Consider the following 288,358-nt stretch of genomic DNA (forward strand, 5'->3'; position numbering starts at 1 on the left):
GATCTTCACGAAGGCACTGCTCAACAACAGAGGTACGTGAATATGTTCATCTCTTTCACTTCGTGGCCGCCAGTGACAATTTCAATATTTAGGTCCTATTTGCCGTGACATTCAGAACCTGCAATCTTTCTTATCATTTAATTACGAAGTCCGATTATTTTCTTTCTTAGATGAATAAATGCATTTTAACTACAATTATTTTTACCCTGGCCACGGGGAGTGATAGACTTAGCCCGTACGTGCCTCTACCCCGATCGTACGTTCGCATACAACTGAGTGTTACCGACGTAACTATACTTATGACCCATTTCCTTTACAGTATTAATTCTTATTTTGAACCACTCATTAGCGAATGTACGTGCCCTCTTATTTTGTGTAGTCAATTGGGTGTGTTCTTTAACAGCGTTGCTTATAATATTCAGTGGCTTAGTTTCCACAATATTTATTACGCGACATTCGTACAAACTCTCATTTCAAAATTGCGACACCGACTGACTAAGTTTCTAACAATTTTAACAGGGCCGTTACAATGGCGACCGAGTACCATGATCTTTGTTTCAGAAAAAATTAGTACATATTTTAAGTTGAAATATTTAAGTAATTTTTTCCATCCATTATTGTGACTATAACCAATTGTTTCTGTTAAATGTTACACCAACTGCGCACCAGATAAGAAAATTATTACCGAAATCAGTCCACAAAATTCACAAATATTTATCCTAAAAATTTAGAAAAGAAGAAAGTTTTGGAACGTTAAACGTTAAACCTACTACCAAGAAAACTGACTGGTAAAATAAATACCTAAGATACGAGCAACAGTTCTACTACGCTTTTGGTTGATCGTAAATGTGGTACAGAACTGCATTTTTGCGACACCCATTGCGTAGCACGCATTTTTTTTCAAAATTTCTTTTTCAGTTAGTTTTGTAGATATTTGTAAATATATTATACGTGAATGTATCACAAGATGGAGGATCATTTTCATTGATTGCGCGAGTACAAGTCATATATCAGCCTTCTGTTTCACCACATACACTGAGCGAGGTGGCACAGTGGCTAGCACACTGGACTCGCATTCGGGAGGATGACGGTTCAATCCTGGGCCCGGCCATCCTGATGTAAGTTTTCGCTCCAGGCACGGTCGACTTCCTTCCTCGTCCTTCCCTAATTCGATGAGACCTATGACCTCGTAGTTTGGTCTCTTCTCCCAAACAACCCAAACCCATCACCAAAGACATATTTTACTGCATTGAATATCACGAACGAGCGCGGCTTCATCTGTGATTTGTTTACGTGTAGTACGAGCCGAAATAGTAGTGAAGTTCGGTTGCACGGTGATTAATGGATATATTCAGCTATGGTGAAATTAAGATCACAAACCAAAACGATTCATGCGATGAGGAATCAGTTGCTCAACCTGTGCCTAACACAGAAGTAGAAAACACTGCAGGTACTGGTAACGCAGTCGCAGCGACTAGTTGTGCTCAGTCGCAAGCGACAGACGATATTATGTCAACTCTCGAAACTGTTCCAGATTCCGCAAATGTACAGGGTCCAGTAGAGCCAGACATTATGCAGATGTTTAGAATAATGCAGTCAAATTTGATGTCACAATTTGTAGCTCAGATAACAGTCAAAATTAATACACACATAGCGAATGTAAGAGCCCAAATGATGTACACAGATAGGAAATGTCACAACACAGATAGGGAATGTAACAGCCCAAATGAATACACAGACAAGAAATGTCACAGCACAGATAAGCAATTTCACTACACAGGTAGGCAATGTCACAACACAGGTAGGGAATGTAACAGCCCAGATGAATACACAGACAGGAAAAGTCACAGCACAGATAAGCAATGCCACTACACAGGTAGACAGTGCCACAACACAGATAGGGAATGTAACAGGCCAACTGAAGACACAGACAGGAAATGTCACAGCACAGATAGGCAATGTCACTACACAGGTAGGCAATGTCACAACACAGATAGGGAATGTAACAGCCCAAATGAATACACAGACAAGAAATGTCACAGCACAGATAAGCAATGTCACTACACAGATAAACAATGTCATAACCCAGATAGGGAATGTAACAACTCAGATAAGCAATGTCACTACACAGGGAGACAATGTCACAACACAGATAGCGAATGTAACAGCCCAAATGAATACACAGACTGGAAAAGTCACAGCACAGATAAGCAATGTCACTACACAGGTAGACAATGTCACAACCCAGATAGGGAGTGTAACCACACAAATGAACAAGCCAGACAGTGATGTAAAAAACCTTAGTGATATGCACAATTGCCTGACATCACAACCGACACAACTAAAAGAGAGGTAGCGGATCAGGTAATAGAAGTGACACGTGAAGATTTAAATTCCATGACTCCGGATATTGATAAATTGAAAACCACAGTTAAGGATGTGCCAGATCAGATACGTAAGTTAACTGAAAATTTCAATGCCATGAGTGTACAGCAAACCGAGCTCAATACAAAAATGCAGGAAGCTGTAAATCAAGTTGAGGACATGACAAAACAGAAAAAACAGCAGTTGTAGGGCTCTCTAGAAGAAAAAGACACACACATAAACCACACTCTATGAACGGAGTTACAAAAAGCAATAAGTAACACAATGGAACAAGTATACACTACACAAAACACATCTGTAGTTAAAGTGCAAAATAACATAGGCCAGATACAGAAAACTTTGACACAGGACTTACCAGGCTCGCAGAATCAGATAGTCGAGCAACTTAACAGGAAACTTATTACATTGAAAGAACTACATCAAGACGCAGAAGAAGAAACTGACAACATACCCACAGGTAAGAGCGATGGTGCAGCTAGTGGCCATCCTGAAACCGAATGTAGATGTGTGTTCACCAAATTATGAGCTGTACAGTAACCAACGACACCGTGATGAAAGAAAGAAACAGCAGATAGCTGAACCCACTTTGCCATCAGTTTTATTAGAAAAGAGTCTTATAAAACACCGGCAGTTTCAAAGTTTTTATCCCTGAAAAGAAGTCTGTGCATCCGGTAATTTTTATAAAGTCATTCAAAGATGTATTGCCTAAAACTCGGTCGGAACAGCGAAAGGTGCAATATGTTACGGGTTACATCCAAGGCGATGGAGCGTTATGGGCAATGAAAAGGTCAGAAACTTGTCAGGCATTAGAACAGTTTGAAAACGCGTTTCTTTCAAAGTACTGGTCACATGGCGTTCAAGTGAGATTAAGAAAAGCCCTATTCAACCATGAACAATATAATCCAAAATTTGGTTCATTGCGAAAGTATTTTGAGAAATATTTAAATAAGACGAGGTTCTGGGACGAGCCAGTAATACACACCGACGTCCTACGCATTCTGAAAGCTAAACTACCGCTTAATATTTGGGAAAAGCTAGTCCAAGTACCAGAAAGCAATTTGGAGTATTTTATGTCTGCCTTGGACTCTATTGCCTTAATTAATGAAGATGCAATAGAGAACCACACCAACCAAAATAATTTCCGTAGCAGTGTTGGAAACCACCGTCCGCAGCGCCAGCCGCAGTAGAGCGTCAACAATGTAGCGTGCATAGCTGAGTCACTACCGGCTTTTGTCGATCCCAGCGCAGCAGCGCGTATGCCAGGCCCGAGTTCGGGAGGCAAGTTTAGTAATAACTATAGCCAAAATTTTAACCCAGGGTATAAAAGGAGAACAAGGAATGGTGACAGAAACTACTCTGGCTATTCCCGTAACCAGAAATGAAATTGGAATAGAAACTATAACAGGAATCAGTGGGGTAACGCTTACAGTAAGTTTCAGCCTCAATTTAGCAACAACTTCACAGCTGACGCACGAAATGTGCAGTGGCAGTACCCGACTAGCAATCAACCTATCAGCCCCAAGCGCAAAGTTACATTACGCGTATAACCTCAGGGCAGAATCGTGGTCAGAATGCCCAACAGAGTGACAAACGAAACACCTACAAACAGTAATAATGGGGCATCAAACTAAACATGGCCTCATTATGCTCACCAATGCTGGACATGGATGGTCGTGGGGGCGATTCATGCTACCATGGTAGTAATTTGCTAAGGTATCAAGACGAAGCCTCTCATCTGTTCCAAGACAACCTGTAGATTTAAATGAAAAGGTAAGACAGGTGTTGGTCTCTATTACAGAACAAGCTCAAAGCCGTAAGAAACACTTTGACATCTAAATGGTGTTACTAGATTTGTGTTTACAGAAAAAGTATTCCTTAAGACCCATGTGAAATCTTCTCTGTCAGCCAAGAAAAACGCTAAGTGGCAAATAAGGTATACTGGTCCGTACATTATTGTACATTCCGCATGACAGATGTTATTTACTTGTGCATCCTCACATTGGTAAAATTCAAGGACTCTATGCACACTGAGACTTGAGGAAATTCCACCATGTGCAAGTGTCACACTTCACATTTTTCTATGCACACGAGTGAAATAAGTAACCTATGGTAAAAGGAAAGAATACGATAAGGGTAAAGTAAGTATGTTTTATGCAGCTACGTAAATCAGAGCACTTCACTACCTTTGGTTACATTTGTCAGTGACTGTGGACACAATACACAAGCAAGCTAGGACGTACATATAAGTTGACGAGTAGCAATGTTAACACAGGGTGTACTTGAAAGGTTTGACTGATTAGTTTATGATCACAGTGATATTTTAGTTTTAAGTTTATGTACGAAGGATTTTGAAGTGAACAACTAGCACAGACCTCGGAACAAAGTAGCTGTAAGTTTTTTTTGTTCCACTTGTGCATCAAGATTGTATGGTACAGGATAATATACAGAAAATATTGGACTCCCTCAGTTACTGCTTAAGTATATGGTCGCGCAAGTACATGTCATGTTGCAGAGAGAGTATTTTTTTCTTTTTCTGGCGCATCCACCCCACTAGGCATTATCTGTGAATACATCGAGCAAATCGGTATTAATTTTTTTGTATGCTGCAATGATGAAATGATTTCTGGCTGCTAATGAAAGTTTAGCGTGCTATATATCATATGCACGACAACCTAATCTCAGTAAAGTACATCTAAAGATACAACCTATGAATAAATACAAATAATTTTTCAACTTTATACACACATTTGAGTCCAAATACACTGTTGAGGTACGATTTGTAAACGTTATCTGAGGCAAACTTAACACCATTTCTTCTAAAAAGAAAAAAAGAAATATGTATGAGGTAAGTTACAGGAAACTGACTCGCTAAGAAATTAGGTAATGCCGAAACAGACACAACTCTTTACAGCTGGCGTTCATCGAGATGCCACGAGACTTCAGCCGATGAGAAGCAGCTAAGTTACCCTAATGTCACTACGATTTACGATCGACGTTGTAAAATATTACCATGATCACTGAGGAGTACACTACTTGACGCTCAGTAACACCAGAGATTTTTAATAATTTGTCATTGCTTCGGCATGAAAGTACTAAGAATCTATGTTGACTTTAGGGGAATACATACACTGATTTTCTCTTATGGTTATAATATTGTATCCAATCTGAGCTGAATATATTTGGTGGAAGAAGTAAAGTAAGGAGTGACTAAGGTCATGATCGGAAAAAAATTGTGCACATACCAGTGATACAATGATGAACATACAAACTTGAAAACGTGTACAAACACTGACACAGACTTAGAAAGCAGTATAGCATACAGCAGCCAAACTTCATTACCAGCCTGTTTGTATTACCTAGCACTTTAATTTTCTATGTGTGTGTGAATTAAATATAGTTCATTCTACTTGTTTCTGGTGTGTATCACACCTTGTTACAATGTTGGGTGACGTAAATATGAAATTCCCCCCCCCCCCCCCCCCCCCCCACAGTAACTTGCGGGTAGTTAATGTACAGATTTTGCCTCATTTGGAGACAATTTTTATAAGCACTTTAGGTGCATTCATTTTTAGTATATGAGGTGCGACAATATAGTAATGAGACTGATTTTCTTTGCAAGATATGGCAACCCTGCAGGCTTGCATAGGCACAATATCTTTGACCTTGTTCTATAAGTTGCTTCTAGTCCAAGCGGCACATAGATGGAACTGCTCAGTCGTGAGTTGTGCTGTAATAAGTTATAACGTGTTTGTCTCTTTCGTCACGGAAATGGAACCGTATAATATTGCGCAATAGTATGCCAATTCTTTTTGCGTTAAATTGGGTGAAAACGCGACAAAAACTTATGGTAAGCTTCAGAACACTTTTAGAGGGGAGCGTATGTCAAGAGCTCAAGTTTTTCCTTGGCATAAAATGTTTAGTGAAGGCAGAACGAATGTTGAAGAAAAAGTGAAATTTATGCTTGTGTGCTTCTTTGATTCGAAGGGAATTGTTCATAAAGAGTGGGTGCCTCCTGGTTAAACAGTTAACCAATATTACTACTAAGTAATTTTAGAAACACTTCGTAAAAGAGTTCTTGGTGTCTGTGCCAACACTGTTGATTATTAGATTCTGCATCACGATAATGGGCCATCCCATACTGCTCTGTCAGTACAGCAATTTTTAACTTCAAAACAAATTTCAGTACTACGCCAGCTACCTTTTTCACCAGATATCGCTCCGTGCAACCTTTTTCTATTTCCAAGAGTCAAAACGGCTCTCAAGGGACACCATTTTCAAACAACACAAGATGTCCAAAAAGCTGTGACGAGGGTCTTGGAGGATTTTACAGAAGATGATTTCTAGAAATGTTACCATCAATGGCAGAGGCGCTGGAAAAAGTGTGTGCAATAAGAAGGGAACTACTTTGAAGGAGACAACACTAAACTTGACTAAAACGGTAAGCAACATTTTTTTTCACGAAAGTCTCATTACTTTATTGTCGCATCTCGTAGTTGTTTCGACGTATAAGTGCATTTGCAGCAGGATCCTAAGTTAGAGAAGTGCTGTTATTCTAGAAAACCTGTTCTCTTATGCCCTGTGTGATGTAAGATAGTATCGCGATCGCCAACTGTAGTACTAGAGGCACTTGTTTTCAGAGAACACATTCACCTACCAACTTGTGTAATGAAATGTTTTGAGCAATATGTACACTGATAATGTTTTGAAAGAGAATACAGGAACAAATAACGAACGTGGCCACAAACTACAAAAACCTAGCAAGTGGTGTTACGAGCTACAATTTTTTGAACAGTAAAATTGAACGGAATGGTGTATAGTTACCCAGTGACAGTGATTTATTCAGTGGTATGTGGGTTATACACATAGAGGCAAGCGAGAATAAGTTTTGTAGCATGAGCCTTCTACTTCGAAATAATTGAGACCTTGTGAAGCCAGTACGGTACGAGTGTTTGTGCACTACGACAATGTGCCGTTGGCAAGCTAAACAATAAAGTGCAGTTCTTACCTTCCTGCAGTTAACGTGGGAGGTGCCCTGTGGTCCTTTCTCACAACCAAGATGGACGACGAGTTGAATCAGGTGCAGTAGTTTCGCATCTGCGAACGCTGCACAAAAATACTTAAACAGATGCATTGACCGGCTGCATTACTACCCGGCGGTGGGTGCATGGCTACTGGACTCCAAACGGTGTGTAGCACGCTGCCACTATTTGTTGCATGTGTGGTTACTTGTTAACTGACGCATTGTTCACTCATGGTGTGATGCAGAAGGACAATTTGAATGGGGAGCAAAATCTACCTTCAAATGGACACTCACCATAGTGCAAAGAGATGTAGAGGCACGATTTCCTGACCCACTAAGTAAAGTCTTACCACTACAGCTCATGATTTACGTCGCACGTTACGAAATAAAAACGATACCCATGTTCATTGAAGAGCACCTGTGTTTATGTATATGTTAGTGGTGTTAAGATGGACTAAGTATTAACTTTGTGAATTTTATTTGTTAAATGTTTATTTTGCCCATGATGAGACAACTATAAAACCCAGATGGGACATATACTAGATCGTTGTCAAATATACCCTGGTACAAAGGAGGGGGGCAGTGGAGAGTATAAGCAACTATAAGGAAGAATTTCGCACTTACCACCCCAGATACCCTTGCTAACCCTAGAGCCTGGATCGACACAGCAAAACATAGGACATCCTTGTGAAATTTTTTATTTTCAGGAAAAATGTAACAGTAGAATCATAGAAAAGACTTGTGAAATGTAATTTTGTTGTCAACGTGCTACCGAAAATGTTATTTGTATGCAGGAACAATGACGCTACAAACCGATCATAAAGAACTGAACTATAGACTTCTATGAAATGTAATGTACTAATCATGTATTTGATGTGAAGGACGATGCAGTAATTTTTGTGTGCAGTATGTAAGTTAATATATATTTTGTGTATCCTAGTGTATATATTTTGTTTTCATTGTTAAAAAACCATGAATGTACAGCATACGAAAGAAACGAATGTTACAACAAGTGATTAGCCAAGTGCCAGTGCCGGCACCAGAAATTTGTAAGCAAAGTGATGATGAAAAATCCGTTAAATGACAGACATGAACAGTGTAATTCAAGTACGTGTGTAAAAGAGTGACAGAACTACCAGTGTGTAAAGTGGTTGGGTTCATTTCTTCGGACAGTTCACCCAAGGGAATACATATGAAGTAACATGCACAGAAAATCGGGTACAATTTCTTATTCAACATTTTGAAATTTGTTTCTGGTGACTTTTCACACCATCGAGAGATATACAGGACTGAACTGAGTGGAGCATGTGGCTACAGGTGGGCACAGGCGCGTCAGGTGTTAACCTCTGCTGTGTCCACCAGCAGCCTTGTGGCATGTTAACTACCTGACTAAAAAAAGGTATATTGTCAGAGGCATAGCTTAGGTTTCGGAAGGGTTCCAATATTGAGAAGGCTATTTACCCACATGGTGAGAATGTACTTTATTTGTTACATAACAAATTACAGACTATCAGTATATTCTGTAATGTGTCAAATTTATTTTATTGTGTAAATCCTAATGTGCTTTTAAGTAAACTGGAATATAAAGTCGCAACAGGAATTGTTCGAATAGTATCTCTCTGACAAGAAACACAGGATGTGAACAGGAACGAGTTTCTTATTATGCTATCAGTCGTCGTCCAACAGGGAGGTAATTACATGTGGTGTCCCACAAGGTTCAGTCTTAGTGTCCCTGCTTTTTCTTGTGTATATTAATAACCTTTCATCAGTCATGTTACCATATAGAGCAAATCACAGAACTGTTGAAGTGGCTAACAAATCTTTATTAGTAATGCAGTTGCTGCAGACATTGGTAATATGAAAATAAAAGAGCTAGATTACGAATCTTACTTTAATTTCTCCATGCTGTAGGGTATCTTGAGGTAATTCACTAAACCAAGGTAAAGTTTGCCAAGTCAAAAGTGTATAATACAAATTATAAAGAAACTGGTATAGGCACGCATATTCAAATAAAGAAATATGAAAACTGGCAGAAGATGGCGGTGCGGCTGGCAACACCCATACACGACCACAGGTGTCTGGCGCAGTTGTTAGATCGGTTACTGCTGCTACAATGGCTAGTTTACTTCAAGATTTAAGTGAGTTTGAACGTGGTGTTATAGTCGGCCCACGAGTGATGGGACAGAGCATCTCTGAGGTTGCAATGAAGTGGAGACTTTCACGTGAGACCATTTCACGAGTATACCGTGACTATCAGGAATCCGGTAAAACATCAAATCTCCGACATCTCTGTGGCTGGAAAAAGATTCTGTGAGAACGGGACCAATGACGACAGAAGAGAATCGTTCAACATGACAGAAGTGCAACCCTTCCCCAAATTGCTGCAGATTTCAATGTTTGGCCACCAACAAGTGTCAGCATGCAAACCATTCAACGAAACATCATCGATATGGGCTTTTGGAGCCCAAGACCCTCTCGTGTACTTTTGATGACTGCATCACACAAAGCTTTGTGCCTCGCCTGGGCCCATCAACACTGACATTGGACTGTTGATGACTGGATACATGTTGCCTGGTTGTACGAGTTTCGTTTCAAATTGTATCGAGCAAATGGACATGTGCAGGTATGGAGACAATGTGATGAATCCATGGACCCTGCATGTTAAGAGGGGACGACTGTTCTAACTGGTGGAGACCCTGTAATGGTGTGAAGCGTGTGCAGCTGGAGTGATGTGTGGTCCTTGACACTTCTCAATACGACTCTGACAGGTGACAGGTACGTAAGCATCCTGACTGATCACCTGCATGCATTGTGCATTCCGACGGATTTAGGAAATTTTAAGAGGACAATGCGACACCTCACACATCCAGAACTGCCACAGAGTGGCTCCAGCACACTCTTCTGAGTTTAAACATTTCCGCTGGCCACCAGACTCCCCAGACATGAACATTTATTAATAATATCAGTTAAAGTGTTGCATAAAAACTGACTTCTGCACATCTTAGAATAGAACAGAATAAAAAATGCTTCAAATGGCTCTGAGCACTATGGGACTTAACTTCTGAGGTCATCAGTCCCTAGAACTTAGAACTACTTAAACCTAACTAACCTAAGGACATCACACATATCCATGCCCGAGGCAGGATTTATACCTGCGACCGTAGCGGTCGCTCGGTTCCAGACTGTAGCACCTAGAACCGCTCGGCCACTCCGGCCGGCGAACAGAATAAAAGAGAGTAGAATATTTATTCATTTTTGAACATTCAAACACGCAATCGGTGTCGTCATATAAAACTGATATCCACTTATAGTTACAACTTTACAGCGATTTTACATTGATCCTTACCTAATTATGTTACAAGAAGGTTTTTATATGAGTAACTACTTTAGGAATGTACATAGGTATACAAACTGATCACTTTTTGCAAACCTAATTCAGTATGCCACAATGAATCGACATATCACGTTAATATCTTTGTACTTCGGTAATATGTAAATAATTATAATAATCATGAACTTTATCTTTGTATTGCCTTACACAATATGGCACAGTAGTGCATTGGTAGTTTCATATAATATTACAGTCTGTAATTTTGTGTACTTCCATCTCCAAACTCTGCATCATCTATCGTATTTTCATCAAATTCCTTCACTGTATAGAAGGCTTTGCTTTTTACTCACTTTGTGATTACGCTTTTTTAATATATTCAGGGGCACTTGGTGGGCATTTTAGGTAGTTTGTTGAAATTTGAGAGACCAAAATATTTATAGTTGTTGTGGACCTTTACTGGTCTAACATGTGGCTTGTCAGTTTCGTGTCTGTCTGGTGTTATGAGAATGTACTGACATCTTTAGGTAAAAATTATTCATGTTTTCTTTGGTGTATACTAAGCAACTATAAATATGTAAATTAGATACAGATATAATGTTCATTTCCTTGAAGTAGGTGTCTACAAGATTTTCATGGTGTGAGTTGCAATGCATCTGATAGCCCTTTTTTACCATTTAAATACAGTCTTAGATACAGGTGAATTTCTCTATAGCAAAATACCGTATGCTAGATGGAAACTGAAAAGTATGCATACAGTAGAAGAGTTTTATTTACCTAGCCTCTCAGCTTGTATGGCAGATAAATCACACCTGTGAGTCTGAAGGATAACTTATCCATATGTGTATCCCAGCTTAGACTTTGATCGATATGGAATTAGAGGAATTTATTTTCATTATTGAGGGCATTCAAATTAAATACAATGTTTTCTGTTTTATTACTATTTATGTGTAACGTATTAGCCTCAAACCAGAATGTACACCGAGCGAGGTGGCGCAGTGGTTAGACACTGGACTCGCATTCGGAAGGACGACGGTTCAATCCCGCGTCCGGCCATCATGATTTAGGTTTTCCGTGATTTCCCTAAATCACTCCAGGCAAATGCCAGGATGGTTCCTCTGAAAGGGCACAGCCGACTTCCTTCCCCATCCTTCCCTAATCCGATGAGACCGATGACCACGCTGTCTGGTCTCCTTCCCCAAACCAACCAACCAACCAACCAGAATGTACATCTATCCATTGCTACAACAGATTCAGTTATGTCTCATTCCTGTTGGTTCCTGACCAGTTAATGTGGTGGTGTCTGCACATAGTACAGTGTCACAGGGCAATATGGAAGGCACCCCTTTTTTAACAGATGAAAGTTCTGATTTTTGGATATTCACAACACAGTACTTATTTTCTATTGCATAGGTATGACTCCAGTAGGAAGAGGGCTTTCTCCCATATTCCATAGGACTGTAGTTTTCTTATTGGTTTACTGTGGGACATTCTACCAAAGGTTTTCCTTAAATCCAGTAGCGTTGTACAACTTACTGACTTATTCTCAAAGCAGTCATATACTTTTGTTATGATCCTTTCAACTGCTTTTTAAATGGTGGAGAGGATAGAGCTAAAGCCATACTGTGCAGGACAGATTAGGTTATTACATTCAAAATGTTTATTCAACTGATAGTGTATACAGTGCTCTGTTATTTCAGAGAAAATTGGGACTAGTGAAATGGCTTTGTAATTGTCAGGTGATGTTGTTACACCTTTCTTATGGACCAGCTTACTTTAGGATATTGTTAGGCATTATGGGTACACTCCTTCTGTCAATATTTTGTTTATTATTTTTGTTAAGGGATTATTATTTATTTTCTTATTTGTGAATAAGAAAATTAGAACAGCTATAGTAATCTTCTGTTCAGGAATTACTGAGTTTAGCTATTGCTTCACTGACATGTCGGCAGGTTACATGACTCCATTCAGAACATTAAGATGCTTTATTGGGTAATGGTGGCAGTATTGCTTCTGTCTAGTTCTCATCATCCTTGACTTTGGTTTTGATATAAAATTGGCAACGTATTTATTTAGTGTACCAGGAGAAACTGGAATATTGCAATCTTTCTTTTGACAATTTATTTCAGTTTTTATAACTTCCTATACTGTTGTTAATTTATTTAAAGAGTTAAAAATGTATTCATCATTGGCCTTGCATTTTGCTGCCTAGATTACAGATTCGTAGTGCTCTTTTATGAGCTTGTTTTTATCCCTATCTACTTTACTGTGTTGTGGCCTGTCATAATACAGGAGCATCAAGATTCTTAACTTATTTAGCTGTGGTGTGCACCAATGTCTTAAAGTCATTTGTTTATAATGGAGATTATGCTTGTGATGTTTCTTATAATATCTAGAGCATATATCTTGAAAGAGTCCAGTTACCACTTCTAAAAATCTTTTGGTTAACTCATTAGTATCCATATCATGTCTAAGTAGTTCATTCCACTCAGTTATGTTAATATAGATTTTATTTTGTTTAGCTTCTGTTAATTTATGGGCCTGATTATTCACTCCTGACAAGTATCTGTTTGATCCAGGAGAATTCTAAGCCATAACCCTTCATGGTCAGAAATACCTAATCTGATTGTATTAAACTGACATCTGTTCATGTGAAAATTACAGATAATGTTATGGAGACATGCACTAAGTCTGGTGGGCTTGTCATTTATACAGTTAAGATTTAGTGATCTTCATAAATTAAGTAAACTGCTTACAATGCTACTTATAAATCTAATGTCTATATTAATGTCACCAAATGTTAAAACTCTGCAGTTTTTATGCCTGAAAAGCAAGACTATAAGTTTCTGTAGACTTTCTATAAGCAAATCTTCATTAGAATTGGGAGGATGATATGAAGACACTGCTATAATTTCTAGTCTTGGCAACACTACTGCAACAACTTTGAAGTTAGATTGTATACAAAGTACACTTACATTTGTGATTTCATGATTTAGTTTTAATGTTTCATTGATGTAGAGAGACACGCCACCATGTTTCATATTTGTTGTGCAGTAACCTCTAACCAATTCATAGCCATTTGCTACACCTAGCTCTAATTCACTTCATGATAATGAGCGTTCATTTACCATAAGTATACTACAGTTAAACGTTTTCAGCCAGTATTGAGTCTAGAACTGTCCTTTTTAATGACTGCACATTTACATGAAGAAACATTGGGCTCTTCTCATTGCAAGCTGTTGTTAACAAGTCTACTTCAGAATTATCAAGTTCACTTACTCTACTTGTCAGTTCTAGTTGGTCTGCACTATTGTCTTGTAACATGGATGCATTCATATTTGCATATGTTACCTTATCATTTATTGTAATTATTGTGGATGAGGCACTGCTGTAATGTTTCGTTTCTGTAGAAAGCTTCAAGGTGATAACGTCAGGCGATTGGTTCCTTCTGAATAGGGGACTGAGATTTAGTTCACTAACCTTAATTCCCTTTCATGTCTGTGTGAAGTCCGTGCTGTGTGTGTGTTCATCTTGGTCCAAGTTGCCACCATCTACTAAGTGTACATAGCAAAATATTTTGCATATTTTCTGTAACACTGAATTGTGAGCCGCTATTTCCCTATTAACACAAGACCACTCTCGGAGGTCGTACCATACTGGTACCTTTGTTTTGACAACATTGGTGTGGTGCAATAGTGGCAATAACTTCCGTAACTTTGCAATGCTGATTTGCTTCAGTTATTGCTTATGCCATTGACGTCAAAATACAGTCATCATTGTTCAATTTTTTTGTTTCTATGGTTAAGTTTTCTACCATAGAACTAAATATAGCATCAGGTTTGACCTTAGCAAACACAGAATAATCTGAGTTCGTATTTTCGTGAAGTGAGAGTCTTTTTCCGTGGCTAACAGCACAAATTAGAAGTTTTTTTGCTGTTTTTGACGTTTGAACATTTCGGTTTAGAGGTTTACTGGTCGTCCTGACAGATTTTTCGTCACCTAGATCTTGGGGTGGACGGTTAAAAAACACAGGTGAAGGAACGAGACCCACTTGTTCAGCTTGCTTGTGCGATTTCTTCAGTAAACTGCACTTCTGCTGCGATGAACGAACGCTTTTAGAAACTTCCTGGCAGTTTAAAACTGTGTGTGGACCTTTACCTTACGTGGGCAAGTGCTCTAACGACTGAGCTACCCAAGCACGACTGACGAGCCGTCCTTACAGATTTGCTTCCGGCAGTACCTCGCCTCCTACCTTCCAAACTTCACAGAAGCTCTCCTGGAAGAAAGGATATAGTGGAGACATGGCTTAGCCACAGCCTGGGGGATGTTTCCAAAATGAAATTTTCACTCTGCAGCGGAGTGTGCGCTGATGTAAAACTTCCTGGAAGATCTTTTAATCCGCCACTTACTGCACAACCACATCTTCAACTTGGTTCTCATTAACATAGCTATAACGGTATATTGTGTTGCATTTTACGCACATGATACCTTTCGTCGCACGTTTTTCGCAGCAGCAGATATCTGTGCTCACTTTTCACGGACAATCATGAGATGATGTAGTCACTTCACATGAGAATTCTTCTATTTTTTTCCGACTGTTATTTGTGTCTGTTTTGTTATTATATTACACGAAATACACTCAGTTTCACTGTATAAACATAACCTTTTGCATTTCAGACACTTTTATTAATTACTAATATTATTTGGGGACCTACTAAACTCACAACTTCCACCTGGCGCCATCTCGGCAGAGTGATGCGATCGTTGTAAATCAGTGTTGTTAACTGGTTTCCTGTTTAATGATGTATTACCACAGTAGTCTAAGAACAGTTATATAGGCATCAGTATATTGTAGAGTTACACATTTTGTGAAAGTTTGCCAATTCTTCTGAGATGAGAGATTCACATTCACGAGGGCCGTTTAACTTGGTAGCTGTGGTACAAATAGTAATATATCTCTTTTTAAAGTAAATATGTATTATGCATTCTAGTTATAACATTTTTCACATCCATTGAGGATTTTCGCATTATGTATATATGGAACAGAAGCATATTTAATCAAATCTGATCTAAATGTTGTGTTATGCAAATGTGCACTCTAATTGTCACCAATTTTTTTTGTGAATTACCACAAGTAAATAAAATAAACCACTTTTCCCTGATACGTTAGCAACTCTCAGTAATTTATGAGTAGGTAATAGAAACTAGTTTGGCTCCTTCTACTAAGTAACCATCTAATCAAAGTCCTGTGATCCATTTTGAATTCTGTATGAAACTCATGGCGAGCACCAATCAGGAGAAAGTGAAACTAAAGTAGTACGTTACTACGAGAGAAGGAAATCGACGACTTCCAGTCGATAGTACTGAACTAAAGGGATAAATTACTCCAGGAGTAAATGTTTCATTTATTTCTGAAGTAAGTTTATTTACTCCATTACTGATGGAGAGCACCACTGAAGAGTACACTACTACGTTAGTAACTTACAGAGGTAATAAGGCCAAAATTTTCTCCTAGGCAGTAGTACGAGTAAAGTAAGAGAGTAAGGTGCGATCTTTGAGTTCTGTGTTTAAGTATCAAATTCTATGGATTAACTGGGCTACGAATAATATATGGAGATGGAGGAAAAAGTGAACATCCCAAGAATTAGGGTTTTAATGGAGAGAAGAGACGCATTTGTGACGTATAGCGACAGTGATTTCAAAGAGCGGTTTGGGCTTCGTAAGGAATCTTTTGAGCTGCTGTTTGGTATGCTGGAGCTGATACTGCAGCATAATTCTGATAAGAACCGTGCTTTGTCTTCTAGGCTGCAACTTATTTGTGGACTGCGAATCTTTCACACAGGTACTTTTCAAATTGTAGCAGAGGATCTTATTAATGTCCATTGTACTACAGCTGGAAGAGCTTTTAACAGTGTGATAAACAGTTTAACTGGCTTAAAGCCACTGTATTTGTCCGTGCCACAGAGCCAAGAAAATATATCAGAGAACAAAAGGGAATTCTATCGAACTGGTGGATTTCCAAATGTCATAGGGGCCATAGATTGTGTACATATATTATTCGCGGAAACAAAGTTGACACTCGGCGCGGTGGCTGATGGGAACGACTGTAAATGGGAAATGCCTTTACTGTCGCTCCCATCAGCCACCGCGCCGAGTGTCATCTTTGTTTGCGCATATAATACCTATATTTTGGCCTTCTGCAGCATAAGCAGAACTATACAGAAATCGCAAGAATTTCTTTTCTACCATTACAAAAATCATCTGTGATGCCAATATGAAGATTTTTAATGTGGCAAGCCGTTGGCTGGGTTCCACGCATTTGGCACTGTAGTAGAGTTGCTGCAGAATTTGAAAATGGACAGTATATTGGGTTGCTTGTTGGTGACAGTGGATACGCTCTCTCCAAACATCTTATGATGCCTGTGTTCCGAGCCCACATGGGAGCCAAACAGCGCTACAATAGAGCCCATATCGCTATCAGATGTGTAATAGAGTGGGAGTTCGGTGTTTGGAAGAAACGTTTCCAAATTCTCACTAAAGCAATGCGATTTAAACGAAACAAGTGTGGGAATGTTATTGTGACTGCTGCAGTTCTAAACAACTTTGGAATAGAAGTTAGAGATGTTTTTCACCCTGTTTCTGTGGAGATGAATGACACCGAACAATATGCATTTCACCCAGAAGCATACCAAGATGTCAGAAAGTCTATTGTGCTTAATTACTTTAATTAAAATTGTACCTAGTTTTCTAGTAAAATTAGAAGTTAGTGTAAAGACTTTTCTTTCATAAATGAGTAAATAAGACACCAGATTGTCACTACTGCAGTGAAAAGTGACTTATTTTATTTATGTGTAATTTTATAGTTATGCTCTTTTTTTTTTTTTTTTGCTTGCGGGTGAACATTCTCATTGTTTCGATTATTTCGATTATTTATAAAAGAAAGACTTCTTTTATAACACTGCAAATTCAGATAAATATTAGAATCTGGTACTGACAAAAATTAGTGCTGATGCTGAAATGATAAACACAAATATTACGCCATACAAGAAACACAAACATATTAACCACTTGAAAAAATACCAAGGAAATAAAAGATATTTTACACATATGAATATTTTCTTATTCATTCACAAAAACCCCAATTTCTTGATCACATTGGCTGAAGAACTGGAACCTGAAGTTTGCTCCATTACGTTCTTGAACTTATTCATAATTCCCATTTTAGGTTATGCTCTTCTTCCATTGTTTCTCTTTGTCTTTCTATTAATAACATTTTTGCATTGTATTCCTCTCATATTAAACGCATTTTTAAGGAATGAAATCGTCTGCTTTTATCAACAACTCTCGGTTCTTCATTACAAGCAGATGCTCTCTCTCCCTCTTTTGCTGGGCATATCTTCTGATAAGCTGTCACCAGAGAATGCTGGCCAATGTTCATGACTATGGGATAAAGTTCCACCTTCAGCAGTTTCATTGCCACCTTCAGAGCAGTTATCATCACCGAAGTTGCTTGAAAGTATCACATTATCTTCAGATGTGTCATTGTCGTTAACTGCAGCTATCCCCTGGAAAACTTGCGAGATCATATCAACAACCATTTGGCTTATATCGTCTAGCTTCGTCTCACCTACCCCACCGTAGTTTGAAATTGTTCTTGATTACATTTAGCTTTCAATTTCTTTGCTTTCGCTTTTTCCCAAGCATCCTTCTTTCCTTTTTAGCATGTTGACATCATGCGTTAGCCGGCCTAAGTGGGCGTGCGGTTCTAGACGCTGCAGTCTGGAACCGCGTGATTGCTACGGTCACAGGTTCGAATCCTGCCTTGGGCATGGATGTGTGTGATGTCCTTAGGTTAGTTAGGTTTAACTAGTTCTAAGTTCTAGGGGACTAATGACCTCAGAAGTTGAGTCCCATAGTGCTCAGAGCCATTTGAACCATTTGAACATCGTGTGTTTTAGATTCAAAAGTAGTTATGAACTTTTCATTATTTCAGCAAACCGCTCTTTTTAATTTTCTGGTATGTGTTTTCAACGCTTCTTGGCGACCTACATGTTGCTGCTAGCTTGTATCTCAAACTGCACTTAAACTAATACATGTCGCCAACCAACAATGGACATTGGTAATGAAATGGTCGTATGGCATTTATTGGCTGGGATACCCCTTCGGAGTTCGACCACTGTATTGCAAGTCTTCTTAGTTGACGCCACTTTGGCGGCTTGCGTGTCAATGATGATGAAGGGCACACGACACCCAGTCCGCTGCCAGGAATTGAACCTGGTCCCTGCTGTGTGGTAGTTAGTAATGCTACAGCTGTGCTTCGGAGGCGGACATGGACATTTGTAGCTGTAGATGGTGGGGTTAACAATAGATTTAGTCATTAATAGCATCAATCCCGTCTCCGGCCATTCTGATTTAGGTTTTCCGTGATTTCCCTAAATCGTTTCAGGTGAATGCCGAGATGGTTCCTTTGAAAGGGCATGGCCGATTTCCTTCCCAATCCTTCCCTAACCCGAGCTTGCGCTCTGTCTCTAATGACCTCATTGTCGACGGGACGTTAAACACTAACCAACCACCATTAATAGCATGTTTCTTTTTCATAATACACAGATCTATCATTAATTTGTACAATAGCATTTAGATTTTCCAATGTAATAATGCTTTCTACCTTCTAAAATTATAGCAATGAATATAAATTACACAAAAGATGATGCAATAATGTCTGCCGACAATCAATATTTTCCATGAGGGAACATAATGCATGTGCCACCAGTGTGCAGAAATGGCTTACATTCTTAGTAAAAAGGCATTACTACTTTAGTTACAACTAAAGAAGTAAATAGAAATTGTATAATACTACAGAAGTAATTTACTAAAGTGGTCCAGACCAAAGAAGTAAGAGTTACTACAAGAGTAATTTATACTAGTCTGGTGCTCGCCACCCATAGTGTATATATGGAGTGACAGATGTTAGGTAAAGTGCTTTTATTTTAGAATAGTTTATTCAGTTCTGTCACAGCAGATCTTCATGCTATCACCAGTAAATGCAAGTTTTATTTGTCTATTATATTACTCAGATTGTCTTTATATGAAGATCACAATCTCCTGAAAATTAATTTCTTGTTCATTGGTAGTAGCAACTGAGAACACAATGTACCATGTGTTCTGCAACACATCGCTCTTTCTATGACAGACTTGAAATGTCTTCTAGGCAGTAGTATTCTTCTGTGTACTAGAGATCACATACCCTCTGAAGAAAATGTAAATTTTTGTCAAATTGGTTACAAATAAAAGTACATTTAAGTGCTTATTTATTACTTATATCACTTTCACATATGTGAACATTATGTACCAAGATCAATACAAAATTACTCTTTATGAGGGGATTGCACTCATTGTTAGGTGTGTGCTACACATAAAAAATAATACTTTACCGTTAAAATAAAATTTAGGCTGTGTAAAAGTCACGTTTTTGATACATTGGTTAGAGAGACGATGAGTGGGTCACGCTAACCACACTTCTCATGTTCGTATGATGTTTTTGTTTCCTGGAATCCAAAATTCAATCCTATTAGACTGAACATCAGTACTGTCATTTTCATCATTCCAGTCCTACTTGATAATTTTGTTTTTGTCAGTTTGCTTCTTATGTTCATATTTCTTTTACATATGAGGAAGTGAATGATCAAATGTGTCAAAAAAGAAAACGTAATGTTTACATTTGCGGTAAGGGTGATGGGAAATATATTATATTTTACTGAAAACTAAAATGAGAAAAATAGGCATCCGTATGTTGAGTGGCTTCATAATGCCAGAGCCAGGGAGAAGAAAACTTAATACCAGTATCACAACGTGTAGACTCCTAACCTCACTCTTCTTGTGAAGTGAACTATTTCCATATAGTGTTCTGTATATGGTAAACCTAAGTATAATTACACAGGGTATTTTCTATGTCATACATCCAATGAAGAGTCAAACCTACTCTAATACAAAGTATTTTAATGTATTTATTACTTGATGACATTATAACAATAATGTCTATTCACTTACATAGTAAATAATACTAATCACTTACACAGTAAATAACCGTTTAAATGAAGCAGCACAGTGATGGTGGAGCTGTTCAGACAACACAGTCAATCATCACACAGAACTGTATCAAGGGCTTACTTAGTATATTATAAATCCTATGCTACTGTAACTCTGCAAGCAGCAAGCATAGTAATACTTCAGGTTTGTATTACCCAGGTATTAGTGTTTAATGTGTTTGAACATTCATCAAAGAATGACTAAAGAACTAAAAGATATAAGTTTAATTTATTGACATAGTATGTATATACATATACATTTACATTTGTGCAGTGTATAGCTTAAGTAAGGAGACTTCCATGTTTGAATTTGAAATTCAGCAATAATTCTGGAATTTACAGTTTGGTATACTTTCTACACACAATATCACACCTGAAATTCTGAGTTTTGATTTTCATTCATACACAAAATAGTAACTGAATTTCCATCCAAAATAAAGTTTCTTGCACATAAAATACAACATTTTCAGTTGTCCTCTATGAAATGTCCTTGTTCATCCTGAAAAAGATCAAAATAAAAATTAAAAGTATCTTTTAAATTTATTATTGTTAGTTTCTTATTTTATACTTTGTAAATGACATGAGAAGTACAAATGGAAAGCAACAGACACTTTTGAAGTGACAGGTGACTATTTACTCTGTGTGTGATATTGACTGCAGCACTACACTGAAGGCTTAAGATAATTTGTGCTTCACAATCTAAAAATTGATGCAAACTGCAAAAATATGTTCCTAATTTGGTAATGTTTATTGTCCATAATTATGAAAGTTTCTTATGTTATGTTAGTAAATGGAAAAGAGGATATCCACAACATGTAATAAATGTTTTAGAGAATCTGTATAAGTGAATCTATAAGTTTAGATATAACTAGTGCCTTAACACAGTCTATAACAAAAAAAAAAAAAAAAGAATTCGACAAGCATGCAGCATTTCACCCACAATTTTTAACATTTATTTATATAACACAATCTGGAAATGGAAAGAGATCTTTAACAGGGAAATTGAGATTAACAAAACTTTCCACCTGAATTGATTTTCATATGCAGGCATCATGCTGCTGATGGAAAATGAAAATGACCTGCTAAGGAGAATACATATATTATATAAGACTTGTGTAGAGTACAATATGAATTTTTCAGAAAATAAGACAAAGTCAATGGCTTTTAAAAGAAAACACCCTGTAGGAAAAAAAGTTTTGGTTAACAGCAGAATAAACAGACAGATCAAATTTTTTAGCTACTTTGGGTGCAGTTCAAAAAATGGCTCTGAGCACTATAGGACTTAACTTCTGAGGTCATCAGTCCCCTAAAACTTGGAACTACTTGAACCTAACTAACCTGAGGACATCACACATATCCATGCCCGAGGCAGGATTCGAACCTGTGACCGTAGCGGTTGCACGGTTCCATACTGTAGCGCCTATAGCCACTCGGCCACTCTGGCCGGCTTGGGTGCAGCGTCACATATTAGTGTGAAAAAGACATAGAGAAGATATTAGCAAATTTTGGGAATATATGTAGAATAAGGAAGAGCTTTCTACAAATAAAACAAGTAAATAAATAAGACTGAAATTTTATAAGATAATGGCTGTTCCTAGGCTTGTTTAGATACATGAATTGTGGGTTATAAATAAATGCCATGAAGTTCCACACAAGCAACAGAAATAAGATTTCTAAGGCAAGTACAGGGATGTACAAAACATGAGAGTTTTTGAAATATGGAATTTAGGAAGTAACCGAATACATGTAATATCCTCAATAAAGTACTACTGGAATAAGCATTTCAAAATAAGAAGTGGAGAGACATTACCTCTCCAGATAAGAAGTTTTAACACATTTGGTAGATGTAGTCCAGGAAGACTGAGGAAGCAATGGATACCATAGCAGATAAAACAACAAAGACATAATGCTTCAAATGAATATGATGATGATGATGATAATTAAATTATGTAGAAACATCAGGAAACCCAACAGAATGCAACAAACTCTTTTGAAATGGCAGTGAAATATTTGTTTTGTATGCGATATTACCTGCAAGAAATAAGAAATAACTGAGAAATCACTCACTAGTCTTTTTTTTTTTAAGTATAGAGTAGAACTGTATGATTTTATGGACTGACAGAACTGATTTATTTCCATACCTCTCGAATTATACCTACAAGGTTTTAGAAAACCAGCCAGTAGATGCATATTCTGAAGACTGATCATTTTTCTGAAAGGGCAGCTACTGAAAACTGTGTTTCTCTTAATGGTTTTCACACAAATTTTGGAAATGTCTGAGTGGACTGTCGATATGCCATTAACTTTCACTATTTTTCTCTATTTTGTGTGTGTGTGTGTGTGTGTGTGTGTGTGTGTGTGTGTGTGTGTGTGTGTGTGTGTGTGTGTGTGTTTGTGCTACTTAAAAATATACATTTAAATATTGATTATAACATACAAGTTCTGAATGAAACAACAATGTATATGAGTTTCTTACACTTAGAGTTCATTTTTCGAAATATAAGGCAGTTTAATTCTTCATAAATAATGGTTTAACTGATTAATTATAACTAGCTCCTCATACATATTTGAGAGTTCGTTGTTTACAGTACTTTATAAGTTCTTACCTTGCTGGTTTTGTTTCCATATTTTGACCAGAATGTAACTTTGCATTGTGTCCTTTTTCCAGTTCTCTGATTAAATACAGAACATGTGTCAAATGGAGGACAATAGAGGTGAAGACTAACAGCTGGCTCTGTGTGGCTTGGATTTTCAACTCGATGAAGACCCAGTGAATCTGAAATATTACAAATGACTTAAAACTTATTGTGTAAACTATGCTTCAGAAAGAATATTATGTCTCACAAACCATATACTCCTAGTACCTATTATAGCAGTTTGTCATTATTTCAGTAGTAACTGAATTAACAAGGAGTGGTAAAATGACATGTAAATAGATACATGAAGTTTTGGTACTAAATGTATCTACATGAAAGTTTGTTGGAATAAATATTTTAGTGCTCTGCAATGGAACCAATTAGTGCTCAAGTGTTTTATTATTCAGAATGTCTATTTACATTGAAAGCAGGAATTATTATTTAAAAATAATTATCAGCCTCTAGGGTTGTGCTGCATAATATTAGTTCCTGCCAATGTAAATATAATTTATGTATTTCTTCATATGTCTGGCTGAATGTTGAGGGGTTCCATAATTCTGGAAGCTCACTGAATCCTGTGTGGTCAATGCAATGTATTTCCCAGGAAATGCAAGTAATTGTGTGCTGATATTTACATGTTAAAAGACAAAAGCTTTGATCATACACACTAATTGACTTGTGAAACAAGTGTTGTTCTGTGACTATCAATGATCATCACATGTTGTTTATTCCAACGCATGTAAATATGTTTGCATTAGTAAAGACTGTTAATAAAAGCATCTCATGATCTGTGGTAAATCATTGCCAAATAACATCAAGTTGAGCAGCACTGGCTCCATTGCGAAGATGTTGCACACATTGTAGGTAAGTGGGGATATATGCATTACAGAAGCCATTGTCTACTAGATGCAGAACTGTGCTGAATGTTGTTCATAATGTGTTGCTGTCCCTGGGCATTATCCTGAGCTTCTTATTAAGATTTAACATGAACTGTGAATCGTACCCCTTCTTTACCATATGTTGAAAGTTGATTGCAGAAAAATTAAGGGGGGACACTGTCACAAGTGGTAAAATACCAGTGGTCACAGGTGTCAGAGGGATGCCTTTTTTGGATAGGGAAGGGGGAAAGAAAACGAGTTTTAAGAGAGATTGGCAGACACACTCAGTTTGAGAAAACAGATGAAGAGGAGTGAGATTTTAGCATACAGCCTCCATTTAAACAATGTTTAACAGAAAGTAATCAGTAACTGCCAGTTCATCTCCGCCAAAGCAGTTATAATCCCATTAGTATGCAGTATCAGTTATCTTTATTACACCAGAACATTCCGGGACTCAGAAGTAAAGTTGATGAACTACTCATTTGTATCGATGAAATGAATTCATCTAACCAAATTGATATAATCTGCCTCTCTGAACATCAAGTGACCACTGGTATAGATATTTTAGACATTTCAGGATTTAAGCTAGCTTCCTACTTCTGCAGAGTAGATATGGATGGAGGAGGAGTTGCCACATTTATTAAAAACTGCCATAAATTCAAGAACATTGACATTAATAAATCCTGTTTAGAGCAGGATCTAGAAGCATAATCAACAGAAGTAGAGTTCCATAACAGATCCTATATAAAAGTAACTATTTACCGAGCACCTGCAGGAAATTATTATCTATTCATAAATCATCTAGAAGCTCTTTTGGGTTATTTAACAGGAAGAAACAAAGACATTTGGATTGCTGGTAGCTTTAATACAGATGTTCTAATGCAATCTTCCAGTAAACATTTGCTGCAGTTAGTAATGTTGTCTTTTAATCTAACTCACACTATAAACTTTCCAACTAGGATCACTAAATCCTCAAGGACAGCTACTGATAACATTTTTATAGACAAATCAAAGGAACAAAATCATATCATAAAACCTGTTATAAATGGACTATCAGATCATGACATGCAGCTCCTTGTTTTAAATGTAAATTCTAAGCAGATTATCAAGACTGCTAAATCTGAGTATGGGAGAGTAGTCAATCAACCAAAAATTGAGTGTTTTAGAAAACTGCTCAAAGATATGAACTGGAAAGATGTTTATAGTGCTCATGACATGAATGAAAAATGTAACACATTCATGAACAATGTCAGTACCATGTTTGAAAACTGTTTTCCTCTAAAAGTTACTCAAATTAAACAGAAGACTATAATAAAACCATGGATTACACGAGGAATAAAGATTTCCTGTAAGATAAAAAGGAAAGTGTATCTGTCGACCAAGAATAGCTCCAACGCTGATGATTTAGCTAAATACAAGGAATACTGCAAAATATTAAAAAAAAGTAATTCAGACTTCTAAACAAATGCACTACGAGAAGATAGCAATGTCAGGAAACAACATAAAAACAATATGGGATATAGTGAAAGAGGAGACTGGTAGAACCAGAAAGGAACAGGAGCAAATATCACTAAGGGTAGATGTCACATAAGTGACCGAAGGGCATAGTGTGGCAAATCTATTTAACAAGTACTTTATATCCGTTATTGATAGATTGGGATTGTGAAAATCAGTAAATAATGCCCTTGAATATCTGAAACTAGCCTTTACAAATAGCTTCAGGTAAATGAATATGTCACTCACTTCACCAAAAGAAATAACTTCCATAACAAAATCTTTAAACAGAAAGCATTCTAGTGGCTACAATGAAATATCAACAAAGTTAATTAAGGCATGTTCTTGTGAGTTTAGTACAATTCTGTGTTACTTGTGTAACCAGTCAATTATAACTGGGACATTTCCTGACTGGCTAAAATATGGAGATGTTAAGCCTCTATTCAAGAAAGGGGATAAAGAGATACCATCAAACTACAGACCGATTTCACTTTTACCAACATTCTCAAAAATTTTAGAAAAAGTAATGTACAGGCAGCTTCTCAACCATCTGACCACAAATAACATATTATCAAGAACACAGTTAGGATTTCTGAAGGGTTCTGATATCGAAAAGGCTATTTACACCTACAGTGAAAATGTACTTAATTCATTAAATAACAAGTTACAAGCAGCAGGTATTTTCTGTGATTTGTCAAAGGCATTCGATTGTGTGAATCACAACATTCTTTTAAATAAATTACAATTCTATGGTGTCACGGGCAGTGCTGCAAAATGGTTCAAGTTATACCTTGCTAACAGGAAACAGAGAGTGTCAGTGCAAGGGACTAGTGAATTAAGTCATCAGTCATCATCAGAATGGGAAGAAATTACATGCGGTGTCCCACAAGAATCCATCTTAGGGCCATTGCTTTTTCTTGTGTACATTAATCATCTCTCATCAGTTACACTGCCAGAAGCAGAGTTCGTTTGCAGATGACACAAGTATTGCAATAAACAGTATGTCGAGTGTAGTTCTAGAGAGATCTGCTAATGATGTTTTCATGGATATTAATAAATGGTTTAAAGCCAACTCACTGACATTAAACTTCGAAAAGACTCACTATATGAAATTCAGAACCTGTAAGAGGTTTCCACCCAGCATATGCATAAAGTATGAAGAAGAGCAGATAGAAGAGGTTGACAGTCTTATATTCCTGGGATTACAACTTGATAATAAATTCAGTTGGGAGGAGCACACCACAGAACTGAAGAAACGCCTTAATAAATCTGTATTTACAATTCGAGTGTTAGCAGACATAGGTGACATAAAAATGAAAAAGCTTGCATACTTTGCCTACTTTCATTCCATAATGTCATATGGTATAATATTTTGGGGTAACTCTTCAAGCCAAAAAAAAGTTTTCAGAGTCCAAAATCGTGTAATACGTATTATTTGTGGAGTAAACCCATGGATGTCCTGTAGAAACCTCTTCAAAGAACTGGGTATACTAACTACTGCTTCTCAGTATATTTACTCCTTAATGAAATTTGTCCTAAATAACATATCTCTTTTTCCAACAAACAGCTCAGTTCATACATACAATACCAGGAACAAATATGGTCTGCACAAGGACTTAAAAGCAATTACTTTAGTTCAAAAAGGGGTCCACTACTCAGGAACACTCATCTTCAATAATTTGCCAGCAAACATAAAAAATTTAGTTACAAATAAAGATCAGTTTAAAAGGAGCCTGAAAGACTTACTAGTGGCCAATTCCTTCTACTCCATTGACGAATTTTTTAATAGAAACAAATTATGTATTGTATATATTCATACTATTAGTATTGTTATTTCAGCTTTAAAAAAATTATAATTTGACATGTTCCACGTCCACGAGGATCTCCTCAGCGCAGATCTATGGAACGAAAAACTAATCTAATCTAATCTAATCGAGGAAAAAACGTCATGTTGTGATGGTTGACCATTCAGAAAGTTGTAGTAGGTGAAATATCATCCCAGAAGCTGTAAATATATTTGACATCTGCTCATTGCGTATTATTATTTTTAGCTACCACTTGTACAGTGAAACAGTTATCTTACTTTGATACTCCCATAGTTGCCAGTACTCACACAGTCACATGACTAACTGTAAATTCAATGATGCAGTAAAGATATGCAGTACACACACAGAGGAAAGGTGGTAGATGGGCTAAACAGAAACTGCGTTCAACAAAGGCAAGGAAACAATCTACATAAAATATACTCTATCTTGGAAAAAAGTCATTGTACGGAATATTTGTGTCAGTATCGTGCTAAAAATAACCATCTGTCACCTATAGGTACATTGACCTTTTGTTAACCGAGTCCTTTCATCGCTTCAGTCATCTATATCCCTACCCCCACCACCAATTACTCTGAACTAAGTAGGTGGGAACAAGCTTTTCAACACACTTCTGCAGCATCCTGCATATCATAACTCTACTCACATGAAGGCCTATATTGAAACCATGACAAAATCATAGATCACAGTAAGGGTAATATTTAAACCAAGGAAGCAAATGTTAACAGGAACTCTTTTACATTGCAATGTTATGTCTGTTGATTAGACCGAGTAACTTTCTGCAATTATGGCTCAGTCTTGTTTTCAGTACGGCTGCCGTACAGTAGCTGATAAGCATAAATGGTCAGAGTCAAAGAGTTCCGAAATAAAATTCTAGTGATAAATAGTACATCAAACTGTTCTACAAAAGAAAAATGGCTAACACAGCCATTTTATCACCTCAGTCATATATATCCTTACTCCTGCCACGAATTACTCTGAACTAAGTATGTGAAAACCAGCTTTTCATTACACTCCCTCTTTCCGGGCATCACCCAGCGGAAGTTTTAAAAATGCTACACCCTCTACTTCCTCTATTCCTATTTTCTTGACAGCTCTCTTTCTGTTTTATTCCAATTATTTTCCACATTCCTGCTTTTTTAACACACTTGTCTCTTGTAGGTGTGTACACTGTCTGCATTTTTTTCACTCTGTACCTTTGTCAATTTCTATTCCCCATTTCCAGTTCTCGTAGTTCCACTTGTTGTCTTATGTTTGCCTTACCCTTCCCAAAGCACTCCTTCTTCCTTATACAAAACTGTTAGTCTGTTCTGTGGATTATATAATCAAATAAGAAACTTGGACATTACTAACACCTAAAATATTTGTTTATTAGGTGCAATAAGAACTTCAAATTTTGAACCTTTGAGAATAGCACACAATGCTGTTAAACAATATCACTTTGGTAATCCATGTAGTGTTTTTAAGAAAACTCAATGACAGCTACAAATTTGGGCAATGTTTAAGGTTTCATATATGGATAATGCTGGATCTATATAAGAGGAATGTGTCCTGTTTTATTGCTGTATTATTTCTTTATATTCTAATACGATTTTAGTCATACAATGTACTCAGTATAAATAACAAATTACCAGAAAAAACTATGCTTACACTGCAGCTTTTACAGAAAATGGACATAGTTTCATTCACAGAAGCTTTAATTAAAAATATGAGTGAACTATGGCACTGCATGCTGAGAAATTTGATTCTACCATATGGCACTGTTCATTATTGACACAAAAGTTACGTTATATAATTAAGCTGTTAAAGTAGACAGAGATTTCAACATACTGTAGTAAATTTAGTTTTGATTGATGTATTCTTATCAGAAGCATTTCTATAAAGTAGACAACAAGTAAATATTTGTGATGTACTGTCAGATTTAAATCTATTCAATCTCTAATATATTTTTAGAAGACTAGTGTTAGAATATTGAGGTGACATGTTTCAGAATTAACCCTTGATTGTGAAATGTATGCCCTTGCACTTACTATTCTTCTTCTTAGCAAATAAAACAAAGACTTTGTATGCATCATGTCTGTAGTTTCACCCTTATCGGATGGTTACATGCTGTATGGATCACAAACACACTGTGTTCTGTGATGCGTGGAATGAGTTATATGTTCATACAGGTTAAATTAGTTGCTATTTACAACTTACCATTAATATAGCATACTTCATTCAGACCAAGCTCGGTTCTTGAAAGTTCTTTCAGTCCCCCATCTTCATCCATTATTTCATCACCTTCTTCAATGTTTTTTTCAGGCCATGCAAATCTTACTTCACTGAGGGTACCTTGTAACACTTTCATGAAACAATGTGCATCTGCATGATCATGAATGGCTGAGCCATGTCCTTCACCCCAACATAGGATCATCAAGTTAAATTTACCATTTCCTTCATCCACTAAGTTCCTTGTGTACCTGTAAAAAAAATATTTTTTCTCTTGTTTATTTGTCAATATAAATATTCTATGATATTTAAGATGTTGGACATTACATCTATCTGCTCAAGATTGTGTAGAAACAGTTTTGCAGAAATTAGCATGCCACTGATATTTTTTAGACTAGCTAGGTCAGAAATAGATTTTATACTAGTAAGTAACACATAGTATTACTATTGTTTCTTTTTTTTGTTTTTGGTTTCTGAAAGCTGTCATATTCCAGTTAGCATTAGCATTTCTTGTAGATGTGGTGCTGTACATAAGCATAGGTACATAGGTACTTTAGCAATATATTACACTATTTCAGAATTTGTTTTGCTCAAAATGATTCCTTTCAGTGTGATTAATTTAGAAATATATGAGAGATCCATTAAAGGTTTTCTTGAGTATGACTTTAAAGAAACTTAATTTCAGGAAAATTTTGAATACCTTTTTTATTCTGTTGCATCTACAAGTGTACAGATACTGTTTTTTGACAAAATATGCACACTCTTCTTCAGATGCTGCCATATTCTTAGTTATCTTCCTTCAGGAAATAAACTGATATTGTCTGGATCACTGTGAGTTAACAGACACTGTTGTGAAGGTTAAATGTAAATCTTATTTTCTTTCATGACCTTTATTTCATTGCTTAAGGATGATTTTTCATATGTGATTCTATTCAGTCATTTGACTGAACTCTACCACAGCATTTGTGCTGCCTTAGGAGAACAGCAGATCAACTACAGCTACTGCATTTGTCAGGTGTGGGGCTGACACATTTATTTTAATTTTTTCACTTCATTTTAGACCTGATTTCTTAGCGTCAAAGTAGATGGTTTGGTTGAATACTGTTGCTTGAAGCCTATTGGTATCCATAAACAATAATATCTATATTAAGGAGTGTACTCAGTTATAACAATAAGACTTCCTTTATATTATTTCGCACTGAATTTGTGGCCTTGAAAATCTCCCATGCTTTCAATATACTGTTAATATTATGAATACGCTTACTTAAATTCGTAATTTGGTGCCTAATCTCGTTATTGGGAATCTACATACGTATCAATTTTACATATGCTAGTTACTATTGGCCTGATAAATTTGAAAATGGAAGGGGTACACAGTATACGATGAAAAGTATCCAGGCACATCAACGTAACAGGGAGGTTAGTGACCATGTCATCATAGCGACTATGGTTGCTAAACCTAATAAATCAGTCAAGAAGGCTTGGAGAGTATTTCCGCTACAGAGGGCAGATAAGCAGTTTTTATTATCCAACTTAGACAATGAATTAACATTATTTAGTTCCAGTATGATGGATGTAGAGGAACTACGGGCAAAGTTTAAACTTATTGTAAATCATGCTCTGAAGAAGTGTGTGCCGAGTAAGTGGATTAAGGACGGTAAAAACCAGCCATGATTTATAAACGAAATTCCGAAAGTGCTGAGAAATCAAAGGCTGTTGCACTTTCTGCTCAAAGGAGAACGCGCAAATGACGACAGGTAAAACTTAGTAGAAATTGGCGCAGCTGCAAGAAGATCGATTCACAAAGAATACCTCAATTACCACCCATCATACGTTACCAGAAGATCCTGCCCAGTACCCAAGAAAATTCGGGTCCTAGGTAAAATCGCTAAGCGGATCTAAAGCCGTCGGCACACGGACAGTGCTGTCGAACGTCTTGAGTGTGCAGAATTCAACGTGCTGGTGAACACTTACAAGGGAACCTCCCCATCGCACCCCCCTCAGATTTAGTTATAAGTTGGCACAGTGGACAGGCCTTGAAAAACTGAACACAGATCAATGGAGGAAACAGGAAGAAGTTGTGTGGAACCATGAAAAAAATAAGCAAAATATACAAACTGAGTAGTCCATGTGGAAGATAGGCAATATCAAGGATCGTGTGAGATAAGGAGCGCCGTGGTCCCGTGGTTAGTGTGAGCAGTTGCGGAATGAGAGGTCCTTAGTTCAAGTCTTCCCTCGACTGAAAAGTTTACTTTTTTTTATTTTCGCAAAGTTATGATCTATCCGTTCGTTCATTGACGTCTCTGTTCACTGTAATAAGTTTAGTGTCTGTGTTTTGCGACCGCACCGCAAAACCGTGCGATTAGTAGACGAAAGGACGTGCCTCTCTAATGGGAAGCGAAAACATTTGATCGCAAAGTCATAGGTCAACCGATTCCTCCACAGGAAAACACGTCTGATATATTCTATACAACACTGGTGACGGCATGTGCGTCACATGACAGGAATATGTTGTCGACCCACCTAACTTGTACACTTGGCGAATGAGTAAAAAGATTCTTCTACCTTGCCCGATTTAGGTTTTCTTGTGGACGTGATAATCATTCCCAAAAAAGTCATGAAAACATAAGAGTTTGTCAGATAATAAAAAATTAAATTTTTCAGTCGAGGGAGACTTGAACCAGAGACCCCCAGTTCCACAGCTGCTCACGCTAACCACGGGACCACGGCACTCCCGAGCGCATAGTGTCCTTGAAGTTGCCTATCTTACACATGGACTACTCAGTTTGTATATTTTGCTTATTTTTTCATAGTTCCACACAACTTCTTCCTGTTCTCTCGATTGATCTGTGTTCAGTTTTTCAAGGCCTATCCATTGTGCCAACTTATAACTAAATCTGAGGGGGGTGCGATGGGAAGGTTCTCTTGTTAGAAACGGATCTAGATGTGCATACAGTGCACATGCCGTAACGTGATACACGCGATCGAAGCGCACTCCAGCCGCAGTTCTCGGTTGTATCTGTCTCGCAGATCACACTGTTTACGAAATGGACGGGCGTAAAATTCCTACTTTAGTTCTATTAAACCGCACACTTCCTCCATTATCAACATGCTAGTCATGTTGTTCTGTCTGTAGTATACATAAATAAAAACTGAAATATCCAGGGACATATTATATGGCAAAAAGGAGAGTAATATATCCATTCAATAAGAACATTGGCTTATAAAAGTTCCATTACAAATAGTGCGGAAAAAATTACGATAGTTATAAGATAAATATTATTTCATCATTCTCACTGTTCAGTAAAATCATAAGATCATTCTTACTTGATCACCGTTCCTATTCAGCAGCAGAAGCCTTACAACATGTAACAGACAAAATTTAAAACAAGAAAGTGCAAAATATCTTCCTGTGAGTAGTGCAACCTGTCTTATAGATCAAGTCAATCGACCAAAATCATTCCTCAGAAAGAGAGCTTTTACATTGACGTAACATCGACTATATCTATAGAACATACTTTTATTAAAGTAATAAGAAAGTATCACAACCTATCAAAAAACGAGAAGGGTAGTAAAACAAAATTGCAGTTTGTTTTTCCTCGGCACGATGGCACTTACCATCAGGATAATGCAACGTGTCACACTGTTCGTAGCCTACATGCGTGGTTTGAAGAACACCAGGATGAGCTTACCCGTATACTCCTCTGCCTACCAAACTACCCGGATTTAAACCTAATCGAGAATCTGTGGGACCACGTCGATCGGGCTGTAAGCGCCATGTATCCTCAACCGGGAAATCTAGCGCAGCAGGCCACAGAACTGGAGTCAGCATGGCTCCACATCTCCATCGATACCTTCCAGAACCTCATTGACTCTCTTCCTGAACGTCTCGCAGCGGTCAGCAGTGCAAAAGGTAGTTATTCAGAGTTTTACCAGTGGTCACATTAAATTGACCGGACAGGGTACTAGGATTGTATGGAAATACAGCATAAAATAAGTATGGTCTGTCTGGAATCTGAAGAGTGAGCGTCCGAGTCCTCACAATCCACCCACTACTTCACAAGCAGCAACTACAGGCTGTTTCACAATGCTATACAGACCCTTTTGTAGCGCACCTTGTAAGTCAGCAGTGAAGCAGTGAGCTGACACGCCCAGGGAGTGTTTATTTTCCACAGAATGTGTTAACAGCCTATGGAATACAGAAATAAGTAACTAATATAACTAACGCAAGAAACGCACGCGAACGGTATCCATGTAAATCAAAGAACGCCGTGCTCTTCGAGAGGAAATAGAATCTTACTCATCCTATATGGCAGCTGCAGCGTTCTTCCAGTAAAGGCCACTTCCCAGCAACAAGCGCTACTCACTCTACAGTTTACAGATAGACCGTAATACTAATAGAAGTGGACCTTCACATTTTCCGCTAAAAATATGGCCCTCCACAGGGATCGGTTCTCAGACTACTTTTGTTCATTACGCATGGCAGTTTTACAGGGTAAGTCAGGAGGAAAGGTACCTGCTTTGAGGGGTGATAGTATTTCTGAACAAAAAGTCATATGAACATACCTCCTACCGTTAAAAGTTTCACGTGAAACTAATGAAAACATTGGGGAACAGGACAAATGCCGGTGATAGTAAATGAAACATTGTGATCTAGTGTTTTATTTAACTGCGTAAATTTCCTCAAAAAAGATGTTCAAAAATTCCACAGCCAAATGCAATGCATTTTGCAGCTTTTGTCGATAGTGTACGGTCCTATACTAGAATACACGCATATGAAATACGAGGGAGAACTTACTCCTTTGTGTCCACTCTGCCCTTGTAGACTTCGGTCTTAAGCCAACCTCACAAACAGTAACCTAATGCAGTACGATCGGGTGACCTCGGTGACCAAGAAATGACTCCATGGCAACCGATCCAACGTCCACGATACGTTTCAGTGAGGTACTGTGTCACTGGCCGTGCCGAATGTGCAGGAACTCCATCATGCGGGAAGTACATACCGTTTCTTGTTGCCGAGGTATATCTTCCAAGTATTCTGGTAACACATTTTGAAGGAAATCAAGATACCGTACTCCATTAAGACGGCTATCTAAAACAACTGGACCGATGAGTTGGTCATCAAGAATACTACACCACACGTTCACTGAGAATGGTCAATAAAGGCAAAACTACGTAGCGTAATGTAGCCTTAGTTGTATCCACATGTGAGTGCTGGTGAAGGAGGACATGCGACTGACACCTGTGATTTTCAAACGGTTGTATGTCGGATACGGCCAAGAAGATGGCATATCACTAATAAAATGTGATTAACGTTGTCGACTTACGTAACAAACTAAGATTTTCACTTTAGGATTTTGTTTATGTAGTGCGACTTAGCTTTAAAAAATATACGACAATGTGTAATGAGTGTCACTCAGTGAACAACATTTCTGAAGAGGGCTCGGTAATGACCTGAAGCCGATAATCAGTAAAGAAAATTTGTAATCTTAACGTAGGATTTTTAGCCACACGTGTTTTAGACCAACAGATCGCGTATCTCTCCCCACTGACAATGTCAAAGAGTGACACTAATGATGATTGTTTTTGAATGCCAATAACGATATTTTGTTTGTAACTCTTTGTTTCCTTTATTGTCTGAGAGCAGTCACGGAATTTGGAGACTCACACTGTACATTGTTTAAAACTAATTAATGTAACTAACACTAATTAGCTTCCAAAGCAATATAGTGTAATGAATCAGTCGCAACATAAAATGGCTTCATAACGTGCACGTAACTAAAGATGACTACATTGTTTTCAAGTACACAGAGTTTATGAATATGCCACTCTAATTGCACATGATAATCATCAGAAAATCTTTGCTTTTAATTATATAAGTAAAGTACTGAAGCTCACGGTTGCGTCAGCGAGAAATCTGCATCTTTTACCCACATGACATTATTCAGTGATGACAGTGCCTCTGCATTCATTTACATAGAACATGATGGTTTCTCCTCGAACTGCAAAGAACACGTCAAGTATTTTGCCTCTCTCAGGAGAGATATCACGCAGTTATGTCACTACATGCTGCTTCTCTGCCTTGTGAAAAATTTTAACTGACGCTGTGAGGCCGTGAAAAATTCGTCGCGCACCGTTAGTGCCGCAGGTTGTAGGCTAATACTGTGGTGTGAGCCCTCTTACAATCGTAATCTCTGGGTTTATTCGATTGCATTTTTCAGCGATCATCTGATTATGAATTAAGTCAGTGCACAGCTATCAAAGACCGCGTTCCTCAAGTCATATCCGCAATGGTATTTGATTAAATGTGTGGCAGTTCAGTTAGCAAATAGCAAAGAGTTTTAAAGGAACAGTTAAGGGAGATTTGGCAGTTTCAAGTGAGTTCGATTCCGGAAAAGCCAACTTCTTCCATACTTCACCTCATCCAAGCCAAAAATCCTAATATTTCACTTTCAGGCGCTGGACTGGGCTTCTGACCTCTTGAAGCTCGGGAAACTACACTGAAGCGCCAAAGAAACTGGTATAGGCACGCTTATTCAACTGCAGAGATATGTAAATAGGCAGAATACGGCGGTGCGGTCGGCAACGCCTATATAAGACAAGTGTCTGGCGCAGTTGTTGGATCCGTTACTGCTGCAACAACGGCAGGTTATCAAGATTTAAGTGAGTTTGAGCGTGGCGGTATAGTCGGCGCACGAGCAATGGGACACAGCATCTTCGAGGTAACGATGAAGTGGGGATTTTCCCGTACGACCATTTCACAAGTGTGCCGTGAATGTCAGGAACCCGGTAAAACATCAAATTTCCGACATCGCTGCGGCCGGAAAAAGATCCTGCAAGAACTGGTCCACCGACGTCTGGAGAGAATCGTTCAACGTGACAGAAATGCAACCCATGCGCAAATTGCTGCAGTTTTCAAGCAAGCGTACGAACTATTCAACGAAACATCATCGATATGGGCTTTCGGCGCCGAAGGCCCACTCGTGTACCCTTGATGACTGCACGACACAAAGCTTTGCGGCTCGCCTGGGCCCGTCAGCACCGAGATTGGACTGTTGATGACTGGAAACATGTTGCCTGGTCGGACAAATCTCGTTTCAAATTGTATCGAGCGGATGGACATGTGCGGGTATGGAGACAACCTCGTGAATTCATGTACCCTGCTTGTCAGCAGGAGACTGTTCAAGCTTGTGCAGCCTCTCTGATGGTGTGGGGCGTGTGCAGCTGGAGTCATGTGTGGCCCCTGACACGTCTAGATACGACTCTAACAGGTGACGCGTACCTAAGAATCCAGTCTGATAACCTGCATCCATTCATGTCCGTGCATTCCAACGGACTTGGGCAATTCCAGCAGGTCAATGCGACACTCCACACGTCCAGAATTACTACAGAGCGACTCCAGGAACACTCTTCTGAGGTTAAACACTTCCGCTGGCCACTAAACTCCCCAGATATGAACATTATTGAGCATATTTGGGATGCCTTGCAACGTGCTGTTCAGAAGAAATCTCCAGCCCCTCGTACTCTTACGGATTTATGGACAGCCCTGCAGGATTCATGGTGTCAATTCCCTCCAGCACTACTTCAGACATTAATCGAGTCCATGCCACGTCGTGTTGCGGCTCTTTTGCGTGCTCATAGGGGCCCTACACGATATTAGCCAGGTGTACCTGTTTCTTTGGCTCTTCAGTGTGTTGTCAGGTAACTTCATTCGTTAAAAAGATACTTCTTCAAAGCAGTGAAGCCTGATATTGTGTTTAAGTGGTTTATGAAATAAAAATTTCTTAAGGTAAAAAAACTTTTAATGCCTAGACTGTAATTTTCCTGTCACAATTAAAGTACGATAACTAGTTGCGGTTGCTATCCGCAACCATCTTCAAATCGTCCAAAACTTGTAAAAGCCGTGAATATGCATTGGAAAGCATCATAAGATGTAGTCATGCAATAACATGTATTCTCAAATACGAAGACAATTACAGTACGTAGTTTAAAAACATCACCTTGAGCAACCCAGGTTGTAGACCGCAATCTCGCAGGATGACGGAAGTATAGGAAAATGTCCAGTTGCCTGAGTAAATGTTGCTTCGAATGCTCATTATTTGCAACGCAACAATACTGCAGGTATTATTGTGAGAACAGTGTATGATTAGGTTCCAGAAATGGTCAGCTGTTCCGTAGACTGGCTTATAAGAGGATGATCCTATATGACGCATGAAGTAGTCATCTTTATAAAATTTGCGCAGATTGAATAATAGTAGGAAAATAGCGAAAGTCCAACAGCCTGACAAGACACGTCAATACAAACTTAGTTTCGACGTGTATTGTCAGGCTGGTGGCTTTCTGAGGATGACACACCGATCAGTCGGTACCATTGGGCCTTCTGAGGCCTGTTCGGACGAAAAGAGAGAGTTACTTCATAACCTGTGTACTTCGACATTCCAAACGTTTATGAGTTTCGTAACTTCTCGTAAAGTGATATCATATGACTTTTTCTTTTCACCACTATAGTGATAGTAATCGATCAGGAAAACCAATCCACAAAATAAATCAGCGGTGTGCAGTGAAAGAACAAAAAGGACAGTTCTGTCATTTTCCTCCCTCTCTTTTCGGTGGAGAAAGACCTCGCTGTATTTTAACAAATATACTAGCATAGCATAGAGGAGCATGGGTTACTATGAAATTTAATAATATCACTGGGGCACATTAATATTTCATAATGTTAAGCAACATATTTCAATTGCACTTAAATAAAATGTAAACCTTTTGTGGTGTTACCGCCAGACACCACACTTGCTAGGTGGTAGCCCTTAAATCGGCCGCGGTCCGCTAGTATACAACGGACCCGCGTGTCGCCACTGTCAGTGATTGCAGACCGAGCGCCGCCACACGGAAGGTCTAGAGACACTGCCTAGCACTCGCCCCAGTTGTACAGCCGACTTTGCTAGCGATGGTTCACTGACAAATTACGCTCTCATTTGCCGAGACGATAGTTAGCATAGCCTTCAGCTACGTCATTTGCTACGACCTAGCAAGGTGCCATTATCATTTGCTATTTATCTTGTGATGCATGTACCGTCAGACCGATGTTCACCAATTATGGATTAAAGTTAAGTATTCCAGAAGCTACGTACTTTTTTTACTAGACTCAACTCCTTTAACTGTTCCAGACCTCACGCCAGCCTGCGTGAGCTTAAACACATGCCTTTCGGCTTCCTCATAGTGGCTTGGCTGTCTTGCCAAGTCACAACACCTTTGCCTTCTTTACACTACTCAGAAACCCCTCTTCACGTGATCCATGGAATACGGCTAATATTACGCAACGTAACACTCTTTTCATTTATTTATCCGTAAGTATTTACTTATTGACATTATAAGCCGTGTAAAAGAATAGATACTTGCTACAGTTAGTAAAGTCTGTTAGGATGGATACACACCTAAGTTACTAAACTAAATTTATTTCAGTTTATTCCACGGGAAAGCTGAATCCAGAGGGCTCGATGAGAATTTGAACCCCGCTGTTCCTCTTATGCTTCTTTATAGGTTTAGTGATGCATTTTACTTTGCGATAACACTGTTTTAAGAGCAACGTTTTTGCGCATTTTCTTGAATCTGGTGATACTTTCGCGCATGTAATCCGTCTTTACTATGTCAAGCTGGTGGAGTGAACGCCTTTTTGTTAGCAGGAATTCTAGTGAGAGATGTAGCATGGAGCTTAAGGCAATGGACTCGCATTCGAGAGGAGCGTGGTTCGAATCCCCGTCTGGCAACCGGCAATTAGGTTTACCATGGTTTATGGTTTCTCTAAATCAGTGAAGGTGATTGCCGTGATGGTTCCACTGAAAAGGACGCGACTGATATATTTCCTTGTCAATGTCCTAATTGAGTTTGTAATCTTCCTCAACGAGACGTTGTTGCTAATCTTTTTATCTTTTTTAATTATGGTGGTTTCCTAAGATTAGCCTTTATTGTTTTTTCTTTCTTCTCCTCGGTTTTACTTTTCTTTATACATAACGAACAGCTGAAGAACAGAGTGATAAATTTCTGAATGTATCTAGTCTCTGGAGTACGATAAGTGAGGCATGTAGATATCAAGAATCCACAGATGCCATTCTACGTAGCTCGCTCTGATTTGATATAAGCTAACTTGAGATAAACACAGAGGTTCCTTAAGCCGACATGGATCAAAAGATATTGATCCAGTTGTGTTTAAAATTCTCCGAAATAATTTGCTTCATTTTCTCATGTCATGTGTTACGTTGAATAGTTACTTTCAAGTATCAGACTAGAGTAACTGTGCTTCAGGAACTCACGCTTAGTACTCTTCGCAACGTGGCTGAGCGGTTCTAGGCGCCTCCGTCCGGAACGCGCTGCTCCTACGGTCGCAGGTTCGAATCCTGCCTCGGGCGTGGATGTGTGTGATGTCCTTAGGTTAGTTAGGTTTAAGTAGTTCTAAGTCTAGGGGACTGGTGACCTCAGATGTTAAGTCCCATAGTACTCAGAGCCATTTGAACCATTTTCTTCGCAACGCCATAACAAGTGTGACTTGCTGTTGCCTTTCTCAGACCGTCGGCTGGTTCGTCGAGTCCTCGACGATTATTCAGTATCATTTCAGTCATGTTCACTCCTCGCAGCTAAAAATCTCTGTTACTGAGATGAAATACAACCTGGCTGACCGAGAGAGTGAGATATCACACACAGGAAGCGGCTATACGGGTAGCAGGGGCTGTGTAGAGGAGACTGGGTGGTTTTTTTAGGTTGTAGTGTTTCGGGAAACTACAGAAAGGGCGTCGGTCTAAAAGGGTGCAGGGCAAACACAGGAAGGTAGACCTAGCAATAATCATTATTGTAGTTGTAAATTGTCGTAGCTGTGTTAGGAAAGGACCAGAGCTCCAGCGCTAATAGAAAGCACTGAAGCTCAAATCGTTATAGGTATGGAAAGGTAGCTAAAGTCGGAAATAATGTTAGCTGAAATTTTTTCAAGGGACCTCACCGTATTGAGAAATTATGGATTATGTACAGTTGGCGGTGGAGTGTTTATTGCTGTCAGAATTAGTTTACCTTGTTGTGAAATTGAAGTAGATAGTTCCTGTGTTTTAGAATGGATAGAGGTTATACTTGACAGCCGGAATAAATTGATAATTTTTCTCCGCCTCGTGATGACTGTCCTTAGGTTAGTTAGGTTTAAGTAGTTCTAAGTTCTAGGGGACTGATGACCATAGATGTTAAGTCCCATAGTGCTCAGAGCCATTTGAACCCATTTAAATTGATAATTAATTAGTTTTACCTACCCCTTGACTCAGATGATACAGTTGCTGAGCATTTCAAAGAAAACTTGAGTCTTGTTTCAAATAGGTACCCTACTCATACAAGTATAGGTGATGGTGACTCGACTTTACCCTCGATATGCTAACAAAAATACATGTTTAAACGTAAAGTTAGTTCAGGAGCCTACTAGAAGTGTAAATGGTTGCGAAAACATTCATGACCTCTTATCAACACGTAATCCTGAGCAAATTGGGAACATCACTTAACATACAGGCATTAATGATAACAAGGCATTTGTAGCAAGACTGAATACCGTAACATCCAAATCCACCAAAAATAAACGCAAAGTATATCTGAAAAAAAAAAAAAAAAAAAAAGATTCTTCCGACGTCTTTCTGACTATGTAAATGAAAACCAGCTGCGGTTTGAATTCATAGAGATAGTATCGACGGCAATTGAGAGACATATGCTACATAAATTAATATGAGATGGTACTGATTCCATATGGTACACAAAATGGGTCAGAACATCGTTGCAGAAGCTACGAAAAAAGCATGCCAAATTTAAAGGAACGCAAAATCCCCAAGATTGGTGAAGTTTTACAGAAGCCCAAATTTAGCGCGAACTTCTATGTGAGATGCATTTAATAGTTTCCGTAACGAAGTTCTGTCTCGAAATCTGGCAGGAAACCCAAAGATATTCTGATCATATGTAAAGTACACCAGCGGCAAGACGCAATCAGTACCTTACTGCGCAATAACAATGGTGATGTCACTGACGACAGTGCCGCTAAAGCAGAGTTACTAAACACAGTTCTCCGAAACTCCTTCACCAATGAAGTCTAAACAAATATTCCAGAAATCGAATATAGAACAACTGCCAACATGACTAACTTAGAAGTGGATATTCTCGCTATAGCAAAGCATCTTAGGTCACTTAATAAAGCCAAGGTCTCCAGTCGAGATTGTATACCAGTCAGGTTTCTCTCAGAATATGCTGATACAATAGCTCCATACTTAGCAATCACATAAAACCGCTCGCTCTTCGAAAGATCAGTACCCAAAGACTGGGAAGCTGCACCAGTCAAACCAATACCCAAGAAAGGAAATAGGAGTAATGCGCTGAATTACAGACCCATATCACTAAATTCGATTTGCAGTAGGATTTTGTAACATATACTATTTTCGAACATTATGAATCACCTCGAAGAAAATGATTTATTGACAAATAGTCAGCACGGATTCAGAAAATGTCGTTCTTATGAAACACAACTAAATCTTTAGTCTCACGAAGTAATGAGGGCTATCGAGAGGGGATGTCAAATGGATTCCATGTTTTCAGATTTCCAGAAGGAAAAGTCTTCCGCCGCGCGCGGTAGCCGCACGGTCTGGGGCGTCTTGTCACGGTCCGTGCGGCTCCCTCCGTCTGAGGTTCGAGTCCTCCTCGGGCATGGCTGTATGTGTTGTCCTTAGCTTAAGTTAGTTTAAGTTAGATTAAGTGGTACATAAGCTTAGAGACCGATGACCTCAGCAGTTTGGTTCCATAAGACCTTCCCACAAATTTCAAATTTTCAAACGTCTTCTGATTGAATTGCGTGCCTATGCCGCATCGGCTCAGTTGTGTGATTGGATTCATGATTTCCTGTCAGAAATGTCACATTTCGCAGTAACTGACGGAAAGTCAGCGAGTAAAACAGAAGTAATACCTCGCGTCCCCCAAGGAAGAGTTATAAGCCCTCTGCTATTCCATATGACGCTGTCATTTACCGCCTTCTAAAGTCATCAGATGGTCGAAAACAACTTCTAAATGACTTAGACAAGGTAACTGTATGGTCTGAACCGTGTCAACTAACTCTAAATAATGAAGAGTGTGAATGCATTCATATGAGTGCTAAAAGAAATCCGCTAAATTTCCATTACGACTAAATAACAAAAATCCAAAGGTTGTAAATTCAGCTACATACTTAAGGATTACAATTTCGAATAACTTAAATCGGAACGATCACATAGATAATGTTGAGTGTAAAGCAAACCAAAGACTGCGATTTATTGGCAGAACACGTAGAAAGTGCAATAGGTCCACTAAGTAGACTCCTTACACCATGCTTGTCCGCCCTCTGTGCGGTGTGGCATTCACACCAGACGGGACTGTCGGAGGACACCGAAAAAGTTCAAAGAAGGGCAGCTCGTTTTATATTATCGCGAAATAGATGAAAGAGCCGCGCGGGATTAGCCGAGCAGTCATGGACTGTGTGGCTGGTCCCGGCGGAGGTTCGAGTCCTCCCTCGGGCGTGGGTGTGTGTGTGTTTGTCCTTAGGATAATTTAGGTTAAGTAGTGTGTAAACTTAGGGACTCATGACCTTAGCAGTTAAGTCCCATAAGATTTCACACACATTTGAACATTTTTTTGATGAAAGAGTGCCACGGATATGAAACATGAGTTGGGGTGACAATCATTGAAACAAAGACGTTTCTCGTTGCGGCAGGATTTTATAGTGAAAATTCGGTCACCAATTCCTTATCAGATTGCGAAAATATTCTGTTGGCGCCCTGCTACGTAGGGAGAAATGATCATCAAAATAATAGAAATCAGAGCTCGCACAGAAGGATTTAAGTACTCCTTTTTCCCGCTCGCTGTACAAGAGTGGAACGATAGAGAGATAGCTTGAAGTTGGTTCGATGAACCTTCTTCCAGGACTTAATTGTGACTGGAGGGTAGTCATGTTGACGTCGATGTAGCCAAGCATGCCACTGGATATTCTGCCGCCGGCTAGAGTGGCCGAGCGGTTCTAGGCGCTACAGTCTGGAACCGCGAGACCGCTACGGTCGCAGGTTCGAATCCTGCCTCGGGCATGGATGTGTGTGATGTCCTTAGGTTAGTTAGGTTTAAGTAGTTCTAAGTTCTAGGGGACTGATGACCACAGCAGTTAAGTCCCATAGTGCTCAGAGCCATTTGAATCATTTTTTGATATTCTGCCGAACATATAATTCAGTATTTATATATACTCGTATTAAAGGCTATTTTTGGCATGGATGTGTGTGATGTCCTTAGGTTAGTTAGGTTTAAGTAGTTCTAAGTTCTAGGGGACTGATGACCACAGCAGTTAAGTCCCATAGTGCTCAGAGCCATTTGAATCATTTTTTTGATATTCTGCCGAACATATACTTCAATATTTATATATACTCGTATTAAAGGCTATTTTTGGATTCGTGCGGAGGAAACCATAGTACCATAGCACATGGAGAACCCGTAGTACAATGTTGCGATGGTTCCTTAGCAAGGGCAGTTCAGACAAACTGGCAAGCAGTACACAAGAAAAAGATCGTACAAGTGCTTTGTAAGACACTTATGGCTCAAATGTTTGAGCGATGTGAAAACAAAACTTATAAATTACACAATGCATTTTTGTCCGCATTTTCACAGCCAAACGAAGTGTGGGAAAAGGAAAAATGTGGTATTAAACTGATCACCATCACATCTAATCTTGCAGAACAAAATTTAACTGCTTGAAAGTAATTAGGGTGATTAAGAAAAGCCTAATTTCTTGACATGAAGGAAATTGAAATATTTCAGGAACAGCTGCTATTAGCTGTTGTTGTGGTCTCCACTCCGAAGACTGGTTTGATGCAGCTCTCCATGCTACTCTATTCTGCGCAAGCCTCTTCATCTGCGAATAACTATTGACCTACATCCTGCTGCATCTGTATTTATATCTTCTTCTCCCTCTAAGATTTAATCCCACACACTTCCCTCCAGTACTAAACTGGCGATCCCTTGATGTCTCACAATGTATCCTATCAATCGATCCCTTCTTCTAGGCAGGTTGTGCCACAAACAGCTTTTCTCCCCATATTTATTCAGTACCTCCTCGTTAGTTACTTGACCTACCCAACTAACCTTCACCATTCTTCCGTAGCACCACATTTCAGAAGCTTCTGTTCTCTTCTTGTCTAAACTGTTTATCGTCCATGTTTCACTTACATATATATACTTTCAGAAAAGACTTCCTGACACTTAAACCTAAGTTCGATGTTGACAAATTTCCCTTCTTCAGAAACGTTTTTCTTGCCTTTGTCAGTCTACGTTTTATCTCCTCTCTACTTCAGCCATCGTCAGCTATTTTGCTGCCCAAATGGCAAATCTCGTGTATTACTTTCAGTGTCTCGTTCCCTCAGCATTACCTAATTTAATTCGAATACATTCCATTATCCTGCTCGCTATGTTAATGAAATGTCTAAAAATATCAAATCACAGCATAAATTGAAACTTCCCTTGTTTCCCGTAATAAATAATACAATAGCGATCTATGTTCAAATAGCCTACATTTCATACTTTCTTAACAAAGTTGAAAATAAGAGCCAAAGTTGAAAAATTACGGTCAAATGTTCTGTGATATGTCTAAAAGTAAGAAATAAAACAGAGAAACATTCGATGCGTCCTTGAATAATGCTCGAAATCATGTACTGCAAATGAGGTGCCGATTAAGAATTTGAAGTTCAATGTTTAACTTACAAGGGAACCTCCCCATCGCACCCCCCTCAGATTTAGTTATTAGTTGGCACAGTGGATAGGCCTAGAAAAACTGAACACAGATCAATCGAGAAAACAGGAAGAAGTTGTGTGGAACTATGAAAAAAATAAGCAAAATATACAAACTGAGTTGTCCATGTGCAAGATAGGCAACATCAAGGACAATCTCACTTCAGGAGTGCCGTGGTCTCGTGGTTAGCGTGTGCAGCTGCAAAATGAAAGGTCCTTGGTTTATATCTTCCCTCGAGTGAAAATTTTAATTTTTTATTTTCAGACAATTATGTGACGCACATGCCGTCACCAGTGTCGTATAAAATATATCAGACGTGTTTTCCTGTGGAGGAATCGGTTGACTTATGACCTTGCTATCAAATGTTATCGGTTCCCATTGGAGAGGCACGTCCTTTCGTCTACTAATCGCACGGTTTTGCGGTGCGGTCGCAAAACACAGACACTAAACTTATTTCAGTGAACAGAGACGTCAATGAACGAACGGACAGATCATAACTTTGCGAAAAAAAAAAGAAGTAAATTCTTCACTCGAGGGGAGACTTGAACCTAGGACATCTCGTTCCTCAGCTGCTCACGCTAACCACGGGACCACGGCGCTCGTGAACCTACGCCCTCCATGAAGTTGCTTATGACTGGCATGGACTACTCAGTTTGTATATTTTGCTTATTTTTTTCATAGTTCCACACAACTTCTTCCTGTTTTCTCGATTGATCTGTGTTCGTTCAGTTTTTCAAGGCCTATCCACTGTGCCAACTTATAACTAAATCTGAGGGGGGTGCGATGGGGAGGTTCCCTTGTTAGAATCATAGAGTTTTGAAGAGTACAAGAGGTTAAATGTCTGGTGGAATTTCACTCTAGCTGCTGCACATGACTTCTATCATTATTCAAAGGTACGTAATTTCTCAAACATTTGACCGATCTTTTTCCAAAATTTTTTTCGTAGGTGTATTCCATTTACTTGGATATTTTCCATTGAATCTCAGCCTGACACATACTCTTCCTGCAACTAATTTTACGTGATAGTTTCACTTTAGGTCGCTCCAGACGGACGAGCATAGTTGTTTTACAGTGGTTGCTGTTTCCAGCAATTTATCCACAGTTGCACAATCGAACATCAACAGGTCTTTGCATCTATTTATTCGCAATACTTCACATTTATTTAAGTTGAGACTTAAATGCCAGATCCTGCACTAACCGTCGATTCTCTGCAGTTCTTCCTGCTCTTCGCAATATGCGTTCCTACGCAGCAAACACCCACTGAGACAACAAAACACTAAGCTGTCTTTTCAGCATCCAGGTAAATTAACCTGCGCAGGTGTTGCTAATACAGTTGCAAGGTTGCCAAAATATAATTGACCCGGAAAGTGTTTCTGACATTTCGTGATAACATTATCTAAAGAGCAAAAGCAATCGTCAGAAATCGGGAAAGCCGCAACCCACAGTGAGAAGTGTGAAAAATGTGCGCTCTTCTGTAAAGAACAGTTCTACGTCCCATTAACTTAGAAATGTTAAGGAGACCGCTTGTCATCTACGTATGAAGCAACTTAAGAATGCTTCAGTTTTAGGTAACACATTTTTCATCGCTATTTTGCGTTGTAAGAAGATAATCATTAACTCTGCATATGATTGTGCGACTATTTCTGTTTTAAATTATCAGCATTTACATCTTTACTCCGCTTGCCACCGTACGTTGTTCAACTGAGGATATATGGGGTACTCCCCTGTAATCGCGGATAGCACGAGGGATGACAGACTGCCCCATGCCCCTCTGTAAAACTTCCAGATTTTCTAATTTTACCGTCGTGATCATTACGTGAGATATTTCCTTACCAAGTAATATGTTTCTTGGCTTATTTTGGACGTGCCCCTTGGAAATTTGTGAAGAATATTTTGTAATGATATACACAAACCTCCCTCGTGAATCAATGTGTCAGTGAGAACCGTATCCAAATTCCTACAGTAGCACCTAACACCAGCCTTCACATACAGACGCGGCAGGGTACTTTAATTATCAAAATCCTTATAACAGATCGCGAGATTTGACACACCATACATCCAGAAAAACGCAACAGGTGACTTTAATTTATAAAATATATAGAAGATAGAAGCTGAAATGACAACAACATTCAAGAATTCGTCGTAAAAAGGTCCTCATTTATGATTAAATTACAGTTCCTTAGGATTCTTTAAATAATTCTGCGTCTAGCATCTGGCTACCCCCAGTGAAATTTTCGTGATCATTGCAGCACTCCGCACAGAAACTTGCAAGTTGTGACTGATTCCAGAGATTGATTGTCGATCGCACTGTCAATCGGTACTGGGACCTTCTGCCTATTTCGGTCTAATGTATTTCAGTGTCGGAATAACGGGACGGAGTGGCACGCTCCGAGCCCGTGGACCTGGAGGCCTACAAATCTCGAGGGTCTCGATTTTCGATTCTTGTCCTGACAAGACCATTTTTAATCAAGTTCCAAAAAGGTCTAAATATGTTCAGTAAATAAGGAGCAGTCTGGAGTGTGAGGTCTCTTATGTACGCAAAATATAAACATAGGCACCTACCTAAAAACCGCTGCATGAAACTTAAAACTGGGGTTGTCAGCTAGACGCAGTTATTCTACATGAAACGTCTTCTGATACCTACGCCATCTGCACAGGTGTACTATAACTACAGTTTGAAAAATACGGGCATAAATGCAGTGAAGAACTTACCAATGATTCATTAATTGTTCATTTTAAGTATTACATTCTAAAAATTACTTCCTCGGACGTTATATATAATTGTTATACAGATTACTTTATGACTATGAGAATCCACCTAAATGAACTAGAATGGAGTCATCTAGATCCAAGCAGTGGTTTTTACCAACTGTAGAAATAAAGATCAATACTACAGTCATCTAGACCTTATACGCCAGAATTAGCAGTAAAAAAACCTTTTACAACGTTTTTTGCACTGATGAACACACCCAATATCACATAAACTTTTATCTGGTTACAGTCAGCGCCTTAAAGGCAAGCACCCGCTTGCTGTGTGGAGACTTCGAAGCGAAACTAAGAGATTCCAACAACAGAGAAATTAATGTTATGATTTCTGTCGTAAGAAGAACAACATACTTATTAAAGAATAGTAACGAGGGCAGCCAATTTGAACCTTATGTCGTAAAATTAACTTTCAACTTCTAACTTGTTAGCAAAACAAATGACGATAGCAGCCGATGCGTTACTTCCTTTAAACTTTCAACCGAAACTCTCGGGGAATACCCGTCACAACGAGGAAAATCCAAACATTCTTATTGTACATGAGCTCTACAGTACATTGAGTTTTGTGATAACTACGTCTCATTTCATTCTTCATAAAGCTCGATTACAAATACTTTGTGACGTGTTGATGTGAGTTTAAACAGTGATTGTAATATCGTGTATCTGAGAAGAGCCCAAAAAGTAAGTATCTACAGTTCCAATTAGGTTATTATTATCTCTAAATTTCTAGTTCACACAATCGGGATCAGTTCTGTAACCCTTTGCAAACATTAAATTTTTTTCTTTACACTATTTTTCAGCACATAACACTTTTTTATAATATCAAAATGCGTTACAAATTGTAGAAACACGATGTTTAATAAACAAATAATGAATTATAAAATGGCGAAATAAAAATAATCTCTTTATCCAACGAGAAAATTATCTTTATTGTCAATTGGAATATAAACGTTATATGCGAAGTTAATTGGAAATGACCATGCGTTTATGGTCATGACAGTACGTACCTACTCCCTATTACAAGCCTTCAGGCTTCACGGAGAGAAAAAATTACTGTTGATGGACTTGAAAGCCATGATCTGTAATCGGAATACCCTCGCTAACTTTTTTTTTTTTAGTGAAAATAATTCATCCAGTTGTCACTCAGAAAAGCAAAGAGGGATAAGGCTAAATCCCTTTCTGGATCTTTATCCAAATACCTTTCCGATTATGGAAAAAATAAAGATGGCGGAGGAAAGAGTAATCAAATGGTTGAATCTGTCTCCGGCATACAGAGATACTATACGTGATTTTCGTGAGGATTATGACGTAAGTGAGACTGAAAGAAAAGATGATAAAGATAGTAATGATGAGAAAATTACTGAGAATGAACATATTTCCGATACATCTAACTTCGACTCCCCTTCATCCAATGGTACTGCTCAATGGGCAGTATCTGTTCCAGAGTATATCAGAATTGTGATTATTGAAATGGGCGGTGAAGTATACCCAAACACAGAAGGAGCTTCTGAATCCACAGGAAAACCAGGTGAAAACACAAAGGGAGCACATCGTTGCTTAACTTCGTCCTGGTTTTGTCACATTTGAACGAGACTCAAGATTTAAGGAAATGGGTGCTATACTCACCATCAAAAAAGGCACTGTACAGTTTTTGCTGCCGATATTGGCCTCTGAGGGCGATAGAAAAAAAAATTCTGGCATCTGTCAATGAAATTGAATAATTGAGTCCAAAGATATCAAAGCATAAATCATCGCCTGAACAACTATCAAAGTTACAAACATGAAAAATATTCTGCATGGACTTGGAACTAAATAAAACACTCGACAAAGATAATCAGAAGATTGTTAGTGATGAAACCAAGAAACAGAGAAACATTTTACACCGCCTTTTAGATATTACACTATTTTTAGCGCAGCAAAACCGTACTCTTCACGGTCATTGTGAAAACATGCCAATGAAAAAATTATTGCAGATATCAAAATGCTAAACGTAATACACTCCTGGAAATTGAAATAAGAACACCGTGAATTCATTGTCCCAGGAAGGGGAAACTTTATTGACACATTCCTGGGGTCAGATACATCACATGATCACACTGACAGAACAACAGGCACATAGACAAAGGCAACAGAGAATGCACAATGTCGGCACTAGTACAGTGTATATCCACCTTTCGCAGCAATGCAGGCTGCTATTCTCCCATGGAGACGATCGTAGAGATGCTGGATGTAGTCCTGTGGAACGGCTTGCCATGCCATTTCCACCTGGCGCCTCAGTTGGACCAGCGTTCGTGCTGGACGTGCAGACCGCGTGAGACGACGCTTCATCCAGTCCCAAACATGCTCAATGGGGGACAGATCCGGAGATCTTGCTGGCCAGGGTAGTTAACTTACACCTTCTAGAGCACGTTGGGTGGCACGGGATACATGCGGACGTGCATTGTCCTGTTGGAACAGCAAGTTCCCTTGCCGGTCTAGGAATAGTAGAACGATGGGTTCGATGACGGTTTGGATGTACCGTGCACTATTCAGTGTCCCCTCGACGATCACCAGTGGTGTACGGCCAGTGTAGGAGATCGCTCCCCACACCATGATGCCGGGTGTTGGCCCTGTGTGCCTCGGTCGTATGCAGTCCTGATTGTGGCGCTCACCTGCACGGCGCCAAATACGCATACGACCATCATTGGCACCAAGGCAGAAGCGACTCTCATCGCTGAAGACGACACGTCTCCATTCGTCCCTCCATTCACGCCTGTCGCGACACCACTGGAGGCGGGCTGCACGATGTTGGGGCGTGAGCGGAAGACGGCCTAACGGTGTGCGGGACCGTAGCCCAGCTTCATGGAGACGGTTGCGAATGGTCCTCGCCGATACCCCAGGAGCAACAGTGTCCCTAATTTGCTGGGAAGTGGCGGTGCGGTCCCTTACGGCACTGCGTAGGATCCTACGGTCTTGGCGTGCATCCGTGCGTCGCTGCGGTCCGGTCCCAGGTCGACGGGCACGTGCACCTTCCGCCGACCACTGGCGACAACATCGATGTACTGTGGAGACCTCACGCCCCACGTGTTGAGCAATTCGGCGGTACGTCCACCCGGCCTCCCGCATGCCCACTATACGCCCTCGCTCAAAGTCCGTCAACTGCACATACGGTTCACGTCCACGCTGTCGCGGCATGCTACCAGTGTTAAAGACTGCGATGGAGCTCCGTATGCCACGGCAAACTGGCTGACACTGACGGCGGTGGTGCACAAATGCTGCGCAGCTAGCGCCATTCGACGGCCAACACCGCGGTTCCTGGTGTGTCCGCTGTGCCGTGCGTGTGATCATTGCTTGTACAGCCCTCTCGCAGTGTCCGGAGCAAGTATGGTGGGTCTGACACACCGGTGTCAATGTGTTCTTTTTTCCATTTCCAGGAGTGTAGAATAATTTTTGACAACACTCCCGACGGAAGTAGAACTGACTCACTGAGTCAAATAATTCGATACGCCCGTAAAGAAGACGCATTATGGAAGTTCGAGAATCGTTCTTAGATTTTTTGTTGATGTCAGGAAAGAGTGCAGAGGATGTATTCGACAGCAGCTGGATAATGATGGGCTGGGTATTGCGTTGTTCACGACTAAAGGCACTGTACACATCAATGTCAGATGTACATGGAGGAAAGTAATGAAAAATTTTAGAAGAAAGTTCAGAAGCTCTGTTCACTCCCTGTGCTAATCATTCATGAGTATTTCTGGGATTTGCGCATTCCCATGTTTTCCCTCTAGCGTCACCTGTTTTGCAACTGCAAAACAGATTTATTCTTTTCGTCTTGTGTACTATTATTTCTTAGCACAACCAACCCTGCAACAGTCTTACAACCTTCACCGCCCTGAATGTATTGTGAACAGCAGCTCCCGTATCACACTATCTTGAGGTATGGCTAGACGCTACTTCCGCTTTTGGAGATGCCTCTCCATTAAGAACGACATATTTAGTTTTGCTCGCAAGCAAGCATTCAAGCCATTCACTTATCTATTCGGTTATTCCACATTCACTTATTTACGAAACGATATCGAAGGTTCTGGATCTCACGAACGAACATAAAAATATAGGTTTCAGATAACTGATATTATGGAAACCACGTTTGATTACTACAAAGGGGTTGTTCAGTCTCCAGAACAATGATGGTAGGGCGGCCAATCTATGTTCCTAATTATACGACAAATTAACGTCAGTGATATAGGTCTATAGTTCTGCGTCATTCTTGTGATTTTCCTGCTCATGTCTCATGTTCCTTTGATCCGGTGACTTGATCTTTTACTTGTTTACGGCACTAGGTACTTCACGCGCGAAAGTTATGGTTTTTTATTTTATGAAAATCGCGTATGTTTTCTAAATAATGAAGTGCATGTATTAAAATTCGGGTTCATAGTATTCTTTCTAAGAGATACCATCTACGCTGCCACATGCAGACAACGGGTAACTGAGTACTGCAACACCGCTGGCGTGTTCTAAGTGCATATTAATCGGAGTGCTTATTTGTTTTTGCTTTATATGTCCTACGCTAATTGTAACTTGCTTTCAAGTGTAGAGGAAAACACGTAAGTGCCATCTACCGACAGGATGTAACCCATAATATTCACTTACACTGCCGATGAGACATTTTTTCACTTCAGCGAAAGTTGGTGAACATTGCGGTTACAGATGAAGATGTTAAGCTGAAGCAGATATAACATGCACAAAACGTCAATGTAGCCCTTAAAAACGGAGTTGCAGCTCCGAAGCGCGTTTGACTAAAACGGAAAAATAAAGTTATGTGACTGAAGACGGCGTCATACTAACAAAAATATTCGTCACCATTAAGCTATACTAACGTCTGTTAAGGGGACATTGTACATAAAATTCGTTGAAATTTGAGATTTTCTGTTTCCTACTCCATAATGTACGTTGGACGTTCCTAAACGTTTTGGTATGTAATACATTAAAATCAGACAATTGTGAGACATTCAAATAATATTTTGAATGTTGACGTGTGACTGTCAAATTTCGTGGCTACGCATATACTGCAACAGTTGAGCAGTCATATATTGGGACCTACTCAGTTTAGAAGGCTGTGAATTGCTTCGTTTTGTGTCTACTGCTACATCTCCGAAGTTGACATTACGAATAAACAAATCAGTCCTATGTTTATGATACTAGTTTTCGTTGAAAGTAGTGTAATTATCGGCTATTTTTGCAGTAAGCTAAGTTCTCTTGCTTTTTATGCATAAATAAAATGACTAAGCGTAAAAGTAACTTCAAGAAACGCAAATTTGCGGTTAACAGATATGCGAGAACTGCATTTTCTTCTGATGTACTATAAAACACGTGTGTTAGCGGTGAAGGAAACCACGATAATGTTTTTGAAGTGACCACGTCCCCTAGTGCATCGAAAAGGAAAGTAACTTTAGAAACAGGTGACAGTGGTAAAAGTAACGATATTGCGGACAGTGTCACTATTGATCTGCAAATCCTTGCACAAGTTTTTTCTGAAATTGTCTCTTGCTGTCTTTGTGGTGGTGAAGTTAAACTTTATGAGGATATTGGAGCTAGAATAGGTGTATCTAAATTAATTATGAAATGTCCGAAATGCAAAAAAGAAAAGCATTTCATACTTCATCAAAGCGTTCAGCTAATGAATTGTATTAAACTAATGTGAGACTGTTCTATGGCCTTAGATGCATTGGTAAAGGTGCAAGGGCTGTTAATGTTCTCTGCACTGTGTTGAATTTGCCAAAACCACCTTCTATGTATATGAAGTATGTAGCAGCAATTGGAACTCTGTAAATGCTGTGGATGAAGATTCAATGGTTGCTGCTACATCAGAAGCTGTTGAACAAAATGAGGGTGACTCAGACATCAGCATTGCTATGGATGGATCCTGGCAAAAGTGTGGGTTTAGTTCTAAAAATGGTTTTACATCTGCAATAAGTATTGACACTGGAAAAGTTTTGGATTTTGAAGTTCTCAGTAAGTAATGCCAGGGTTATACAGCGAACCAGAAGAACAGATTACTTCATAAGCAGCAGTGTATAAAAATTATGATGGCACAAGTGGAGGAATGGAAGTGAAAGGAGCAGTTAACATTTTCCAGTGTTCGCATAAGGAGAGAGGTGTCAGATATGTGAATTACTTAGGTGATGGAGACAGCAAGGCTCTCATTACAGTACAAAACAGTACACCATGTGATGTTCCTATGCAAAAACTTGAGTGTGTAGGACATGTCAAGAAAAGGATGGGAACATGTCTGTGTAACCTAAAAATCGAGCTGGGTAACACAAAAATCTCTGATGGCAGGACAATAAAATGTGCTGGAAGACAAATGGACAAAGTAATTGATGAATTACAGGAATATTACGGAAGGCCATTAGAGATAACTGTGACAATTTAGAGGTGATGAAAAGAGCTGTGTGGAGCACTTACTTTCATCGACTATCAACTGATGAAAAGCTATGTCATGCTTTGTGTCCACCTTCACCAAACACTTGGTGTAAATATAGGCAAGCTGAATTTTCAGGCACCCTTCATGAATGTATACATAAACATTCTCTTCCTCTGGCAGTAATAGAGGCAATCAAGACTATTTACAGAGAATTGGCAAATCCTGAGCTACTAAAGAAGTGCTTGCATAGCAAGACCCAGAATGTGAATGAGTCCTCCAGTATTGTTGTGTGGTGTCGTGTGCCTAAAAATGTATTGATTGGCCTTATGACTCTAAAGTTAGCAGTGTCTGAGGCTGTAATAACTTTTAATGGTGGGACCTATGAAAGACTTAAGGTTCTGGAGAAGTTAGGGGTAAGATTTGGACAGAACACAACTAAAGGACTGCGGGAACAGGATGAACTTCATGTATGTGAAGTGGAGTTAGCTGCTCAGCAGACGAAAAAAGAAGCAAGAAAGAAAAGGAGAAGGCAAGCAGTGGGCTGTTGTGACACTGAAGAAGACACAGACTATGGGCCAGGTCAATTCTAGTGCATAAAAGACACAGAAATGTAAGCCTGTATAAGAATTTGTAATAAAAAACTTTTATACCTCAATATCTCTGAACTTAATTTTTTGCAAGAACTGACCCATTTTCTAAAAAAGTACTGATGGTAGAGACATGAAATTTCCACAGCGTGCCAGTTGTGAGATTCAACACATATGGAACTAGAATATTTAAAATATCCTGAGTTGTTTTGTTTTTATGTTCATTTATTTACAAAATTCTGTCAGAAAGTTGAGTGTTTGAAAAAAAAAAAGATAGCATGTCCCACAATACAATTTTAGTAATAATTATAGTTCAGTATATCTGGAAAGGTGCATTCCATAATTATGGAAAATTGTAAGTTGGTGTCTTAAAACATTTTCAAGATAATGGGTCACAAAATTCGATTATTTAACATTGGCGGCATAGGACATACAATGTCCCCTTAACGCATCGTCAAACATGATGCCTTTAAGGTAAATGAATGGAGCTCTCTCCATTAGCGTCATAATAGCAACACAGCAGTATTGACTCAAGTTGTGCATTTCAATTGCTCTCTCACTTTGCAAATATTCCATCGTTCATTCTTAAAAGAACATGGTATTCATAGTTCAAACTTGCTCGACGTCATATAACACAAGAAATAAGAAAACGAACTGGAAATGGGTGTTAAGCTCCACATAAGCTAAGTTTTAACCCCTCCATATTGTGAAGATCGACTTTTATAATTGGCAGCTCTACATCACCAATGCTAGGCTGCTCCTATTACGACCGTCAGATGGTCAGAATCAATAATGCAATCGCCAAATTTAAAATTCATGAACCTTGCATGACAGTCAGAAATGTATGTACATGTCACAAAATATTTTGAACAAACATACACTCGTATGTAAAGTCTGAGATAGGATGGACACCAAACCACAGCATCCTCAATATTTGGTTCACTCCAAGACAGATGAATTTCGATCATAAGGTGCGAGAAAAATAAACCATATGCAGTCATTTACTCATTAAATGATTGTTTGTATTCACGATATTAATCACTACTCTCTATTGGTTACTTATTTCTGATAATGAACCTATGAAACTTACGAGTGTCACAGGATTGCCAATTACGAACATTCTCAACACAAGAACTGAGTAATTATGTGGCGTTTGTGAACATGTTTATAACTTTGTAGTTGTCTAAATTGCCAGGTAGCTGGATGTCACACAAATACGAACAATAGGAAAAATATATGTTGTGCACTGTCTGGCACTCAAGTCATACTAGTCATGCGATCAGGAGTAGTGTCTTTATCACATTGCATTAGTGGTATTCCATGGATCGCATGGAGAGTGGTCTCTGGAATGTATTAAAGTGCTAGTACTAACTATAAAATAAGATAAAAAATTAAATTTTATATTTTTGAGAGCATTTCTCGTGAAGAGCAGCTGTTTTTGTTGGTGTTTTAAAATGAACATAAACAGTTTCGACTGCAAGAAACATTTATTTTTGTGGTTACCAGTTTCGGTCACTTTCTGACCATCTTCAGACCTCACGCCATGACAATAGGTGGTAGTAGTGAATAGAGCTGGCGTTACGAATTCCACGAATGTCAACCACTCAGTTGATTTTCGTGGAGTTTGTAACGCCTGCTCCGCTCACTGCCAGTGCCTTCCATCATGGTATGTGGTCTGAAGATGGTCATAAACTGACCGAAACCAGCAACCATAAAAATAAAGGTTTCTTGCGGTCGAGACTGTTTATGTTCATTTTAATAAATTAAATTTAATAGATGATGACTAACTGACAACCTCAGCTGCCGACAGGTGTTGTTGATATACCTCGATGTGGACAGCACAAAATGTGTGCCCCGACCGGCACACGAACCCGGGATCTCGTGCTTACATGGCAGACGCTCTATCCATCTGAGCCACCGAGGACACAGATGAATCGTGCGACTGCAGGGACTTATCCCTTGCGCGCTTCCCGTGAGACTCACATTCCCAACTGTCCACAATTCAACATATGTATTGTACCTTATAGACATTTGCCCACCCACTCTTTACTCGTGCACGCTTTGGCGATTCCCGTAAGAGTTTGGGCAACCTGTGCGCATTCGCACAGACGAAGGTCAATGGCTGTGTAGCCTTTAACTATATATGCGAAGAGAGTAACTTGTTCTCGAAAGAACAGTTACTGTTGATGACCGTGCAGTTTTTCCCAGGAATAAATGATGACTAACTGACAACCCCAGCTGCCGACAGGTGTTGTTGATATACCTCGATGTGGACAGCTGAAAATGTGGAGCGTCTGCCATGTAAGCAGGAGATCCCGGGTTCGAGTCCCGGTCGGAGCACACATTTTCAGCTGTCCACATCGAGGTATATCAACAACACCTGTCGGCAGCTGGGGTTGTCAGTTAGTCATCATTTATTCCTGGGAAAAGCTGCACGGTCATCAACAGTAACTGTTCTTTCGAGAACAAGTTACTGTCTTCGTATAGATAGTTAAAGGCTAGCCAGCCATTGACCTTCGTCTGTGCGAATGCGCACAGGTTGCCCAAACTCTAACGGGAATAGCCAAAGCGTGCGCGAGTGAAGGGTGTGTGAGCAAATGTCTATAAGGTACAATACATATGTTGAATTGTGGACAGTTGGGAATGTGAGTCTCACGGGAAGCGTGAAAGGGATAAGTCCCTGCAGTCGCGCTATTCATCTGTGTCCTCGGTGGCTCAGGTGGATAGAGCGTCTGCCACGTAAGCAGGAGATCCCGGGTTCGTGTCCCGGTCGGGGCACACATTTTCAGCTGTCCACATCGAGGTATATCAACAACACCTGTCGGCAGCTGAGGTTGTCAGTTAGTCATCATTTATTCCTGGGAAAAGCTGCACGGTCATCAACAGTAACTGTTCTTTCGAGAACAAGTTACTGCCTTCGTATATAAATTTAATAGCTCTTGTGAAAATGTTCTTCATTAGAGTAGAAAGATTTACTCAACAGAAAGTTCGTTACTTCACACTTAGACTCCACCACATTATTTACACAACACTTAATGTGCCCTGGCAGGTTGTTGAATACATGTGGACTCATGTATCTGAGTTCTTTCTGAACTAATGTTGACTCCTTGGAAGAGTTTGTTTATGGTCTTTGTGTTATATTCACGTATTTCACTATTTCCGAAAGAAGAGAAATATTGGTAATGACAAAGAGCGTTATTGAATGTAAATGTAGCTGTAGTGAAGCAGTTGTCAAAGTTTTTCGATCAAATATGATTCTTATAATGCACTTCAGTATACAGTTGTGTTTCTCTCAAAAAATGAGTCGATTAGTAAAAGTAAATATGCAGCATAAACTCGTTTCTTCTTTTTTAAAGCACCTCTTGCATTAAACACGCGTGCAGCAAATGTACAAGGGAATTTCATGAATAATGCACATTAATTATTTTTACTTACACGTTTATTTTTGTCACTAACTCTTTTCAGTATAGTTTCCCTGCTTCTCTATGACGGAATCTCAATGTTTTGGAAGCTTTATTATTCCAATCGGGACACCACTTCTGTTTGTACACTCCTGGAAATTGAAATAAGAACACCGTGAATTCATTGTCCCAGGAAGGGGAAACTTTATTGACACATTCCTGGGGTCAGATACATCACATGATCACACTGACAGAACCACAGGCACATAGACACAGGCAACAGAGCATGCACAATGTCGGCACTAGTACAGTGTATATCCACCTTTCGCAGCAATGCAGGCTGCTATTCTCCCATGGGGACGATCGTAGAGATGCTGGATGTAGTCCTGTGGAACGGCTTGCCATGCCATTTCCACCTGGCGCCTCAGTTGGACCAACGTTCGTGCTGGACGTGCAGACCGCGTGAGACGACGCTTCATCCAGTCCCAAACATGCTCAATGGGGGACAGATCCGGAGATCTTGCTGGCCAGGGTAGTTGACTTACACCTTCTAGAGCACGTTGGGTGGCACGGGATACATGCGGACGTGCATTGTCCTGTTGGAACAGCAAGTTCCCTTGCAGGTCTAGGAATGGTAGAACGATGGGTTCGATGACGGTTTGGATGTACCGTGCACTATTCAGTGCCCCCTCGACGATCACCAGTGGTGTACGGCCAGTGTAGGAGATCGCTCCCCACACCATGATGCCGGGTGTTGGCCCTGTGTGCCTCGGTCGTATGCAGTCCTGATTGTGGCGCTCACCTGCACGGCGCCAAACACGCATACGACCATCATTGGCACCAAGGCAGAAGCGACTCTCATCGCTGAAGACGACACGTCTCCATTCGTCCCTCCATTCACGCCTGTCGCGACACCACTGGAGGCGGGCTGCACAATGTTGGGGCGTGAGCGGAAGACGGCCTAACGGTGTGCGGGACCGTAGCCCAGCTTCATGGAGACGGTTGCGAATGGTCCTCGCCGATACCCCAGGAGCAACAGTGTCCCTAATTTGCTGGGAAGTGGCGGTGCGGTCCCCTACGGCACTGCGTAGGATCCTACGGTCTTGGCGTGCATCCGTGCGTCGCTGCGGTCCGGTCCCAGGTCGACGGGCACGTGCACCTTCCGCCGACCACTGGCGACAACATCGATGTACTGTGGAGACCTCACGCCCCACGTGTTGAGCAATTCGGCGGTACGTCCACCCGGCCTCCCGCATGCCCACTATACGCCCTCGCTCAAAGTCCGTCAACTGCACATACGGTTCACGTCCACGCTGTCGCGGCATGCTACCAGTGTTAAAGACTGCGATGGAGCTCCGTATGCCACGGCAAACTGGCTGACACTGACGGCGGCGGTGCACAAATGCTGCGCAGCTAGCGCCATTCGACGGCCAACACCGCGGTTCCTGGTGTGTCCGCTGTGCCGTGCGTGTGATCATTGCTTGTACAGCCCTCTCGCAGTGTCCGGAGCAAGTATGGTGGGTCTGACACACCGGTGTCAATGTGTTCTTTTTTCCATTTCCAGGAGTGTATGTCGAATGGCTCGGGTAACAGCGGTGGTGGAAAGCTCTTCCAGAGAAAGAAAACGATGTTCACGCATACGTTTTTTTCAACTTCGGGAAGAAGTCGAAGTCTGGTAGACTCAAGTACGCGCTGTAGGGAGGATGTGGCAACAGTCCCATCCGTATTCACGCAGTTTGTGGGCTACAACGTTGCCGATACGCGGGCGAGCATTGTCGTGGAGAATGAGTGGCCCAGCCTCGAGCAAGTGAGGTGGTTTTTTTTGCATTTTTCTGCGTTGGTCTTGCATGAAGTTACAATAATACGCTGCTGTGACACTTGTTCCACAGGAGACTCTCTCCATCATATTTTGGACGTGGGGAATTTGAAGCTTTCGACTCATTCCACTGTGATTTTTAACTCCAGTTCAATGTCTCTAATACACGTTTCATCAGCAGCGACAATTCGACACGAGAATTCTTGACCTTTATGAACGAATTGTTGTTTGTGCAAGGTTGCAGTGTCCAGTCGTTTCTACTTCTCTATAGCAGTCAAACAGTGTGGGACACATCTTGCTGAAAGTTTTCTCTTTTTCAAATCATTAGTCAGAATACGGAATACAGATGTTGAGGCAAGTACCATGGTTTCAAAGAGTTCCTCACAAGTCGCAACTGCGATCTTCTTCACGAACATCTGCCACTTGTCTCACACTTTGTTCATGTGTTGACGTTTTTGGCCTTTCAGGTCTTGGATTATTGTCTATGCTCATACGACTACTACGAAAGCGATTTACCCAACGTGAAACTGTACTATGGTCCACTGTAAATACATCACAAACTTCACTTAACGCACTGTGGGTTTCTGTCGGGTTTTTGCCGAGTAAAGATTCGATCTTGATGTACGACCTCTGGTCTTCAGCAGTACCGTAACAGTCCCTGAGACGCCTGCAGGGTCCATTTCTACCTCCCGCCAGTTTTATGTTAGAGTACACAGCGAAAAATCAACCACTTACCTCAAGCTCCCAACTACATCTGGCGTAATTTTCATTGTTGTTGCATCAAACAATCCACAGTGATACCAGCTTGCGCATTATTTGTGAAATGTACCTCACAATTGAATAAGGCGCTACGTTAGTTCTATACAATGGGTTTCTCGAATGAGATTTTCACTCTGCATCGGAGTTTGCGCTTATATGAAACTTCCTGGCAGATTAAAACTGTGTGCTGGACCGAGACTCGAACTCGGGACCTTTGCCTTTTGCGGGCAAGCGCTCTGCCAACTGAGCTACCCAAGCACGACTCACGCCCTGTCCTCACAACTTTACTTCTGCCAGTACCTCGTCTCCTACCTTCCAAACTTTACAGAAGCTCTCCTGCGAACCTTGCAGAACTAGCACTCTTGAAAGAAAGAATACTGCGGAGACATGGCTTAGTGCACACTCCGCTGCAGAGTGAAAATCTCATTCTGGAAACCTCCCCCAGACTGTGGCTAAGCCATGTCTCCGCACTCATGGAATTAATGCGAGAAATTAAAACTTGTAGTATATTACACACCATTACACAAAGATGGCAATGTCAGGGGTAGTATAGGTATGGAAGTTGTGAGTTCTAGGAGACTACAAAGTGAGTAGAATGCTTTATCATAAAATTTAGTTACAATTTATTAATTTGACAACGTCAAGAAAGACCAAATTATATTTTCTTGTTGTCCACTTGTTCTGGCTACTTATCTCATTTATCATTGTACGTAATGAACGAGAAAGAGAAATTGCAGCAGTTTGCGCATAGCAGATCGTAGTTTTGGCCGGCCGTGGTGGCCGAGCGGTTCTATGCGCTACAGTCTGGAACCACGGCACCGCTACGGCCGCAGGTTCGAATCCTGCCTCGGGCATGGATGTGTATGATGTTCTTAGGTTAGTTAGGTTTAATTAGTTCTAAGTTCTAGGGGACTGATGACCTCCGATGTTAAGTCCCATAGTGCTCAGAGCCATTTGAACCATTCGTAGTTTTGATCCGAAGGGATTAAAACAGAAGGGATTAAAACTGCGTATCCTCTAATGGACCCACGTGCTCTTGTAAATCAAGTACTTTCTAATTGTACGATTAATATCGTTACTGATATCTCGCTTGTATACGCATAGAAGGATCCTTGTGTTCCATAATTAGGAATGCTCCAGTACCAGATTAGATACAATGTTTCATGTCGAAATCAACACCTAATATGGCATCAATACCTCGATAATATTGGGGCAAAGGTATCGTGAGGAATAGGTTGCTTTTTTATGTATTTTAAGGCTTTTTTTTAAGAAGCATAAGCACTTACTTCGAATACAACGCGAAATATGGAAATTATGATGAGTTTCCATGAATCAAAATGAGTATAAAAACAAATAATAACATAAGCAGAAAAGGTCAAATATTGCAAACACAAATAAAAATATGAGCCTCTACGTAAATAAATGACACATGCAGTACGCTCGTTACAAACAAACCTATTTTCTTAGAGAAAAGTCATATCAACTTTATCCATTCTATTTGTCATAAGCAGCCTAAAAATTTTGCTTTTATCCTGAACTGCATGAATTTCACATAGATTTGAGTACTCGAACTACTTTTCCAGGGTAGTAGGTATACTTCCTGACAAAAAAATGAAGCACCCAGAAGACATAGCCGCATGCCAGCAGGTACGTAAATGGTTAGAGTTACATTACTCTGTGACAAGTAGAGCGGCCAACAGAGTGCATTAGTGTTCATATTTAGTGTGTTACAAGGCCTGGTGGTGTATACAGGGTGAATCACCTAAAACTTGCTCCGCAAATATTACGGAAATGGAAACCGCTACTGATCTGTGGTTTCCACAGAACGTGTTGGTAGTCAGGAGCTCGTACTGTCAGCCAATCGACAGATTGTAATACTTAGAAAGCGTATTTTTTATGCAAACATATCCTTTTTTTAAAAAATGGAATAACTCCTATTGATATTAACAAACTACAGGTAGAGTAAATTAGAAAGTCTGTGTTTGTTGTAGGATTCTAGTGCGAGTCGTTTACGAGATACAGTATTTTGGAAAATTTCCACGTCAACACTTAATAGTGCCATTCAACCTGCGTAGTTGCTAGGTACGATGTTCTTATGTTTGCTTACAGTGTGCTCGTGTGTTCCTTGAGTGCACTGCGACTTGTAGTCAGTTAGTGTGTTGAAACGTCCCCTTAGAAAAATTGTGAATGACTGTGCTAGTAAACTTCTACGTTATTTGATACAAAGACACAAAGACAGCTGAGTAAAACAGAACGTACTGAGACAGTTCTCTCTTTACTTATTCTGATCATCACTAAACTGACACACAACATTTCTTTAGCGCAACGCAATCTGACTTTCAATAATCCCTACAAAAGAATGTCCCTGACTAACAATAACCTATACCTTTCATGAATCACTTACCTCTCAAAAATGTTCGTTACTCGAACTACTACAATACAGCTAGCGCCAGTACTGTCAGCTAAATAAAAGAAGGCAGTAACTACTGAAGGCACTAACTACTGATAGGCATAGTTAGCAAATGAAAGATTTTGATGGAGAACAAACAATGTATTTACCTTAATAGCGTGCAAAAGTCATAATATATATATATTATTGTATAATTTGATGTCACAAAATTTTATATATATAATTTTGTGACATCAAATTAAACAAATTTCCTTTTTCTGAAGGACACACGTCCAGATCGTCCGCTCAAAACTGGCATCTCTCTCCACAGTCCACCACTGCTGGCGGCTCACCTCCAACTGCGCAACGCTACGCGCTGTTCACATCCAACTGCCCAACACTACAACAGCGAATATTACAACAATGCCAACCAGCAACAGACTGCACACATCACAATCAGTGATTTTCATACAGAGCGCAACGTGGCGTTACCAACATAAAAACCTAAACAGCCTACTTACAGTGTGAAAGTCCAAACAGGAGGTCGTGAGTGGACGATGGGATTTACCAATGCGGAAAAAGTTGACATGCTCATGGTTTATGGAGAGTGTATGAAGAATGCAGTTCGTTCTTGTACGGTATATCCGGCAAGATATTCCAGAAGATGTCAACCACCTAGGCAATTATTTTTCAACCTCTTCAACCACTTACGTGAAAGTGATAGCGTAACACCTAGACAACGTGACAGAAGGAAACAAGTGACGATAGAAGAGGGAGAAATCAATGATCTCACTGTTATTGTAGTTGATCCGCACTTTAGCTCCTGCACAATCGCACGACGAAGTGGAATGAGTCAGGCAAGTGTCTTACACATTCTCCATCGACATAGGTTTCATCCATATCACATCAGTCTCCATCAAGAGCTGCATGGAAACAATTATGAGAATCGTGTTAACTACTGTACATCGGCATTAGGCAGGATACTCCAGAAGTGACATGTATCATGTTTATTGATGAAGCCACATTTAGCAGTCATGACCCCGCAAACCGCTGGAACATGAAACATGCTTCGCCAAGAGGAACGTCAGCGTCCAGGGAGTATAAACATGTGGTGTGGGATAGTGAGCCGTCATCTATAGGCCCATTTTTCAGAGACAGAACACTTTACATGCATAAGTATCGTCTCCTCCTAACAGACCATCTTCCACGGATGTTAGAAGATGTTACTCCGCAGACTAGGGGGAACCTGTGGTACCAACATGATGGCTGTCCAGCACATAGTGCACGAAGTACGACAACATGTCTTCACGAATTGTTTGCAAATCGTTGGATTGGACGCAAGGGGCCTGTACCTTACCCGCCCTTTCCCTAGATTTGACGCCTATAGAATTTTTCTGTGGGGAAATCTGAAAGACGCTGTATACAAGGACATACCAACTACACCCGATGATACGCAACGATGTATTACTGCAACTTGCACAGACATCTGCCCTGAAATGCTAGCACTTGTGGTAGCAGTCGTTCAATACCAGAGTGGAAGCGTGTGTTGCCGCTGCCGATGGTCATTTTGAACACAACCTGAGATGGTGAGTTGCCTCTTTACTGGTCAGAATCCACATAATTAGTATATGCACTTGTGCTGTACTTCGTGTGTCCTACCACAGGTATTGCAAAAGTGTCGGTGCGGGAACTTTTCAAAATACGAAGTCTAGCAAACCTCTAGCACTAAAATCCTGCAACAAGCATAACTGACATTCTAATTTACCCTACTTTTAGTTTGTTAATGCCAAAAGGCATTGTTCCATTTCAAAAAGCGTATCTTGGCACAAAAAATACACTTTCTAAGTATTATTACGTCTGTTGATTGGCTAACAATACGAGCCCCTGACTGCCAATCCATTCTACGAAAACCGCACATCATAGCACTTTCCATTTTCGCAATATCTGCGGTGCAAGTTTTAGGTGATTCACCCTGTACAAGGAGGGTGAACAGAGTCAGACGTCGAGCGATCACTGTGAAAGTACGGAGATGCCGCGGGCCGCATGGTACAGAAGCCAGATTCCTGGAGCATTCAAATGTAACGGTGACGCGATGTTTGACTACATGGGAACGTAATCTACATCTACATTTACATCTACATGGATACTTCGCAAATCACACTTAAGTGCCTGGAAGATGTTCAACGAACCGCCGTCACAATAATTCTCTATTATCCCAATCTCGAAGAGCGCGTGGAAAAACGTACACCTATATTTTTCCGTGCGAGGTCTGATTACCCTTATTTTATTATGACGATCGTTTCTCCCTATCTAGGTCGGCGTGAACAAAATATTTTTGCATTCGGAGGAGAAAGTTAGTGATTGAAATTTCGTGAGAACATTCCGCCGCAACGAAAGATGCCTTTGTTTTAATGACAGCCACTCCAAATCCTATATCATTTCAGTGACACTCTTTCCCCTATTCCTCGATAATACGAAACGTGCTGCTCTTCTTTGAGCTTTCTCGATGTACTCCGTTAATCCACCGCACAGCAGTACTCCAAAAGAGGACGGACAAGCGTAGTATAGGCAGTCTCTTTAGTAGATCTGATGCATCGTCTAAGTGTCCTACCAACAAAACATAGTCTTTGGCTAGCCTTCCCCACAACATTATCTATGTGTTCTATCCAATTTAAGTCGTTCGTAATTATAATTCCTAGGTACTTAGTTGAATTCAAGGCCTTTAGTTTTGACTGACTTATCGTGTAACCGTAGCTTAACGGATTCTTGTAGCACACATATGGATGACCTCACACATTTCATTATTTAGGGTCAATTGCCTATTTTCGCACCATACAGATATCTTTTTTAAATCGTTTTGCAATTTGTTTTGATCTTCTCATGACTCTACTAGGCAATAAACGACAGCATCACCTGCAGACATCTTAAGACGGCTGCTCATATTGTCACCTAAATCGTTTATACATATCAGAAACAGCAAAGGGCCTATAACACTACCTCGGGACACGGCGGGAATCAATTCTGTTTTACTCAATGACTTCCCGCCAATTATAACGAACTGTGACCTCTTAGACAGGAAATCACGAATCCATTCGCATAACTGAGACGATATTCCATTACCACGCAATCTGACTACAAACCGCTTGTGAGGTATAGTATCAAAAGCCTTCTGGAAATCTAGAAATACGCAATCAATTTGAAATCCCTTGTAAGTAGCACTCAACACTTCGGTGAGCAAATATCTAGTTGTGTTTCCCAAGAACGATGCTTTCTAAATCCGTGTTGACTGTGTGCCAATAGACCGTTCTGTTTGAGGTAATTCATAATGTCCGAACACAATATACGTTCTAAAATCCTGCTGAATATCGACGTTAATGATATGGGATTGTAATTTAATGGATTACTCCTACTGCGTTTCTTGAACACTGGTGTGACCTGCGCAGCTTTCCAGTCTTCGGGTATGCATTTTTCTTCCAGCGAACGGTTGTATATGATTGCCAAGTGTGGAGCTATTGCATCAGCATACTCTGAAAGGAACCTAATTGGTATACAGTCTGGACCTGAAGACTTGCTTTTATTGACTGAAGTTCCTTCAATACCCCGAAGATATCTAATTCTACGTTGGTCATGTTGGTAGCTGCTCTTGATTCGGTTTCTGGGATATTTACTTCGTCTTCTTTGGTGAAGGAATTTCGTAAGACTGTGTTTAGTAGCCGGCCGGTGTGGCCGTGCGGTTCTAGGCGCTTCAGTCTGGAGCCGCGTGACCGCTACGGTCCCAGGTTCGAATCCTGCCTCGGGCATGGACGTGTGTGATGTCCTTAGGTTAGTTAGGTTTAAGTAGTTCTAAGTTATAGGGGACTGATGACCACAGATGTTAAGTCCCATAGTGCTCAGAGCCATTTGAACCATTTTTGTGTTTAGTAACTCCGCTTTGGCAGCACTGTCATTGATAGTATTTCCATTGCTATTGGGCAGAGAAGGCATTGATTGAGTGTTGCTGCTTGCATACTTTACATACGACCAGAATCTCTTTGGATTGGATTTTCTGCCAGGTTTCGAGACAAAATGTGCGTATGTGTGTGAATTCCTAAGGGTGGTGAGGTCATCGGTCCTTAGACTTACACACCACTTAACTTAAACTAACTTAGGCTAAGGACAACACACACACCCGTGCCCGAGGGAGGACTCCAACCTCCGGCGGGAGCGGACGCGCAATTCGTGACATGGCGCCTCTAACCGCGCGGCCTCGAGACAAAGTTTCGTTGTAGAAGCTATTATAAGCATCTCTCATTGAAGTGCGACCTATATTTCATGCTTCTGTAAAAGGTCGGCGATCTTAGAGATTTTTCTTTCATTTAAATTTCTCATGCTTTTTTTTTTTTTTTTATTGTTCTGACGCCTCTGTGTACCAAGGGGAATCAACTCCGTCGTCTGCTAATTTATTTGGTATAAATCTGTCAACTGCCGTCGATACTATTTCTTTGAATTAGGGCCACATCTGGTATACGCTTACATTGTTAATTTGGAAGGAGTGGACATTGTCTCTCAGGAAGTCGTGAAGTGAATTTTTATCTGCTCTTTTGAATACGTATATTTGTCGTTTATTGTTGGAGGATTTGGGGGTTACAATGTTCAGTCTCGCTACGACAGCCCTGTGTTCACTGTTCATTTTATACTCGCTATTAGCTCAGGATTATTTGGTGCTAAGGGGTCAAGTGTGTTTTCACAGCCATTTACTATTCGAGTGGTTTCATGAACTAACTGCTTGAAATAATTTTTAGAGAATGCGTTTAGCATAATTTCGAACGATATTTCATGCGTACCTCCAGATTTAAACATGTATTTTCACCACCACATAGAAGGTAAAGTGAATTCACGACCAACTATAACTGTATAAGTCGGGTACGCGTCTGAAATTAGACTCAAGTTTTATTTGCCCAGTACAGCAATTGTATCATCTGAGTTTGGAGGTCGGTAAAAGGATCCAGTGGTAATTTTATTCCGGCTGCCAAGAATGACCTCTGCCTATACTAACTCACAGGAACTATCTACTTCAATTTCGCTACAAGATAAACTATTTCTAACAGCAAAAAACACACCACCGTCAACTGTGTTTAGCTTATCCCTTCTGAACACCGTTAGCTGCTTCCCAAAAATTTCCGCTGAACTTATCTCCAGATTTAGCCAGCTTTCAGTGCCTGTATCGATTTGAGCGCTTCGACCTCTGGTACTTCGCCAAGACAGCTACGACGACTTACAACTGTTATACCGATGGTTCCTAGATCTCTGTTATTCCTGTGATCGACTTGCTCCCTTTGAGACTGAAGCCCTTTTTGTGTTTCCCGAGATCCTCCAACCTAAAAAACGTCCAGTCCACGCCACACAACCCCTGCTACCCATGTAGCCGGCTTCTGCGTGTAGTGGACTCCTGACCTCTTTAGTGGAAACCGAAAGCCAACCACCCTATGGCTCAAGTCGAGGAATCTGCCGTCTACACGGTCGCAGAACCGTCTGAGCCTCTGATTCAGATCCTGCGCTCGCCTCTGTACCAGAGATCCGCTATCGGTCCTGTCGACTGTGCTGCAAATGGTGAGCTCTGCTTTCATCTCTGCTAGCAAGATTGGCAGCCTTTACCACTTCTGGCACGTATGTTTGACGTCACGATTCCGGACGACCATGTTTGACCACAACATGGGAGGATCGTCGTACTGTGCACCAAACACATCGTACCCCTTCACATCTACGCCTGACATCCCAGAGCAAGTAATGTATTCCCTGAAACACTGTGTGTCATCCCGCACCATTGGTCAGAGACTAGAGAACTGCCGTCTCATGCCTAGGCTGTCGTTACACAACAACACAAACGACTGCATTTATAATAGTGTCGTGACTGGGAAGCATGAGACTGCTGATGAATGGCGTCGCGATGTGTGCAACGATGAATCACGGTTCTGCACTACCTCGGATGACCATCATCGGCGAGACTGCGGGCGACCTGGGCAGAGGTCCCATTCTTCCACTGTTTTGGAGTGACATAGCAGTGTGGTGTAGGGAGTCATTGGATATGACTTCAGCACACGGCTGGTAGTGACTGAGGGATCTCTGACAGGACAACGTTATGTCACGGGTATCTTGCGCCCTTATGTCTTACCTCTCATGTGACAATACCGTGATGTCTTTTTCAATAGGGCAATGGTCGTCAGCACATAGTTCAAGTCTCTATGAACTGCCTGCGTGATGTTGAGGTAGTCTTATGGCCAGTAAGATTCACAGTTCTTTCTCCGATAGAACATGTGTGGGACCTGCTCAGAATTCAACTCCGTCCCATAGCCAGCGTTCAGGTTATTGAGGATGAGGTACGATAGTTGTGGGCCTGGTTGCCTCTGGACAGGATACAACAGCTTTACGACACTCTTCCCAACCGAAACAATGCATACATGCAGGACAAAGGGAGTGCAACGCCATGTTGATAAGTGTGCTCATACTGCGAAGTTCTTTCTAAATTTGACTTTATATTTTAAACACTGAAATAACATATGGGAACGAAGTTTTTCGCGGTGGCACTTATGTATAAAATATTCTCGGTATTCTTGCCGCGTCAGTTCTAGATAAAATCTCGAGCTTTCGACGATTACCTCCATCGTCATCGTCAGGAGCTGACTGTCTCCACTGCTGCTATGGTAGCCTCTATATAGCCCGAAGACGGCATCTGATCGCCGACCAATCATAAGCCGACCAATCAGAAGCCGTCTTCGGGCTATATAGAGGCTACCATAGCAGCAGTGGAGACAGTCAGCTCCTGACGATGACGATGGAGGTAATCGTCGAAAGTTCGAGATTTTATCTAGAACTGTCGCGGCAAGAATACTGAGAATATTTTATACACTGAAATAACATCACATACCCTCTAAACCCGCGAAGTTTCATTTCGTCATCTCCTCCGTTTCTGAGTGATTCACTTTTTGGTCATGTTGTGTAAATACTTAAATTTACTGTTATCATTTACTGAAATTTGATATATTCATCACAGACTGCATTGTAGTATATAGTTATTACTACTGGACTTGTGTTTCTCGTATACAACGTAGATGTCCTCTATAGTCTTAATTCTTATTACAGTAATGACAGGTTATTATTTTCCCCACAAACATTTCATACTTCCGAAGCTGATCCACATCTACATCTACGTGATTACTCTGCTATTCACAATAAAGTGCCTGGCAGAGTATTCAATGAACCACCTTCAAGCTGTCTCTCTACCGTTCCACTCTCGAACGGCGCGCGGGAAAAACGAGCACTTAAGTTTTTCTGTGCGGGCCCTGATTTCTCTTATTTTATCGTGATGATCATTTTTTCCTATGTAGGTGGGTGCTAACAGAATGTTTTCGCAATCGGAGGAATAAACTGGTGATTTAAATCTCATGAGAAGATCCCGTCGCAACGAAAAACCCCTTTCTTTTAATGATTGCCACTCCAGTGCACTTATCATGTCTGTGGCACTATCTCCCCTAGTTCGCGATAATGCAAAACGAGCTGTCCTTCTTTGAACTTTTTCAATGTCATCCGTCAGTCCCACCTGATGCGGATCCGACACCGCACAACAATACTCCAGGACAGGGTGAACGATCGTGGTGTAAGCCGTCTCTTAAGTAGACGTTGGTTTGCTCTACCCACAACGTTATCTGGGTGATCGTTCCAATTTAGGTTATTTGTAATTGTTATCTCTAAGTATTGAAGTGAATTTACAGCCTTCACATTTGTGTGACTTACCGCGTAATCGAAATTCAGCAGATATCATTTAGTACTCATGTGAATAACTTCACACTTTTCTTTATTCAGGGTCAATTGCCACTTTTAGCATTACACAGATATCTTATCTAAATCATTTTGCAATTCGTTTCGGTCATCTGATGACTTTACAAGGTGGTAAATGACAGCATAATACGCAAACAATCTAAGAAGACTACTCAGATTGTCTCCTATGTCGTTAATATAGATAAGGAACATTGGAGAGCCTATAACACTTCCATGGGGAATGCGGATATTACTTCTGTTTTACTCGATGACTTTCCGTCTATTACTACGAAAATTTCTGACTGGAAATAACGAATCCAGTCGCACAACTGAGGCGATATTCCATAGTTTGGTTAGAAGACGCTTATGAGGAACAGTATCGAAAGCCCTCTGCAAATCTAAAAATATGGAATAAATTTGACATTTCCTGTCGATGGCACTCATTGCTTCATGAGTATAAAGAGCTAGATGTGTTTCACAAGAACGATATTTTCTGGATCCGTGCTGACTATGTGTCAATAAATCGTTTACTTCGAGGTAATTCATTATGTCCGAACACAGTTTATGTTCCAAAACCCTACTGCAAATCGACGTTAGCGATATGGGCCTGTAATTCAGTGAATTACTCCTATTTCCCTTTTTGGGTATTGATGTGACTTGAACAATTTCCCAGTCTTTAGGTACAGATCTTTCTATGAGCGAACGGTTGTATATAATTGATAAATATGACTACTGTGAAGGAAGGAAGGAAGGAAGTAGCAGGATTACGGTTTAATGTCCCATCGACGACGAAATGATAAGAGACGCAGCACAAGCGAGGATTGTGGAAAGATTGGAAGGAAAATCGGCCGTGCCCTTTTCAGGAATCATTTCGTCATTTGCCTTAAGCGATTTAAGGAGATCACGGGAAATCTTAATCTGAATAGCCGGGAGAAGGTTTGAGTAACTATCCTTCTCAATATGGGGTCAGTGTCTTACCACTGCGCCACCTTGGTCGGTCTTAGGATACTGTGACATTATCGAATACACGTTATCGTTATCGGAAGTATCGATACTTATATATTAGCGATTTCGGAACGTCGCTATCTGTGACGTCTCGACATTGCTAATAATAATAATATTAATAACAAAAAGGTATCGATTTTCCGATATCGATAACTACTCATATTAGCGATATCGGGACGTCACTATTTGTTGAGAGTACGTTGCACTTGCCAACGGGTGGGCGTTAAAATAGTCGATGAATGATAGACGGTATACATTAGCAGATGAGTAAGAGCTGTCTGTTACGTTGGAGAGAGGCCTTCTGTCACCATGTCCAGTGGAGTGCGTGAAGAATAGCCGGGACGCCCAATACCAACGTATTTAATCGCGGCCAGATAACGGGTGTGTTACGCTTGGAACACTTCATCTCCGAGGTCGTGCAGGCACTTGACTTTTAAAATGCCACCGTGTTAATTATGAACGGCGAATATCTCAATTCGGGGAAATACGTCGCCGAAAAGGCAAGTGACGCAGGTAATCCCCCAGTAATCTGAAGTGGCAGCACAGAAGCGCTCTTGATATTGTGGCCAGAGCAATATGAAGCTGCATGCCAGCTACAGGATGCGACTTATTCTAGCTCCTTGTGTTCTCTACAGATGTTATATATTTGATGGCGTCATTTCCAAGGTTACTGAATTCAAAGCATGACTTCCGATTGCATTTATCGAGTTTAACCTTGGTTGTTTGAAAGGCGGAGAGGTTATCTGGAGATGGTGCGTTCTTGAACATTTTTAATGCCGCCCACATTTATCTAAATGCAGAGCTGCACTGGTCACACTGTAGGGAACTGGTCGAGCTGAAGGTTATGACCGGATGCGTAATTGGTGCCAGCGATGCCAACTAGCAAATCGCAGAAGCTACCTCGTTTTGCGAAGATTTCTGGCCAATTTTGGTGACTTATTTATATGTGATTGCGTTGTGGTGAAAAAAGAAAGGAACATTGTCACTTGACTTTAGTTCACAGTTAGAGGGAGTGGATACAAATACGAAAACGCGAAAAACACAACACATTATCTGCCAAATACGCTGTAGGAAAGCCATTGGCACTCAAAACAGCTTCCAGTAGTTTCGGAATAGATAAATATGAGTCCTGCGTGGCGATCACGGCAATGACATGCCATTCTTCCTGCAAAACTGTGGTAAGTGTACGTACCGATGACGGAGGTGGACAGCGATCACGTACCCTTCTGTCCAAAGCAGGCCAAAAAGGCTAATTAATACTGAGATCTTCTGACCGCGGTGGCCAGGGCAGACGCGACAGTTCATTCTCGTGCTCATAAAGCCTGTGCCACACTATGCGAGCTGTGTAAAAAGGGGCCTTGTTGTCATGGAACATCGCATCACCATGGATAATCGCAGGTTCGAATCCTGCCTCGGGCATGGATGTGTGTGATGTCCTTAGGTTAGTTAGGTTTAAGTAGTTCTACGTTCTAGGGGACTGGTGAACTCAGCAGTTAAGTCCCATAGTGCTCAGAGCCATTTTGAACCATGAGTAACAAACATCTTATCATGGGACGCACCTGATCCCTGTTCAGCCAAAATGGTCACGTAAGCCTTGGCAGTAATGCGACCTTGCAGAATAACCATGGACCCCATGAAGTACCACGATATAGCTGCCCAAATCATCACCAAACCAGCGCCATATTTCACTCTTGCGACGTAAACTCGATCAGAAAATGGAAACTGTGTGAAACAAGACTCATCCTATCAAATGACTTTCTTCCATTGCTCCATAGCCTACGTTTTATGTCTTCGTCACCATGTTCTCCTGTTACGGGAATCTGCAGCACTGAAGAGTGGTTTTGGAATTCCAGTTCGCCCGGAAAATCCCTGCTTTTGGAGCTCTCTTCGTGTCGTTTTTGTGCTGACAGGGTTCGCGAGTGCGACATTCAGCTCTGCAGTGACTTTGACATATGTCGATGTCTTATTTTTGGTCACAATCCCCTTTAAAGACCGTCCGTCTCGATCACTCAACACACACTTTCGTTCGCGTTGCGACTTAGGCGATGATGTTTTTCCGCTCTCCCTGTAAGCGGGACAAAACTTGGATACGGTGTCTCTTGAAACATCAAACACTTCTGGTGCGTTACTCACGGAAGCACCCACCATACGATCACCAATAGTTTGCCCACGTTCGAATTCCTTTATCTCCGACATAATGCACTCGCAACTACATAGAACACTGTTCTGACCACGACTGACACTTGCAGCGTATTCAGGACATTGCACGGGTGCCTTTCGTGCTTAAATACAACATCCTTACACTCCTGCGCACTTCAGTACGAGAGAACGAGACGATGAGTATGAAGCGACCGCAGCGTCATAGTTCTCACAAGAGATACTCCAAGAGATACTCCTCATCGCACCTCCTCACCCCTCCTCCCTCCGCCCCCCCCCCCCCCCCCCCCCACATTCTGAGATTTAGCAGTGCCAGTGGATAGCTCGTCAAAAACTGAACATACACTACTGGCCATTAAAACTGCTACACTAAGAAGAAATGCAGATGATAAACGGGTATTCATCGGACAAATATATTATACTAGAACTGACATGTGATTACATTTTCACGCAATTTGGGTGCATAGATCCTGAGAAATCAGTACCCAGAACAACCACCTCTGGCCGTAATAACGGCCTTTATACTCCTGGGCGTTGAGTCAAACAGAGCTTGGATGGCTTGTACAAGTACAGCTGCCCACGCAGCTTCAACACGATACCACAGTTCATCAAGAGTAGTGACTGGCGTATTGTGACGAGCCAGTTGCTCGGCCACCATTGACCATACGTTTTCAGTTGGTGAGAGATCTAGAGAATGTGCTGGCCAGGGCAGCAGTCGAACATATTCTGTATCCAGAAAGGCCCGTAATGGCCTGCAACATGCGGGCGTGCATTATCCTGCTGAAATGTAGGGTTTCGCAGGGATCGAATGAAGGGTAGAGCCACGGGTCGTAACACATCTGAAATGTAACGTCCACTGTTCAAAGTGCCGTCAATGCGAACAAGAGGTGACCGAGACGTGTAACCAATGGCACCCCATTCCATCACGCCGGGTGATACGCCAGTATGGCGATGACGAATACACGCTTCCAATGTGCGTTCACCGCGATGTCGCCAAACACGGATGCGACCATCATGATGCTGTAAACAGAACCTGGATTCATCCGAAAAAATGACGTTTTGCCATTCGCGTACCCAGGTTGGACGTTGAGTACACCATCGCAGGCGCTCCTGTCTGTGGTGCAGCGTCAAGGGTAACCGCAGCCATGGTCTCCGAGCTGATAGTCCATGCTGCTGAAAACGTCGTCGAACTGTTCGTGCAGATGGTTGTTGTCTTGCAAACGTCCCCATCTGTTGACTCAGGGATCGAGACGTGGCTGCACGATCCGTTACAGCCATGCGGATAAGATGCCTGTCATCTCTACTGCTAGTGATACGAGGCCGTTGGGATCCAGCACGGCGTTCCGTATTACCCTCCTGAACCCACCGATTCCATATTCTACGAACAGTCATTGGATCTCGACCAACGTGAGCAGCAATGTAGTGATACGATAAACCGCAATCGCGCTAGGCTACAATCCGAGCTTCATCAAAGTCGGAAACGTGATGGTACGCATTTCTCCTCACTACACGAGGCATCACAACAACGTTTCACCAGGCAACGTCGGTCAACTGCTGTTTGTGTATGAGAAATCGGTTGGAAACTTTCCTCATGTCAGCACGTTGGAGGTGTCGCCACCGGCGCCAACCTTGTGTGAGTGCTCTGAAAAGCTAATCATTTGCATATCACATCATCTTCTTCCTGTCGGTTAAATTTCGCGTCTGTAGCACGTTATCTTCGTGGTGTAGCAATTTTAATGGCCAATAGTATAGATCAAGCACGAAAACAAGAAGAAGGTGTACCTAACTGCGAAAAAAGAAGCAAAATAGAAACAGTGAACGGTCCAAACTCAAGATGTGCAAATCTAGCAAATATGTATAGCCATGGCGTTGTGGTTATGTCGGCACGGTGTTGGGCTGGGAAGGGGGAGATCCGCGTTCAAATATCCCGTGTGCCCCATTTTTTTTTCACTAAAACGTGAACTGTCCGGTCATTGATGTGTCTGTTCGCTGTGTTAAAATTTGTGTCTGCATCGTGGTGTAACATCCGTCTGCCACAGCGACGTGTAACGAAGGGACCTCCATACGTACGTACCTCCTATCTGTTCTACGTAAGTACCACATGTTATGTCCCTTGCGTTCCGTTTTGGAAGTTCTGACTCTTGAATTCCTTTGTTGTAACATAGTTCACACCCGTTTATTTCTTCTTTTTATTTCTGTTAGAGAGGTATGCGGCATCTCGCCAGTTGTAACTATTCATTACATTTACTTGCGACGGTAATATATCTTACCACATGACTCATATTCTATAACCATTGTATAGTATGACAATTACCAATACTACAGAAGGAGAATAGACACGTCAATGACCGAACGGATAGTTCATAAATTTGTAAAAAAAAGCATGCTCGAAATTTGAACGCGGATCTTACAATTTGCGGTCCAACACCGTGACCACACAATCACGACGCCGTCGTTCTTGCAATTCGCTCGCTGTTGCACATCTTGAGTTTGGACCGTTCACTGTTCCTATTTTGGTTCTTTTTTCACTGTTCACTACACCTTCTTCTTGTGTTCAGTTTTTGACGGGCTAGCCACTGGGCCATTTTAGCACTAAACCTGAGGGGGGTGCGATTGGGAGTTTCCCTTATCAGACTCGTTATATTCGTGGAACTGCAGTGGGAACGAAGGCAGCCCGTTAGCGTTGATACGACATGGGCGCCTTGATTTGCGAAGTATGCAACCTGTAGTCGCTTCTTTTCTCATCTCTACTTCACACTGAAAGCACGTTTGTTGACATACGTACAAAAGTACACATGGAGCTAAACTGCCTCAATAGGTTCAAATGGCTCTGAGCACTAGGGGACTTAACAGCTGAGGTCATCAGTCCACTAGAACTTAGAACTACTTAAACCTAACTAACCTAAGGACATCACACACATCCATGCCCGAGGCAGGATTTGAACCTGCGACCGTAGCGGTCGCGCGGTTCCAGACTGAAGCGCCTAGGACCGCTCGGCGCCTTAGTAGGGAGTGCCTCTATTTGTAGATACCTAGAACGTACATAGAGTGTTCGTAGATACAGAGGAAGGCGATTATATCATAAACAATTAACTCCTAGAAATCACAAGTGTTAAATAATTGCAGAAGGTTGGGAACGACCCGTACGCCGCCACCCAGCTACCAGCTAACGTAGCACAGCGTGCGGCAACATTTGCGCGATTTTTTTAAAAAATGAAAAAAAAGACCAACAGAAATGTGGGCGGAAATGAACGAGTAGCTGTTGTGAGAGGCATTAGACCATTACCCGAATAACATGTGTAGTTTTACCCCAGCACTTTCAGCAACAAATTCTTTGACATATTGCGACAGGATAAGTACTTTTTGTTTCTAGTAGACCAGGAAGCCTACGAAACAATAAAACTGAGTACATATGGACTATTTCAACAGATATACCATAATATTGAGGATTTTATGGCAAACAAATGCTAGTTTGTCGTTCTTGCTGGAGAGATATCCGAAAGTGACGCCCAGTGTCAATATAAAATGATAGAACCGCTACTGTTCATGTTCGCAGACAAAGACTTTAGTCCTCTGAAGCTGTTCCCGGACGACACAGTAGCGTCTAGGGAGGTGACATTCTTAGGATATTGTTAACAAATGCAAAGAGACTTGCAGATACAGAACAATTGGTGCAAAGATTGCTAGTTGCCCTTCAGCATAGGTGAATGTAGTTTAATATGGGTTGACAGAGTGAAAGACCTGATAGCGTCTCATTACGTAATCGCCGATCAGGCACTGGAATCAGTAGTATTGTCAACTATCAAGGCGTAACTGTCCGGGATGATTTAAAGTGGAGTAGGTACATATTGTATGTAGACGTCGATGCTCAGATTTATAGGAGAAAGAACTGTTGTTGAAACATGAAAAAAGTAGTTCTCAAAACCCTCGTTCGACTATTTCATAAGTATTATTCGACGATCTGGGACCCTTACCACGTCGGATTAAGGACAAAGATGGAAAAGATTCTAAGAAGAGCTGCACGATTTGCCACTGGATCGCTTCGTCACAATTATTCGTCACAGAAATCTACCTCTACATCTATAATCCGAAAGAAACCTTAGGATGTGTGGTGGAGGGTACTTTGCGTACCACTGTTACCTCCCCCCTTTCCCCTTTTCATGATCTTTTCGCGAGATGTACGTAGAAGGAACCAATATATTCCTTGATTCTTGTAGGAAGATACGCTTTCGGAACTTTAACAGGAAACCACTCTGTGATGCAGAACGCCTGTCTTTCAGTGTCTGCCACTGAAGTTGACCGAGCATTTCCGTGACGGTTTCGAGCTTACTAAATAAACCTGTAACGAAACGCGCTGCCCTCCTTTGGATTTCTCTACTGTTCTTATCAGTCCTGTCTTGTACGGATACCAGACTGACGAACGATATTCGAGTTCCGGTCGGACGATGGTTTTGAAAGCTACCTCCTTTATGAGTGGACTACTTTTCCAGAAAATTCTTCCAATGAATCTCAGTCCGGCTTCTGACTTACCTGCGATAATTCTTTTATCGCCATTCCACTTTAAATTGCTCCGTACACATGTAACCGTTTCCAGTGATTGCTCTGCAGTCGTGTAATGATACAGTGATGGATCTTCTTGCCTGTTTATGCGTAACACGTTACATTTGTTTATGTTGAGGGTTAATTGTCACTCTTGCACGAAGAGTCGATCCTCAGCAGGTGTTCCTGCATTTTGCAACAATGTTCTAGCGTTGCGGCTTCTCTGTATACAACAGCATCAGCCGCGAAAAGCCTCATGGAATTTCCGACGTTATCCACTAGGTTATTTTTACATATTGTGAAAAGTAATGGACCTGTAAGCGTCTATTACGGTACGTCCACCCGAATTTCTTTTGCGTCTGAAGATTTCTCTCCGCTGAGAATGGCATGCTGTGTTCTGTTTGCCGGCCGCGGTGGTCTCGCGGTTCTGGGCGCGCAGACCGGAACCGTGCGACTGCTACGGTCGCAGGTTCGAATCCTGCCTCGGGCATGGATGTGTGTGATGTCCTTAGGTTAGTTAGGTTTAAGTAGTTCTAAGTTCTAGGGGACTGATGACCACAGCAGTTGAGTCCCATAGTGCTCAGATCCATTTGAACCATTTTGTTCTGTTTGCTAAAAACTCTTCAGTCTAATCACACAGTTAGTCTGACATTACGTACGCACGCACACTGCGAACACAATTAAAGAATGATTTTTTCGAAACGGCATAATTATCTCCCATCGCAACGCAAAGGTTTGAAATTAGGCCCAAAGATGTATACAGTCTTTCACTGTCTTGTTGCAAAAGCGTGGCCCTCTGGGACATCACCCGCGGGGTCAGCGACGCTTCAGACAGCAAGGTGCCGATACGTGCGGAAAAAAGCAAGAACTCAGAAGTTCATGTGAGGTGTAATGTGGGTTAATAATGTCACATTGGCATCAAATGTCGCTGCAATTCAGACCAACGCCACTCTGCACGTGCCACACAATGGCAAGGTCGCCACACCCCCTCTTACTTACATTCACTCCTTCTTTTGACGCCTCTGCCATGGACAACCAAAGCTGAAATCACGCGGTTTTCTTCTTAATGGCAGATAAAAACATTTCAAACACACTGCCGCTCAGAATCGACACGAGAAGGCCTTACTGAATGGCATAAAGGGTGTCAAGGAAACCATACCTTTCCTTGCGGCGTTGATTCCCACACGTTTCGCGGTCGAAAACGACAGTTCTCAGTGTGATGAGCAACAGGACGAGGTTCTTCGAAACCTTTGACGCTACTGACGCCCCCCGGACGATTCAACACTTCTCTAAGAACTTCGTGGACCAGCAACACCCCTGAACGTGATCGCATCCATTTGTAGCGCAGTGCGAGCGCAGTTTTTGCTCTGGTGTACAGGATGGAACCATTCTGGTTCGTTAGAAGCCATTAGCCGAAATCTGAATGCGATCCGGAAGAGCAAAGGGCGTTTATGTTTTTTGAGCCCTCCCGGTTCACGCCTTTCTGTGCCGTGATCACGGGGGAGTGCGACATTGACACATGCGTGAATAAAATGAAAAAGTGTCCCTCTAAGATCTCCCTCCCCCCCCCCCCCCCTGCCCCACCAGTTCGTCAACACCATCGGTGACACATTCCTACCTATGTTGAGCTCGTTAAAAATGTACCTGTCACCTTTGGTGACGAATTCAAAGCATCCTGTTGGAAGGACTCCCCCTGTAACACATTGCCCGTGGGAGTAGGAATCCAGGTTCGAATCCCGGTCTGTACACTGCATTAACTTTTCGTGTGATATCAATGTTCGCTTATTTTAAGCATGATGGCGTGAAAACCAAATAATATTTTCATCATTTTCTCTGCAAGCATTGTGGTGGAATATCTATTTTATCCCACAATTTAACTGTTTACATTGCTATTTTCGATCCATATATAACCGTAGTCCATTACACTAGGTTTTCTCTTTGTGTAGTGCTTCTGAGAATTATGATGTATCGCTAAGGTATGTGGCAGTTATTATGCATTCGTCGGTACTCTTCCCATCGATCATATTTTGTTTGAAGTTAGTACTATGAGGTCTAATATTTTTTAAGCACCGGTCGGTCTCTAAACGGAAACTATAGTGAAAATCAAAAATGTTTCATGTGCAACATTTAGTTACATCTACTAGCCACTGCTTTACATAGTCGTAGCTTCGACTAAGACATTTTTCGTGGCATGATACCACCTTTCCAATATCATTGAGATAGAAGGTAGCCGCCTGTACTTCCCACTGCCCGCATCTCGTGGTCGTGCGGTAGCGTTCTCGCTTCCCACGCCCGGGCGCCCGGGTTCGATTCCCGGCGGGGTCAGGGATTTTCTCTGCCTCGTGATGGCTGGGTGTTGTGTGCTGTCCTTAGGTTAGTTAGGTTTAAGTAGTTCTAAGTTCTAGGGGACTGATGACCATAGATGTTAAGTCCCATAGTGCTCAGAGCCATTTTTTTTTTTTTTTTTTGTACTTCCCACTAATTTCCTGGTATGCTGCTCGTTGTCTGTGCCAAAATGGTGTCCTCGTAGACAGCTGTTTATGTTCGAGAGGTGGAAACAAGGGGGAGTCAAGTCCGGGTTGTATGGTGGGTGATCACACACTTCCCATCGAAAACGCTGCAGGAGTGCCTTTGTTGCAATGATGTACGTTATGTATGAAATCAGGCGGAATCCTCCGGCATGAAGTAATCGTACAACAGCATTTGGCGAAAGGTTCTGTTGCTCTAGGCATCTTTACGTGTTAACCGCGAGCTCAGAACTGAGAAATGTGATGCGACGCGATCGACGGGCGTACTAGAATTTGGAAATTTGTGGTAAGATCTTATGGGACCAAACTGCTCAGGTCATCAGTCCCTAAGCTTGCACACTGCTTAATCTAACTTAAACTAACGTACCATAAGGACAACACACACACCCATGCCCGAGGGAGGACTCGAACCTCCGACGGGGGGAGCCGCACGGACCGTGACAAGGCTCCCTTAAACCGCGCGGCTACCCCGCGCAGCTAGGGCGTACTAGAGACACTGCGAAACACATCTGTGCAAAGCTTCATTGGATTTCCACTGTCGTTTTAATTTCGCAACTGAGTAGAATTTGAAAAAACAGCCCTCGTATATTTCGTGTTCTTATTTCTTATTCGTTGATTCATGGTATTCCCTTCCTCATCTTTAGATTGCTGCTCTGAATAATAATGAGGACAAAAGACGATGGAACTGAAAAAATGGTCGATCGAGATTCCATCTGCTGTCTAATCTGTAGATGATACAAATAGTGATGATGATTAGGAAGCTGATACTTCTAAAGTGTCTTGCACGGCAAGGACGAGGCCCTCGACGATACGGCTACCTATCCATCACCAGACCCACAACAGTCTATATCTACTACCGGCCGTCTAAATTCCTTGGTTTCCGTATCCGTTCACCTTTCCCCACGCATATCCTATACCAGCTTATTAAGCTCCCGCATCTCTTCAAAATACCAAGGATGATTCCGATTACCCTCCTCTACCAGTCCGCGATATCATTCCTATCATCTAGTAAGATTCAAGATCATATGTGTGTCATCAAACCTAAAAGCATTATTTTTTATTCATACAAATGTATGTCTATGTATGCAGTAGCTTTAATAAATGACTGTAGGACGGGAACGTGCTAGCTGCCAGACTTCCCCTTCAGAAAAATTTACATTACAAAGAAAAAAAAATCGGCGATAAGGCAGTCAGTTACCACTCAGCAGTGGCCGAGGGCCGAGGGGAACTCGACAAAAAGTGGGTGGAAATTTGAGCATCTGATAAATTTTTATAAGCCCGAGAAAATTGTATTACTTTCTATCTCCACAAGATCAAGTATCCATAAAATATGTAAAAAAAAAATGTTACACAATTATAACTCCTTCGAAACGATCTCCATTGTATCCGACTCTCTGTTCCTAGTTTTCATGCTGATAACTCATACATAATTTCTCGTATTTGCGAATCTGCAGATTAAAAAATTCATAATTTGGAGCGAGCGAGCTAGCGCAGTGGTTAGCACGCTGGACTCGCATTCGGGATGACGACGGTTCAAACGCGTGTCCGGCCATCCTGGTTTAGGTTTTCCGCGTTTTCCCTAAATCGCTTCAGGCAAATGTTGAGGTGGTTCCTTTGGAAAAGCATGGCTGGCTTCCTTCCCCATCCTTCCCTAATCCGATGGGACAAATGAACTTGCTGTTTGGTCCCCTCCCCCAACTCGAAAAACCAGATAACCATAACATGAAGGTAATTCACTCATACAGTTCCCTCATCATAAATAATAGTCTTATTTTCACGAAGTACAGTAAAAAAGACTGCCGTTCTAAGAGTTAAGCAACACCTAAAACCTGTGAAAATTGTGAGATTCTGCTGTAATAAGAGACATGAGCTGTAATGGGTGAGGAAATCATATCGTCCGCATCTGCACGTGAGCTCCGATAGCGGATGGGACCGATCGGTATTATATGGATAGATTGCTGGATGGAGAAGTTCTCTTACGACGAAATGGGAGATATGTTCCTGTATCTAATGTCACTGGAGATAAGCCAAAAATAGCACAATGTCTCTGTGAACAGACAATTCGAAAGAGACATCATTCAGATAATCGTATGTTCGTACCTGTGAAGACATGTCATCGCGAGCCATCAGTAGTACAGAGAAGGGGTTCTGACCCCAATTTTAATATCAAATGGACATCAAACTGATATGCAAATTAAATTAAACTGATCAATTAATCACCCCTCCACACACCGCCCAGCCACCGCCACGACCGGATGACGTCATGTGTCCTCAGTTGACGCATGGGTCCTCACACCCTCTCCCACCCTATCTCTCCCCCATACCTACAATATTGGCGAGAATTTCGAATTTAGACGTGAATTTCGAATTTTGGCTGGAATTTCGAACTTTGGCGGGCATTTATTTGTCCCACGGCTGTGCTGACGTCCAACGTCACCAAACTTGACTACATCGACAGGTCATAACCCAAGTCTCGTTTGTCCACAGAATGCAGAGAGGAAAGGTAGATTCGTGTGCCATGCAATGTAGAAACTAGAGAGCAAAATCGAGTCATGGCTGCAGACCAACTCGTCGCAAATCATGCACCGTTTGTGGTGATAAAGGCATAGCTGTTGTTCTTGCAGAATCGCCAACACATCTTGGTGGCTTGCATGAATATTATTTGCACTTCTACACCTGATACCTAATGGGCCATCAGCCTTCACTGGCTTATGTGCTCGATTTAAATTGTGCTGTCGGTAGTAGGGTAGTTGGGCTCCATCGCCAATTTTGATACCAACTTGATATGCAAATTAATTAAATTGATCAATGAATCACTTCGACAAACGTCCACCCACACCCCACCCGCCCCCATCTCCAGATGACGTCATGTGTTTCAACTGGCATGTTATTGTCTGAGTAGCATAAGGAGAAGGCAATGGGCTTCACAGTAAGAAGTCATTGGAACGAAATGCTGACATACGGTGCCAAAAGATGCAGTCTGTGAACCACAAACGTAAAAAGCCTACGTAGACTACGTTAAAGACGATATACAACTCAGCGCATTATCTCACTGTCTTCAGTCAGAGTGCCCTTTAGTTCTGTAATTGCATGGTTCAGTATTTGTGCCATATGAATGAGTATCTAATAAGTGTTATTTCATATATGTGTGTTAACTGACCCTACCATATTCACACAGCCTGAGGCGGTTTTGCTTATCCGTAGTCTAAAATTTGAACCTTAGCGACACAATACTGACAAAATTAGCAAAGGAATAGACTTGAAATGACTGTCAAGAGTTCTAAACTAATTTTTTGTTTAGTATGCGCGAAAAATTACATACCTCTTTTAAACTACCCTTTTGCTATTTCAGTAGTTTAGAACCAAAAGAACAATTCCTATTTATAGCACAACCTAGACAATCATTGTAATTTTATGAAATCTTTAGTTGTTGATTCTACAACGATTTTTCATTATACATTTTTGCGACTTGTCTTTACACGTTCTCTCCGGCGTGTACTGTTGGTGATTCAAAGCTACATCTCTCGTTGTTTTAAAAATATAATCTGAATATATTAAAATAGTATCCTAGGGCGTTTGAATACGAAAAGCAACGCCGCCAGATGAATGAAAGTATGCATACATGCGCGGCCCCACAGCGAGAAATACAATTCGTAGCGCCGGCGTAAACGTGTTAATGTGCTATTCCTGTGGGATTTTACCAGTGCAGCATCGGCATTGGTATGGTTTTATTACTGTTTCACTTCTGGAATTAATTTAGGAAGCATATCACTAAAATTTTAAAGAGTCACATCACTACTCGTTATTACGAGGGCGTGGTTTCATTGATGGGTTTCATTACTTCTCAAAATTGCTTATCGCAGTGTGTCTCATTGAAATAACGGATTGCGCTTTGCACACTGATTGTACATACTGTCCGTTTCAAAGACAGTTCTTAAAAATTGTACTGAAAGTTCCCAACTTACTTAGCAAGCGTATGGTTAACCAAAATGCGACCATTTGTTAAGACTGCCATGATTTAGGTGAGTGGACCTGAATTACATGACTCTACCATTACATACTCTCAATCCTCTGTATTCGTAACAGTATTGCACTTTATAAAATTGAGACAATAAAGAGAATTGTGTTGGTATTTTTTTAGATCTGCTAAATAAAGTTCGATGAGCATCGTCATTGAAATTGTTAGATACAGTTTTAAGCAAACTTAAAACGATTAGTCTCCCTTGTGACCTGACGTTCTAATAGCAAACATGCCGAGAGGAAAATTAAATGGTGGTGATGGTGATGATGAAAAGAGAAATTTCAGAAGGCCTGAAGTAATCGTAACTTTGACAAGACGGTGACCACATGCGAACAAATGAAATTAAAGTAAGATTGTGGCACTATCGTATTACCATGACGACATAATGAAACAACAATCAAAACGTTTTTTAAATCTCGCTCGAATATCAAAGGGTCGTGCAGTCGGTTCTGGGATGCATATGCCCACAAAAGGCAGTGATCTGCTTTCGAAACCGGTGTCGCAAACGGTTTTAACTGGTCGCCTCGTTTCGTTTATTTCACTGGTATTGCATTGCTCCTTCCAACATACAGGGTGAACCAGAACTCCACCGACAAAGTTTCAGATGTTGTTGAGGTATACCTTCTGAGGACTTCTGCATGAGGGATCCACGATCTCCGGCAGCTCGTGACAGGGTAAATGTAATTATAATTTATTCGGTTTGTTACTGCAATCACCATTCTTCCAGTGAAAATACCTTCACAACAAGGAAGAAGCTTGCAATATGCAAAAAGCAAAACGGACACCGCACAACACAGGGTAATCCAAGAACCTAAGCGCAAAAGTGCTGTGATGTGGCTGCCGTGACTGCGGGAATAGCTCAGCATAGCGTCGTTGTGCCGCTCTTCCATCGTATCCAGTGAAGCCATACACGAGATGCATATCGGCCAACTCCTCATCAGCAATCATACATTACAGCCATGTATCGTTGTTAACGTACAACTAACACTGCAGGGCCGGCCGAAGTGGCCGTGCGGTTAAAGGCGCTGCAGTCTGGAACCGCAAGACCGCTACGGTCGCAGGTTCGAATCCTGCCTCGGGCATGGATGTTTGTGATGTCCTTAGGTTAGTTAGGTTTAACTAGTTCTAAGTTCTAGGGGACTAATGACCTCAGCAGTTGAGTCCCATAGTGCTCAGAGCCATTTGAACCATTTTTGAACACTGCAGGAAAAACAAAACCAAGACAGAACCGAGCAGTACTGAATGCAAGCCTGAAGGCGAAGAGTAAAATGGGTACTAATCTTGTCAACAACATGTAGCGTTAGCGAATGGAAACGAGAGACACTGTGCATGACGTCAAAATTTGCACTGTTGTGGATCATTTTCAGTGCAATACACACACAAAACTAACTGGGACAAGAAACCAAACGAAATGCAGTAATTCCGTAACGAGCCGTCGGACACCGTTGGTCCCTTATACCAAACTACTCAGATGGTATCCATAAACAACTTTTGAAAGTTTGTCGATGGAGTTGTGGCTCACCTTGTATCTTTATGACAGGTGAGGCAGTTTGTTTCGTGAATTTTGGTGTCTCGTGCAGTCACCTGCTTAATCTGTTACAAAGTATTTCTAACCTTCTATATGTGTCGCTCATCATTGAACATTTTCAATAAGTAGAATGTGCAGACGGTCCGAGAACTACTGGCTTGCAGGAGATAACGTGTGAACACCATTATTATTCTCACGAAGAAAGTGTTTATAAAGTTGGTTAGGCGCTGCTTTCGTCCAGCGCGTGTATATTTACTGCATTGTTTGTTGGCTCTGAAAGGTTGAAATGGAAGAAAAAGAGAATAGGGAATTTGGGTTGACACATAGGCTTGTCACTCGGGAAACCGACAATGCGGTAGCTAATATGAACGTCCTTGTGCCTTGCATATTGCTACCAAACACGCACAGGTAATTCTGAAGGCTGGATCTGAACAGACCAGATCCTGAGTATTTCTCAGCGCCTGTAGGGAATTCACACAGGACGGAGGCGGTAGCAACAGTCGACGAAAGCAGAACTGAAAAACCGTCTGGCATCTGCCGGCACGTCGCGGAAATCCGCCATGTGTTCAAATGGTTCAAATGGCTCTGAGCACTACGGGACTTAACATCTATGGTCATCAGTCCCCTAGAACTTAGAACTACTTAAACCTAACTAACCTAAGGACAGCACACAACACCCAGCCATCACGAGGCAGAGAAAATCCCTGACCCCGCCGGGAATCGAACCCGGGAACCCGGGCGTCGCCATGTGTGACCAAGCCTCTGTTGCGCTTGCGTATATCCCACTTAACAATAGACAGTAAGTATATCACGTGGTAACGATAAAATAATAAAAAAGACAAATAAATTGCGCTATAGTGACTAACAGCTAACGTAGGGACTAGGGATTTACTAATTACAGCTGAAAAATTGTAAGTTTCTGTTTGCAAGTAATCTAATTATTTTCTGAAAGATAATTAGCCAAAAATTATGACCTTCACCGAAGTTCCTTAGAAGTTGGTTATTCAGTCCTAAATAGCACAGCATCTAATATCATTTCGGAACAAAAATACTATAAATATTCGAATGATACAACACGAACAACTAAAATTGTTGCTGATACGGTTCAGTCAATGTCCATTCCCTAAAGTGTGAGTCTTCAGCCTACCGGTCTTAATTAAGGTTCATTAATTCAACTTGTACGATACCAATTCCCTTGAAAAATTACACTGACAACACACTGTAAATGCATGAAAAAGTTTAAAAACTGAGAGACAAATTATATTAACTGAATCTAAAGGTTCCACAACGGCTTCACCTACGAAACGTAATCAATCATGCCCATCGAAATGCTTTAAAAGAGCACCATTGATTTGTTCCTGACACAATCAGAGTCTGCCTCTGCATCATGACGATGCAGTCTAAACTCGACATGAAGTATACTGTGTCGAATACTGACAACCGAGGTTGGCCTCTGAACGACACGGGAACCTTGACACAACTTAAACAGCTGTCAAAATCTATAAGCATATGGCTGTGGATCCTGAGTAAACAAGCGCTTGGCCGCTACTCTAATCACAGACAGCAACTGCAAAAACGAATCTAATTTCAGCCCTTTGTCAGTCACCAGAGTAGGTATTGCAGTTTGCAGCGACCTTTGAGCGGGAGGGAGGGGGATGGGGGGAGGGGGACGATACGAATTATTTTGCTATTTAATTCACGACGTTAGCCCACAATCTACATGTATATCTCTGATCGCTGTACTAAGTAAACTGAGGAGGTGAAAATGTATTCCAGCGCAGGCATTGTAAGCAGCTGTATGGAAGTGGAGTTCGCCATTCTCAGGCCGCAGTCACAGAGAAGACTATCGTACAACTACATGTGGCGTTTGAAACCTTCTGGCAGATTAAAATGGTGTGTCGGACCGAGACTCGAATCCGGAACCTGTGCCCGTCACCGGGAAGTACCCTGCCAACATTTTATTATCATTATTTTTGTTAGTATTACTATTATTTATCAGCTGTCCTACTCGAGCACGATTCAGGATCCGTCTTCACAGATTTACTTCCGGCAGTCCTCGTCTCCTACCTTCCAAACTTCACAATTCTAGAAATCTGCGGGGCTAGCACTCGTGGAAGAAAGGATACCGTGGAGACATGACTTAGGCATAGACTGCGCAATTGTTTCGTAGTAAACTGAAATAGTATGCCTGATCGGGTCTCGAACCCGGGACCTTTAAATTTTGCGGGCAAGTACTCTACCAAGAGGGTAAATACTCTACCAACTGAGCTACCTGATCACGACACACGACTTGTCTTCACAGCCTTAATCTGCTAGGAAGTTTTCTATCAACGCACGTTACTCTACAGAATGAAAATACATTCGGGAAACAATTCCGTAGGCTGTGGCTAAGCCAAGTCTCCACAGTATCCTTTCTTCTAGCAGTGCTAGTCCTGCAAGTATCGCGGGAGAACTTCTGTCAAGATAGGAACGTAGATGAGGTACCGGCTGAGTGACGGAAGTAAAACTGTGAAGAAGGGTCGGGAATCGTGCTCGGAGAGCGCTCACCCACGAGAGGTAAAGGTTCGGTTTCGAGTCCCGGTCTGCTACACATTTTATATTTGTCAGGAATTTTGATATCAGCGCACACTCCTCTGCAGAGTCAAAATTCATTCTGGAAACATGTCACGGTTATCGTTACTTCTTCTATAGCGTGTATCGTAATTAGCAGCGAAAACTGACGCCATTGAAAGTATATGATAATAAAAGAAAAAAAGTTCTAGTAAAGATGGATAATCATATTAGCCGTTTTCGAGATGGATGCGAATACGTGGGTACGAGTAGCCACTTACTTCAGGATGATATACTGTCCTTGTTAGTACAATTGTATTTGCAATATAAACTTTTCGATTAAGTCCCCATCCAACAGGGCTAGAAATTCACCCATGGCCCATGTTTGGGTAATGTGGCAGATGTGTAATGGGCACCGGTGCATTTTGCTGCTGATGTAAAATGACATCTAACGGGCCAATGTGGTCCAAGATGATTAAGTTGAACAAGGTCTGCCGGCGGAAGTGGCAGAGCGGTTCTAGGCGCTACAGTCTGGAACCACGCGACCGCTACGGCCGCAGTTTCGAATCCTACCTCGGGCGTGGATGTGTGTGATGTCCTTAGTTTAGTTAGGTTTAAGTAGTTCTAAGTACTAGGGGACTGATGACCTCAGAAGTTAAGTCCCATAGTGCTCAGAGCCATTTGAACCATTTTTTTGGAGCAAGGTCTCTAATTCGCCCTCCAAGATCAGCTGACCACAGTCTTCCGGATTTTTCTGCCGGGGATCATCTCAGAAGTGAAGTGTACAGGACACCCGTTGATAAAACTGACGAATTGGAGCAGCGAATTATAGAACTTTGTTATCATTTAAGAGATGATCTGGGGGTGTTTGAAGGGATTCGTAATTTACTGTAGAGACGAGTTCAGTAATTTGGTAATTTGGAGGACGGTACTTGAAATACCTCCTTTAACTGGTTCGAGTGTACAGATAAACTTAACGTGTAACGTGCCCAAATAGCAATTTATTGCTCGTTAAGGTATGCCTTGGGTGAAATTTCAGTCCAGTTATATGAGGATTTAATCAAAATTTTCCATTAAATATACATTTTTACTAACAAGTGCAATGCTTCCTCTTGAAGTCGGAACGGCTCGTAACGACGCATCGGCTCGTTTACTAGGACTATTTTGCTTCTATTATAGTACAATTTCACTTTTTTCATAATCCAAACCCAGACCAACTCAAGACAGAGATTTAGGGACCAGGTTTTAAATTGTAGGACACTTCCAGGGGCAGATGTGGACTCTGACCACAATCTATTAGTTATGAACTGTAGATTAAAACTGAAGAAATTGCAAAAAGGTGGGAATTTAAGGAGATGGGACCTGGATAAACTGACTAAACCAGAGGTTGTACAGAGTTTCAGGGACAGTATAAGGGAACAATCGACAGGAATGGGGGAAAGAAATACAGTAGAAGATGAATGGGTAGCTCTGAGGGATGAAGTAGTGAAGGCAGCAGAGGATCAAGTAGGTAAAAAGACGAGGGCTAGTAGAAATCCTTGGGTAACAGAAAAAATATTGAATTTAATTGATGAAAGGAGAAAATATAAAAATGCAGTAAATGAAGCAGGCAAAAAGGAATACAAACGTCTCAAAAATGAGATCGACAGGAAGTGCAAAATGGCTAAGCAGGCATGGCTAGAGGACAAATGCAAGGATGTAGACACTTATCTCACTAGGGGTAAGATAGATACAGCATACAGGAAAATTAAAGAGACCTTTGGAGAAAAGAGAGCCACTTGTATGAATATCAAGAGCTCAGATGGAAACCTAGTTCTAAGCAAAGAGGGGAAAGCAGAAAGGTGGAAGGAGTATATAGAGGGTCTATACAAGGGCGATGTACTTGAGGACAATATTATGGAAATGGAAGAGGACGTAGATGAAGATGAAATGGGAGATACGATACTGCGTGAAGAGTTTGACAGAGCACTGAAAGACCTGAGTCGAAACAAGGCCCCGGGAGCAGACAACATTCCATTAGAACTACTGAAGGCCTTGGGAGAGCCAGTCCTGACAAAACTCTACCATCTGGTCAGCAAGATGTACGAGACAGGTGAAATGCCCTCAGACTTCAAGAAGAATATAATAATTCCAATCCCAAAGAAAGCAGGTGTTGACAGATGTGAAAATTACCGAACTATCAGTTCAATAAGTCACAGCTGCAAAATACTAACGCGAATTATTTACAGACGAATGGAAAAACTGGTAGAAGCCGACCTCGGGGAAGATCAGTTTGGATTCCGTAGAAATGTTGGAACACGTGAGGCAATACTGACCCTACGACTTATCTTAGAAGAAACATTAAGGAAAGGCAAACCTACGTTTCTAGCATTTGTAGACTTAGAGAAAGCTTTTGACAATGTTGACTGGAATACTCTCTTTCAAATTCTAAAGGTGGCAGGGGTAAAATATAGAGGGCGAAAGGGTATTTACAATTTGTACAGAAACCAGATGGCAGTTATAAGAGTCGAGGGACATGAAAGGGAAGCAGTGGTTGGGAAGGGAGTGAGACAGGGTTGTAGCCTCTCCCCGATGTTATTCAATCTGTATATTGAGCAAGCAGTAAAGGAAACAAAAGAAAAATTCGGAGTAGGTATTAAAATCCAGGGAGAAGAAATAAAAACTTTGAGGTTCGCTGATGACATTGTAATTCTGTCAGAGACAGCAAAGGACTTGGAAGAGCAGTTGAACGGAATGGACAGTGTCTTGCAAGGAGGATATAAGATGAACATCAACAAAAGCAAAACGAGGCTAATGGAATGTAGTCGAATTAAGTCGGGTGATGCTGAGGGAATTAGATTAGGAAATGAGACACTTAAAGTAGTAAAGGAGTTTTGCTATTTGAGGAGCAAAATAACTGATGATGGTCGAAGTAGTGAGGATATAAAATGTAGACTGGCAATGGCAAGGAAAGCGTTTCTGAAGAAGAGAAACTTGTTAACATCGAGAATAGATTTAAGTGTCAGGAAGTCGTTTCTGAAAGTATTTGTATGGAGTGTAGCCATGTATGGAAGTGAAACATGGACAATAAATGGTTTGGACAAGAAGAGAATAGAAGCTTTCGAAATGTGGTGCTACAGAAGAATGTTGACGATTAGGTGGGTAGATCACGTAACTAATGAGGAGGTATTGAATAGGGTTGGGGAGAAGAGAAGTTTGTGGCACAACTTGACTAGAAGAAGGGATAGGTTGGTAGGACATGTCCTGAGGCATCACAAATTTAGCATTGGAGGGCAGCGTGTAGGGCAAAAATCTTAGAGGGAGACCAAGAGATGAATACATTAAGCAGATTCAGAAGGATGTAGGTTGCAGTAGGTACTGGGAGATGAAGGAGCTTGCACAGGATAGATTAGCACGGAGAGCTGCATCAAAACAGTGTCAGGACTGAAGACCACAACAACAACAACAAAAAGCTGAAATCTGTGCCGAACTGGAATTCAAATCCGGATGTCCCGCTTTACGCGAGCGGTCGCCTTAACTGCTTCGGCTATCCTAGCACGCCTTCAGTCCAACCCAAATTATCAACTTGTCGCACACTGCACATGTAGCGTCCACTGTCCATTAACCTCATTGCTCAATTTTTGTACCTTACAGTAGTACAAATTGTACCTTCCTAGGTTTTTGATTATTAACGACAGGTTTTTGGGTGCAAATACGAGGGTTATTCGGAAAGTAAGAAACGATTGGTCGAGAAATGGAAACCACAGTGAAAATCCGATGAAGTTTTGCGCAGGTGTGTTGGTAGTGTCTCTAGTATGACCGTCGATCGCGTTACGTCGTTCTTTATAGTTCTGAACGCACAGGGAGCACATAAAGATACCTAGAACGATAATGTCTCCCGCCAAGTACGAGGGCCTGGTGAGAAATTTCGCCTGAAGCTATGCAGCCAACATTCCACAACTGTCGTGCGTTTTCTTCTTCAAGACAATTCTCAGCCGCATTCTGCAGGGGTAATGAAGATGCTCCTGCATCGTTTTCAATTGGAAATGTTTGATTACCCACAGTACATCCCGTAATTGTCTCCCTCTAAGTTTCATCTCTGCTGACATATACTGCTGGCTATGAAAACAACATTTTGGCACAGACAACGAGCTTTAGGCAAGCGTAGAGAATTGGCGGAAAGCACTGGCGGCTGCCTTCTGTAACGAGGGTATTGGACAGTTGGTACAACGGTACGACAAACGTCTAAGTCGGATCGGTGACTATGGAGATACGTAGCTGGAAGCTGTAGCTAACTGTTGCAAATAAAACAGTTTTGATTTTCACTGTGGTTTCCATTTCGCGACATATCGATCCTTACTTTCCAAATAGCCCTCGTATATTTGGCAAACGCGACAAGTGCAGAAAAGTTTATCAGCACATTAAGGAAAATACTTATCATTTGCTCGATAACGTATACCAGAATTAAATGTCCTCGAATTCACTGTTTGTAAAATTACTCGGTGATTGAATGTCACTAATATACGGAAACACTGTCAGATTCATACAGTTTTATTTTTTAACAAACCAAAATCATCCTCATATCACAAATCAATGTGGCTAACATGTTAACAACCTGAAAATAGCAAGAAGCTGCAGACGCACATCTAGTTCTGACGAGAGCTGAGCAGTAACTGCAACACCTGACTGAATCAGCTCTATTTAAAGATAGCGCTGTCTACGTGATCAGTCATCAGTTGCGACTCAAACGTAATTGTGATTTACATTATTTTTGGTTCAAGGTCCAAATGTAAATTAATTCAGGACAGTTTTAAAGGAGGTTTCGAAATGCCCTTTTTTATATAAAAAATAATAAGGCAATATGTGTGGCATTAAGAAAAATTACTTTTCCCCTAAAATACAAAATTGTACAAGTAATTTATTGATACATGTTTTGACATTCACTTTGTGCGTAATGATTGTTTCTGGCATTAAAATCTTCCTGTAATGTATGTACATGAGGAAATTAATGACATAATGTGAGTAAATTAATTTATTTTAATTAAAATATAGAATTTTACTTGCATTAGATTTCCTGAAGTGAGATAGCATGAGGCTCAGCGTAGTCTACTCTAGACAAGTCATTCGAATATGTGATATTATCAAAACAACAGAATACGACCTATGCAAAGTACCAAATTTAAGATGTTATGGATCAAGTAAAACGAATCAGTCTATTACAGAGTCAATTATGTAACAATTAACTATATGTCCTCTTGTCTTCCTATAAATATTAGTGTTATTTGATGGGTACACAAAACTGAGCATGTGCATGTATATTAGACTCAGATACAGATATTCCACGCTAGTACGTTTTTAGTGTGTCTAGAATAAAAACAAATCATAAATTATGAGTTAAATTAAGTTATGTCAGAATATATTTCTGCAGTCGAAACATAAGTGAAAAACAACGTAAATTTAGGTTATGACACAAATACAGTCTAGTCCGCATGAGCCCGCCAATAATCGAACTTTTACATGCGATGTGACTACTAAGCATGAAAGACAGCGATTCATTTTAATTGTGTAACAAGCTCTTAGCGGCCAAGTTCGGACTGGACCACATCTTTTTCATTGCATGCACGACTGTTGTGTTAATACGTTATTCGTTAATTTATCCAGAATGCATAAAGTAGTTTCAAGTCACGCCGTGCTGACCTACAGTCCCTGGAGCAGAATGCGGCGACCTCATAACGGGACAGCAGTTAGCGGGCACAGATCTCATATCTCCGCTAACGACGCAGGTAGGTCCGTACTTCATACATATCGCACCGCTTCCAGGGTGCATCGCTAAGAATTTACTACTGCAATAAAAAGGTAGGAGCCACAACTGCTAACCTCCACTTAGCGCGTAGCAATTGTCAATTTAAGATGCTACGAAAAGTATCACCGTTTCTAAATTGGCCCGAAATACATCTTAGGCGAAGGCGAACTTATATAAATGACATATTATTTATATATCTTCACGTCTTCTGTATTCAACCTTAATCTTTTCTTTTGAGTAATATACGTTTTATAATAGTTGTCCAAAATCTTCCAATATATTCAAAGATGTCGTCTTTTAAATAGCATTTTGTGATGCTTCATGTTCTGAATATCAAAGAATGTTCTGACAAAGGGGAAATTTCTGAAAATTTTATAAAAAGTAGAAAAATTGCTGCACCAAAACTAAGAAATGTTACAGAATGTAGTTGTTAGTGACTCATTTTCCTTCGATTCCACAAGATGAAAATATTGGTAAGCATAATAGTGAGCAGAATAAAAATTAAAGTCAGTCTGGTTTTCGTTCGAGAAGACGAATAATACGAGTAGAAAAGAATTAGAGATTTGAAAATTGTCCTGTGAAGAGGAGAAGTAGTCAAGGGTCACTTTCCTACGTTTGTTAAAACTTTTGACGTGATAAACTGAAACTGCTGTTTCAGTTGATGACGAGGATAGGGATTGACTGCGAGAATATAAGGCTCATTTGAAAATTTCATCAGCTTCAGGCCACACAAATAACCGTAAATGGGTTTGAAAGAGCTGCAAAAATCAGACAAGGTGTTAGACATGACTGTTCCCTTTCATCATAATTAATATGTTTATTGTGGACACCTGGAACAGAAAACAAAGGTAGTTAGGACGAACGCACAGCCTGTCCGCTGCAATAGGTTCATCGGGCACGAATGAGCACCTAACAGAGGCCTGGAAGTAACAGCAGCTTCTTTCAAATCATATAACCTAAACAGAAATGCAAAGAAAGCACCTACCGCAAATATAAAACTAGGTAAGTGAAAAATAGATGAAGTGAAACAGCTTGGGAAGCATAGTTTCTGAAGATAACAGATACAATTCAGATATTATCTAAGACTAGGTCTTGGTAAGCACAGCTTCCAGAAAAAAAGAAGCTTCTTAAGCAGCGACCACGTGAAAATCAAGATAAGAGAGAGTGTACTCGTGCGCCGGAAGTGAAAGCGGAAAAATGGAAGAGAAAGACAAAGACCATCTGGGAGCAACAAGAATGCGGATATGGAGGAAAGTAACCAAAACGAGCTGGACACAAAAGGCTTCCAATGAAGGAGATGTTAAACAAGTAGTTGAAATAAGACAACCTCTTAAAGAAATGAAGAAAAAAATGAGACACACGACACCAACCTTACAAACATCTTTGAATGAAAAGTATAGGAGAAAAGTCCAAAAGGCAGACCAATGGAATATTGCTTCGAGATCTCAAGAGAATGATGCGATCCGCGAAATAAAGTACGAGTCAGAAGGCAGAAGATGAGTTTTGGAGCTTGGTCTTTGGACCATGACATGACATTCTGCATACACCTTTCGGCTCTAAAACTTCATATTGAACATTAAAGTCTACATATAATCATACTAAGTCTGCTATAAATGGCCTTAGAAAATCTGCACTGATCCATTTATTTGCTTTCCATGTAAAGGACATGAAATTATTATGAATATGGTAGAATCATTAATATTATACACACAGATTAATTGAATGCAAAAACAATTACATAGAAAATTCAATAAAATAAAGGAGAAAGCAATAATAATATAATGGCACGGATTGATACGTACAACAAGAGTTTATAAATAGAGAGAAGAAGATAAAAAACAAATAAACAGAAAGGTAATTCGTTTCATATTAATATGTACAAAACGTGGAGGGCTTATAAACTTACACAATAAAAATAATAACGTAACGGAGAAAGCCTGAAAATTAAATACAATAAGCATATAAGAATGTGTAACCCATGAACTGGAAAGAAAACAGTATACATTGAATACATGGAGCCAGTGGATCAGTTTACATACTTCGGGCAGTTGAAGACAATGAATGGGTACAAACTCGAGTTGGGCAAGTATGAGAAGGGAAATGGGCCATGCTCTTTTTAAAGGAACCATTCCGATATATGCCATGGAAAATGTAATCTGGGTGGTTCGATAGGAACTTGAAGCACCACCCTCCCGGATGCGAGTCCGAAGTCTCTCCACTGTTCCACCTCACTCGGTGATAACAGTAATAATGTTGATGATGATGCCGATTGTAATGTACAAAAAACGGAAGAAATCTATGGCGACGCGAAGTTTTCGATGTCAGCTTCCCTTTTTTACTATATAATAATATCGTAGTGTCTTGATTAAGAATTCCATTCTAGTATAAAATATCCGGTTATAAATAATCTTCCGTTTAAGAAGTTTCTTGTAGTGGTCATTTTCGCAGCAGCTGTATACAAATTGCAGTTGTTTCAAAGAAAATGCCTTTTTTGCACGCTGCACATCGAAATTTTTATTTTCATTTATGCGCCCAGACGCGTTTCGCCTTTTTTACAAGGCATCTTCAGTGGGTGTCAGGTAACTTCTAATTCATTGCATCTACGTAAACTGCTTTTCTCATCTGGCAACCAGGTGGACATCTTACAGTTCACTTTCAGTTCACTGTTTACGTTACACATGATTAAAAAGATGGCAATTACAGTGATGTGTAACGTAAACAGTGAACTGAAAGTGAACTGTAAGATGTCCACCTGGCTGCCACATGATAAAAAGCAGTTTGCTTAGATGCAATGAATTAGAAGTTACCTGACACTCACTGAAGATGCCTTGTAAGAAAAGGCGAAACGCGTCTGGGTGCATAAATAAAAATAAAAATTTCGATGTGCAGCATGCAAAAAAGGCATTTTCCTTGAAACAACTGCATTCTTCCGTTTGTCTATTGGCTACCGATCTGGACATTAGACTAGGCTGTTGCTGCTCTCTTAAAAAATTAAGTTCTGTAATCGGTGCTGTACAGTTACCTAAAGAAATGGCATTTAAATAGTAGGCCATGTATCATCAGACATATGTTGCTCTTTTTCACTATCTTCTAATGTATAGTCAACAGCCAGATAATTAAAGGCGAGTACCAACTTCTCTCAGACAGAATGTTGACTGAAGTTATCCAAATGTGTGCAAGGAGCAATGTACAGAAAGCACGGAAAGTCTCTTCGCGATTTGAATCTGGCACCACACTGTTGTAACAGCAGACCTGCTCAGTTTCTCAGTGTTTTTCAACTACAGTCGTAGTATATGAATAAGCTCTAGCTGTCATGTGTCTCAAAAACTTGCAACACATACCACACCATCGTAGAGAGGCGCCAGATATATCACCTTGTAATCTTCAGCTACCACACTTCTTTCAGGTGACGTAAATGTAAATATAAACTTCTGATCTATTGGTAGGATACTGGAAAACAGCAATTCGACTGAACAAAAAACAGTAATAGTACTCAAACTTAAATAGTGCTGAAGAACATTGATCAGCCAGAACATTATGCCCACCTACACACTATCGACGTAAACTCGTCCAGGCGATAGCAGCGTCACCTGGCGAGGAATGACTGCTGGTCAGACACGCATCAGTGAGTATGTTGTGTGTAGCACTATTTGAGTTTGATCGAGTGCAGATTGCGATGGCCCGGAGGCTCTGTACGAGCATTTCGGAAGAACCACTACTTGTCAGGTGTTTGAGGAGTGCTGTAGCGAGTGTGTTCAACACTTTGCGAAACCGAGGTGAAACCACATCCAGACGTCATAATGTTTACAGACGTCGTAGGCTGCGGAGACTGGTTTAAACAGGACAGGAGGCGAACTGTGGCGGAACGAACATCAGTCTCTAATGCTGCGCGGAGTACAAGTATGTCTGAACACACAGCGCACCGAACACTTCTACCGATCGACTTCCGCAGCCGACGACTCATGCATGTGCCAATGTTAACATGACGACATCGGCAACTACGACTGAAATGGGCACGTGACCATCGGCACTGAACTTTGGCGCAGTGGCAGAGCACTGCATGGTCTGATGAATCCCTATACATTCTTCATCATGCCGAGGGAAGGGCGCGAATCTGTCGACTTCCATGGAAACAGCTCCTTGACACCTGTATTGCGGTACGGAGACAAGCTGGAGGCGACTACATTATGCTCTGGGGAAAACTCACGTGGGCATCCATGGGTCCATTGGAGCTCGTGCAAGGCACCATGACAGGCAAGGAGTATCGCACGGTGGTTGCAGACCACGTACAACTCTTCATGACGATCATGTTTCCCGGCGACAGTGGCATTTTTCAATAAGATAATGCGCATGTCGCAAAGCTGGGAATGTGATGGAGTGGTTCGAGGAACACAGTGACGAGTTTCAATCGACGCGTTGGCTTCCCAACCCGCTAGATCTGAACGTAATCGAACACATCTGGGATATGATTGAAATCGCGTCAGAGCTCATCACTCCCCTCCCCCGGAATTTACAGTAATTAAATAACTTGTGCATGCTGATGTGGTGTCAGCTCCTTCCAGCGACCTACCGAGGTGTCTTTGCTTCCATGCCACGACACGTCTTCGCTGTTATCCGTGCCAAATGTGGACATACCGGCTATTAGGTATGGTCATAATGTTCTGGCTGATTAGTGGATGTGGGGGCCTTATCAGGCCGATTAACAGTGGACTTCGAACGTATACAAAAATGGATGGTGAAAATGTTCACAGGCTCATTTGACTCGCTAGGCCGCGTAACAGAAATGTTGAAAAATCTTTACTAGCAGACTGTCGAAGAACCTCCTTAGAAAACTTCAAGTTTTTCGGGGCAGGAACTACAAGCGTTCTTCAGCACTACTTGTCTATCACGAAGAGACAGTGCAGACAAAATCAGGCACAGAAGATCCATATTAACAATCATCCTTCCTACACTTCACCCGTGAATGGAAATGGAAGAAACTTTGTGATACAGTACAATAAAAAGTATATTCTGCCACACACTTCACAGTGACTCGCAGCAAGACGTAGACCTTGCTGCAAAAACACTTGAGCTTCCAAGTTCCTAGCAGTTTTATGAATGTGTGAAACAGGAAAAGGGAATCCACAACCATACTCATTCAGCATGGGAGACACAAGACATGCACGTTTTGGAACTCCGTAATTCCCAGAGGTAGAGAGGACGTCTGAGAAGATACACGCAGCCGTAGGAACAAAACGGTGTCGTTGCGACGGCACACAAACACCGCAGTGAAAGCCTGAGTCCCTAATGGTCTGTTGACTCGAATAACTTCTCATCACAGTCCTATGTCATCAATTCCTTTCTTTACACGCTCTGTTCAGCATCGCGTGAGGAGAATGACAAAGCTCGCTAGCTATAGGTTGGTCTATCAGTTTGGAAAGCGATGGCGCCTATGTATAAATAAGCATATGAATTTAGAAATAAACAGATTGCTCTAGGTGCATTTTTAGATCCATTTTTTCTATTCCTTTTTTGTGATGGTGACAACACGTCTACAGTTTTATCTGTTCTTTTTACGTATGCGAAGACATGTTACTTTAGCTTGTAGTTAATTCATATTCCAGGAATTTAAATTACAACAAATTTTCTTGTACTCTGACATCAATATGTTCCTCAACGAATTTACTGTTTATTTCTGGTATAAATAAGCTAATGTAATGTTTTCCTCTTTACTCTACACTTCGTGTATAATGTCGTAATTCAATCAAAAGTGATTATCAGGGTTGATAATGCTATGCATATTTATTGACGTCCAGCACCACGGAAGCCTTCCCACCAAAGTACAATCCCTGATGTTACGAGTTAAAGAACATGGTTCTCGAGTGTTAGACAAGAAGTAAGGACGTTTCCAACGGAAAATTCCGTTCACGCATCGTGCAACTCCGTGACAGATAAGCGGCTGTAGGAAGGCTCTGCGATTAGTGCAGGCGCGTATTTTAATCAATTTTTCGTTTACTTCGAGAAAAGACTCTCGTTAAGACAGTTTTGAATAAGCATGATGAAAGTTGATTGTAATTTTCGAGAAACAGGAATGATTATAGAAAAGGATCTTTTGAGCATAAGTACGAAATCAGAACCACTTGCGATGTTCAAACAGAAGATAAAAGTAACTGTATTAGATATGGTCTCTAGAAGTAATACAGTGGAACTTGTGCTTTTCCAAATTGCTCTCGATGCCTCGAAGGAAAACCTGAATAACATTGTTGTGTGGGTTTAATTTGAAGCTCAACGACACAGACTGTCTAGCCGACGAACAAAAATTAAAGCAAAAATTGGATCTAAATAGTTTTGGTGCGATTATCACAAATCAGCCCCCAGTTTTAATGTAATTTGTTCTTACGCCAAATTCTGGAAACTGGAAATGAAAATTCAGTTTCAATTTTCAGTGTTAGTCAATGAGTAAGTATAACCTCTACTACTGGTTCGTGAAAGTCTGTGAATATAAAAAGAACATAATTTTTGCTCACTGCACAGAGAGATCGTAACAGGAATATGAACGTAAATATAATGGAGAACGATAACTAAACAGATGATTAGTAAAAAAAATAAACTATGACGCGACCTACTGCTATTTTATCTTGTAATACAAGTATCGAATAAACTTTAAAACCACTGTAATCACTTCTTCCCGAAGGCCAAGGAAAATTATATTCCATGTGTTTCGTAATCCCTTTCACAACTTCACTTATCACCAGAATAAATGCATATTACCGTGAATCATCAGTTAATATTCTCGCTTTGATGATTAATTGCTCGTCAAAAGTGAGCCAAGTGAAATCTTTCAGACCCTGTGACTTTTCAACACGTCTCTTATTCACTAATAATTCTGAATTTCACTTGAATTTTTCTGTTCACTTTCCCCATTTCGTTATACGTTGTTTAGTACATCTTTCATGACTAAATTCCTTAAAGGAAAAGGAAAACAGAAAAAAGGGTACTGACAGAATCGTCTTTGTTTTATAAACGTGCTCTATGAGATATACCAATCAATTTATTTAATTAAAAGGTAGAATTAGCAGTGCTTTCTGCAAACCTTATAAGAATTTCTGTTAAGCTGAGTAAAGAAGTGTCAACGCAGAAAATAATATACTGTCTTCAGTGACAATTGTTAACTCATCTTGCATAAATGGTCTCGTTCAAATATTGAAATACAGCATCTCATGTAGGTTTGTGCTACCATAAATATGCAGAAAAAATAAATAGCAAATTACGAAGAAAATTCTATATTTGTGGCGCAAGTAATGATGAAACCGTTAATTGTAATTATCATTTCGTCGGCTTGCTAAAAAATTTAGCTTCCTCTACTTCTGCATAAGAATAGTTGCCCATTTAGAGGGCCTATAAATTCGTAACTTATCTATCATGTACATCAAGTAGGCATATTTTTAAGGAGTTGAAATTATTATCTGTAGTCTCACAGTATATTCGTTCATTAATGATATGAAATATGTTTTTATCTATTTACTGCAGTCTGAGACTGATATTTACAAATGCAATAGTACAAGGGAGAATCATGTGAACTGTCTTATAATTCACCGAACTTCGGCACACAAAGGACTGACCGTACAGAGAAATATAAAACTGTTTGACGATTTGACCAGATTTGAAAGAGTGATTGATGTTTTCTTGTTGATAAATCCTATACCATAGAGTACTGAATAGATGGGCCCTCTGCCATGTACTTACAGTAACGTGCAGGGTATAGGTGTGGAGATTGTTAAACAGAAGTATGTAGTCAGTTCCATACCTGTAAACGACAAAAATAAAATAATGTAGATTTATCTGTAACAACTACACACTTCAAAAAAAGTTTTGCATCTCCTGTACAGAAAATTAGAATAGAGATCAACTTAAACGTCATTTCTGCCATTTTTATTGCTCATGAAAACCACACATTGAATACTGTACCGCCGGCCGAAGTGGCCGTGCGGTTAAAGGCGCTGCAGTCTGGAACCGCAAGACCGCTACGGTCGCAGGTTCGAATCCTGCCTCGGGCATGGATGTTTGTGATGTCCTTAGGTTAGTTAGGTTTAACTAGTTCTAAGTTCTAGGGGACTAATGACCTCAGCATTTGAGTCCCATAGTGCTCAGAGCCATTTTTGAATACTGTACCACCATACAGCGAGACCTTCAGAGGTGGTGGTCCAGACTGCTGCACACACCGATACCTCTAATACCCAGTAGCACGTCCTCTTGGATTAATGCATGCCTGTATTCGTCGTGGCATACTATCCACAAGTTCATCAAGGCACTGTTGGTCCAGATGGTCCCACTCCTCAACGGCGATTCGGCGTAGATCCCTCAGAGTGGTTGCTGGGCCACATTGTTCATAAGCAGCTCTTTTCAATCTATTCCAGGCATGTTCGATAGGGTTCATGTCTGGAGAAGATGCTGGCCACTCTCGTCGAGCGATGTCGTTAATCTTGAAGGAAGTTCACAAGATGTGCACGATGGCGGCGCTCATTGTCGTCCATGAAGACGAATGCCTCACCAATATGCTGCAGATATGGTTGCACTATCGGTCGGAGGATGGTATTCACGTATCGTAAAGCCGTTACGGCGCCTTCCATGACCACCAGCGTTGTGCGTCGGCCCCACATAATGCCACCCCAAAACAGCAGAGAAGCTCCACCTTGCTGCACTCACTGGACAGTGTCTGAGGCGTTCAGTCTGACTGGGTTGCCTCCAAACACGTCTCCGACGATTGTCTGGTTGAAGGCATATGCGACTCTCATCGGTGAAGAGAACGTGAATGCAATCCTGAGCGGTCCATCCGGCATGTTGTTGGGCCCGTCTGTACCAAGTTGTATGGTGTCGAGGTTGCAAAGATGGACCTCGCCATGAACGTCGGGAGTGAAGTTGCGCATCATGCAGCCTACTGCGCACAGCTTGAATCGTAACACGACGTCCTGTGGCTGCACGGAAAGCATTATACAACACGGTGGCGTTGCTGTCAGGGTTCATCCAAGCCATAATCCGTAGGTAGCGGTCATCCACTGCAGTAGTAGCACTTGGGCGGCCTGAGTGAGGCATGTCATCGACAGTTCCTGTCTCTCTGTATCTCCTGCATGTCCGACCAACATCGCTTTGGTTCTCTCGGAGACGCCTGGACACTTTCCTTGTTGAGAGCCCTCCCTGGCACAACGTAACAATGCGGACGCGATCGAACCGCAGTACTGACCGTCTAGGCATGGTTGAAATATAGGAAACATAAGCCGTGTACCTCCTTCCTGGTGGAATGAATGGAACTGATCGGCTGTCGGACCCCTTCCGTCTAATAGGCGCTGCTCATGAATGGTTGTGTACATCTTTCGGCGGGTTTAGTGACATCTCTGAACAGTTACTTCATTATCAAAAAACCACTCTTACTGTTCTGTGATGCAGATATGACCATCGATTATAAAATTATCTGATAACTGCGAATATCGTTTGACCTTTGGCGGAAGAAAGTCCTTTTAACTTTGGCGGGAGACTTCAAGGACAGTATTCTTGTTAACGAATTGGTAGATAGTAACAGTGGTTCAAATGGTTCAAATGGCTCTGAGCACTATGGGACTTAACATCTGAGGTCATCAGTCCCCTAGAACTTAGAACTACTTAAACCTAACCAACCTATGGACATCACACCCATCCATGCCCGAGGCAGGATTCGAACCTGCGACCGTAGGGGTTGCGCGGTTCCAGACTGAAGCGCCTAAAACCACTCGGTCACAGCGGCCGGCACGCGGTATTCTAACCAGCCTGAGGGGTGCAGGCGGCTTTGTCCTCTTTTCTGCTATACTGAAGCGGTATTAAGAATGCACTAATAACTATCAGAAACACATGCTTCCCTTCAAATGTGGAATCAACTTTGAAGCAGTGGGAAATTCGCGACGTATTGCAATTGTATTTAACCTAAAATTTCTAACTGTAATGAACATAATCGACGCGTCAGCGGTAAGCTGCAGATAAAATTAAGTTTCTGATGAACTGTTGGACGAATAATCTTCTCTCTTTTCCACGAAATCGCAACGCTTTTTAGCAGTACACATCTTGTTGACTTTCTGTCAGAATAATTCGTCACCCATACACAACGGGAGATTTAGTAATAGTGGACTGAAGGGATACCTCTGAAACCGGGAACATAGCCGCAGTGTCTAAGAAAAGTTGCGATTCATCCACTTGGTGTCACACAAACCTTTTAGCACGCAGGAATAACATAGTTTGCTTGAATTCTGCGTTGTGACTGGTTCTCGCTAGTTCCTAAGCACAGTCAACAGGCAGTTACGATGGCTGGAATCTCCTGTCATTACGTTGCCGTCCCTCGCCCAGGTGGCTGCCTTGTAGTAGGCTGAACAGCGTGTCTAGCAGACGTTAACCTTACGGCGCTGAGTAGATAACGGTAGCCCGTACGTAACTGCGGAATGTTGCTGTTGTAGTCACGTCTCAAGACTAGTTTGACACAGCTATCCATGCTAGTCTATCTTCAGCAAGTCTTTTAATATCTGCGCAGCTATTGCAGCCTACTTCCGACTAGATCTGTTGACTGTATTGAAACCTAGGTGTTTGCCCTCTAGACTTCCCTTCATTACCAAACTTACTATTCTGTGATGCCTCAGTATGTGTCCCATCAAATTATCTCTACCTTCAATTAAGTTTTGCCATAACACTCTTTTGCTCTGCTATTAAATTCAGTAACTCATCACTGGTTATCAGATCAGGCGATGTGCAACTCCGCAGACTAGCATCGGCTTGCACAGAAATGAACATCTGATAATAAAATTGTCTGAACTGCAAATTAAAACACCAGCGATCTTGCTTAATTTGATGGAATTACGGTGGTGGGAAAAGAAAAAAAGAACCACAAGGTAGAAACACTGTATCGAGGGTGTCCCAGTAATAATGTACAATATCCAGGGATATAACAGGATCATTAGAAGTAAAAAAAAATCTAATAAACATTCTCTCTAAAATGCGTGTCTTAAGAGCTATGAGCATTGCTTCATCTTCGATACTGCGAAGCAAATCTCTTCTACTGCAAGCTCATTGCTTTCCATATGTTGAGATGTCGAATGGACGAAAACAAGAGAAAAATGTCCAACATACATGGTTTCTAAAGTGCATACCTTTAAGAGCTATGAACACCTTCTCATCATCGCCACTGAACAAGTGCTTATAGGTCTTAAGATACGCACTTTAGAAGCCATGTATGTTGGACATTTTTATCTGGTTTTCGTCCATTCGACGACATCTCAATATATGGAAAGTAATGAGCTTGCAGTAGAAGAGATTTGTTTCACGGAACAAATACACATAGCTCTAACAACTGCATTTTAGAGCTAATGTTTACTAGATTCTTTTTCCTTCAAATGACCGCTCCTGTCATATCCCTGAATGCTGACTATTCCTCCTGGGACATCCTGTATGTACTGGGCACTAATTAAGGTCTTCAAGTGAATGATTCAGTACGTCATGCTGAGGAAATTGTAGGAAGCACATACTGAACATGAAACTCTCAGCCCGTAACAGCTGTAGTTGACAAACTGAAAGAGTAGTCTACTGCTACGAGCACAGTGAGGTAAAGGTATCGTCAACCCGAAGTTAGAACACTGCAGAGAAGTAGTAGGCGTGGTTCTGTTGGAGGTGGTATGTCCCTGCCTTCTTCTGGTCGTTGAGCTGGTTCAAAATGGTTCAAATGGCTCTGAGCACTATGCGACTTAACTTCTGACGTCATCAGTCGCCTATAACGTAGAACTAATTAAACCTAAATAACCTAAGGACATCACACACATCCATGCCCGAGGTAGGATTCGAACCTGCGACCGTAGCAGTCACTCGGTTCCAGACTGTAGCGCCTAGAACCGCACGGCCACTCCGGCCGGCCCGTTGAGCTGACTTATCGAGCCATTTATGAGAGGGACTAGAGTTTTAGGTAGAGCACGAACCAATCTATAACTTGACATTTTTCATTTTATATATACTAAGATGGTATCTGTTCTTTCGGACATGTCCGAAAGAACAGATACCATCGGTGACCATGCAGCTCGTTAGAATGAAATTACAATGAATGAACACCCTTAGCTGCTTACAGGCGTTGACATACGTCAACGGGGACAGACGAAAATGTGTGCCCCGACTACGCTCTATCGATCTGAGCCACCGAGTAAGCCGGCACGGTAACTCAGCGTGTTCGGTCAGAGGGTTAGCTGCCCTCTGTAATAAAAAAACTGAGTTAATGGAACAACGACGAACTGAAATGGGTGTCTTGCGAAGTCCTCCCCGAGCAGATACAACGAACGAAAACGAACAAAATGAGATTTTAAAAAAATGGATAGAGCGTCTGCCATGTGAGCAGGAGATCCCGGGTTCGAGTCCCGGTCGGGGCACACATTTTCCGTGTAAGCAGCTAAGGGTGTTCATTTCATTGTAATATTTCATTTTAACACATCATTGTCAGATGTCAAAGATACGGTGAATGGCACAAACAGTCCTAGGATCGGTTGAGAACTGAGTCCCACACTTCTGCAGTCTGACGCTTACGCACTTAGCTAGCTTTTAAATTTTTACTTATTAATACCAGTCGTTTAGATGCCTTCTTCGGTTAGCGCTTGTTCTGTACAAATTATTAGTTCCTTATATTGGACAAAATAAATTTATTTTTCTGTGAGTAGCCCTCTTAATCCTACTCACTATTACTTAAACTGGTGCTTACAAATAAGAAGGATTATATGCATCTTCATCTTATCGCTGCGCATAGACCGTTCCATAAAATTTCGGAAGTGCATCCGCATAAATTCAGCATGCGCAGTGGTTCGGTCCTTGAGTAAAAAGGACGGAGCAAGTGCTGGAGCGTCAGTCACCTCGGCTCACTCTGAAGATGGCTGGACGCTATTCAGCTGAAATATTAGACGAAGAAGTTGAATTTATGCAGCTGCACACCTGAAATTTTATGGTACAAGAAGGGTTATACTTCGATTAAGAGAGCTTTATGATTGATATTCCAGCGAGTCGAGTGGTAGCGGTGGGTCACAAGCGGTATGTGCTCAAAGTGTTGCTCATTGGGCACATGTAGAACTTTGTCAAGAATGGTTGGCTGCATGTCAGCAGTACTACGCCCGCCACTGTAACCACAAAGATATTTCATGATTATAATTATGAAATTAAACAAGAGTCATGACCTCGCTTCTGACGCGGGGAAGCAAATGATGCAGTTCATCTCTTATATGTGACACCTTAAACCCTGGTCTTGTGATAACGTGGTGACTGAAAACTTCACGAAACAAAGTTATTAAGGTCTTCTAATCTCAACAGAGATAAATGTACTGCTAAATTAGAGCTCCCGCCCTCTTTGAACTGAACCGAGCGAGGTGGCGCAGTGGTTAGCACACTGGACTCGCATTCGGGAGGACTACGGTTCAATCTCGCGTCCGGCCATCCTGGTTTAGGTTTTCCGTGATTTCCCCAAATCACTCCAGGCAAATGCTGGGATGGTTCCTTTGAAAGGGCACGACCGACTTCCTTCCCCGTCCTTCCCTAATCCGATGAGGCCGATGACCTCGCTGCATGGTCTCTTCCCCCAAACAATCCAAATCTTTTGAACTGAAACTGGTTTCACTTCACACATTATTATTTTACGTGGGATAGGAAAATTCTGTATCCGTTGTTTACGTTGCGGATATGAAACGATACTGACGTATTAAGTCTTTGCCGTTTGCACATAATCCAAAAAGTAAGTCTCGTTTTGTCCAACCTACACTGAAACAGGTATAGCCATGCGTATCCAAATACGGAGTATGTAAACAGGCAGAATAGGACGTTGCTGTCGTCCACGCCTATACAGGGTGTTACAAAAAGATACGGCAAAACTTTCAGAAAACATTCCTCACACACAAATAAAGAAAAGATGTTATGTGGACATGTTTCCGGAAACGCTTAATTTCCATGTTAGAGCTCATTTTAGTTTCGTCAGTATGTACTGTACTTTCTCGATTCACCGCCAGTTGGCCCAATTCAAGGAAGGTAATGTTGACTTCGGTGCTTATGTTGACATGCGACTCATTGCTCTACAGTACTAGCATCAAGCACATCAGTACGTAGCATCAACAGGTTAGTGTTCATCACGAACGTGGTTTTGCAGTCAGTGCAATGTTTACAAATGTGGAGTTGGCAAATGCCCATTTGATGTATGGATTACGTGGGGCAATAGCCGTGGCGCGGTACGTTTGTATCAGATTTCCAGAACGGTGTCCCGACAGGAAGACGTTCGAAGCAATTGATCGGCGTCTTAGGGAGCACGAAACATTCCAGCCTATGACTCGCGACTGGGGAAGACCTAGAACGACGAGGACACCTGCAATCGACGATGCAATTCTTCGTGCAGTTGACAATAACCCTAATGTGAGCGTCAGAGAAGTTGCTGCTGTACAAGGTAACGTTGACCACGTCACTGTATGGAGAGTGCTACGGGAGAACCAGTTGTTTCCGTACCATGTACAGCGTGTGCAGGCACTATCAGCAGCTGATTGGCCTCCATGGGTACACTTCTGCGAATGGTTCATCCAACAATGTGTCAATTCCTCATTTCAGTGCAAATGTTCTCTTTACGGATGAGGCTTCATTCCAACGTGATCAAATTGTAAATTCTCACAATCAACATGTGTGGGCTGACGAGAATCCGCACGCAGTTGTGCAATCACGTCATCAACACAGATTTTCTGTGAACGTTTGGGCAGGCATTGTTGGTGATGTCTTGATTGGGCCCCATGTTCTTCCACCTACGCTCAGTGGAGCACGTTATCATAATTTCATACGGGATACTTTACCTGTGCTGCTGGAACATGTGCCTTTACAGGTAGGACACAACATGTGGTTCATGCACGATGGAGCTCCTGCACATTTCAGTCGAACGGTTCGTACGCTTCTCAACAACAGATTCGGTGACCGATTGATTGGTAGAGGCGGACCAATTCCATGGCCTCCACGCTCTCCTGACCTCAACCCTCTTGACTTTCATTTATGGGGGCATTTGAAAGCTCTTGTCTACGCAACCCCGGTACCAAATGTAGAGTCTCTTCGTGCTCGTATTGTGGACGGCTGTGATACAATACGCCATTCTCCAGGGCTGCATCAGCGCATCAGGGATTCCATGCGACGGAGAGTGGATGCATGTATCCTCGCTATCGGAGGACATTTTGAACATTTCCTGTAACAAAGTGTTTGAAGTCACGCTGGTACGTTCTGTTGCTGTGAGTTTCCATTCCATGATTAATGTGATTCAAAGAGAAGTAATGAAATGAGCTCTAACATGGAAAGTAAGCGTTTCCGGACTTATGTCCACATAACATATTTTCTTCCTTTGTGTGGGAGGAATGTTTCCTGAAAGTTTGGCCGTACCTTTTTGTAACACCCTGTATAAGACAACAAGTGTCTGGCGCAGTTGTTACATCGGTTATTGCTGCTACAATGGTAGGTTATCAATATTTAAGTGAGTTTGAACGTGGTGTTATAGATGGCGCACGAGCGATGGGCACAGCGTCTACACTGTAGCGATGCAGTGTGGATTTTCCCGTACGGCCATTTCACGAGTGTACCGTGAATATCAGGAATCTGGTAAAACATCAAATCTCCAACATCGCTGCAGCCGGAAAAAGATCCTGCGAGAACGGGACCAACGACGACTGAAGAGAATCGTTCAACGTGACAGAAGTACAGCCCTTCCGCACATTGCTGCAGATTTCCATACTGGGCCATCAACAAGTGTCAGCGTGCGAACCATTCAACGAAACATCATGGATATGGTAATTAGGAGCCGAAGGCCGACCCGTGTACTCTTGATGACTGCACGAGACAAAGCTTTAGGCCTCACCTCGGTCCGTCAACACCGACATTGGACTGTTGATGACGAAACATGTTGTCTGTTCGGACGAGTTTCGTTTCAAATTGTATCTAGCGGATGGACGTGTACGGGTATGGAGACAACCTCATGAATCCATGGGCCCTGCATGTCAGCAGGGGTCTGTTCAAGCTGGTGGAGGCTCTGTAATGGTGTGGGGCGTGTGCAGTTGGAGTGATATGGGACCCCTGGTACGTCTAGATACGACTTTGACAGGTGACACGTACGTAAGCATCCTCTCTGATTACCTGTCATCCATTCATGTCCTTTGTGCATTCCGACTGACTTGGGAAATTCCAGCAGGACAATGCGACACCCCACACGTCTAGAATTGCTACAAAGTTGCGCCAAGAACACTCTTCTGAGTTTCAACACTTCTGTTGCCACCAATTTTCCAGACAGGAACATTATTGAGCATATCTGGGATGCGTTACAACGTACTGTTCAGAAGAGATTTCCACCGCTTCGTACTTTTGTGGATTTAAGGACAGCTCTGCAGGGTTCGTGGTGTCAATTACCTCCAGCACTACTTCATACATTGGTCGAGTCCATGCCACGTCGTGTTGCGTAACTTCTGTGTGCTCGCGGGAGCCCTACACGATATTAGGCAGGTGTACCAGTTTCTTCGGCTCTTCAGTGTATAATGAGTACTTTGTCCTACAAGCCACGTGAAGCTATTGTTTTTCGCAGTCGGAAATCAGCTGATTGTGATAAGGTTTTTAACTATCATTTATTTGCATCGCGATGGTCCTGATAAAGAGACGAGTTCTTCCTAACCATCTTCAAAATTCTTACTGATCACGGCGCCTGACTCTGTCTCTAACTTAGAGTACTAGTTGACACTTTCGCCAGTGAATTTTATGAAGGCCTTTTTCCTGTGGGTATGGGGTGCCGTTCTTACACAAGATGATTGTTAATATTTTCGCACAGCCTCGGCCTGTCTGACCTTCGGTATTTCATTACCACTGAATGTTTTACGCCTTTGGTTGACAGTTCCCCACACATCTGTCGTCAATAGCTGACAGGTTTTTCACTTATTGTAAGTAGCTCAGTTCCAGATAACATTTACACACATAATCATACTGTAATTTAGCTCCCCTCAACTAATTATTAGATGTAAATTCTCAAATAAGTACATGGTTAAGGGTCCTCAGTCCCTTGTATTGAATTGTATGTATCTTGAATGAACATAGCCGCTTACTGAAGTCAGCAAACCATTACGAGTGTCATCGTGTGAGTCAGCATTGGGATGTGCCAAGAACAACCATAAATGGATTTTTAGAGAATGAATCTTCCATCCTGCAACGGAGCCTGTGATATTTTGAAGCCTTATGGTAGATTAAAACTTTGTGCCCTTCACGGGCAACGCTCTCACTGACTGAATCATCTAGGCAAAATTCGCGGCCGGCCCTCAGCTTCACTTCTGTCAGGATCTCTCCCACATCACAGAATCTGTCCTGCATACCTTGTTGGACTAGCATTACTGAAATAAAGTTTATTACGGAGAAGTGCCTTAACCACAGACTGGGAGATTGTTTCTACCTTAGACCAGAGTCTGTGAAAATCAAGATTCCTGGTTGGTGTTGCATACATTTTAATATGCCAGGAAGATTCAAAACAGAGCAAATTCCGTTGCAAAATGAAAGACTTAAACTAAAAACTATCCTCACTGCTGTGATCGTGATTTAAAGTGACGAAACTGAAGACTGGATTCAGAATTACACTGCCTGACAAAAAAGTGAAGCACCAAGAAGACATGGTCGAATGTCAATGTGACTTTGTAAACGTATCCATCATCGGCGGATGTGTAAAAGATCAGAATTGCAATTATCTGTGGGGGGTGGAATGGCCACCAGAGGGCATCAGTTTTGTTCTTGTTTAGTGTTGTGGCCAGGCCTAGTATGTATGTAAGGGGAGTGAACTGTATCAAATATTGAGCGACCACTATGAAGGACAGGAATATGCCACATACTAATCTGAGACGCTGTTATCGCCACTTGACAAAGTTTTAAATGGGCTCAATGTGGTTCTCCATTTGGCTAGCTGGTGGAATCGTACTTTATCCAGATTTGTGAGGTATTCACATGTGACAATGGCGTGATGTTGGATTGCAGGTGCCGGCATACTCGTCGTCAAAGTTTCCGCCGACCACGTCTGACCACCATAAGGGGTGATCGACATACTTCCCACCAAGCACATCGTAACCCTTTCATATCTGCGCTTGCCGCACGAAAACGTTGAATACACTCCCTTCAACATTCTGAGTCATGCAGCTCCAATCGAAGGAGACTAGCAGCAACCTGGCAAAGGAATTACCGTCGAACGCGTAGGCTGTCTTTAACACCACAACAGAAACGGGGTTTTTTCAGTGGTGGTGTGACCGGGAAGCATCTGATAAATGGCACCGCATTGTGGTCAGCGATGGACCGTGGGTCTGTACAACCTCGGATGACCATCGACGCTGAGTATGGTGGCAAGCTGGGAAGAGGTCTCTCAACCATTGAAGTTTCATTGCGTTTCCTCCTCCCCTTCTGGGTGCTACACCTTTTTTTGTCTGGCAGTCTGTTTACAGATGCTGTTTACGACACGAATGTAATTAAAGTTCCACTAGTGATCTCCTCACTATATTATTCAATGTCTGCGTTTCATGAGAAAGGTGGCGGGTGTTTAATAACAAACCTTCTCGCTCGCGATGCAACACAGTCTCAAATTCTACAGTGAGACAATCTCATTCACCAGATACTAGCCAGCTAACAGCGTCTGCAACGTTCCAGTATCTTGTGTGTTTGTATCCACGATAGCCAATTTCTTCCAGTTGAGATGACGCCTGTTGTGAAACTATTCCCTATTATCCGTTTGACTTTCCGGGCAATGCATTTTGCTTCACCGCACGTTAAATGTATGTCTCCAAACTCGTTTAAGAGAAATGCTCCCTATTCGACATTTAGTCATGATCGTAACCACTAGTAAACTCTACCGTGGAAACGTGACATATGACTGCGTATCGTTTTTGAATGTAGTGACTCCAGCGTCGATGCAACAGGCAATTGTTTATTATAGGTTCGTTTGAGCAGTCGCCAGCGGGATCACGCGCATGCACAAAGCTGAAGGCGCGTTTGAACAGCGCCTTTTCGCGCTTCCGGCTGCTTGGTGTGTGGCTGTTAGCTGTTTCAACAGGGAGTAGCAAGCAGCCCGACTGCAGCCGTAAAAATTTTTCCGGCGCTCCCAACCTGCCAGATTAGCGCAAGCGCAGAGCTGTCTGAGTTGTCTCTTCATGTACAGGTCTCACGTCAAATGAAAGCGAAAGGGATTTCTCTGAGTGGTGAACTGTCAAGTGAATTAAAATTCATTCACATAATCGCGGAAGTCTAAAATAATACGTTATTACTTTAAGTTTTGTGATCTTATTTTATATCCATGTTATTAGCAGGCAAAGAATTAATCGTTTTACAGAACACAGAGTTTGTATTTGTCAGTTTGCTGAAGACATTTGGTTTTTAGTAATCTATTGAAATAAACTGTTCTTCGCCACAGAGGCAGACAACTTATTTGAAACAAAGAGTTTCATTCCACACTGTTGTCTAGTTTTAACTGTTCACTTAATTTCAAGTGCACATTTTCGTTTTATCACACTATGGCGTTAACAGACCACATATTACGCCACAATGAAGAGCCAAACATGAGAGTTACAGTAACCTTACTCCAAGGAAATTGGCAACCCGAAAATAAAGCTGAAAAGCTTAATACTAAGTAGGTACATCAGTGTGAATCTGGACATACAAATGCTTACTTTTAACCGAATTATTATTTTTACTGTGGTTTAGCAGAGTTAATGGTTTCTCTCATACCTTCCGCAAAACACAATGTATTTCGATCACAAGACATTTTCAATATCTGCCTGGTACCTCCTCTAGGACTCATGTTATTTCTGATTTCGTGTTGTTTACGTCTTAAACTTACACAACGTTATTCTCGGTAAATTATAGACTGGCAACATACCGCGTTTTATCATAGTAACTTCTCAGATCGCTTTATATTAATTCCTAAAGTAGAATATAAAGTGTCAGTTGTACAGACTCTTGGATTTACAGATGATCTTATTAAATGTTTATACAGTTTCAAATGCAGGTAGTCATAAAATAACTTATTGCCTTTAGTTCTGGTGTATACAAGGAACTGTTTTTTAGTTATGCAAGGAATTTGTATTCCTTCTTTCTAGTTTTGGGCAGTGCTGTGTCGATGTAAACCTGATTGGAAATGTTGCATCTTAACAGTATTTCACAGTTCCAGTAAAAAATCTATGTTAAAGTCAATACATAACAAAATACACCGTGGAGACAAACGCCTAATATCATGCCGAACCTTCTTTGGCTCTGGATAGTGCAGCGACTTGACTTGGTATGTACTCAGCAAGTCTTTGGCATTCCCCTACAGAAATACTGAGCCATGCTGCCTCTATACCCGTACATAAATGCGAAAACGTTGCCGGTGTAGGATTCTGTGCACGAACTGACCTCTCGATTATGCCCTATAAATGTTCGACGGCATTTACGTCGTGCGATCTGGGTGGCCAAATCATTATCTCTAACTGTTCAGAATGTTCTTCAAAGGAATCGCGAACAACTGTGGCCCAGTGTCATTGCTCATTCTCATCTATAAAAAATTCCATTTGGGAACATGAAATCCATGAATAACTATTTCCAGTGGATTAGCATGCGCAGTCTCTTGTTGACAACGTGGGTCCGTGGTTTGGTGGAGTCTGAGCCACAATCGAACCCTACCATCAGCTCTTACCAGCTGAAATCGGAACTCACCTGACCAGGTCGCGGTTTTCGAGTCGTTTAGGGTCCAACCATTATGGTCACGAGCCCAGGAGAGGCGCTGCATTCGATGTCGTGCTGTTAGCAGAGGCATTCGCGCCGGTCGTCTGTTGACGTAGCTCTTTAACGCCAAATTTCGCCGCATTCTCATAACGGATACGTTCGTCTTACGTCCCACATCGACTTCTGCTGTTGTTTCACGCAGTGTTGCTTCTCTATCATTACTATAGTCTAGTTTTGAAATGAGTATTATTCCAACAACTGCTTCATAATTTTGGATTCCTGATCACGGTACTATATGCTAAAACAATTGCCCTGAGTACAGTAACTGCGTATGTCCTGTCAGAACAACATTCCACAGTGCTGTACATGATCGCGTGATGCTCCAGTACTGACGAAGGTCCAAACAGAAATGCGACGAGAAGCGTTTGAGCAAAGCAAAAAAACCGAGCACGGGCTCCATCGTAGCTGCGCATGTGCAGTTACGCCTACTTCCTGAAGCTTGAAAGTAGCCGTCTGGCAGCTGCTCAGACGAACTTTATGGGGTATAAGCAATTTACAACCACGTGTGTAATAACTGCTACCGTTTGAATTATTCATATCCAACCATTGGTTTCTTATCTGCAGATATTCAGTTTAGGGTTCTCTGCATATGTCTAAGTTTAGCCCCAAGCGTTTCGCACAATCTGTATCACTATCCGATCAGAAGTATTCGGACACTTATTAGTGAACATTAAATGGGGTTTGTCCACCCTTCGTCTTTATGACGACTTGGACTCTGCAGGGAAGCCGGCCGAAGTGGCCGTGCGGTTAAAGGCGCTGCAGTCTGGAACCGCAAGACCGCTACGGTCGCAGGTTCGAATCCTGCCTCGGGCATGGATGTTTGTGATGTCCTTAGGTTAGGTTAGGTTTAACTAGTTCTAAGTTCTAGGGGACTAATGACCGCAGCAGTTGAGTCCCATAGTGCTCAGAGCCATTTTTTTCTGCAGGGAACATTTAAAATGAGGTGTCTGAACGTCTGTGGGGGACGTCAGTCCACTCTTCCTCAAGTCGAAATCAGAGAGGGTACTGGTGTTGCACGCTGGGTTCTGGAGGGAATTCGGCGTCTCACTCACCCCACAGATGTTCCATTGTATTAAGGTCGGGACTACGGGTAGGTCAGTCCATTTCAGGAATGTTATTGTCCAAAAACCATTGCCTCACAGATGCTGTTAATGAAAGGTTGCACTGTCATGCTGATACAAACAATCTTCGTCTCCGAACTATTCCCCCACGGTTCGCAGTACAAAATGCTATAAAATGTGTTAATTTCCTTCCGTATTTACCGGATTCTTAAGCACAATAAGAGTATCACACCCTAACCACGACTAACACCCCATACCATAACACCACCTTCGAGGTAGTTCACCGTTGTCACTACGCACGATGTCAGGCGACGTTTTCCAGGTATTCGCCAAACTCAAATCCGTCCACCGAATGACCACAGGGTATAGTATGGTTCACCAATCCAAACCAATCGTTTCTAGTCATCAACTGTCGATCGGTGTCGCTATTTACGCCACTTCGAGCGTCGCTTAGCATTGTCTACAAAATGTGTGGCTTATGAGCAGCTATTTCAGATGGTTCAAATGGCTCTGAGCACTATGGGACTTAACATCTGAGGTCATGAATCCCCTAGAACTTAGAACTACTTAAACCTAACCAACCTAAGGACATCACACACATCCCTGTCCGAGGCAGGATTCAAACCTGCGACCGTAGCGGTCGCGCGGTTCCAGACTGAAGAGCCTAGAACCGCTCGGCCACAACGGCCGGCAGCAGCTATTTGACCACTGCTCCTCATTCTTTTTAAATCCCTACGCACAGTCATTGTACTAGCTGGACTGCTGTAGCACTTTGGAATTCAGGCATGACTCCTTCCGCTGATTTCATGTGATTTTTTAAAAATCGCTTTGAGCAATGCTCGACCGTCTCTGTCCGTCAGTACATAAAGTCTGCCTTGTCTTGGTTTAACTGTTGTCACCAACAGTCGAGTTGGGCAGCTTTATAAGGCTGTAAATGCCTAACTGATTTGTTACTCAAGTGACATCCTGTGAGTAGTCCCCGTTCGGAGTCACTGAGCTCTCCTGATCGACACATTCTGCTGTTACTGAATCTCTAGTGGGAAAACAATACTCCTCGCCTCCATTTATACTAGCTGGTCGGCCTCATGTGACATTTTCCGTATTACATAGGGATCTCCGTATGCCATTGCTCAGATAGTGTACACTGCACAATACACTGAACAGTAAAGGCGGATGCTGAGTACATAGTTCGGCTGATAGACCCCCATTTACAAGAGGGGCATAGCACTTGGAATGAAATCTGACGAAGCTCTAAAAATAACGATTTTAAAACACCACAGTAGTAGAAACTTGAAGATTCAGCCTTGTTTCTTACCTATCCTATACTTTCTTACTTCATTATCAAAAAACCACTCTTGCTGTTCTGTGATGCAGATATGACCATCGATTATAAAATTATCTGATAACTGCGAATATCGTTTGACCTTTGGTGGAAGAAAGTCCTTTTAACTTTGCCGGGAGACTTCAAGGACAGTATTCTTGTTAACGAATTGGTAGATAGTAACAGTGAACAAGTGACGAGAGCAATTCTAGCACAGTTAACACTATGCTGAGTAACAGATCCCTAAAATAGCCCTGTGGAATACGGCTATATTCTGTGTTTCAAGGTCGTCCTCGTCTTACATACAGGGATTAGGCACGTGCCACCTCCGTCTTACAACGTTTATGTCCACCATATCCCTGGTTCCTCTATGTGTCTCCTACTGTTCAGATTGTAGTTCAGGATTTTCTATGTTAGTCTTTCATTTCTCATTTTCTTCACATGTAGTTTCCATCTATCTCTGTATTAAACTATTTCCTCATGGATAACAATCACATTCGTATGATTACCTTCGCTTTCGTACAATAGCAATGTTGTTTTATAAAACCTGATACTTGTATATTTTCGGATTTGATAGTTGAACATTCTGTTTATTGTTTCTCATATACGAGGGTAATCCCAAAAGTAAGCACTCCTATTTTTTTATAAGTACATAGACCTGTTTATTTCTACAATGGTTTAAAAAATGGTTCAAATGGCTCTGAGCACTATGGGACTCAACTGCTGAGGTCATTAGTCCCCTAGAACTTAGAACTAGTTAAACCTAACTAACCTAAGGACATCACAAACATCCATGCCCGAGGCAGGATTCGAACCTGCGACCGTAGCGGTCTTACGGTTCCAGACTGCAGCGCCTTTAATCGCACGGCCACTTCGGCCGGCTACAATGGTTTACATCAGTTTACAGCTTGAACATTTAGCTATTTTTCGACATAATCACCATTTCTGTCGACGCATTTTTGTAGACGCTGTGGCAGTTTTTGTATGCCCATGTCATACCAGCTCGCCGCCATGCTGTTCAGAAGGTTATGAACCTCTTCTTTCACCTCGTCATCGGAGCTGAATCGCTTTCCGGCCAAATGTTCTTTCAACCTAGGGAACAGGTGATACTCACTGGGCGCCAAGTCAGGACTATAGGGTGGGTGGGTGATCATGTTCCACTGAAACTGTTGCAGGAGAGCAAAGGTTTGCCGAGTGATGTTTGGGCGAGCGTTGTCATGGAGAATGTGTACGCCCTTGCTCAACATTCCACTTCTCCGGTTCTGAATTGCCCGATTGATTTTTTTCAGAGTCTCACAATACCTGTCAGCGATAACTGTGGTCCCAGCGATTCAGCTCCGACGATGACGTGAAAGAAGAGGTTCATAACTTTCTGAACAGCATGGCGGCGAGCTGGTATGACTTGGGCGTACAAAAACTGCCACAGCGTCTACAAAAATTCATCGACAGGAATGGTGATTATGTCAAAAAATAGCTACATGTTCAAGCTGTAAACTGATGTAAACCATTGTAGAAATAAACAGGTCTATGTACTTATAAAGAAATAGGAGACCTTACTTTTGGGATTACCCTCGTAGCTTCAAATTTGATAAGCTTTTCATCTATTTGATTATCATTATCATAACCTGTGTTGCAGGTTACATATTAAATTATTTCATTGTTTTACTGTCTCCGAGTTTACTAAGTATTTATCTTGAAAAGGCTGCCACTTTCGTCTTAACTCCACCCGAACAGGCCATGAAGACCCAACGGTACCGACCGGCCGCCGTGTCATCCTCAATTACAGGCATCACCGGATGCAGATACGGACGGGCATGTGGTCAGCACACTGCTCTCCCGTCCGTATGTCAATTTCCGAGACCGGAGGCGCTACTTCTCAATCAAGTAGTTCCTCAGATTGCCTCACATGGGCTGAGTGCACTTCGCATGCCAACAGCGCTCAGCGGACCCAATGGTCACCCATCCAAGTGCTAGCCCAGCCCGATAGCGCTTAACTTCGGTGATCTGACGGGAACCGGTGTTACCACTGTGGCAAGGCCGTTGGCACTTTCATCTGACGTAATGCAATTTTAAACATTATATTCTGTACGTACATGGTTTAGCCTATGTACTGCCAACTGCGTCTTGTCCTGAGTTTATCGCATTATCAACTTTGATCTTCGCCTAGAACTGTTATTCTATTGCTCAGAATTTTTTAGTAGATCTTGTACGCATCTTTTAACAGACTAGTTCCTCTGTAATTTCTACACTCGAGTTGCAGCACATACAGTAAAACGTGGTTTTTCAAGAGCTTCCACGGAGAACACTAAAGCAAAAGAGTGTGTCCCACGTTTGGTTACGAACATCACTCAGAACCTTGTCTTCCTGCATAACAGATCTGAACTACCAAATAAATCGGCTCTATGATGCGAAGAACGCGAATGTGTCACTTTATTTTTACAACAATGAAGATCGGTATGGATTCACTGATCTCCTTAGTAAACGCAATTTAAAACATTCAGTTTATGTGAGGAGAGGTAACAGTGGATGGTAGCTTGGGTTGTATTTGAGCTACACCGCTTCAGAACCATTCGAGAAACAAAAATTGGCGGACGTTAATGGCAGTAAGAAGATTTCTTTATTGTCACGTACAAGATGTAAAGCACTGGGGAATCAAGTAACCAATGAGCGCCACATTAGCGGCAGAGATAACACAAACGCATAAGTAATTTCAGGGTAATTATTCGCTAAAATTAATAACAAGGCATAAACGACCGAACGGAATTGCGCATTAAAGTCATACGCACGATCATTACATCGAATGTGACAGATGGTTTCAGGTATTCCACACTTACACAGCCCAGTCACATTATATGACCACCTGTCAAAAGTTTGAATAAAGACATCTTGCAGCGCAGATCGCTGCGAGACGCGCAGGAATAGTCATTGAAGTTCTGGAAGGTACCGACAGGGCTGTGGAGCCACGTCGACTCCAGTGCAGTGGCCAGCTGCCCTAGGTTTCTCGATTGAGGATCAATGGCGCGTAACAGCCGGATCGAGGTGGTTCCACAGATTCTCGACTGGGTTAAAATCCGGGCAGTTTGGTAGCCAGGGAGTACGGTAAACTCATCTTGGTGCTCTTCAAGCCACGCACGTACACAACTAGCTGTGTGATACTTTGTATTAACCTGCTGGTAGATGCCCTCGTGCATAGGAAACACGAACAGCATGTAGAGGTGAACTTGGTCCCCGAGGATAGATCCATATCTGTGTTGACCCACTGTGCCTTTCAGAATGGCGAAATCATCCAAGGAATGTCACGAAAACAGTCCCCAGATAACAACGCTTCCTCGTCCGGCCTGGACACCTCGGACGATTATAGCAACGTGTTTGCTTTTGTACGTTTCACACCGTACACGCCAACGGCCATCTGGCGTCTGAAAATTCCACCTGTCGCCACTCAGCGAACGTCCAGTAGCGGTACTGGCGTGCATTCCAGCCTTCGTCGATGATGAAGAGCAGACAGCACGGGTGCTTGAACAGGGGGCTAACGGTCGTTGAGGAGACACCGTTCGTTCATCTGGGCTGTCAGTAGCTCAACAGTTGCACGGCTATGCGCCTGTACACATCTTTGCAGCCGTCGTTTACCCCTGTCACCTGTGACCCGTGGTACGCCACGGTTGCCTCGCCGCCGGATTTGAATAGCGCCATTTTGCCATGGTGGCATGTTCACAGTTTAAAAACTTAGCCGTTTCGGAAATGCTTCCGCCCTTGGCCCGCAAGCCTATGATCATACCCTTTGGATGTCAGATAAATCGCTCCGTTTCCGAATTACCACAACAACTGTACTGTTTTCCGAATTCCCCAGACACGCTTTATATACCCTCCACTGCTAGTGCTGCCACGTATTGTCTGTGAGTGCTTATTGAAAGTTGACGTCGAATACAGGGTGTTACAAAAAGGTACGGCCAAACTTTCAGGAAACATTCCTCACACACAAAGAAAGAAAATATGTTATGTGGACATGTGTCCGGAAACGCTTACTTTCCATGTAAGAGCTCATTTTATTACTTCTCTTTGAATCACATTAATCATGGAATGGAAACACACTGCAACAGAACGTACCAGCGTGACTTCAAACACTTTGTTACAGGAAATGTTCAAAATGTCCTCCGTTACCCAGGATACATGCATCCACCCTCCGTCGCATGGAATCCCTGATGCGCTGATGCAGCCCCGGAGAATGGCGTATTGTATCACAGTCGTCCACAATACGAGCACGAAGAGTGTCTACATTTGGTACCGAGGTTGCGCAGACAAGAGCTTTCAAATGCCCCCATAAATGAAAGTCAAGAGGGTTGCGGTCAGGAGAGCGAGGAGGCCATGGAATTGGTCCGCCTCTACCAATCCATATGTCACCGAATCTGTTGTTGAGAAGCGTACGAACCGTTCGACTGAAATGTGCAGGAGCTCCATCGTGCATGAACCACATGTTGTGTCCTACTTGTAAAGGCACATGTTCCAGCAGCACAGGTAGAGTATCCCGTATGAAATCATGATAACGTGCTCCATTGAGCGTAGGTGGAAGAACATGGGGCTCCATCAAGACATCACCAACAATGCCTGCCCAAACGTTCACAGAAAATCTGTGTTAATGACGTGATTGCACAACTGCGTGCGGATTCTCGTCATCCCACACATGCTGATTGTGGAAATTTACAATTCGATCACGTTGGAATGAAGCCTCATCCGTAAAGAGAACATTTGCACTGAAATGAGGAATTGACACATTGTTGGATGAACCATTCGCAGAAGCGTACCCGTGGAGGCCAATCAGCTGCTGATAGTGCCTGCACACGCTGTACATGGTACGGAAACAACTGGTTCTCCCGTAACACTCTACATACAGTGACGTGGTCAACGTTACCTTGTACAGCAGCAACTTCTCTGACGCTGACATTAGGGTTATCGTCAACTGCACGAAGAATTTCCTCGTCCATTGCAGGTGTCCTCGTCGTTCTAGGTCTTCCCCAGTCGCGAGTCATAGGCTGGAATGTTTCGTGCTCCCTAAGACGCCGATCAGTTGCTTCGAACGTCTTTCTGTCGGGACACCTTCGTTCTGGAAATCTGTCTCGATACACACGTACCGCGCCACGGCTATTGCCCCGTGCTAATCCATACATCAAATGGGCATCTGCCAACTCCGCATTTGTAAACATTGCACTGACTGCAAAACCACGTTCGTGATGAACACTAACCTGTTGATGCTACGTACTGATGTGCTTGATGCTAGTACTGTAGAGCAATGAGTCGCATGTCAACACAAGTACCGAAGTCAACATTACCTTCCTTGAATTGGGCCAACTGGCGGTGAATCGAGGAAGTACAGTACATACTGACGAAACTAAAATGAGCTCTAACATGGAAATTAAGCGTTTCCGGACACATGTCCACATAACATCTTTTCTTTATTTGTGTGTGAGGAATGTTTCCTGAAAGTTTGGCCGTACCTTTTTGTAACACCTTGTATACGCGGTGGTCGCATTAATGTGAGTGAACTGTCTATAATCATGCAGAATACTTTGTTGCTGTGTCACTTTCTTCAGCATTTTCCTGTGTAATCATTTGCCCATATGTTACGAGTTCAAAAGCAGAGCACCAGTGCTTCAGACGTATCAGTACCACTATTCTTAATAGTGAAACATTCTTAGGAAATGTCGGTCAACCTCAATGCGGCACTTCGTGAATATAATCGAGAAATACACGCAATATTCTGCGCAAGCACAACGCTGCTATTTGATTTGATTCATCATAAAAACTGCCTCGAAAAGCTACACTCATCCTAACATTCGGCTAACTCACCTTCTGCAAATCTGATTATTGAAATCAGAGAGACAACTTAATATTCGGGAACAGAATAAGTAATCAGACAAATTGGCCTTTTTTTCCAAATGAACCGAAACACCATTGTCTGAAACGATTGAGGGAAACTACGGGAAACATAAATCAGGTTATAGAACTGAAATTTGAAACATGCTCTTCGCAAATACAAGTCGGGGGTCTTATCTATTGCTACAGCTCCGATAATTTTGAACAAACCGTTGTAGAAATAATCCCACGGAAATAAGAGCACATACAAGAGACTCCATATTGCTTGTTTCGCTCGAATCATACACTAATGGATACATATTTCCGTCCGTCAAGCAACTAAAATAATACGTGTGACTAGGGCCTCCCGTCGGGTAGACCGTTCGTCGGGTGCAAGTCTTTCGATTGGACGCCATTTTGGCGACTTGCGCGTTGATGGGGATGAAATGATGATGATTAGGACGACACAACACCCAGTCCGTGAGCGGAGAAAATCTTTCTGTCGCTCTGACCACTCTGCTACCGGGGGCGGACCTTCAAGCAACTATATGTATCAGACCAAAACAACTTATTTATGTGGGTTGGTGCTTGACTGGCCAAAGATTTTGAGTATTAACAGGCGCTCGGTCCTTCAATTTTCTGCTTTCTAACGCTACTGCCACTGGCTTATGTGCCACGTTCCACCATGACTCGAACTGCAATTTATGCGATGTAGCTGTCTGGGTTATAGAAACGAAAGAGCATTTCACTTTTAGTGGGGCTATGCCTGTTCAGAGACTGATTAGTACTCTACTTTCTACTCTTTAATTAAGTATTTTCAGTTCTTACCACAGTAATGGATCATTCAGAATCGAAAATCCAGTCGATCTGTGGAGAAATTCGAGTTATTACCTGCGGGCAGAATCGACAGGATGTGGTAGTATACTTAACCTGCACATCAGATGCATTAAGAAGTGGAACTCGAAGAAAGAAGGAGGAGAATGAGATTAGTGTTTAAAGTCCCGTCGACAACGCGATCATTAGAGTCGGAGTACAAGCTCGGATTAGGGAAGAATGCAGAATGAAATCGGCCTCGCCCTTTCAAAGGAACCACCCCAGCATTTGCTTCAAGCGATTTAGCGAAATCTCCGAAAACTTCAGGATGGCCGGACGCGGGTTTGAACCGTAGTCCTCCTAAATGGGAGTACAGTATGCTAACCACTGCGCTAAATCGCTTGGTGTCAAAAAATAAATTTCTCTTCATTTTGCCTTGGAAGCATCGCACTAGAATCAATTCAAAAGAGTGAATCAAGGAGTCTGTTAGTACATTGTTTCCGGGGACGTCGCTGAATAGGAAAAACCATACAACTAGAATAATACTTGGGAAAGACTAATATAATTCAAACACAATGTGCATTATAAATTTACATGTTTTCAAGCAAACAAAATTTTGCGTTATTATCGTCATCAAGTTTCACAAGGAAACAAAACATCTGTTAAAAAAAGGTTATGAAACTAATTTGTTCTGATATTTAGATAGGCGTTATTGACGTTGAAACAATCGAAAGATAGAAATGCAAGCAATGCGAAGCGACAGTGACAGATGACCAATCGTGCAAATTGTAACACCTCAACTATTTTCAGTTGACACCTGAAAAGGAGATTGCTACCAAAAACTGTACCACTTTTACATGCGAATTCTGAGGAAACCCTAGACATCTGTTAGGTTTCCATTAGCTTGGTGGTCGTACCAGCCAATTTATTCTCAGCAGAGGTATACATAACGCTTCTGGCGTCCTCACTCATATAAAGAATCTTATCCAGCGCTCAACAAAAATTTATGATTAGTAATTGAAAGGAGTTACATCACAAATAAAATAACTCAAAAGTACTTCCGTATCTAACGAATAATACTGTCTAATTTCCATTTTCCATCATCTCGAACACAAAGAAATTAGTTTTTCGAAGTTCAACAGTAATTGGGTAACAACTTATTCGCTTAACGGAGTGTAACATATTGATTCCATTAAGTGTCTCTGTTCTTTGGTTATACGATTATATGAAAATCTGACTCCTTTGGGGTGTCGTACTAGACAGGGTATCGCTACAACTGAATGACTGCAGATGTAAATTCGCAAAAACGTAACCTGCTACCCCATCTCCCATTACTGTCAACGGGAAAATTAATAAGTTTAGGAATTTCCTCCTTGTAATATGCAGCACGGAAATGCCAGTTCGCCACTGTAGATTGTTGTTACCACCCGGTTACACCTTATCTTGAATAACTTGAGTGTTATCACTACGTCGATTGGTGCTCAGGGTCAAAAACATTGCTCTGAAATGGGACTTATCGCGAAGCATTGCGTTTTTAAGAAATACTTTATTCTAATTTATAGCTGGTTTTTCTGTCATATCTTTGAGAGGCAATTGACAGAACAGTTCTGCAATAATTAGCAGCCATTCGGACGTTATGTTCGGGCAGATGGCGTATGACCTTCCTCCACATCCCCCCCCCCCATCCCCATCACCCGCCCCCCATCCCCATCACCCCCAGAACCACCGCCGCCAAGCCGCACCAACGAGGAGGGACAGTGGTAAGGCATAGGCCTCGCTACGGTGACCAAATCTCCCGTATTTCCCGGGATCTCCCGTATTTAGAGACATTTTTTCATAATCTCCCGGCTCCCGTATTTTCAGGCTCAGTGGCCGTTTATCTCCCGTTTTTAACTGTAATTTTCTTATCACGTACCAGTGTATAAAAATATTTTTCGATCATTTAAATTTTGCACGCACTGTCAGGATTCATTCCTAGTCAGCAGAGAAAACTGATTCTATATCGACCTTCGACCTTAGATGTCGACATTATGTCTATCGAATATCTTTGGAATGATCGACCGACGCTTGGCGGTTAGATGTGACTTTGTTCCTGTGCCAGTGCTTACTGTGAATCGTCGTTAACTTGTTCGAGATTGATGGGCAGCGAAGATGAAGCTAAAGCGCCACCAAAAAAAAAGTATATGTGTACATATCTTACGAAATGGGAAGCTTTATATTCCCAGATTGGACCAGCACGGTCAAATGCTTATAAAGCAAACTGCTCAATTTGCAAACGGGAGTCTAGCATCGCGCATGGCGGCAAGAACGGTTGTTGACAGCACATGAATACTTCAGGTACGGTAATAAATTATTAATATGTATCTTATATAAAATCGTATATATAATATCTTACTGTTCAGTGCGTAGTAATTAGTAATCCGCAATTTTCTGAGTTAACATCTTGTATTTGCTTGTAAGTCACAAAAACAAGGCAAATGATGTTACTACATCATCCAAAATAACTACGTTCTTCATCTCTCCTCACCTGAGCAAAGGCTTAACAAACGAAGATATGAAAACCATTGCTGGTGAACTTTCATTAGTCTACCACACAGTGCAGCACAATCTAAGCTATAGGAGCTTGGACTGTACTATCAAACTTTCGAAAAACATATTCAGTGAATCTAATGTGTCAAAGAAAATATCTTGCGGGCGAACTAAAGCTGAAATGACGATAATGAAAGTATTGGCCCCAAGAAGTGTGAACGATTTTCTGGAAGTTTTAAATGGCCCCAAGAAGTGTTTCATGTTATTTTCTTTAGCAATCACCTAAACAGGAAAATGTTTCCAATTGTCATACGATATTTTGACCCCTTTAGCGGAATTCAAAACAAATTGCTGGATTTCGTAGAACAGGCAGATGAAAGTGCAATTGATGTCCATAGGTTGTTAAAAAAACTCACTGAAAGCAAATAATTTGAATATCAGTAATATATCGTCATACTGTGCTGATGGTGCCAATATAAATTATGGCAAGCATAATTCAGTCATGAAACTATTAACTAACGAAAATGAAAAAATCCTTAAAGCGAGTTGTTTTAACCATGTACTTCATAATGCAATGAAACGTGCATGCAACTGTTTACAATATGTAGATGTTGAAGTGTTGGTGTTAAAAATATATAGTCACTTTTCCTGCTCTGCCAAACGAAGGGAAACGCTAAAATCATTTTTTGAATTTGTTGGTGTGGAATGGGCTGAAATTTTGCGACATGTGAATACTAGATGGTTATCTCTCACTCCTGCTGTAAAAAGGCTTTTAAAAAATTGGGAGCCTATAAAAAGCTGTTTTAAAAGCATAGATGAATCAGACTTTCCTAAAGTTCTGAAAAAGTATTTTTGCAATGAAAATACAGAAGTAGAAACAATTGTTCAAGCTTATATTAGTTTTTTGTGAATATTGGACATGTTTTCATTCAAAAAGTAAAGTATTTGGAGAATTCCGACCTTAGTATTATGGAATCTCATGAAGCTGTAAACTTACTAATTAGTAAAATTAGACAGAGAAAGGGAGATAGGTTTTTTGCTAGTGGTACTCATAAATTATTAGCCTCTGTTCTTGATTTAAATTTGAAATCTAGTAGTGAGGACAACTTCATTGAATTCTATGATTGTTTATATTCTTACTTAGGTAGTAAATTTGATAATAGTTCGAAGAGTTTAATCCCACAATGTCAAAAAAGGGAATTGACATTCAAAGACATGCATGCAGTTGTAGAATATCGTAAGCTGGATTGTATTAATGAAGATGAATTATATGAGGAGTTTTGTAGTTCTAACGATGCAGTTAAATGTGCGGTCTCTTTAGATGGTAATGTTAGCCAGAAATGGATACAGGTTTTTATAAGTTTGAAATCAAATAATGTTAATTTTGAAAACTTGGGTAAGCTGGTTTGTTTTATTATGAGTATACCAGGCAGTAATGCTCACACTAAGAGAGTATTTTCTCTTATGAATAGTAAGTGGACTGATGTAAGGAGCAGAAGTAGCACAAACTAAACCAAATCTGAACTACAAGTTGCCATGAATTTTCCTTTTTCGTGTAGTGAATTCTTTGAATTTGCTAAAAATGATGTAAAACTACTGAGTGAGGCAAAATCTGTTGCAAAATATGTATAAGTAATTGTGATGTGTAAATAAATAGTCTACTTTTACAAATACTGCTTTGAATTTTGGCGAAATTTTGCCGTGCTATTAATCTCCCTTATTTTTTGTCAAGGATATAAGGATCTCCCTTCTTTTCGTTCAGAAAAGTTGGTCACCCTAAGCCTCGCTTTCGAGAGATTGGCGGTTCAAATCCACTTCCAGCCATTCACGTTTAAGTTTATCGAGATTTTCTTAAATTACGTAAGGTAAACGCGGGAATGGTTCCCTGGAAGAGGAGCTAAACTGTTTTTCTTTTTTTTACCCCACATTTAATAGAGTACATTTCATATTTTGACAAAATTGTCAACCGTAAACTTAATGGCATTCTGGCACATTTTCAAAATTTTGTTCTCCATCTGGAGTCGCACTGTTTTTTTTTACTTGCTGAAAAGTGGCTCACTCATTTATTTTTAGTCCAGCGATCAGCCAGACCCATCTGTCTTCCATAATATACTCATTATTTCTCTTTCCTTTCCACTTTCTCTTAAAGTTAAGTAAAATACTGATTTCATGACTATCATGTGCCTTAAAAGGCAGATTTTTCTGGCGAGACCACGAGCAGTTTAGATTGTTTCACCCAACAGTCTGTTTCTTTGCGAAACAGAAGTGCTCTGAGACAAACCACATTTGTAAAAGGCTGTTTCCTTTCTTGTGTGAGCTATCTCCCTTATGTGACAGAGGAGTGGCATGGTTATTGGTTTAGTAAGCTGTTTGCGTTTTGGGGGATGAGCTAATAGTCCAACTCCACCATCGTTCATTCAAGAGGTAAGTCTTAGTAGGCTGTTTGTGGCTTCAAATAACAGCGAGCATCCTTGTTTGCTGAGAATATCTAAAGCCGTTACTTGGATTGTGAGAGATTCTCAAACTCATTACTGGATAAGTCAAAAACAAGAGAATTCGTTAGAATAACATTTATTTCTATCTAGAGTTTTATCGAAATTTAGATCAAGCATATATGTTTTGATTTTATCGCAGTTTGGTACAAGGGCGGAAAATACGTTATGTAATATAATGATAGAGTTACGTGAGTCAACATGTCGAGATTCAGGTAATTATGATATGAAGTGACGCATATCTGAAGACTTTAGGAATGGAAGACACTTGACAGAAGTGGTCACTTTTATTGCCGATAAGTATTTGCAATGAATTCGCTTCATTTCTAGATAAAAACAGTTTTTCTGACTTGGATGGAATATTTACGTTCGTAAGTGCTCATAAGATAACTGCTCCCCATTTGCAGATAAAATCAATTTTATTGTTATAAACTCCAAGGTTAGTGTTTGTCATTTTACTGTGATATTATCTTTGAGTTTCCAGAAACGTTCCTCGTGATTGGAAAAGAGCACAGGTCACACCCATCTAGGAAAGGGAGAACATAAATGACCTGCAGAACCACCGTCTTATATCAATTACATTTATTGGTCGCATATCTAAAAATTATTCTCATTTCAAACATTATGACCTACCTGGAACAAATTGACCTCCACGGAAATTGGCATAGGGGCCGGAAACACAAAACGCACACTTCACTCGTTATAATACTCACTGCTGTGGATAGAGCGACTCAGGTTGGTTTGGCCTTTCAAGACTATCGAAAATCTTTGGATTCGTTATCATATAGACACTTTCTAAAAATAAAGAACGTTCCTATAGGATACCTAACTAAGCTTGCGACACACTACACTGATGGATAGTCATTTGCAGACAATTCAGTAATATCTGGTACGCCCCAGGGAAGTATAATAGCACCTTTGTTATGTATGTTGGTATGTTGTTCATCAGTGACTTAGTGGATGGTATTAGATGAAATATCAGACTTTTCGTATCTGATACAGTTGTCTACGAAGAAATTCTGTGAGACGAAATTTGTAGCAATATCAAATGGTTCAAATGGCCCTGAGCCTTATGGGACTAACTGCTGAGGTCATTAGTCCCCTAGAACTTAGAACTACTGAAACCTAACTAACCTAAGGACATCACAGACAACCATGCCCGAGGCAGGATTCGAACCTGCGACCGTAGCGGTCGCGCGGGTCCAGACTGTAGCGTCTAGAACCGCTCGGCCACTCCGGCTGTAGCAATATCCATTTAGATCTCGATGAAATATGAGCTTAGTGCAAATACTGGCAACTGTCTGTTAACGTACAGAAATGCTAAGTTGAGCGCGTCACGAAACATAAAAAACGGTATCCTTTGACCACTGGATTAATGAGTCACCTCCGAAGACAGTTAAGCACGACTTGATCGAAATTATCCAGACACCAATATATAATGCGGAATTGCCCACTAGTTGTCACGAGAGGGGGACCCACTAGTATAGATGAAGGCGGGGAGAATTACATTGTCAGTAGAGAAGCAATACCAGCAAGCGGGGCGACAGAAGAGCTCAGTAACTTCGAACGTGGGCTGAACAATCAGGGACATTTAAACCCGAGTCGAGTGTTCGTGAAGTGGAAAGGAGCAACCACAGCTAAACTAAGTCTAGGCAGAGATTATGTACGGACAGGAAGCGTCGATCATTGCGGAGGGCGGTTTTAAAAAAATAGTATGAAATTAGCGGTAGGAATCTCTCGTGAGGTCCAAAGCGCCACCAGTAGTCCAGGCAGCACAATGTGCACCGTGTGTAGGGACGGATTACAGTGGTCGATCAGCTCCTCATAATCCACATATTTCTGTAGGCAATGCTAAGCGACGCGTGATATGGTATAAAGACCGACGCCAGTGGACAGTGGGTGATTTGAAGTGATGATCACTCTATACCCTGTCGGATAGGATTTGGCCAAAGCTGGAGAACGTTACTCGTCATTATGCGTAGTGTCAATAACCAAGTCGGAGGAGGTGGTGTTATGGTATGGTGGTATTTTGGGGTGTGGCCTCCTTATTGCGTTTAAGAAAATTCTAAATATAAGGATATGAACATATTCTATAGCATTGTGTAGGGCGTACCGCAGAGGAACAATTCGCAAACGATGACTGTTCGTACATGCATAATGAAACGCCTTGTCATAAAGCAGCATCTGTGAGACAACTGTTTGTGGAGAATAACATTCCTGAAATGGATTGGCCTGCTAAGAGCCGTGACCTGAACCCAATGGAATATCTTTCGGATGAGTCAAAACGTCGATTTCGCTCCGGATCCAAGCGTCCACCATAAGTACCTCCTCTGGTTTCGGGTCTCTTCGATTCCTCCACAGACATTTAGACACTTGATTGAAAGTATTCCCAGCAAAGTTCAAGCTTTCATAAATACGAAGGGTGGATAAATCGCATATTAATATCCGCTAATAATTATCCGAAGTTTTTTTATCAACAGTGGACAAATATTCGTGAGTAACGTGTGTAGCAGTATGAAATGGAATAAATTTATAGTTTCAATTGTAGGTAAAGCACATGGCAGGCTACGATTCATTGGTAGGATACAGGGAACTGCAATTTGGCGAGAAAAGACATTTCAAATAGAATACTCGCACGGCCCAAAGGTCAGTCTAACAGGTGGCATCGAGCGTATGCAAAGAAGGACGCTACGAATGGATACAGGCTTGTTCATTGGTAAGTGTAACAGAAAAGATGAAAAACTTGAATAGGCCCACATGCGGAGGGAGGCATCGCACATTTCCGAGACCTCTTAGAAGACTTAAGATGTTCCGTTGAGAACATAAATTTCAAATATTCTCCAGCTCGCTACGTTTTTATCTCGTAGATATCCCGCAGTTAAAATTAGGCAAATAACAGCTCGCACATATACGGAGGAAACTGGAAGAAAATATGGGACAATAAAGTGTGCCTTCTGGCATGCGCTTTACAGTGATTCTCACAGTACAGATGAAGACATTAAAACATGTGTTCTTAAAAGAGGCAGGTTCTAGGAAGCGATTAAAGCACGACGTTCAGTTGAGGTTTGTGGTCTGAAAATTTGAACGTCACTAATAGCGGAATAAATACTTGATTAAATTTTAATTCTCACAATTAATGCAAAGTGCGTGTAGTTTATTAGTTTACTTGACGGTATGCGGGGGAAAATAAAAGATGGTGTCGTATATTTCCGTTTATAGGTTGTTAAACTGGTAGAATCAGCCCAGGCAATTACGTCTATAACTCAGATCTTTCGGCTGCGTGAAAGACATGAAAATGACTGACACAACCACTAGCGTGACTGTGGGTAGACACAATTTTGCACACTTGTTGTGGTGCATGTTCCGCTTGTGCCCTAGCTACAGCTAAAGTGCGTGTCGCAAGCCCGCGACCGCTCTATTAGCATGGCTGTATGCGGCGTATGGCTTTTCTTAACAGCGGCACTAGAAGTGAGAGGGTGGCCGGCCCATGACCCCAGCCGCCTTTTACCCCTGTAGAAAAATCCAAGTACTTACTTGAGAGCAGGCTGAGTGGATCTGGGGCAGGAAAAATCCTCGCCCCTAGCCGGGATCGAACCCGTGACTTCCAGGTCCCAAGTTTAGCACTCTACCCTTTTTTTCCTTCTTTCTTTCTTTCTTTCTATCTGTTTCTTCGTCTACAATTCTGGGCGGATGTCGCATGAAATTTCTCAAGTAACGACGATGAAAATTTCACTCAGTTTCTTAATGCCGATGGTGACCTGCCCCTGACCGAACGCACTAAGCTAGCGTGCCGCCACCCGTTAGCCCACCATGGCCACCTTGCACTCTATACCGTCTCAAGTAACTATCAGGTCCATTTCAACAAAAAGAAGATCAACCTTCAATCTACGACCATGCCACGGAACACACAACACAAAAAGCGTGCAGGGAACATATTACAAACTGTGCGGTACAGGTCACTACCTACTTCAGTGCGAGTTTATACACGTAATTACATGCGATGTAGCCAAGAGCTCTCGAGTCTCCTATCAGTTTTACAATAAGTGTTGTACTGGACGAAAGAAAAGTATCGCGCACTTCTGAGACAATTATTTTCGGTCGCCGACAGGGACTCAATGAAATGTCTCAAACCTTGGGAAAGATCGTTCACGACTCTCTGCTATTTCCAAGCGGTTCAAATAGTTTTACAAGGATAATTTCTTTCGAGAACATTACCCGCACATGTCGACCTCCATCTTCTTCTTCCACTGAATAGAATGTTGCTCTATTACGGAAACTAGTGGAGGAAAACCGGTATGTGTCATACCGTCTAGCAGATACGGCAACTCTCGCGCAGCGTGTGCACCTGCAATTCGAAGCGTTCAACGAGACCACATTTAAGTGAAGAACTTTTGTGCTTCAGGGGGATTATACTACAGAGAGAAGAACAGGTGGCGCGTCATACGCTATGAGGAAGAAAATGGAGACCAGCATATCGGCGTTTAATGCCACAACTATATTAAAGTTATTAGACACGCAGAACTAAATGAGTTCGCAAAATATGGGGAAGTAAGTTGGTCACGGTCTTTCTCAAGAAACTGGTCATTCGCTTGAAATATTTGAATGAAATTTCAGGAGAACTGTATAAGGATGCTTGAGATTTGCTCCTTTTGAAAACGAAAGGACTATGGAAATTAGAGTAGGCTTAAATGTCTCGTCGACGCCGAGGTCACTAGAGAAGGAACACGAACTCGAATGGGCAGATATTCAGTTATGTCCTCTTCAAAGCAAGTGATTTTGGGAAACAACGGAAACGGAATCCTGGATGACTGAACGAGTATTGGATTTAGATTAGATGTAATTTTCGTTCCATCAGATCCATAGTGAGGAGATCCTCTAGGATGTAGAACATGTCAGAAAACAAGAATACACAATAAATATTTACGAGGAAAAACAGATATACTAATGTATCTTCCACAAATCCGAAGTATAAAGTCAAAAAATTTTAATCATCTTTTCATTTAAAAGGTAATAATAAACTTGTTACAGAACACGTAAACTTTCAACACACTGAGGTGTGTACGATAATTTTTAGGCTATTGCAGCCATGCATCATCAAGCAGAAAAATCTTTTTCCAACACTTACAATGATGGCATTTCTGCACTGAAACTGTACTGAAGTCAGAGTGCACTTAATATTCGCATTGGGGAGTTGAACCTTGCTACTCCAAAATTCTAGAGCAATTGATCTTAATGAATGAACAAATGAGAGAATTTTAACAATGCTAGTCATAGTAGCAGTAGTACAAACTATAGTATTAGCAGTCGGATAAGGTGTCAACAGCAGTTTTTTAGTGGCAGAAATTATTTACTTTTTTGTTTTTTATTCTGTTTCTTTTCCTTTGTAGTACTAGGTTTTCTGGAGAACTCGTATGTAGCAAGTAGCAACAGCGATTACACACAGGGGGTGTATGGCCTTTTTTAACTATCCAGAAAATAGGCTGTAAGTCTTAAGAATAAATAAATAAAGAAGTCCAGTACCTAAACCACTGCGCTGCTTGGTTCTTTCAACAACTTCTGAAGTGTTACACCTATCTACTGTATGTCAATGGGTTTGTATGTGTTCTTGTGAGTGAAATAGTTTGCTCAGTCATTATTCGATTTCTTGTCTTCATCATTAATATTCATATAATTATGGATAAACTAAACAAATTACAGTTTGCACTTTAGTGTATATTGATTTGAACTTATAAAGAAAGGTCTTTACTAAAAATCCAAACAGAAGTGTGGACTGTCTTCGGGGATCACTTCATATGACTACTAATTCGGTGTAAGATGAAAATCTGGGTTGTAGAAACATACAGCGACGTTGATAAGTATTTTTCTTCAGAGAAGTATTACTGCACTTTCCTGCGGTTATCACTTTTATCAATTGCGTCTTGTGTTGGGTTCCGCTGTCCATTTCAAGACAAAGTGTTTACGGTCACTGTAAAGCTGAAGATACTTACGCACTGATGCTTCTGTCGTAATGCCAGTTAGAGCCGTATTTCTGTAATGTCCCAGCAAGCGTTGCATACTAAAGTACATTTTATGATACTCATTTGGCTCGAAATTCACACACAAACTCCGAATCTATATGTATTAACAGGGACATAAAACACGAAGGACTTGCCCATCTCAAGTATCGTCCTGACCCGCGCTGTCTGCTCCTGTGTGCAGCAGCGCTGCTCAGCCACTGTTGGAGTACTGGTTATTTTTCATGATTTACTAACCCTGTTAATACATATCAATAAAACGAATATCACACTACACTAAATTGGGACCGCTCTATCGAATCGCAAGTAAAATTCCGCTTTAAAAATAATTTTGTTTCTAACGGAAAATGTGATGCACAGTAGTTATTTGGGCGAACCCAGGCTAAACTTTGCAAAAATAAGATTAAAATATTTGCCAAAACACGAGAGAAAATGCGCCCGACAGCTGTTAGGCGGAACACTTTCTATATACGCATAAGACTCGCCTTCAGCAACACTTCGAAGTACATTGATCATGGGAAACACATGGGGGCACATGGACCTCTCTCTCACATTGTTAACTTACGCATAAGATAACGTTTCTTTCCCTAATGTATGTTCTTCCAATTTCAGAACTAAGGAATAATTTTCCAGTGGAAATATTATCGGAGCGTACCTGTGTTTCAGGTGGAATGCTATATTATCTACACATCTATGGCCGAAATTAGTATCTACTCACCAAAAATTGAAATTTAGTCTAAAGGTAAGATACAGTTAGACATCCAAGTAATTAAAGGGGACTGGTATGTGAACACAGGGGGAAAATTTGAAAAAAAATGTCAGCTTTCGAAATAATGTAGCTGAAACTATAAGAGTTGTAAGCCTACGTTACCTGTGGTAACAGATATTTTGGGAACATTTTGATGTATGAACCATAGTTTTTGGTTACACACTTTTTTCTAAATTGTGTTTTGTGTTGCAAGTGAAATAAACGTTCACAGCGGATTCCGCAACTGTTGTGAAACATCTTAGGGTAAACACAAACATATAAATGTTTCTTGCTAGGACACAGATCCTGTTAATCACATAATATTATAATCTGACGTCCAGGATACAAAAATAATAAAAGAAACTACCGTCGCTTTTCTGTGCTTTTTCCCTGACACTTTGTCCCTTGTTAGAAAGTTTTTGGACAAATCCATAAGCAGAGGACAAAAGGCTACTCAATTAGTTAATGTGATAAAAGTGAAAATACATCATTTGAAAGTTGATAGTGAGACGGTATTAGAAAGGAGTAGTAAAGAAAAGCTGCATGTCCACGTTCAGAAGCTGCTCTTAGCAGTGAGGAAATGGCCTCTAGCTTTACCTTCACTCTCGCAGGAAAAAGAGAAAAGAGAGGGGACGAGCAACAGACGCCGATACGGAGTGTAGAAGTAGCGGAACGAAGCCATACTAGGGAACTGGATACTTCGGAGACGACCTGTCTCTCGCTCCTCACCGGGAATCCGCAACACGCTGTTAGGAGCAAAATATTTGCCACGTTATACCTGAAGTCCCAAATAGAAAACAGAAAGAGGACAAGAGCAAACGATAAGCCATCTCTCAAGTTAAAAAAAACAACCTAAAATAGTAAGGAAATGCTTTAATGAAATCTTACTGAGTAATAAACGTTCCGGTTGTTTTTGGACATGAAATGATGCTGGTATTGAGGATACGGTAGTGTTCACCCCAGTTACCATAACTTCGATAGCATATGAGAACTTCGATATGTGTCACAGGAAGACACTAACGATGAAGTTCCTCAAGGCAATATCGGCTACTGAGGAAATCATATTTAAGACCATCCATTGGTCTAGACTAGGGGAAGAGGAAGGTCGAGAGATGTGTAACCTTCCTTCAGAAGCTGAAATGAAATCTCAGCGTGGAGTGCAAGGCGATCCAGAACAGTGTTCTTTTTAATTAGGAGAATCTCATGATTCACAGGAGGAATACCGAATGAACTTGATGCAATCGTACAATGTAGGCTTTCACGGCCCGCATCTAATTCAGTTTACTAAAAAACTTGACATATTTTTAGGAATAGTGACATAAATTGTTATTATAGCCATGGAGAGCAGAAAAATAGCTTATTGTTTGCTTAAATGTTCCCTTTTCCAGCATGTCACCTAGACTTACAAAAACACAACCTTATCCGCATAATCTATTGTTCTTGAAGAACATTTATCTTTGGTTGAGTTAGTCAATGAAGGAAAGTTTTAGCTGCTCTGTGTTATCATTCGAAAAACATGTCAGTAGCTTATTCGACATTGCTGTTCCTTCTCAAGTTACATTTAAGATATTTCCAGTGGTTTAAGTCCCACAATCCGATTTTGTTGCACCTAAAGGAAAACAATTTTTGGTAGAATAATTCATAACAAGGAAATAATAACAGTTACTACTGAAAAACTGTTTTTTAAAAGTAATTGAGTATTGTCAGATAATGAAAAGCATTAATGAATTTCAAGCGAGTTTATAAACTAAGTCCGTTTCCGAAGCTGAGTGGTCAGCGCGGCTGAGTACCATGCGGAGGACCGGGGTTGGACTCCCAGCACCGTCAGAGATTTTTCTTTCGCGGGAGGACTGGAACAGTGTACACTTCGACTCGTGATGCCAATTGAGGAGCTATTCGACAGAGTAGCAGCTACTCCAGGTCACGAAAACTGGAAACATGCTGACCCCCACGCTTCTCCACACAGCATCTAATGACGCCATTGGCGGAGGATGGCACGGCCGACGGTCGGTGCCGATGGGCCCACAACGGCCTGCGGACGGAGTTTACCGTATTATTAACTAAGACTTCAGTTTCTCTGTAACTTCCTTTAGAAAATATTACGGGAGAGACAAATTTAAAAAATAAACAAACACAGCCACACCAAATGCTTGACTTTCAGATTACTGACTTTTACGTTAGCGACCTATTAAGAGATTCTGATCAGGAGACTTTATTCCTCAAGAAAATAAAGTGAGGGAGCTATCACAATTTTGTCACGTAAAGCACGTTTAACTTACAAGTAAAAGGTGCGCTCTAGCAGTAAATTGGAGTAAAGACTATAAACTTTACAGCGGACTCGTATGTGGAATTTATTTCCTTCATTGAGAAAATATGGTCAGTAGTTAGCATGAAGAGAAATTTGATACACCTTCCCGGAATCACATAAAAACGTTATATCTCAATGATGTGGAGTAAATGAATCGTACAGAGGCTATCTAGAAATTAATATATATCCCCTGTACAATTGATTTACTCCACCACACACACACACACACACACACACACACACACATGAACGCGCGCGCATGCACATACGTACGTACATACATACATTTTGACCGAGCTGGAGCAGACAGAAAGGAACTATATTAATTTGTCTTTAAGAATAATTTTATCACATGCTTAGGGATTATTTATAATTCAAGTATTGTGAGTCATTTTCGTCGGTGTTCGTGGTGCGTACTGAATAAGTGAGCGGGTGACCAATTCACGCGCCAGAGCCAGTGTGTCATTTGCGCATCTTTGTCATGAGGTTGAGTGTGATTAGTATTTATGTGGTCTAAAGTTTCTGGTATTATCTGTAGTTCTAGAAATGAAAACTAGTTGCTTGTGGAAATCCGTGCTCACGCCTAGCCTACGCTTCTGATCTCACAGGTAGATACGCCGAGATTAACGTCCCATTATGACATACCAGTCGGACGTCAAAGATGTAACTCTATGATGAATTGCAGAGAACTTTGGGATTTGGTCAGGAGAATAGGACCTTTAAACCAAGGACTCTCTCCCATTTGTCAACCATAAACTGGTAATGAGAACTTACACCACCACTGAAATTCGAATTGGGCCACTCGGGGTTGAGTGCTATCCCGCTGCACTGTTTTAGTAATTCCGGTTATATCTTCATTTGCACCAGTACTCCCAGGACAGAGTAAGGTTTTCGATTCGCGGATGATATGCAGTAAGGAAGATGGACGGTAGCTTTCTCTACTCGTACAAATTACTCTAATTTTAATGTCTTAATCATTACACGAAATTTATGTTGGAGTAATCAGTATGTTCTTTTTTTAAAATCTCGTACTCGAACAGGGGCCCTCGGAATTTAGAGAGTAAGGCTGACGAAAAAGCATAAGGAGATGTAGCCTTATGTAAAGCCAGTAAACGGATCGAAATAATATATCCAATCGTTCGGAACGAAATATGACACGAAGAAATCCGAAATACTAAATTCGGTCTTCCGAAACTGTTTTATAACGAAAGACCGTAATTCGATTCTTTCTTTCAACCTGACGTAAGTGATCGCGGAATTGAAAATCAATTCTAATCGCTTAATGGCGGTAAGGTATCAAAACCGGATGAGATACTTGTAAGGTTTTACAGAGATTATGCGAAGTAACTTGCCCCCCTTGTTGCAACAATTTATCGTTGGTCGCAGGCTCAACGAACGGTACCTAGCGACTGGAAAAAAGCGGAGTTCATTTCCGTTGCCAAGAAGGGTCGTAAGACAAATGCACATAATTATAGGTTTATATCGCTGGCGGTAATCTATTGTAGAATTGTGGAACTGGTTTTATGCTCTCGTATTACGACATTTTTGCGGAACGAAAATATTGTCTATAAAAATCAGCATGTATTCCGTAAACAGAGACGTTGAGAAATTCAGCTCGCTCCGTTCGTCCATGATGTCCATAGCGCCGTAGACATCGGCGCTCAGATAAACGATATGTTCCTTGATGCCGGGAAGGCATTTCATACAGTTCCACTCTGTCGTTTAATGAAAGAAGACTACACGTTTACCGAGTATCGGATCAGATTTGAGACTGGCTTAAGGAATTTCTTGCAGATCAGCTCCGTGTCCACAATATTTCCGAACCGGGGAAAAACTTGATTGTTCCCCCGCCCCCTCCCCTACAGCGTTTGAGATAGGACGTCAAAAACTTAAAAAATCGATTTTTCAAAAAATATGTTCACTTTGTAGCGCACATCTTTCTGAAGAGTTTGCTATATAAAACAAGAAATGTAAGACATGTTATTCGGTCTTAAGTGTGTCAAAGTGTAGTGCCACGCTTCTTCACACAGCATTCTTCCGTCGCATGTCATTGTATTTCGCTCTGTGGAATCCAAACGTGTGTACTTTGTAGTGAAAGCCATCAAGCCTATATTCAAGACAGTCGAAATTAAAGTGTCCTGTAGTGCCCCTCCTGCTCCCAGTTGGCCGATTTGACATCCTACAACCCCCCCCCCCCTCTTTTTTTTTTTTTTTTTTAAAAAAAAAAAACCTCACACTTAATGCTGGGTGCAATTATTTGTGACCGGAAGAATAAGAACTCTTCAGAAAATTTGCACTCTTCATTGCTTATTAGCTAATAACTTTCTCTTTTGTGTGATATACACTCCTGGAAATGGAAAAAAGAACACATTGACACCGGTGTGTCAGACCCACCATACTTGCTCCGGACACTGCGAGAGGGCTGTACAAGCAATGATCACACGCACGGCACAGCGGACACACCAGGAACCGCGGTGTTGGCCGTCGAATGGCGCTAGCTGCGCAGCATTTGTGCACCGCTGCCGTCAGTGTCAGCCAGTTTGCTGTGGCATACGGAGCTCCATCGCAGTCTTTAACACTGGTAGCATGCCGCGACAGCGTGGACGTGAACCGTATGTGCAGTTGACGGACTTTGAGCGAGGGCGTATAGTGGGCATGCGGGAGGCCGGGTGGACGTACCGCCGAATTGCTCAACACGTGGGGCGTGAGGTCTCCACAGTACATCGATGTTGTCGCCAGTGGTCGGCGGAAGGTGCACGTGCCCGTCGACCTGGGACCGGACCGCAGCGACGCACAGATGCACGCCAAGACCGTAGGATCCTACGCAGTGCCGTAGGGGACCGCACCGCCACTTCCCAGCAAATTAGGGACACTGTTGCTCCTGGGGTATCGGCGAGGACCATTCGCAACCGTCTCCATGAAGCTGGGCTACGGTCCCGCACATCGTTAGGCCGTCTTCCGCTCACGCCCCAACATCGTGCAGCCCGCCTCCAGTGGTGTCGCGACAGGCGTGAATGGAGGGACGAATGGAGACGTGTCGTCTTCAGCGATGAGAGTCGCTTCTGCCTTGGTGCCAATGATGGTCGTATGCGTGTTTGGCGCCGTGCAGGTGAGCGCCACAATCAGGACTGCATACGACCGAGGCACACAGGGCCAACACCCGGCATCATGGTGTGGGGAGCGATCTCCTACACTGGCCGTACACCACTGGTGATCGTCGAGGGGACACTGAATAGTGCACGGTACATCCAAACCGTCATCGAACCCATCGTTCTACCATTCCTAGTCCGGCAAGGGAACTTGCTGTTCCAACAGGACAGTGCACGTCCGCATGTATCCCGTGCCACCCAACGTGCTCTAGAAAGTGTAAGTCAACTACCCTGGCCAGCAAGATCTCCGGATCTGTCCCCCATTGAGCATGTTTGGGACTGGATGAAGCGTCGTCTCACGCGGTCTGCACGTCCAGCACGAACGCTGGTCCAACTGAGGCGCCAGGTGGAAATGGCATGGCAAGCCGTTCCACAGGACTACATCCAGCATCTCTACGATCGTCTCCATGGGAGAATAGCAGCCTGCATTGCTGCGAAAGGTGGATATACACTGTAGTAGTGCCGACATTGTGCGTGCTCTGTTGCCTGTGTCTATGTGCCTGTGGTTCTGTCAGTGTGATCATGTGATGTATCTGACCCCAGGAATGTGTCAATAAAGTTTCCCCTTCCTGGGACAATGAATTCACGGTGTTCTTATTTCAATTTCCAGGAGTGTATAATTAAATATAGGAAACATAAAACAAGTAAAGGCAAGAGACAAGCAAGACAGTACACATTTCTTCAATCCATAGGTCCCAGTATTTTTTTCTCTATAATCTTGCTGCAGCTTTACTCTGCGAACTTTTCTTTCTGCGAAAAAATATATTTCCTCATCAAAGTTCGTCAACAGTTTTCGTACACGAAAAATCAAATTGTTGATGTCTAATACTGAAAAATCTGTCAATACGAATAACACCCAAGACTGATGTGGTTTCTCGATTTGATTAAGTCTATTTTGTCACTGTCTACTAAATAAAACGAAATAGGTCTTTCTAATAGTGCAGAACTTGTAAAGCACGCCAAATAAGGGAGACTGTTTTGGCACAAATGGTCATTTTTATGTACTTCATTTACATAAATAACACGTCAGAACATAATCCACAAAGTACCAATATCAAATTCCTATTAGGCCTACTACAAGTAGAAAGTTTTATGTTAGAAAATAGTTTCACATTTCATTCATACGATCCAGTTTCTCAAGCATAAAATCGAAAAGTAGTAGTACGAAGATTTTATATAAATTTGGAATTGTCATATTCTTCTATACAATTTCTGGGATGTCCCCGTTTCTTCCTCATACTAGCAAACAATCTTGTCATCACTAATTCTGTAACTATTCCAGCCTCTGTCAAAACTTACTCTTCGGTTTAACTTCACTATCTGCCAGAATCACAGGTTCAGTTACCCCGCGTTTATTCTCCGGCTAGGCGCTATTATGTGTTCGTACAACGCGTCTTCCACGCTATTCCGAGAATAGAACTTAAGCGGCTGCTAACCGTGGAGTCTACAACTGGTAATGTAGCGATCTGGCAAAAAATTTCTGTCAAAATTTCATTTTCTTGGAAACACCGAGAAGATAATATGCAAGATTTCATACCTGTTATTCCTGTTAGTCGTTTATGTCCACACTGGTAGTCTGAATCTATGGATTTTGCTACTGATTGTAACAACGCTGATCATTCGCACACCTAGTCAACCACAAAAGGAAACAGCGATTGACATTCACCCGTTCGGGTTTATTTAGCTCAGCTCGTATAGCCCTGTCCTCTTTTGTCAGCGGGAAAGTTTTTTTTATTTCTAGATTCCCCTGGCAGAGACGTCACGTACACTATGCACGCATTCAAATATCAACTCATGATTCGTTAGGAAGTCAACTTAGAATGTGTTCAAAAATGCTCAAAAACCAACTGGGATGAGTTTCAAAATAATGAGTAATCGATAGACCAACGTGTGCTAGATGCCAGGCGCTTTCTGAAACCAGTTTTTTTTCTTAAAGAATGCGAATTTGGCGCTCCCTGAAATTGAAGCCAGGGGCACATACCCCGGTTTGCCGCCCCCCCCCTTCCCGCTCTCTAGATCCGAGCCTGTTGCAGATAGAATTTTTCATGTCGCTCTTAACGGAACAAAATAGACGTATGCAACAGTAATTTCAGTATACACCAAGGTAGTGTGATAAGACCGTTGCTGTTTACGAGATATGTAACTGGTATAATGGATGACTTCGGAAGCTGGATGAGGCATCATTTGCAGATGAAAGTGGTTATCTATAAGAATGTAGGTAACGCCAGAAGACTTTAGTGACTTTCAGGGTCTGCACAGGATTGATTGTTGGTGGAGGTAGCGGCAGTTGACCCTGAGTGTAAATAAATGTAACATACTACATATAAATAGGTTAAGAAATCCACTGCTGTATGGTTACACTGTTGGTAAGCTGGAAACAGTAAATACCGTAAAATACCCAGGAGTAACCGTTCGTAGCGACCATAAGTGACTGAAATTCATAGTAAGAATCTTAAGGGAATGTAATTCATACACGAAAGAAGTAGCTTACAAAACGCCAGTTAGAGCGATTCCTGAGCGCTGTTCATCAGTCTGGGACTGATAGAAGAGATAGACAAGATCCACCCAACAAGCGGTGCATTTCGTCATGGAATCGTTTATTCGGTGAAAGAACGCTATGGAGTGGTGCGAGAGCATTACGGAGATGCTCAAAAACTCCAATGGCAGACCAGACGCTACAAGAGGGTCATTGTGCATCACGGAGAGGCATGATATTGAAACTCTGAGAGGGTACATTCCGAGATGGGTCGGGCAATACATAACATCTACCCACACACGTCTTGTAAAATGACCACACCGAAAAAAAAATCGAAGAAATTAGGGTAAATGCAAAGGAATACCGACAATCGTTATTCACATGCATCATCCGCGGATGGAACAGATAGTGGTACAAAACAACAATGGGCCACACACCTTAAGGTAGATTTCGGAGTATACGTGTAGATGTAGAACGTACAACGGAATCCTTAAGAAACGTGCTACGAATTGCACATCCCGTTTCAGAAACTTCTTTGTCTCTCCTGTTAACCCAACTTGGTGCGGGTCACTGATAGACGAACAATACGCAAAACATGATTGATCAAGGGTTTGGTAAGCTGAGTTCTTCTCGAGTGGATTACGTTTTCACTGAATACTCTTAGTAAGTCACAAAAACGAATGTACTTACTCCAAAGGTAGTTTCATGTAGTCTTACACCTTAAATCTCTCTGTATAAATACTCCTAGATATTCTACATTGGTGAATAGTTACCATGATAGATCCCCGATCTTGTAGGCAATAGATGACGTGTTTTTACGTCTAATTATCCACATTACTTGTACTGATGGTCAGTTGTTAGCATTTGCACCAAGCGTTGATCAACTGCCGGTGCTCATGCGGTTACTAACGATTTCCCAACCACGTCACAAACTGCATAAGGAAACCACAAGTGTCAGCTCCCTTGTTGTTTATATCTATCGTCTCAGATAAAAAGAAGAAAGAAAAACGACATACCACGAAGGAACTGTACGAATGGGACGGAAATCGGTAGAACTGATGTATATGCACAGACAAACAAATGATTACAGTTTCAGAAAAACTGGATTATTTGTTCAAGAGGAAAAGCTTCACTAATTGAGCAAGTCAGTTACACATTGGTACACCTCTGGACCTTATGGAAGCAGTTATTCGGCTTGTCATTGATTGATAGAGTTTTTGGGTGCCCTCCTGAAGGATATCGTGCAAGATTCTGTCCAACTGACGCTTTATATCGCTAAAATCCCGAGTTGGTTAGAGGGTCCTGCACAAAATACTCCAAATGGTCCCAACTGGGAAGAGATCCGGCAACCTTGCTGGCCAAGAGAGGTTCTGACAAGCACGAAGACAAGCAGTAAAACTGTCGCTATGTGCGGGCGGGCATTATATTGCTGAAATGTATATCGAGGATGACTTGCCATGAAGGGAAACACAACGGAGCACAGAATATCGTCGACGTTTCCCTGTGCAGAGCGCCGTGGATGAAAACCAAAGCGGTTCTGTTATGAAATGAAATGGCATCCCAATTCATCACTCCTGCATGTCGGGCCGTATGGCAGGAGACAGTCAGCTTGGTATCCCACCGCCGTCCGTGGCGTCTCCAGAAGCGTCTTCGCTGGCCATCGTGACTCAGTTCGAAGCAAGACTCTTCCGTGATAAGTTATGAACGAATAAAGCGACCTATATGTTACACTGTCCGTGCTCGTGAAATTCAAGTTCATACCTACAGAGCTTTTCGTGCCCAGTAAAGTCATCACACACCAGCAGGTAGTTTTCCTATTTGCGGTAACTGGACTACTTGTTACTTAGGACCGAGGACGATCGAAGTTATACTAATTAAGTGAGGAGAAGCCATACAGGTTTTGATCATGGGTCATCTACTCGTGTTGCAAAATGTGAGTGAGTCAGGCAAAAGCACAAATGAAATATTTGCTAAAATATTTAACTCATCTCTTCCACTGCAAGCTCTTTGCTTTTCATATTTTGGGAAGTGATAGTATGGACCAAAACAAGAAAAAAAGTCCAGTAAACATGTGCTCTTAAAGGTATACCTTAAGAGTTATGACAACTCGTTCATCTTCTCTACTTTAAAACACAATTCTTCTAATGAACAAGTGCTCATAACTTTTAAGGTATGCATTTTAGAGAACATGTTTACTGGACATTTTTTCTTATTTCGGTCCATACTACCACTTTCAAAATATGGAAAGCAAAGAGCTTGCAGTAAAAGAGATTTGTTTCACAGTATTGAAGATCAAGAATTGCTCATAGCCCTTAAGGTATGCGTTTTACAGCCCATGTTTACTTGACTTTTTTGTTTCGAATGATCATTCCTGTCATATACCTAAATATTTCCCATCACTTCTGAAACACCCAGTATATCTATTACTTAGCATTACGTTTCTAGTGCCGGCCGGAGTGGCCGTGCGGTTCTAGGCGCTACAGACTGGAGCCGAGCGACCGCTACGGTCGCAGGTTCGAATCCTGCCTCGGGCATGGATGTGTGTGATGTCCTTATGTAAGTAGGCTGTTTATGTTTTCTCTATGTAAGTAGGCTGTTTATGTTTTCTTATTGGCAACGTTACGTAGCGCTCAATATGAAAATCACTGGCTGTGCTGTGTGCAGTCTGTGGCTAGTTTGCATTGTTGTCTGCCATTGTAGTGTTGGGCAGCGGCAGCTGGCTGTGAACAGCGCGTAGCGTTGCGCAGTTGGAGGTGAGCCGCCAGCAGTGGTGGATGTGGGGAGAGAGATGGCGGAGATTTGTAATTTGTCATGAACTGATATATATATTATGACTTGTGATGATATCAAGGTAAATACATTGTTTGCTCTCTATTAATATCTTTCATTGGCTAACTATCCCTATCAGTAGTTAGTGCCTTCAGTAGTTTGAATCTTTTATTTAGCTGGCAGTAGTGGCGCTCGCTGTATTGCAGTAGCTTGAGTAGCGAAGATTTTTGTGAGGTAAGTGATTTGTGCAGCATATGTAATACCTGTTACACCTTCTGAAGATCAGCAAGGGCTATCATGAAAACTGCCATGAAGTACAATTTGGGGCTTGACTTAAGAACTGCAGCATATGTAATACCTGTTACACCTTCTGAAGATCAGCAAGGGACTGGATAACAGCATTGCTGGTTCTAAGGACAATTCCAAAAACTTTGTGAGTGCACAAGTGGTGGTTTATGGACTTGCTATATTCTCCGCAAGACTCTTCAGTGGTGATTGTGCACCTGCACAGTCACAACAGATGGCTGCTGGCTATCTCTACAAGGACTACAGTGGGTCTGCATCTATGATGACCCACCAACGCCATTATTTCTACAAGGACTACAGTGGGTCTGCATCTTTGATGACCCACCAATACCATTATTTCTACAAGGACTGCAGTGGGTCTGCACCTCTGGTGGCCCACCAATACCGTAATCTCTACCAGGACTACAGTGGGTCTGCTCTGTGATGACCTATCTACCAATACTCTTCAAAATTTCGACTGACTCTGCTGTGGGTTTGCTCTGTTGTGGCCCATTACCTGTATGCATATCAAGAGTCAGCACTGTCTTTCCATTGGAAGGACAACACTACTTCTTCAAGACTGCATGGAAATCCACTACTTCCATGTGCATTTTCTTTTACTGCTCAGACTTTGAGAAAAAACACTGCTATTCTACTGTTATGTACGATTAGGACTGTCTTTATGGACTGTGAGAAAATTTTAGCTTTTGACCAACATTGTATCAATAAGTGTGTGCATTTGACATGTTTGTTATTGTAATTATGAAAAATTTTATCAAATCATTATTGGCCACTGCCCAAAAAATATTTTGTAAAATTTTTGTGGGGAGCATGGGGGCTATGTAAGTAGGCTGTTTATGTTTTCTCTATGTAAGTAGGCTGTTTATGTTTTCTTATTGGCAACGTTACGTAGCGCTCAATATGAAAATCACTGGCTGTGCTGTGTGCAGTCTGTGGCTAGTTTGCATTGTTGTCTGCCATTGTAGTGTTGGGCAGCGGCAGCTGGCTGTGAACAGCGCGTAGCGTTGCGCAGTTGGAGGTGAGCCGCCAGCAGTGGTGGATGTGGGGAGAGAGATGGCGGAGATTTGTAATTTGTCATGAACTGATATATATATAATGACTTGTGATGATATCAAGGTAAATACATTGTTTGCTCTCTATTAATATCTTTCATTGGCTAACTATCCCTATCAGTAGTTAGTGCCTTCAGTAGTTTGAATCTTTTATTTAGCTGGCAGTAGTGGCGCTCGCTGTATTGCAGTAGCTTGAGTAGCGAAGATTTTTGTGAGGTAAGTGATTTGTGAAAGGTATAGTTTAATGTTAGTCAGGGCCATTCTTTTGTAGGGAATTTTGAAAGTCAGATTGCGTTGCGCTAACAAAATATTGTGTGTCAGTTTAAGCACAGTCATGTAAAATTGTTGAAAGGGGACGTTTCACTTAGGTTAGTTAGGTTTAATTAGTTCTAAGTTCTAGGCGACTGATGACCTCAGAAGTTAAGTCGCATAGTGCTCAGAGCCATTTTTTACGTTTCTAGAAGTACGTGTTGACGAGGTGAACTTTGAAAATAATGTTATCGACGTGCTAAAAATTTTCGTTCCGCTACTTTAGCTAAACACTCAATATACAACATTGGGCTCAAAAAACTCAGTAAATTAAAGTGCTGTAATTATTTTCATTCATTTATTTCCTATGACACAGTGACTCGAGCTTTCTCTTCATCTACTATTCACGTACTGTTCACTGGCAAAAGAAAACCTATGGTGGGGACTTTTAAGCAGCAAGAAGTTCCAACATCAACCTCAAGGTAAATTATTCTCTCATGAAATTTGTTCTCAGTAATCCATTTCAGTTTGAGAACAATAGTGATACTCACAAATAAGATGCAGGAATGAGAAATGTAGGAAATGTAGTATTATATCCTGCAGAAAATTTTCTTTTGCGTAAAAAAACAGTAAATTACCTAATTAGTCCCTTTGACAACCTAGGCACTGAATTAATCTCTGACAGAATATGAAAATATGCTTAAATGCAGATTGTTCGTCCTGACTGTTTCTTCTCTACAACAACGCAAGACGTCAGTCGCATACGAATTTCCAGAGAGATATACGGGTTGCCCCAAAAGGGCAGGTCAGTATTTTTCGAAATGAGAAAAATTATCGTACGACGCAAAAGCGTTCATCTAGACAGATGCTCTATCCCAAATGGTTTCTGAAGTAATACACCCTTTGTGTAGATAGGTAATGTGTCACGTTATTTTAGAGGATCCAGTTTATTTTATTTTAGAAAAATTGTATATGAGGTACTGTAAGCTGCATGAAATACAATGTGCTTCCAGTATGATTAGTTCCCCCAGCCTCCACCCCCCCAACCCCCAGTCTACCTTACTTTCCCTCATTACCTGGACACGAAAATGTTCTGATCAAATATTGTTCCATTTGTGTGCAAGGAACTGAATGAAGAGAGAAGGAAGGAAGATACGCAGCATGTAGCGTGCTACACTCACTAACGCACGTAGGGGTTCTCCAACACCAGTAACACAGCATGTTATTCTTTCGTTGAAGTAGGTGGTTGAAACATTAAAATTTATCATAATTTGTTTCTTAAAACTTATTTTGTAGTTTCTAGATTTGTTCTGAACTACGGTAAATGTGTTGTGAACTGCTGATAAAGTATTACGAACTTTTGTCAATTTGCAAGCCAATAAATATTTGTAAATTTGTTAATCAATAAATAATTGTAATTTTTAACCGAAAAATGTATTCTAACACAACTAAATAAAAATAGAATCAGTTTGTAATAACAGTAAATATTTACGAGCATTTATCTATGAAATGTTTGACATGAAGTTTATATCTACGTAAACTTTATCTACTTTCCATTTCTGATGTTTCCGGCTACGGCACGCTGTGTATTAAACGTAAACAAGTAAAAATGTGACATACCATATTACGACGTTCTTCAAGAATGTGTTTTACCGCGCATGTACCTGAACAACTAAAAATATTGAAACCCATGTTATGTTTCTCTCATTCAAATACAGATATGTACAGTTACGACTAATATCACTATAATAGCGAGATAATTCCGCTAGAATTGGATTGTGCACGCTACTATTCTCACAAAGTGGTATCGCGAGTTTATCTCAAACGTTCAGGAAAAACAAACATACAAGGAAATTCTTGTTAACAATTAACGTTTAACTGATACAGTATCACTCATCTTCTTGAGAAAAAAATTTCTTGTGTAAAGTGCTAGTCTCTGCAAACAGGTATTCCATGGATCATTGTGAAGTGAAATGTGCAATAAAATTCTTCTAATTGACTACATTTTTCATTGAAGATAAGCTAATGGATATACCAAAATTAAACTGAAGGAGACTTAATTTGCAGAAAATCATTTAAAAACTTTTTTATATTACAGGTATAAGTTTCTCTTTTATGTTTCGTCATCAGCAAAATGGATTGAAACTCTTTCTTCGTAAGGAACAGAAGTTTACAGAGATTTGTAGAAGGGAGAGGAGGGTGGGAGTCTGTCCTAACCTAGAAAATTTTCTGCTTTGTGTCCATTGCCTCAATTAATACGAATACGACTTTATCTGCATATTTGTTGTCTGAAAGAAATTAATTGCTTGACACTACGAATTTAAGACATGCTGATATTTTATAACTGGCAGTCATATAATAATAAAAGTGTTGCTATTCTGTTCTCAACTTTTTTTTGTATGAAAGGCATTTATAAAAGGAGAATTCCCTTTTAGCCATGATAAGAAAAGTACATTTATGTGACCAAAGTGGGTGATTACACTATTATTCCGGAAATTTTCGTAAACGGTGTCAGCAATAAATATTATCCAGTCTTCAAAATACCCGTCGTACAGTTTTCTTACGAAAAGTCTTTCCAATGATTTGTTTTTAATTATCATGTAAAATACTACGATTCAGAGATGTATTTATCGCGCAACACGAAACAATTGTAATACCAAAAAACATTTGTTTCTTAAATATCTGTTTTTGAGAGCGAGAGAGAGAGAGATTTTAAATTCAGAAGATAATGGGCAAGTGATTTAAATTTAACTAATTATTTGAGTGCTGTCTATAAAAGGTTCCACCAAACTTCTAAATTATTTCATACTTTTTCTGTATTAAATTCAGAAATGATCCTAATGCTGAAATGGTTTTGCATCCAGTGTAATTGTGATATTTTCTTTATGAGTGACAAACTGTCCTATGCCTTTTCTCTAAAATCCATATCAATTTCGTTAAGTTACAGCTATCTCAGTGTGCATACTGCTGTCTTAACATGTAGCGGAAATTTGTAGGCCATGACCGTTTCCACAATGCCTCAAGCTGTGCACTGATCTGGGGCCAGCAAAAGGGCCAGAGGTTGAGGGTTATCACCGGCTGCGGAACAAAATAATGCCGGCCTGGAACATTCTGACTAAAGCTCGAGAAAGCACTACACTCCACTTCATAGCTTTTTTTCTCTCTTACAGTGAGAACTATCAGATATTTAATGCTAAGAGACTGACATTCACTTTTCGCCTCGATTTACAATTACCCACTGTCCTAAAGTTGCAATGATTTGTTAATAATTCTTCTCGACAATTACACAGAAGTTGGCAATTCTGAGCAGAAATTTTGTGCATGATGAGTGCGGTATCTTCAAGATATTTTCTTCAATTAGGCTTCCGAACACATTAGTTCTATTTTGGTTGCCATGTTCCCAAGAAAAAAATCCATGATTATTGTACGATTTGCTTTTGGATACAATTGCCTTTAGTGAAAATAGTGCACTAAGATAATTCCCATGACAATTGTTAAAAAAATTTTCAGTTCATAGATTTATAAACATTATAAAACTGGCGCTAAGAACGCAAGGTGTTTTCAAGACGTCAATGACACAGTTAAATTACAATGGAATTAGAAACACCGTTTTCATTTTGAGAACATGTTTTTTAAGCAACACGTTAGAAACTATATGTTTCTAACTTATTGTTTATGTTTTTACGATTTCGTATTTAATAAAGAGTTATCCACTAAAGGTAGCAGAGAAAGAGCTGAATCATATGTAGATAAAATAAAAGAAAATGGTGGTGTCTCGCATATGGTGGAATTCGGGTAACATTTATAAACTTTTCACCAAATTTCACACACATGGGCACTATATATCCAAGTTATCTATGGTTTTTTGTATGTTTACGGTAGTTAGCCTGAAGATATCAACCATTGGCAATGACAGAAATGTATACATTAGTTGCACAGTAATCAATGGTGACTGTTAAGGAAGAGAACCATCTTAATCAGTGCATATGTACACATACTGCAATATATGCCTGAAAATAGGGCTCTGTGATAGATGCAAGATGAGACTGCTGAAGCTAGCACAATTTTAACGTCCTTTTTTCGTTTTAAGTGATTGTTTCGTTCCTTAAGCTATTGCCAGATACACCAACATGTGTTGCATATCGATGTACATCTTAGTATCGTCGGCTGACGGACTGTAAGCTCTTTCCGTAACGTTTGACAGGCGCCAGTGGCTAGCACTGTCAAAATATTCAGCCTCCGTGGCAGGTGGCAGACTGGAGTCAAGCTCGCCCGCGGCCCTCGACCGCTGATCGGAGACGAGTGGCAGCGTGCAACACACCAAGAGGTGGCAACGATAGCTTGAAAAATATAATTTTTAGAAAATTACCGAGTTAGTATAAAGTAGTATGGAATGCAACAACATACTGTATGCAACAAAAATGCTCTTTTTTCCTAATTTTTAGATTTTTAAAAAGCAAAATCTGTTTCTGGTATGTATTTGAGGCGTTTGATAATGGTTTAACGGCCGAAACTGTCAGTAACAACAAATAAAAGGACATTATAAAATCAGCCAGTTGTGGAACGTTATCTCTCATAACATTTATATTGGCTGAAGATCCACAAGTGGCCGGCCGAAGTGGCCGTGCGGTTAAAGGCGCTGCAGTCTGGAACCGCAAAATCGCTACGGTCGCAGGTTCGAATCCTGCCTCGGGTATGGATGTTTGTGATGTCCTTAGGTTAGTTAGGTTTAACTAGTTCTAAGTTCTTGGGGACTAATGACCTCAGCAGTTGAGTCCCATCGTGCTCAGAGCCATTTGAGCCAAGATCCACAAGTAGCAAACGCAGAATATCGTAATAAATATTATATTGGACTGCACAGGATTTTCTTTGCGGACTTAACTCTCAAACGAAGTGAGAAAAGATGCTGTAGGGGAAAAATGCTGCCCAGATTCATCACTTACAATTTTCAATGTCAGCAGCAAATGTCACGAGGAAAACCACTTTATTTGGCAAGTCTATGGTGCAAATCATTTCTTTGCCGAACAGGCAATCTGACAGGAAAGGAATGTAAAGCATTTGTCATTGGTTCAGCCCTGGGGGCAATGGAAAACGGCTGCCTTCACTACGACGGTGACAAGACTGTGTGACAAAATGAGGGGATCGGACAGGAGCGATATCGGAAGCTCATAATTCACGGGGACAATAATTCTGACAGGACTTAAGTGTTATTCATTTCTGCTTGTTTCGGACTCTATTATTTCGCAAAATCTGCCATCACATTCGGCATTTGTGTTTTCTTCGTTTTGATGTTTCATGTTACATAGATCATTTGCACGATTTTTATGGAAATGATGCAGACCGATTGGTGACGCATATCCTAAGTTCGACTATACCACAGACGAGGAAGTCACATACAGCGTGAACCAGAACTCCCCCGACAAACTTTCAGAGGTAGTACTGTGGACCAAAAGAAGATAAAATTCTATAAACATGGACTCTATACTGCATACCTTAAGAGCTATGAACTCTTTTTCAGCTTAGGTTCTGTGAAATACATCTCTTCTACTGCAGGCTCTTGCTTTCTACGTTTTGGGATGAGGTAGTATGGACTAAAACAAGAAAAAAGCCCAGTAAACGCTGGGTCTAAAATGCATGTCTTAAAAACTATGAGCATGTACTCAGCAGAAGAGATATGTTTCACAATAACTAAGACGAGAAAGTGCTCATAGCTCCAAAGTTATTCACTTTAGAGCCCATAGCTCTAAAGTTATTCACTTTAGAGACCATATTTACTGGAGACTTTTTATTCGTTTTGATTCATTCCATTACCTCTGAAAATATGGAAAGCTAAGATCTTTCATTAGAAGAGATGTCTGACAGTAGCAAAGACGAACAGGTGCTTTGTCTCTTAAGGTATGCATTTTAGAGCCATGTTTACTAGGTTTTTCCTTGTTTTGGTTCATACTACCATCTCTGAAAGATTGGAGTTCTGGTTCGCATTGTATGCAGGAATAAGTGACTGTGGAATTGAAAACCTGGACAAATCGCTCGCTAGAGGGGATGTCTAGTGCGGTGCTCGTTAGATTCTTTACTAAACATACTGAGGAACTTGCCTCTCTTCCAGCATCACATTACCTTAGGTCGCTAGAACAACGGAGCGAGCCACATGCGCAGAAAATGTGTAGATCAATGCAAGAAGAGTAGGAAGTTTGATGTACAGAAATACAGACCTATCTTACTGATGTAGATTTCTTCCAGAGTAATGGGACGTATATTGTGCTCGCTTATGATGCGTTTCCTGGGGACCCAACAACTCCTATGTAGGAATAATTGTGGTTTCCGCAAGCACTGATCTTACATGTCCGCACCGTCGCCAAACAATCAAAATACACGCTAACGGAATTTACGAACTGTTAAAGGTATTGGAACGAAGAATTGTTAGCAATCAGAGCTCAGTACGTCGTTCTTAATAGGGAGCCATTGTTAGAAGAGAAGATATTGTCTATCACACTTCAGGTCATGTGACTCTGTCACTGTTTCATAATATTTACGCTCTTACAAAACAACGTTTTGCACCAATATCATGACTTGAATGATTGTTGTTGTTTTGGTTGTGAACTTCTTTCTCAGTACTTTCTTGATCACAGGAAATCACTTGTGTACTGGATAAAAAGAAAACCTGCGTTCTCAGAACAGTTCAGCAGAGCATGCTTTGTCTCATGTCGAGAATTGGACAATGTGATATTTGTACACTGTTTAGTCTGATGTACCTGAAAAAGAATATTTAATATGTCTGTCACATGTGACCTACGCTGCCTAATAACCTGATGAAACTGTGAGCTTGATGTGGTGGAAGAAAGAACTTCCCATGACGCCCTCTCTGCAGCCGAGTGTCCTGAAGAGCTGCATTTACGTCACCTCACCGGAAGTGCTGTAAGGTTCTTGCGTAAGGTAATTGCAAATTCTGCTTATTTATACATAGTAGCCTCAGAGTAGATTCTAATATAAGTGGATGAATATTCGCTTACAGAGATAAAGGACACTTGGTGGAATTAGAGACAGGACAATTGGTGGAATTCGTGAACAAAGGAAGAGGTACAATATAATAAATTCACGAAGGCCAAACGTATGAAAACGCGATACCATGCTTTAAAAGACAACTTACATAAGGTTACACTTCATGGATAAATAGAAGTCATAGATATAACCGCTTGACATCGCCACTGGACGTCATAGTGCAAGTATACTTAAAATAAGGCTACAAGTTTCTGGAACAGATTTTACGAGACAGAGACTATGTTTGTTAGTCACTTGAATTTACCGACGGTTAACTCAGAAAACGATACCGATCATCATGTGTTCTATTGAGATCAAAAGCGAGAACGAAAGCTCAACGTGTCCCATGCAAAGTTTGAATGTAAACTGCAACGTGTGCAGGACACAATTCTACATAATCTCAAAGCACGTTTGAATACGCCAACCGCATGAATACAAGCCAAATACCCGGCGCTTGCTGCAGTCCCACCATAGTACTGAAAGTTGTCAGTCGAATGCGCCCATTTCTAAAGGCACAAGGCAAGTGTCTAAATCACGTAGGCTCGATGTGCTGCCACGACGAAGAGCGCTTTTTGGTAAAAGTGCTCGAGGGGTCCAATTGAAAAATAAGTGCCCAGCGTTGTGATTGGCAGGCACCAGTCAAAGCTTCCGCATGTCTCGAAGATATACCTGCTGATTCCTTCACAAAGCCGGCCGGTGTGGCCGTGCGGTTCTAGGCGCTTCAGTCTGGAACCGCGTGACCGCTACGGTCGCAGGTTCGAATCCTGCCTCGGGAATGGATGTGTGTGATGTCCTTAGGTTAGTTAGGTTTAAGTAGTTCTAAGTTCTAGGGGACTGATTACCACAGATGTTCAGCCCCATAGTGCTCAGAGGCATTTCAACTTTTCAACATTTTCCTTCACAAAGTTCATCGCTCAAGCAAACAGAGACGTTCACACGGAAGCAGCTGTTCTTCAAAACAAATTCTAATTTTATTATGCAGTATCTTTTATTTTTCACGCTCTTTCCTTTTCTTGTGAAAGGATCTCACTATCGAAAATGCTAATCTCTCCAGAACAAGATCGGTCAGAAACGATATGTTACTTAAGCAAATGTATACGTTGCTAATTTACGGCACGTAAACGTTTTCTATCGTATCTGATATCTGATCATAACTGTATGAGTGTTTATGCCTTGCATGTGTAATAATTGCTTCAATTTATTTTCCACTGACATCAAAAGAAGCATCTAGTGTGATCCTATATAAATGCATATTCTTCGATATATTTATACACTTGTCTGTTAGAAAGAGATCCTGATTCATTACAACCGGGATCCACAAACATTTTTCATTGACAGTTATGTACATAGTTATTATCGTAGTGATATATTTATTTCCCGATTTAGATGACTGATCTGATGCTCCCGTTTGCTGTCCTGACACCGATTCCTATACATTCACACTTGCTTCAACTTTATTCTGAGGATGTCCGCCTGCTTAGCGGAGTGGTAACTTGCTTGCCACCCATGCAGTGGGACCGGATTCGATTCCCGGCCGGGATGGAAATTTTCTCTGCTCTTGGACTGGCTGTTGTGTTGTCCTCATCATAATTTCATCTTCACCACGGGCACGCAAGTCGCCCAGTGTGGCGTAGACTGAAATAAGACTTGCACTCTGCGACGGAACTTCCCCGGATGAGGCCTCCCGGCCAACAATGTCACACGCTCATTTAATTTTTTATTCTATGTAGTTGTATGTAAATGAAATGGGGAGGGGGTGTAACGACATGTACGGGAAGGTGATACTGTTGGAAAATTGTTGCGAACTTCAGAGAGAAACTTGCAGATGATCAACACCTGGTGCAAATACTGGCAGCTGGCTCTAAAAATAAATAAATGTAGTTTAATGAACCCAGTCTTGCGGAGAACATATACCAGACTGATATTACTAGGAAGAACCGTAAGTGTAGTTCACGCACGAAAGAGATCACTTCTAGCCGCGCGGAGTGGCCGCGCAGTTAGAGGCGCCATGTCACTGACTGCGCGGCCACTCCCATCGGTGGTTGAGTCCTCCCTCGGGTATGGGTGTGTGTGTCTTGTTCTTAGCATAAGTCAGTTTAAGTAGTGTGTAAGTCTAGGGAGCGATGGCCTCAGCAGTTTGGTCCGTTACAAATTCACACACATTTGAACAGATCACTTGTAAGAGCCTCGTTCGACTAATTGTTGCTGATTGCTTGCCTGTCTAGGAACCTTACCAAATGAGATTAACGGAAGAGACAGATAAGACTGAAAGAAGAGCTGCACTTGGTTTGTTTATTTAGTGTAAGAGTTTCACGGAAATGCTTAACAAACTGCTGTGCGTGGTGTAACAAGAAAGAGGTTGTACATCACGGAGAGCCTTGCTAACAAAATAGCGTGAGCAAAAAGTATCAAGAAACATACTTTTATCTTTGTTCCCACGAAGTCTACGTTCCATAAGCTAGTGGAATAGGGAGGGAGGAAATTTTGCTAGCGCACTGTGTACCCTCCTCTACACACCATATATTGGCTTGCGGAGTACGGTTCAAATGGTTCAAATGGCTCTGAGCACTATTGGACTTAACTTCTGAGGTCATCAGTCCCCTACTTAAACCTAACTAACCTAAGGACATCACACACATCCATGCCCGAGCCAGGATACGAACCTGCGACCGTAGAGGTCGCGCGGTTCCAGACTGTAGCGCCTAGAACCGCTCGGCCACTCCGGCCGGCAAGGAGTACGGATACAGATGTAGATTTGTTCCTGTACATGGCTACATGCTGGTCATTTAAAGATTTGTAAATAGCACAGTGGTATAAATGTAGTGAAATGAATGGTTCAAATGGCTTGCCGGCCGCGGTGGTCTCGCGGTTCTAGGCGCGCGACTGCTACGGTCGCAGGTTCGAATCCTGCCTCGGGCGTGGATGTGTGTGATGTCCTTAGGTTAGTTAGGTTTAAGTAGTTCTAAGTTCTAGGGGACTGCTGACCACAGCTGTTAAGTCCCATAGTGCTCAGAGCCATTTGAGCCATTTTTTCAAATGGCTCTGAGCACTATGGGACTTAACATCAGCCCCCTAGAACGTAGAACTACTTAAACCTAACTAACTGAAAGACATCACACACATCCATGCCCGAGGCAGGATTCGAACCTGCGGCCGTAGCAGTCTCGCGGTTCCGGACTGAAGCGCCTAGAAGCGCTTGGCCACCTTTGATGAAATGAACAATTACTCTCCGATAATGTTCATGTTAGTAGTGCAGAAAATTTAAATTTGAGAAAAAATTTTCTGTTACTCATATTCAATTAGTTTTATTTAAAATTTGATGTTGGTCCACAGTCTAGAAATTTTTCAGGGATAGTCGGTGCACTGTGTGTGGTCCAACAGGTTACCGGCAGTGTATGCATGTATATATCTTTCTACATCTGTGGTTATGAAGCCGTTACACGGCGTCAGCTAGTGGATACTTAGTGTACCAATGTCTTTTATGGCCCACACTCCCACATTCCTTTCGCATACGGTGGAGGAGAAGAATACCCCTTTTCTAAACGTGAACTTCTTTAATTTCATTTCACATTCAAGAACTGCTGTGCGAACGTCCTAATCACTGAGTAATCACTTTCCTGCCGAAAGCACTGCTTGTCGAAAACACTGCTGGGACATTGTCGTCAGTGGTCGACGTCGATGGTCTTCTTCACGGTTTGCATCATCCACGTCAGTGTGGCGTTGGTCAAATTGTTGACACCATTTCATTACGGCTGGATGAGGCATTGTATACGACGAGAATTTCACGGTGAATCTGTGTACAATTTAGACGCTTTCCCACAAAAATCGCACTGTTACACGTACTTCAACTTTGGAATACGTTCCCAGATTCCATGCCATTTCACTGCACCCTGTGATGCACCAGTTTTCTGTACAGCAACAGAACTGTCTCTGTAGGATACTTGGAACATGTACTTTCTGACAATGCGCCTCTATAAGTTACGCAATGGTTCCAGTGTGGGGCTACAAGTGCAACTTACTTTATGAAGTCCCTACTTATTTCTTGACTCGCTTGGAATGTATTCACCCTGAATTTTAAGAGTAAATCTTTACATAACGCAGAACATCTTTCCTGTTGTTCCATATACGCGATTATTGAACATTTATGTTACACACTCGCAATGAACGAACATGCGAATAACGAAAATCACGTCTCTCATAGACTATAAGTGTTTCAACCGCAAAAGGCTAAAAGCCTTCTCGTTCTACTACGTGACGTCAATGCATCTCCGTACCCTTCTCTACTACCTACAACAAGTGTTTCGTAGGTCTTTAGCATTATACGTGGAATACGAAACATTTGTCTTTTCGCGAGTTCTTGAACGGAACGAAAAGGAATTTAGATCAGCAGTATGTCTGCGTACAAAGATTCATGTTTATATAGTGGCTACCCTCCCTTGTAGTCAGGGTCGTCAACAAACGCCCGTGCAGTTGCGCTCAACTCCCTGAAAATAATTAAAACTAGACGTAACAACACAACACTGAAACATTTGTTTGAATAAAACGATTGTATATAACGGAGGTCTGAAGATGGAGGATTAATCTTCCAAAAGCTGTAGCCTTTAAAAAAGAAATAGTGACAGAGGTTTCCTATAGTCGGTAACTGCCGCGGACCAATCAAAAACTGATAAACTTATGCTATCCGTACGGCCGGTAGGGGCGCTTGCCCTCAAGAAATGTTGTGCCCCCCCCCCCACCAACGTATTGTCATCAATTTATGGGTTCAAAGTGGCTATGAGCACTATGGGACTTGACTTCTGAGGTCATCAGTCCCCTAGAACTTAGAACTACTTAAACCTAACTAACCTAACTCACACACATCCACTCCCGAGGCAGGATTCGAACCTGCGACTGTAGCGGTCGTACGGTTCCAGACTGTAGCGCCTAGAACCGCTCGGCCACTCCGGCCGGCCAAGAAATGGGTCGACCGTCTAAACTACAATTCGACACTTGAGAGCACAGCGCAACCAGAAAGCTCGCAGCGTTCCCGCTATAGTAGGACAGTGTGAAGCGGAGAAAGCGTCGTACGCACCTGTAGCGGTCGAACTTGGCGAACTTCTTCCAGTGCGCGGGGTCGCTGCGGTAGGCCTCCATGAGGGCCTGTACGTGCTCCACGTTGACGGAGTCGTGCTGGAAGGCGGCGTGCAGCTGCTGCGCCAGCTCTTGCAGAGTGCCGGCGGCGGGCAGCGGCTGCGGCGCCTTGCGCCAATGCGCCACCACGTGCTGCTGCTGCTGCTGGTGTTGCCTCGCTACGCGCTCCATGCTGTGTGTCGCCCGGCCGCTAGCCGCCGCTGGCGAAACCGCGCCGCTCCCCCGCCACCACGCTCCGCGCTCTGCGATAAACCCGCTGGCCACTGACCTTCCTACGCTTTTGCATCCATTAGCAATACATTAATTTGCGAAATGGCTTGCGAAAAGACGAGCGTACGTCAGAACGAGCTATCTATCTGGAGCACACGTTTGCGTTCGAGGGCCACTAGGGTTTTTACATTTATTCGAAGGTACCGTCTCGTAGCATTTCTCAAGTAACTGAAAGCCTATTCGCAAGAAATGGTATAAAATCCCAGTGACTTCAGTTCAGAACGTGTATGCATCGATCAACACCAGACTCGCGCTGTTCTGTACGCCTAAGGTGTCCTTACACTATACGATCCAGCGTATACTGTTCCTGAGGAAACTTTTAACCGTAATTGCTCATCTTATTCATTATTTCATTTGCCACGAACATCTCCGCCGGAACTGCGCTGCTGCTGCGGTCGCAGGTTCGAATCCTGCCTCGGGAATGGATGTGTGTGATGTCCTTAGGTTAGTTAGGTTAAAGTAGTTCTAAGTTATGGGGGACTGATGACCTGAGATGTTAAGTCCCATAGCGCTCGGAGCCATTTGAACCATTTGATCATCTCCATGCGCAGGATGCTAAAATCAATATTCCATTTGGCAGTGTAGACCAAAAGAAGCAAAACTTCCCAATAAATATGGCCTTTATAATGGATAACTTGTTTATCTTCGCTACTGAGAAACACATCTCTTCTACTGAATTCTCTTCAGTTTTAAGAACGACCTACAAAATATAGTAAACAAATGAGAACACATTATTCTGTTACTGTAAAATAACAGCACATCTAATGTGATCTGCCTCCTACTATGCTGCCAGGAAAAAATGCAACACCCTATAGGACAATATCATTTTGTTGACAAGTGAGGTGACGGGTGATTCATCACTGTAGCAGTATATTCAGACCAAATGGAACACACATATCACATTAAGCGGTGCCCAGACATTCGCGTCACAACACAATGTACCGCCTCTGGAGCCGACGCAGGCGTATATCCTCGCATGCGAGCGATCATAAAGGTACCGAATGGCATCCTGCGATAGATTGTCCCAAGCATCATGCGCCTTTTATTGCAGTTCGGCAATGTTTCTTGCAGGCTCTGGAAAACCAGTAAGTCCCCACTTCATCATGTCCCATAAGTGTTCGATTGGCGAGAGATCTAGTCACGTTGCCAGGCATGGCAGTTGTTCTACACCTCTAAGAGCATTTTGCGTAGCAGCGGTCGTATATGAATGTGCATTGTCTTGTTGAGAAAGCACATCAACTTTCTCTCGAAGACATGGCAGTAGCACGGGGATAACAGCCCGTGCAATGTAGCAGGCACTGGTTACTTTATCCAACAGAAACGCCAGAGGGCCGGCCGGTGTGACCGAGCGGTTCTAGGCGCTTTAGTCTGGAGCCGCACGACTGCTACGGTCGCAGGTTCGAATCCTGCCTCGGGCATGGATGTGTGTGATGTCCTTAGGTTAGTTAGGTTTAAGTAGTTCTAAGTTCTCGGGGACTGATGACCTCAGATGTTAAGTCCCATAGTGCTCCGAGCCATTTGAACAAAGAAACGAAACATGTGACGGCGAGTTGTAACTCATGGCCACCCCACACCATGAAGTGTGGATGGGACGTGCGTGTAGTGGACGAATGAACTCTGGAACAGGCAGCTCACTAGGTCTACGCCATACACATGTACGTCCGTCCCTCGCATACTGACAGAAACTCACCACTGAAGACAACAGAGCGCCATTCCACTCTCCTGTCAACTCTCTCACGACACCTGAGTAGCCATGTTTGGCAGTGTCGTGGCGTCAGTGGTAGCCTGGCCAGAGGCACGCGTGACCTCAATCCTGCTGCAAACAGACGGCTCCCAATGCCCTACATGTGCCAAGATTTAGTCCTTGGATGATGTTCGGTCAACCACTGCTGCTCGCACAATGCGTCGATCTTGACGTGCGTCTGCACTACGCGGACGTCAAGAACCTGGTCTACAGGTGTGCGAAAGTTCCACAGACAACTGCTGAAATCAGCGATACATCACCGATACATACAAGCTCAACTTGTGTAGCAATCCGTCGATACGTTCATTCGTCTTCCTGCTGCCCCACAATGTGACCTTGTTCAAATGACTGAAACCGAAAGAGGTGGCGCAGTGGCTAGCACACTGGACTCGCATTCGGGAGGACGACGGTTCAATCCCGCGTCCGGCCATCCTGATTTAGGTTTTCCGTGATTTCCCTAAATCGCTCCAGGCAAATGCTGGGTGGTTGCTTTGAAATGGCACGGCCGACTTCCTTCCCCGTCCTTGTCTTATCCGAGGAGACCGATGACCTCACTGTCTGGTCTCCTTCCCCAACCAACCAACCAACCAACCAACCAAATGACTGAAGCTGTTCATCAGGAGCACGCACTCGTCAGCGGGTCATGACTGTGCCATAGAATGAATGTTGCAAACACTGTTCATCTCTAAACCCAACAAAGTTACTGCCTGCAGAGTCAACACAGAGCGTGTACAGAGAGCCCTCATGAGGGCCACCTGATCGCCGATGATCGTGATAGATGGATCACTAACGCTATAACCCCTTAGTATGCACATATTATACCCTGGTGCCACTGATCACAGTCTTTGGGGGCGTTGCATTTTTTCCGGCAGTATATATACGACCTGCACTTGTGAGCAGTCGCCAAGATCATGTCTGCCATTTCCATGTGGAATAATAGGCTTTCATTATGCTGGCAAATGCAAAGATAAAACTACAATATGAAAGCATTTCACATACTTACTAAAACATAAAACGGTTCCGTTAGAACTAATATATGTGCTGCACATATCCAGAAGTGTGAATAATGTTTACAGTAACACCACTAACAGATGTTTACTACGTTCTGTGTCCATGGAAAATGACAGAGAAATGTGTTCTCATACGTTTGTAGCATTCTCCAGGTAGTTTATAATAAAAAAATGGTTCAAATGGCTCTGAGCACTATGGGACTCAACTGCTGAGGTCATTAGTCCCCTAGAACTTAGAACTAGTTAAACCTAACTAACCTAAGGACATCACAAACATCCATGCCCGAGGCAGGATTCGAACCTGCGACCGTAGCGGTCTTGCGGTTCCAGACTGCAGCGCCTTTAACCGCACAGCCACTTCGGCCGGCAGTTTATAATATCAAAGAGATAACAGTAGAAGAGATATGTTTCACAGCAGCAAAGACGAGCAACTGTTCATAGCTCTTAAGGTACGCATTTTAGAGCCCATGTTCACGGGGCTTTATTTCTTTTTTGAAATAAATGTAAAATGTAAACTATCTCGACCGGAATTGTCACAGTTCACACAATATTCCAGGCTATTATGCCGCAGTCGAATGGTTTCACATTTAAACCTCACGATTTGTCCCCCTCTGCAGAGACATTTTGAAGGGGGATCATAGCTTCTTTGATTTTCCGATTCACACCGTGGCTCGCTAGTGACTGCACATGAATTCCGTACTGGTAGCCGCAAGCAGATATCATGAAAGACTATATAGAGAGACTATAAAGTCTGTGAAACACAGAAACATTTCATTGGGAAGGAGGAGGGAGTTAAATTGAATGACATTTGGGTTCCTGTGCTGAAGAAGATGTGTACCAGTCTTCTACCATAGGGTGACAGCAACAGCGGACGACGGCAATCGACAACGGCCAATTGCGCTCGGGTATTCAAAGCATATGACGTCACTCCACCGCGCAGGAGCCCGCGTACACGTAATTTAGCTGCAGTGAGTAGCGAGTCAGTGTGGGAATCGGACGCTCAATGAAGCTACGATACCACTCAAATATGTCCTTCACAAAAAGGGACGACACGTTTGGTTTAAATGTGAAATCCATTCTACCACTGCATAGTATCCGGGAACATTTTATAAACTGTCACTTTCTTGAACACCTTGTATACTCCACAAGCCACTGTGCATTGCATGACGGATGTACTTCATTCAGCTATTAGCGGTTTTTTGTTCTATTTCATTCGCGTATTGAGTGAGGAAAAAATGACTGCATATGAATCTGTAAGCATCCTAGCCTCTATTGTCAGTCTAAAAATAACTATGCGAGATATTCGACGGTGACAGCAAAATTGTCTCACAGTCTTCCTCGAATACAGATGCTCTAAATTTACCCAACAGTGTTACACGAGAACTTCTTCCAAGGATTCCCACGTAATTTCCCAGAGCACTTCTGTTATACTTTCATACGGCGTAAGGCTGGTGACGCGTAAGGGAAGAACAGGGAGACGTCTGCGTGGAAGCGTCGAGAGTGGCATCCTAAATGTGATAGACGCTTTGCATTGGAATGCTTCTCGTTATAGAGGAAAAGTACGGCGTAAAATACGTGTAGCGACATTCCTCAGACGTGAGGACGGACTCTTCTGCCGAGGACAAATAGCGAAGCTACAGAAAATAGTGCGGGAAAAGGTTTAAGTTTTGAGGAAAAGCTCTATTAGAAATTGTGATGCCAAATGGAGTTTCCGTAATTTAAATTTCTTGTAGAAAGTAAAATAAAAAAATGTAGAATTTCGTAGCAAGAGGTAATGTAAAGTAAAGAACGGGGCTGGCTGACTGTTCGAGAAAACGGTACCGCCGGCCGATGAAGAAAGCTTCCCGGAAAGCAGAATCTTCTGCGAGACCAACAAATTAAATGTCTGTTGCCTAGAGCTCTGGTTTTCACTTCGTTGTTAAAATGGCATACAGAGAACGTCGTGTAAACGCCGTTTCCACTCACTTACTTTAGTTTTTTGTGAGAGATGGGGTCAGTGAAGAAATTTCGTACCTTTACTGCGTTCTTTGCTACACGTACACCGTTCGCCACGTGAGCTTAGTGACACATTACTCTTGCAGTGATCACATGGTTTTGCCTTGTAATCAATGTCTATGGAGAGATTAATTTTTTTGCCCTTTATTTGTTTTTGAACTAAGTCCTCACAACTTCTGTTGTATGAGTTTCAAAGAACTTCTCTTGACCATAATCTGTGCTGAAAACGCAATTACTAAAGATAAAAAGAAGGGAACTTAAATCCTTTCTCAAAAATTGCAAACCAGCAGTTAGTTTCTGAGGGCGTGTTGCGACAGGCGACAGGAAAGCATCTTCCAGTAAAGTGCACAAGTGGGCGATGTATACAACCCAACACAAGAAAGTAACTTTGCTTTATCACATTCTGATATCGTATGTTCTCATTACAAAGAGGCAAATTAACACGATATTACTGCTTATTCTCTTCATTTAACAAATCATAGTGATAGTCATCAGCAGATGATCAGCCTTTAACATTCCTTCCGTTTTTCAGAGCTACAACAAATAAAACAAGTAGAGTCCTGGGTAGAGACGATTTTGAGTCCATTTTCTGGCCACTCTAGAAAGTTAAGAGAATCTGCGCACAGTAAAAGTCAGCCTTGGCCTCAGCGTTCCAGGAATTTATAACATTTCTTTCATTGGTTACTCAATAAGAACCGTTTCAAAACACTGCACAACGATGTCACATTAAATATCGCGATTTCGATAAGTCTGTTGTTGCCGAACAGACACTAATGAACAACCCTATGATTATATTTGTTGAAATGGTAATACTATCCTATGCATCTTCCTACTGGGATTCTGTCTTCAGTTAAACCACTGAGATCCTGATCTGTACAGTGTGATGTTACGTTGTGTGGAAGTCAAAATGTACGAGTGAGTGGTTGCAGTAAAGCGCCCTATGTGCGTACTGTTACCGCTGTTACACTTGAGCTGTTCCGTAGTTTCTTACCAAAACGGAATTTCTTAAGGACCGACTGATCTTGTATTTCGATAAAGGCAGACGTGGTGTATGGTTATAGTCGTAATCAACCAATGTATTCAAACTTAGTCGATTTATCTGCACGATTAATAACGACGTTCTAGTATTTGAAATTGACTGAAGAGTACTATAATAAAAGATGGTGAGGTTTGATCCACGTTATTATTGGTTTTCAGAGATTAATTAACCCGTATATTAATCCCTTTCTGTTATCTGAAACGACTTCTGTGGTTTGGTATTATTTGCCACCCACCCCCTGCATTAGGGCCTGCATCTTCGGAGTTTGTTTTAATTGTTTTCTGCTACTAACGATTGAAAAACTTTGCCGATAACGATTTCCTGCGCAACTGTGAACGCATTGCACAGAGCGTGATAATTCGTCAGCCACAAGGCATAATAATATCTGCTCTCATTTGAATAATAATAATAATAATAATTGAGATTTCTATCTTTGATTTAATTAAAGTTGAGGAAGATAGTTTACCAACGACGACTTTATCCAGGGCAGCGACTGTACCCTTAGTGGTGAGCGGAAGTAAGCTTCGTCATCCACCAATTAGCGAAATAAACATCACTTCCAGTGGTCTTTCCATATTGACTTTGATATAATCTCCTTCAGCACATGGAAATTACGAAACTTCTTGGCGTCTCTATCACACAGTTCGCCCAAATAAATAAAGTACAATTAACTCCTGATGATCAAGACAGAGGAAGTCGTTGAAAGCTTGCGACTGCATATAAATCTGCCGCGGTATGACCTCCGTGAAGTATTAATTCAAGAATGTCACAGCGGCAACTAAGTTGTCAGATATCAGTCTCTTTCCTCATTAAATGGTTCCCTAAATTCATTCCCGCCAGAACCGAGTGGGAGATATACAGGCCACAGAAAATGATGAGAAAACTGTAAACAATAAGGGACAATTGCAAACCTTGGTGTGCTCACAATTATTTCGTACAATGTTACGGAATGAAATTCTACTTTGGTCTTGAAAGGGTTAATATGTGAACACTAATACGAGTTTAAACGCGAACACACTGAAATGCGCCAGCCACTAGTGTGACGACAGGTTTCATAACTCGACACACATTAAGCTCACGCACACATTAAAGACGAACGAGACTTACCTAATGGAAGAGATAACCAGTGTTTTGTAGCCCTGAAGTCGTGTTTCCCCATTCTTCTTCCCTTACTTACCTGGCAAGCACTCTAAATCCTCTCTTAGCTACGTCCAGTAATCCTTCCAACATTTTCCAAAGAACTGTTTAAGTGTATCTTTCGCTCTGTGTTTTGCACGCACAAGTCTTTGCGTAGAGATGTTTGCGAAGCATCCCTCAGCCAAGGAGGTTAGTCCTGAGCCGAAGTTGGCAATAAACGTAAGGGTGAAACTCTGTGGGCGAGAACCGACTGGGGGAAGGAGCAACCCGCAACGTGTTAAGGGAGATACCTGTTTTTGTTGGGAGTGTGCGGGAGCGGACGCATGGGCACGCGCTCCACACAGGATCCAAGAGGGGGTAATATGTCTCCTCCATATATCTCAAGGTGTTATCTAAATATTTTAACAAGAATTTACTTTCCTTCTGCACAACAGAGGTGTTTTTGCTTATTATTTTCCTATAAACTGCCGATTTAATAGTTCTATGCACCTTCATTGAGCACTGAGCCACGTGGTCGTAGGTGAGTTTCGCTGCTCTATAAGATGAGTGACTGGTTTCATATTATTTCTGCCACTGTTTAAAATGCCACAGAAGTTTGCAGTAGTTACAAATTCACATTCATCGCTGTGCTATCTCCGGTTATGTTGGATCAGCGTAGCTGTTGTGTGTACATCACCTTCTGTTTCGTATGCTCCACTAACCAAGTAGTACGATACTGGTGAGACGACATTTCTACAGTCAGTGTCGCTTAATTCAGAGTCGCAACTCGCTATCGTATCTCATCCTTCCCTTCTACATTTCAAACGTATTTTCTGCCCTTTGCGAGTGTTAATGGTATGATTTCTTTACATCGGTGTTGCGTTATTTGAATATATGTTCCTTGTTCAGTGTACCATAGTACTACAGTAAGAGGTTTGAGCTTTCATACAATAAATGTTATTACAACCTTCAATGGATTACTTGTCAATCATGTCCTATCGCAGCATCCTGAGAATGCTTAGTTGGTCTGTTCTGCTAGTGAACGAGATGCTCAGAGGGCTGGAATTTTTGTGCTGCTAGTTTCATACACCATTGCTTTAACCTGTAACTTACATAATGACCCCTTTGTCATTTTTTTTAAAGAAACTACAATGAAATAAACACCTTAAGCTGCTTACGGGCGTTGAGATACATCAACGAGGACAGATGAAAATGTGTGCCCCGACCGGGACTCGAACCCGGGATCTCCTGATTACATGGCAGACGCTCTATACATCTGAGCCACCGAGGACACAGAGGATAGCGCGACTGCAGGGATTTATCTCTGGCACGCCTCCCGCGAAACCCACATTTTTTTAAAAATTCGGTACCTCAATCATTAAAGAGAAAACCCTTATAGGCTCACTTTATTGTCTATCTGTCCGTTTGTTAACACACCTTTTTCTCAGAAACCGATGAAAGTGTCAAGTTGAAATTCATGTCAACTACTAAGGTCTACGGTCACTTGACAGTGTAAAAAATTTGAGCTTCTAAAACAATGCAATCAAAAGACATGGGCATTTATGTCACATGTTTTGATACACGCAGACTGACTCATCAAAACCTGCAGGTGGCGGTAGTATCGCGTACACAAGGTATAAACGGGCAGTGCATTGGCGGAGCTGTCATATTTACTCAAGGGATTCATGTGAAAAGGTTTCCCACGTCAGTATGGCCACACGACGTCATTTAATAAACTTTGAACGAGGAATGGTAGTTAGCGCTAGACGCATGGGACATTCGATTTAGGGAATCGTTAAGGAATCCGATATCCCGCGATATACGGTGTCAAGAGTGTGTCGAGAATATCAGTGTTCAGACATTACCTCTCACCACAGACAAAGTAGTGCCGGCCGGTGTGGCCGTGCGGTTCTAGGCGCTTCAGTCTGGAACCGCGTGGCCGCTACGGTCGCAGGTTCGAATCCTGCCTCGGGCATGGATGTGTGTGATGTCCTTAGGCTAGTTAGGTTTAAGTAGTTCTAAGTTCTAGTGGACTGATGACCACAGATGTTAAGTCCCATAGTGCTCAGAGCCATTTGAACCATTTCAACCACAATGTAGTGGCCTACAGCCTTAACTTAACGACCGAGAGAAGCGGCGTTTGCGTAGAGTTCTCAGCGCTAAAAGACAAGCAACTATGCATGAAATAACGGCAGAAATCAATGTGGGATGGTCGACGAACGTATCCGTTATGAGAGCGTGGCGAAATTTGGCGACAATGTGCTATGGCAGCAGACGACCGACGCGATTACCTTTGCTAACAGCACGACATCGTGTGCAGCGCCTCTCCTGGGCTCGGGACCATATCGGTTTGACCTTAGGCGACTGGGAAACCGTGGCCTGGTCAGGTGAGTCCCGTTTTCAGCTGGTAGGAGCTGATGGTAGGGTTCGAGTGTGGCGCAGACCCTACGAAGTTATGGACCCAGGCTGTCAACAAGGTATATTCAAGCTGATGGTGGATTCGTATTGGTGTGAACTATGTTTACATGGCAATGGACTGTAACCTCTGGTCTAATTGAACCAATCATTGACTGGAAATAATTATGCTCGGCTACTTGGAGACCATTTGCAGCCATTCATGTATGGAATTTTTATGGATGACAGGGCGTCATGTCACTGCGCCACAGTTGTTTGCGATTGGTTTGAAGAACATTCTGGGCAGTTCGAGTGAATGGTTTAGATACCCAGATAGTTCGACATGAACCCCATAGAACATTTATGGGACATAGTCGAGAGGTCAATTCGTGCACAAAATCCTGCACCGGGAATACTTTCACAATTATGGACGGCTATGGAAGTAGCATGGCTCATTATTTATGCAGGCGACTTACAACGACTTGCTGAGTCTATGCCACGTCAAATTGCTGCATTACACTGGCCCGACACGATATTAGGATGTATCCCATGACTTTTGTTCAAATGGTTCAAATGGCTCTGAGTACTATGCGACTTTACTTCTGCGGTCATCAGTCGCGTAGAACTTAGAACTAATTAAACCTAACTAACCTAAGGACATCACACACATCCATGCCCGAGGCAGAAGTCGAACCTGCGACCGTAGCGGTCACGCGGTTCCAGACTGAAGCGCCTAGAACCGCACGGCCACACTGGCCGGCATGACTTTTGTCACCTGCATATGTACGTAATAAAGTTTGTATAGAACCCACAGAGCGCGAGTTCTATTCGACCGTCTCTCATTTTTTTTCTTCAGTTGCTAAGTAACTTGCTTATGATTCTTGCCTGCCTGATTCTCTTCCTATTTTTATGTACAGAGTGGTCAGAAAGAGCCTGAAAAGCTTGTAAGGGTGTTACAAGGTGGGTTAGGCTGAGAAATAATTGTTAATGAAGAATTCCATACGTTGCGCCGTTCCCGAGTTAGTTAGCATTGAAGTTAGCCATCAGGCGTGCACAAATTCAAGCGTCTACCCAGATATGATTACTGTCAATTGTTCTCATAGCGTAGATGGTAGCGTACGAGACTGCTCAGCCTTTGGCTCGGGTTCGATCCTTATTACCGTTCCATGTGCAAGGTTTGTATCGCCTTCGTGTTCGGTTTCAGGGAAGCAAACTAAGAACACATTTGGCGACACTACGAGTGGCCGGCCGCTTGAATTTGCGCGCGCAACGGCCTGATTGGCTAACTTCAGTGCTAATTAACTCGGAAATGGCACAACTTATGGAATTTTGTTCTTAACAATTATTTTTTAGCATAACCTAGCCTGCAACAATCTTACAACCTTTTCAGATTGTTTCTGACCGCCCTGTATGTGGAGTAAGATAGGCTAGTTGCATAAATGACTCTCCTTTCCAAGCAAAGCCAAGTAGACTACTTGTGAGACTAGTGAAAGAGCCTTGGAACGATCGCTTAGCTTCGACGTTGCCCCGCAAACGACTAAGTAGCTAGCTAAATCTGTGCACTCTCTTGTTTTGCCTCGTTTTTCAGTGTTAGTGATAGATACCGCTCATAACCTCGTGGTTACGGCTTATATTGATTGTGAACGTATAGTAACGTTTAAGTTCCTGAAAAGAGAAATTCTTGTGGCAGGTACAGCATTCGTATCCTCAAAACCACTAGAGAGCGTTTAAAACAATTCGATGAAATTTGGACGTCATTCGAAGCAGAAAAGTGTTTTTACGGTTTTTCATCCCTCCTTTTTCATGCACTCCTATGGCATGATAATGAGAGTGTTCGACATTGACACATGCGTGAATGAAATATAAAAGGGTCTCTCTAAGGTCACCCAGTTTGGCAACACCTTCAGTGCCACCCATGCATCTTTGCTGAGCGTATGAAAAATGTGTCCGTCAGAAACTCCGACACCAATTCAGCATGAGGTTGCTCTGCCGGCTGAAGGTAGGCAAACTCCACCTACAGGTTGTAATGGTACTTGAATTACGTAACCATTACGGCAGCTCACCTGAACCTCTCGATACCAGCAATATTCTACTGTGTTTCTGTAAAGTAGTTGACATATTTCTGGGACAACATTCAGATTTGATTTCATTAATGTAGAGGTACTATGATACATCGATATATTTATGTTGCAATGATATTATTCTTATGTGTATTCTTTCTTTTGTCACTATGATCTTTGACGTACTTGTAACTCTGATTTTTGGGCGCGTAAGCGATTATTAGTTAGTTTTGTTAGAGAGTCGGACATTGAGAAAGTCAAGTCTTGGACGTCATGTTGGAAAAACGCGTATTGTAGTCAGCTTATAAAATGTGAACTTTAACAGTGAGGAAGATGTTTTCAAGTATGTTTTGTATTGTGAAGTGATGTATTGTGTGTTACGTGATATTGCAATAAAAAGGAAGTGTAACTGAAATTCGGAGTGCTGATTATTTTTTTACATCACCATTGTGCTAACTTTGAAAGGTTTAATCTTCAAGAATGATTTGTGAAGCGCATCTACAAAACTTTTGAATATAGCAGAATAAAACCTAGGCCTCTTTGCATCCGAGCTTGGAATCATCAACACCTAGATTTTCGACGATTGAGCCATGATTTTACAACGAGACCAGAGTGGGAAACACGGAAAAGATGAGTGCCTAGTTTATTCATTATTACATGAAATGACTTTATTAACTGTGCTCTAATGACACCTGCCCCATAATAACTTTGTTGTTGCCCGAAAATGCAGTATTTAGCAGCGTGAGCAACACCACAATCATTATTAAATTTTGACCTTTGTTGTGGTAGGGTTGTTAGAAGATGTCGAACGGGCTGCCTATCCCTCAGGCGCCAGATCAGCCTCGCTGCTGAATTGGTGTCAAAGTTTCTGACAGGCACATTTTGAACGTGCTCAATAAAGGTGCGTGGGTGGCACCGAAGATGTTGCCGAACTGGGTGGTCTTAGAGGGACATTGTCATTTTGTTCTTGCATGTGTCAATGTCGAACCCTCCCATGATCACGCCACAGGAGGGTGGGACGAAAAAGCATAAAAATGCTTTATGACTTCGAACCACATTCAGATTCCATCGAATGTTTTTGAACGGTCCCTAATGATTCGACCCTGATCTACATCTACATGATTACCCTGCAATTCACATTTAAGTGCTTGGCAGAGGGTTCATCGAACCACAATCATGCTATCTCTTTACCATTCCACTCCCGAACAGCGCGCGGGAAAAACGAACACCTAAACCTTTCTGTTCGATCTCTGATTTCTCTTATTTTATTTTGATGATCATTCCTACCTATGTAGGTTGGGCTCAACAAAATATTTTCGCATTCGGAAGAGAAAGTTGGTGACTGAAATTTCGTAAATAGATCTCGCCGCGACGAAAAACGTCTTTGCTTTAATGACTTCCATCCCAACTCGCGTATCATATCTGCCACACTCTCTCCCCTATTACGTGAGCTGCCCTTTTTTGCACCCTTTCGATGTCCTCCGTCAATCCCGCCTGGTAAGGATCCCACACCGCGCAGCAATATTCTAACAGAGGACGAACGAGTGTAGTGTAAGCTGTCTCTTTAGTGGACTTGTTGCATCTTCTAAGTGTCCTGCCAATGAAACGCAACCTTTGGCTCGCCTTACCTACAATATTATCTATGTGGTCTTTCCAACTGAAGTTGTTCGTAATTTTAATACCCAGGTACTTAGTTGAATTGACAGTCTTGAGAATTGTACTATTTATCGAGTAATCGAATTGCAACTGATTTCTTTTGGAACTCATGTGGATCACCTCACACTTTTCGTTATTTAGCGTCAACTGCCACCTGCCACTCCATACAGCAATCTTTTCTAAGTCGCTTTGCAACTGATACTGGTCTTCGGATGACCTTGCTAGACGATAAATTACAGCATTATCTGCGAACAACCTAACAAAACTGCTCAGATTGTCACCCAGGTCATTTATATAGATCAGGAACCGCAGAGGTCCCAGGACGCTTCCCTGGGGAACACCCGATATCACTTCAGTTTTACTCGATGATTTGCCGTCTATTACTACGAACTGCGACCTTCCTGACAGGAAATCACGAATCCAGTCGCACAACTGACACGATACCCCTCAGGCCCGCAGCTTGATTAGAAGCCGCTTGTGAGGAACGGCGTCAAAAGCCCTCCGGAAATCCAGAAACACGGAATCAACTTGAGATCCCCTATCATTACTTCGTGCGAATAAAGAGCTAGCTGCGTTGCACAAGAACGATGGGACAGCAAAAACTGCTGTCATCCTACACTCCAAATGGGTAAGATCACGTTCAGTTGGGTTGAAACCCCACGATGTCCTTAGAGTAGGGTCGAAACGCCCAGGAGTTGCAGCAGTAGCCAAATTTGTCAAGAACGTCATCATGTTGCTCACTGCACTGCAGACTGTCGCTTGCGACCGCCAAGTGTGTTCGAATCAATGCACCAAGGAAGGGTTCATTTCATTGACGCTCTTTATGCCACCTGCGGGACCTTTTTTCGTTTCCATACTGAGAAGCGATGCGTCCGAAATGTTTTCCTCGGCCACCCATACGAAAACCGCGTGATTTCAACGCAGAGTGTCGTTGTTCTGGTCTCCATCGCAGAGGTGTGAAAGAAAGGGGTGAAATGTTGGTAAGAGGTGCCATCACGACCTTCCCAGGGAGTGACACGTCCAAGGTGGCGTTGGGCAGAGTTGTGGTGAAATTTTACGCCAATGTAACGTCTATAACCCGCCTTCTTGCTCACACGAACTTCTGAGAAGTCGAAACTTCGCCGTTTGAAGTATCGCCGAGTCCGATGGTGAAGCCGCCGGGTGCGCCGTTTTGCACCATTATAGAGTAAGGCTGTAGACGCAGGCAACTTTTAAAGAAAATTAAAACTTACGCGTTGCAGTGCGAAACAGTTACGGGGTTTCAAAACGTTACCGTTTAATTTTGTTGCGCAGTGTAGTAAACGAAATACATGTAGAATGTGAGACCAGGAGCGTTGTACCGACAGTGGTAGAGAAAAGGGGAAAGAACTATTTGAATGCTCCCTGTGGTGTGCGTACTGTAAGACCTTCGGTACACACACCATCAGATTATTTGACTTGTCGCTCTAACGAAGTAGGCGAGTGTCAGCAATATGTCTCGTGGTCTTATCGTGGCGTGTTTGTCTTCTGCCATTAGGTCATACAATAGAAATCCCACTTGCACGCTTAGAGTATCAGATTGACGGTGACCAACTTTAAACAGAACTTGATTAATTTTCACACACATTTATTAAAATAATAAAAAGCATAGACATTACGTAACTTGTTTCTGCATGCTGTTTACAATTGACAATCTGAAGTTCCTTTGGTCTTGGTACGTTAATCTTATTCTCACATATCTCTGATACTTGACAAAAGTGTCTATACATTTATCTTCATGTCTATGTTCAGGAAAATGGAAATATTATTAGGTGCAGACTGAAACTTGACTATAGACTGGTACAGACTGATGTGGGCTGATATAGACAGGTGCAGATAAATGCAGACAAATGCAGACTAATGCAGACAAATGCAGACTGACTAATCTGAGGTCTGTACACTCGTTATAATATCTCGCACGTTCAGGTATCACTTCGCGAGTGTGATCCGCGAGGAGAAAAGGTTCTACGTTAGCAGCAATCTCATTGGCTGCGTTACATATTAATATACGGATTGGCGGAAGCAGAATTTGGTCTGTTTCTAAGGCAGCGCCATCTCGTAGTGCGGAGATGGACGAGCGCTGCGCCTGCGCTGTTGTGCTTAGCGGTGCGCGCTCTAGTGGGAAAGTTGTGTACACACTGAGTACGCACGCTGACTATGCGGAACTATGTACACAGCACTCCCCTAAATGAAACATAGTGGTCACTTTTGCCTGTTGATACCGCGCACTAGACTCAGAGGCGAATTCGGAATCTGAGGACCTCACCCTGGTTTGCCGGAGCCCTCAAAATGTTCTAATGTGTGTGAAATCTTATGGGACTTAACTGCTAAGGTCATCAGTCCCTAAGCTTACACACTACGTAACCTAAATCATCCTAAGGACAAACACAAACACACACACACACACACACACACACACACACACACACACACACACACACACATACACACACACACCCATGCCCGAGGGAGGACTCGACCCTCTGCTGGGACCAGCCTCACAGTCCATGACTGCAGTGCCCTAGACCACTTGGACTAATCCCTTGCGCTGGAGCCCTCTACAGATCTGATGTACGACATCTTATAAATCTAAGTTCAAGGGATGAAATGTTAGTCATCCCCTAAAAGCTCACACTGCCTACTTTGGGGCGCTGTAGATGGTGTGGAACTGGCTTTAGGTGGTCATGTGACCGTGAACCACTGACGGAAGTTATAACAGTGGAGTGGCGTGTCTTAGTCAGTCTGTTGTATGGAATCAGCGCGGTAAAATGGGTTAACGTGGTGACGTAACAGAATGGCAGAAAGGGGCTATCGTGTTTCTATGTGCCCATGACTACACCGTGAATGAAACTACCCGGTTTATTGGTGTATGAACATGGACTGTCCAGCATGTCTCTAAGGACTGGTGTTCTACAGGCAGTCATATAATCTGGCGCAAGAACAGCGGTCGTAAGAAGATCCTACTTGACGGGGACTGGAAGTAAGTGCCACGCCTTGTCAGTGACAGACTGTTTCAAACCCAGCAGGAATTACTGCTGTCAGCGGCTGCAGCTCCATCTCATCCTGTTCCCGAGCGAACATTGCCAAGAGGACTACGTACAATGGACCTTTGGAGTCACATACCTCGCAAATGGCCATTTCTCACAAAGAACCATAAGCCTTCACGTCTTCATTTGGCCAAACAATACAGAAACTGGACAGTAGCTAACTGGATCTGTGTAATGTGATCCGAAGAGACGCGGTTTTGCCTCTTTTCATATAATGCAAGACGGCGACTGCATCGAATGCACATTGAGGCGTTTAACCTGCAGTGCGTGAGGAGCTTAGTTAAGACTGGAGGTGATTCTCTGATGTTTTGGTTGTGTTTTTTGTACTCTTTCTAGTTGTCGTGAAGAAAAATAAGGGTGTTTATTTCAACACTTCCAGCGAACGAATGTTGCTCTTTCTTCTACATCTTCACCATGAGTATGCTGTGGATTTGATCATCAGTGAGCGACTTCATCTGGATATGGCATGTCAAAAGAAACTCGTCGACTCTCATCTTAGCCGAACTGAGTCTGTTGTCAATGCTGAGGTGGTGCTAACCGATATGAACGTTATGTCTGCTGGGTGCCAGATTTTCTGGCCGGTGTGCTTATCTTCTTACTGTCAGTTGCAGGAGCACTCGTGAAGCCCGCACCCCCTCTGGAAACAGATAAGATACATCTAAACCTATGAAAAAAAGACCACTGTAATATTTCTGGTAAGCCCTTAAAGCAACAACTAAACTAAATGTAGTATGAAAGTATTTCATTTCTGTGTTACTGGTTTTTTTTTCTTTCTAAGCAAATTTAGTTCGTATATACGTATATAGCATGGAAGACTGCAGTTTTGCCGGCCGGAGTGGCCGAGCGGTTCTAAGCGCTACAGTCTGGAACCGCGCGACCGCTACGGTCGCAGGTTCAAATCCTGCCTCGGGCATGGATGTGTGTGATGTCCTTGGGTTAGTTAGGTTTAAGTAGTTCTAAGTTCTAGGGGACTGATGACCTCAGAAGTTAAGTCCCATAGTGCTCAGAGCCATTTGAACCACTGCAGTTTTTATGGCACATTTGTTAACGACGGGAGAGAGTACCACATACAGCAGCACTTTGCTTATATAGCCGTGGTAGATGTTTGGTAACTGTATTTCAGACACCTGATTAGATTGCTTCGCTGGACAGACTGTATTTTATCCGTAAGTAGATTACATTTCGAAATCAGGATGGACTCTATAAGCAAGTGTATGGCATGGAACACTCTAGTTTTAATGGAAAATTTGTTAATTATTGGAGGGAGTACCATGCATAGCATCACTGTACTTAAACAGCACTGACAGACGTTTGGAAATTATCCGACAGTATTTCGCTAATAACTTTTTAGTATGATTTGAATTCCGCATTTATTGCATGCAACAACTGCTGGAGTAGGCATACCATCTTGCAACGAACTTTCGTTGACCCTAGATTTATTGATGATCGAAATAACGAACAGCACAGCTCAACCTCAATGCTCCCACTGTCTTAAGCAAAACAATACCACAGATCTACTCTCGCTCCACTGTCGCGCATACTACTTCCTGCAGACCATGTGTGTTCACGAGACTTTGTTGCTTTATAAATTCGTCCTGTGATGACTCTCGAGCTGTAAATTTTAAAGTAGCAACACCAAGCACAGTGATTAATTGCTGTCTAACACAGCTGCTGTCGAAGACGGGAATGCCAAGACAGAGTATCGTACTTATCCGTCAATTGCTCCTCGATATATACGTCAGTTTGCTTCACATCTTTGCCCACTCTATCTGAACGAGTCCCACCTTCGTACCTCACTGTACATCCTCAGTTTCCATTATAACTTTGAGGTGATTGTCAGCTACTTTCCTGACATTAAATGGCATAGACGCTTTTGTGGTTAAATGACAGTTACTGGAGAACAGTAACATCGAAACGACAGATCGACACTGTATAGTCGCTCTCTACCAAACCTGTGAGCCCGCATCTGTTCGTGTTACGTGACTGATCTGTGAAGCAAAAGCATCATATGGATGCTGCAAGGATCACGTAGGTTGGCATACTCCATTCGAATATGTGACGAAAAGAAACTCTGGGAATGATGACGTATTTCTCCCGGAAACACAGGGGAATTGTGGTATGTAAGGAAGAATATAGGCAATTTTTTACTGGATAAGCGTGTAACACTGGGACAGAAGCGTAATCGATAGTACTTCTTTTATATACCCTCCACCACGCACTGTACAGCCGCTTGAAGTGTATTTGTTTTAGATATGGGATGTTCGTAGGTGATGGAGAGGTCTGCAGGTATGTGGGAAGACATGTGGTGGAGTTGGTTGTTTGACCTGAACGTAACTAAATCTATTGCACAGTAATAGGACTATGAATCCCGTACACTGTCATCGGAACCTTAGATTACCGTAAACTGCCTAGCAGTAAGGATCTGGCGCAAGCTGAAGTAGAATGCATATGTCAGGTTCGGATTCAGTTACTGGAATCTTAAGGAATAGCAACCCAAGCACTAACAACCGACAAGTCGGTGAGCTAAAGCAGAAGAATATGTCAGGTTCAAATTAATTTGCATGGATTTTTAAGGGGGGATGTGTTCCACCCACTAAGAAGTGACGGTGGAGGAGGCGAGTGACAGGAAATTCCGTCGGTATCTCACTTAGAGACTGTGGCGCTACAATTCGGATCGAAGTGTAAGAGGTAGTAAGATGATAGCTATTGCCGGAAACAACATTGACATTGATTTGGCCGGGCTTGTACTTGTTTGTTAATTGGCTCTCGATTTACGATAGTTGGATAAGTGCGTAAGTATTGGGTTTTCTTCTAAATAAAAAGTTACCATCACACATATGCGTAGGACCCATGTGGATACGATCTGCTTTAGACGGAATACAGTATAGTGGTCGATTCACTATCGAAGAGCGCGTGGGTTTGAAACATGAGCAGTGCTGTCATTGAATCTCGAGTCTCCCCCTATTCTTGCAGTAGCTCCGAATTACGCGTGGATGTGTGAAGTTGTTGCTCCAGTGTAACTGATTCAATGGATAATGGGCTGGAAACCCTGTTGTGGGGCGGCGGGTGGAATTTAGTGCTGTTACTTAAACGTGTAATGTAACTGCAGTAAAGAATGCACTTCCTGGCCGATGCACCATATGTGGGGCGACGGGGAGGAATTATTTTGTTTTTAAATGTTCCTATTATTTATGCTGTTGTTTTGCCATTCTCAACACTGGCTCTCTAACTACAATTTTGGCAACCAGAAAGTTATTGACAAAACGTGAAGCCTGTAGTTAGAATTCCTAGTGCCCACTTCATCTGAGAAATACACTTATAGCTACAGCTTATAGCTCTGAGGAATTAGGAGATTGTCTGGGACTCATAATCAAAAACGATCGTGAAAAAAAAAAGTCTCTGTATTCTGAATGTCACAGATGAAAAACAAAAGAATCCACACTAACAAAGCAGTTCAGAGCCTAATGCGCTGATGCAACTATAACTGTCCAAATTAAATGTTTAAATGAATGCTCGCCATAATTTGATGATAATGTTCATCAAACGCCACGCTAAATAATGGTAGAATGTCTGTCCCGCGACGGCACGTGAAAATGCGACATACGCAAACTGAAGACAGATCATTAAAGTCATCCCCGAATTAACACTTCACTCGAAAACGATTTCATGATTACGCGTATCCCGAGTAACTTAATACGGCATCCGAGGCTGTTTATACCAATGATACCGACGCGACGCGACTCCCGGCACAGATGGTGTGCTAACCTGCGTCTGGAGAGAACTGGGGCCTTCCTTCCTCGCGCAGCGTTCTTATATATAAAGCCGCGATGCGGACGGCTAAGGGAATGCCTGATCAAATCGGCTCTCCCAACTAGCCGCTGGGCTAGTAATGCACCACATTAAGTTATTGAATAAATCATCGCTTCCTTTGCTGAAGGCAGATGAAGCTCTCAATTTAAATGCCCAATCAGCACACACGTAAGTAATCATAATAAAAGGCTGATGTGGCTAAGTCAATTATTTTAGGCGAGAGAATTAATTTAATTACACTGCACGCAGTAGACGAGCTCTGAACTTGCCCTTTGGAGATACGCTATCGCTATAGTTTTATAGTTATTCAATTGAAACTTCTCACATCTTTATGGTTATAGCGGATCTCCATTCTACTTAAATATAAACATCCTAGCCTTATTTATTAGCCTACTTAATCTATCTTGCTTCCTTAATTTTTAAGACAAAAACCAGAAAATATTGAATTTCAACTAAAATCTTAATTTGTGAGATCCAAAGTACTGTTTCTATTAAATTATTATGAAAAAGGAATCTAAATATAAATTTTTAAGTCTCTAGCTCTTTTCTGTTGCGCCAATGATTTTTACAGAAAAACGTCCTAAATTTGAAATTGGTTAAAGTTATTGAACTGACATTCAACACATATTGATTTAGTATTACTCCTGACGTGCCAGAAACGTTCCAGGTCATTTACTTGATTTTTAAAGCATTACGCAACACTTATGACGTCAGAGTTAGTTACAGCGGACTCGGCTGGCACACAATGGAAAGACTGATGTGAATTTATTACGGCGTGAGTAGGCTGCTTCCCTACATCACCCTCTACTTAAATTTTTTTGTTTTTGAATGTTAATGAATGAAAAAAAAATTTAATTACAAAAAGGGAAGCAAGAGTACAGCTTAACTCCCTATGAAAATTTAAAATTGAAATGTAAACATATAGAAATATTAAAAGGAAAACTGATTACCTACTTCAATTATTTAAATTACAGGCATGTTCACTGCCTCTTAAGCAATATTATCCCTCAAAATTTAAGCAAAATCAATGAAACACTTTGGCATACATATTGCCTTAGACAAACAAACACATAAAAATTCGTAAAATTATGAAAATCTTAAATCCGTTAAATACATTTTTACATACATAAATTCAAAGAAAATAACACAGTTATTCATGATACATAAACTGATAATTATATCTTAGCAGTCTTTTCTAAACCTGAAAGAAAATTTCACAAATCATAACAATTTTTACACATGTGGTTGTAGCCGCTTTGGCTGGCGTTCTACACTTCCATTCACAAGGGCAGAGGAGGGGAAGTTGCTATGGTGTGCGTCCTTCACGTTCACTCTAAATTACATGGGAAAAGGGAAGTGGTCACTGTGAGTTGTGTCCAAGTCACTGCACGCTTTCACGCAGCTACCAGGCTGCCATTATCTGGTTTGTCCTGTAGAACAAACAAAAAGAGTGCCTCAGACTCTGTTCACTTTTTATCTAAGGGTGGGTCACAATGAAATGGGGATATATACATTTTACCTTTCAATATGTTACTGGAACAAAGTTAACAGAACTTTGTCAATTTTACTCTCGCGGTTACTTAACTGTCATAAAATCGGTAAACAAATGGCTCAAAACGCCTTTAGTCACGTACTAGAGAAAATTTATGCTCAAGACATACAATCATGAATCCTATTTAATCTCAATTTATTATTTCTGGGCAGGAACACTGAACCAATGGTCGGTACATTCTTGATAAATCTGTATTTTATTTACTTAGCTGACTCATCTTTGATTACCTTATTCTTAGCGATAGTATGAGTATATTTGATTAGTAGTTGTCTTCTCAGTTTCTTTGTACAGGTGAGTAACTTGTGGTAATAGTACAGTTCTGAGTGTTCAAAACACACTACGTTTAGTTGACTACTAAATCCACTTATTGGTCCTCTGCTGCTGTATCAGTTCCACATCTGCAATTATGTACTTATTTTATCGAAGTGTATTTATGCTGAGCTATAAATAATGTTTCACGTCTGCCATTATGTTATTCAATTATGTTGCTAGTGTATGTACTTATTTAACACTCACTCTGTTAACATTTAAAGCATAGCATAGCACATTTATTTCGTATCTATAGTGTATTGCAGCTGATCAGTTTGCTCACGTGGCAATCCATTTCCACTCGATCGGACGCTGAAACCACAGGTAGTCTCTCTCGACCTACCACTAAAGTGCATTAAGTAATTATAACCGAGCGTAATGCTAAATTCCTTAAACCTATAGGACACCATGAGCTGCTCTGTCTCATCTAACATAAGGGTCGCATTCACGCCTCCAACTCATAACCTCAATACCTGTAGGTGTGTCATCGCACACCGCCGGCCGAAGTGGCGGTGCGGTTAAAGGCACTGCAGTCTGGAACCGCAAGACCGCTACGGTCGCAGGTTCGAATCCTGCCTCGGGCATGGATGTTTGTGATGTCCTTAGGTTAGTTAGGTTTAACTAGTTCTAAGTTCTAGGGGACTAATGACCTCAGCAGTTGAGTCCCACAGTGCTCAGAGCCATTTGAACCACCATCGCACACCCAACACCAAAATAATGGCCAGCTCCAACCTTATAAATACTTCAGGGACGTGTCCTTCACGTCTCAACCACAAACACTGTTCAATTCTATTACACTGCCATTCCTTGCTACACAAGGTGAGTTCTTTCTTACAACTTATCTGCATATTTTTCATAACACTAAGCAAACTCTTAGCTTTACAGCATACAATAGGTTTCACTACCATTTCAGATCCTGGTTATACATGAATTTGTATATCTTTTTTAAATATTATTGCGGGACCATTTCCAATAAAACAACACTTTGTACTTACAATATTACCAGGATTCTATACATACTTGTTACTCAAATACATTTGTATCTTAATTACGTCATACTTCTCTATTGTTTATGTCACTGTTAGGTTTTTTCTTCACTAATCGGTGGATAGAATGGTTACAGAACTCATGGCTTGATAGCCATGACGGAAAATTTTTGTATTGCAAAGAACGAGTCGAAACTTTGGTGGATAGGAAAGATGAAGAATGAGTGAGATCTGAAATGGAAAAGATCTCACACAGCTGGGACTGCACAGCTGCCACACTGTGTAGAGGTTACAGAACAACCTCCTCCCTTCAGAATTCATTAGTTTCAGAAAATTTTCGTATTGGAAAGAAGGGGTCGAAATTTTTGTGGATAGGAAAGATGAAGAGTGAGTGAGATCTGAAATTGGAAAGAAGATCTCACACAGCTGGGACTGCACAGCTGCCACACTGTGTAGAGGTTACAGAACAACCTCCTCCCTACAGAATTAGTTAGTTTCAGAAACTTTTCGTATTGGAAAGAAGGGGTCGAAATTTTTGTGGATAGGAAAGATGAAGAATGAGTGAGATCTGAAATGGGAAAGAAGATCTCACACAGCTGGGACTGCACAGCTGCCACACTGTGTAGAGGTTACAGAACAACCTCTTCCCTACAGCATTCATTCACTACCTATGAACTTCTTTAGGTCGATCACGTTCCTGAGACCTAATAGCTTTTTACTCTTAGGGTACTCTAGCCTACATGCATTGGCATGTGGTTTTCCTATGATCCTGAAAGGTCCTTGGTATACGAACATGAATTTCTTTGTTTCTGCATTTATTTTCTTTGATTTTTCCTTGGTTTTGACAAGGACTAACTGACCTATTTCAAAACTGGTGGGTACAGCTTTTGCGTCATGACGCTTCTTCCTTTCCAATGCTTTTTTTCTTATATTTGCCCTAGCCATTAACTTCTTCTCGTCTGTGGATATTTGCGTTAGAATAGGAAATTCTACCATATCTGCAATCACATTGTGTGGTTCTTGTCCAAACATCAATTCGCAAGGCGCAAAACCAGTTGCATCATGCCTTAAGTTGTTAATTACATTCTCAAAACACTTCATGTGCTCTGCCCAACGTGAGTGTTTCCGAGCACAATAAGTCCTGCAAAGCCTATTCAATTTTCTCGTAATACGTTCACTCATATTTCCTTGGGGGAAATACGCAGATATTTTCAGATGTTTCACTCCGGCCTTATCTAGACATTCCTTAAATCTATCAGAAGTAAAACTGAGGCCCATTGTCTGACAGCAAATTCTTCGGAACGCCAACGTTCACGAAGAAATCTTTTTCCAACTTTTCTACCAACGTTTTTGCATTTGCTCTTTTAATTGGGTATAGCTTAACATATTTACTGAATCCATCCACAACAACAAAAACATGGGTGCACCCACCTCTCTAAGCAGGAAGAGGGCCAAACAAATCACAAGCCAGTAATTCTAGGGTTTCAGTTGGCTCTACTGAGTGCATATCCCCTTGTATTCTTGTGTTAGCAGCACGGACTTTCTGGCACACTACACAAGATGCTAGACGCTTGGCAACACGGCGGTACATGTGGTCAAACACAACCTTCTCTTTTAATTTTGCAATGCACTTCTTTGCACCATAGTGCCCATACCTCAGGTGTACATAGTCGATTAGTAAGTCTACATGTTGTGAGGGAAAGCATAGCTTCCACTCAGAAACACCTACCTTTTTCCTCCTAAACAGAATACCTTTATGCAGACAATAGTATTGCGAAACCTTAGGATAGTTCGCTTTTCCTAAATAGCTCTTTACTAACTTCAGCTGGTCATCTGCATTCTGCTCATGTCTCAAGTTCTTAATCACCCTCTTTAATGCACTTTCTTCCTTTACTTCGTGCAACGCAAACATTCGTACTTCACTTAGGTCTGTTGCTATAATTCCCGCGTCATCACAGAGCTCCGCACTTCTAGATAACCCATCAGCTACCAGATTGTCTTTCCCTTGAATATATCTAACCTCAAGGTCAAACTGCTGGAGATACAATGACCATCTTACCAAACGAGCATTCCTCAACTTAGAGGTTTTTAAAAAGGTCAACGCCTTATGGTCACTGTAAACAATTATCTTGTGACCCAATAAATACTGCTCAAACTTCTGTACCCCAAATACAATTACCAATACTTCCAGATCTGAGATGCCATAATTTCTCTCTGCTGCCTGTAATGATCGACTTGCGAAAGCTATAGTCTTGTGCACTTCTTGTTCGTTCTCTGTTTCTACTTGGAATACCTCCACAGCTATACCATAGCCACTAGCATCAACCGACATGCAGAATGGTTATCAAAATCAGGATGATGTAAAATAGGACTATTAATTAAAGATTGTTTAAGCACCTCGAACGCCTGTTGACATTTTGCTGTCCAAACCCAAGGGGTATTCTTTTTCAGCAGGAGGTGAAGACAGGGCGCATTAAAAGCCTGATCACTAACAAAACGCCTATAGAAGCCGAAAAGACCGAACATCGATCTCAACTGCGTCTTGTTTCTGGGAGCCTCAAATTTTTCAATGACTGCTAGCTTGCCTGGGTCAGGCAGAACTTTTCCACTTATCATATATCCCAAGAAAACTATTTCCTCTTTAACGCACTCTGTTTTTTCAATCTTTAGCTTCATGCCGCCTCTCTCAATAGCCTCTAACACTTCCTCTAATAAAACTGTGTGTTCTTCCCAGGTAGGAGATGCTATTAACAGATCATCTACGTAGACTGTTATTTTATTAATTAAGGCTGGTCCTAAAACATGGCATATCACACGTACGAACGCACAAACAGAGATATTAAGTCCGAAAGGCACCACACGGTATTGGTAACAAACTCCTTCGTACAAGAATGATGTGTATTTCCTTGAACTTTCCGCCAGTGGCAAATTCCAATACCCCCACGTGATGTCCATAGAAGTTAAGAATTTTACTCCCCAGAACTTTTGCAGTAACTCGTCCATGTTCTCCGGTCTATCACTTTCCCTAACCACTATTTCATTCAACCAACGAGCGTCCAAGACCAATCTGACACTACCGTCTCTTTTTGGTACAACAACAAGAGGATTATTGTACTCACTGACCGCTTTTTCAATCACACCCCACTCTAGCATTCTCTGTATCTCCTTTCGAACTGCCTCCATCCTAGCTACATGTATTTGGTATGGCTTCCTGAAAAACACTTGGCCAGGTTTCACCTTTAATTGACATTCATAACCTTTGACCACGCCAGGTCGATTTGAAAACACCTTATGATGTCTTTTTAAAACCTGTCTCAGTTCGTCCTTCTGATTAGCTGAAATTTTATCAATTTCCTGCAATTTAGCTTCTATTTTGTCCAAAATAATTGCTTCTTCTTCTTCTGTGTTTAGCTTACTTTTACTAAGATTAACGCCTTCGTCCCAATATCTCCTATTTTTCAAAACTCGTATAGGCAGTTCCCAAGTTTCATCATTAGTTACTACATGTTTATCACTAAAAGGTACTGTAATTACTCCGGTTATCGGCAAGACCATTGTAACTGGCTTCTTTCAAAGTCAACAACACTCTGATATTTCGACAAGAAATCTATGCCAATTAAAACCTCAATACTGAGATTATTTACAATTAAGCAGGGATGATCAATTAAATTTCCATTAATGTTAAAGGGCAGCAAAGCTTCTTGCTTTACCGTTTTTGACACCTTGCCGGTAGCACCAATTATTCTTAGTCCTGATACCCTCATTACCATAAGCTTGTCTTTACCAGGTAACGCATCAAAGAAGGACTGAGATACCGCACTCACCTCACTTCCACTGTCTAAGAGACAACGTACATTAATACCCAACATAATCACTATTATTATAGGGTGGCTTATTCTAGGTTGTACAGGTGGTTCCTCAAACTCATCCAATAGTTCCTTTTGGATTTGTCTCCAACTAAAGTGATCGACATCTGTCTTCATTACATTTAGGTCAAAGTGTGTAGGGTTTTCCTGAATTACATTTTCAGCTGCCTTTTCCAGTCGGTCTATTAATTTCAAATCGAAACACCGCACTACTTCATTACATTTAGTTTGCTGAACATGACCCAAAATACTATAGTCTGAGCGATTCTGCGCCTCCAGACCGGGCATAATACTAGTTACAGCTAAACCACTTTCATTATTATCGTCGGGTTCCTTCTCTAGTGACAACTGGTCACAGCTACTGGGTTCATCGACCCCCAACAGGCGACCCTATACATTCTCACTTACCTCCTGTCCTAAATTTATTAGTACAGTATCAACATCCTGCACAGGCACTTTAGATAAGAGCACATCATCCTCATCGTAAATATAAGCATGAATTTCTTCTGCTTCTTCACCTGACAATTCAGTATTTTGTAGCTCTTCCCTACTATTACACTGCTGCGCCTTCTCTTTCTCTTCCCACTTAGAAAGCGTCTCTAACACGGTATCTATCAAATACTGTGAGTGATCTAATATTTCTGCTGTATTCGTAGATGCTACCGACCCTTCATCCACATGTTCGGTCTGAGTATTCTGATCTGTCTTACCAATTCCCGTAACTACTGGCTTAGGAAAAGTAACTGCCTGGTGAGCGCCAGTGTCCTCATAGACGGGAACTAGTTTTCCTGCCTCGGCCTACTACTGTTTCCTTTATTTCCATTATAGTTAACTGGCACAACATTGCTTTCCGTACTGTTGTTTACCTGCATAATTTTGTTTGGAACAAAATTATTGTCATTTGGATGCCATTGTTGGTTCTGATAATTATTTCTCCAATTCCTACCTCTCTTAGGATGGTGAACACCTACTGTTCTGATGTTTACGTTGCCATGCTGCTAGTTCTTAAGATTACTACTATTGTTATTAGCATTTCTGTTATTACGTGCTTGCTCCTCATTGGCAGCAACACGTTCTACACGTTCCAAATACTCAATGAAACGATCCAGATTGTCTCTAGGGGCAGATATAATTCTAGTTTGCCAATACCATGGCAGTTTGGCTTCAAGACCTAGTATTATCATTTCAGGTTTTAGCTTTTCGTCCAAATGTGACAAACGTGAGATCCATGACCTGGAAAACTCTTTAATAGATTCCTTGCCTGCATTGAAGCGTTTTCCACTCCAAAATTCTCTCAACACTTCATTTTGCTTATTACTAGACCAATACTCATTAATGAAAGCTGTTTTAAATTCTGCTAATGTTTTACACTTCAACATAACATCAGCTGACCAACGCATGTCGTCACCTGCTAAATGGCTTCTAATAAATGAGATTTTCTCTCGTTCAGACCAAGTTGGTGGAATCACATCTTCAAAATCGTTCCAGAAATCTAGCGGGTGGATATTTTTATCTGGATCGAACCGCAAGAACTGCCAACACCCAATAAAAGCGGCGTTTGCAGCTACAACTTGTTGTATACCACCATTACCAGAAGTTACTGGAGCTACTTTACTCTCAATGTTAGCAATGTTAGTACTAATATTTTCTACTCTCATTTCAACATTATCTACTCTTTGCACAATATGAGTAGTATCAGTTTTGATTGCGTCTACTTCTGCTTGACATATGTTTACTTTTACATTAACATCTTTAAACCTATCTGAGCACAGTTCAGATTCCGCCTCGATCTTTTCTGTTAACTTGTGCTCCATCTTCGCATCTTCCATTTGGAAGTCTCTGCGAACCTCAGTAACTTCGGATTTTACTGTTTTACTCATTTCAGAAAATTGTTGAGCAACCTTTTTCTTAATATCCTCATGGTTGTAATCAATTTTATAATTCAAACTGTCTAGATCCTCTTTCAACTTATTGAAACTAGCCTTGAAGGAAGTTTCTAATTCAGCTTTATTGGATTCTAATTTATTGTCCATTGCCTCAAACCGTTTATTAAAATTTGTTTGGCTGGCCACGATTTCAGACTTTAATTCAGCTGTCATTCTAGCATTACTGGCTGACATTTTTGCATTACTGGCAGCTATTGCTTGTAATATAATATTTAAATCAATAGCCCCAGTGTCTTTGGGTTGCTCACTAGCTGGCTTTTTATCACACTCAGGTGACGAAACACTAGCTCTAACACCAGAATCATCAAAACTAAATGAAACTTCTGTTTGATCAGTCATATCTAACTTCTCCTGTTTAAACTCTACCACCTCTGATGACTGTTTCGTTTTTAATTCATCAGATAAACTATCATCCAATAAATTAACAATTTCTGCTTTCTGCTTTACTACAGGGGTCTCTATTATTGAATCATTGCCCCTTCCCACACTTCTGTCAGGAGACAATACTTCATGTTTCACTTTAACATTACTACTTTCATGCATATTTACACTTGAATCGTTGTCTGGATTTACAGTTCCCTCAACAGACATAGGTTCTGATTTAAGTTTAACCTCAGTTTCTTCTGGCGGTTCCATCGCCGACAGTCTTTTAGTGCAGGTTAGTAAAATTTTTTACAGCTTTTCACTTAACTTAGTTCCTTCTGCACGACGTATGGCGTTGCCGGCGCGGCGTACCAGGATTACTGATGCGACGCAGCGCGTTGAACTGCAGACGGCACTCCGACGGCTGTTGTGTGTTTGCGTGGCCCGCAACAGCAGGCGCGACTCCGGTTGCTCCGGCTGACGACTGCGGTGAGGCGAAACTGGCTTCTCACGATGCCGGCAGTGCCGCTAGACTCAGCGCCAGCTCCGTTAATCCAGATGCGCTGTTAATCCAATTGCGTCGTCCACATACACACGTAGCACTATCACTGTTCTATTACTCAGTTGCATGTCGCATTTCACTCCCGAATCCGAATATTAAAAAAATCACTTTCACTTTTACTCAGTTTCTTTCCCGGCCGATGCACCATATGTGGGGCTGCGGAAGGAATTTAATGCTGTTATTTAAACGTGTAATGTAACTGCAGTAAAGAATGCATTTCCCGGCCGATGCACCATTATGTGGGGTGGCGGGTGGAATTTAGTGCTGTTATTTAAACGTGTAATGTAACTGTAGTAAAGAATGCACTTCCTGGCCGATGCACCATATGTGGGGCGACGGGGAGGAATTATTTTGTTTTTAAATGTTCCTATTATTTATGCTGTTGTTTTGCCGTTCTCAACACTGGCTCTCTAACTACAATTTTGGCAACCAGAAAGTGATTAGCAAAACGTGAAGCCTGTAGTTAGAATTCCTAGTGCCCACTTCATCTGAGAAATACACTTATAGCTACAGCTTATAGCTCTGAGGAATTAGGAGATTGTCTGGGATTCATAATCAAAAACGATCGTGAAAAAAAAAAGTTCTCTGTATTCTGAAAGTCACAGATGAAAAAAAAAAAAAAGAATCCACACTACCTGACTAACAGAGCAGTTCAGAGCCTAATGCGCTGATGCAACTATAACTGTCCAAATTAAATGTTTAAATGAATGCTCGCCATAATTTGATGATAATGTTCATCAAACGCCACGCTAAATAATGGTAGAATGTCTGTCCCGCGACGGCACGTGAAAATGCGACATACGCAAACTGAAGACAGATCATTAAAGTCATCCCCGAATTAACACTTCACTCGAAAACGATTTCATGATTACGCGTATCCCGAGTAACTTAATACGGCATCCGAGGCTGTTTATACCAATGATACCGACGCGACGCGACTCCCGGCACAGATGGTGTGCTAACCTGCGTCTGGAGAGAACTGGGGTCTTCCTTCCTCGCGCAGCGTTCTTATATATAAAGCCGCGATGCGGACGGCTAAGGGAATGCCTGATCAAATCGGCTCTCCCAACTAGCCGCTGGGCTAGTAATGCACCACATTAAGTTATTGAATAAATCATCGCTTCCTTTGCTGAAGGCAGATGAAGCTCTCAATTTAAATGCGCAATCAGCACACACGTAAGTAATCATAATAAAAGGCTGATGTGGCTAAGTCAATTATTTTAGGCGAGAGAATTAATTTAATTACACTGCACGCAGTAGACGAGCTCTGAACTTGCCCTTTGGAGATACGCTATCGCTATAGTTTTATAGTTATTCAATTGAAACTTCTCACATCTTTGTGGTTATAGCGGATCTCCATTCTACTTAAATATAAACATCCTAGCCTTATTTATTAGCCTACTTAATCTATCTTGCTTCCTTAATTTTTAAGACAAAAACCAGAAAATATTGAATTTCAACTAAAATCTTAATTTGTGAGATCCAAAGTACTGTTTCTATTAAATTATTATGAAAAAGGAATCTAAATATAAATTTTTAAGTCTCTAGCTCCTTTCTGTTGCGCCAATGATTTTTACAGAGAAACGTCCAAAATTTGAAAGTGGTTAAAGTTATTGAACTGACATTCAACACACATTGATTTAGTATTACTCCTGACGTGCCAGAAACGTTTCAGGTTATTTACTTGATTTTTAAAGTATTGCGCAACACTTATGACGTCAGAGCTAGTTACAGCGGACTCGGCTGGCACACAATGGAAAGACTGATGTGAATTTATTACGGCGTGAGTAGGCTGCTTCCCTACACTGTGATACTGTTAGATTCGTATTACGAAGATATGCTCCATTTGAAAAAAATGGTGATCTATTTCTCTCGAAACATTATGCTGTCAAGGAAGACTTGACACCATTACACTGCCGTATTTCTAGCATAGGGATCATAGACATACGATAAAGGAGATTAGGACACATGTAGCGATTTAGTTATAGCCAATCGTTCGGTAACGATCAATTGCAGACGTATCAGATTTCCTTTGTGCGGTCGTCGTATACTAAAGGTGCAGCAATAAGGTTTCATTGGTCATTTAAAAGGCCTATTTCTGGCGTAGCAATCGCAGAGGAGATTAGGGTACACATTGAGGCGTACAGATATTCATTTTTACTCTTTCATTACGTATGCGACTGGAAATGGAACGAAGAAAGCGATAATACTGTTACGAAATAGTCCACACCGTGCAGTGGTTTACGGAATATGTATTTAGATGTAGGTTCCCGTCTATTGCAGGGCTGCGACACTGGTAATCTATAGCGATTTGTATAGTATTGAGTATCGGTGGTTGTTGGGGCTGAATGTAGATAAATGTAACTATTGAATCTAAAATAGCTGAAGAGCCCTGCTAGTGTTATGTTACGTCACTGACTCCAGATCAGTAGAAGCAGAACCGATCGTTTTTTTTTTTTTTTTTTTTTATATCTGGACACGAGCATCCGCGTGGTGGTGAATTTCTCGTTATGATAGCTCTGTACATAGCTAGTGATGGGTAGAGGGCTAAGTAATGGAACATTGTTGTAGCAACGTGATGGGATTTCGAGAGAATTGGCAGGGGTCTGTGACTTGGCTGGGGGTATCTGTTCTTCAGGCTCCGGCATACGCCGATTATCGCTCAAGAGCGTACAGAACGTAAATAAAAGACGCGAGGGCTTTTTAATTGTAATTACGCTCTTTTCTCCTCAACAAATATGTTATAACGACGATGGATGTCGCGGGAGAGGTTTGCTGCTGGGAAGCTATGGTAGGCAATGCGGAACCACATCCAACTGGTGTGATTATAGACATACCATACTTTTCCGGACGCCATACGCCTATAAATAATAACCATGCAAGTTGCCGAAAATATTACGCAGTTGGATCGTAGAGTTACTGCTGATAGTGATCCTATGTATCACCATACATGTGTTGAAAGTGACTGTACTACTACTCCTATAAAAAATTACGTTATGTCTAGCCATAAGGGGAGACTAGATTTGATATGGGGAATTGTGATTTCAACGCATTGACGAATATATCCGACCATAATGAATGATACATTCATTTCGTAAACACATGCACAATATACCATAGCAAGGTTCAACTGGATCTGCTATAGTGTACAGACGGGGCAGGCAATATGGCTGCAACATAATGGATACACAGAACGTCCTCTCATCGTCTCCCCAAAGCAGATCCTAACATGTTGTTTGTCACAGTATCGACTGTGATGTTTATTACAGTACATCAGCACTTATCGGTGATGTCTTCCCAACCCTTTACTCCACGGCAACATTGTAGAATGTCACATAGTGCTGGACGCCTGTGATTTACAATTCTTGTTTGAGAGAGTCTTGACCTTCCAGAAGCGCTGACTGAAAGTAGCTGCAGTCCGTTCTAGAATCTGATTGGCTGGAAGACCTAAATATAAAATAATTTCCTAGAACTGAGGAAAATCTCCTAGCACTGAGGAAAATCGAGAAACCTAGCGAATGTGTGTGTGGTTATAACACAATTTTTTCGGACAATGTATACATATAAAGGATAATTGCACTGCTTGTCTGAAATGTGTATGGGTAGGAAGGTAAAGTTACCGTGGTCAGAGTTGCGACACGTACAAAGAAAATGGTGTGGGTTGGAAGTTAACAGATATGTCTGGCCATAAGGGACGTATACATTCTACTATTTTGACGTGGAAAATTGCTTTTTCAACACATGTCCAGCCACAGGGGTATGAAAGATTTTATGTGGAAAACTGTCCAGTCATAAGGAGGGTATATATTTACGTGGAAAATTGACATTTCCAGAGCCACAGTCGTCATGAGGAGGTACTGTCGAATGTCACCAGGTTAGCGCTGCGATGTAATATTTTATTGTAATTACACTAATTCTCTAGGACGACTCCGCTTGGCGTCTGGGCACAAGCACAGGGCGGAGGTATCCTGTGGCTGGAATGAATGGACATTTCCAGCTTAAGGCGCGAGCTGCCACTGAGCCTCCTGAACTGGTCAGGTAGGGTACAAGGGTGCAGCGGACCTAACTGTGCCGCCCTCTGTGTGGGTGAATACTGAATAAAGAACTAATGCTCAGTATGTGTTGGGCAGCCTTGACAATCAATTTTGTAGCGAGAATTCTCCGATTTTTATGTGGATATTGATGCAATATGGCAAGTGTTTGCGCTAGACGATTATTCCCCTGAGAACAATCGCGTAAATAGCATGATATTCCGGCAAGCCTTGTGAAAATACATGAAGTTCTGGAATTTTTCATATGCTACTCGATGACTTCAGCATAAATGAGTCACAAATATTGTCGTTTTGGCGTGAAAAATCGGATATTGCAGCTGGTATCAGTTTCGAGTTCTGCAAATTAATTCGCGATTGACAAAGCATTTCTCAGAAGACCCGGCCAGAAACAATACTGTTAGTGGACACCTTTGTGCCAGAAGAACCAGCCTTGCCTGTGTACACCAGTCTGGAGAGTGATCACTGTCTGCGGCATGTGCATCACGCCTCACGGGAGATGTCTAGCGTTGCGACTATATATGGAGCATAGATTTCTGTTTTTGTGATCTGTGTCTCTTCACAGTATATGTATAAGTGTCTGGTGGTCGACAGCTATATGCAGAATGCAGAAGAGATGATTTTGTATGGTGCAGGATACGAACTGTGTTTACTACAGTGATATGGTATGGTGATACAATCGTTTTGCTGTTATAGCCTGGTTGGAGATCGGTTTCATGCCGAAAACTTCAAGCTTTCCTCGTCAGTAGCAGAGCAGTGTAACTGAATAAGTGTCTTTGGCCATAGTTCCCATATTTCATAATCTGTAGACCAGTTTTGCAGGGTATAACTGTCAGTACAATATCACTGTTCTATGTTTTCTTTCGATCTGAACAAAACAGTTTGTCCCCTAAAATTCTCGTAATTTGTCCATCTGTAGAGAGTGGTAGACAGTGCTCCCACACCATCAGCAGCATTTTGACAAGTAAATTGAGTAACAACCAATCAGGATGCTCCATTCACAGAAAGTTCCATAATGTCATAGAGTCACAAGATATACATTGTGGGAGAGGGTAGGGGGCAGAGGAGTGTTTACAGACTAGTAAGAATAAGACATTGGCAGAGCAAGGCATCTACAGAAAGTAGGACGGTGCCTCGAATTCTAGGGGGGGGGGGTGGCGAAAGTGGGGGGGGGGGGGGGTGTCAGTGGCGTTGGAGTATGGAGGAAAATCCATCAGCAATTCAACAACACCAAGAACACATATCCCGCCAAAATGAATACATAAATACCTTACGTCCTTTCTCTCTTGCAGCTAAGCACAGACTGAGTCTTTTCCCGCCAATTCACTAGCGAGGGATGGTGCAGAAGAAGGTGAGTGACATCATAGGAGTGGTGGAGGGATGGCGGAGTTAGGTTAGTGTAGGTAGCTCAAACGACCTGTTTCCCACAATAGAAATACCGCCATTCTGAGGGAGTTGGAGGGGGTTGTGACATTATTGGATGGTGGGGAAGACCTAGACACCATTTTGAATCAATTATTTGTTCTCATAACCCTTCGTTCCATTACTGCTGACGGCCTTCACTTAACGACCAAGAGCAGTGGCGTATGCATAGAGTTGTCAGTGCTAATATACAGGCAACACTGCCTGAAATAGCCGCAAAAATCAATGTGGGTGAACGACGGTCGTATCCATTAGGACAGTGAGACGAAATTTGCCAATAATGGGCTATGGTAGCAGACGACCCACATGAGTGTCTTTGCTAATGGCATGATGTCGCCTGCAGATCCTCTCCTGGGCTCGTGACCATATTGGTTGGGCCCTACATGACTGGGAAACGATGGCCTGCTCATATGAGTTTGGGTTTGAGTTGGTAAGAACTGGTGGTAGTGTTCGGGTGTGATGCATACCCCACAAAGCAATGGACCCAATTTCTCAACAAGGCAGTGTGCAAACTGATGGTGGGTCCATACTGGTGTGGGCTGTGTTTACGTGGAATGCGCTGTCCTCTGGTCCAACTGAACCAATCATTGACTGGAAATGGTTCTGTTCGGCTACTTGGAGACCATTTGCAGCCACCCATGGATGGAATTTTTATGGATGACAATGCACCATGTCACCGGAACACAGTTGTTCGTGACTGGATTGCAGAACATTTTGAACAATTTGAGCGAATGATTTGGCCACCCTGATCGTCCAACCTGAATCCCATCAAACACTTATGGGACATAATCGAAAGGTTTGTTCGTTGACAAAATTCAGTACTGACAATACTTTCGCAATTATGGACAGCTAGAGAGGCAGCATAGCTCAGTATTTCTGCAGGGAACTTCCAAAAACTTGTTGCGTCCACGCCACGTCTAGTTGATGCACTACGCTGGGAAAGAGAAGGTCAGACACGATATTAGGCGACATCCCATGACATCTATCACCTCAGTGTATGTGCTCTTTAAGACGTCTCTTGGTGAGGCGATTGATGGAGTTGCAGAATTGAAAGAAGTTATATGACAACTTACTGCTGACGCTAGGCAACACATGACCCTTGTGTTTACTGCATCTACGACTATGATAGTAGACTTGACACTTAGAATTAACGATCGCTGAAATGTTATGTGTAATTGACATTCAATTCTATTTACTGACTGACATTTTAGACGCATTAAATACAGTGTTGTCCCATAACTAAAGCAGTCAGTACCTATCCACTGCCGGCCGCGGTGGTCTTGCGGTTCTAGGCGCGCAGTCCGGAACCGCGTGACTGCTACGGTCGCAGGTTCGAATCCTGCCTCGGGCATGGATGTGTGTGATGTCCTTAGGTTAGTTAGGTTTAATTAGTTCTAAGTTCTAGGGGACTGATGACTACAGATGTTAAGTCCCATAGTGCTCGGAGCCATTTGAACCATTTTTGAACCTATCCACTTTAATCAGATTGTGTAGATTTAGTTACTTCCTTGAGCTACCTTGCCGAGAATCTTCTGACTGTGAGGTTATAGTATAATAGGCAATCAAATGAAAATGATGAAGATGGGAAAAAGTAAGTAAATTGTTTATTTTTCAAAAGTAATCGCCATAATTGATAATACTATTATCGCACTGTTAGACGAGATGGTCAGTGCCTTCATGGAAAAATATTTTCGGTTCTCTAGAGAACCCTGATTATACACAGGCGTGCACCTTTTTGTTGAAAACAAATTAAGGGCCACAAACGTCTTTTTTCAGTGGTGCAAAACATGGAAAACGTTTGGGAGAGATCGAGAGTGAATGGGTGATGTGTAAGGTCTTCCCAGTGAAACTTCTGTATCGTATTCGAACAGCCTTGTCATCATGTGGACGGACCCACCTGTTGCCAAGGTTGTTTCGACTATGCTGCCATGTTCGCCAGAGATGGTCATCTGGAGTAGTGCAGAACCGAGATTCATCGCTGAACACAGTGCAACGCCATTCATCAGCGGTCCATGCTTCCCAGGCACGTAACGTGTTTGTGTTGTGGTGTTAATGGCAGCCTAAACATGCGACGGTAATTCCCTACTCTGGTTGCTGGTTGTCTCCTACCACTGGTGCTGGATGACAGAACGGCGCAGGGAGTCCATTACTTGTTCTCGTATGGCAGGTGCGGGTGTGAAGAGGTTACAGAATGGGATCCTGCCTTGTGGTATTCAGACGTGGTCGACTGGAACCTTGACGAATATGGCTGCCCTCATGTTTCCATGCAGTCCAACATCAGGCCACTTTCACATCCAAATGCCCCACAGATCTGGATATTGCAGGACTCAACGAGCTGATTAAATGGCAACCCCAAAAGAGGTGCCTTTAAACTCTGTGAGGTGTTCATAACGCTGTCTGAAATGAGTACTCAGAATCCTCGTGTCCTTCATGATGATTACTCAACGTCTGACGCTGTCCAGACCTCCTGTATACTCTACTAGGCCTGGTAATAATACTGAACACGAACAACACTAACGCACACTGTTGAGTGTTCTACCTACCATCTCTTCTGGGTGCTTCCCTTTTTTTGTCAGCCAGTGTATTACGTACGTAGGGTACATTTGTAATGTAGGGTAGTCGAACTCGGCGGAAAAAGTAGATGAACATCACGTGAAGTGTTTACAGAAAACTCCACTAATGCACCACATATGGCATGGTGTGTATTTTGAAATTGTCAGCCTTGACATAAAGGTGTTGAAGAGTGCAGTCTGCGAGTATAAGCTGAAGTGTACAGTCGGTCAGCCCTGTTGATATGATGTTGTACTCATTTACAGAATAGCAGACATAGTTTTTGTATCGAGTGGCGCAGTGGTTAGTACACTGGACTCGCATTTGGGAGGACGACGTTTCAAACCCGCATCTGGCTATTCTGATTTAGGTTTTTTGTGATTTCCCTAAATTGCTTCAGGCAAATTCTGGGGTGGTTCCTTTGAAAGGGCATGGCGGACTTCCTTCCCTAATCCGATGGGACCAGTGACCTCTCTGTTCGGTCCCTCCCCCAAATCAACCAACCAACCAAGGTTTTAGTCTATGGACAAGCAGGTGTAAGCTGTAGGAAAGCTGAAGAGAGGTACTGGTAGAAGAAATATTGCTGTTTATGATACATGGCCGAAAGATGATGGAATATATTGGACCAAGATCTTACCTTGGAGATATCCAACACTCAGCATGTTCCCACGACTGTTCGTATCATATCCTATTAATTCACGAGCTTTGAGGTACAAATTTAAGAATCTTAAATTTTAAATATTGTTAATTTATATCATCTGTTTATTCAGATAAATTTTAGAAATTTTTAAAGTTAGATAACTTCAGTGTGTGGTATCTACAGATGTAGTTAGTCATTAATATTTAGTTATTTCATTTTATTTTTAGACTTGAAGGTTATCATTAAGCGAGCGAAAATAGTTACAAAGTGTGACTATTTGCAACTGAGACTGTTGTAATAAATATTGCATGGGGAGCTTTCTGAACTATAGGCACTACTGCCTGAAGGAGAAGTGGTGGTCATCTACAGTAGCAGATACTCGCTACATTGCACAACTGGAAAAAAGGGCGCTTGTGCAACAAGAGATGCAATTGTAACAGCATTTAAGAGGACTGCAAGACATAGAATCTCACAGTCCACAGTGAATGGTGACTGCATAAGGGTGGTCTCTTTGCCTGATTGCCTGATGACTAGTACGTTGTGTTTCTTTGACACACACACACACACACACACACACACACACACACACACACACACACACACCGCTGATATCGTTTGCGATGGTGTCAAGAGCATAGGAGCTGCCAACAAAGGCGTGGGGTCGGGTATCTTCTTAGATGAGGGCAGATTCAGTCTGGGTGTTGATTCTGGATATACCCTTAAGTAGCAAGAGGTAGGAACGTGTAGTACACTCAGGAAAATTGCCGAACATGGTTGTTTTGAGGTCCTGGTGTTACAACGTCGGGAGGCAGAAGTAATGGGACGATGAGAAAGATGGTAGCCGGCCAGGGTGGCCGAGCGGTTCTAGGCGCTACAGTCTGGAACCACGCGACCGCTACGGTCGCAGGTTCGAATCCTGCCTCGGGCATGGATGTTTGTGATGTCCCTAGGTTAGTTAGGTTTAAGTAGTTCTAAGTTCTAGGGGACAGATGACCTCAGAAGTTAAGTCCCATAGTGCTCAGAGCCATTTTTGATGACAAAGATGGCACTGTTTTGCACACAATTTTGCATAAGGTCAAGGTGAAAGTGGAGATCACCCCTCCTCTACATGGGAGAGGTGGCACAAGTTAGGCCAAGGTCAGTAAAGATGGAGCCCAAGGTGGTGGACTATAGCGTCACTAAAATGGCGGCCAAGATGGTAACTGTGATGTTATTATCAAAGATGCAAACAAAAGATAGTGGCAGAAAATAGCTGCAGAAAAATGGGATGACTCTGATATCACATAGCAAATGGATGGTGGTGCTGCAGTCTCTACTTATCCGTTATCATTGGTGTTCGGTTCACTATAGTGAAAGGTCTAGACAGAATAATAAGAAAAAATTATCTGATGTATTATTCTACTGGTTATTATCCAATTGTTGTCGCTGATAATTGTGGATGAGCACAACTGACCTATCAGACTAATTATAGTGACCACATGTTTAACAGTTTCCTCAAAATTATGCTATGTATGTGTATACCTCAGCAGTTAACCTACCAGTTACCACATTTAGGCTGTTTCTGGTATGAAAGCCAACTACCTACAAACGACTTGTGACACACATAACATATCACACTGTTTACATACCAGTATCGCATTAAGGAACCACAAATATACACCCCAGCATTTACACTGGGGGGGGGGGGGGTGGGTGGGACGGGGGGAAGTTGAGCCACTTGACCTATAAAGTATATCAAGTTACAATCTTCCCACCGAGCAATCAAACAAGTAAACTACACATCACAAGTGAGGCATCACCGTTAGTGCTTACTACATATTTTTATTCAGTCACTTTGCACCACTAGGAGTTGTAGGAAGGAGTGACAAAGGAAGGTAGTCAAAGAAAAGATGTCTTTTATTGAAAACAAGCAGTAGAACACATGTCAGGACTTGTGAACGTTTGGAGATTTGTGAGCCGTGAGCAGCCATAGCAGGCTATTTGCAGAGCAGCGAGCAGCGTCGAGCGAGTCAACAGAGTAGGGTGGGCTTCGTGTGTGTATGTGTGTGTGTGTGTGTGTGTGTGTGTGTGTGTGTGTGTGTGTGTGTCTGGCACTTGAGATCAAGTTAGACCACCAGAGCGTGAGCTCTACATTCCCAACCCTCTCTACCGCAGTCCTCAGTCTCAGAGTGTGCTCTGTGCATGCAGCCCACATAACGTAACTGTCTTGCAAGTTCTTTAGTTTGTTTTTGGTACAGCCGTTTGACTATGCAAAATGGTTACCACAATTGACCACTAGAGAACACTGCTCTGTATGAGAGTAACTACAGATGCAAACAAATATCAAGAAACATCTTATTAGAGATGATACAGTCTTTAACGCTTGTAATCTCAAATTTATTACAATAACTGACATTTCTAAAGGTTAACAGTTAATCAGTATTTGAGACATCCAATGTCCATAACTCAACCACATAATCATTCCACTATAGATTTAAGTGTCAGGAAGCCTTTTCTGAAAGTATTTGTATGGAGTGTAGCCATGTATGGAAGTAAAACATGGACGATAAATAGTTTGGACAAGAAGAGAATAGAAGCTTTCGAAATGTGGAGCTACAGAAGAATGCTGAAGATTAGATGGGTAGATCACATAACTAATGATGAGGTATTGAATAGAATTGGGGAGAAGAGGAGTATGTGGCACAACTTGACAAAAAGAACGGACCGGTTAGTAGGACATGTTCTGAGGCATCAAGGGATCACAAATTTAGCACTGGAGGGCAGCGTGGAGGGTAAAAATCGTAGAGGGAGACTAAGAGATGAATACACTAAGCAGATTCAGAAGGATGTGGGTTGCAGTAAGTACTGGGAGATGAAGAAGCTTGCACAGGATAGGGTAGCATGGAGAGCTGCATCAAACCAGTCTCAGGACTGAAGACCACAACAACAACAATCCTTCCCCAAAAGCAATTTTCAAGAATGTCTAGACTCTCAAATTTCGATGATAATTCAAAGCAGTCTTGTTTTCTAAAAGGTACTCCACCTATCTGTTAACTGTCATTTGCATAAGCTGGTTAATGAATTAACCAGTGAGATAACTTGGATTGACAGCATGAAGTGCTCTATGTAAATCTCATCATCAAAACTATATCACTAGTAATTTCACTGTATTCATGATAGCACGTGGATCTATGTGAAATTCGAAAATCACCTGTCAACCTTGTTCTCCAACACAAAGTGACATTAAAAATCATGAGCAGCTAGTTATGCACTTGTTTGAACTTTAAAAAACGTGACCAACAGTTTTGTTCTGGATATGGATTAAAAACCATTATCTATAGGCAATTCAGACCAAGCAAAGCTTTAGTGCCTCACGAAGACTCGAATGAAAAAACTACAAAAATCAAAATTATTTTCCATCAGCAGTTAGGTGTGCTGATGATAGAGGTTGAAAGTACATCTTGAAAACCGTTGTGTTCGACAAGAATTCGAGCCCAGACAGGGGACTTATGAGAAGACATTGTGGAGTTTGGAATCTTGAGGAGACAAAAAATTGATGGAAATTTATCGTCAGAGAAGGATCAAGTCCGGCAGAGGGGGAAAATCCGAGTTCGAATCCAAATCCAGAAGCAATGTACTCAGCATCTCAAGCTCAAATAAAAGATGCAGTAAGTATCGTTAGTTAACTAAAATGAAGTTACAAATGTGAGAATGGTTACTGTTAACAGGGTTTCTACATATTGACCCTGCTGCCTCTGTCGTGGACCAATATATCTTCTAATCGGTGGCGAGGGCATCACGTTTTATGTGAATTTGGAACCGCGGTGCAATCTTACATTGTTCGCTTGGCGTTACCAGAGGTAAATAGGATCTGTTTGTGCCAGTTAAAAACCGTCGCCTTAACTGGAAATCGAACCCAGATCCTAAGTATGATACGCGCAAACAAAGTTGACAATCGGCGCGGTGGTTGATGGGAGCGACTGTAAAGGCATTTCCCATTTACAGTCTCTCCCATCAGCCAGCGCGCCGAGTGTCAACTTTGTTTGCGCGAGTAATATATAAACCTACCATCAACCCACCAGACCACCAAACTTCACATGTGGGTTGGTTTTCAATGACTTTGTCGTAACTCTGGTGCGACACACTGGATGAGAATTCAGCCTCCCCTATCCGCTGGAATGAAAAACAGCCTGTTCAATACATTCATTTCCTCGTCTGATCGGATCGCCATTAACCAGCTGCCTCTGCTGCCCAGTGGATACATTGGAATTGATTTTGTAATCACTGAAATAAAATCATATAACGGTCAGTATGCAAACAGCTGACACTGTAGGATGCGGAAGTTTTCGCTGAAATTGCTGCCTTACATTTGAGCTGACCTGTGCACTATCTGTTACTGGTAAACGTCGCGAAGTAGAAACTAAAAGGTGTGTTATTGAACCCGCTTTTTTTGAAATTTATTAAAATCACCCATCGTCTGTCTGATAATAACATAAATCTGTTGGAAGCTCAGAGATAATTTACTTCATTTTCTAACCCGCCAGTAATAGCAAAACCTTGGAAAAACGTTTCCGAGGAAGAGCCTGTGGCTGCCTGTCCCGATCAGAACATTTCTACTCCTCCAGCTTGTGGTCATCTGACTCTAACCGGGGTCAGCCCAGGTGATCGTGATGTATTCGCCTTGAGCCTATGATCTACAGTGGACGTTCCTGCAATCATATTGGCAAGTATAAGATTATTTAATGTTGCAGTTTGGTTTTCAGCGTGAAACATCTCCGATAAACTGAGTGTACACCATGCAGTAACAACAACGCTGCATACAACTTGAGGAATACTAAGTACGTAATCCACAATTGTGGGAAAAATGTATCCCGAAAAAGTAGGTTGGTGTACTTATGAATCGTCATTTTTATTTCATTTTCTAGTATTGTTCTTGCCTTGACATTTTGCACATTGCATATTGGAAGATAAGAGTACCGTTGTTTATGACGTACACAACGGAGCGTTAAATGGAAGAACTTTGAACATTTGTGACATTTTGTTTCCTTTGGATTTCATGGAGATGTGACATTAATGGAGGAAACTCGAATATTTGTGCCTTTTTAGGACGAATGCTATCGAAGAAATCACGTCAGAAAATAGTTTTCTCACTTCATGTAAGATTTTTTTAAGATAAATTATTCGGCATATTCAGGAAGCCCAACGGCTGTAGTTCTGTCATAGAAGAAACTTGAACAAACGCCGTCTTGGCTTTACAGTTCTAGCATAAGCATGCCTAACTGCTGGTCGAATATAATTTTGATTTTTAAAGTCTTTTCATGTATGAACAATAGCGATGTGGGACGGTTTCGACCTCATTTCAAGTTCATACATGCCACTCCTAGCAGCTGCTGAAAAAGAACTCGACAGTTAACGTATCTTCGTGTAAAGTAATGTATATGCGGGGTTCGATTGCTAGTCATCACTGAATTCTTAGCCAGGTTATTTCCAATCCAAACACGCGCACATCTCACTAGTGGTGAAATAAATCTATATGTAACGTGACTTTTCGCAAAAAAAAAAAAAAAAAAAAAAAAAAAAAAAAAAACCGTGATAGGTGCCGTGTTCGAGTCCCAAAAAGAAAAAAAATATTCATTCATGTCGTCATTTCAGGTTCAAACATCTCGCTACTGCTGAAACATTTGATTGCGGTTAGCTAACAGTCCGATTAGATGCTGGGTTCGCATCCCCGTCCAACACAAAACATTGTCATGTCATTTCAAGTACGTTACTTGTGAATGAAACCATATTTAACATCTCTCGAGGTTGGTTAACAGGCACAATAGTTGCTGGTTAGGAGTCCCAGTCAGTACAAAGATTTTCATGCAATTTTATGTTCAGAATTACTAACTGCTGCTGCTTAAAATTTAGGTATGTCACGTCTCTTTATGCCCAGTGAGCAATGAAGATCAATCCTGTGTTCTACTCTCGGTCAGGCACGAAAGATTTGCTTAGTTTGAATTGTCTATAGATACTGAGTTCAAACATATACACAACTACCTACAATTATGTTGTTGGTGGTGAGATTTCCGTTGACGCTGTTAATCGTGTTTTTCTAACTTGTTAGTTCATTAACCAGTTTTTGTAAATGACAGTTAATAGAAAGTTTGAGAACCTTTTAGACAGCAAGAATGCTTCAAATTATCATGGAACTGTGAGAGTTCACATATCTTTGAAAAATCTCCTATTCGCAAAAAAGAGGAAAAGGATTATAGAATGATATATGGAGTTACAGACATAAGTTGTCTCAGATACTAATAAAAGTGGCAACTTTTAGAAATGTCACTTATTGTAATAAATTTGAGTTTACAAGCCTTAAGGATTGTCTCATCTCTAATGAGGCGCTTCCTGATATTTGTAGTATCGTGGTATTTGTTTACATCTGGAGTTACTGCCTTACAGAGCAGTGTTCTGTAGTGGTCAACTGTGGTAACCATTTTGCATAGTCAAACGGTTGTGCCGAGAAGAGCTTAGAGAACCTGCAAGACAGTTACGGTACGTGGACTGCATGTGAATCAGGCGGAGAGCAATTCAGGTCGTTCAGATACTTTTGAGCATGATAGTACGTTGTCAACCTAATTTACCTCAATTACGCGGATGTATGACTGGATTTATTTATTTAAACCATTAGAGGTGCTTGCCACCAAATACGCGAAAACCTTACACGCTTCTAAATCGCTGCCATGGAGTCCTGCTCAAGAGGGTCACCGTTACACAAAATACAGCGACCTGTCGGAATCGATCACCCGACCGCAACTGTCACTAGACAGCACCCAGCAATGCCCCTTCGTGCGTCCCATAGCCAGCTGCCACCGACCGAGACCCAACAAGCACTAACGCTCGAAAAAAAAAAAAAAATGTAAAACTTAGCAATTGTCGCTGTATGTAGTACGTGTACAAGGTTGGCAGTAAGAGCTATGTCCGCTGCTATTTAAACAACTGGTAAAAAAACTGTGGTTAGATGTACTGCCAATTAGGAAGCAAACGCCTCCAGCAGAGAACGACATCTAAGTATTTTGTTGGTGAAACCTTATTTTAATGGCTGAAAACCCCCATATTGGCTTTAACTTCACAGATTTTTCTCACCGAGCTAATTTCGCGTGATGTATGTTGCCCGGAACATGGTCTTAAATCTCACATGGAAAGATAAGTCAAAGACGTCGTTTTATTGGGAGAAAACTTAAAATGCGGGGCAAATCTACTAAACAGACCTTGCATTCAATACTCCTATCAGTCCTCTTCTATAGTATTGAATTGTATGGAATCGGCATCACTTAGGATTGATGACTCTTTAGAGATAAGGACACAATGATGTAACTCGTCATTCCTATACCACTGTAGTTTGTTCAGCGTGTCATGTGGACTAAACGATTGCTCACATGCCGCTTTGCGTTGGATCATATCTACCTATTTCATTACAGCGACCTGAGACTGGCGAGCAATATTAACATGGCACATTTTGTTTATGTAGTCATTCATATCACTTATAGGTCGCTCCAGATGATCACTTACGGGTATTTTTACGATTCCTACCATATCTACTGATTTATCGTCAATAGCATAATAGTACCGAATCCTTGTTCTGCTTCAGCACACCACGATATATTTACATCAGCATCCTTTCTCTTTTCCATAGTTTTTCCTTGATCTCATTTCCATATAAATGAGCTGCTTTTGGAGCAAAGAACACATCTTTATAAGACGACTTCTGTTCGGTATCTACGTTTCCCATGAGTTAAAGAAATGAACCTAAGATGGTTGCTAGAATAAAGCAGCGAACGTTTTTCTCCTTCAACCTATGTGACACTCATACTCTGGCTGTTCCTCTGCTGGGTTCTCCGTGATATGAAACAGTGATACCATGGCAGTGAGCATGGGGGCTCATAGCATCTAAAGGTACATTGTACCCGATACAATTTTCACAGCGCAGTATCGTTCCAGAATCACTCAAATAGGACATCGAGTTTATGATGTTCATGGTAGCATTCTGACAGCCTATCACATACACCATCAGTGGAAAACGTAACGCGAGAATTATTTGAGGCACATCTTTAGTCGTTATTAGGGCGGCGGAGTTTACACGTTGACTCTTTGTGATATGCATTAATTGGATTCCGAAAAGCGTGCCATTCCCACGTCGTTTAACACTTGTTAGCAACTCTTCTTAACGGAATTTTACAGCCCAGGTCAAAGTGTCTTAATAGTAGTGCTCTGTGAGGAATAAAATGAGGTTTCATTTAACCGATTGGAAGGCTGTTGACATCGATAAATGGTGGTATTGTGAACACTCTCGTCTCATAAATCTACGTTTTTGACATCATGGTCCTTTAATGTTGGCTAGTTTTTTTTTCGAAGAAAGTGTTAAGATGACAATGTAATCATGGCTACCGTATTAAGAGTTGGCCGAATTGTATAGCACAGGCCTAAATGTCTCAACAATAGTACTCTACGATGTGTGGCGTCTCACTTAAAAAAAAAGAGCCACATACTTTGAGTGTATTTATAATTATAAAATATTTTTGGTGACTTCAGTACAGGATCTCTAACGCAACGTAAATTATACAGGACACTTAAAACATCAACTTATCCTCACTTACAAAAAAAAAAAAAAAAATAAAAAAATAAAAAATAAAAAATAAAATAAAAAAATGCGTTCTACCTACGTTACTACATGATTCCAATTGTCACTGTTCTTGTTGTTGCATTTTTAATGGTCAGCAGAGTACTTAGCTAAATTTCGTATGAAGACATTTGTGAGCTAAAATTTACCAAACATAAACTCTGTAATTTGTTCTTAAAATTATAGCTGAATGCTGCAAGTAACTCGAGGAGTTCCCTACACATCTGTTGGTGATTGGGGTGTACATAATTTGCGGAGTATGTGTGGTTGCTACCATCTGTTCTAACTCCACGCGACCAACGCATTTTCTGCGCCCAGTATAAGAGCATGGTGTAATTTCGATTTCGTGGAGGTTTCTGTCCCATGTCAGAACTGAAACTACATATTTACTCCTATTCTGCAATTTGTGTCGCTCCCCAATAAACGTATTTCACTAAAGCGCTTTCTCCAACTCATTCGGTTATCACGCGTTCTTTCGGAATGATGGAAAATCGCAATTGCCGAAGAACAGGGATGTGTCGTGAATCTGGTTAATCGCACTTCTAAAAACCTGTCAAGGTCTTGGCCAATACATAACACACAGAATCGATTCTGTATTGAATGGGGAAGATAGATAGATAGATCAGCACGCTATTAAGCTGTTAGTTATAATGTTCTGACTCATCTCTATTGATAACTATTTCCAAAGCACACACACACACACACACACAAACACACACACACACACACACACACAACACAGAAGTCCGCTGTAATTGGAATGCTGGTGCAGAGAATCAAGTGTAACTATTTGACAGGGGTATCTGGGCTGGATAATTTTCTTAATTATGATGTTCTTGTTGTTGTGGTCTTCAGTCCTGAGACTGGTTTGACGCAGCTCTCCATGCTACTCTATCCTGTGCAAGCTGCTTCATCTCTCAGTACCTACTGCAACCTACATCCTTCTGAATCTGCCTAGTGTATTCATCTCTTGGTCTCCCTCTAAGATTTTTACGCTCCACGCTGCCCTCCAATACTAAATTGGTGATCCCTTGATGCCTCAGAACATGTCCTACCAACCGATCCCTTCTTCTGGTCAAGTTGTGCCACAAACTTCTCTTCTCCCCAATCGTATTCAATACTTCCTCATTAGTTATGTGATCAACCCATCTAATCTTCAGCATTCTTCTGTAGCACCACATTTCGAAAGCTTCTATTCTCTTCTTGTCCAAACTATTTATCGTCCATGTTTCACTTCCATACATGGGTACACTCCATACAAATACTTTCAGAAACGACTTCCTGACACTTAAATCTATACTCATGTTAACAAATTTCTCTTCTTCAGAAACGCTTTCCTTGCCATTGCCAGTCTACATTTTATATTTTCTCTACTTCGACCATCATCAGTTATTTTGCTCCCCAAATAGCAAAACTCCTTTACTACTTTAAGTGCCTCATTTCCTAATCTGATTCCCTCAGCATCAGCCGACGTAATTCGACTACATTCCATTATCCTCGTTTTGCTTTTGTTGATGTTCATCTTATATGCTCCTTTCAAGACACTGTCCATTCCATTCAACTGCTCTTCCAAGTCCTTTGCTGTCTCTGACAGAATTACAATGTCATCGGCGAACCTCAAAGTTTTTATTTCTTCTCCATGGATTTTAATACCTACTCCGAATTTTTCTTTTGTTTCCTTTACTGCTTGCTCAATATACAGATCGAATAACATCGGGGAGAGGCTACAACCCTGTCTTACTCCCTTCCAAACCCCTGCTTCCCTTTCATGTCCCTCGACTCTTATAACTGCCATCTGGTTTCTGTACAAATTGCAAATAGCCTTTCGCTCGTTGTATTTTACCCCTGCCACCTTTAGAATTTGAAAGAGGGTATTCCAGTCAACATTGTCAAAAGCTTTCTCTAAGTCTACAAATGCTAGAAACGTAGGTTTGCCTTTCCTTAATGTTTCTTCTAAGGTAAGTCGTAAGGTCAGTATTGCCTCACGTGTTCCAGTATTTCTACGGAATCCAAACTGATCTTCCCCGAGGTCGGCTTCTACTAGTTTTTCCATTCGTCTGTAAAGAATTCGTGTTAGTATTTTGCAGCTGTGGCTTGTTAAACTGATTGTTCGGTAATTTTCACATCTGTCAACACCTGCTTTCTTTGGGATTGGAATTATTATATTCTTCTTGAAGTCTGAGGGTATTTCGCCTGTCTCATACATCTTCCTCACCAGATGGTAGAGTTTAGTCAGGACTGGCTCTCCCAAGGCCGTCAGTAGTTCCAATGGAATGTTGTCTACTCCGGGGGCCTTGTTTCGACTCAGGTCTTTCAGTGCTCTGTCAAACTCTTCACGCAGTATCGTATCTCCCATTTCATATTCATCTACATTCTCTTCCATTTCCATAATATTGTCCTCAAGTACATCGTCCTTGTATAGACCCTCTATATACTCCTTTCACCTTTCTGCTTTCCCTTCTTTGCTTAGAACTGGGTTGCCATCTGAGCTCTTGATGTTCATACAAGTGGTTCTCTTATCTCCAAAGGTCTCTTTAATTTCCCTGTAGGCAGTATCTATCTTACCCCTAGTGAGATAAGCCTCTACATCCTTACTTTTGTGCTCTAGCCATCCCTGCTTAGCCATTTTGCACTTCCTGTCGATCTCATTTTTGAGACGTTTGTATTCCTTTTTGCCTGCTTCATTTACTGCATTTTTATATTTTCTCCATTCATCAATTAAATTCAAGATTTCTTCTGTTACCCAGGGATTTCTACTAGCCCTCGTCTTTTTACCTACTAGATCCTCTGCTGCCTTCACTACTTCATCCCTCAAAGCTACCCATTCTTCTTCTACTGTATTTCTTTCCCCCATTCCTGTCAATTGTTCCCTTATGCTCTCCCTGAAACTCTGTACAACCTCTGGTTCTTTCAGTTTATCCAGGTCTCATCTCCTTAAATTCCCACCTTTTTGCAGTTTCTTCAGTTTTAATCTACAGGTCATAACCAATAGATTGTGGTCAGAGTCCACATCTGCCCTTGGAAATGTCTTACAATTTAAAACCTGGTTCCTAAATCTCTGGCTTACCATTATATAATCTATCTTAATTATGATGTAATGTTAAAATGCATTCCAATATTTGTAACTGCCAATAGCTGCTAGGAATTGTCTGAAACAAATAATTATAGAGGGAAAGCAGGAAGCAATGAGAGGAAGAGATAGGTGCACAAATTAGACTGATGGATTAGGGGTATAGTATCAGCCGCATGTGTACAAAGATCACTTTAATAACAATTCAGGAAATACTGCTTGACAAGCTTATGTCATTACATTTAACGATAAGGAGAAGATTGACGTCCGCCAAGTCGTGCATATCTATCACAATCTCTCCACCATTTTGCGATAATACAAAATAAGCGGCCTTTTTTGAATTGTTTTTCGATGTTCTCCGTCTTTCCTGCCTGGTAAAGATCCAGTACCTTGAAGCGCTGCCCTCAAAGAGGATGGCGAATAAGTGAAGCTAACGTAAAGGAAGAGTTGTTTTCTGTGTGTGAGCGTATCTGCAGAAATTATAGAAGTTTTTTTTGTACCAGCGTATTTGTTTCTTATTCGCTGCCCTGCCAAAACAATCCCAGAAGGTCTCCTGATTACGATCATCTACACTTGTCTTTTGGATGGTGATGTTGCAAAGCAGTTGAAGCTTCCAATCTATTGCAATCAGTAACGATCCTGTAATATTAATCCTTTGACTTAAAATGGTGAGATCTGCCACTTTTCTCCATGTGTTGGAGTCCCGGAGATTGCATTTTTCTATGCTAAACGACCAGTGCTGGTGTACATGTCTACGTGAAGAGAGAGATTGTCATCCCAAGTGAAGCATTATATCCATCACACTCTCACCATTATTTCGTGACAACACAGGAGCGGCAGGAGCTGATGCGTTTACACGAAACGCAACTCTTAAAACGCATCCAATATCATTAAGTTAATCAGTTGTCTGACACTATATGTGTCACTATATGCGTTATGTGCTTAAATAATGTGTAAGCATAGCACCATTATAAAGGATACATACCCAAGGTCCTATTCCAGAACTTTCCTGCACTGTGTCACGTATAGATATTACACACTGAGGTGACAATAGTCGTGGGATACCTCCTAACATCGTGTCAGACCTCCTTTTGCCCGGCATAGGGCGACAACTCGCAATGGTATGGATTCAACAAGTGGTTGGGTCCCCCTGCAGAAATATGGAGCCATGCTGCCTCTATAGCCGTCCATAATTGCGAAAATGTTGCCGGTGCAGGATTTTGTCCCCAAACTGACCTCTCGATTGTGTGTCATAAACGTTCCATGTGATCCATGTCGGGCGATCTGGGTGGCCAACTCATTCCCTCAGATTTTCCAGACTGTTCCTCAAACCTATCGCAAATAGTTGTGGCCCAGTGACACGGCGTATTGTCCTTCCATGAATGGCTACAAATTATCTCCAAGTAGTCCAAACATAACCATTTCCAGTCCATGATCGGTGGGATTGGTCCAGAGGACCCAGTCCATTCCATGTAAGCACAGCCAACACCAGTATGGAGCCATCATCAGCTTCTACAGTGCCTTGTTGACAACTTGGGTCCATACCTTCATGGGGTCTGCGCCGCACTCATCTATATCTACATGGATACTCTGCAAATCACATTTAAGTGCCTGGCAGAGGGTTCATCGAAACTACCATCAGTTCTCAACAAAATAAATCGGAACGAATCTGACCAGGCAACGGTATTCCAATCGTCTAGGGTGCAATCGATATGGTCACGAGCCCAGGAAAGGCGCTGCAGGCAATATCATACTGTTAGCAAAGGCACTTGCGCCGATCGTCTGCTGCCATAGCCCATTAACGCCAAATTTCGCCGCATTGTCCTAATGGGCTCTGTGGATTTCGGATTCTGAAGTCCTTAACGTTTTCCGGAACGGAATGTCCGATGGGTCTAGCTCCAACTAACATTTTGCGTTCAAAGTCTGTTAAATCCTGTCGTGGAGCCATAATCACGGCGGAAACCTTTTCGTACGAATCACCTGACGACAAATGACAGCTCCGCCAATGTGCGTGAGACTACCGCCATCTGTATGTGCATATCGCCATCCCACTACTTTCGTTACCTCTGTGTAGATACACACACGTTGACATACACGAATTTGTAGATAATACTAACTGAGGAATAAAACCACCTACACACATAAAGCATAATTAGCTCTGAGGACGTAGTGAGTATAATCCAAAACTGTTGGAATACTAACACAGCAACTGTGGGAACATCACTACCACATAGGTGAGAGTGCTATACGTACTGGATACTTCACTCAGAAATGTTGACTGCAACTTACAAAGTGACTCACGCTCTTGAGTGTATGCAAGAAGTGTGTCATGAACAAACTATCAGCTTCCTGCGACCTCACAACAGCTCACATATGTTTGGCGAATTTATCTTCATGGAAATTTTTGCGCTAGCTGTTGTAAAACAATCCTCTAGTGTACTGCCCCCCTTCATGTTCTCAACACCACAAAAAAGTCTTCTGTGGGTATAGAGAAGCTGTTACCTATAGCTCAACACACCAGTACATAAGGGAAGTGTATGCCACTAGTTTTAATTATTTGATGTCTTAATCGATTATGCAAAGTCTGACAGTATATACGATTCAGTAACTAAGTTATAAAATGATGTATTTATGCAATGTGCTTGGTGATCGCTGAACCTGCAGTGGCCTTCCATCACAGATGTGTGTGATGCAACTGGACGCAGTTCAGCTGTACTGGCGACTTGCACGTGGTGATAAGGCTCTCTACAAGTAATGCCCAACATCCTTTGCCCGCTACAGAACATGCTGTTTTAAATGGGAACGCCGGCCGCTGGTGGCCGAGCGGTTCTAGGCGCTTCAGTCTGGAACCGCGCAACCGCTACGGTCGCAAGTTCGAATCCTGCCTCGGGCATGGATGTGTGTGATGTCCTTAGGTTAGTTAGGTTTAAGTAGTTCTAAGTTCTAGGGGACTGATGACTTCAGATGTTAAGTCCCATAGTGCTCTGAGCCATTTGAACCATTTTTTTTTAAATGGGAACCATCTGGCTCTGAGTGCTTGGGAGGGCATCTGTAAGAGTGGCCTCACGAGATGTACAGCAAGTCTTCTGCGAATAACATTCAGGGCCACCCTCTCTTATCGCGTTAGGGAAGGGCAGCAAGCGAGAGACCACATGTGGTAGCTGAGAGCTGTGATGGAGAAGATTGAGGAGCAGAGCACTCACTCTCTGATATTGGGTGACAGGGAAACACACGCATGGAGCCCACATGTGTCCTGGCACATCTTACGCAGTGTGCAGTGTGGTGGCTGAGCTTATGGATGTGGTCCTACCTCGTTTTTTGTTTGTTTGTAATAAAACATGTGTTCACTACCTTTCCGTGTCACTCTTTCCTACTACTCCTGACGGTACGGAGTGACTGGATAAAAAACGTGTTAGGAGCTAACAGTGATATTTCATTTGTGATCGATATACACACGCTGACCTGCATGAAAATGTAGGGAACACTGGTTGAGGAATAAGACCACTTACGCAAGGAAAGCAAACGTTTGCTGTGAGAACATTACAAATATAATTCAATTCTGTTGGAAAACTATCGTAGTAACTGTCGAACATCACTGTCACATAGGTATTTGATGTCGAAATCAATTACGCTACATCTGGTAGTACATCGATTCGATATTTTTAAAAAATTATTTTATTCGTTTTAGCAATGGTGTGATTGTTCAGTGACAAGAGTGTAACTTAATATGCTTTGTAGGTCGATGCCAGGATTCGTATATGTGAGGTTTGTTAATGTTACAGTGGTATGTACATAGTGTGATAAGCTATGTGGGGTCACATGTCATATGTAGGTAGCCGGACTTTTACCAGAAACAGCATAATTGTGGTAACTGGTAGGCCAACTATATAGCCATTCACACCCATAGCATCATTTTGCGATATAATTGTTAAACATGGGGTCACACTAATTAGTTTGATAGGTCAGCTGGATGCACTATAATTATTTGCAACAGTAACTGGATAAGAACCTGTAGGGTAGTGCCTCAACTTAGTTTTTTTTTCTTATTAATCTGTCTGGACCTTTGTCTGGAGTTTCCACTATAGTAAACAGAACACAAATGGTGGTGGGTAAGTAGAGATCGTCGCGTCAACATCTGTCTGCCGTATGACATCATTGTTCTGCCATTTTTCTGCCAATATTTTTTTTCTGCCATCATCTTGGATTTGTCATTTTTGACAAAGACGTCAGAGTCCGCCATCTTGGCCACCATTTTTAGTGATGTCTTAGTCCATCATCTTGGCCACTATCTTAAGTGATCTTTACCTAAACTGTGCTATCTCTCCACTGGGATTGGGGTGGGGGAGGGAGTGACGTTAACCTAAATTCTGCCAGCTCTTCCAGGTGACCTTGACCTTGATCTTAGCATAGAACTTGACTCAGAACTTGACCTTGTGCAAAACTGTTTCTAATTTGCCAGCTCCTCACTGAGCTATTACTGGCGTAATGTTCCATGGACATACTGAACTTCAAATTTTTGAAAAGGGTATACTCACTGGTCAAAGTTAGTTGTGGGACTGAACTCCTAGTCCTTGTGCATATTTTTGGGAATGCATTTGTTCCTGACTTCATTTTTGTGGATGACAAAGCGCGACCGCTTTGAACACAGCGGGATATTCGGCGCATGCGCTGACCTGCCTTTTCTCCAAACTTAAATCCCTTCGAGCAACATGGGATATGTTGGAGAGACGTATTGTCGCAAGTTCGCATGCACCAATAGTCATCCAATAGGCGTCAGTCGCACTGGTGGGGGAATGGTACACCCTATGACGACATATCCTTACCAACAACCTTGTGGCCAGCATGGGAGCACGTTGCAGAGCATGCAAGGCCGTCCGTGGTGATTACGCACCCTGTTACGTATCATGTCACGTCCTTTGTAATGTCCAGTGGACCGTCATAAATCGCTGTGACCTTAGTGTCGTTGTTGTTGTTGTGGTCTTCAGTCCAGAGACTGGTTTGATGCAGCTCCCCATGCTACTCTATCCTGTGCAAGCTTCTTCATCTCCCAGTACCTACTGCAACCTACATCCTTCTGAATCTGTTTAGTGTATTCATCTCTTGATCTCCCTCTACGATTTTTACCCTCCACGATGCCCTCCAATACTAAATTGGTGATCCCTTGATGCGTCAGAATATTCTATACCAGCTGATTTCTTTTTCTAGTCAAGTTGTGCCATAAATTTCTCTTCTCCCCAATTCTATTCAATTCCTCCTCATTAGTTATGTGATCTACCCATCTAATCTTCAGTATTCTTCTGTAGCACCACATTTCGAAAGCTTCTATTCTCTTCTTGTCCAAACTATTTATCGTCCACGTTTCACTTCCATACATGGCAATACTCCATACAGATACTTTCAGAAACGACTTCCTGACACTTAAATCTACACTCGATGTTAACAAATTTCTCTTCTTCAGAAACGCTTTCCTTGCCATTGCCAGTCTACATTTTATATCCTCTCTACTTCGACCATAATCAGTTATTTTGCTCCCCAAATAGCAAAACTCATTTACTACTTTAAGCGTCTCATTTCCTAATCTAATTCCCGCACCATCACCCGATTTAATTCGACTACATTCCATTATCCTCGTTTTGCTTTTGTTAATGTTAATCTTATATCCTCCTTTCAAGACACTATCCATTCCGTTCAGCTGCTCTTCCAGGTCCTTTGCTGTCTCTGACAGAATTACAATGTCATCGGCGAACCTAAAAGGTTTTATTTCTTCTCCATGGATTTTAATACCTACTCTGAATTTTTTTTTTTTTTCCTTTACGGCTTGCTCAATATACAGATTGAATAACATCGGGGATAGGCTACAACCCTGTCTCACTCCCTTCCCAACCGCTGCTTCCCTTTCATGACCCCCGACTACTATAACTGCAATCTGGCTTCTGTGCAAATTGTAAATAGCCTTTCGCTCCCTGTATTTTACCCCTGTCACCTTCAGAATTTGTAAGAGAGTATTCCAGTCAACATTGTCAAAAGATTTCTCTAAGTCTATAAATGCTACAAGCGTAGGTTTGCCTTTCCTTAATCTATTTTCTAAGATAAGTCGTAGGGTCAGTATTGCCTCACGTGTTCCAACATTTCTACGGAATCCAAACTGATCTTCCCCGAGGTCGGCTTCTACCAGTTTTTCCATTCGTCTGTAAAGAACTCGTGTTAGTATTTTGTAGCTGTGGCTTATTAAACTGATAGTTCGGTAATTTTCACATCTGTCAACACCTTCTTTCTTTGGGATTGGAATTATTATATTCTTCTTGAAGTCTGAGGGTATTTCGCCTGTCTCATACATCTTGATCACTAGATGGCAGAGTTTTGTTAGGCCTGGCTTTCCCAAGGCTGTCAGTAGTTCTAATGGAATGTTGTCTACTCCCGGGGCCTTGTTTCGACTTTGGTCTTTCAGTGCTCTGTCAAACTCAGTATCATATCTCCTATTTCATCTTCATCTACATGTTCTTCCATTTCTTTAATGTTGTCCTTCAAGAACTTCGCCCTTGTATAGACCCTCTATATACTCCTTCCACCTTTCTGCTTTCCCTTCTTTGCTTAGAACTGGGTTTCCAACCGAGATCTTGATGTTCATGCAAGTGGTTCTCTTTTCTCCAAAGGTCCCCTTAATTTTCCTGTAGTGTCATTACTATCTTTAGATAAAAGTGTCATTTGTGTTCGTCTCATTGCGTATTTCTTTCAGTCACCTTCTGTACTATGCTGTAGCACTTCGCTCTATGTCAAGCTTTATCGAGCTATGTTAATTGCAGCGATACATCATGTGAACGTTACTTTGGGCCTTAAGTTTTGCACACTAGCGTAGTTTTAGTGGGTTTCCAGTGCATCACCGCCCAGCAACAGAGTTTGGTTATTCCCCGACTATTACAGAAGCAGCGATGTTATTACAGAAGTTGCCTGTAAGCTAAATCTATTTACTGGCGTGAAAACTGCTGTGCATATGCGGAAAATTCTTCCACCCATTTGTGCTATGCTGACGCTGCACCTATGACTCCTCTAGAATTGCATCCAGTACAGTAGCTGAACATATTACACTACACACAAAAACAGTGACTATTACTAAGAATATGCCTGTGAGAGGAACTATCATATATTATCCACCAGCTATTTGTTTCGAAACTTTTGCTTTCAGAAGATAAAAACAAAATTAAAAGAACTAATAAACAACTGAAACATATTCTAATACGTCGAAATGCCAGAGGTATTGATACAGACTTCGAGAGAGCCAGGGACATTATTTTGGGTGGCAGAAAGTTCTGTTTTTGAAGGCTGCTATTGCAGAGGTCGTGGCAAACACGTCACAGGGTGGTGTTAGTTGGCCGGTACAAGAAATAAATATCCAGCCCCTCGGGTGGATCAACAGTTGATACGCCGTTACTGAAACGGCATATGATGGTTATCGAATACAAGTTAGGTCGCTATTAGGATCTAGACTTTGGCTTGGAACACTGTGTGATTGAATGTTGCGTTGTAAGACGATTCTGCATTCGTTTATCGATGATAATTTGGGTTCACGTTACCTGCTGTTGTTACTTTCGTTTTCTACTTCGCATTTGGTCATCGACTTACCGACAAATGTAACGCTACCACTAGGTCTAGTTTATGTCGCGACCCTGTTGAGCAGTGAATGTTAGAGCTAGAATCTGCCCCTGTGAATTTTCTGTCTTTACCAAGCGACGAAATTTCAGAAAACTATCTTCTGACTATGATCATGACAACAATTGGGCAATCGCATTTGATTTTGGTTTCGGCATTGTGCCATATCCAATAACGTAACGTCTTCGCGATCAAACCTGAATGTTAGTGACGACAGAAGCGCGCATTCTACGTAAATAGCTGGCGCACCTGATTCCCTGTTATGTCCCTGGGTTGAACGCCACCACAAAAAAAGCTTTTCTCTCGGCTACAAACCGTCTGCACTCTCTTTTTTGTTGAGCGATGCGATCGCCTCAACTGTGGTGTATAAGGCAGAATCGTTGCAGACGAGAACCTAGGATATTCATGTCATTATTCCAGCTTAACTAGAGCACTGAGTCCGATGATTCTGACCTTAACGCTGGAAAATAACTCTCCACTCCGCGGAAGAAATGAAGTCCCGTTACCATAAAAACAAAACAGGGAAAAAATTGCATACTGACGTTAGTAACTGGAACATACTACAAATAACTGTAAACATTCACCTGGGTTCCAGTAGTATTTTAGTAATTAACGTGACTGAGTAATTAAGTATAAAGAAAATATGGCAGTCAGGCACGGATCCAGAGTTGGGTTCTGCGATCGTCACGCCCATCCCCTCTCCGTTTCCACCATCACCGTCCCTGTCTCTCAGCCTAATATAACATGCTAGTACTCCGACATTTAACATCACAGTTGCCTACGATTTAATAACAATAACTATAAGATACATACAATATTTTAATATAATTTAATAATTTGTTCAGAGTAAGGCTTAGTACATTACTTTAGCATAACTTACAAGAATAACAATTTACAGGATATTAAATCGAAGTGTGCACTATTACCAGTATTTCACATATCACCACAAACTGTGAACACAAATCTCCAGACTGTGACTGTGCGAGCATGTAAAGGAGAGGAAAGCTGTTTCTTTCAGTCGTTTCTGCCTGCAGTCAGGAAAGGCAGTGTTTCTGTTATTTTCCCCTGGTGGAAGGTCATTTCCTTCACGCCTCGCTCGCTCAACTTCCTGTGATTTGCCGGTTCTGCCTGTGAACTCACGAACCCTGTCGCGTTTGTTGCTGACAGCATGTACAGTCAGCCTGTGAACGGGAAAACTGTTCATGGCCGGAATACTGTCTGTAACTAGTCAGCCAGTTTGTAATTTGCTAGAATTCCCTGCCATTTTTGACTGCTTTCGTGCTACTTTATTTTCTGAAAATGATTTAAACAAATTGTAAATCGGTAAACGTAAAAATATAAGCGCCTTTAGTAAAGTGAGGGAGGAGTGGGATGTCAAGCCCCAGTGACCTCCCGCCCTCCCCTTCGATACACACCAAATACAAAGACGTTTTACTCATATTAGACCTTTTTTAGCCTCTGTTGACTGTGCTATTATGCCACCAGTGTAGTCAGCTATTTCGTTAACATTATTAATTTAAACGTGCCCGTGAGGGTAACGAGGGCACTCCCTCGCTCTGTTTGCGGGTGGAACAGTAAAGGAAACTACAAGTAGTGGTGCAGGGTACCCTCCACCACCCACCGTACTGTGGCTTGAGGAATATCTATGTAAATGTAGAAAGAGAAACAACTTTTGTAAACGTAACGCTAAAACTAGTTACGTTGACAATTCGATCCAAACTTCGCCCTTACAAGCACAGTAGTTTCGAAGCAAGAAGGCCTAACGAATATAACGACGTAACTATAAAATTTGCACGAACGTTACTTTTACAATTTGTAAGTGCTTGACTAAGTCCTTGGCTTTAAGGCCAGTAAATGAAGACCAAAAAAGGCCGATTGTGGGAAATAAGTTGTGTAGATGCAAATTTTTGTACGGTGGTAGGAATGAGTGCAGTGAACTACATACTAGAAGTCCTGACTAATAGTGGCTGATTGTGGGAGTGGAAAGTCAATTTTGTACGATTTCCTTGAATAATTTTAAAATTACAACCTCTAACGAAAACGTATCCCAGTACAAAATTTAACTACATTAATTTTCCTACAAAAAGGCCCTGAAGGATGGGTTTAGAATTGCAGCTTACATAGGACGACATCAGTAAGGGGAGCTCAATCACCACAATACATACAGATATCTGCAATTTTGCTTCTGCAATGTGCAGCTAGAGCCAACCCAAACAAATACTGCTAATCACGTGTTTCCTGCTGCACCGACTGTTGAGGGTAAGCTTCGGTTGGTTTCTCATTGCGAACAAAAATGTTTTTAAAACGGAATTAAACGTGTCCAATCGAGAGAAAGGTCTCACGTTTGTCTAATGCGATATTCGTTTTATGAATATTTATTAACAGCGTCATTTAAACACGAAGAATAAACAGTACTCGTGCGGTGACTGGGTAGTACTACTGCATGGGGGTAATAGTCAGTGTGAATCAGGGCAGTGTTGGAGTATTGATTATTCTTCGTATTTTATGTCCCTATTAACACATACCGATAAAACGACTGGGTGGTACTACTGCATGGGGGTAATAGTCAGTGTGAACCAGGGCAGTGTTGGAGTATTGATTATTCTTCGTATTTTATGTCCCTATTAACACATACCGATAAAACGACTGGGTAGTACTACTGCATGGGGGTAATAGTCAGTGTGAACCAGGGCAGTGTTGGAGTATTGGTTATTCTTCGTATTTTATGTCCCTGTTAACACATACCGATAACACGAATATAAACTCTCCTTCCGCACAGGCCATGAAAGCCCAAAGCTACCGACCGGCCGCCGTGTCATCCTCAGCCCACAGGCGTCACTGGATGCGGATATGGAGGGGCGTGTGGTCAGCACACCGCTCTCCCGGCCGTATGTCAGTTTCCGAGACCAGAGCCGCTACTACTCAATCAAGAAGGTCCTCAGTTTGCCTACCAAGGGCTGAGTGCACCCCGCTTGCGAACAGTGCTCGGCAGACCGGATGGTGCTGGCCCAGCCCGACAGCGCTTAACTTCGGTGATCTCACGGGAACCGGTATCACCACTGCGGCAAGGTCATTGGCCAAAACGAATATAGCACTAAACTAATTCTGGGCCGTTCTGTCTATTGGGCATCTAAAATTCCACTACAAAAATTATTTTGTTCGTAATGGGAAACAAATTGACACTAGCCTCTCATGAAAGACTTGTTGCCTGAATTTGTTTAAAGTGACGCGAGTTACACACTGCAAAAACGAAACTGCTAATATCTAGCGAAACACAAGACGAAATGGGCCAGACGACTTCTAGGAGGGATACCTGAGTGTCCGTTTGATTGTTTGAAATTCATGTAAATCTACAGTTTTATTCCGATGTTGATAAAATTTTGCTCATTTTTACCTTCAAAACAAGAGGAATATCACTGTTTACATAATATTTCGCAATCCGACTCGAAGCAATTATATATATATATATATATATATATATATATATATATATATATACACTCCTGGAAATTGAAATAAGAACACCGTGAATTCATTGTCCCAGGAAGGGGAAACTTTATTGACACATTCCTGGGGTCAGATACATCACATGATCACACTGACAGAACCACAGGCACATAGACACAGGCAACAGAGCATGCACAATGTCGGCACTACTACAGTGTATATCCACCTTTCGCAGCAATGCAGGCTGCTATTCTCCCATGGAGACGATCGTAGAGATGCTGGATGTAGTCCTGTGGAACGGCTTGCCATGCCATTTCCACCTGGCGCCTCAGTTGGACCAGCGTTCGTGCTGGACGTGCAGACCGCGTGAGACGACGCTTCATCCAGTCCCAAACATGCTCAATGGGGGACAGATCCGGAGATCTTGCTGGCCAGGGTAGTTGACTTACACCTTCTAGAGCACGTTGGGTGGCACGGGATACATGCGGACGTGCACTGTCCTGTTGGAACAGCAAGTTCCCTTGCCGGTCTAGGAATGGTAGAACGATGGGTTCGATGACGGTTTGGATGTACTGTGCACTATTCAGTGTCCCCTCGACGATCACCAGTGGTGTACGCCCAGTGTAGGAGATCGCTCCCCACACCATGATGCCGGGTGTCGGCCCTGTGTGCCTCGGTCGTATGCAGTCCTGATTGTGGCGCTCACCTGCACGGCGCCAAACACGCATACGACCATCATTGGCACCAAGGCAGAAGCGACTCTCATCGCTGAAGACGACACGTCTCCATTCGTCCCTCCATTCACGCCTGTCGCGACACCACTGGAGGCGGGCTGCACGATGTTGGGGCGTGAGCGGAAGACGGCCTAACGGTGTGCGGGACCGTAGCCCAGCTTCATGGAGACGGTTGCGAATGGTCCTCGCCGATACCCCAGGAGCAACAGTGTCCCTAATTTGCTGGGAAGTGGCGGTGCGGTCCCCTACGGCACTGCGTAGGATCCTACGGTCTTGGCGTGCATCCGTGCGTCGCTGCGGTCCGGTCCCAGGTCGACGGGCACGTGCACCTTCCGCCGACCACTGGCGACAACATCGATGTACTGTGGAGACCTCACGCCCCACGTGTTGAGCAATTCGGCGGTACGTCCACCCGGCCTCCCGCATGCCCACTATACGCCCTCGCTCAAAGTCCGTCAACTGCACATACGGTTCACGTCCACGCTGTCGCGGCATGCTACCAGTGTTAAAGACTGCGATGGAGCTCCGTATGCCACGGCAAACTGGCTGACACTGACGGCGGCGGTGCACAAATGCTGCGCAGCTAACGCCATTCGACGGCCAACACCGCGGTTCCTGGTGTGTCCGCTGTGCCGTGCGTGTTATCATTGCTTGTACAGCCCTCTCGCAGTGTCCGGAGCAAGTATGGTGGGTCTGACACACCGGTGTCAATGTGTTCTTTTTTCCATTTCCAGGAGTGTATATACTACTGGCCATTAAAATTGCTACACCAAGAAGAAATACAGATGATAAACGGGTATTCATTGGACAAATACACTCCTGGAAATGGAAAAAAGAACACATTGACACCGGCGTGTCAGACCCACCATACTTGCTCCGGACACTGCGAGAGGGCTGTACAAGCAATGATCACACGCACGGCACAGCGGACACACCAGGAACCGCGGTGTTGGCCGTCGAATGGCGTTAGCTGCGCAGCATTTGTGCACCGCCGTCGTCAGTGTCAGCCAGTTTGCCGTGGCATACGGAGCTCCATCGCAGTCTTTAACACTGGTAGCATGCCGCGACAGCGTGGACGTGAACCGTATGTGCAGTTGACGGACTTTGAGCGAGGGCGTATAGTGGGCATGCGGGAGGCCGGGTGGACGTACCGCCGAATTGCTCAACACGTGGGGCGTGAGGTCTCCACAGTACATCGATGTTGTCGCCAGTGGTCGGCGGAAGGTGCACGTGCCCGTCGACCTGGGACCGAACCGCAGCGACGCACGGATGCACCCCAAGACCGTAGGATCCTACGCCGTGCCGTAGGGAACCGCACCGCCACTTCCCAGCAAACTAGGGACACTGTTGCTCCTGGGGTATCGGCGAGGACCATTCGCAACCGTCTCCATGAAGCTGGGCTACGGTCCCGCACACCGTTAGGCCGTCTTCCGCTCACGCCCCAACATCGTGCAGCCCGCCTCCAGTGGTGTCGCGACAGGCGTGAATGGAGGGACGAATGGAGACGTGTCGTCTTCAGCGATGAGAGTCGCTTCGGCCTTGGTGCCAATGATGGTCGTATGCGTGTTTGGCGCCGTGCAGGTGAGCGCCACAATCAGGACTGCATACGACCGAGGCACACAGGGCCAACACCCGGCATCATGGTGTGAGGAGCGATCTCCTACACTGGGCGTACACCACTGGTGATCGTCGAGGGGACACTGAATAGTGCACGGTACATCCAAACCGTCATCGAACCCATCGTTCTACCATTCCTAGACCGGCAAGGAAACTTGCTGTTCCAACAGGACAATGCACGTCCGCATGTATCCCGTGCCACCCAACGTGCTCTAGAAGGTGTAAGTCAACTACCATGGCCAGCAAGATCTCCGGATCTGTACCCCATTGAGCATGTTTGGGACTGGATGAAGCGTCGTCTCACGCGGTCTGCACGTCCAGCACGAACGCTGGTCCAACTGAGGCGCCAGGTGGAAATGGCATGGCAAGCCGTTCCACAGGACTACATCCAGCATCTCTACGATCGTCTCCATGGGAGAATAGCAGCCTGCATTGCTGCGAAAGGTGGATATACACTGTAGTAGTGCCGACATTGTGCATGCTCTGTTGCCTGTGTCTATGTGCCTGTGGTTCTGTCAGTGTGATCATGTGATGTATCTGACCCCAGGAATGTGTCAATAAAGTTTCCCCTTCCTGGGACAATGAATTCACGGTGTTCTTATTTCAATTTCCAGGAGTGTATATTATACTAGAACTGACATGTGATTACCTTTTCACGCAATTTCGGTGCATAGATCCTGAGAAATCAGTACCCAGAACAACCACCTCTGGCCGTAATAACGGCCTTGACACGCCTGGGCACTGAGTCAAACAGAGCTTGGATGGCGTGTACAAGTACAGTTGCCCATGCAGCTTCAACACGATACCACAGTTCATCAAGAGTAGTGACTGGCGTATTTTGACGAGCCAGTTGCTCGGCCACCATTGACCAGACGTTTTCAGTTGGTGAGAGATCTGGAGAATGTGCTAGCCAGGGCCGCAGTCGAACATTTTCTGTATCCAGAAAGGCCCGTACAGGACCTGCAACATGCGGACGTGCATTATCCTGCTGAAATGTAGGGTTTCGCGGGGATCGAATGAAGGGTAGAGCCACGTGTCGTAACACATCTGAAATGTAACGTCCACTGTTCAAAGTGCCGTCAATGCGAAAAAGAGGTGACCGAGACGTGTAACCAATGGAACCCCATACCATCACGCCGGGTGATACGCCAGTATGGCGATGACGAATACACACTTCCAATGTGCGTTCACCGCGATGTCGCCAAACACGGATGCGACCATCATGATGCTGTGAACAGAACCTGGATTCATCCGAAGAAATGACGTTTTGCCATTCGTGCACCCAGGTTCGTCGCTGAGTACACCATCGCAGGCGCTCCTGTCTGTGATGTAGCGTCAAGGGTAACCGCAGATGTGGTCTCCGAGCTGATAGTCCATGCTGCTCCAAACGTCGTCGAATTGTTCGTGCAGGTGGTTGTTGTCTTGCAAACGTCCTCATCTGTTGACTCAGGGATCGAGACGTGGCTGCACGATCCGTCACAGCCATGCGGACAAGATGCCTGTCATCTCGACTGCGAGTGATACGAGGTCGTTGGGATCCAGCACGGTGTTCCGTATTACCCTCTTGAACCCACCGATTCCATATTCTGCGAACAGTCATTGGATCTTGACCAATGCGAGCAACAATGTCGCGATACGTTTAACAGCAATCGCGATAGGCTACGATCCGACCTTTATCAAAGTCGGAAACATGATGGTACGCATTTCTCCTCCTTACACGAGGCATCACAACAACGTTTCACCAGGCAACGCCGGTCAACTGCTGTTTGTGTATGAGAAATCGGTTGGAAACTTTCCTCATGTCAGCACGTTGGAGGAGTCGCCACCGGCACCAACCTTGTGTGAATGCTCTGAAAAGCTAATCACTTGCATATCACAGCATCTTCTTCCTGTCGGTTAAATTTCGCGTCTGCAGTACATCTTCGTGGTGTAGCAATTTTAACGGCCAGTAGTGTATTAAGGGAAAGGTTGTTACCAAAAATCTCTAAAAGTTATTGACCGATTTACTTCAGATTTTTACACGATCCCGTAATGAACGTTTGGGCAGATATAGAAGATACATTGTTAGCAAACATCTCGAAAAGTCCGTTATGCGTTACAGATATATTAATTTAATTGGTACTTTAAAAAGGAATTAATGCATAATCTTTGATGTAATTGTTATTACTAAACTTTTGGACTAAAATTGGTGTATATTTGCAAAGCTCATAACCAGAATTCGAGAACCTGATTTTTGTGAATGCCACAGGTGAAGTCGTATTCGTTCGTCGCGTTCCGTTGACATCCAGTAATTCGGATACACGCTTAGATTTCAAGCGCTTGCAGTTTCCTATGTGATCTGCTTTCGCTATGAGTATCAGCACGGCGCAGTATCAGTCACTTTTTGTGGTAGATAGTAAACATTCGGCCATCTCCAGGCACTGCAGCAGTATATATCTACAGCAACAATTGTAAGGCATTAAAATAGAATGGAGAACCATCGCTACAATTATTCGAACAGCAAAAAGTCCTCCCAGAGAATCTTTGAATTTACTTAGTCAGTTTCTCAAGATAGTGTGGTCTCCTTCCTCTGTACGGTGTAGCAAATGGTAACCATTGTTATTCCCGTGTCTAACACTCATGTCATTTTTGTAGCACCAAATTTTTCGGAGTGGAATAACTTTTAGTTTGAGTTGGAGTCTCAGAGAAGCCAGCCTGGCGAGTCAGTGTCTGCACGTAGCCGCTTCAGCTTGTGTGTGACCTCTTCCTCAGTTGCTCTGGAGGATCGGCTATAGGTTTTCAGGTATTTTAATCTTTCATATTATATTCTTTGATGATCTTAGATTATGTGTGTCTTTGAGTCATTTACTTGTTAACCGTCAGCAGTCTTTATGCGTCGTATTATTCATTGGACTATAACGTACTTGTGTGATTTATGACATTAGCCAAATTACGTGTATTTCACATAGCACTGTGGAACATAGTTATAGTTGGTATGCTGCCAAGTCATTTATGAGTAGTATGCAATTTTGGTCGACCTGATGTACTGCTTTGTAAGTTTTGAGTATGATTTGGAAGTACATAAGTATAATTCTGAGATTTTTCGTCCGTGGTTTTCTATTTTTGTGGTTCAGCCTTCCAGTGATGATGGTAATAAAAATCAAAACCAGTAAGCTTAATGCGTATACCTGATGGCTATAAATATGCTTTTCTTCAAATATTAATTAGCTGGAGCAATTGCTACAATTTATTGTGCAATTTTGAGCTAAATTATAGTACGTTATTCGGAAAAAATATAACCACATGCAGTCTGTGTACGAAAAACGTACTGTAGTTTACACTTTTCGAGCACTTCTGTTCGTTACTACACTCCTGGAAATGGAAAAAAGAACACATTGACACCGGTGTGTCAGACCCACCATACTTGCTCCGGACACTGCGAGAGGGCTGTACAAGCAATGATCACACGCACGGCACAGCGGACACCAGTACATCGATGTTGTCGCCAGTGGTCGGCGGAAGGTGCACGTGCCCGTTGACCTGGGACCGGACCGCAGCGACGCACGGATGCACGCCAAGACCGCAGTGTCGTAGGGGACCGCACCGCCACTTCCCAGCAAATTAGGGACACTGTTGCTCCTGGGGTATCGGCGAAGGCCGTCTTCCGCTCACGCCCCAACATCGTGCAGCCCGCCTCCAGTGGTGTCGCGATAGGTGTGAATGAAGGGACGAATGGAGACGTGTCGTCTTCAGCGATGAGAGTCGCTTCTGCCTTGGTGCCAATGATGGTCGTATGCGTGTTTGGCGCCGTGCAGGTGAGCGCCACAATCAGGACTGCATACGACCGAGGCACACAGGGCCAACACCCGGCATCATGGTGTGGGGAGCGATCTCCTACACTGGCCGTACACCACTGGTGATCGTCGAGGGGACACTGAATAGTGCACAGTACATCCAAACCGTCATCGAACCCATCGTTCTACCATTCCAAGACCGGCAAGGGAACTTGCTGTTCCAACAGGACAATGCACGTCCGCATGTATCCCGTGCCACCCACCGTGCTCTAGAAGGTGTAAGTCAACTACCCTGGCCAGCAAGATCTCCGGATCTGTCCCCCATTGAGCATGTTTGGGACTGGATGAAGCGTCGTCTCACGCGGTCTGCACGTCCAGCACGAACGCTGGTCCAACTGAGGCGCCAGGTGGAAATGGCATGGCAAGCCGTTCCACAGGACTACATCCAGCATCTCTACGATCGTCTCCATGGGAGAATAGCAGCCTGCATTTCTGCGAAATGTGGATATACACTGTACTAGTGCCGACATTGTGCATGCTCTGTTGCCTGTGTCTATGTGCCTGTGGTTCTGTCATTGTGATCATGTGATGTATCTGACCCCAGGAATGTGTCAATAAAGTTTCCCCTTCCTGGGACAATGAATTCACGGTGTTCTTATTTCAATTTCCAGGAGTGTAGTTATATTCACAGAAAAGATTGAGTAATGCCCCTAATAAATTCTCGACTTAGTGAAGTGTCGTTCTTCATATCAAATCAAAGATTAGATAAACTCTTCGTTCCACTGATCGATAATGAATAGATCCTCGTGGATGTGGAATATGTCACATAGATCTTTTTTACAATATATGATGTTAATAAAAAGTACTCCAATAATAATAATAACAATAATAATAATAATAATAATAATAATAATAATAAAAAATAGGAATAGATAATACAAATATTAAAGAAGAACTAAAAGAAAAATATAGACAAAGACTAACAAAAATACTGAAAACAGAATTGACAGCAAGAAACAAGACAAAAGCTATAAATACTTACGCTATACCAATACTGACCTACTCATTTGGAGTAGTGAAATGGAGTAACACAGACCTAAAAGCACTCAATACATTTACACCATCACAATGCCACAAATATAGAATTCATCACATACATTCAGCAACAGAAAGATTCACATTAAGCAGAAAGGAAGGAGGAAGGGGGTTTATCGATATAAAAAACCTACATTATGGACAGGTAGACAATTTAAGAAAATTCTTTTTAGAACGAGCAGAAACTAGCAAAATACACAAAGCAATCACTCATATAAATACATCGGCAAGACCACTGCAATTTCATAACCACTTCTACAACCCTTTAGATCACATAACATCAACAGATACGAAGAAAGTAAATTGGAAAAAGAAAACACTACATGGCAAGCACCCGTATCATCTAACACAGCCACACATCGATCAAGATGCATCCAACACATGGCTAAGAAAAGGCAATATATACAGTGAGACGGAAGGATTCATGATTGCAATACAGATATTACAGCAAGCATTTTATTAAAGATCCCAATACCACAACAGATAAATGTAGACTTTGCAAACAACAAATAGAAACAGTAGATCACATCACAAGCGGATGTACAATACTAGCAAATACAGAATACCCCAGAAGACATGACAATGTAGCAAAAATAATACATCAACAGCTTGCCTTACAACATAAACTTATAAAACAACACGTTCCCACATACAAGTATGCACCACAAAGTGTACTGGAGAATGATGAATTCAAATTATATTGGAACAGAACCATTATAACAGATAAAACAACACCACATAACAAACCTGACATCATACTCACCAATAAAAAGAAGAAATTAACACAACTAATCGAAATATCCATACCCAATACAACAAATATACAAAAGAAAACAGGAGAAAAAATTGAAAAATACATCCAACTGGCTGAGGAAGTCAAGGACATGTGGCATCTGGATAAAGTTGACATTATACCAATTATACTATCAACTACAGGAGTCATACCGCACAATATCCACCAGTACATCAATGCAATACAGCTACATCCAAACCTATATATACAACTACAGAAATCTGTAATTATTGATACATGTTCAGTTACCCGAAAGTTCCTAAATACAATACAACACATACCATACAGTTAAAAGGAAGTGACGCTTGATCAAGGTCCGCGTAACTTTCCATTTTTAACCAGACTTAACGTCTGAGAAAGTAAAGAAATAATAATAATAATAGTAATTATACACACATACGTTACATCAGTTGGTTCTGTTTAGAAATTCGTCAGCGGAGTTGAAAGAGTTGGCCCCACGTAAGTATTTTAGATTCTAGTTAAACTGAACTTTATATGTAACTAATTTTTTATGGTTACTGGCAACTTATTGAAGAGTAAGCCAACGTATTATACCATATAATACACTCTAAGAAAAAGGAAGAAGAAGAAGAAGAAGAAGAAGAGGAAAGAGAAACAGTCGACGCACCGCGAAGGAATTATCCAAGTGGAACGTAAATCGGTAAATGTGATGTACATATACAGACAAACAAATGATCACAATTTTAGAAAAATTTGTTGATTTATTCAAGAGAAGGAGCTTCACAAACTGAGCAAGTAAATAACGCGTTGGTCCACCTCTGGCCATTATGAAAGCGGGAATTCGGCTTGGCATTGATTGTAGCGTTGTTGAACGTGCTCCAAGGGAGAACGTGCCAAATTCTGTCCAACTGGGCGGTAGATAATGAAAATCCCGAGATGGTTGGAGGACCCTGCCCATAATGTTCCAAACGTTCTCAATTGGGGAGAGATCTGGCGACCTTGCTGGTCAAAGTAGGATTTGGCGAGCACAAAGACAAGTAGTATAAACTGTCGCTGTATGCGGGCGGGCATTATCTTGCTGAAATGTAATCCCAGGACGGCTTGCCACCAAGGGCAACAAAACAGGTGCAGAATATCGTCGACGTACCGCTGTGCTGTCATGGTGGCACAGCTGACAACCAAAGGGATCCTGCTCTGAAATGAAATGGCACCTCAGACCATCACTCGTGGTTGTCGGGCTGTATGGTGGGCGACAGTCGGGCAGGTGTGCCACTGCTGTCTGACGTGTCTCCAGACACGTCTTCACTGCTCATCGGTGCTCAGTTTGAAGCAGGTCTCGTTACTGAAGACTATACTACTCCAGTCAATGAGATATCTGGCCGAAGACGTGTCTGGAGACGCTCCAGACAGTGGTCGGATACCAACCTCAGTGTCGTCTGCCGTACGCCCCGACAACTAGGAGTTACGGTTTGGGGTGCCATTTCATTTCGTAGCAGGATCGCTTTGGTTATGTCGACGATAATCTGTGCCCCGTTTTGTTGCCCTTCATGTCAAGCCACCCGGGACGTATATTTTAGCAAGAGAATGCCCTCCCGCACACGGCGAGTATCTCTACTGCTTGCCTTTGTGCTTGTCAAAGCCTACCTTGGCCAGAAAATTTTCGGGATATCTTCCTAATTTAGATCATTTGGAACAGTATGGGCAGGGCCCTCCAACCAGCTTCTGAGTTTGATGATCCAACGCACCAATTGGACAGCATTTGGCACGATATCCCACAGGACGACATCCAGCAACTCTATCAATCAATGCCGAGCCGAACAGCTGCTTGGACAAGGGTCAGAGGTGGACCAACGCGTTACTGACTTCTCAATTTGTGAAGCTCTTTCTTTTGTATAAATCATCGAATTTCTCTGAAATTGTCACCATTTGTTTGTCTGTATATATGTATCATAGCTACCCATTTCCTTCCCATTATGGTAATTCCTTGGTGGTGTGTCGTTTTTTTATTGAACGAAAGTAAGTATGCCAGTTTTCGTTATTTTTATTCCAACTATGTCTGATAACATTCGTATTATAGATAAGGATTGGTTCGTGCTATGCTCTTCCCACTTGAATTTATTATCAAATTGTAATACCAGGGATTTAACCACGTCAAACTATTATATCTGCGCTTCGTCATACTTTGTGGATATGCTTGGTGGAAACTTCTCACATGTTCTGAATTGCATCTAGTTATTCTTTTCAAAGTTTAACGACAGTTAACTGACTATCATCTGCAAACGACACAAACTCTGCTTCTTGCAATGTAATTCATGAGCGTTCATTAATGTAGACAAGAAATAGCAGTGGACTGTAGATAGAGCCTTGTACGTCACCACACATAATTGCTTCACAATCTATCGATGACTGATGGCATAGTTCACTGGTGTCGAAAATATTCCAGTGATAAAAGGCAGGTTGCGCAAGTAACTTAAGATTTTACTAAACTCACAAGAACACTTTTAACTAACTTTGTTAATATTTCATCATAAATACTAGAATACTTTGATTTTAAAGAATTTGTTACTGATATCATTTTTTTTGGTGATGCAAGTCCCATATTCATATAACCGAAGTTATTTTTAAGTGCTAGTCTTAGGTATTCTATGACATTACCCTCTGGCCCTGACAATCCCATGCTACCAGTAATATATGCTATAGCTAGTAACAACACAATAAATATACCAACGTTCTACGGTTTACTGACACAACACTGATACAAGCAATTCTGTTACCAAGCGCCAAGTTGTAGATGACCACTTTATGGAAAATTATACTAAATTGATGGTGGTTATACCAATGTCCAGGAAGTGCAAGTGAAATCACAAGTCCGTTGACATACTAAGCCTAGTGAGCGTTGAAGTCCAAGTTCCAGTATAACATCCGGATTCAAAGTCCAGAGCGCAGCCGAATCAACATTGAACAGCAGGTCCACCGCGGCGTAGCACTTCCGAGTTGTGGAGAAGAAACGTAGCACGCTGAGAACTGGCTTGTAAACGTCAGGAGCGGCGTTAAATAAGGTTCCATAGTTAATGGAGCCTGCAACTGAGGTCGCTGTATATCGTGGGCGGCCAGCAGCTGAGTGTTATGGGAGGCCAATCGCTGGAAGCGGCCTGCGATATTAGCAGCGGGCCGCTCACGGAGTAGTGCGGCCGACGATGTATTTATCGGCCGCGCGGAATGGAGCGCTCCGCTGCTCGGTGCGGTAATTTAATAGTGGTGGATATCACACCACTTCCCACTTGGAGAAACGGGGAAGCATCTGCCGCGAATGAAGGCCGCATCCATGGGGTCCTCCTCCTAGTTCTCTGCGGCGTTGGTGACTCGGGGCACAGGAGCATACGGACGAAAACGCCCCGGCCAGGGGAGAAGGATGTATGGTGTGGACCTCGGCAGCGGAGTCAGTGGAGCAGGATGAGTCAGCGGGCATGTCTTCATCTTCATCCGGAATAACTCGTGGTTGGTGGCCGGGCTACATCTCGTAGTCTGGGAAGTAGTCTGGAGCTGGGCGACGTCTGGGGTAAGTCACTCTTGCAGGGGTGTGGCGTTAGTCAGCTGGCGGTGGGCAAAAGGCACGTCTAAGTCTGGTGTTACTCTGTCTGTGTGTCTTGGGGTAGGATGGCAACTAGGTGACTGGTTATGGTGGTGGGGAGAGGAGGACGGAAAAAACTTGGGAAACTAATCGGGGACGAAGTTGATCGGCATGCTGCAGAACCTCCAGTTCGAAAGCTGCAACTCAATGACCTTTCGGCTCTGGTGCTGAACGATTGTTCCTGGAATCGAGACTAGTTATCGACCAAATCCTTTCACCCACACCAACATCCTAGGACGGAACTTGGAAGCAGGCAGTGGCGGTGCTGGCCTGGTCCGGGACTGCCGTCCATGAAGAAGTTCCGCATGACTTCTGTCTCCAATGGGTGTTGACCTATAACTGCTCAAAAATAGAGTTAGTGATGTATCAGTGGAGTGCTCTTGGAGATATTTCTTCACTTGCGGAAGTGAATCTCATACTGGCAGCGCGCCAAAAATAAAGCCCAGCACTGGAGGCGGTGAGCAGTCCTGTCTGGAATCTTCGCTGCTGGATTGAATAAGGAGATCAGCGGTTTATGGTCTGTGACGAGGTGAAACTTTGTGCTATAAACAAAAACATGGAATTTCTTTAATGCGAAGATGATGACCAGTGCTTCTTTTTCTATCTGGAAGTACCTGCGCTGGGTGTCAGTCAATGTTTTCGATGCATAGGTCACAGTGTGCTCAGAGCCATCCGCCTCCTGTGTGCCAGGATCGCTCCGACGCCTGTATCACATGCGTCCGCTGCAAGAACTATCTGCGAGGCACGGGGCGATCAACAACTCGGATTTCAGACTGTGGAAGGCGCGCTGTCAAGCTGGTGTCCACCGGAAAGGCAACCCTTTTTTTGCATAACTGGGACAAGAAGGCGGCTTCTGCTGCTGCTGCTGCGGGTAAGAACTTTCGGTAGTTCGATATCTTCTCCAGAAAGAAACGAAATTGGTTAAGCGTTGTTGATTTGGGAAGTCTGAGTATGGCTTCGACATGTTTATCCAGAGGACGAATGCCCGAGCTGGAAATGATGTGGCCGAGGTACTCAGTCTCAGGCTAGAAAAAACATTTTTCTCTTCTGCATTTTAGGTCAGCCGCCATTAAGACGCTGAATAAAGATTTCAGATTGCGGAGGTGTTCCTCCGTGGTTCTCCCTGTTACAATGATGTTATCTAAATAGTTAATGCATCCATCCAGTTTGAGTACTAATTGTTCAAAAAATCGTAGAAAAATGGAGGGGGGGGGCACTTCCTATACCAAACACTAGATGTTTCAAACGATGAAGCCCGTGTGGCGTGTTAAGAGTAAGAAACTCTTACGATTCTGCATCAAGGCAAAGCTGGAAGTATGCTTCCGCTAGGTCTGTTTTAGAGAAGAAGTTTCTGCCCTTTAATTTTTATAGTAATTCTTCCGACTTTGGAATAGGATATGTCACAATCTCTGATTGAGCGTTGACAGTTACTTTAAAATCACCGCACAGGCGGATATTCCCCAATGGCTTTCGCACTATCACTAATGGGATGGTCCATTGACTAGAAGGAATAGGCTCTAGAACTAAAATTGCGGTTAGGCGATCCAATTCTTCCTTTACTTCGTCTCTGAGATCTAACGGAACGGCGTCGGCTCGAAAGTACCGAGGCCGTGCATTACGTTTCAGTGCGATGAGCGCCTCAAAATACTTTGCGGTGCCTCATAATCTGGGATAAATGTCTCTAGGTCCAAGTAGGAAACATATTCGGATACCAAATTCACAGAATCTACATCTGAAAATCCAAATTTCTGAAAAGAGTCAAGTACAAACAAGTTGTCAACGGAATAACTGTTAACGACTAAGAAGGTCTTGTGGAGGGTGACTTTTATGATATGTCATCGGCAGTCGATTTGACCACGTACTGGGGTGGTATGTTTATTATACGCCGTTAGATGTATCTTTGTTTCTTGCAAGGGAGGAGCTCCAAGTTTCAAATAGGTACCGTAGTTCAGAATGCTCACGGCTGCGCCTGTGTCTACTTGCAATTGAACTGGTTTCTCTGCAATCTGCACTTCTACGAAAAGCTTATTGGAGGTCTCTTGATGGTCTGTAGTGGCTACCAGATTATCATCCATCCGTTGGACAGGAGGCTGTCTTGCATGATGGGACTTACGACATACAAAAGCTAAATGGCCGTTGGCGGAATTGTTTTGTCAATAGGCCCATCTGTCAGGCCAGTCTTCACGTTTACGTTTCTTTAAAGCAATCGGGACATGACGGCAATCGTTTCGGTATCCAAGACCTGTTTGATAGGCTCGAGTGGAATGGAGAACGTTGTTGGTTAATTTGTACGGCGTCCCGCTTGTACAGTTGCTACGTCCAAATCGCCATTATTGTGGGCATACGCTGCTTGCTCGGATGTGTTTACATTAACGGCTGCTATGTCGATCCACAACTCCAGTTTCTTGCCTGCTGCTCGGGTCACTTCGAAGCTTGGTGCTAAGTCGAAAACTTTGTCTAATGACGGCTCTTCGAGTGTAAGTGCCTCGTGCGGGATATCCCTGTCTGGAGTACCCCAGATGATCATGTCCCTGATCATTTCTTGTGCATATGATTCCTTATTTTTATGGCTAACAAAATGACATTTTCGCCCTAAACCTTGCAACACTGCGGTACATTATCAATGAGTCTGGTTAGGCTGTTTCTTGCATTGGTAAAATGCTACCCGAGAGAAAATAACATGGGTATGCGGATGGTAATATTTAGTCAGCAACGCACGAATATTTGAAGTGAGCTCTGAAGGCTTAGATAAGGGGGCCAATCTGCACAGTAACCAGTGGTTCAAATGGCTCTGAGCACTACGAAATTTAACATCTGAGGTCATCAGACCCCTAGAACTTAGAACTACTTAAACCTAACTAACCTAAGGACATCACACACATCCATTCCCGAGGCAGGATACGAACCTGCCACCGTAGCAGTCGCGCGGTTCCGGACTGAAGCGCCTAGAACTGCTCGGCCACCGCGGCCGGCAGTAACCAGTGGATCACAGTTTTTGACCGTGACGAAAGATTTCATGAGTCTGGCGTCAGTTACCTTGAATACATGGAAATGTTCCAGTAGTCTTGATTCGTAGGCTTGCCAGTCCTGTAAAACCTCATCGAAGGAAGGGAAATCCGGAACTTGCTATGTTGCTTGCGTCTGCAGTAAGATTTGAAGAAGTGATTGGATAGTGTTCAGTAGCAGCTTCTGCTTCTCGTCCTGCTGATGAAAAAGCTGCGTGAATAGAGCATCTAATGTACACTCCTGGAAATTGAAATAAGAACACCGTGAATTCATTGTCCCAGGAAGGGGAAACTTTATTGACACATTCCTGGGGTCAGATACATCACATGATCACACTGACAGAACCACAGGCACATAGACACAGGCAACAGAGCATGCACAATGTCGGCAGTAGTACAGTGTATATCCACCTTTCGCAGCAATGCAGGCTGCTATTCTCCCATGGAGACGATCGTAGAGATGCTGGATGTAGTCCTGTGGAACGGCTTGCCATGCCATTTCCACCTGGCGCCTCAGTTGGACCAGCGTTCGTGCTGGACGTGCAGCGTGAGACGACGCTTCATCCAGTCCCAAACATGCTCAATGGGGGACAGATCCGGAGATCTTGCTGGCCAGGGTAGTTGACTTACACCTTCTAGAGCACGTTGGGTGGCACGGGATACATGCGGACGTGCATTGTCCTGTTGGAACAGCAAGTTCCCTTGCCGGTCTAGGAATGGTAGAACGATGGGTTCGATGACGGTTTGGATGTACCGTGCACTATTCAGTGTCCCCTCGACGATCACCAGTGGTGTACGGCCAGTGTAGGAGACCGCTCCCCACACCATGATGCCGGGTGTTGGCCCTGTGTGCCTCGGTCGTATGCAGTCCTGATTGTGGCGCTCACCTGCACGGCGCCAAACACGCATACGACCATCATTGGCACCAAGGCAGTAGCGACTCTCATCGCTGAAGACGACACGTCTCCATTCGTCCCTCCATTCACGCCTGTCGCGACACCACTGGAGGCGGGCTGCACGATGTTGGGGCGTGAGCGGAAGACGGCCTAACGGTGTGCGGGACCGTAGCCCAGCTTCATGGAGACGGTTGCGAATGGTCCTCGCCGATACCTCAGGAGCAACAGTGTCCCTAATTTGCTGGGAAGTGGCGGTGCGGTCCCCTACGGCACTGCGTAGGATCCTACGGTCTTGGCGTGCATCCGTGCGTCGCTGCGGTCCGGTCCCAGTTCGACGGGCACGTGCACCTTTCGCCGACCACTGGCGACAACATCGATGTACTGTGGAGACCTCACGCCCCACGTGTTGAGCAATTCGGCGGTACGTCCACCCGGCCTCCCGCATGCCCACTATACGCCCTCGCTCAAAGTCCGTCAACTGCACATACGGTTCACGTCCACGCTGTCGCGGCATGCTACCAGTGTTAAAGACTGCGATGGAGCTCCGTATGCCACGGCAAACTGGCTGACACTGACGGCGGCGGTGCACAAATGCTGCGCAGCTAGCGCCATTCGACGGCTAACACCGCGGTTCCTGGTGTGTCCGCTGTGCCGTGCGTGTGATCATTGCTTGTACAGCCCTCTCGCAGTGTCCGGAGCAAGTATGGTGGGTCTGACACACCGGTGTCAATGTGTTCTTTTTTCCATTTCCAGGAGTGTAGATGGTTGCCGCCTCGTCGCCATTTGGTTGCGTAATAACTGGGAATAACACAGTAAATACACTCCTGGAAATGGAAAAAAGAACACATTGACACCGGTGTGTCAGACCCACCATACTTGCTCCGGACACTGCGAGAGGGCTGTACAAGCAATGATCACACGCACGGCACAGCAGACACAACAGGAACCACGGTGTTGGCCGTCGAATGGCGCTAGCTGCGCAGCATTTGTGCACCGCCGCCGTCAGTGTCAGCCAGTTTGCCGTGGCATACGGAGCTCCATCGCAGTCTTTAACACTGGTAGCATGCCGCGACAGCGTGGACGTGAACCGTATGTGCAGTTGACGGACTTTGAGCGAGGGTGTATAGTGGGCATGCGGGAGGCCGGGTGGACGTACCGCCGAATTGCTCAACACGTGGGGCGTGCGGTCTCCACATTACATCGATGTTGTCGCCAGTGGTCGGCGGAAGGTGCACGTGCCCGTCGACCTGGGACCGGACCGCAGCGACGCACGGATGCACGCCAAGACCGTAGGATCCTACGCAGTGCCGTAGGGGACCGCACCGCCACTTCCCAGCAAATTAGGGACACTGTTGCTGCTGGGGTATCGGCGAGGACCATTCGCAACCGTCTCCATGAAGCTGGGCTACGGTCCCGCACACCGTTAGGCCGCCTTCCGCTCACGCCCCAACATCGTGCAGCCCGCCTCCAGTGGTGTCGCGACAGGCGTGAATGGAGGGACGAATGGAGACGTGTCGTCTTCAGCGATGAGAGTCGCTTCTGCCTTGGTGCCAATGATGGTCGTATGCATGTTTGGCGCCGTGCAGGTGAGCGCCACAATCAGGACTGCATACGACCGAGGCACACAGGGCCAACACCCGGCATCATGGTGTGGGGAGCGATCTCCTACACTGGCCGTACACCACTGGTGATCGTCGAGGGGACACTGAATAGTGCACGGTACATCCAAACCGTCATCGAACCCATCGTTCTACCATTCCTAGACCGGCAAGGGAACTTGCTGTTCCAACAGGACAATGCACGTCCGCATGTATCCCGTGCCACCCAACGTGCTCTAGAAGGTGTAAGTCAACTACCCTGGCCAGCAAGATCTCCGGATCTGTCCCCCATTGAGCATGTTTGGGACTGGATGAAGCGTCGTCTCACGCGGTCTGCACGTCCAGCACGAACGCTGGTCCAACTGAGGCGCCAGGTGGAAATGGCATGGCAAGCCGTTCCACAGGACTACATCCAGCATCTCTACGATCGTCTCCATGGGAGAATAGCAGCCTGCATTGCTGCGAAAGGTGGATATACACTGTACTACTGCCGACATTGTGCATGCTCTGTTGCCTGTGTCTATGTGCCTGTGGTTCTGTCAGTGTGATCATGTGATGTATCTGACCCCAGGAATGTGTCAATAAAGTTTCCCCTTCCTGGGACAATGAATTCACGGTGTTCTTATTTCAATTTCCAGGAGTGTATATCATCGTTCTACCGTTTATTGACACAACGCTGACACAAATAATTATGTTACCATGGACCAAGCTGTAAATGAACACTATATGGAAAATTAGGTAAATTGATGGTGGTTATACGAATGTCATATAAGATGAACATCAACAAAAGCAAAACGAGGATAATGGAATGTAGTCGAAATAAAACGGGTGACGCTGCGGGAATTAGATTAGGAAATGAGACGCTTAAAGTAGTAAATGAGTTTTGCTATTTGGGGAGCAAAATAACTGATGGTGGTCGAAGTAGAGAGGATATAAAATGTAGACTGGAAATGGCAAGGAAAGCGTTTCCGAGGAAGAGAAATTTGTTAACATCAAGTATAGATTTAAGTGTCAGGAAGTCGTTTCTGAAAGTATTAGTATGGAGTGTAGCCATGTATGGAAGTGAAACGTGGACGATAAATAGTTTAGACAAGAAGAGAATAGAAGCTTTGGAAATGTGGTGCTACAGAAGAATGCTGAAGATTAGATGGGTAGATCACATAACTAGTGAGGAGGTATTGAATAGAATTGGAGAGAAGAGAAATTTGTGGCACAAGTTGACTAGAAGAAGGGATAGGTTGGTAGGGCATATTCTGAAGCATCAAAGGATCGCCAATTTGCTATTGGAGGGCAGCGTGGAGGGTGAAAATCATAGAGGGAGACCAAGAGATGAATACACTAAACAGATTCAGAAGGATGTAGGTTGCAGTGGGTACTGGGAGATAAAGATGCTTGCACAGGATAGAGTAGCATGGAGAGCTGCATCAAACCAGTCTCTGGACTGAAGCCACAAAAACAACAACATACGAATGTCCAGGAAGTACAAGTGAAATGCAGAATTACGGCGGAAATCACAAGTCCGTTGACATGCTAAGCCTAGTGAACGTTGAAGCCCAAGTTTCAGTATAGTATTCGGATTTTTAGTCCAGAGTGCAGCCCAATCAACATTGAACAGCATGTCCACCACAGCGTAGCAATGCCGAGTTGCGGGGTAGAAACCTAGCACGATGAGAACTGACTTGTAAACGTCAGGAACGGCGTTAAATAAGGCTCTATAGTTAATGGAGCCGGCAGCTGAGGTCGCTGTATATTCTAGGCGGCCAGTGTTATGGCACGCCAATCGCTGTGTTTTAAAGCGCGCGAAAGCGGCCTGCAATATTAGCAGCGGGCCGCGCACGGAGATGTGCGGCCGACGATGTATTTCTAGGCAGCGCGCAATGGACCGCGCCGCTGCTCGGTGGGGAGATTTAATAGTGCTGAATGCCACAAGATATAAAATATTTGTTAATGAGATTTTCCACACTACACCCATCGTTACCAGCGTATCATCTGCCCATAAAGCTAGCTACTCCTGTCCCTTTCTAGTTCTATCAGCATCCTCTTTCCTTGCAAAATGGCTCTGAGCACTATGGGACTTAACTTCTGAGGTCATCAGTTCCCTAGAACTTATAACTACTTAAACGTAACTAACCTAAGGACATCACACACATCCATGCCCGAGGCAGGATTCGAACCTGTGACCGTAGCGGTCTCGCGGTTCCAGACTGAAGCGCCTAGAACAGCTCGGTCACTCCGGCCGGCCGTTCATCAAAGACAAGGGTATCGTCAGGAGTGCTCCAAGGAAGTGTGATACGACCGATATTATTTTCTGTATACAAAAATGATCTGACGGACAGGGTGGCAGCAATCTGCGGTTGTTTGTTGATGATGCTGTGGTGTACGGGAAGGTGTCGTCGTTGAGTGACTGTAGGAGGATACAAGATGACTTAGGCAAATTTCTAGTTGATGTGATGACTACACGTAGCTCTAAATGTAGAAAAATGGAAATTAATGCAGATGAGCAGGAGAAACAGTCCTGTAATGTTCGAATATAGCATTAGTAGTGTACTGCTTGACACGATCACGTCGTTTAAATATTTTTGCGTAATGTTGCAAAACGATATGAACGAGCATGTGAGGATTGTGGTAGGGGAGGCGAGTGGTCGACTCCTGTTCATTGGGAGAATTTTGGGAACGTGTGGTTCTTCTGTAAAGGATACAGCACATAGAACATTAGTGCGACCTATTCTTGAGTACTACTCTAATGTTTGGGATGCGCACCAGTTCGGATTAAAGGAAGCCACCGAACTAATTCAGAGATTCGTTACTTGCAGGTTCGAACAACATGCAAGTATTACGGAGATGCTTCGGGAACATAAATAGGAATCCCTGGAGGAAAGGCGACTTTCTTTCCGAGGAACACTGTTGAGAAAATTTATCTGGCTAGGATTTGAGGCTGACTGCAGAACGATTCAACTATCGTCAATACAGATTTTGCGTAAGGACTACGAAGATAAGACGTGAGATATTTACGCTGATACGAAGGCATATAGACAGTTGCCAATAGGACAGGAAAGGAAATGGCTAGTAGTGGCAGAGGGTACCCTCCGCCAAGCACCGTATGGTGGCTTTTGGAATATGTATGTAGATGTAATGTAGATGTAGATGTAGATTAGATAAACTGCCTCGCAGTCACTTGAATCGATACCAGAAGCGAGTAGAATGGGATACTTACCTTATGTAAAATCTCAACTAGCACTGGTCACCGTGCGATTTGCCCTAGGCTTAGGTTTGCCGCAGGCTTAGGTTTGGCGTCAGTTCAGTCGTGTTCCGTAAAAAGGGAGCGAGTGACTTCCAAACAGTGAGTCTCCGTGGTCTTAGCGTAGCGCTGCTTACTCGACTCCAACGTTTGTTCAGGGTAACACACCTCTCTTGTTATAGACACAGTTAGAGACGCTTAGGACGTTGATAAACTACAACTCTGGAAAAAAAAGTGTGCCTGGAAAGACGACGTTGATTTTGATGCATCTGGGGGATAGTAGGCAGCGTCATCCGTCAACAGATAACGTAGTGATATAAGTACCAGTACTCCATATAGGGAATGTCCGCAGCCAGAAGGCTCAGTATGGTGCAAACGTGTGAAGAAAGCAGGCAAACATGGTCTGGAGACGCACTCGATCTACTAAAGCCAATTGAGCGACTTTAAAGGGTCTCCGAGTGGCGAGATGGGCATTTCGGAGAATTGCTGAACAAGTTGGATGGGCTGCGTTAGTTGTGCAATGATGCTGATGTCAGTGGACACGTGAACATTCTCACACTCGTAGACGAGGTTCTGGACGTCCACGTACCTCAGATGCTTGACAGAATCGTCGTATTGTTAGGGCAGCAGTGGCACACTGTACAGTTACATGTCAACACGAACTGTTGCAAACCGATTATTAGCAGTGGGTTTAAGGGCACACGCACCTCTAGCCCGTCTTCCATTCACGCCACAGCATCGACGTGCGTGGCTCGACTGGTGTTGTCAGAAGATCATTTGGAAGCTGGAATGGCACACCGTGGTCTTCCGCAATAAAAGCAGTTCTGCATGCACGCAAGGAATGGTCGTTTGCGAGTACGACATAGACCTGGTTAGTGCTGTCTCCAAGAATGCATTCGTCCAAGGCACGCTGGTCCCACCGGAGTGCATTAAGTTACAATTCTCGTTCACCTTTGGTGTTTCTGAAGGGGACGCTAACCAGCACTCGGAACGTGCAGAATGTTGTTAGACCCATTCTTTTGATGTTCTTGCAACAGGAGGGTGATGTGTATTTCCAACAGGATAATGGTCGACTACACACTGACCTTGAAACTCGATTTTCTCTGCGATACGTGCAGCAACTTCTCTGGCCAGCACGATCTCTAAACTTGTCTGTAAACGAGCATGTGTGGTATACGATTGGACGAGAAGTGACTCGTGCGACTCATCAACCAACAACTCTTACAGAACTACGTGAACAGGTCGAGCAGGCGTGGCATAACATTTCCCAGGACGGTATTTGCCATCTGTACTATCGACTGGATGTCAGAGTCAGCTCCTGCTTTGCCACCCGTGGAAGTTATCCCACGTTGTAATATGGATGTTTCAACATGGGTCGATACCTAGTACCTAAGAACCGCTTGCGTTATTGAATTGTAAATATAAACATTTCATGTACTCTATATGCACCGTTGCACCAGTAAATCTTGAGTGAATAGAAAACTTCTAAAGGGGTGTGCACATTTTTTCCCGGCAGTGTATTTTCACATTCACAATAATTACAGTCAGCTCATTAAGTATGTGGTAATCTTATTAACCACGAGGTGCTGGTACTTAACTCTTTTTTTTTTTTTTGAATGATATAAAACAGTTTTTTGGTTGCAGACAATCCTCGATGACTTCCACTGCTCTTTATACATTTGGTGACATTCTCTTGAAGTTAGAACAAGCTTTGTCAATTTTTTCCAAGTAAAAATTATTGCAGACCTAAAAGCCACTTACAAATCAATGAAAATTCGACAAATTCAGTATTTTTGGAGCAGCATAAATTAAACTAGGTTCTTGATGTCCCTTAATATGCGTATTCACATGAACATTGATTCCAATACAGTTGTGTTCATCACAATCTTATGTTGCGCAACAAAACAGGTACCAGGGAGCGAACTTCCAGTTGCAGATATTTAGTTGCTGTACACGCTTCGCCACTTTATGTAAAGACAGGGCTCTAAAACAGTCTTTAGATGGGCAACACAAAATGAATCAAATAATAAATGTTATTAAGTTTTTCTACGAAAGTAATATTCATCTTTGAGTGTTGACAGATGCGTGGCTTCGTATTCAATGTCCAGCACGCTGACTAGCCAAACACATTGAAGATAACTATCCAATCTAAAAATGTTTAACATGACTGCCGCATTTGACAGTAGTCTGTTCTGTCTGTAGTAACTTCACTAGACAGTTGAACAGTCCAACGTAAACTCGCATGTAGCGGCTTGTTATTACGGTGGCGAATGGAAATACCGGCGGCTGATGTAGACTGGAACTGTAGAACTGTAGGCACTCGGACCTGAACTCGGCGTGAACTGTGCCTGAGGTGAACTGGAAGTGCACCGTCCGCGAACCGCAATGTGAACTGCTATGAACCAGAAATGAACTCGATGTGAACTGGCGTGAACTGGATGAGAGTGGCCGCGCGACGCTGTTCATCCCGCGACTGGCGGGATGATCTTGCATTCGCGCAGAGGAAAATAGTTTCCGGATATCAGAGCCTCTTCCCCCCTCCTCCTCCCCCCCCCCCCCCCCCCCCCGCCACCAATATCACTAGCGACTGAAGAATCTTGCGCTTTCAGTCTTCTAGCGGAAGCAGAAATCGCCATCAAGGCGGCCATAGATGGAACTCAGAGTGCTGTCACGGCTGGAGTGCCAGGAAGGTAGGGCCCTCTGGTGCATATCGCTGTGTACGAGAGATTAAGTTCGCAACAGTTTTACTTAAATCTCCAGAAATCCAGAACGCTATTAATTAAATATTTGCTGTCTCGGTAAAACATTTTAACGCTGAGAGAAACATAAAATTCCTTGGAGTACGTATTCAACCCCCACGAGAACACATGGAAACCCTAATTTTAGATACATTTTTTATGTAATTTCTTCCCAGACAGCCAAAACTTTATGTCCACTTGCTTAATGATGTGTTGGTTCAAATCTGGAAGGCAGTATACAGTAGCGATTCTGAGTAACATGTTTCTTACAAGTCATTGGTAGGCTACTGACAAGGGAAACTCAAAACTGAACACAGATCAAGGATGAAAACTGGAAGAAGGTGTCCTGAACTATGAAAAAAGAAGCAAAATAGAAACAGTGAACGATCCAAGGACAAGAAGTGCAATATACAGCAGCGTTAAAAAACAACGGCGATGTTAGGTGGATTCGGTGTTGGTCCACCCCGCAGGCGAGCCGTGTTCAAACCTCCCTCGTCCTAATTTATTTTCTTTTTTTTCGCTTTTCGCTGTGTTCAAATTAGTGTCTGTATCGTGTCGTGATGTAAGATCCGTTTGCAGCATCGAGATGTAAGGAAGGGAGCTATAATGACAGCTGATTCTGCACAGTTACTCATTAGCAGCCGAAAGCAAGTGACTTTCGAATGGGAGCCGCAAATGTTCAACGAGAAGGTGACAAGTCAACCGAATCCTCCGCCATAAAACACGTCTGTTGTGTCATACATGGCATTAGTGGCAGTACGTGTGTCTTATGATAGGAATCTCTTACCGACGCACCTAATTTGTATGCCTGGTAAGCGAGTGAGATACGCCTCCGTGCCCGATGTAGGTGTTCGTATGAATGTGTATGTGATCACTCCCAAGGAAATGATAAAAACATAATAGTTTGTCACAAAGCTGTAACACCTGAACGCAATAGTTTCACAATCTCATCGTTTATCTATGCTCTGTCAAAACATATTTTTTTAACGTTTTTGAAGTTGCGTTTCGTTTTGGAAGTTTTGACTCTTGAATTCCTTTATTGTTGTAACATAGTTCACACCCGTCCGTTTGTTGTGTTCATTTCTGTGATACGTCTATGTGGTATCTCGTCTGATCTCACTGTTCATTACGTTTACTTGCGACGGTAATGTATTCTTACCACATGACTCACATTCTACAACCAATGTATAGTATGACAATTGCCAAGACTACAGAAAGAAAACAAACATTTCAATGAGGGGACGGACAGTTCATTATGTAAAAAAATGGGTGTGAGGGAGTTCTGAACACTGTCCATCCGTTTTGCAGTCCAACGTCTTTACCACTTTTTTATGTATTTATTTAAAAGAGTAGAGTGGTCAGTTCTGAGCAGGTGAAGACAAGGCGGGCAGGGGTCGAAACCCGAGGCCTGGCCACGATGCCTCTCCCCTCACATCCCTGAATCATACCCTCAAGTAGCTTTCTTTTTTACCGGGAAACGGGGAAAATAAACAAAATATCGTTATTGCTACAAGCTTAAATACGACAGAAATGCCATCCTTCCAGCGGAAATAACACGAGATATTCAAATGGCTCAAATGGCTCTGAGCACTATGGGACTCAACTGCTGTGGTCATTAGTCCCCTAGAACTTAAGGACAGCACACAACACCCAGCCATCACGAGGCAGAGAAAATCCCTGACCCCGCCGGGAATCGAACCCGGGAACCCGGGCGTGGGAAGCGAGAACGCTACCGCACGACCACGAGATGCGGGCACACGAGATATTACACTCGAACAAAGCGAGCAAAGTTTTTATTAAAAAGGTGTCGGAAAAAAATAACAATAATACTGATGTAAGCTAAGAGGTGTGAAGCAATAGACAGTAGAGTTGTGGGAATAACCAGCGTGTTCTCGTATAGCGCATAAAAGAGAGGAGGCGTGTGTCCATGCGCCTACTCCATTGTGGGTACGATATAGAAAGTAGCGCGGAGAGTCTCAGATGTCAGCAGGGCGTGTAGCACCATCCAGCTGAGCGGGGGTGACGTAAAGATCGTGTGTAGGTAGTTGGTGAAGAAGGCGCGGTAGCGCGGTCGGTGCTCGACTTCACTGTGGGCGGTCTGTAAGTACTGCCAGAAGTCAAGGCCATCATTATACATGTTGGTGATTGTCTACCCCTTGACCTATACAATCATATGATTTTTGGTGGCGGGGAAATAAGTATCCTCAGGATGGATAAAAGTCCATGGGTCAATCGAAACTGGCGGAACGCGGAGGTAACAGGCAACGAACTGTCGGCCAATTTTCCAGACGTCACTGGTGGCAGCACAAGTCAGTTGGTGGACATCGTCATCCATGAGGTGGCAAATGGGACAAATCTCTGTTGGATTACTCGCTGGTCGTTGTTCATCCGTGGTGCCGATTCCACTTGTCGGGTTTCTTGTTGTTTTTTCTGTTCACGCTCGGCGATCCACTGATGACGGCTCCAGACGAGTTGGTCCTGCCTCATCAGATTTCTCTCGAGCCGTTTCCTACATGTGGTCGAATCTCCGTCACAATACATGACCACCGACCTGATGTATAAGGAAATGTCAGTCATCCGGTCAGGTGAAACGTTTCTATTGGTCCACAGTCCAATTTTGCAAATCCCGTTCTCACTGCTTTTGTAATTTGCGATGGACCTGGATCAGTAAGAGAACACGTATGGATCAACTGCTAGAGAGATCCTGTCCAACAATGTGCGCTGAACGGTGTACTCCACAACACTTGTGCCTGCAGCAGCGCTGTACTGTCCTTCAACCACTTTCCATAACAATGTGCTCAGGAAAGTAGCGGGCTAATAGCTGACCAGCTTCGCCGTTTCCAAGGTGCTCGTTCTCAGACGCAGTGCTACAACAATCTGTCCTTTGTCAGAGTCTTTTATGTCCGTCGATTTCCTCATTTGCACCCAACAGAATGACTTCGCATTCCTGTCGGCCCCTTACCGCGTCACGTGCCAACAACATCACCAGGCAACATTCAGTCACGCTAAAGCTAGTGGTCTTAATATTTTGACTCATCGTTACACAGAGTGTCAGGGGTATAAGTGCAAATATTGTGATCGTCGGTACCTTAATATGTACACAATCCAGTGCGTTATTTGTTCCTTCTCTGTGTCGAAGTCTTCCCACAAATATGTCACAAATTTTACGACCTAATGTTTTCTGCTGGGTCGTAACTGCACTACAAAGAGGACTATGCCTATCTCTATAGACTAACTGCATTGCGTCCATGTGTCCAAGCTTGAAAACCTGACCTGCTGCCCAGGGGAAAATAAGCAATAATGGCTTGCTCTTGCCACATGTACTTGGAGGTACAGTCGAAACTAAAAACTTACTAGTACTAATAGCTATAATTATGAGTCTGCAAATAAAGTAAATGCTAGTGTAATTTTGTACAATACACTGTCCTCAGTCACAAAAAAAAAAAAAACTGCACTTATTCCGATTACACCCTGTATATTTATATAAGCACACAAGACAAAAAGTTCGTTATCGCCAGGACACACCAGACTAATACCGTGTATCAAATCCTCTAGCCTCGTCATTGGCCTCAATTCGGCGAGGAGGAGACTCAACAAATTTCCTTATGTATGCCATATGCAGTTGCAGTCATATATTGATAATTAGTTTACGTAGCGCTAGCAAAATTCATGATGTTGATCGCTAAGTTTAACCCACTGTTACACAAAGTTCTCGATATTTTCTATGCTGGGATGGTGTGATTCAGTGGGCCAGTCGGGATGCGATATGGTGGCTGAGTTTTCCTCAGTCCAGGAACGTATATACACTGTCCCCCGAATATGGTTGTTATCATTCACAGTATACTCATCATGAAGAAGGAGAAGAAATTGCAACATTTGGTCTCCGGGAACGTTAAAATAAACATCTTGGTTCATGTTCACAATAACCTGAACGAGTGGGCCATGTGATGAAACGGAAAACACCCCTACAGCATAACAGACCCATATCGGGCCTGAACGACATTGTCGACACACCGCAGATAAATGCCTCCTAAGGCAGTCATTACCCTCCACAACTTGCATCATTTGAAAGGAGCCAAAATCGCGACTCGTTGGATCACCCTACACGCCTCCACACAGCTACGAACCGATTTCTATCGTGTTCTTACCATGGAAGACGTGCAGTTACGTGGGCTGCTGAGCATTAGGACTCTGCAGAAATAGTTCACTTATCTCAAGTTAAAATGTTGGGACGTTATTAATGGAAAAACCAAATGGCAGGAATTTGAAGACACTATATTGATCCTATATTGGACCTATCCCACTTCAGCTACTTCAAAATGCTGTTCTTCAGTGTAACATTGTGAATCTAATAACACCATAATTTGGTTATACTCTCTCCCATGGAGAAAATTACGATATAAGTGATAATTATAGAGTTATATAAGTAATGAAATAAATTTAATCAACTGCAGCACAGAGATAAAAATTTTTAATCGACTGAGAACGTGCGGCTTTATCTATCACTGCGAGAAAAGACCTTTTGCTAGGTACTCGACTCCAGTGTCTGTTGCATACAGTTATCTTAGCAACGTTGAGATGGACCTGAATTCACTGCCAGCAACATTTCCTTTCCAGTTTGAAACCGATCATCATTAACAAGGTCTGACACTCATCTTCTCTCCCTGTCGGTTAGGATATTTTTACGACCACTGCTCTTACTCCACATTACATGACTGCGAGTGATGCCCCATTCCTTGTAGAGTCGTTAGACAGTCACCGCTGATACGTCAACATACGAGGTGGAATCCAAAACTTTCGAGACTGGTCCTGCCATCTAAAAAGTAGAAGTAGTAGATTTTTGCACCGCTAGGTGGCGAAAGCTGCAAATCTGATGAGTCAGTGTGCGGAGTGGCATTCAGCGGGAAGGACGTGTTGCGTGTCCACAGTGATTTCCGTAATACTCTGTGTTTGGTGTGTGGCGATTTTACGATGGATCCGCGAACAGAACAGCGCGTGTGTATCAAATTCTGTGCGAATCTCGGGAAAAGTGCTACGGAGACCCTTGCAATGATTCAACAAGAGTTTGAGGGATGGAGCATGAGCTGTGCAATCGTCCCAGTGTAAGGGCTCGGGCTCTCCAAGACCCATAAAAGCGAGACAGGTGAAAAGCAAAGTGAAGAGCATGATCATCGTTTTCTTTGATACCAAGGGAATTGTGCACAAGGAATTCGTCCCACCCAACCAAACAGTGAATTCCACGTACTACTGCGACGTTTTCGACGGCTCCGTGAAAACGTGCGGCGACGACGACCTGAACTTTGGCGTCAAGGGAACTGGTTGCTGCATAACGACAACGCGCCCTGTTACACGTCCTTGCTCACCAGGACCTTTTTGACAAAAAACAACATGACGGTTGTACCCCACCCACCGTACTCGCCAGATTTGGCACCTTGCGACTTCGCGCTATTGCCAAAAGTGAAACTTAAGTTGAAGGGCAGTCGGTTCTTCACTCTACGGAGGATTCAAGAAGCATCGCTGGCGGTGGTAAACACCCTCAAAGAACAGGACTTCCAGAAAACATTTGACCAGTTGCAGAAGCGCTGCGACTGGTGTGTATACGCAGATGGGAACAACTTCGAGGGTGATGGTGATCATTAGTCCAAAGGTAAGGTTTTTAACAGATGGCAGCACCAGTCCCGAAAATTTTGGATAGCACCTCGTATCGGGTAACCTCATTCATTGTGTGATCGTGGTCACATACAAACAGAATGGCTTCTTTTTGCCATTCTGCCACGTCTCCTAATTGTATCTGTTCCAGCTTACTGCTCTGATTCCATACGATCCACTCAAACATTCATATCACTCCATTGATTTATATCAGCAGTGGAGGGTTACACGACAGCCTGGCACTAGTTCCACACCATCGGCAGTGCTACAAAGTGACCAGTGTATTCTTTTAAGTGGACGACTAATATTTTATCTGTTGAGCTTGTACATGCATGGTACAGTCACATTAACGTGACCACTCCCTGTGTTCAACGTTAACATGCAATAACCCCTCACAGACAGCAGGTGGCAGCACTTGCAGTGGAGGGTATATGAAGCGTGTCGAGGGCCACGCGGGAACCAGTGCAGTCATTGTCGTAATGCGGAAACAGAGGGATTTATCTGACGTCCAAAAAGGAATGATCATTGGCTTTCGGGCCATGGGTGGAAGCATCTCCGAAACGGGTAGGTTTGTAAACTGTTCACTTGCCGCCCTGGTTAAAGTATGCAATGCATGGCAAATAGGAGCTATCCAGAACCGACACCGAGGCAACTGTGGTGCACCACAGGCCACAGATGATAGGAGTGAACGACGGCTGAAGAGATGTGTGCCGGCGAATAGACGTGCTATAGTTGAACAACTGAACCCCTAGATGTACTAAGGGAGTAGCACTAGTGTCCTCAACGACTGTTCAGCGAATGTTGCTTCGTATGGACCACCGCAACAGGTGGATAGATCAAGCAAGCATGCTGACTGCTGTTCATCGGCGATGAAAGGTAGAATTTGCACGCCAATACTGGAACTAGACGTCCACTGAGTGGCGAAAGGTGGCCCTTTCAGGTGAATCACGTTCTATGCTCCACTGGACAGATGGCTCTTAGCGTGTACGGCTCTGCAACAATGATCGGAAGGCGCTAGGCCGGAGTAGGGATATTTAAGATCTGGGGAATATTTTCGTGGTTTTCCCTGGGTGATCTCGTCATTCTGGAAGGTACAATGGTTCAACATTTGTATGCCTCTATCCTGGAGCCAAGTTTTGTTTTTTCCTCAGCATGATGGCATCCACCTGCAGGATAATGAAACGTGTCACACGGCTCGCAGTGAACAAAAGTGCTGTTCGAAGAGCACCAGGATGACTTTATCGTACTCCCATGGCCATGGTTTAAACTAATCTATCGAGCTTACACGCCACGGATCCTCAACCGAGAAACGTAGCGCAGCTGGCCACGGCACTGGAGTCAGCATGGCTCAGCATCCCTCTCAGTAACTTCCAGAATCTCAGTGACTCTAATCATCTTGAGGTTGAAGCGCTTCTTTCTGTGTTTGCTTACAAATTGCTCGCCTAGTGCAGACCTTCACAGTGAAGATAAAGGGTAAAGCAGAAAAAATGGAAACTGTAAAACAAAACAACTGCATTAAATTACGCATTAAATTACATAAAATCCAGGAAATCCCCAACATGTGGTAACAAGAAGATAATAAAAAAAACCACTGATAATGCTGAAACTACAACGAAACATGCCTCGGGAATAAAAAGAAATATAAAAAATTATGTTTTGCTAAAGGAGAACCCTCTCCAAAAACAAATCGAATCATTGACTCTCTTCCTGCACGTCTCGCAGCGGTCCCCGCTGCAAAAGGTGGTTATTCAGTCTTTTTACAGGTCACGTTAATGTGACGGGACTGTGTATACCACAGTTAATACAGAAAACTGAAACGAGTGAAATGTAAAAGTACACAATAGTAGAGGAAAAACAGTGGCAGTACAAAAGGGGTCCGCAAATGAGATGTTTGAGAGTAATAGCGAATGGATGAGGTTATGGGCCGTCGATGACCTCTGTATAAAATATTGTGCTAGTCAGTAAGAATGTAATTGAAACGTAAACTTTTCGGGAAAGTCCACATATAGTGCTGCTGAAGTTTCACCCAAGACCTTTTTTACCAAGAAATACAGTACGACTTCGGCGTGCTTTCTTCGCATTTGGATGCAATACTGGAGTGAATTACGAGTTCTTCCAGACACTCACGAATCATCTCGTAAATCTAGACAAGACTACGTAATTCCCTGCTACATTTCTTCAACTGTGTCAATGGGACTGCTGACACGACTCCAGAAAGAAAACTCCAGAGGACTGATGTCAGGTGACCTTATAGGACAAGGTACAGACCATGCCAGACCCGTCCACTTAGGACGATATTGGCTCGTCAGATGTCTTCTTATATCGGCAGCGAAATATGCCGCTGCTGCACCATAAATTTACCACATTCCCCAACCATGGGTCATTAATTGAGATATCCTTCCTGATGAGACAAAACATTATGACCACTACCCACTGCAAGATTAACCCTTTCGTGGGCAAAATTATTGAGCAGTTTTTTTTTTAATGAATGGAGATCAGATAGTAGTTAACAGATAGGTATATTTATCATACAGAATATCAAATTTGCTCCAACTGTGAAAGTGAGGTCACACAACAAGATGGAAAGTATTCTTCCCACTCCCCTTCCTTGGAGTTAAATGACAAAAACAACTTTTTCAGTCTATGTCATATTTATTTGATAAATTTACTTCTCTTGTTACAATGATTATTCACAATTACTTGCCATGAAATTTTCTGAAACATGGGTCTATGCAAAGTGGTATTTGACAATATGTACAAACACAGCGAGTGCTCTTTTCCGCAGCTTTGGTACTACAATGACGGCACGTCCAGTAGGTTTCTCCTAAAATGGGTTGATGCTCCCCTACAGCCACATGACGAAAATCTTCAGGTACTTTACTCCTTTTTGCCAGAAAGACAGGTTTTTGTCCACGCCTTTTTTGGGATGAGAAGTCAGCGATCAATTGTCTGGCTAGATGGACCCCGTATATGAGCTGGTCAAGCTGTCCACTTTCTCTTTTACTAATTTTCCACAGGATAGAACTGTTCACTGCAGCAACATCCTCCAGGAAAATGAAATATTCTGTGCCATCATTTTACAGAACGTCTGCCAATAGCATACCTTTCTCGTAATTGATCAAACTTATCGACATCACCCATTATTTTGTTGTATTCTGCCACAACTTCAGGACAAGAAATCTCTGTACTAGTACCATCCTTGTTTTTCCTTTTCACTGTGGCTGTTTCTCATGGGTCATGAATTGAGGACAGGAAAGTGACTGGATGGTTATCCATCCATTTTACTGCAGAAATGGCTCCTTTGTTTCAAACTGGAATTCTCCTCGTTCAAATTTTACCTGCTCCTTCATAAATTTGGGTAAATCAGAAGTATTTACCTTATACCATAGCTTTGAGGAAAAAATCACAAAATGTCACGCAAACAGCACTGAAAGGCTCCTCTACAGAGAGACACTCTACTATACAATACCTCTGCGCGAAGGTGGAGCAAAAACGGCGGGAACTTCCGATTGGAAGTAGTACCCTATACTGTTCGCTAGGTGGTAACACCGTACAGAGGTGGGAACTGTGAATCCCACGGGACTAGGAGCGAGTTCATTGTAGTGGGAAGCATGTTCCCCAAGGCTCACGACAGTGTTAAAAGCAGGCTGGTGGCAATGTGGGTACGCGACGCGGCGCGGAAAGTAGCAGAGACAGAGGAGGAATCTCTCTAGCGACGGTACAGGCTGAAAAAGTGTCCCGGTCCGAAAATTTGGACATCCCATTAGAAGGCATGGACGTAGACGAGAGCCGCTAGTCGGCGTCCATATAGCCTGCGAGCCCTGCTGTCGCCGCCACAGAGCTGTGCGCAGGCCACGCCTGCCGCGCCAGCCTATCGACACTCACGGGCGCCCTATAAAGCCCGCAGCGCAGGGGCTCAGAAATCCCGAAAAGTTCTGGGGGATTGTAGAAGCCAGGCGGCAACCCCACAAAGCCACCAGACCTCTACATGGGCAGAACGGAGTAGTCTACACTCCAGCAGACAAAGCAGCTGCCACGTCAAACACGCTCGAGCTCCAGTTCCGGGAAAATGTCATCGAAGAGGACGAGGACGAAGCAGAAGCCCTGGAACACCTAGTTGAACGCCACCTCCATTGCAGACTTCGCGCCAGATCCGACACCAACTTCGAGCTAACCAGTGGGCGTGCAGTTGCTGCTACCATCAGGCGAATCGTCAATGTAAAAGCCCCTGGTCCTGACACCGTCAAACCACCCTTCCTTAAGACCATCCCCCAAGTAGCAGTCTCCCACCTCAGAGCCATCCTAAACAACTGCCTCACTGCACAATACTTCCCTTCAGCCTGGAAGCTTGCAAAAGTAATTTCAGTCCCCAAACCCAACAAAGATAAACTATTCCTTCAAAACTACTGGCCCATTTCCTTGCTCAGCCACTTGTCCATATTACTAGAAATCCTCATACAAAAGTCCCTACTGCAAAATCTATGCCGGCCGCTGTAGTCGGTCGGTTCTAAGCGCTTCAGTCCGGAACCACGCGGCTACTACGGTCGCAGGTTCGAATCCTGCCTCGGGCATGGATGTGTTTGATGTCCTTAGGTTAGTTAGGTTTACGTAGTTCTAAGTCTAGGGGACTGATGACCTCAGATGTTAAGTCCCATAGTGCCTAGAACCACTTGAACCATTTTTGCAATACCTATCCGCAAACAAAATTCTTATCTCCGAGAAATTCGGAATTCCTTCTGGGCATAGCATCACAGAGCAAGCCATTAGTCTGGTGGCGCACATCTACATGGAGAAGGGACAGAGTGACAGCACTGCAGCTATTTTCTTGGACATAGAAAAGGCGTTCGACTGGGACTGGCATCGCAGCCTGCTATACAAACTCTCAAAAATGAACTGCCCACTCCACCTGCTCAAAATAGTAGAAAATGCAAGCAGCTAATTAAAATCAATAGAGGCAGGTGTTCCACAGGCATCTGTGCTTGGCCCTCTCCTATACCTTCTGTACACCAATGATCTGCTGAAAGAGCCAGGCGGCAATATAGGCTTGTGCGCAGACGATACTGCACTGTATCACAGTGGCAGAAACATAAATTATCTAGCCTACAGCGCCACTTGGGTAAAGTAACCAAGTGGTGCAACCTATTGAAAATAAAAATCAATGCTGACAAGCGTCAAAAAATTTTGTTCCATCATAAAATCAAACGCCACATAATTAACATCACTTACAACGGCCAGGAACTACCCTGGAAGGAAGTCGTGACATACCTGGGACTAAAACTAGACAAGAACCTAACATTCAAACACCATATCAAGCAAGGCAGAAGCAAGGGCTCTGCCTGGCTCTATCAGCTATAGCAGCTTCTAAAAGGTAGGCGCCGAACACTACCTGCCAAACTCAGAATGTGGAAGACGATCATCCTACCTGCCATCCTCTATGGTTCAGAAGTGTGGAGAATGGCAGAAGACTCAAATCTCTAGCACCTCTAGATAATCCAAAACAAAACTTTTCGAATCATCGTAGATACTCCAAGGTTCACCAGTAATGAGGAGATTAGAGCTATGTTAGGGCAACCATCTTTTCATTACTTCATTCAGCAAAAATCAGCCAACTTCTTCGAGTCATGCAACGTATCTCTACATCATCTCATTAACTGTCTAGGGAGGGGCATAAACTCTGACCACCAAGCACCAATCACCACCATCCACCGCCAATTCAGTTGCTAACCACAAAGTAACTCATAAATATACACACCCATCGCACCATCACCACCACCATCTTCCACCAAGGGGACAAACCACCCCAAGCAAATACAGCATAACCGCGAATCCGAACAAATAACGATCACTTCGTAAGATAGAGCCTTTCAAGAACGCTGGCTCTTCAAGCACATTATGGGTACATACCGAGCCATTTCATCGTCCGAGACACTCGTGTTCCGACTTCGCTCTTGTGTTCTACGAGTAATGTACGCATCGTTGTTGGTTTTTGAATATCGCTACGTCTCGGACCTCGATCTGGTTTACTCTACGGACTTGTCTATTGTCGTATCCATTCGTGGTTGTTATTGTCATCTTGTCTGCCGTATCAGATCGTGGTTGTTATTGTCATCTTGTCTGCCGTATCAGTTCGTGGTTGTTGTTGTCCTCATTGTCGCTCATAGCTGTCTTTCTGTAGGTTTGGGCGACTGACCGTCGCCACACTCGGCCACTCGGTCTGCGGCTCCCGATCTGATTCCGGTTAATAGAAATGGCGACGAGGTAAACGGCTAACGGTGCATTATGGACAACAAAGTTGTATAGCTTGTGGAACATCAACAGCAACACGTGCGCCTGCAGCAGCAATTGCAACGGCAATTCCATCAGCAGTTCCAGCAGCAAATGGACCATTTGCGTCAGGAAATTCAGCGGTCGTCAGACCGATTGCAGGTACAATGTTCACAACCTCTCCCAACTGTGGTCACCTCCCAGACAGAGTCCCGACCACCCGTATTTACGCCATTTGAAGACACCAAGGAGGATTGGGACACGTATTTGCAGCGGCTGAAGCACCGCTTCGCCGCTTTTCGGGTTTCGATTGACGCTCTCCAACGGTCGCTCTTCCTTTCTTGGGCTTTTCCGGAGACATTTTTCTTACTTACGAAGTCAGCTCCACTCTCAAACACGGTTAAACTCACTTTCGAGGAAATCTGTTCGTTGCTGTCGACCTGTTATTCACAATGATTCCACTTGGTCACGGGCCTCGAGTTCCATTACCACAAGCAAGCGGCCCAATATTATCGATTATGGGTGACGGATTTGTAAGTTGTGAGGCGTCGTTGCGATTTTGCCTGTGCCATGAGTGCAGCTACCACGACACCGGTTCTCACGATTTTCCTGAGCACCTATAAGTCCACCCCTGTCCATGACCACAGCCCAGCAGAGCTCCTTCATGGTCGATAGCCATATACTCTTGCAACGCTTCATATGTCGATTCCTTGATCCGTGATGTTGTGGTCCAATTGGCTCCCGATCCAGAAGTTCGCTCTGCAGTCCTTCCTTGGACGACATTGAAAATCGCGCCCTCTTACGAGATCGCGCAGGCAGCAAATGAATGTATTACGGTCCGTTCCCAGATCGCTGCGGTTCAACCGCTGCCACGAGTCGAAATACTCGCCAGCCTTCTTCCCGAAGGTGGCGTATTGATTCGTTCCTTTCGGACGTGTCAGTGAAGTCTGAGCAGCCAGTCCAACCACATCGGTGCAACCAGCGCCTTCTTGTCCTGACTATATTGTGAGGCACCAATGGGCAGACTGCCCTGATCGTTGGGCGCACTGCGCCGTTTGTGGCAAGGACGGACATCTCATAACTGTCTGCCATCGGCCGTCAGGTCAGTCTAATGGTATTCCTAACTTGCGTCATGGGACAGCGCATGAGCTTCAGGCCATCGCGTTTGCCGTGCCCTCTCGCAAGTAGGTTGCATATGGTGACAGCTCTATTTCCCTCAAAGGTCAGTTCACCACCACAGCCACATACAAGATAGTTACACGGCCGCTAACGCTATATGTTGTCAGCAGTCATTCTGCTGGCAACGTTTTCTGCCTGGATGCTTTCTCGTTGTTTGGGTTCTCCATCATGGACGAAGCTGAGGTAGTCTCCAACACGGTTCCTTTTCAGGAACTTGGTAACCTTTGTGCCTCTTTTGCGTCTCTGAGCCTGGCTTGTGGTGCTCCACTGATTTTGAGGCACATATTTCTGTACGTCTAGACGCTTTACCCCGGTTCTGTCGTGCATGTCTTCTTCCAGTCTCCTCATGGACGGCCGTTAAGCTCGAACTTGGTCCCCTTCAAGACGCTGGGGTCACAGAACCGGTCAAAACTAGTGCTTGCGCCACACCTCTGGTCGTAGTCCAATAGCCAAATGGTTCCCTCCAGCTTTGTGGAGATTTTAAGTTGACGATCAATGCCCAAGCTCTGGTGGAAACCTACCGCATACTACTACAAGAGGAGCTCCTCTCAAAGCTTGTTGGAGGTGAACGTTTTTCTAAAATAGACATTCTTGACGTTTACTTACACTTTGCACTTGATGAGGAATCGCAACGCATTGTTGTCATCAATATGACTTTTAGCTTATACAAATACAAGCGTTTGACTTTTCGGATCTCTTCTGCTCCAGTGATCTTGCAGAGATACCTGGAACAGTTAACCATGTCCATCCCAGCTTGTACCAATTACCTGGATTACTTAATTGTTACGGGTGCTACGCGCCAAAACCACCTGCGCAACTTCCGTATCCTCTTCACTACGTTGCATGGTGCAGGGCTCAACTGCCGTTTGCACAAATTCCAGTTTTTCCAGGAACAAGAGTACTACCTGGGCCACTTGCTCGCCAAAGACAGGATTCAGCCCACTGACAACAATGTTTCTGCTATTGACTCTCTCCTGTGTCCCCATAACCTCCAGGAGTTGCGGGCTTTTTTGGGGGAAACAGAATTATTATTCAAAGTTCCTTCCGCAAGCAGCATATATTATGTATCCTCTCAACCAGTTGCGGAAGGAAGGCTATCCGTTTCAGTGGTCAGCGGCCTGTGAGCAGGCCTTCACATAGCTGAAGCGCATGTTACATTCTGCCCCCCCGCCTTACCCCCTTTTCCCTGTCACGCTCCCCTTGTTTTGGCTTCGGACGCTTCTCCACCTAATGTGCAGGATACAAAACAAGACATGTTTGAGCATATATGTCGGTTATTACTTTTGCTTCTAGCGCTCTAAGCACCATAATTTAAGAGTGGTCGACTACCAATGACAAATGAATCATATAACAATGCCTAAGGTGTACGTTTGCCGTTAAACAAACTGTACTACTCAGTGTGCATGGGTGTACACGTGTGATACCGTTAGTTATGTAAGCCCATCCACCACGGCAAGGTCATCGCATCGGATGGAGAAAATCGGTTTTTTATTGCCCTGTAACAAAATTGTCATTCGTCGTGCACTATAGTTGATTGACAGGGACTCGGCTTCCTAGCCCGAGTAACGTCATTTAGATGTTTGTTACTGACGTCGTAAACAATATATGTTACCTGTAGTTTATGCGTGTACCAGACTACGTCTCAACCTCAATTTCACTACCTTACGTCAGCGACATTATCGCGGACACAGTTGCACACAACATCAATGTGGATTGCCTAACTCCCCAGCAACCACTTATTCATTTTCCATTTAGAAAGCGCGATTTCATCAGTAACGATGATTGTTAGCGTTTACTTCGAACACGACATTTTTTATTTAATATTTTTCGAGATGCTACATAATAATTCATGCAAACTTACTTGGGGTCCAGGATTACAAAGTTATAAGCCGTTTCAGAGTGCAAATCACTCTTAATACATGGAGTGGTCTACAAATTGGCGGGACATGTTGTGTGTTAATGTGTCTTTAAATGTTTGCTTCTTTGTAATTTTTTTCATCACGGCAAACAATTTCAATTTATCATTGAACAACACGTTTCAAGTCACCACCTTTCGGTGTGCCTAGCTTCCTCAAAAATCAGTTTATATTGTACATATGTTTGCCTTTGTATTCGTCTCAAGGAATCTGCACCTGGCGAGTGAGCATATAGCAATGAAACCTCCTGTAACCATAGTCCAACAGCGTGTGACTCAGCCTTCAGTGACAAAGCTTCGCCTTAGCGTAGTGTGAAACATAAGAATACATTCCATAGGCATTACTTCTGAATATAAGCTTTAGAAATATTAAGAGTGAACAGTTTACTTCTCAGTTTCAGTTAATATAATAACACTTGAGCAGCATTCTTCTTCTGCTGACTTTCTTTATTTGGTCCCAGTTAAAAGACCACCACATACCATCGATTGTCTGCATTCCTGGCTAGGATTAGACTGTCAGCTGTCTTCACACCAAGGTTCTTTTACACAAAAGTGCGGCATCTAACTATACCTGCGCTGCTTCGTCCATATGTGTTCCATTTATCATGTGTGGCACATCTTATCAAACTTGTAATCTTCCACTGTAAATGCTCTGCCATTATCTGATAATAAACACAGTTTTCAAACGGAATATGAAGTTTGTAATACCAGAATCATCTATATCATTATGTATGATATTCTGTTGATGGCAGGGTGATTATATTTAAAGTTAAACTTTCAAAACGCTGTAGAAATAACACCACTGGTCAGAATGACATCAAATTGCAACGGAATATTATCGGAGAAGGAGGGAAATGTATGGCAAAAGAAAAAAATAGTGTGAAATTTGATAAATAGATTGTGCTGTATATAACAGAATATGTAAATGGAAACACCTGTCATGCGCGCGACTCATTGAATATGGTATAAAAACGGTGGGTATACGGTTTTTCCTCCTTTCGCGTCTGTATCGTTCTCCATGACTGTCTCAATGCAGGATCACGCTCTGCTTGTAAAGCTGTATTACAAGACTGATGACTGTGCACACGTCGCTCTGCAAACGTTCCGGGCACTGGAGGGTTTGAAAAAAGGCGTTGGTCCGATGACTCCCGTGTGTCTGGAGAAAATGGTTCCGAATTCGAAAAGACGGGTTTTTTGGTGTGCAACCTGGTAGAGAGATTAAACGAATTGATTCGAAGTCAGTGGAAGCAGTGGCCACAACAATGCAGGAAGAGACGAGTGGTGGTGTGCAGACGTGTAGGGCACGGAAAATTGCCCGAACATTGGACATACCCGTGAGCGCGGTACGTAAAATCCTACGAAACATCCTTCTTTGCTATTCATTCAAAATTACCCATGGGAACGAGTTGCTTCCTGTTCACCTGCCAGCAAGAGAAACCTTTGCTTTAGAATTTCTTGCTCGCGTGGAAGTGGACAATGACTGGCCATGGAAGATTTTGTGGAAAGGCAAAGCCCACTTCCATGTGACAGGATATGTCAATACACAGAACTGTGGAATATGGGCAACGGGAAATCCACACGTAAATCAACCAGTATCACTCCATCCTGACAAGGTCACTGTGTGGTGCAAGCTTACGGTATCATTTATCATAGGGCCATATTTTTTCGAAGAGATAGGTGCTTCCTGTCCTGTTACCTGTACCGTCACTGGTAAGCGCTGTGAGTGTCTTTTGCGCAACCACGTCATTCCAGCTCTCTAACAGCGTGGATGTGTGGATGGGATCATTTGTATGTAAGATAGCGCATCTCCGCACGTAGCAAACCCAGTTAAGCAGCTGCTGAAGCGCCATTTCGGAAATGCTATAATTATCAGCTGCCATTTCCCTATAGCCTGGCCGTCCCAGTCACCTGATGTCAATCCGTGTGACTTCCGGCTGTGAGGCTATCTGAAAGATGTTGTGTTCATTGCAACTTGCAAACTTGGCTGCATTGAAGGCACGCATTGCGCAACACATACTAAATATGACCCCAGGAACACCGATCAGTTGTGGAACATGCTGTTTCTCGATTTCAACTTGTTGCAGAAAACGGTGGACAGCATGCTGAACATGTTTTGCTCCAGTCACACGAATATTAATAATCCGATTTGATTTTGATTGATACTTTTTATGTGGTTTTTGGCCTCAGAAAAATTAAAAAGTTATGTGATTGATGCTTTTTATGCGGCTTTCGGCCTCAGGATGATTAAAAAGCGATGTGATTGATGTTTATGAGTTTCTCGTGCTCAGGACAATAAAAAACCGATTTTCCCCATCCGATGCGATGACCTTGCCGTGGTGGATGGGCTTACATAACTAACGGTATCACACGTGTACACCCATGCACACTGAGTAGTACAGTTTGTTTAACGGCAAACGTACACTTTAGGCATTGTTGTATGATTCATTTGTCATTGGTAGTCGACCACTCTTAAATTATGGTGCTTAGAGCGCCATCTATTGCTACATTTTGTTACCATACGTTTTCCCCCTTCTCCGATAATATTCAGTTGCAATTTGACTTTGCGTTTGACCAGTGGTGTTATTTCTACAGCGTTTTGAAACTTTAACTTCAATAATAATCACCCTGTAGATTCACGTAGTGTTCCTACAAGTTGAAGTGTGTCAACAGAGTATGTTCCGTTTTCTCACTTACCAACTGAGAGATTTATACAAAATAAATTAACGACCGACGGAGCTGATCCTCCTTCGTACACAAAAAGGTTCAGAACACTGTTGCAAAAGCAACGAAGCAAACATGCAACATTTAAACAGACGCAAAATCCCCAAAACTGGCGATCTTTTACAGAAGCTCGAAATTTAGCGCGGACTTCAATGCGAGATGCTTATAATAGTTTCCACAACGAAACTTTGTCTCGAAATCTTGCAGAAAATCCAAAGAGTATATGAAATATGAAGCGGTCATCTTTCCCCGCTGCAGTATGGAATCAGTAAAGGACATATCTGGGAACAGGATGTGCTGTCCATTGTTGACAATCAGGACAATCGAACCCTGAAAGTCATGCCTGTGGAGAGCGCACAGACCATGGTGCGGTACTTGTACGACGTAACATTATCCATGAGCTACTTTCCAAGTTTCCAGGCCTAATGCGAAGTTCAGGAGAGAAGATGTATTGTATTGTATTGTATGTTAACCGGGGACCTAGAAACGACGGAGAGGCTCTGTCCCAGCCGTAGTGGTCCACAACTCCACGACGACTACGGCAGTCCACTTCACCCCTCCGTCGCCCCACACCGAATCCAGGGTTATTGTGCAGTTCGGCCCCCGGTGGACCTCCCAGGGAACGTCTCACACCAGACGAGTGTACCCCCTATGTTTGCGTGGTAGAGTAATGGTGGTCTAGCCTTACGTGGAGAACTTGTTTGCGCAGCAATCGCCGACATAGCGTAACTGAGGCGGAATAAGGGGAACCAGCCCGCATTCGCCGAGGCAGATGGAATACCGCCTAAAAACTATCCACAGACTGGCCGGTTCACCGGACCTCGACACAAATCCGCCTGGCGGATTCGTGCCGGGGACCAGGTGCTCCTTCCCGCCCAGAAAGCCGTGCGTTAGACCGCACGGCCAACCTGGCGGGCTCGGGAGAGAAGATGACTTCATTGAGACTCCAACAATGAAGAGGCCTATGAACGCCCCTTCCCCATGTGGGATTTGGACACAGCATTAACAGCAGCTCGCGAGACGGTCCCTGGGCCAGACTTTATACATTGTGGTATTGTACGGCACATTGACCATGAATCTAAAGCAATCCCACGTGCTTGTTTTAATAAATATTGAGTGATGAGGAATATCATGACCCCTGGAGGGAGTCAATAACCTTACCCCTTCTTAAACGAGAGAAGAACCACACAACCCTAGCAGCTATCGTAGTGTCGCTCTTCCCAGCTGTGTAAGAAAAGATGCTAGAGCGGATGATCGATACCCACCTCTTTTGGACTCTGGAGTCTAGAAATCTCCTGGGTTCTGAATATATCGTTCTACTCTTGATAACTTTACTGGAGGCGGCTATACAGGAGACATTCCTACAAAACCAGCATTTAATGGCAATTTGGCTGGCTCTGAGCACTATGGGACTTAACTGCTGAGGTCATCAGTCCCCTAGAACTTAGAACTACTTAAACCTAACTAACCTAAGGACATCACACATATCCATGCCCGAGGCAGGATTCGAACCTGCGACCGTAGCGGTCGCGCGGTTCTAGACTGTAGCGTCTAGAACCACTCGGCCACTCCGGCCGGCTAATATCAATTTTTTCCGACATTTAAAAGGCGTAAAACACTACATGGAGACACAATATCGTCCATCAGTTACAAGAATGGGGGTTTCATGGCCATCTCCCGATACTACTTAGCGTAGTTGGTTAAAGTTCCTTTCTTAAAGTTAAAAGTTTCGGTGGTAGTTATGTTCTGACCGGTATTATTAGTGTCATTAATTGTGAATGTAATTATATTGCGATCGTTTCTGGTCAGTCTAGAGTAGATTGTCCACTAGGAAATTTTATTTACAGCTTGTCTATTTGTTAGTGTGATGTCTATATTAGTAGCCGCATCGGTGCTTGTGGTGTGTCTCAGATTGTTCCGGATGATACGCCAGTAACAGGTGAAATTCTTGAATTACGTCTAAAACCTTCTGCCCCTATCATCTGATTGTCTGCTAAACCGCACTCCACTTTTCAAATTTATGTTCGCTGTTGTTAACAAAACATTGCGTGACCGTAGTTTTACGGTTTCCTGAATTTTTAAATATATGACTTTATGTGGCAGAGTATTCTGCGTAGGCCAATATGCTTGTGAAGGTCCATTCGCCGATGCCGAGCGTTCGCTTCACATTTCAGAGATTTTTTTTTGTTTATGCCTACGTTAATATGTGCAGTAATTATCACTTTCGCAGGCCGAAGTGGCCGTGCGGTTAAAGGCGCTGCAGTCTGGAACCGCAAGACCGCTACGGTCGCAGGTTCGAATCCTGCCTCGGGCATGGATGTTTGTGATGTCCTTAGGTTAGTTAGGTTTAACTAGTTCTAAGTTCTAGGGGACTGATGAACTCAGCAGTTGAGTTCCATAGTACTCAGAGCCAATTATCACTTTCACATTTGCGAACTGAAATCTATGATGGGATTGCGCGAGGTTGCCATTTTTCAAGTATAACTCATGAGTATAGAACATTTAAGCTCCCATTTCTTCTACCGTGTCTCCGAGTTCAGCTATTACAAAGGAAATTCTCACTGCAGTAAGCTGCAGACTTTTGAAGTCATTGTGGGAAGTGCGTTGGAATGTAGTACTTGGGAGATGAGAGTCAGGGCGCCAATTCAGTTCGTCTTAGCTCGTACGAGGCAGATGAACAAGCTGTGTAGATCTAGATGTTCCAATCTTTTTCTGGAGACTTGGTTTAGTAGTTCATATAATTCTTTAATGTCTATGGTCCGATTATTTGCATTCATTATTAATTTGTCCCTGTCTTGGTTGGAGTGGGGGCAGGGGCATAGGTGATTCATTGTCCCTTTTCATGTTTTATTCTTGTTATTAATAGGAGGGCGACGTATATGATCATTTCGTCGTCTAGTTTACTGAGCTACACGTTTAAGTCTATGTCCATTAACCTGAGTCCGATCCACGCGTTCTAGATATTGTCTAGTGTCTGTATTTATTAGCGTAGTCACATTGTTTGACGATTTCACTCTTTCCTGGTTCATTACGTTATATTGTAGGTCCACTGTGATCGTCGGTACATTGTCTTTTTGTTGAGTTTGCTCCGTAATTATAGTGCGTGTGATTTGTGTATTGTTACCGGAAGTTGTTCACAAAGAAAACTGTGCCCAGCATACACACTATTACAAAATACGTCTGCCAGTCAATGAATGTAGCGTTTACAGGAGAAAATCCGAGAAACCATTGAGATTTCTGAGGATGTGTTTTAATTTCAACAGATACGACGGCTACGGGCTTCCGGGTTCGTGACTTCCTGACATCAAGGAAGTAAACAGCCAAGGCGAGCGGGAAATGAAAACAGCTCTCGGGAAACCACCTTGGCAGCACAATAACAATAATATTTTTGTTTCTGACACGTTTCTCGAACATTATCGCTCTATGTACTGCCTGACATCATTATGGCCTGTGGTCGTTATAGATCCTCAATACATGCTAGAAAAATATGAGGTGATGAATTGAGTAAGTTTCAACATTCGAAATACGAATTTCTTACAGGAATGCTAAAATCAGCTTCAGAAGGATTGTATGATATCTATATAATCAGCAAGCACTCAGCAATTTTGTGTTGTTTTATGTTTTATGTATAAGAAAAAATTGGAATTCTCTTGACAAAGTTTAGGTTAGGGTCAGAGATTTTGCTGTTCGGTGTTACGATCGGATGTTTCGATAATCTATGGTCTGTGATGAAATTATATCGCATTATGCAGTTCTTTCTTTGTCGATATCATTAAAACGAATGGCTATAATTAAAGTGTAGTTACAGAGGTCCCGTGTGCCCTGTAATTAATAGTATGGAAGCGAGACATTGTAGATATTCCAATGCGTGAAACCGATTTACGCTGGAGAAAAATTAGAGGCTAGTTTGGGCACCAGATGCAAATATGGTGCTGTGAATGCAAGAAAGGCGCATATAAATGTTTCCATATGTAATGGATTAGGAACAGGATGTGGTCAGAACAGGTACAACTAATGAGAAAGGCATAATGTTAATTTTATTATTAGCCTCCGTTTACGCAATTTGTTCAGTTTGAGCACCGGAGACGTCGACGAGATGCTGTACAGCGCTGGATTTACACATGGTGGCCAAAACTGGAACTAATTTTTTTCGGTATAAATCGATTAGGCAGTAACGCATTAGCATATCTACCAACATTCGCCCCAATAAGATAATTACAGCCAACACTGAGTAGCTGCACCTTAATTGTAACTAACCGGTAGCTCGCTTCACAGCTCAGATGTTTAAAAAGTGTCACGTATTCGATTATTTTGTTCTTAATCACAATCTTCTACAGCACTGGGTATTTACCTTAAAAGTCCACTGAACCTCCCACTTGTTCAGTTGTAAACGAGCTAAAACTCGAAACTGGCCAGTAGATTAAATGTAGTACTGTTTTAACCTAACGACCTAGTGGAGATTTCTTTCTTTGAATTTGTCGACCCTCTGGTGGCCATCCAGAAGATATCAACTTTATGTAGGTATTTTAATGACCGACACTGGCGACCTGATATTGCTGCCGCTGTGTTCGTTGTGGTTCTGTTTTCTATTATCCCTTCAGAGGAAGGGTTCGCAGCCACTTGTGATAAGACAACTTCTCGAGACTAGTCTGTCGACATATTGGCAGCCAACACAAAAAGAAGTTAATGTACAGCAATGAAATTTGAGGAATACATCAGTCTAGCTGCGGCGTCTTTGGTTCGTCCCAGCAGTTCTCTAATTTGTTACTTCTACGATGGATAGGCTTAATGCCTACTCGGTGTAGATCCACCATGCGATGGCGACTACCTGCCTGTATGGTTGTTTTACTTCCCCGCTTCCTTCGCTCCTATCCTTGGTAGACATGGTTTTCTTAGTGATCTACTAGCTGTCATGATTATACATGAAGGTGGTTCACACCTTCAGCAAATCCAACTTCATATTGTCTTCATCGCAGATTCGACGAGTTCTTTACGTCAACGAATGCAATAGCGAATTCTTTTGCTGCGTGTAGTGATGAGACACAGCATGCAGATATCTGTTGGTACTGTACACTATGCAGCACATGTACAATTCCAATTCCAGAGAAAGCAGCAAGTCGTTCTTTTATACTGCTGCCGTAAAATGCATACTTCTGTGTTAAGCATTATGATACTAGTGGAATGGCTCTGAGCACTATGCGACTTAACTTCTGAGGTCATCAGTCGCCTAGAACTTAGAACTACTTAAACCTAACTAACCTAAGGACATCACACACATCCATGCCCGAGGCAGGATTCGAACCGGCGACCGGAGCGGTCGCTCGGTTCCAGACTGTAGCGCCTAGAACCGCACGGCCACTCCGGCCGGCTACTAGTGGAATCTGCTGACTATGTTTCTCCATGCGCCCAGACAACGAAAGTATTACCAATATAGGGAAGTCAACGTTTCTGTTGTAGAGGTGCGAAATGAAACGCTGATTCCTCAAAAGTTTCCATGAAGATGTGCGCTGCCAATGGTGAAAGGAGGGGTCCCTATACTACTCCGTGCGTCTTTTCATGAAGTTTCCCTTACCACTTGGAAGAAGTGGTTGTCAAGCAGTGTCGCACGACTTAATACACGTCCGAAACAGCTTGATGTAGTCAAATGTTCACCGAATATTACACCTGCGTATTTTTCAAGTGGAAAAAATATATATTCAGAAGCTTCGTTATGTACCTGACTTCATATCTAAGAAGCATTCTTCTACAACAATTTCAATAATACATTCAGATTCAGGTTACAAAATAATTAATTATATCATAGTCTTTTGCGTATCTATTGCATTCACATGTATGACCTCTTACATGTCTGCGCCACATACACCACTCTCATTCACATATGTCAGGACCCACCTAAATATTTCTGTCCAGTCTCTTTCACGTTATGACAGCACACCATTCTTAAGGCATCGAAACTCACCCAGACAGACAGATATCTCCTTTCCAGCATGCTCAGGTAAGTACCCCATTTTATCCCAAAGCCCAGCATTGTTTTTTGGGGAAAGGGAGATTAGCTTGCTGCTTCATGTATTTGGCAGCTGGGAATTTATCATATTCGCATACTTCCGACATTGACTGCTGCTTAAAAGTTATGCCATAGACAGCAAGTGGCAGCAGGAAATAGTAAGACTAATCTTAAATCATACACTATTTCATCCAGGAGGCCTTCCACCTCAACGATTTACTACATATTGAAAGCCTTCCAAATCACTTGAGTTTCGACAGGACGTATACAAGACTCCATCAGAAGAGTCAGCACTTGTATCTACAGTCATACTCTGTAAACAACTCTGAAGCTTATGGCAAAAGGTACGTCCCTTTTACATTCAGCAACTCCTGTTAGACCTATTTGGTATGGGTCCCACACATTTGAGCAATATTCTAGAATAGGTCATACGAGTTATTTGTAAGCAATCTCCTTATATAATGATTGCATTTATCTAGTAGTGCACCAATAAACGGTAGTCTGTTACCTGATTTACCCAAGACTGAGCTTATGTGATCTTCCCATTTCATGCTCCTACAAAGTGTTCATATGAGCTGACTGATTCCAGTAGTGACTCACTGATATTATAGTCATAGGATACTACGTTTTTTCGTTTTGTGAAATGCACAGTTTTACATTTCTGAACACTTAAAGCAATAGGGACTGATGACCATAGATGTTAAGTCCCATAGTGCTCAAAGCAATTTGAACCAATTAAAGCAAGTTGTCAATCCTTGGAAAACTTCAAAGTCCTTTCAAGATGTGGCTGAGAATCTGTGCAGCTTCTTTCAGACAGTACTTCATTAAGGAAAAGTTACAGATTACTATTAATACTGTCCGCAAGGTCATTATTATAAAACATGAACAGTAGTAGTAGGGCAAAGGGAGTTCTGGCACACTTTTGATATCAAAATTAAATAAATGTTGACAACTGATTTATTTATAACCTTAACCTATTGTTCTCCTAAGTGGTTTACGACTCCCTGGGGCTATGTGTTGTCATGTTAATTAATTTAACTCTCCTGTGGATAAACCATCCTTATGAGAAAATCCCACCCTCACCACTCCTCCTGTTCCTCCACTCCCCTCTGGTAAATCCCCATCCCCTCCTCCTTCCCCTAAACGATAGAAGCACGCTTTTAACATCAGATTAATTGACTAATTAATTAAATCGATAATTTAACTAACCCATCCTCCTCGGGGAAACCCCCAGCCCTCCACTCCCCACCTCCATTTCCCCTCCCCTCCCCATCTGGAAATTGGCAGAAAAAGACTCACTCTGTGCTGGAGAGAAAGGATCTCTTGATACAAAATTCAAATAAGGTCACTAATAATATATTGATGCATATTATTTTTTTAATCAGTTTGAAGGAGACAGGTCTCCCCCATGATTTAATAACTGAAAGCACTGTGAAATGGAATGAAGCACGATATATCAGCCGCCATTTGGGGTCACCTGCGCATTTGTCTGTCATCCAGGTAGCGCGCACATGCATCCGCACACTGCAAATGTCAACAGTGGCAGGCACCAACAGATGCTGGGTGGAGTGCCAAGTGCTGACAGCTCGATTTGCTGTGGAAGTCTGCAGCCTACTGGCATGTACACACTAGCACACACCTCTAACATCACCACGTGGACCTACCATGAGACTGTGCATGCGCAGGCCAGGCATTCACTGCACCGACTGCATAAAGAGAAAACACCTGTTAGGTACCTCACAGTCTGCAACAGGGAAGCTGTTGTTGGAGGCCTCACAACCAGCCACAACATGTACTGATACCAGTCAGAGTGGACACACATGTGTCAGCCCCTCTCAAGTGGATGCTTCCTGTCAAGCAAAGGCAGCGGCAGTATTTGTTTCTGAGACCTGATAACCTGGGATACCACATCCGTTCTCTCTCAAGTGGCTGCATTCCGTTTTTGCATAAACCAAAGTGTCCAAACATGAAGACGGAGATTTTAATTCCTCCTCAGAATACTATGTTCCTGTTGGTTAATGCTGAATCAAGAAAGGTATGTTAAGACTACCCCCTCCACTCTTGTCCTCATTCTGCTGTCATACATGTTTGCATTAGTTTAATTGCCAGTTTGCCTGTTTCTGTGTTAGTTTGCTTGTAAGATGAAACTTCTCCAAGCAGCACCTGTGGCATTGCCAAACGCTACAGGCAAGGAAAATTACCAGGTAAGCACATATTTAATTCCATAACATGAGATATAATTTCACAGTCCATATTTTCGTAACAAAAGTTTCACTGTATCAAATCGCAGTGTGTTCAGATTTCGTTTTCATACCATTTGTTCAGATTTCATAGCACTTGCTCAAATTTCGGTGTGAATTCTTTTCTGTTTTTTTTTTTAAGCACAAATCCACCAAATCATAGAACAGCTGCAAGCTGAGAGGTAGCAGGAGTAGCAGCAGCAGCATTAACATCATAAGTGTATATACTTTTCTTCATCATAGTAGTGTGCATATGCATAACATGGTACTGTTAGAAATATTTTTTTCTCAAAAATGTCGTCATATACGTAATATGACATTGTCTGAGGCATATTCTTTGTTGTAGATGATTTCGAGGAGCAGGAGCATCGAGGGACTAAGAGCCCATTGTAGCTATCATGTAAGTATATATTCGTTAATTTTTGAGAACATATCTCGTGGAGAACAGCAGTTTTTGTTAGTACTTCAAAGGAACATAAACAGTCTCAACCGCAAGAACCCTTTATTTTTGTGGTTATCAGTTTTGATCAGTTACTGACCATCTTCAGACCTCATACGATGTTGGTAGGTGGTGGCAGTGAACAGAGCAGACAATGCGAACCCCACGAACATCAACATCAACATGGAGCAGTTGAGGTCTGCAGAGTTCAAATGGTTCAAATGGCTCTGAGCACTATGGGACTTAACATCTGAGGTCATCAGTCCCTTATAACTTAGAACTACTTAAACCTAATTAACCTAAGGACATCACACACATCAATGCCCAAGGCAGGATTCGAACCCGCGACCGTAGCAGTTGCGCAGTTCCGGACTGAAGTGCCTAGAACGGCCCGGCCACCGCGGCTGCCCTGCGGAGTTCGTAATGCCTGCTTGTAACACTTACATCGATTAGGAGTAGGGGCCTAGGTTTATTTTAAGTAACTGTGTACCTGCAATTTATGAAGTGTGCATTCTGTGCCGTTTGAACTCCTTGATGTATGGCAATAAAATTAGAGTTTTGTAATGTATATATGATAAAAGCAAAAGGGTACTCAACTAAGTGCTACTAAAGTATTTAAATGAACAATTCTGGCATTCATGTGTTTAAAAGTGATTTTTGTCCAAATGTAGAGAGAATAGCAAAAGTTAAAGTACCGGTAAGTGTAATATTTGGTTGTTTATGGACTTCTCCAAGTGAAATTGTTAAGGCAGGAAGTTGGACTACAAAAATTTAAAGATCAATCAATAGGAAAGTGGAAACCTTAATTATTTAATAGCTAAAACCACAAAAGTGAAGTTGGATAGACTTTTGCTAAACTATCCTTAGTTTATTATAAAATATAGTTTTAGACGATTACAGTGCAAGATTGTGTAAATATTATTGCCAAGGATACCTGCTTCACAGGTGATTAAAGTATAAGTACATATAAATCTTTAATGAACCGATTTGCGGTAATACTGTTAGAAGTGAAGTTATGCACATTTTCAAAGATAGTGTAGTTTTGGAACCCATCATGAACGGTTCCTTTTGAACTTAAGCAAGCCCAGTGTTGCATTTTATTAACCTGCAAAGATATGTATGTGAATCATTAGCTTTTAGAGATAGTTTTTAGTTTTTCAATAATCAAAGAAACTTGGCTAGTGAAACTATACCAGTTTATTGGTCCCCATCATATTCCTCTCCTATTAAGAAACAAATGAACTATTACTGTTACTAAGGAAAACTGCTATATGCAGAGGAGCTTAAACAGTGTATTTAGGGCATTATTATTCTTTATTTGTGTTATCCATGTTAGTCAAGATAGAAGACCCTCATGTCCAAAATTTGTTCTGCACTTCATGCAGTGATGTTTCAGTATTTTGATTAAGTAATGCTATTTACTACTGGAGTCATTAGTATGAGATCAGTGCAGTTTACTGGTGTGTGTGTTATTGGTAACGGCTGCTACACACAGTACAGAGTGCACTGTGTCAGTTTGTATCCTGTTTGCGATTCAAAGGGAAATCTCAACAAACGCAACTTCAATAACTAATATCCAGTTTTCTCAAATGTAAATTTCCAAATTAATGTGCCTAATTAGGCTGGCGATCGTTCATTTTTTTCATTCACTTATAATTTTACCACTTCTGTTAACTCCCAAGGTTAAGGCCCGTTTGATTTTACTGTCAGCTTCACAAAATTCGAAATTACAGTCCGATACCCTTTTCGCCGGCCGAAGTGGCCGTGCGGTTAAAGGCGCTGCAGCCTGGAACCGCAAGACCGCTACGGTCGCAGGTTCGAATCCTGCCTCGGGCATGGATGTTTGTGATGTCCTTAGGTTAGTTAGGTTTAATTAGTTCTAAGTTCTAGGGGACTAATGACCTCAGCAGTTGAGTCCCATAGTGCTCAGAGCCATTTGAACCATTTTTGATACCCTTTTCCATTAGAAACACGCACAGTCGAACTTTGAAGCCCTCTCAGAGAGTAACATTAGCGTGTTTCACAGCAGGTTAGTGCTATACGTAGCTTTTTCCATGAAAGAACTAAAGGTTCAGTTATTAGGGAATAGTGTTATATGCTCCATTCACCAACACAGCCTACCATCATCGTATGATGTCTGAAGATGGTCTGTAGCTGTCTGAAACAGGTAACCACAAAAATAAAGGTTTTTTTGTGGTTGAGACTGTTTATGTTCATTTTAAAGTACATACTCGTTCATCAATTTTTTTTCTAACAAGGAAAACTCCCCATCACACCCCCTCAGATTTAGTGGTAAACTGGCCCAGTGGATAGCCTGTAGAAATTGAATATGGATGAAGCATGAAAACAGGAAAAAGGTGTACTGAACTGTGAAAGAAGAATCAAAATAGAAACAGTGAGTGGTGCAAGCTCAATATGTGCTACATTGAGCGAATATCACTGGCCTTGGTGTTGTGGTTGTGTGGTCATGGTGTTGGATTGCAAAGTGGGATATCCATGTTCAAATCTCCTTCATTGCTCAATTTTTTTCCAAAAAGTTATGAACTTTCCTTCCAGTCATTAACATGTCTGTTCTCCTTCTGTAGTCTTGGCAACTGTCATGCTATAAATTGGTTATAGGATATCAGTCACATGGTAAGAATTTATTACTGTCGAAAGTAAATGTCATGAATACTGAGAGCAGGCGAGATGCCGCATAGACCTCTCACAGAAATAAAAACAAATAAATGGGTGTGAACTATGTTATAACAAAAGAGTTGAAGAGTCGAAACTTCCAAAATGGAAAGTAAGAGTCATAACTAGTGGTACTACAGATATGTGGTATGTACGTCTGGAGGTCCCTTCCTTACACCTTGCTGCTGCCAAGTGGACGTTATACCACAACACAGACACTAATTTGAATACAGCAAACAGTCAGATAGAAAGTTCATAATTTTGTGGAATAAAAATAAAATGGGGTACGAGAGAGATTTGAACATGGATCTCCCACTTCGCAGTCAACCAAGGTAACCACACAACCACAACGCCGTGGCTAGTGAAATTCACTCGATGTTGCACGTATTGACCATTCACTGTTTCTATTTTGCTTCTATTTTCACAGTTCAGTACACCTTCCTGTTTTCATGCTTGATCCGTGTTCAGTTTTTGATGGGCTATCGACTGAGCCCACTTCCCACTATGTCTGAGGGAGACGCAAGGGTGAGTTTCCCATGTTAGTATTGAGTTAGTATACTTTTCTTTATTATATCAGTAGGTTGCTATTGTAGGTGATTTCGGCGACCTTAACCGATTGATCCACAGCAGTTCAGGCGAGGAGGTGCCTGACTGAGTGGACGAGATGGAGAGGATACTGTGTTGCCATGAGGACATGCCAGTTGACCTGAGGGATACGTCACAGAGCCAGAGCGAGATAAATAATACATGCTCACTCTCATTGCAGCAGCAAGCAATGTCTGGAATGTTATACTTGTTTCTCGCTATTGGTTATCTACAACGCCACCACCTATGCAGTATACAGTGGTGTAGGCACCAGGAGCAGTGAAGAAACCACCAACAAGACATGATCCTGTGCTGCATGCTCGGTCGTGTAAGACACCACTCGCTGTAAGGGAAGCCGACAACATGCAAGCAGCTGCAGCCACAGCCACCGCCACCTGTGTCCCCTCACCAGCTCCGCTCTGACGTCCATGGTTAGCCCGGGCTCAGCGTTGTGGGAACAGCAACCATTTCTGCAGCTGCAGCCAGGTTGCGCACACTGGAGCAATGCACCATCTCCTCTTCCCCATGTTCTTATCCAAAGCGCAAGGTACTTGCACCGGCTGCTCCACACAACCAGCAGCAATAGCATCGTTGTCTGCTAGTTGTAGTTGTAGTAACAGTAATAATAATCCCGTGGCTAGCTGCAGTTCCCTGCCCCATCCTTTTGGTGGAGGACTTAAGCTCAGTAACGCCATACCGTAATTAAAATACTTGTTGATTGCAGATGCCTTTGAGGAGTGAATGTCGTTCACTAAGATCGAGAATCCAGCAGAGTTTCTCAAAGTGTGCCTTCCTGTTCTACACATATGTAAGAAATGGGGGTTGCTATACTTTCGGCTGCCTAGTTTCGGCTACTTCTCGATGTCACCCGACTACCCACTTCTTCCATCCGAAATACATGAACATCGAGCATTGTAAATAGGAAACGTCTTAATATTTTTGGTGGGTTAGCGAACAAGACAAGCAAATATTCCAGTGCAAAATCTTCATTGGTTTCTACATATACATTTATAGACAGTAAAAACTCTTTCTTTACGTTTGTTTGGTGTAGTTTTAATAGTATTCACTTAATTTTTATCTTATAATTTAAATCCACATCTGATCAGCTATTTCATCCTCCAGCCAGTAATTTGACAGGTACAAAAAGGTATGTTCTCGAATTACAGTGTATATCTAATTTTTTTCCCTGTAAACTTCCTATTTCATGGCATAACAAGTAGTTCTGATCTTTCCGGCAGTTCAACTAGACGAGAGCATTTGGGGTATTAGTTTTTCGTCGTATTTCTCGCATAACACGGTTGTTATAACACTTCACATCTTCCTGGGTGTAGGCTGCCATTTCTTACAGAATTTAGATATCGAACTTCGAGTTTAATAAACAGATTTTTCATGTGTACTTTAACATAGTGAACGTGCTCCAATATGCTATTTTCGGCCAGGACTCCAAAATCTTGTATTCCCCTGTCGCAGTCAGATTTCTCCACACACTGTGTCTAAAGCCATCTGCAAACCTTGCTTGCATATCTGCAATAGATTCCTCTTTTTGCACTTGCAATTTGTATTCGTCTTTCATGGCAGTTGTGTTCGCCATGTACTCTAGTTTTCATTTCTTGACTTCGATGTCTTTTATTTCCAATTTCGCCGCGCGGGATTAGCCGAGCGGTCTTGGGCGCTGCAGTCGTGGACTGTGCGGCTGGTCCTGGCGGAGGTTCGAGTCCTCCCTCGGGCATGCGTGTGTGTTTGTCCTTAGGATAATTTAGTGTGTAAGCTTAGGGACTGATGACCTTAGCAGTTAAGTCTCATTAGGTTTCACACACATTTGAAAAATGGTTCAAATGGCTCTGAGCATTATGCGACTTAACTTCTAGAACTTAGAACCAATTAAACCTAACTAACCTAAGGACATCACACACATCCATGCCCGAGGCCGGATTCGAACCTGCGACCGTAGCGGTCGCTCGTCTCCAGACTGTAGCGCCTAGAACCACACACATTTGAACATTTTTGAATTTCCAATTTCATTTTATGTGCACACAACACATTAACTGTACTTAAAGGTGTAATTTCTTTAATAGGGAATGATGTATGTCTGTTTGACACAATGGTTCTTTTCTTAGGACTTGTGGAATAAGATGCCTGTGTTACCCAATCCTCATCCTGCATTATCTACACTCCTGGAAATGGAAAAAAGAACACATTGACACCGGTGTGTCAGACCCACCATACTTGCTCCGGACACTGTGAGACGGCTGTACAAGCAATGATCACACGCACGGCACAGCGGACACACCAGGAACCGCGGTGTTGGCCGTCGAATGGCGCTAGCTGCGCAGCATTTGTGCACCGCCGCCGTCAGTGTCAGCCAGTTTGCCGTGGCATACGGAGCTCCATCGCAGTCTTTAACACTGGTAGCATGCCGCGACAGCGTGGACGTGAACCGTATGTGCAGTTGACGGACTTTGAGCGAGGGCGTATAGTGGGCATGCGGGAGGCCGGGTGGACGTACCGCCGAATTGCTCAACACGTGGGGCGTGAGGTCTCCACAGTACATCGATGTTGTCGCCAGTGGTCGGCGGAAGGTGCACGTGCCCGTCGACCTGGGACCGGACCGCAGCGACGCACGGATGCACGCCAAGACCGTAGGATCCTACGCAGTGCCGTAGGGGACCGCACCGCCACTTCCCAGCAAATTAGGGACACTGTTGCTCCTGGGGTATCGGCGAGGACCATTCGCAACCGTCTCCATGAAGCTGGGCTACGGTCCCGCACACCGTTAAGCCATCTTCCGCTCACGCCCCAACATCGTGCAGCCCGCCTCCAGTGGTGTCGCGACAGGCGTGAATGGAGGGACGAATGGAGACGTGTCGTCTTCAGCGATGAGAGTCGCTTCTGCCTTGGTGCCAATGATGGTCGTATGCGTGTTTGGCGCCGTGCAGGTGAGCGCCACAATCAGGACTGCATACGACCGAGGCACACAGGGCCAACACCCGGCATCATGGTGTGGGAAGCGATCTCCTACACTGGCCGTACACCACTGGTGATCGTCGAGGGGACACTGAATAGTGCACGGTACATCCAAACCGTCATCGAACCCATCGTTCTACCATTCCTAGACCGGCAAGGGAACTTGCTGTTCCAACAGGACAATGCACGTCCGCATGTATCCCGTGCCACCCAACGTGCTCTAGAAGGTGTAAGTCAACTACCCTGGCCAGCAAGATTCCGGATCTGTCCCCCATTGAGCATGTTTGGGACTGGATGAAGCGTCGTCTCACGTGGTCTGCACGTCCAGCACGAACGCTGGTCCAACTGAGGCGCCAGGTGGAAATGGCATGGCAAGCCGTTCCACAGGACTACATCCAGCATCTCTACGATCGTCTCCATGGGAGAATAGCAGCCTGCATTGCTGCGAAAGGTGGATATACACTGTACTAGTGCCGACATTGTGCATGCTCTGTTGCCTGTGTCTATGTGCCTGTGGCTCTGTCAGTGTGATCATGTGATGTATCTGACCCCAGGAATGTGTCAATAAAGTTTCCCCTTCCTGGGACAATGAATTCACGGTGTTCTTATTTCAATTTCCAGGAGTGTATATCTGACAGTATTGTGGAGAACAGTGTTCTAGATTGAGAAAAATAAGTTTCTCTTGCTTTAATATAACATTTCTGTATAAAACTTATATCGAGTTTGTTGTAGACAGAGTTAACAAACTTCACACACTACAATGATGAAAAATAGATATACTTACGATGTTGATATTGCTACTGCTGCTGCCGCTGCTGCCTCTCGGCTTCCAGCTGATCTACGATTTGGTGGAATTATCCTGAAAAAAAAACCAAGAAAAAAATTATCAAAGAAATCTGAAAAATGGTATGATACCTGAACAAATCCGATGAAAGCTACGAAATCCAAACTCACATTGTGATTTTATACTATAACATTTTGCTAACTTCGAAATCTGAACACAAAACTTTTTTACGAAAATATACTTAGAAACCTGAACACACTGTGATTTGTTATTACGAAACTTTTTTTTACGAAAATAACTTCAAAGTCTGAACACACAGTGATTTGAGACTGAAAAACTTTTTACTAAAATGTACACCATGAAATCTGATCTCATGCTATGAAAGCTAAATCTGAACAAATGGTGTGAAACCGAAATCTGAACAACTGTGTTTGAAATTAACCATTTTTTTTGCGAAAACATACACTGCGAAATCAGATCTCATGATGTGAAATTAAATATGTGCTTACCCGGTAATTCTCCTTGCCTTGGGCGTTTGGCCCTGCCACCGGTACTGCCACTGGTGCTGCTATGGCACCACTTGGAAAAGTTTCATATTACAAGCAAACTAACATGGGAAGAGGCAAATTGACAGTTAAAGTAATATAATGGTGGACGATAGCAGAATGAGGACGAGAGTGAAGGGGGTAGGCTTTACATATCTTCCCATATTCAGCATTAACCAATAGGAATGTGTTATTCTGAGGAGGAATTAAAGCCTCTGTCTGCATGTTTCAAAACACTGATTCACGCAAAAACAAAAAATTGAGAGGGAACGGATGAGGTACCCCAGGTTATCAGGTCTCAGAAAACGATGTCACCACTGCCTTTGTTTGACAGGAAGCAGCCACTTGAGAGGGGCTGACCACCGTCCTGCGTAGACCAGTCTCGCTGTAGTTCCGCATGTCAATGTTAGAGGCGTGTGCTGGAATGTACATACCATTAGGCTACAGACTTCCTCACCGGACTGAGCTGTCAGCACTAGGCGCTCCGTCATGCATTTGGTGGCACCTGCTCTTGCTGACATCCATAGTGTGCGGGTGTGTGTGCCCAGTGCCCTGACAACATGCATGCTGGCGACGCCAAACAGCAGCTAGTATACCGTGCTTCATTCCATTCCTCAGTGCGTACTGTTATTACATCAGGGGAAATGGGGGCAGATGTGAGCTCTACCTGAGTGGTGTCAGCCCTGCCTCCAGCAAACTGATCAAGTAAAGAATGTGCAGCAATATATTATTATTGACACTGACTTCAATTTCGTGTTGTGAGACCTTTCCTCTCAAGCCCAGATTGAGTCTTTTCCCACCAACTTCCAGATGGGGAGGGTAGATGTGTAACGCAGCAAGTTATTACGTGATAACATTCACTGCAGAAAGGCACGCAGCCGTCTAGTACAGTGGCTGCAGGATGGCTATGTTTTTTTTCGCTCTGCTCACAGCACAGCTGACACTGACTGCCGTGAGAACAACACAGCGTAACATTCAGTCAATACGAAGATTTATACCCTCTACGAATCTAAATAATCCATATTAGTTATAATCCGATTTTGTTCAAATTTGGTACATAGCCTTTTGTTATTAGTGGAATGATGCTGTCAAAATGTCAGATTTTTATTTATTGTAGTCCCGGAGATAAAGAGAATTACCTAAAAGTCCTAAAACCTACGCTTGTTTTTTTTTTTTTAAACCAAGTTAGGAACAATAACAGATTGACTTTCATTATCATTTGAAGCCATTACAAAGTTGTCAGTGCATAAAAATCAATTAATTAGAATTTTCTTAAAAACTTTAGTTAGTTTGCATTACATAATACAAAAATCGGTCAAAATTATTATTTGATTATGTTTTGCTGAGTGAGAATGATTGAGAGTGTGTATGTGGGACATACATTAAAATTTAATGTTCCTTTTTTCGTAAAACCTTGTACAAATGAACCGTGGGAAAGTTATGTTGTAACCTCGATTCAGGTGATGTATGTCTGTGTGAGCATGCTTTTGTATAAAAGCAGCCAGAATGGAAGTTAGAACCAGAATAAGTTTATTTATCAATTTGCAGAATATTTCGCATTTTGTTTATTTTGAGTAAACATAATACAAGAAATTGAAGTTTTGCTGACATTAATTACTATCTAATTAGTGATTGGATAAAGCAAGATTTGCCGTGAGAATGATCAGGAAGGAACGTTCTCATTGTTCGTTCAGATCAACAGCCAATCAGAATTAAGCTGTTCCCACATGAATAGAGAAGTGGGGAGGGAGGAGAGTACCTCGAGAGAGTCGCTTGTTAGCCGCCCTATGGATAACATGATTTTTGATCGCTGCTTAAACATACTCCGTAAGATGAGGAAATAAGGAGCTAATTTCGGTTCGAAAATATCGTGACTGAAGCGACTGGATTTACGAACATTGTAATGGAAGTTTGGTGTTTCTAAGTTAAATAGTTTGAGAGATATGAGCGTGTGAGCTTTCCACGTGGCGTGTTTCATGCTCTGTACGGAATATTTTGGCGAGCACTTCTTAAGAATAAGACCACTGAAACGACTAAATGTTTAACTCGCGAATAGTTGTGGGTCTGTGACTGGTAGAACGTGAAATTAGTCGGGTCGGACTTGCTAAAATTCTGGCTGCTTTCTCGAGTGAATATTTGTTATACAGAAAGTGAACTTTCAATGAGAATGTTTCACCATATTAAATAAGGACTTGATAGGCATTTCATGTGTTTGAATATAAATAAAAAAACAGAGTTAATCTAATTTTAAACGCTTTTCAGCAAGTAGACAGAATATCCCGAACGTGCGATTTTTAATCATGAGCTTTCAGGAACTTACTTTCAACTAGAGTTACACGGCCTCTGTGTGGTAGGTATTAGGTAGTGGTTTCATCAACGCTGCTTTACAGTGCCTAGCACGTATCTGCTACCACAGAGTGAAGGGACATCGGCGCCTCACCGCAATTGGTGCATTTAGCGTCCAGGAAACATGAAGTTCAAGTGAGTGCGCAGTTTAAAAGCAGCAGTGTAGTTAACCCGATAAAAGAAAGAGCCACACTTGCATAAATAAACTTTTATAGAAAGACAGTGCAACCATGTGGTCAAGGGAAAAATGATTCAGAAAGGACAGCATAGTCAAGTGGAGATTTAGCGGCTACAACAACCGGTGGAGAAGGTGGCTGAACATCTTCAGACCAGTGAGTAAGAACGTCCTTCTGCTGGAGAATAGTGATTCTCCAGCAGAAGGAAGTTCTTACTCATTGGTCTGAAGATGACCTCAGTAGTGGTCGAAACCAGTCACCGTAATAAATAAATTGCGATCAAGACTGTTTTTGATAGTAAATATTTGTACCACATTGATCACTGTTCTCTTCCACAATGTATTCAAAAACAATTAACGTAACTCAGTTTAGTACAGCTGTAGGTGAACAACTGCGTAAACATGATGATAGACTAAAAGGAGTAGAACAAAGTGTTACTAACAGTAGTGGCTATTTAATACCTAATGGTGTAGTAGAATCCTCAGAAATTGCATATGTGGCACAGTGGCAGTTTTTGCGATTTGATCCAAGTAAAAATGTACATCATAACGAATTATGGGGCGATTTTGAGGACGTTTTGCCCAAATCATGGAATGATAAGCAAAAAATTGGCTTCATAGCGTCAAATTTGATGGCTGAAGCTAGAGTGTGGGGAAACTGGGCAGTAGATAAATATGACAAGATAGAGGATTTCAAACAGGCATTTTTTGAGGGATAATGGGGCAAACGAAAGCAGATGGAAATCTTGAACAAATTCAGGTCAGGCGAAAAATACGATCCGAAGGAAGATATCATTAAGAGGTTTGTACAAAAATGGGTCACAACTTCGTCATATTTGAACTTTAAAGTGGAGACGGAACAGATCATTATGGAGGCACGGAATAAATTGCCTTTGTACTGGCGTAATAAAATAATCTCGGCAACTAGGGACGACATTGACAAATTTATTCATTATCTTGAGAAGGTAGAAAAATTTCTAAAGGAGGAGGAGAATGCTAGGAGGGATTATAGGCCTCCCGTTAAGCAAAATGAAAACAGAACCAAGGCACATGTAAATAGAATAGGAGTGCAAAGATCCAGTAATTACAGAGGCATGTACCGAGGCCGAGGGGCTCGTGTTGGAAGTAGACATAATGACAGAGACCGAAACGTTGAATGTAGACAGCAGCAGTCCGGTGACTGGGCGGAGTGGCGTAGACAGCCAGCCGAAAGAAATGCCAATGGCAATGACCGCTTAGAAGAGGGAGAAAACTAATGGCAATCTGTAATGGTGTTAGCGTTTGCAGGTTGCGGCAGCATAGGTTAAATCCGCTAGGAAAACCTTTCGTAAGGCAGCCACCAGCTGAACATCTTGGGGTTGGCATAGTAGAAACAGATGTTGCAGAGGAGAGGGACACTGTTAAAATATGTGTTTTTCAGGGAAGTGTAGTAGATTGTTGCGAAAGAAAAGGTCATAAAAGTGATTGCAGGAACCACGTTAATGAGGAACAGCTATTAGTAAATAACGATTCAGGACAGGATGTTAGCATGAATGAGCACTGCAGTCCAGATGAGGAGCTTACAATGAAGTGTGGAATTAACACTATAATAAGGGAAACGGTATTAGAGGTACCTGAGGAAGAATATAGAAGGGCAGAGGAAGTTTTACGTATATTAGACGGAGGAGTGTCTGATAGTGACGAAGAAGGAACAGAAGTGGATGAAGCAGGGGGCTATTTTGATAATTCTGACAACGCGATAAGAAGGGTTGCAGAGTCCGATATTATTATTAAAGAAGGAGAGTGGAGAAGTGTTTTGATTTGTCAGTAGTGGACAGACTAATTAAAGCTGCCACAGTTAAAGAGGAAGAAGATTCCCTGAATAAGTGCGTAATTTCCACAGAAGGTGTAGGATTCAATAGCGTGATGTAGTGCAAGATTTGTTAGACGAACCTGATTCTGAAGTCGGAGAGAAAACTGCAGGACATCCTATAATAGTTACTATTTCTAACGAGAAGGTTCCTTGTTTACTTGATAGTGGTTCCGATTTATGTCAAGTTCAAAAGTGGCTCTGAGCACTATGGGACTTAAATTCTGAGGTCACCAGTCCCCTAGAACGTAGAACTACTTAAACCTAACTAACCCAAGGACATCACACACATCCATGCCCGAGGCAGGATTCGAACCTGCGACCGTAGCGGTCGCGCGGTTCCAGACTGTAGCGCCTAGAACCGCTCGGTCACTTCGCCCGGCTTTTGTCAAGTTTCACAGGGTTTTGTGAATGCTCTCCCTGCTAGTAAGGATGTGGTTATAATGCTAGTGGATGGCATAAATAATATTGTAGCCACAGGGAAAAATAAGAAAGTAGTTAAACATGAAGTAATGCAACCTCTCAGGATCGGTGATGTACAGTTGGACCATAATTTTCTGTTAATAAATGGCTTAAGCTTGGAACTGGTGAGAGCATATTTCTTGGAAAAGTACAAAGGAAAAGTGGTTCAAAATAGTTCAAATGGCTCTGAGCACTATGGGACTTAACATCTGAGGTCATCAGCCCCTAGAACTTAGAACTACTTAAACCTAACTAACCTAAGGACATCACACACATCCATGCCCGAGGCAGGATTCGAACCTGCGACCGTAGCGGTCGCGCGGTTCCAGACTGAAGCGCCTAGAACCGCTCGGCCACACCGGCCGGCAAGGAAAAGTGGATTTTAGACGTAATGAAGCGGTCGTTGTGGTGCAGGGAAGAACAGTAGCTATCCATTTTACTGGTAAAAGGCAATATGAATCAGACGAGCAAAGTGACATGCCTATACGTTACTGCAGAAAGAAAGAGGATACTGTGGGGTATAATGAGTATGGTGAAAGGATCGAGGTAGATCCTTCTGAGGTAGAAAACATACGAATAAGAACTAACGAAAAAGTACAGGGATTATCGGATTTAACAGAACCACAAAAGGATGAGCTAAAACAAATGTTGAGCTGGTATCGGGAAGAGTCCTGACCATCCAGGACTAGTTCGAGATTACAAATGTTATCTTACTGTAAAAGAGGATATCACGGGCAAATATTAGAAAAAAGGCTCTGGAAAGAAAAAGAAGACACGATGCGAGAGTGTGTCCTACAAGTTTTCAAGAAGGTAATTTAGTGCTGGTGTAAACCAAGGAAAAATCTAAAACGCTTACTGCAGAAACCAAAAAGTTTGCAGATGAGGATGTGGGACCCTTTAGAATTGTGGTCAAGCCTCATACCAATGCATATAAATTAGAATATGTCAAGTCGGACAAACTTCTGGGATTGCGAAATATCATTGAATTGAAGAAGTGTGTACAGAAGGATGATGGGGACAGTAGTAGTTACAAGGCCTCAGGGGACGCGCATTCAGAGCGTTGTCAGGTGTATGACGAATACCAGGCTTCCCGAGTTGTTGGCAATAAAATTTCCTTTTCGTTTCGTATTGTCAACCAAACTCTTCATCATTCGGAACTTTTTTGCTATTTTCTTTCCTTCTTCTCTATCGTATTAAATAATGTATATGAAATGTACATAGAGAGTAAATGCCGTCAGAAAATAAGAGAACGGGTAAAAGAAAGATATTTTTGGCTGTAAATGAATAATAAAGACTAGCACGAATGGATGTGGAGTGAAAGTGATGCAAAAAGGTATACTAAAAAAACATTGTAATAGGACTCCTTAATATGTGATTTCAAAGCCATTTTCAGAACATGTAGAAATGATGTTGGAAGATGTTTGTGGTAAGAGGCATAAGGAAAGTGCCTAGTGGAAGTAAGTAAATAGATTGTGTATCTGATGTTTGAGAGCCACATAAGCTGGCGAAAATATTTTCATCATTTCCAGTAATTTTGCATCCTCTGTGTATAATAGCTTGTTTTATGTAAAAGTCATAAGATATTTAATAGTAACTGTAAGGTAAATATTTCTTCTGAAAAGAATAGTTAAAGAAAATGTTTGTAAATTTTTGAAAAAAAGTTTTTTTGGCTTACTTACATCGTAATAAGTACTGCTTTCAGCAGGAACTTGCTTAGGAATCATCCCATTATAAAATGCAGATAATGATCTTTTGAAAAGGAGTAAAGTAATAGTGCCAATTTCCGTACTGTTGTTATTTTTGAATAAGGGTTAATTCATAATTTACTGAAAATAGTTAGTACTGTACAAGACTATTTGATAAAAGAAGTTGAATTTCAATGAATATTGAGTTTTCTTGGAAAAGTGTTTTGTGAAAATAAGCAGTAAATTTTGAGTACACTAAAATTCTGGAAGGTTACTCGCAAAGTTTCCCCTTTAGATTTGAAAAAAAATCAAATTATGATACGTGTATATGTGTAAAGTTAGGGTGCAGAAATTGAGAATGGTGGCTTAGACGTACTCTATTTTGCAGGTACGAAATTTTGAAAAACCTGATACGAGACTATAAGAAACCAGGTCTAGGACAGATGACTGGACGCTGTATCACAGTGAAGTGCCTTTGAAGCAACCGAAGTGTAAGTGTGAGAAAGAGAAATGTCCTACGACAGTGCGGATACAGAAAGTTAGTGTTTTCTTGCTAAAGTATGTAAAAAAGACGCTACCCAAAGCGAGAATAATATAATGAAAGAAATATTTTATCCACAGCGATGGTTAAAGCTAGTACTATCCCGCTAGAAAATTTTGTGGAATAACGATAATTAAGTCGAATCTTTTGTATAATAATATATTAGGTTTCATGAATGCTAACACAGCGAATGTAAAGAGCATTAAGTGGTTTATTTCATTTCAAAACGATGTAGAAATTTATAACGTAATTTTTGAAGTAAAATTTAATTTCGAGGAAAACTTGAATATTTGCTAATGTAAATCAATTTTATTATTCGCTATCAAGTCCAAGCCTTTGAACTCTAATGCAACATCGTAAAAACTGTAATGTACTTTTGATATTTCGTTCATTTGAAAAAATTGGAAGTAGCAACAATTTCCCTTAAAATTTCCGTAGTTAAATTTGTCGGTTAAGTTAAAGAATTCAGTAATAACATTGCCTTTATATGAAACTTAAATGCACTTAAAAGTAATTTTAGGTTCGTAGAGGGTATGTAACGCAGCAAATTATTACGAAATAACATCCGTAGCAGTAAGGCACGCAGCCGTCTAGTACGGTGGCTGCAGGATAGCTATGATTTTTTTCGCTCTACTCATAGCACGCTGTCTGCAGTGAGAACTGCATAGTGTAACATTCAGTCGATACGAAGATTCATAACCTCTACGAATCTGATTAACCCACATTAGTTATTATCCGATTTTGTTCAAATTTGGTACGTAGCCTTTTGTTATTAATGGAATTATCTAAAAGTCCCAAAACGTACGCTTGTTTTTTTAAAACCAAGTTAGGAACAATAACACAGTGACTTTCATTATCATTTAAAGCCATTACAAAGTTGTCAGTGCATAAAAATCAATTAATTAGAACTTTCTTAAAAACTTTAGTCAGTTTGCATTACGTAATACAAAAATCGGTCAAAATAATTATTTGATTATATTTTGTTGTGTGAGTGCATGAGAATGATTGAGAGAGTGTATGAGGGACATATATTAAAATTTAATATTTCATTTTTCGTAAAACCTTGTACAAACGAACCGTGGGAAAGTTATGTTGCAACCACGATTCAGGTGATGTATGTCTGTGTTTGCATGCTTTGTATAAAAGCAGCCAGAATGGAAATTAGAGGCGGAATAAGTTTATTTATCAATTTGCAGAATATTTCGCACTTTGCTTATTTTGAATAAAGATAATATAAGAAATTTTGCTGGCATTAATTACTATCAAATTAGTGA

At 42.3% G+C, this 288,358-nt stretch overlaps 1 protein-coding gene and 1 pseudogene across 1 annotated transcript; both read right to left on the reverse strand.

Annotated features, from left to right (window-relative positions):
* Positions 1-21,028: 21,028 nt before the first annotated feature.
* LOC124555507 (cysteine dioxygenase type 1) lies at positions 21,029-161,968 on the reverse strand. Its single transcript, XM_047129453.1, has 4 exons — positions 161,721-161,968; positions 29,849-30,111; positions 23,425-23,594; positions 21,029-21,317 (listed from the first exon to the last, which is right to left on the reverse strand). Exons 1-4 carry the CDS (start codon positions 161,948-161,950, stop codon positions 21,285-21,287), a joined length of 696 nt encoding a protein of 231 aa, XP_046985409.1. The 5' UTR covers positions 161,951-161,968; the 3' UTR covers positions 21,029-21,284.
* LOC124557132 lies at positions 120,787-120,904 on the reverse strand (annotated as a pseudogene).
* Positions 161,969-288,358: the final 126,390 nt, after the last annotated feature.

This window comes from Schistocerca americana, chromosome X, assembly GCF_021461395.2.
Source record: "Schistocerca americana isolate TAMUIC-IGC-003095 chromosome X, iqSchAmer2.1, whole genome shotgun sequence".
NCBI classification, from domain to species: Eukaryota; Metazoa; Arthropoda; class Insecta; order Orthoptera; family Acrididae; genus Schistocerca; species Schistocerca americana.

What these genes read in the sequence shown, in the direction of transcription:
- LOC124555507 (XM_047129453.1), bottom strand. Translation starts at nt 161,950, where the DNA reads ATGGAGCGCGTAGCGAGGCAACACCAGCAGCAGCAGCAGCACGTGGTG. An exon ending in GCCAAGTTCGACCGCTACAG is followed by an intron (nt 30,112 to 161,720) that starts GTGCGTACGACG and finishes TTTTTTTTACAG; the next exon opens with GTACACAAGGAACTTAGTGG. An exon ending in TGAAGTATGCTATATTAATG is followed by an intron (nt 23,595 to 29,848) that starts GTAAGTTGTAAA and finishes GTAATATTTCAG; the next exon opens with ATTCACTGGGTCTTCATCGA.